Source organism: Halichoerus grypus, chromosome 11, assembly GCF_964656455.1.
Source record: "Halichoerus grypus chromosome 11, mHalGry1.hap1.1, whole genome shotgun sequence".
NCBI classification, from domain to species: Eukaryota; Metazoa; Chordata; class Mammalia; order Carnivora; family Phocidae; genus Halichoerus; species Halichoerus grypus.
This window is the reverse complement of record NC_135722.1, coordinates 9,601,345-9,878,329: the sequence shown is the minus strand read 5'-3', so window position 1 is coordinate 9,878,329 and position 276,985 is coordinate 9,601,345. Positions and strand designations below refer to the sequence as shown.

General features: G+C 53.1%; 5 protein-coding genes across 25 annotated transcripts; 3 read left to right on the top strand and 2 right to left on the bottom strand.

The window, feature by feature from the left end:
- The first annotated feature begins 72,060 nt into the window (after positions 1–72,060).
- On the top strand, positions 72,061–134,372 carry DAGLA (diacylglycerol lipase alpha). 12 transcript variants are annotated; one of them, XM_078057918.1, is made up of 22 exons: positions 72,067–72,194; positions 85,874–85,974; positions 88,859–89,033; positions 108,830–108,968; positions 109,365–109,576; positions 110,976–111,077; positions 111,517–111,655; positions 115,401–115,488; positions 117,487–117,621; positions 118,133–118,210; positions 120,046–120,170; positions 122,865–123,018; positions 123,398–123,481; positions 123,588–123,665; positions 124,598–124,678; positions 125,563–125,705; positions 126,031–126,099; positions 126,418–126,490; positions 127,733–127,929; positions 128,632–128,761; positions 129,267–129,451; positions 130,831–134,372. In XM_078057918.1, exons 4-22 carry the CDS (start codon positions 108,874–108,876, stop codon positions 131,777–131,779), a joined length of 3,117 nt encoding a protein of 1,038 aa, XP_077914044.1. In that variant the 5' UTR covers positions 72,067–72,194; positions 85,874–85,974; positions 88,859–89,033; positions 108,830–108,873; the 3' UTR covers positions 131,780–134,372. The 12 variants fall into 12 exon arrangements, with proteins under 12 accessions (XP_077914041.1, XP_077914044.1, XP_077914043.1 ...); XM_078057919.1 differs by lacking the exon at positions 72,067–72,194 and adding an exon at positions 72,286–72,524; XM_078057917.1 differs by lacking the exon at positions 85,874–85,974.
- Positions 134,373–139,308: 4,936 nt separating this feature from the next.
- Positions 139,309–171,208, top strand: MYRF (myelin regulatory factor). Of its 9 annotated transcripts, none has more exons than XM_036122279.2 (27): positions 139,309–139,458; positions 151,729–151,816; positions 152,000–152,260; positions 154,599–154,660; positions 155,580–155,859; positions 156,828–157,078; positions 157,174–157,297; positions 158,960–159,155; positions 160,269–160,345; positions 160,523–160,633; positions 161,032–161,122; positions 161,515–161,715; positions 161,987–162,098; positions 162,633–162,742; positions 163,380–163,540; positions 163,614–163,686; positions 163,956–164,044; positions 164,340–164,408; positions 164,840–164,920; positions 165,112–165,197; positions 165,304–165,495; positions 165,743–165,994; positions 167,500–167,602; positions 167,817–167,891; positions 168,254–168,359; positions 169,863–169,937; positions 170,136–171,208. In XM_036122279.2, the coding sequence occupies exons 1-27, from the start codon at positions 139,413–139,415 to the stop codon at positions 170,214–170,216; spliced, it is 3,453 nt and encodes a 1,150-aa protein (XP_035978172.2). In that variant the 5' UTR covers positions 139,309–139,412; the 3' UTR covers positions 170,217–171,208. The 9 variants fall into 9 exon arrangements, with proteins under 9 accessions (XP_035978172.2, XP_035978171.2, XP_077914035.1 ...); XM_036122278.2 differs by having other exon boundaries at positions 165,109–165,197; XM_078057909.1 differs by lacking the exon at positions 164,840–164,920.
- Positions 171,209–173,279: 2,071 nt separating this feature from the next.
- TMEM258 (transmembrane protein 258) lies at positions 173,280–176,436 on the bottom strand. Its single transcript, XM_036122290.2, has 4 exons — positions 176,289–176,436; positions 174,672–174,781; positions 173,957–174,093; positions 173,280–173,387 (listed from the first exon to the last, which is right to left on the bottom strand). Exons 1-3 carry the CDS (start codon positions 176,289–176,291, stop codon positions 173,967–173,969), a joined length of 240 nt encoding a protein of 79 aa, XP_035978183.1. The 5' UTR covers positions 176,292–176,436; the 3' UTR covers positions 173,280–173,387; positions 173,957–173,966.
- Positions 176,437–176,596: 160 nt separating this feature from the next.
- FEN1 (flap structure-specific endonuclease 1) lies at positions 176,597–181,137 on the top strand. The gene is made up of 2 exons (XM_036122288.2): positions 176,597–176,750; positions 179,226–181,137. The coding sequence occupies exon 2, from the start codon at positions 179,247–179,249 to the stop codon at positions 180,387–180,389; it is 1,143 nt and encodes a 380-aa protein (XP_035978181.1). The 5' UTR covers positions 176,597–176,750; positions 179,226–179,246; the 3' UTR covers positions 180,390–181,137.
- Positions 181,138–183,318: 2,181 nt separating this feature from the next.
- On the bottom strand, positions 183,319–195,441 carry FADS1 (fatty acid desaturase 1). 2 transcript variants are annotated; one of them, XM_036122284.2, is made up of 12 exons: positions 195,148–195,441; positions 193,588–193,698; positions 192,636–192,833; positions 191,857–191,958; positions 191,621–191,749; positions 189,410–189,470; positions 188,004–188,080; positions 186,821–186,918; positions 186,522–186,618; positions 186,177–186,256; positions 185,938–186,063; positions 183,319–185,592 (listed from the first exon to the last, which is right to left on the bottom strand). In XM_036122284.2, the coding sequence occupies exons 1-12, from the start codon at positions 195,337–195,339 to the stop codon at positions 185,541–185,543; spliced, it is 1,323 nt and encodes a 440-aa protein (XP_035978177.1). In that variant the 5' UTR covers positions 195,340–195,441; the 3' UTR covers positions 183,319–185,540. The 2 variants fall into 2 exon arrangements, with proteins under 2 accessions (XP_035978177.1, XP_035978178.1); XM_036122285.2 differs by lacking the exon at positions 195,148–195,441 and adding an exon at positions 194,713–194,821.
- Between the last annotated feature and the right edge of the window lie 81,544 nt (positions 195,442–276,985).

Genomic DNA, 276,985 nt, shown 5'->3' with positions numbered 1-276,985 from the left:
ACACACACACACACACCCCCCATACTCTTGAACTTGCATGGAGCTTATTACACGCACACACACACACACACACGCTCGTGCGCAGGCACACACTCACCTCCACCCACAGCTTTTCGGTTGAGAAACAGATAAGGAAATTCCCCCAAGCAAACCTCCTTAAAGAGCGTTCCGGTGAAGAACAGATTTCCTTGGATTGAACGTTCTAATTAAAAATGGAAGGAAGAAAAAAAAAAAAAAGGCAGTCATAGATTTCAGCCCATAATTAGTCCCTGGCCAGAAATCTCAGCCCTCATCCCTTGGTCAAGGGCCATTATGTTTTGTATACCCTGCAGCCATCCCCACCCATATGCAGCCAAGAATCTAGGATATATCCATATACCGCTTTTTGGCAAACCCCAGGAAGCCAAGCCAAAAGGCTGGGACTCCAGGGTTTCCAATCTTGACTTCTTCCTGCTCCCATCCTCAGCTCCCTCTCTCAGTGCCTAGCTAGTAAAGACCAGATAGTCTGCCCCTTCCCACCCCTACCTCGTGTCATCAATGGGCTCCACACAGGAAGGTTCCCTGCTCAGGAATCTCCCCATCTATCAACCTGAGAGTCCAGATTGGGACAGCAGAATTCATCATGGCAACGCAACAGATCTTTATAAGCATTTAGAATCATGGAGTTTTTAGAGTTGGTGGGGAGAGGACCTCTGAGAGGCCACCACTGGGGTGACAGATGGTGAAGACAAGGCCTCTATAGGGGGAAAGAACTGGCTAGGGAGCTCAGGGCCCCAGAGCTAGCAGCACAGGGAGCTGGCAAGAGAATCGGGAGGAGACCCTTGGTCCTGGCTCCAGCCTTTTGCCAACCACTATGAGATTCATGAGCAGACCCAGTGCTTGCCCCCATCTGAGAGCTTACAGCCTGTCCCTTTCAAACGTAAAAATCCCAAACTCACTCACTCCCAGGAGGCAGTAGACAGTCATTGTTCCAGAACGTCAGAGATGGACAGTCCCTCAGACATACTAGATAAATCCCATGAGATGTTGCTGTGGAGACCGAGGCTCTGGGGCATTGGGAACTTCAGTGGGTTTTACTTCCTGCCTGCATCATTGACACAGGAAAAGCTTTGAAGACACCCTTTCTCTGGGTCTCATTCACTTTGTCTAGGGGATGCAGAATCACTGGGAAGAGAGAAGAATACAGATTTACGTGGCCCTGCCATTCATAGCTGTGTGACCCCAGGCAGATTACTTGACACCCCTGGGCCTCAGTCCTCATCCATACCATGGAGATAAAAATACCACCTGTTTGAATTATAAAGAGTAAACGAGATGATACCAGTAAGGCACTTAAAATGATACTTGGAACACAGAACTTATTCCTGATGGATCTCGAACGTACTCCTCATTACCATGTTTTGCCTCTCAAGGAAGTTCTTCTAGATGTCTGACCTCGAACCATTCAGCTGCATTTGAAGGCTACTCTCTCCTGGGGGAGCATCAACAAGAACCAAGGCCACTGTGAGTCCCCGTCTTCTGAGCACTCACGGAGAACTGGGCACAGGCAGGAAATGAAGTGTGTGGGAAGTGAGCAGGTCCTCTGAGAAAAGAGATCAGAGGGTGGGAATCACCCTAGTCCTGACTGCAGGTCGTGGCCCTCTAAGGTGAGGGCCTGGGCCTTTGGCGCTCTGCCCCTCCCCTTCCCATCCTCCCCCGCCAACCCCCCCCACCCCGTAGATGGGGGCCCAGAGAAAGCTTCTCATTCTGTGACGCTGCTGGCTTCTTTGTCCTGGGTTCCATGATGTGGCAGGAAATGCTGGTAGCACATGGCTCCCCAAGGAATACCCCACTAAATACTGTGGGCCCCTCAGGCCTATTTCCGATCTGGTGTGGTCATCAGGGCCCAGGTGTCCTGGGTCAGCTTCTGGAGGAACAGAGCAGGGAGGGACGGACGTTCTGTCCCTCTGGAGCAGAGACCAGACCCGCACTCTCCTAAACAGGGCCCCTGAGGCTGCCGGGCTCTGTTGCTAGGCCACGGCTGGAGGCAGGGCTCCGGGGTTCCCCTCAGCCTCTACCTGGCATGGTCTCCAATGCTGCTGTCTCCCCACAGCTCCTGTCCCCCCTACCCTGCCCCCCTCGCCACGGGCTGAATTATTAATAAAAACGCTGAGGAAGCTGTTTGTGCAGCTCACAAGACAGAACAAACACACCTCTCTCCTTATCACCATCCGTGTGGTAAGAAGCTTCGGCTGAACATTTGCTGGATCCAGGAGGGGCAGGTGGAGACCAGCCGGAAGACAGCTTTGAAGGGCAACAGCAGGTAGAAGCATAACATGAATACCTCCTCAGGAAGGACAGAACAGCGAAGCTCTAGAAGGCAGCTCTGGCCATTCCTATGCCCACCTCGTCCCAGTGGAGACTGAGTCAATGCTTGCAGATCAATCACCTCTTGTCCCCAGACCCAGGGACCACTGAATCTCAGAGGCTTACCCACAGCCTTGGCACGCATGGCACACTTCTGCTGGCCCCCACTTTGGAGACCTGATACTAAAGATGCATCCAGCATCCAGGGAAGAATCCTAGACTTAAAATCTGGTCTTGCCTCTGCCACCATCTACCTGTTTGGCTTTGGCCAGTGACTTGACATCTCTGGGACTCAGTTTTCTCATCCATAAAATAGGACTGTAATGGCACCACGTGGGGATGGCGAATATACTGGGGAGATCGCAAGGCAAGGGCTGGGTGTCTTTCTTGGCTCCCTTGCACCAAGGCACCTGACACCTCCCGGGCACCAAGCTCTCTGCCCCAAGCTGACCTTCCATAGCCCTGGGTCCCCATTCTGTATCCTCAGGTCATGCTTCAGGGCCAGAAGCCCCTTCCGCACTCCCAACCCCACTCACATCCTTTCTCCCTGAAACCTCCTCTCTCTATTGTCACCCTGCCACCCACCCCTCCCTCATGTGCTTGGCTCAGCCCCTCAAACTCCAAAAGATGAAAGCTGGTGCCCCTTCTCCTTGCCAGCTGCTGTGTGGGATAGCCCCGGCCTCAGGCAGAATCTTGGCCTGAGGCCTCTGTTTTCAGATACCCCCTACCTCTCAGTCTTGGGCAGCTCCGGGACCCTGACGTAGGTTGAGAGCCATGGGATCCAGTGAGATGCCCTTATCAGGATGTACTGTAGAAGCACCTTGGCTTGCCAATTACAAGCTGAGTGACCTGGGATAAATCACTTGATTCTTCTGAGCCTTAGCTTACCAGTCTATACTACAAGGATATTGGTTTTTAATCTCGATTCCACCTTGGACTCCTTTGGGAATCTAATGAACGCCATGGACCTCCCCCTCCCTAGAAAAATTCATATTCAAATATAGACACAATATTTTGCCCATAATTGGGTGGGAGGGGGTCCTACAGGTTTCAGATGAAAATCCCTGGTTCAGAGGCCTACAAGGTTGCTTCCAACTCTGACAGTCTGTGCCCAGTTTTCGGCCCTACTCACCTCCCCGCAGGGATTCCTGGGATCAGGTAGGGGTGGGCTGGCGGTCTAACCCCACCATTTGTCCCTCCGGCTCAGCGGCCCCCTCCCCCGGCGCTTGCTGTGGTTGACGCCAGCTTGCCTGCAGCTCAGACCAGCGTTTCAGTACCTTTTGGAGGCTACCGAACAGGCTTCACCTGCCTTTCAAGGTATTTAAAGGTTCTTTGACCAAATGCTTTTTGATCCTCCGCTGATGGGAACCAAGCGGAGGCTCTTTCACCAACGGCCCCCTCCCCCCATATATTAGTGACTAAGAGCTCTTTTGATATTGCAGAAGCCTTCCGTGGTTTGTTCAAAGCCCTGGCCCTTGTGGCCACCTCCTCCAGAGACCCAAACCGGTCAGCTCCAGCCGCCACCACCCACCCCCAGCGGTGGCCTAGTTAATAGGGGCCCCCCAGCGCTAGACGGCTCCGGCCTGCAACTGGGAGACCCCAGACCTAAGCCCAGCTGGTAGAGGCGCTGCTGCAGTAAAGCCCCGCTCCTCCCAGGGAGCCCCCGCCCCAGTCCGGGTAAGATGGGGTCGAAGTGTCCCCCCAGACCCTGGGGAAACACGTCTCTTCTTCCCGCCCAACTTAGGCTGCACAGACAGGCATGCGGCCCACGGGTTCGATCAACCTGTTTCCAGGGTCCAGTAAATGTGATCCCTTAGCCTGGGGCTAAGAAGGGGAAACTGAGGCTTTGAGAAGTCCCGGGTATAGGCGTTGGTGTATGAGGGACAGGAGCCGGCACCCACCGACTCAAGACCTTCGCCCGCTCCGCAAGCCCCCATCACAGCCGACGTCACTCTGCCCCCCGCTCTCCTACTCCTGCAGGGCCGCGCAGAAGGCCCTGGGGTGGGCGCCAGCTGCAGAATCCGTGGGGGGCGGGGGACGAGGCCCTGGACTCCGGGCCGCCACTGCCCCGCGACGGGCGCCCCCAGCGCGGCTGCTCTTCTGGCCAACTTGGACCGACCCACCCCAGGCGCCCCGAGTCTGCCGCGGGGTGGGGGCCGGGGCCGGGGCCGGGGCGGAGATGCGCGTGCGCGGAGGGGGCGCCGCCGCGGAGCCCGCGTGAGCTGGTGAATTACCGTGTGCGGGAGAGGACGCGTCTGCCCCCGCCCGCGGTGGGCGGGGGGAGAGGCGCGGGTGCACCCAGAGCCCAGGTGGGGGCCGCGACATGCCCTGAAGGAGCCCCAACACTGGACTGAGACCCCAGCTGGAGTTGAAGACTGCAGTGGGGGTGGGGTCCTATTTCTCAGCAGGTGAAAGGGTTATCAGCACCGAGAGAGCTGTGCCTGCCCCCAGTCCAGGATGTCTGGCTCTGCACTTGGGAGATCGTAGGAGGGACCCAGCACTCCGGGAGCTGCGCGAGTTCAGGTCACCTGGCCCTTTCTCTCTTAAAGGCTCCTTGGGGTACTGGGCTCCTTGGGCCGCCCAGACCAAGCGCCAGAATCCAGTCCTGGCCTTGTAATAATTATATCAGCAGCTGCCACTATTTATTGAACTCTGAAGGCTTGACAGCCCAAGTGCCAAGTGCATAACAAGCATTATCCCACTGGGTCGTCACAGCAGCCCCATGAAGTCTGGTTGTGATCCCCTCCTGAAGGTGAAGAAGCTGAGGATCAGAGGGGGTATGGCTTGCCTGAGGTCACAAAGCCGAGAGAGATGAGGGATGGGGGCAGCTAGGAGTCACACCCAGCTCTGACCTGTTCTAGAGTCTAAGCCTTCAACCACTAGGCTTTGCTTTCTTTCACTTTGGAGCTTTCTGGAGGCTGGGCAGGCCCCTGCTTCTGCCCTTCAGCCCAGTTTGGCCCAGCTCATGGGAGATAACGGGAGAACAGAGGTGGGGCAGCCCTGGAAAAGAGTGGGACCCCCACCCCCCACCCCTGATTCTCTGGCTGCTCCATTTCCTCCTGGATCCTCTCTCTTCCTGCCCCTCAACTGTGGGTGTCCCCCAAGCGGTCATCTGCTTTCTCACCCCACGCTCTCCCCCGTGTGAGCTCATGCACTCCCACCGTTTCAGCCTAACTTCCCAACTCCGTCTCTGGGGCCCTCAACTCCCTCCCAGGCTGGCATCTGCCTCTGTGAAGCATTCCCCCTCCCCCAGTGGAGTAAATTCATTATCCGCCTTAGAGCAGCTCCTCCCTGAGACCATACCAAGCCTGTTAAGGCTCCATCCCTCTCCCAAGCTCTAGATCAGGTCCCCAAAGCCTCCTACTGCTCTTCCCCCACACTGGATCGGTTTCAGAGGCTTCAGACCCTTTCTCTGTGGACCCTCTCACACCCACATGGTAACCCTGGCAGCTGCCTCCCTCAGTCAGACTCTCACAACCCTCCGCCTCCACCTTCGCAGCAGCTCCAAACCAGGCGCCACCCTCCTCCATTCCAACCCAGTGCCCTCCCTGGCTCCCTTGTGCAGCTCCCCAGCTCTCTGGCCAGCCCCCCCCCCCCAAGGCTTTGATCGCCTCCCCACAGCCTGTGGAGTCAGGTACAGGAAACTTTGCCTGAAACAGAGTCTCCCCTGTACGTGGACCCTGCCCTCCTTGTCCTACCTTCAGTTAAAAACTGTTCCTGAATTTCTGCCATGTGTTTCCCCCCTTCGAAGCTCCATCTCAAAAGCCACTTCTTCCAAGGAGCCATCCCTGATTCTCCCAGGTGAGTTTGAACTCTCCTCTTCTGTAGCCTCAGCCCTGGTGGAATTATCCACTTGAGTAGTGTTTGTATATCTCTCTAATCCTGCTCTCTGCCCACCTCTCCCACCTATGCAATGGGTTGGGAGCTCCTTTAAAGGCAAGGATGGTCCATTACTATTCTCATCTTCATTCATTTTTTTAAATTGATCCATTTAGCAAACACTGAGTAGCTACTGTGTGCTAGGCGCTGCAAATACAGGATCTCTGCTCTGGGCTCCTCCTCTGGGTAATTGGCATACAATGGGTCAAAGGCACTAATGGAGGGATGCTCAGGGCACATTCAGGGATAACTTTGCCCTGGGAAAGCATTTCTCCAGGCTCTGGAATGCCAGGTCCTGGCCTAGGTACTAAGAAAGAATACAAGCTGGAGTAAGACCAAGCCCAGGATTGTAGATATATAGAAACAATATGATCTGTGTGCAGTGTGGATCTGAACAGAGTGCTGTGAAACCATAGAAGACGGGATAATGACTTTGGCCCTAGGGAAATCCAGAAGCTTCCCAAATGCCCAGTACTTGCACCAAGTGGGAGCCTCTTAAATCTTTGCTGAATTAAATTAGGTGGGGAGAAGGGGATATAGTAGAAGCTGAAGAAGGAAAGGTTATGGAGGGGAGGGCAATGACAGAGCATTGTCACATGTCTACACAAGATGGCCCTGCTACCCACCCCAGAGGGAGGGCTTGTGGATAAATGAGATCATGAGTGTGCAGTGCTCCGAACTCTTGGGAAGAAAGGATATATATATGTGTGTGTATATATATATATATATATATATATACATATATATATCGCTGATATTATTAGTCTCTTCCCATCAGATCAGTAAGTTGTTCTTTCCGGGAAGTCTGTTTCCCCCTCAGAAAATCAGGTGTACCCCATGACAACTTGATTCTCACTCTGGGCCTCAGTTTCCCCATGTGCAGCGTGAGGATGTGGGTTGAGGCAGTCCTGAATGTCTCCGGCTCCTCCAGGGAGGGGCTCTGTGGGACAGCTGTGCCTGCCTAGGAGCTGCCTTCTGTCTTCTCCTGCCCAACACACCCCGGGCTGAGCCCGGGAGTCCAGGTGATGTCACAAAGGCCGCTCCCTGTCTTGTTTATCTTTCTGGGCAAACAAGAGCACACAGACAGGGAGACAAGTGTGGACTTTCTGGCTGGAAGCTCCCCTGTAAATTTTGGGGTAGAGGCTGCAGGCCTGCGTTCTGAAAAGCCCAGGGGCACCTGGGTGGCTCAGTCGTTAAGCGTCTGCCTTCACCTCAGGTCATGATCCCGGGGTCCTGGGATCGAGCCCCGCATCGGGCTCCCTGCTCGGTGGGAAACCTGCCTCTCCCTCTCCCACTCCCCCTGCTTGTGTTCCCTCTCTCGCTGTGTCTCTCTCTGTCAAATAAATAAATAAAATCTTTAAAAAAGAAAAGCCCTCCTGTGTGGGCCCCTTCCCTCATTCAGTTCTGGGGTCTGGGTTCCCCTGGGGAACACGAATCCTTCTCCAAAGCCCCATGGGCTTCTCGCTTTATGGCCAGAAGTGTTGAGGTACAAAATGCCCCCCGTGAATGGGGATGGAGGCTGTAGTCGGGGGAGAGAGAAGCTTCTACCAAAAACCTCCTTTCCCCTCTCCGCTGTGTGCTCCCTGCTCATTCACTGCGCTCGACTAGCATTTGCCTCCTACCCCTTTCCATAAATCAGACACCTTGGCCGTGTCCCTGCCCCCCCTCTTCTCCTTACCCTGCACACGTAATTGGGGATAAGGGCTGGCATTTCCCCTCCGGGCTATCTCTCCAGTCCTTCTCAACACCCCTGCCCTCCCCCAGGCCCTCTTGTGTCTCACCAGCTCCGTCCCTGGGCCCCCTCCTCTGCCTCCAGCTGCCCCCCCTCCCATCCACTGTCCTGTGCACATCTAGGCACGAGCGCGGCCACGTTGCTCTCCAGCTCAAGGCCCTTCCGTGGGTCCCCACTACTCTTGAGGAAAAGCTCCCTCTCTGTCTAGCAGGCAGGGCCTTCCTGACCTACCCAGAGAGACGAAGTGATCTTGGAGAGGGTTCTGGGGGTGAGAAAGAGCTGCGGAAAGGATGGTGTTGGGGGCATCTTTCAGACAGAGGGAAGGGCGAGTAAAAAGGCAGTGTGGGAAAAGTCAGAAACCTGACTGGGGTGGGTGGCTGGGGGTTTCAGACACACCTACGGTGTGCCAGGCACTGTCCCCATGCTGGGTCTCCAGCAGTAACCAAAACAAAGATCCCATTGGGCAGCTGGCATCTAGCAGCAGGAGAGAGGCAACGGTAAATAAATGTCCTTATATGTTAGGGGATGATGAGTGGTAGGAAAACAAAGGTTCACGAGAAGCAAGGTTATCTGGAAGGCTGGAGATGGATTGAGGAGGTGACATCTGGGCACAGACTTGAGGAAGGTGAGGGATTTAGCCCTGTGGCTATTTGGGTAGCAGTATACCAAGAATAGGGAATCGCCAGTGCAAAGGCCCTGGGGTGCAACTGCGCTTGGAGAGTTTGAAGCCAAGCCAGGAGGCTTGTGGAGCTGGAGTAGAGAGAGTGAGGCAGAAAGGAATAGGGGAGGAGGTCTGGAGAGAAAGGGGGAGTGGGGAGGGTGGGTCACTGTAGGAACTGTGGGAGATGGGAAGCTTCTTGTGAGGTAAAGGGACATGAGCAGACTTAGACTACCAAAGGATCGCGCTGTGTGTTGAGGGAGCCGGGGCAGGGAGACCGGTTTGGAGGCTGTTGCAGTGATGCACATGAGAAACCATGGCAGCTCAGAGCATGGGGCTGGTGGGGAGTAGTGGATTCTGGATCTATTTTGAAGGCAGAACCGACAGGATTTCTTGATGGATTGGTTGTGGTCATGAGAAAAAGAGAGGAGGCAGCATCACCTCCAAGGTTTGGGCCACAACAATGGAAGGATAGGATTGCCATCGACCGGAAAGGGCAGCTCGAATTGGAGCAGCCCTGTTTCTGTCTTCTCTTCATTATTCCCCACCCAGAAAGAGCCTTTTTAGACTTTTTTTCTCCAGTTATTGCCTATGCAATCTTAACACTGGGATTTAAGTGATAATACTATATAATACTATAATGCATATATGTTTATGGACTCTGGCCCTTTGAAGAGTCACAAACCATTGCAGCATCTAAGAGTTTTTGCTCCCCAAGAGCCAGTTTTCACCCCTCCCTCCCCCAGGGAGGTGGCTGCCCGTGGAGAATGGACGGTTCCAGCAAGCAAGGAGCTCAGGTTCACCGGATCATTGGATTCGAGCTGTCTGTTCCAGGGAGAAGGTGTCGAAGCCACAGTTGGGTATTTGAAGTCCAGGCTGGAGGTACGGGGTTTGGCTGTCATCGGCATACAGCTGGTGCTTAAAGCAGCAAGACCAGAGATGGCCAGGGGAGTGAGTACAGACAGAGACCAGGACCAGACTGGGGGCTGGAAGAAGGAACCAGCAGAAACCCAGAAGGAAGGCACGGAGAGGTTGCTGGGAACCAGCTGAGCACAACAAGCCTGGAAGCCAACCAGAAAGAGTTGTTCAGGGGAAGAAACGCCAACCTGTGTCCAATGCGGTGGGGAGGGCCCGTGGTGGCAGACTGAGCCCCGCGGAGGCCACTGGAGATCTGGATGGGCATTTGCAATGGAGTGGGAGGAGGGGGTGAAAGCCAGATTGGAGTGGTTTCAGCGGAACAGGAGGAGGGGAGCATCCCTGCAGAGGGGAACAGGGAATGGGTGGGAGCAGCAGGGGAGGTGGGATCACGACAGGTTTGAGGGAAACGGGAGGAAGAGCAGTGAGCTGGCTCGCTGATGGGGGTGCTGGGGGCGAGAGGGTAAAACTGATGCTGTGGAGACAGAGGAGGCCCGGGGAGACCTGCTGGAGCGGTGTCCTTGAGCCGAGCGGAGGGCTGGGCTCCAGCGCCCCTGCCCGGCCCACTGGATGGAGGCGGGAGCGGGGCAGTCATGCCTCATAGGACGAGGGAGGCAGAGCGTGTGGGTGCAAATGCTGGTGGGGGCGGATGTGCCCGCACATCCAGAAGCACTTCTGAGAGACTGGATTGTGTTCGGGAGTGTGGGAAACAAGGTCAACAGCTGAGAGCGAGGGTGGGGGAGGCATGGGGGGGCGGGGAGATCGTGAGAAGCAGTCACCCACGATCAGGGCGGCGGGTGTGAAGGGGTCAGCCGCCTACCTCTCCAGCTCCCCGGGGTCCCCCACTCGCCTGGGCTCCAGGTGTTCACTGCTCTGGCTGTCCCGAGACAGGGCCTCTCCTTTCCCTCAGCATTTCTGTTACCAGTCAGGCAGCCAGCATTTGAATTCGCCGTGACTCACTTGCTGGGGAACCCCGGGCGAGTATTTTAATGTCCCCGTGCCTCAGTTTCCTCGTATGTGGACGAGGGACAAGGGGTAGGAGTATCCCCTGCTGTTCTGCCCCCGTTGCCTGGCACGGATGAGGGCTCAGTAAATGAAGCGAGAAGGCGTGGATGGAGGGAGAGGAGTTTGCTCAGGGCCCCTGGCACTGAGGGGTGGGCTGAAGAGGGCTAGTGTCCGATCTATGTCCTGGCTGACGGCAGACCTGTTCCCCCAGCCCCATGCTCAGCTTCCACCACGCAGCTGGGGGCCCTCACCTAGCTCTCGGGTGAGCAGTGGCCAGCCGGGGACCGACCCACCAGCGCCGCCCAGGACCGTCCCTAGCTGGCCTTCTCTCAGCATGGCCCACCAGCGCAGCCCAGGACCGTCCCTCGCTGGCCTTCTCTCAGCATGGCCCACCAGTGCAGGGAGGGACAGAAGAGCTAGAGTTGGCACCTCTTCCCCCGGCCCCACCCTCGGGACTTCCTCCTCAGCCTGGCCCTTCCTGTTTTCCTCCCTGGCCCCTGGAGGCCATTTCCTCCAAGGAGTCACAACAGGATGTTCCTTTCTTTCTCCAGATCCCAGCACTTTCTGGACTTGCAAACTTCCAGATCTGGGCCTTTGGGACCCCCTAGATAATTGTCTGCTGGCTAGTCCCTTCCTCGAGGCTGTGATGCCAGGGCCTCTGCTGGGGACATAGAGTGTGTGTATATGTGTGTATGGAGGAGATAGGAGGCTTCATGGGGGCCAGTGTGGCCTTGTATTCCTCCAGTGGGCTGGCAACACACCATGGAAAGACCATGGGATGGGAGCTGGCATCCCTAAGAGGGGGCTCACAGCCCTGGCATGGGTACCTGCCCTGCCATGCCCAGCGGGGGCCTCTTGCTCCTGGAACTTCACCCATCCCTCACCCCCCTACAACCTGGAGGAAGCATTAAAGACTCCCTTATAGGGGGCCTGCCAGGAGCAAGAGCTAATGGCCAGAATGGGCTCTGTAGACTGTTATGAGATCTGCAATGTTCCTTACCGTTCCCCAATGCCTGGCAGGGAGGAGTGGGGAGGGAGCTGTTAAGTGCCAGGTGTTGGTAAGGCTGGAGTGGGGGTGGGATCTGATGAAGTGCTCAGCAAGGCCCTCGCCCTGCCCTTCAGCCCCTTAATGAACTAGGCGGCGCCCACCATCAGCTTGCTTCTTGGGCCCAGCTGCCCTGCTCACGCGTGTGTCCCATAAGCAGGCGACCTGATAGAGCCCAGGCTCTGGGACATCCCCCCGAAACTGGCTGCCGCCCCCTTCCCATGCCTCGTGTCCAGCCCCGCCCCTCAGCCCCTCCCTCTGGGTACCCCGGAGGGGAAAGGTCCTTGCTCCCAGGTAGGACCATGTCACAGGGTCCAGGAGGAGTCCCTGGAGCTGGGGGACTTCAGTCATCACTTGGCAATGCCCTCCCTGCACTGCCTGGAGAAACCAAACAGAAAGGGCTTGGGACGCGCCTAAGGATGCACAGCCGTTCTTTCTGGGATACTAGCTGCCTGGCTATGCAACAGACTCCCCCGCTGCCCCTCAGGGGACTATAGAATGAAAGAAGTCACCCCTTTCTCCTCCGACCGGTGACGCTGAGCCAGAAGGAGCATGGCACAGAGTGATGACGACCCTTCCCTTTTATGGAGGGCCTGCGATGTGTCAGGCAGTGTTCTGGGGGCTAGCAACACAGTGGTCCGTGAGGCCAAATCTACCCTCCTGGGGCTCCTGTTCAACCCTTACATCACCCCATGAGCTCAGAATTTACAGGTGGAGAAACGGAGGCTCAGAGAGATAGGGAGTGAAGTGAGGTCCTATGCCCAGGGAGTGGCAGAGCCGGGATTCGAGCCCAGGTCTGTCAGTCTCCATCGGCAGCCCGATCTCTTACCCACTGTCAGAGCACGCAGAGCCCGAACTGGGAGTCAGAAGACAGGCATTGGCCACTCCCTGGGGTCTGAGCTTTGGGACAGTCTTCCCCTCCCTGGGCCTCAGTTTCCTCATACGCAAGTGACCCAGAAAGTTCGTTCCAGTATTTCTGCAATTCTGAAATGTCAAAAGACCTAGCAGGCTGTCTGGCTAGAAGATCCAGGCAGGAATTCCTTTTCTCCCCACCACTGTACTCCAGTTGGGAGGGAGGACAGGGACCCAGCTCAGCCATGAACAAACCTTTGCCACATGGGGGAGGACTAGGAGCCGTGGGCAGGCTTGGACCCTGACCTCACAGCAGCCTGGCCTGCCTTTGCCTCAGTCCTCAAGGTGGCCCTGTTTTCCATCCCTGCTGCTGGTCCCAGCCTGACTCTGCCCCCTCTAACTCGATCTGTTACCTTGGGGAAGCCCGGGCCCCTCCCTATGCCTTGTTTCCACATTTACTGCATGAATCCATTTCTGAAGTGCCCCTGACTCTGCCAATCCGATTCTAAAAGCCTGTTGAGCCCTTCATGGGGGCCCAGACCTTCCTGGAAATGATGCGAGGCCCGGCCTGTCTGCTGACCATGAGCTCTATTCCTGCCCCACACTCTCCCCATAAACCAGAAAGGGAAGAATGACCCGCCTCAGACTGGTCCTAGGGCTTCCCTGTCCCCTCTCTGTCCTCGCCCACACCTAGGCTCTGCGTCAGGGATGTCTCCTCCACCACCTCCCCCAGCCAGTCACGGGGTGGAGAAGATAGGAGGCGGGCAGCCAGAGGATCACGACAGGTAGGGCTGGGTGGTAGCAAGGACGCCACAGAGACCAGGCTCCGCAGAAAGGCATTTCTCATCACGGGCACGCCTGCCAGGTGGTGGGAGGACCATTTCTTTTCTTTTTTTATCCCCATCCAAAGTGGCTGGGAGGGAGGGGGGCCCAGGAGGAGAGACTCCTGAGATGAAAGACAGGGCTCTATGGCCTAGACTCAGACTGGTGGGCACTAGACCCCAGGGAACCTCCCGTTCCCCCAGGACCCAGTCCTCTCCTTCAGGTCTTGTGGGCTTGAGTGCCCTGCCCCACCCATTTCACTGATGAGGCAGCAGAGAGATGACTGGTCGCTCAGGGGGCATGGGGTCAAGTGGGCAGCCTCCTGGGAGTCCTCTGTCCTCTTCAGGCAGGGATAGGGGTTTGGAAAGCTTACCCAATGGGAGGGAATGATCTCCCCTCCTTCTGGTAGAGAGGGGGGAATGAGCTAGGCAATAGGGAAGAGCAGAGTGTAGCCCAACTGTTGAGAGTTCCCAGAATTCGCCATGCTTCCTCTATACTTCAGACCTCTGCCCGGGCTGTCCCCTCTTCCTAGAACTCTTTCCTCCACCTGATTAACTCCTTCGCACCCTCCAAGTCATAATTATATGTTGCCTCCTCCAGGAAGCTCTCCCTGGTTTCCCCAGGGTCAAGTAGCCCTGATGTGTGCTCCACTGCTCCCTGGGCTTCCCCACCCAGGACACTAATCAGCTGCTATGTAGTTGTGTTTCTTCTCCTTAGACTGGCAGCTCTTTGAGAGCAAGGCTGTGCCTTATTAGCCTCTAACATCTGGATCCCACTACCCAGCATGGAACAGGGTACACAGTTTACTCCAAGAGCTGTTTGTTGAATGACTGAATGATTGAATGAACATCTATAGAGATCAACTAGGTCCCAGGCCTGTGAAGGGGCCCAGTGGTGAAGAAAAACCAGCCCTAGCCCTGTGGAGCACCCCCATGCACAATGGTCCAGGACACTGTCCAGAGTGATGATGCACAGGGGATGCTGAGAACTCAGAGAAGGGAGGGAGGGGTAGCATGGGAGAAAGGATCCTAGGAAGCTCTGGGAAAAGGTACGAGGGGCCTAGATGACAGATAGTTTGGATCAATGGTGACAGCTTGGGGGTGCTGGCTTAGTGACCCCAAAATAGGTTGCTTTGTCCCAAACCTGGGACTGCACCCAGGAGAGGACCGGTGAAGGGGTCACTGGACAGGGGATTCGGGTCACGGTGTTATGGAGAGCCATTTCCAGGCAAGCGTCATGCTCAAGGTAACACAGCCAGACAGCGGCTCCCCGCCAGGGCTCTGGGCCATCCGCTGCCCCACACCCCCCACCTGGCAGCCTCCCGGCTCTGGGCAAACAAGCTGCCCCGGGCCCCGGAGACGCAGCGCCAGAGGGAGGTAACAATAAAAGCTTATCAAACAGCATGTAGGAGGCAGGCACAGATTTCAGAGGCGAAATAATCTGTGTCTAATGTTCACTTAGCAGAGCGCGAGCCTCTGAAATGTCAGCGCTCGCGGTCTGACCCTGCAGTGGCCAAAGCTTTTGAAGCGGAGGGAAACGGAGTCATCCTGCCTTCCTAGAGCTCTGCGGTGTAGGTGAGAGAGTTTCAGATGCCAGCCCATCCTGGTGGTCCCAGCTGGCTGCATCTAGGGAAGTCAAGCATCTTTTTAGGTCCCGGAGAGGCCCTCCGGGAGCACAGAGTCAGAGCTGCCCATTTATAGATGGGGAGACGGGAGGTTGGCCGTGGGGACCCACCACTGATTGACTTCGGAGCTGGTTTTACCCGTGAGCCTCTGCTGCTGCTGAGTGCCCTGGTGTCCCGCCCCAGGGGCAGAGGAGAGGGGTCCTGCCCTTATCCGGCACCAGCCCTCACAGGGCCATGGAAATGATGCCGCACAGGGCATCTCACCTCTGAGCCCGCGTGCTGGCCTCGGGGCCTGCTTCTACCTGTTCAATCTCAGGCACATCCTCAGCCCTCCTGGACCTCAGTTTCCCCATCTGTCAAGTGGCTGGAAACCGGTGCAAGATTCCATCCTTCTACAATATCCTACAAATGATGAATAAGGCAACCGCCCCACAGCCTCCCTTACTCTCCCTGTTTTCCACAGCTTGGGGTCTTTGTTTCGTTCACTGAGGTACCCCAGAAGGTGCAGGAATGCCTGCAGCATAGCAGGTGCTCAGTAAATATCGGGGGCTTTGAAACTCCCAGCAGGCACCCGACTTCCCCACGGAGGGTCCCCTCCTGATTAATAATGGCCCCCCATCCTCCAGGGTCTGTTTAGTCCCCTCCTTGGGGCTGCATTGCAGACTGATATGCACGTGTTGATATGCAAATCTGGAAGCCTCCCCTGTTTCTATTCCACCTTCTCCTTTCCATAGTGGGTGCGTGGGAGCTAGCCATGTCTTCTTTTAGACCAGCCCCCCAGCGCGGCTAGGCTGAGTGCCAGGGCCTGGGTGGTACAGCCGATGCTTGTTCGGGTTGTTTACAGTCGGCCCAGTGACTCACGCACAAACAGCCGGGGGAAGGCTCTGCCCAGGCTGGGCCCAGGCATGGGGAAGCAAGGGAGACCAGGGTGTTAAAAGCCCACTGAGATCCTGGAACAAGGGCAGGGGGGCCAAAGACCCACAGAATAGTCCTGGCCCAAGGGAGCAGGCCTGGGGAGTTGAGGGGCCAAAGACGGCTGGGCCAGGGTTGAGAAGATCTGTTCTGGCTCACAGCCACTGATTCTTTTGTTGCCAACCCTCGATCCAGGCCTCCCTCTGGGCTGGGAGCTGGGGGACCTGAGATGCGTCAGGCCCCATCTTGGCCTTTAGGAGCTTACAGGTTGATATAGATATACGCGGGTAGCGGGTGTTAGGGGTTATAATGGAGGCAGCCACGAGGTTCTATGGGGGTGCAGATGAGGTTGTCATGCATTCAGTGGGCTGAGACTTTACTGGAGGAAGGCCCTTCCCAGCGAAAGGAACAGCACATGCGAAGACACAGAGGCCGGGCTCAGACAGCAGGGAAACGTCCCTGCGGGCCCTGCCCTCCTGCTCCTAGACCGCGGGCCACGCCCACCCCTCTCTGATGGTTTCGTCTGAGAAAGTAGAGGTGGGGTTGCTTGGGCTCGTGGTTGGGGATTCTCCTAAACGTTTCCCATGGGCCTCTCCAGGTCTGACAGCGATTCTGTGGGAGCATGCGTGGGCGAGTTACTGACGGGGCAGGGCTCTGGGCGACAGTGAGGTCCCGGTGGCTGGGCAGGCAGGACAAACAGGGCTGTCTGTTTAGGCAAGGAGGGGAACCCGGAGTAGTCAGCCAATTAGACTGTCTCTCCAGACCCAGTGTTTGCTGATGGAATAAGGGAGTCGGGTGTGCCAGGAGCAGGGAATGAGGTGGCCCTGATCTGCACACACGTGGGCTTTCCCTGGAGCGCGTGCCCTGGAGAGCCGGGCAGGGCTCTGTCTGGCAGAGCCCTTGGAGCGCCATACCCACTAATGGAGGTGCTCAGAGAAGGCAGGCCAGGCTGGGTCTCGAGCCCTCCTCCCCAGCCTCTGGCTCCGCCTGGGGAAAGGGGTAGGGGGCGTGGCCGTCCCCCTCTGGGAGGGAAGAAAGACGCTGGGGTTCCAGATCCTACGCCGGGGCACGAGTGGCTCCGTGGCTCTGTAGGAAGGCTCCAGAGTCACACACACTGTGGTTCACACTTGCTAGCCATGTGGTCTTACCTAACCTTTTGTGCCTCAGGTCCCTCACCTGTGGGCTGGGGACGAGGAGAACCACCCACCCGTGAGGCCAGCTGGTATGAAGCCTTCAGAAGGTGCATGGTGACAGCTGCATAAGCTTTGGCTGCTCTTATTATTCCCGAGGATCCTGACAGCTGCCGCCAGTTCTAGGAAGGGGCAGCCCCATAGAGAAAAAGTCCCACAATCCAGGCAAGAGTAGGAGAGAGGAGATAGAAGACCCCAAAATTCATAGGGAGCCTGGGGTTGGGCGGGGGTGCCTCTGCCCCTCATCCTTCTCCACTGTACCCCATCCACACCCCAAAGAAGTCAGCAGTTTAATGGTCCTCTGATGGATTCCCCCACTCCCATCCCAATACACACACAGGCCTCAGGAGAGAAAAACCTTCATGCTCTAGGTCTGGTTGGCTGGAGAAGCAGGGAGGGAGCCAGACAACCATTCTATCATGCAGATGGAAACACTGAGGCCCAAGTGTCAGGGAAACAAGTCATTCAGCATCCATCGGGGCCAGGGAGAGACCCCAGGCCTCCTGAGGCCCCAGCCTGGACCCCTGCCTCATTTGTGGAGAGCAGTGAGGCTCAGAGTCCCCTAATACCAGGCCAGGTGTGTCTTCGCTCCACCCTGTCCTTCTAGGGGGCCCAGCCACCCTGGACACACCCTCTGTGGTGCCCGGCTCCCCCAGGGGAAGCAGATGGTGCCGGGCCTGCCAAGAAGTGTGTGTCCTGGAGCCCAGCTGTTGCATAGATGTGAGCCGCGGCGGCGGGGGGGCGGCGGGGGAGGCTGCAGGGTGGGGGTAAGAAAAGCAGGGACCCTTGGCAGCGCAGGCCTGAGTCACCCCTCAGCCCAGCAGTGGTAATGAGCGGATTAGAGTCATTATAGCCGAATGACTCGGCGTGCCCTCGCTCACCAGAGCAACCGCTGGCCAGGGCTGCTCTCACGCGGCCGTCCCTGTCCCCGCTGTCATGCCAGTCCCGCCTTGCTCCTGCCCTCCCGGCGACCTCACCTTCCCAGCAGCTTCGCTTCGGTGGCCTTCACATGCCTCATTAGGGCCTCCCGGGCATGCCCACCTCGCACTTCCGAGATATCACCCCACCCCCCTTCTCCTGGGCTTGGCAGGGGGGACCCTGGAGCCTGACTTGGAGGCTGGATAAGGGGGCCCAATCATCCCTGCCCAGGGAAACTGGTATAAAATCCCCCTGTCCACCTCCCCCTGGAACCGGGGCCAGGACAGGGTGTGGCAGGGACCCAACCACCAGGGCCCGTCCTTGCCCGTCTGGCCACCTACCAGGGGTCTGAACACGTGGAGGGTCACCTAGTTCTGGGCCAGGGACACCCTAGTCTGCAACGAGGACAGTTCCCCTTTCCCACTGGGCTTCATGTCTTCCCATCAGCTTCCTCCCGCAGCAGGAACACAGAACCAACATGTCCCATAGCTTAGGACTGAGTACCAGGGTGACGGTGCTGAGACTTAGAGCTTACGATGTCCGAACAGGCACTGCTCTAAGTGCAGGACGTGTTTCAATTGGCTTTGTCTTCACGACAGCCCTATGAGGTGTATTATTGTCAGCCCCATGCTTAGATGAGATGATTTAGGCCCAGGGGTGTTAAGTAACTGTCTCAAGGTCACACAGCTTGTCAGCAGTACAGCTGGGCTTCTGTCCCGTCTCCTTACTCCAGAACCCTCTCTTTCAACCACCACGTTCTGCTTGCCACTGGCCCAGAACCTCTCTGACTGTCACCCTGCTCGTCTCCCGGGGAAATCAGCTCTGGAAAGACACTTCTCATCACGCCTGTCCCCCAGGGAGAAAGCTCTCGTGGCGCCGCGGTGCTCACCACGTAGGCTACTGCGCTGGCATTTGAACCCCATCCTTCCTGGCTAGCCTCCAGCCTCCCTCCATTCCTCATGCTCGGCTCATCCTCCACGCTGTGGAGACTCGGCTCACGTCTCACACTTGCTGGCCACTTTCAGAACGGTCCCACCTCCGTGCCTTTGCATGGGCTGTGCCCTCTTCTTGCAATGCTCCTTCCCGTAGGTTCTACTGCTCGGCTGCCACCTAGCCTGTGTGCCCAAGCTGACCAGGACGTACAGGCACCTGCAGCGGACAGCGGGAGGAGGCAGTTGGGGGGGGCAGAAAAGAGAGCAGGGCTCTGGGGGCAGGTGTGTGACCTCAGGACAAGTCACTATCTCTCTGAGCCTCAGTTTCTGCAAAAGGAATAAGCGGGAAAATTTATCCTCGCTTCTCATGTTTCGCCATCACGTACGGGAAGGTCCCGGCACACAGTAGGTCCATCACCACCTGTTGTGACAGATGTTGGGAAGCCCCTGCTCCATTTGTGAAGTCCAGCGAAGACCGCGCCTGGTGTGGGCAATGCAGGGAAAGCCATCGCCGGAGGGCCTTGTCCCTAGGAAGACACCCACCCTCAGTGCCTCTCTGCTCTGGTCCCATCACTAATAACAAGGCCCAGGAAAAAGTTGCTGTACACCAGGCAGCCCCTGGTGGCCAGTCCTGGCACAGCTCCGGCCCCCCATCTCTGGGACCCCAGCACCAACCATCTCCGGCTCCGGGAAGGGGTGGGCAGCACCCTCCTTCCTCCACGGCGAGGAGTCAGAATCCAGGGAGTTCCCGCTGCCCGCCCTGCATGGGTGTCCGTGATGCCACCCGCCCCGGGGGCACAGGTGCTCTGCATCAGGGCTCACTAGATCCTGGGAGGGGCCAGGGGGTCCAGCCAGGGAGGCTGGAGACAGGAGGCAGGTGCCAGGATGGCACCCCCCCCAGGGAGTTTGGGCGGGTGAGACAGTGGTCCTGGCTGCCCCCAGCTTGTGCCATCGTGAAAGAAAGCACCTGGCACAGGTACACAGCAGGTGCTCAGTGAGTGGGAAGACCTTCCTGGTGGGATGCTGAACACTTTGGGGGCCAGCAGAGCCAGAATCCCTGGGGGGGGGCACTTGGGGGCCAGCAGAGCCAGAATCCCCGGGGGGGTGGGTGGGCACTTGACAGTGGCTATTGGGAGGATATAAATGTTATAAATGTTCAGTCTTTCCTCGCAAGAGGGGCAGTGGTGACCTCAACCCCAGGACACTCCTGCCCCTGTTCACACCCAGCCACTGCCCCCTCTATACACCTAGTCCACGCCGGTCTCAGCTGAACGGGGGCCAAGGCAATGAAAGGCAGACTTGTCCTCTGGGACTTCACCCTAGCACTGGGGTTATGGTGGATGGAGCTGATGCAACTCCTCGGTCCCAACCTTCTCCTGCGTTTGGGGTGGACTTGAGGTCCCAGGCCGGTCCTCCCATCCAACTCTTAGGGGTCCCACCTCACTGCGCAGACCACTGGACCCAGCTTCTGAGGGTCCCTCGTCACCATTCCCCACCCTGCCACACAAAACTAAATGCTCATCTGAAGCTCAGTCTCAACCAGGAGGGTCTCATGAAAAAATGGATATTTAAAAAAAATAATTTACAAATATGAACTTAAAAAATAATTTACATTTATGTATTTTTAAAAGATTTTATTTATTTATTTATTTATTTATTTGAGAGAGAGAGAGAGAGAGTGTGTGTGCACCCATGAGTGAGGGGGAGGAACAGAGGCAGAGGGAGAAGCAGGCTCGCCGCTGAGCAGGGAGCCCGATGTGGGACTCCATCCCAGGACGCTGGGATCATGACCTGAGCTGAAGTCAGATGCTTAACCGTCTGAGCCACCCAGGCGCCCCCACATTTATATTTTGGATGGATAATGCATTCACATGATTCAAAGTTTAAAATTCAAATGCGAAAATTCACATTTGAAATTTCACATTCAAAATGTGAAAAGTCATTCCTCCACTGGGCCCTGGCCACCCATTCCCCTCTCTAGACAGGAGCACTGGCGCCAGTCTTGTGAGCTATTCCAGAGATTTCAGTAGATGAACCATCACCTTCATACCTGTTCTCATTTGTTAGCCTTTTATTTATTTTTTTAAAAGATTTATTTATTTATTTTCAGAGAGAGAGAGCACGGGCAATGAGGGGCAGAGGGAGAGACTCTCAAGCAGACTCCATGCTGAGCATGGAGCCTGATGTGGGGCTTGATCTCAAGACCCTGAGATCACGACCCGAGTTGAGATCAAGAGTCCGACACTCAACCGACTGAGCCACCCGGGCGCCCCTCATTTGTTAGCCTTTGAAAATGCATCCACATCCTGCTCTCTACCTGGCTGTCTTCCCTTAAAAATATATCTTGGTTATTGTTTTATGTTCCTCATTCTTATTTCATGGCGGCATATTACTTCATTGTATGGAGGGACCCGGAGTTATTTAACCAACTCCGACTGGAGCGCATTTACCTTGTTTCCGGTCTTTGGCAATTACATTAAATGCTGTAATAAATAACCCTGTGTGCAGGCTACTTCCGATACGCGCTTGCTAGCAAACCTGTGAAGAGGATCCCAGGAGTAGAACGGTAGAACGGTTGGGTTGGACGTGTCCACGTGTGCACGAGCAGCAGGAAAGGGGTGGAGAGGGTCACATGGTCCTCTTCGGGTGGCTACACTCCCACCAGCCGGGTCTGCCTTTGCCTGTTCTCTCGTAGCTTTGCCGGCGCAGTGTTTTATCAAACTTTGCAAGCTTCGCCGGTCTGATCTTTGAATAATGGTATATCGGTGTGGTTAGAAATTTTAAAACAGCCATTATATGGGTGGCTGTTTACTGAGCAGGAAGGCACCATGCCAAGCCCGTGACATGTGACATTATACTCACTTTTCACAAGGAACCATTGGAAGCAGAGGGCAGGGGTCCCATTTAATACAGGAGAAAACTGAGGCCCAGAGGGGTTAGGTACTTTCCTAAGGTCCCACAGCCTTGAAGAGGCAGAGCAGAGATTTGAACCCAGATTGTCGGCCTGGAGCCCATGCTCCTTCCTCATTCCATGCTGCCTTTCAGTGAAGGGCTGCTGAAGATTCCCCGGGCCTGGGCACGACCCCCTCCTCCACCCCATCGGGGCTCTGGGCCCACCCAGGACTGTTGCTTCCCAGGAGTGGGTGATGGAGCGGGCTTGGTCCCACAGCCCTGCCTGGGGGTGGGGCCTGCCCTGAGAAGGACTCTCAGAGCCCCAGCCCTGCCCTCCCAGGATCGAGGCTCAGCAGGAGGTGGGCTCCCCTGGTCCCAAGTGCCAGGCAGCTCGGCATCCCCAGAGGGCAGAGCCAACACCGGCGCCCTTGGCACTCATGGAGGCTCGTTCCCTGGCAGCAGCTTCCGGAGGCTGCTCCCCCAGGCCTCTCCCTTTCCGGAGGCTCCATACCTACTACCCTCCCCAGGCAACCCGCAGCCCCAGCGGCCTGTCTAGCTTGGGTGCTGGGCCCCACAGGCCTTGGCCCCTCTGCTCTCTGAGTCTGTGCCGCCCAGAGCCCTGTCACTCGGTGAGCGTCTCTGCGTTCTCCCCTGCCAGGCCCGGACTCCGGGGTCCGCCTCAGCACCGTGTGGCCCTGGGCCTCGGCCTCCTACAAACTGTCAAGTGCTCCCGGATGTGCGGCTCTTCCCGGGAGAAGGCTGAGGAGACTCCAGCTGCCAGCAGGAGCTGCTCCCCCTGACACCACCCTGCAGGAGACTTCCCGGCTTCCCCTCCGAAGGCCTTTCCCCTGCTCCCCTCCCCCCAGGCTCCGAAGGGCTGACCCCTCTGAACTTGGATCCCAGCCTGTCCGGCGAGGGTGGGGCAGGAGCTTCTGTCAACAGCGGCAGAAACTCATTAACTGAATGTCAATAGGATTAAAGGCTCTGCTCCTCCGTAGCTGACGTGATGGACAGAGGAAACGGGCTCCCCGGGGCCACGGGGCGCATGCGCGCACGCGTGTGAGTGTGTGTGTGTGTGTGTTTGGGGGGGCTGGGTGTGTGTGCGCGGGTGGGGGAGAGAGAGAATAAGTTTGCAAATGAAGACTGAGCCCCGAGAAGCCTTCTGCCCCGGGAAGCCTTCTGAGGAGGCTGTGGACGGTGTCCTCAGGGACTCCCAATGGCAGGTTTGTCACTCAGGCAGGGATGAGCTGTGTCAAGCACCCACGGGGTGTCAAGCTCCGCACTGGGTTGCCGGGGGCAGGTGGGAGCTGGAAGAGCCCAGAGGGGATGAAGATTGCCTCGGCCCCGGGGGGTCCCGACACACACAGGAGCAGGAGGGGCTCCGACTTAGAAAGACCCACACCCTTGGTCACTGATGAGTCTGAGGCCCAGAGAGGCTAGGGGAAGGTCTCGAGGCCACTCAGCAGGCCAGGCGGAAATCTGGTCCTGAGCCCGGTGCCCCTGCACACGACCATGCACAGCACAGTGAACGTGTGCATGTGTGCGTGTGCGAACACACACACACACACACACACAGACTCTCGGTGCCTAGTGCAAAGGTGTGGAGGACATCTTTCCAAGTCTGCTGGGCTAAGCAGTTCAAGGGGAGGTGGCCAGGAACAGTGAGGCTGAGTGAAGATTTGAGTCCTGCTCCCTGCAATGGAGGGGATGCTGGAGACAAGGGTTTGAGTCCCAGCCCCGCCATGCTTTGGGCGCATGGTCTTGTCGGGGGACTTTTCTTCTCCGAGCCCCGGTTTCTTCTCCTGGGACAGCAGTTGTTAGGAGGTTGAAAGGGAAGCCACTGGCCCATGGCCGGCCTGCGTGCTTCTGCCTTGCCTCTCCCTCACCCCGGGTGCATGGGAAGATCCGTAAAGTCGCACTGAATGGCACTGGCCCTGGGTGAAGTCACATAAAAGGGAAAGAGGACTGGTTGGTGTCCAGCTGTTCTTCCCATGTCTGGCCCCCGGGATCTTTCAGCCACGATGATGGAAATCCCAGGCAGGTAGCCCGGGTCCAGCAGGGTGGGCCCCACCCAGCCAGCCAGCCAGAGCAGCACTGCCCGGTCCCCCCGGAGGCCCCTTCCCCCCGGCACACCTCAGGGCCCTCCTTGGGGACGTGCCCTCGGCAGTGGGGAGTCACAGAGCTGCCCTTCCGGAGAGGGCCCGGGACTCGGCTGTGCCCATGCTGCCCACGCTGCTGGCTGGCATCCAGACAGGCAGGCAGGTTGGCCAGCAGGCGCTCTGGGAATGTAAATTCCACATTTGCATCATGAATGTTCCTGGCCCCAAGGGCCACTGACCTTTACAGTTGCTGCCTGGGTCCTTCTTCCCCTTCTAGTCGGCCAGGCTGAGCCTGGCTGGCCATTAGATGCTGGAGCCTTTTAGAACAGCAGGAGGGGGAGGGGGGCCGGCGCCAGGGGCCTTTGGGGAGGGGGCCCTGGAGGTGGGTCCTGCAGAGACCAGCTTGCCCTCCCCTCTTCACCAGACAGGGGAGCCCACAGTCCCCTGACTCAGCATCAGCTGTCCCTCACCCCCAGCCAGGATCCTCTCCACCCCCCAGTGCGAGTCATTGCCTGACGCACGGGCAGCCAAGCCCCCAGATTAGCAGTGACATTGAGATATCAGTCGCCCCCAGCTGCCTGTGACGTCTCCCCAGGGAGCGCCCCATCTCTGCGGAGTGACAGCAATGCTGAGCATGCTGTCAGCTTTTCCGGACTCAGCAGTCAGGCCTGCCCCTTGAGGGGCAGAAACCCCTCCTCAGCCCACCCCTACCCCCTCCAGGTCCCAGAGGACTCTTGTCACAGGTGGCTTGGGCAGCCAGCTGGCTGGGCAAATTCCCTAAGATGCATCTAAATTACAATCCATCTACAGACTCTCCAGAGAGCAGGTTCTGCCCTGGGTCCCAGGAGCACAGAGATGGGGACACTGAATCACGCCCCTGGCGACTCACAATCAGAAGACCCCACTTACGAATTTTTAGTGTCCAGCCCACGGATATCTCTTGGGCCAGATGCTGGGGATGATTTGATGAATGTTAGGGGTTGAGTAGTGTCTCCCAGAGGGTATGTTGAAGTCGTAACCCCCAGTGCCTCGGAGTATGAACTGATTTGGAAATAAGGTCATTGCAGATGTCATCAAGTTAAGATGTGGTCATTCAAGGGGCGCCTGGGTGGCTCAGTCGTTAAGCGTCTGCCTTCGGCTCAGGTCATGATCCCAGAGTCCTGGGATCGAGCCCCGCATCGGGCTCCCTGCTCCGCGGGAAGCCTGCTTCTCCCTCCCCCACTCCCCCTGCTTGTGTTCCCTCTCTCGCTGTGTCTCTGTCTGTCAAATAAATAAATAAAATCTTTAAAAAAAAAAAAAAAAAAAGATGTGGTCATTCAAAAGTAGGGTGGCCCTTAATCCAATATGACTGGTATCCTTATTAGAGGGAGGATGGCCATGTGAAGACAGACGCAAGAGACAGCCATGTGACAACAGAGGCAGGGATTAGAGAGAAGGATTTAGGAGACACTGAGGATTGCTGGCAACTGAGAGGCAAGGGGGGATTCTCCCCTCCAGGTTTCGGAGGGAGCACGCCCTGCTGACCCCTTGATTTCAGACTCCTGATGTCCGGAGCTGTAGACCATCCTGCTTTGTCGCAGGGCACCCTTTGTGATGGCAGGAGCGGGTACAGCAAGTGATGCGGTCCTGGGCGCCCAGAGCTTACAGTGCAGCAAGGGGAGACAAGCCCGGTGAAGCAAGTTAACAAATGAATATATAGTCACAAGACATGGCACTCTGGAAATAGTAGCTGACCTTTATTAAGTGTTTGCTAGCTGCCTGGCACTGTTACAAGACTTTTTATATACCTCTTTTCATCCCCACACCGAGTCTGTGAAGTAGCTCCCATGATGTCTGTCTCACAGACGAGGAAACGGAGACAGGAAGGTTGAGCAACCTGCCCGAGGTCACGCAGCAGGAATATGGCACGGAGGGAAATTGAACCGGCCAGTTCGGCTCCGGATCCCACAGGCTTAGCCGCTACTCTGTGCCGGGATGAAGGAAGCCAACAGGAAAATAAAGGATGGGGGGTGGGGGACTATCTAGAAAGAGAACTAAGGAGCCTTTAAATACAAATGGGACCAGGTCACTCTCCTCTTGTCAGTTGGCCCTTCAGTGTTTCCGGTGTTTCAAAGTCCAGGCTCCGCACTTGGCTCCTCACCCACCCTTCCAGCTGCAGGAGGCAGATCCTCGCAGGGGCTCAGGGCACCGACTGGGGTGGGAGGCTGACCCGGGCGAGAATCCAAATCCGGCTCTACTGCTCGCTAGCACTTGGACTTCTGAGCCTCGGCCCCTTCACCTGTAAAGTGGGAATGGGAAGAGGACCCCATGGTTGCTGGAGGGGCTCATGGCAGGCCCTGCATAACGGTCCTCCCCTGCACCCTGGGCTCCCACCGCCCCTCACTGGGCCCCCCACTGTGCCTCACTGGATCCCCCACCGCCCCTCACTGGGCTCCCCACCGCCCCTCACTGGACCCCCCACTGTGCCTCACTGGGCTCCCACTGCCCCCCACTGGATCCCCCACTGTGCCTCACTGGATCCCCCACTGTGCCTCACTGGATACCCCACCGCCCCTCACTGAGCTCCCCACCGCCCCTCACTGGGCCCCCCACCGCCCCTCACTGGACCCCCCACTGCCCCTCACTGGGCCCCCCACTGCCCCTCACCTGACCCCTTCCGCCCCTCACTGAGCCCCCCACCGCCCCTCACTGGGTTCCCCACCGCTCCTCACTGGGCACCCCTCCCCCCTACCCCTCACTGGACGTTGCAGCAAAACTGACCCTGACAAGCTGGCAGCTCCCTATGCCTTTGCTTGCGCTGTCCCCTCTGCTTGGGAGGGCTTTCTCTCCCTTCTTGGCTTCCTCCAACTTGAAGCATCCCCTGCTCTCCCTCCATCCCCGACCTGGAGTTAGCTGTGCCCCATCGGGGCCTCCCAGGGAGCCTGGAGACCCATCATCAAGAGAAGTCCTACAGGTTAGCTCACTCTATCCCCGAAGCAGGAGCCTAACTTTGTCTTGCCTCAGTTTACCCATCCTGGCAGTGCTGTGGCACCTGGCCTCCTTGCTCTGCCTCTGGTCCCCACTGTCTTCTCCCACTTGTCCATTTGCCTACCAGCTGTCCCCCATCACCCTTCCCTCACCGGCTGTCCTGACACCCTCCCCTGCCAAGTGTCAGCCTTAGCCGGGGTGGGGGATAGAGAACAGGGGCCTCTCTGCAGCTGATGTGCAGATTATATGGCTGTCTTTCCCAGAAGAGAGTGGGTGACAAGGGTGATTAGCCGCCTGCCAGCTAGCCACTCTGAAGAGCCAGCTCTGCCCCTGGGAGTTGGTGACAGCAGGGAAGGCCTCGTTCACCTCCCACTATGGTCAATGTCGCCCTTCCTCCTGAAGAATTCTGGGTGCTGGAGCCTCGGGAGTCCCTAGCTCCTGAGTCCCTCTAAAGGGGGCTTGTCAATCAAGAAGTCCTATCATGTTACAGAGGCACTGGAGAAAGTTCTGCCTGTGGCCTTAGAAGCCCTTTTGTGCTATGTGACCTTGGGCAAGTCAATTCCCCTCTCTAAACCTGATAAACACGGGGCGCCGGGGTGACTCAGTCGGTTAAGCATCTGCCTTCGTCTCAGGTCATGATCCCGGGGTCCTGGGATCGAGCCCCGCATCAGGCTCCCTGCCAAGCAGGGAGCCTGCTTCTCCCTCTCCCACTCGCCCTGCTTGTGCTCTCTCTCTCTGTCAGATAAATAAAATCTTTGAAAAAAACATTAAAAAAAACCCTGGTAAACAGCATGATATATACAATATGCCCTAATATACAAATGGGAAAGGATGAGCTCCAAAGCCCCTCCATCGTGCGACTCTGGCAAAAATGGCTGAGTGCCCATCCCCGCTTTGCTAACCACACTCAACTTTGTTTGGGGTTGCCTTGTCCCCCATCTCCTTGGATGGATCAGGGCTAGTCCCAGCTAATCATGCTCCCCAATTTCCCAGCTTCCAATTGCTGACCAGTGAGGCATAAGTAGAAGTTGACTGTGTGGAGTTTCAGGAGAGTTTTTTATTTTTTTAAATAAGGAGCAGACCGGGCTGATAGTGTTCTTTTTTACTCCAACTTCCTTCTTTCTTGTCAGGAACCTAGACGTGATGCCTGGAGGTGTGGCAGCCATTGTGGCACCATAAGGTTGAAAGCCAACATCTAAGGATGGTGGAAGACATCATCAGGCCAGCAAACCAGCCCAGGCAGCTTACCTGTAGATTCCTTGTTATGTGAGAAGAGGGTACCCTAACATGTTTAAGCCACTGGTTTCAGGTTTTCTTTGACTTGTGACCAAAGGCGTTTCTCAGATGCAGATTAGTATCTGTCTGGGGGATGTCTCCATTGCTGTAGGCCACTTTAGGATATTTGGAGCCTTGCTCAGGGGCACTATTACATACCTGCTGACCGACTGACTAAATAGTAAGGATCAAGTTTTTACAAGTTAATAATAATGATAATAACTGTCTTATCATTCCTGTCAGTATTATTACCCCATGTATCGAGGACTTGCTCTACCTTACTCTATCTGAAGTGTTATCTCATTTAGCCCTCCCAGCAACACTCTGAAGTGGAATCTGAACTGTCCCCATTTTACACCTGAGGAAAACTGAGGCTCAGAAGGGGTCACACAGCTGGTCGGTCATGAGGCTAGAGTTTGGCCCAGGTATGTGGGCTCCGATACACACCTTCTGTTCCCCTCACTTCACACCCTCAGGTCTAGAGAACCAGCTTGATCATTTTGTCTTTGGGCCAAAGAACAGTTGAGGGAGGGACAGTGGCCTTCCTAGACAGTGTGGCCCGTGGCTCCCTGAATCTCAGCTGTCATGTGTAACTGTGCTGAGCTTGGGGAGCTGAGGTCTGGGTGGACAGCTGGAAGTTAAGGGAGGCTGACAGAGGGGACCTTGGAGGGAGGAAGTTAGAGGGCAATGAAGTCTGTCCCCAGGTCCTCTAGCCTTGGCAATCCAGATCGTGAGGGGACTGTGAGGGGCCACCCCTGGCCCCGACTGTTCCTCTGACTCCTCTGGGAGGGCCTCACTTGATCCTCGAAGACACCAAGCACAGAGGAAAAGGCTGTGGAGGAAGCCAGGCCAAGCCCTTCTCCTGACCCCTCACACGGTGGCACCCCCTTGCTCAGGCAGCTTGGCTGAGGCCCTGTTCTGGGACAGGGACGGAACCGGAGGTGCCTGCCCTCTGTGAGCTTAGACTCTAGGTAAGCGCAGAGAGGTGAGAGAGTGCCCGGAGGGGCACCTGTCCCAGAGAAGGAAGGCCAGGGAAAGGTGAGAGCCAAAGCCACAGGAGGAGAAAGGGGCGGGTCCCTGGGGCTTGGGAAGCCTCGTGGTGTTTCATGGAAGAGTGGGGGTCATGGAAGGCTGGGCCAGGGCCACACAGATCCCTTTGCTCACTCCAGAAGGGGATGGGCACTGGGTTTGCATTTGGAGCATCCCTCCGGTCTCTCCTGGCTTCACTGTTCTGAGTCTCTGAGGCTAGAGCTTAAAGGGCTGTGCAAAATGGCTGCCACCCCAGGGAACATTCCTGAGAATTACCCCACTGGGATGGGCGACCCAGGGGAGGTCTGCAATTTCCCCAAGTCCTACCCTCCGACAAGGGGTTCCGGTCAGGCGAAGGTCTGTTTTCTTGCCTTTCTTCAGGTACTAACTCTGGGTTCCAGCAATTCTTGGGAATTAATGCAACATCCACAATGATGCCCCTGGTGACTGAGGAACATTTATCCTGCAATGTCTAAATAACTCGTATTACTCTTAAGTTTGTGTATATAAATTTGAATATAACGTGCATGGAGTGTGGTGCTGATCCTTTACATTACCCACTAGATGGGCTTTGAACACTAGAGTTGCAAATGATGTTATTTTTTCCAAAATGTTTACTAACATTTAATTAAAATTTCAAAAGAATTAATAAAAATTTAGATTCAATTTAAAATGTCATATTAGGGGCGCCTGGGTGGCTCAGTCGGTTAAGCATCTGCCTTTGGCTCAGGTCGTGATCTCAGGGTCCTGGGATCGAGCCCCACATCAGGCTCCCTGCTCAGCGGGGAGCCTGCTTCTCCCTCTCCCCCTGCCTGCCGCTCCCCCTGCTGTTCTCTCTCTGTGTGTCAAATAAATAAATAAAATCTTTTAAAAAATAAAAAAAAAAGAAATTGCCAAATGTCATATTAATTGTAATTGTATTTTGTCTCTTCATTTCAAACAATAATTTTGACTTTTTTTTTTGAAGATTTTATTTATTTATTTGAGAGAGCACGAGCAAGGGGAGGGGCAGAGGGAGAGGGAGAAGCAGACTCCCCGCTGAGCAGGGAGCCCGATGCGAGACTCTATCCCAGGGCCCAGGGAGCATGACCCGAGCCGAAGGCACACGCCTAACTGACTGAGCCACCCAGGCGCCCCTAATTTTGAGTATTTTAGAAAAACATCCTTTTGAAAAATATTTTTAAAAATTTACATTTACTGTAATTTATCTTTTGGATGAAAACTATATTTTATTTCTTTAGTCTTTTTAGATTATGCCTGTTACTGGAACACAAATTAGTAATTTTGGTGAAATGAAGGCATGAATATTTTTATGGAACAAAACCATAATAATTTATGAATTATGTGTATCTTTATTTTACTGCTTGTCCAAACACAGCCGGTCCATCAACAGAACACCCAAACACACCGGCTTTTGAGCATATAAAAACCAGAGCTTTACACAGACTTCTCAACCTCACTGTGGAGGTATATTTGTCAAGGTAAGAGACAGGAACATATTTTATTCCACAACTTGTTTGCTTGATTTTTAAATATTTAAGCATATGGTATGTGGGTCTCCATTTGTGCTCCTGCAAATATTAGAGGCAGATCTGTCTTTTTAAATAACAGCTTTATTGATCGATAGTTCATATACCATAAAGCTCACCCTTTTAGGGGCGCCTGGCTGGCTTAGTCGGTTAAGCATCTGCCTTCGGCTCAGGTCATGATCCCAGGGTCCTAGGATCGAGTCCCGCATCGGGCTCCAGAGCCTGCTTCTCCCTCTCCCTCTGCTATTCCCCCTATTTGTGCTCTCTCTCTCGCTCTCAAATAAATAAAATCTTTAAAAAAAAAAGCTCACGCTTTTTCTTTATTTTTTTAAAGATTTTATTTATTTATTTGACAGAGAGAGACACAGCGAGAGAGGGAACACAAGCGGGGGAGTGGGAGAGGGAGAAGCAAGCTCTCCACTGAGCAGGGAGCCCGATGTGGGACTCGATCCCAGGACCCCAGGATCATGACCTGAGCTGAAGGCAGACGCTTAACGACTAAGCCACCCAGGCACCCCAAAAGCTCACCCTTTTAAAGTGGACAACTCAGTGGGTTTTAGTGTATTTATAAAGTTATACATCCACTACCACCACCTAATTCCAGAACATTCACATCACCCCCACCACCATGAAACTCTGCGCCCATTAGCTGCCACTTCCCACCCTCCCCTCTCCCCAGCCCCTGGAAATCACTAGTCTACTTTCTGTTTCTATAAACTTGCCGATTCTGGGTACTTCATATAAACGGAGTCATACAATGTGCAGCTTTTGTGTCTGGCTCATTTCATTTGCCATCGTGTCTTCAAGGTTCTTCCATGTTGTAGCAGGTGTCAGGACGGCATCCTTTCCAAAGCTGAACAATATTCCATGCTATGGATAGACCACCTCTTGTTTACCCCTTCATCAGCTGACGGGCTTTTAGATTGTTTGCACTTTTTGGCTCTTACGAATCGTGCTGCTGTGAACATTTGTGTATAATTTTTTTGTGTACATATGTTTTCAGTTCGCCTGGTCACATACCTAGGAGTGGCATTGCTGGGCCATATATATGGTGACTCCATGTTTAACTTTCTGAGGAGCTGTCAAAATGTTTTTGCGAAGCGGCTGCCCCATTTTGCATTCCCACCAGCACTGCACGAGGGGTCTGATTTCTTCACATCCTTGTCAGCACTTGCTATTGTCTGTCTGTTTGATTATAACCATCCTTGTGGGTGTGAAGTGGTAGCTCATGGCAGTTTTGATTTGCATTTCCCTGATGACTAATGATGCTGAGCATCTTTCATGTGCTTCTTGGCCATTTGCATATCTTCTTGGGAGAAGTGCTTATTCACATCCATGCCCACTTTTTAATTGGGTGATTCAGGTCTGGTTTTAATAGGTATGGGGATATGGCAACAATCAGGACGACCCCAAAGCAGAAGGCTTGCTTCTGCACCAGCCTGTGCACTTTGAGGTGGGCAGACTTCACACTTCAGTCTTTGCAAAGTCTGTTCCTGTCGCCTAGGATGCCTTCTCTTTTCAGCTCTTCAGCAAAGCCTTCTTGGTAATCTTTCTTCGGTCGCAGAGTGTTGACTGGCCATGGTGCACCGAGTCAGCTATGGTGCATGGCTGGGGACATGGGCTTGGGAGCCGGGCTGCCCGGTTCCCGCCCAGACCCTGCCATGCCTCAGCTGTGCAGACCTGAGCTGTTAACTGCTCAGGTTCCTCCTCTCTAAAATGGGCATGATGAGGGTGCCTGGGTGGCTCAGTTGGTTAAGCGACTGCCTTCGGCTCAGGTCATGATCCTGGAGTTCTGGGATCGAGTCCCGCATCGGGCTTCCTGCTCAGCAGGGAGTCTGCTTCTCCCTCTCCCGCTCCCCCCTCTTGTGCTCTTTCTCTCTCTCACTCTCTCTCTCAAATAAATAAATAAATAAAATCTTTAAAATAAAAAAAAATTAAAAAAAATAAAATGGGCATGATGATGCCTTCCTTAGAGAATTCTTGGAACAACTTGCTGAGAACATCCATGCAAAGCCTATGGCATACTGTCCACAATGAATACGTGGCGGGTTGCCCCGAGCAGAGCACTTCCCATGATGTGGGGGGTCACTACTTTTAGGGCAGGACTTTTCATTTCCGGATGATATTCACTGGAGCAAGCCCTTGGGATGTTTGGCTGAAAATTGCCTCCCAGGGTCCCAGGGCAACAGGGCAGTATTCAGGCCCAGGCAGACACTGCTCCTTGAGCTCTCGAGTCTGGGGTGAAGGCTGTGGGCTCCCCCTCCTCCTCCAGCCCTGAGTGTCCACCCACTCCTCCCCTCTGTGTCACCCACGCTTCCTCCCTCCTTCCCGAGTGGCGTGTGACAGCCCAGAGGACGTGAGAAGCAGTTGGAAAGTGATACAACACCCCTTAATTACCTTTGTTCCTTCTATATCCCAGTGCCTAAATTTAGCCAGCGGAGCCTGGGCACTGGGGACCCAGCTCCTTCCCCCACCAACCCCCTACCCTCAGCAGAGGCAGGAAAATGTGTCCCAGGACAGGGCTTCTCCCCCAGCACCTGCTCCTTACTGCCCTGGGGGGGGGGGTCAGGGACATCTCCGAGAGGCCTGGGGGGGACGCTAGACGCCAGGAGGGACTCTTCCTTCTGCAGCTGCCAGTTGGAGCTGCAAGGCATGATGGAGAATGCTTCTTGCTGACCCCCCTGCCCTTTGTAACGATGGGGGAAGCTTGGAGGGGGTGGTGGGGGTCAGAGAAAGTGGCCAGAATGTTAGGGACACAGGCTGTGAAGTCAGATAACCCTGGGCTTCTCAGTTTTCACTCTATCACCTGCCAGCACTGGACAAGTCAGCCGACCTCTCTGGGCATGTTTGCTCATCTGAAAAATGGGGACAGTCATAGGATCTCCCAAGTAAGGTGGTCAGGAAATCGAAATGGGATGAAACGAGTAAAAGCACGGAGCATCAAGCGAGCGCCCAACAGACTCAGCCACTGTTGGTATGGAAGTCGCTTGACATGTTGAGGGGCCACCCACACCTCTGGCCTCGCCCTCCTCCCTCGCCGGTGACTCGGCACGCCTCTGCTTCAGAGGAGGGCACTGAGGCAGAGAGGAGTTAGTTAACGGGCCCTAGGGCAAACCCAGCTAGTTGACTCCAGGGCTGGGATTCGAATCCAAGCCTGCCGCCGCCGGATCCTTCAGCAGCTATGCCCTTCCGTGCGTTGCTTTGGCAGAGGGACCTCACCTCTTCAAAGTTTGTCCCAAGGCCCATCCCTTCCAGGAAGCCCTCCTGGCTGGCTCTAATGCAGGTCCCTCCTTGTTCTCTAGGGGCAGAGTGTGTCTGCTGCAGACCATGACCCACTCCCAGGCTTCAGGACAAATTCTAGAAGAGGAGGGCTTGCTTGTTGCTTCCCTGAATCATTGAAATTGCAGGACAGAGTCGGTAGGAACTACAAGTCTCTGGTCTTTGGGGTAAAGAGACAAAGGGGAGACCAGCAGGTGGGAAGAGAAATTGAGTTGGGGCAGAAGGTTGGACCTGGAGGGGGTGTCAGGTGTGGGAAAATGTCACCCAGAGATGGGTGACAGGGGCTTTACCCCAGAGCCAGGAGGCCAGGCAGTCCTGGTCAGGGCTGGAGTCAGGGTCAGTCAAGCCTGGGATCCATACGCTCATTTCTGGGTCTCTGGGCCTCAGTTTCTCATCTGCAGAATGGGGCAGTAAATGCGGGTCTCCTAGGGGTGGAGAGAGAATGAGATGGGAGTGTGTCCCAGTCCTGTGCCTCTCGTGGCCTTCAGCCCAGTGTCACAGCTGGACAGAGCCTGAATCTCCCGTTTGGCCTGAGGCAGAGTCACTCAGGTATGGCCCCTCTGCTTAGGCAGCTTCCTCGGCTACAGCTAGCTCTCTCTCTCTCTCTCTCACACACACACACACACACACACATACTGTCCCCACTTCTTGGCCATGCTGGATCTTGCAGACAATCCCTCAGAGGCACCGGTTGAGGGTGGCAGGGGGCAGCCGTCCCCCCTCCCCTGCACCGATATGGTCTCCCCACATCTTCAGTGCCAGGCTGTCATCAGGCCTCACCAGCTCTCATTACCTCACTGCTAAGGCCCTTTCATCACCCCATGCCACGAGTGAGAAAACCTGGGCACAGAGGGGTTAAGGAATGTTCTGGAAGGACAGAACTTGGATTCCGACCCAGGCAGTCTGGCCGCAGAGTCGGTGCTGGAAACCATGACACTCCTCTGCCTTCCCTGATGGGCTGGAGTCATTAGACAGCTTTACAAAGGAGGCCCCTAAGGTGTGTGTTGGAGATGGCGTTTCTGAGGTAGCGCCTCGAAGTTTCGATTCTTCACTGGAAGTTCCCCTCACTGAGGCGGCTCCTTGACTTGGGGTTTCTCCCTTGTAATACCTCCCCCAGTAGTAATAATAATAATAATAATACAACCAGCAACTAATATTCTTCCAGCCCCTTTTATGCACCAGGCAACCGTCCTAAAACTTGACTTGTGCTAAGTCATTTCATGCGCATGGCAGCCCTAAGAGGAAAGTATTGTGAGTTCCCTCGTCCGGATGAGGAAACCCAGGCTCAGAGAGGTTAAGTTCTCAGGTGACCCCCAGAGCTGGGATCAAACCCAGGCGGCAGGCTCCCAGCATTCCTCCGCACTCTGAACCTCAGCCCCCTGCCTCCTTCTGCTGCACTTGGGGTAGACCCTCCTTCCCCTCTCCCCCCAAGCTGGGAACCTTTGTACGCCACCACCAGGAGGGCCTTCCCAGGAAAAGGAGGGGTGGCTGAGGCAGCCCACCTCAGCGTGGGCAGGAGGGGGGCCCCTGGCCTCTGGGGCAGCCCAGGATGGTCCTGGCAGATGCCCCAGCTGCCCCCCGCCCTAGTCCTCCCTCTGCAGGAGTGGCCTGGCCAACTAGCTCTGGGAGGCTTCTGCTGAAGGCAAACAAACAGAGACAGAACGGCCTGAGCTGAGCCCGGCAAGGAGGAGGGAAATGTTTTCCTAGCTGCCCCCCTTTCTTGACACCGCTCCCACCCTGGATCCAGTAAGTGGCATGACCATGCAGAGCAGTGCCCAGGCCTTGAAGGATTGCTCCCTCATTTATGCAAGGAGAGGCTTGTTCCCATAAAGGGCTCCATTAAATCCTTCGCCACCGGCTATATTCTCCTCTGTCTCCATCTCAGCCAAGGAGCAGAGAGGGGCATTTGTCCAGTCCTCTCCCAGAGGTGAACACTGTACGGTCTTCCTTAAATGGCAACTTTATTAGTAGTAGTATTATACCACACGACCTTATGTATGGGGGAACAACCCACCCGGGAAGGCCAAGGGCGTTAACTAAAGTTTGTCTCATGAACACTATCTACTCCTCAAGCAGCGAGTGGCTCATATCTCTGGTGCCTCTGTGAGTCCATGGGTCTCGGGAGATGGGGGCCCTGAGTCATGGCACCCAGAAAACCAGGCATGTCTGGATGGGGGGGCCTGGCAGACGAAGCCAAGCTCTCTCACGATGTTGATGTTACGTGTTATCTGCAACAAAAAGCACATTTTCTTCTTTCTTTCTTCTTTCTTTCGTTCTTTCTTTCTTTCCTCTTTCTTTCTTTCTTTCTTCCAGCACATCTCTAGACATCCTACTGAAACTGCAGGGAAGGAAGACTCTGAAAAGGGTCCAATGAGCAGGGGATGATACCTGTGGTGGAATTGTAGCACGCCTGTTGTTACGGCTGAAAAGGTGTAAATACCCCTGGGGTTTTCCTTTCTTATTTTTGTTTATGGATTTCAGTGGCGGAACAATGGGGTATAAGGGCTCTTGAGGTTCACTGCTGACCTGTGATGTTGTTATATTCAGCTTATATTCAGCTGAAGGAGATAGAAAAGCCCAAAGAAATAGTGCATCAAACAATATAGAAGTTATTTTTTCTCCCAAGTAAGCAACATTTGGCAGAATCGAGTCCAAGACTGATGTGGCAGCTCCACAAATATCAGAACCCAGATCACTTCTTGGTTGCTCGATACCTTATGATCCAAGATGGCTGCTCCAGCTCCAGCAATCACATACATATTCCAGCCAGCAGAAAGGAAGAAGAGGCGTAAAGGGTGAATGGCCATGTACTTTCTGTCCCTGTGCCTCAGATAGCCTGGGACTGCCCTTGACTTGTTACTGTTACTCTTAGCTCCCCATCACAAAACCAGAACCACGCTGAGAGCAACACCCAGAGCCCTTATTCCAGCGTTTCAAGGCCCTTGGCCATTGGGTTCCTCACCTGCCACGATGGCATGCAGCCTTTGCCCAACCACTCTGAGCTACCTGCCTGCTCCATTTCTTGCTTCACCAGATTGTGCCCTCTGCCCTCTGCCCCCTTCCGGACCTCCTCTGCCAGGGGACTCCTGTTCAACCCCAAAGATTCACCACAGAAATGTTACCTTATCAGGGCAACCTCACCGAGCCCTTCTCAGGAGAACCAGAATCCCTTTCTCCAACCCTCCCTTGGGCTTCCGGAGCCTTCCGTCATCCCTCTATTTATAGCCCGTTCAAGTCAGGTGCCCCTGGACACATTGCTGGGAGGGAGGGAAGGGCCCCAGGCTGGGAGAGCATGTTCTGTGACCTGCCTGGGGGAAGGGCTGGGATTTTTCAGGGCAACTCCTCTGGCCTGAGGTCCCTTCATTTATGCCCGGAGCAACCTCACCATTGTTGACTGAGGGCTGTTGCCCTGTGCCCTGGGGCCTAGGTGTGCGCATCTCTGACTCCAAAGCCCAAGCCCAGCCCTGGGCCTGACCCCGCCTCTGTCACTGTGTACGGACCTGAGTAATGCAGGTGGGGTTAGATGTCTCTGTGCTGGGGCGGGTCCTAGCCAGAAAGGGCTTGCCTGGGTGAAAAGGCAGGGCTGGCTGTAACTTTGGGGGAGTCAAAGGGGTGCTCTCTGTGAACACTCAGCTTCCCTCCTGCTTCCCTGGCAGGTCCAGGCCGCCTGCCATGGATGGTGGAGAGGCATCAACCTTCCAGGAAGCCAAGCAGGGAGAGAAGAGCCCTACAGCCCCAGGGCCCACGTCACTGCCCACTGTCGCCTCCCCTCAGCCGGCCCAGCCCCTCCTCTTAGTCAGCTCGACACCAACTCACACTGGATCCTTCAGCCTGTCCAAGCCATCGCTCATCCCCATCCCCAGATCTCAGGCGTCCCATCCTTATCCTTAAAGGCCTCTCCCCACCCCGGTTCCCCAGTGGCTCCGCCCCCATTCCTCCAAAACACTGACGAATCTGAATTCTGAGTCAGAGTGACCCCTTCTGCCCTCACCCCCCACCTACACACCCACTTTCAGATGAAGACAGTGACGCCAATGCCAGGATATGTCCCGGCTGCCAGCAGGGTGCCTCCCCCTGCCCTTTCATAAGCCCCCATACCTGGCCCTGACCTCCTGGGCAGAGCCCTTGACCTTTGAGTGGCTGGAGAGGCACTACATGGAAGACTCAGCCTCTTTGTCACCACTGAGGCTCACAGCCCCAGCTGACCAGGATCTTCCTCCTTGCTATGGGCCACATGACAGGCTGAGTCTAGCGTATCTGCCCTGAGCCTCACCTGAACCAGGACTGGGACCCAGCATTTAGAATCAGACAGGCCAGGCTGTGTGACCTCTGGCAAGTTACTAACCCTCTCTGAGCCTCTGATTCCAGTTTGGCACATGGGGCTCCCAAGGGACCAATGGGCCCTCACCTCCCTGTGGGTTTGAGACCCCTCTCTTCCCTCCCTCACCCTGGGAAGATGAGGGCAAGAGACTCCTTCCTCCATGGGTGTGGATTAGAAGGGAGAGGGAGGACTAGTGTGCCTTCGGACCTTTCCCCAGGAGCCGGCCTCCAGCTCCACCTAGCTTAGAAACCGCTAGTGAAGTGGGGGAGAACCACATGGCCTGCCTGGAATCTAGGTACTCGGTGCCGAGGAGGAGAAACAGTCTAGGGCGCCTCCTAGTGGACACCAAGAAAATGTCTACCTTGGCGGAGGGCAATTGAGGGTCTCTGGTCCAGCCCCTTAAGTATGGCTCTCAGCTTGGAGTTGGGGTCCAGTACCCACCCATCACTGCCGGCTGTGGCAAAAGCCACCCCCCATCAGGGAACCCCAGTTTCCTCATCCACAAAACAGATGATGATCACACCACCACCACACAGGACCACAGTGAGGCTCCTGTCGGGTCGCCAGGCAACCCCGCTTTGCACCCTGTAATGTTTTCCAAGGTCCGGAGAGGCTGGATCTTGCTCAAGGCCTGCAGTGAGCTGGTAGCTGAGCCAGGGTGAGGAGCCAGGGGCTCAGCCTCCTGGCCCAGTGGTCCTTCCACTCCAGGGTGCTGTTCAACGTGACCTTGGACTCCCCGGGCCTAGTAATTCCTCTCGGTGGCTCTGGGCGTTTTCAGATGTTTTAGCACTATTAACACACCTGTCCCAGGAACTAGCTTACGACCGCATCCAATTAACCTGCCTGCCAACAGTGAGTTCTTTTCTAGCACTTGCAGGGATATCTCTGCTCCCATCTCTTTCCCCAAAGACAGAAGGCTTGCATGAGCTCGGAGGTGGCTGTGATGTCCCTCCAGCTGGGGCCCCTCGGGTCCTCTGCTAGGAAGCAAGGAGGACCTGCTCAGCCAGCCCTCACAGCCCTGGTGCTGGGATCTTGCTGCGGTGCCAGGTCAGGGTGTGTGTGCGTGTGTGTGTGTGTGTGTGTGTGTGTGTGTGTTGTGGGAGGTAGAGGAAGGAGACCTCCCCAGGGCAGAAGGGGGATGCAAAAGCGGAGCCCAGAGCTCCAGACCCAGACGACCCGTCTAGTTGATCTGTCATGGAGTGAGAGGGGCCCTGGATACCAGCCATTCCCGAATTCCAGTTCCTCTCGGGTGGTGTTGGGGGCGAGTCTGGGACACAGAGCGACCCACGGGCGGGGCATCGGGCCAGGCAGGTGCGGTTGCATACCCAGCTCGGCTGGAGCTCTCCCAGCTCCCTTGTGCCGGGTCCCTCTCGATGCCGCCCCAGAAGCCCGTCTTATATCCCGGGAAGGCCCCAGGGCTTTGCTAGAATCTGAGGGGGCCACACTCATAAACCCACACCTGCTGTGACACACCCAGCTTCTAAGAAACTTCCTCAAATACACAGACCCAAGGCAAAGACAGGGACTGTGTGGCCACATGACCAGGATGAGACTCACACAGACACACAGCGACAAACACACTCAGGCAAGAGGAAAGGAGCAGGGTCTAAGGGGCAGGCCGGCCCTTGGGGAATGGGCTGAGAGCTAGCCGTGTGAATGGGGAGTGGGGGAAGCCATGGGGGTTCCAAGCAAAGGGAGCTGTGCCCCCTCCTGGCCAGATCACCTTGTCCGAATCCCCATCACCAGCCAGCTCACTGGGCCTGAAGCTGGTAACCTGAGCCAAAGCCTGGACAGCCACGCTGGGGATCGGATGGCTCCAGGAGGCCCTCGCCCCCACCTCCCACTGGTACCCCTGCTCAATGGGGCTTTACTTTCTCCCTGCTAACCCCTCACCCACCTCTCTGGCTGCCAGCTCCGATCTCCCAGCTCTCCTCTCCCCTCCCCTCCCCTCTCTGGGGCAATGCCCTCCTTGCCTTTACCCACCTGTCCCTGGCCTGCCCCCTCCTACTGTGCCCCCTCCCCGAGACAAAATTAGTCTCTGCCTCCTGGTGCTCCGGGGGCCCTTGCATGGACCTCTGCTTTCGCTCTGAAAGCTTCCTGATGCAATGTTCTGGCAACGCACCTGACTCCCTGACCCCACTGAGAAGCTTGTGCTTTTTCTGCTGTGTACCAAGGGCACCAGGAAGCCTCGCAACACTTTTAACCGAGCTGGGCAAGGATGGGATTTGTGATTGAGAAAGGTCACCGGGGCAGCTTTGTGGCAGCAGGAGTCAGGGAGAGGGAGCGTGGGAGGGGCGTGCAGGTGGGGAGGTGGGCAGAGTCAGATATTCAGGGTACACCTCCCCACAACCAGTGTTCCACAAGCCTGGCTGTGCACTGGATCCCTTGGGAGAAATTTAAAAAATAAATAAATAAATTCCTAAGCTCTACCCCAGATACACCTAAATAGGGTCTCAGGGGTCAGGGCCAGAATCTGTATTTTTTTTTTTAAATTAAAGTTTTATTTATTTATTTGACAGAGAGAGAGGGAACACAAGCAGGGGGAGTGGGAGAGGGAGAAGCAGGCTTCCTGCCAAGCAGGGAGCCCGATGCGGGGCTCAATTCCAGGACCCTGGGACCATGACCTGAGCTGAAGGCAGACGCTTAACGACTGAGCCACCCAGGCGCCCCCTGTATTTTTTTATAGTAGTAAAAAAAACCCATAAAAAATCTTAACCATTTTTAAGCATACAGTTCAGTAGTGTTAAGAACATTCGCCTTGTTGCAAAGCCGATATCCAGAACTCTTTCCATCTTGCAAATCTGAAGCTTTACACCCGTTAAGCAGCTCCCTTCCAGGCCCCCCAGCTCCTGGCAACCTCCATTCTCCTTCCTGGTTCTATGAATGTCACCTCTTTAGATGGGTGAAATTATATAAGTGGAATTAACCAGTATTTGTCTTCTTGTGACTCAGAATCTGTATTTCTTTTTTTCCCCAGGATCTGTATTTTTTAGACTCCTCTAGTAGTTCTGATGCACCTGGTGTGCGGCCAGGAGTTTGGAAACCACTGTCCATGTTACTCAAGCTGGAAGGTGCCCACTCTCTGTCACTCTGCTCTTAGCAACAAAAATCAGATCCTAGGACCTCTGACCTTGAGTAGGTGTTCCCTATGACCTCGGGGAGAATTTTCTTCCAAATAGGCCCTTGTAGTCAATGGAAGCCACACCAGCTAATATGTCAATACCCCAAATGATTATTACTTTTTATGCCCTACGTTTATATAATGTTTTGGATCCTGGCTACTCCAGTCTGGTCCCAACCCAGCAGCATCAGCATCCTTGAGAGCTGGTGAGAAATCTGGACTCCCAGGCCCCTCTCAGCTGTTGAATTAGAATGGAGCTCCTCAGGGCTTTGTGTGTACAATAAAGTTTGGGAAGCCCAGTTTAGGGTTTACAGAGTGAGGTCTGCTGGGGGCTGGGGGAAGGAGACTTGACCCCAGAGGCCCCCCCCACCCAAGGAGGGGTAGTTGACAGGGTAGGGAGGTGACCCAGACTGAAGTGGGCTTGGTTTTGTCTCTGCCACCCCACTGCCGGTCACCTTTGAATGAGGCTGTCTGTCCCTACACGCCTGTCAAAGGCCATCTGCCCCAGGGCAGCCCCCGCTGGCTTAGCCCCTGGCCCTCAGTCACCTGCCTCATGGTCAGCTCTCCCAAGCCTTAGCCGCAAACTCCTAGGCCTTCGGCCTCTGCCTGGGAAAACCACTGTGTCCTTTGCAGCCTGGCTGGGGGAGGATGGCCCTGCACTTGGCCTGACCCAGACTCTTCCAGTAGGGCACCCGCTCTCGCGACATGCCAGCGACCCCATCTGGTCCTCACGATGACCCGGAGAGGGCGTACTTAGATGATGGCTTCCTGAGCACTTACGAAGCAGAAGGTACTGGGGAAAGGCTGGGTCCTCCCAGGAACCCCGTGAGGACGTCTCAGGGATGTTTCACATTCGGCAGGTGAGCTAACGGAGGCTCAGGAAGGTAAAGTGATTTGTGCACTGCCCATAACTAAGTGCTAGCGTCGGGATCTGCATTTAAATCAGCCTGTCAGTTCTGAGGGCTTAACAGAGGTGTCTCTGTCCTTGCTGTCCTTTTATAAAGGGGAGACACTGAAATTCAGTTTTGCGACCTGTCTGAGGTCTTATCTGCTAAGTGCTGGACCAGGGACTTAAACTCAAGACTGCATCCGCCAGGTCCTCAATTCCTAACCGGTGAGCCTGCTTTCTGTACCCCATCTTACAGACGTGGGAGCTGAGACTCCGAAGCGGAGCCGTGTGACTCTCCCGAGCACTGGGTCTGTCCGCCCCATTTCCAGCTGCCTGTGCTCACCCCTGGCATCAGGCCCCTCCACCTGGGCTGTCCTCCTAGTGGTGACGACACCGACCGTGGGCGTCCGCAGCCACAGCCCAGAATGTGTGGGGAGCTCAGGGCCGTGGGGAGAAATGGAAAGTGACACTTCCCAGCCGCACGGCTCGGCGCCCAAGCGGGGGTGCAGATCGCACACCTGGGCCCCAGAGGTGCAGAGCACAGCAGCTGTTGGGGGATCCGGAGGCGGCGGGCATGGAAATGGACAGCTCAGCCACCCGGGCGCCACCGGGCACCCAGCACAGGCGGGGCGGAGGCCGGGGCGGAGGCCGGCGGGGGGTGGGGGGGCCGTGGAGCTCCTGGGGCCACCCCTGGCTGGCCAGGCAGGAGGGGCAACGGCTTCGAGCTGGCTCCCCATAAGCAGGCAGGATGTGTGGGGGCTACAGCGTGATTCGGAGAGCAGCCTGACCCCTCACGGGGTGAGCTGCTTGACCTCTCTGGGCCTCAGCTCCTCATTTATGAACTGTGGACGGTAAGAGCATCTAGGGCATGGCGGAGAGCCTCAAGAGCATATATTAGGTGCCAAGCACCCAGTACACATCATCATGGGGGCTGCCCAAGTCTACGAGGCAATTTGCACCTGGCTGCAGTGAGGGGACAGACAAATTATAAATAGGAAAAGCATGGAGGGCCTGGCATGCAGTAAGCGCAGTGTCACTAGTAGGTATTATTATCAGGAGCAGGGCTGGCTATGTAATCTGCAGAGCCCAGTGCAAAATAAAAATGGGGGGGGGGCTTTTAAAGCAATTATTAAGAATTGGAAGACAGCAGAGCAGTGAACCAAGCATGCGGCCCTGTGTGACTGCCCTCTTGCACTGGGGAGCTGGCCCTGACTGGGGCACTGGACACGGGGGTCCTTAGAGCCGCACAGCGGTCTGCCCTGGGGAAGGCTGCCCGCCCGCTCAGCGCTGGAGCTGGGTGGAGGTTTCTCCACTCCAGCCTCCCCTGGTCTCCAGATTATTCCAGGAAGCCTCCTTGTGGCGGGGAGCTCCTGACAGCCCCCTCTCGGTAGCCCAGCCCCAGATTCGCTTGTCCTGCATGACAGAAGCACTTGAGTCGGCCCTGGGCTTTGAACCCTTCCCAACAGCCCGAGAATCCTTGCGTGTCAGGGCCCTTCGAGATCATCTCCATGTGCGCTCCCCCAGGACGAGAAGGCTCTGCCCAAGGAAGCACGGGACCCAGTGGCAGGACAGGAGAAAGACCCCACCTCGGACCCCCAGCCGAGGAGTCCCAGCTCTCAGAACTGGCTCAGACACAGCAGCGGATTGCAGGTGCTGTGGTGGGAGAAGGGTGGGCTAAGGAAGGACATCAGCCCCATAGGTCAGCCTGCGCTGTCCCTGGAGGTGGACGTGAGGGAGTTTCTGTTCTCTTGGCTTCTCTGTGTTTTCTGCATATGCTTTTGTACAAATTGCTTTTGTAATAACGGGGGAAAAAGTCATAACGGAACCTTCATTTAAGGAGAAGCAGCGTTTTCACAGGAACCAAGAAGACAAGCCCTTGCTACAAAGTGTATTCAGAGGGAAGACAATTAAGAATACAGCGATGGTGAGATTAGAACAACGGAGGTTGTAATAAGTCCTCGCAGCTCCAGCCTCAGGGCCCCGGTGCTTTGCAGCCGAGGGAGGAGGGGCTCTGCGATTCCGGGTGGGGGCCGGGCGTGCGTGCGTGCACGTGCCAGTGTGTGTGGGTGGTGTGACTGGGTGTGAGCGCGCCGGTGTGTGCAGTGGGGGGCCCGGCGGCCCCTCTAGAAGCGGTCCCACAGCCCCGCTAACGGCCCTGTTGCATGGCCCTGTTGGAGCTGGTTTCCTCTTTAATAAAACAGAGGAAACAGCGTCTGCTTCACAGCTTGGAGCTGTGAGGATTCCAGAAAAGAAGGCCCGCACAAAGAGTTAGCACATAGTAGGTGTTCGACCCTCGCACCCGCCCCCTCCTCCCCCAACACCGACAGAGTGCCTGACAGTTTCAGAAGCGGGTCCTCACTGCGGTCTGTGGCCGGACCCCAGGGCGGAGCCGGTGGCATCCGCAGGCTAGGCCAGGGCATTCTGGCCTGTCACCATCCAGCCGGGGCTGGGGGGTGGGGTGGGGGGGCGTCCCCCCCCGCAAGTTGCCACTGCGAGCCCTGAGCAGCGGAGCCCGTGGAGGGGCCCTGGAGCCATTTGGCGGAGCGTGGGGACCTCTAGTGGCCTCCTGGGGGATTGCACCTCTCTTTGTGAAGCCTCCCACCAAGTGGTGGGCTGCTCTCCGCACCTGGGACTTCTCTCTGCGGCCCAGCAAACGTTTCTTGAGCTCCTGCTAAGTGACAGGGCTCATGCTCGGTGCTGCGGTGGCAGAGAGGAAGCGATTCGCACCCCAGAGGAGCCCACCACCACCAGAGTTGCAGAGGCTGGGCTATCCTACTCCCACCCCCACGTACAGTCACAAAGAACTCAGGAATGAGTGAGGAGCCTTCTGGCAAGACACCCCAGCCCCTGTGTCTTGCTCTCCACATCTGCCTCGTGGGAGTGGCGTCCCACAGAGCCCCTGGAATAAGCAAGAGTTTAAAAATGATCATGATATTAAAAGTAGAAAAGGGCAGATGCACTGAGCCAGGGGTCACACTCCTTTGCTCCTCTCAAAGCACATTGCAAACTGCTAGATACTTGCTTGAAACAGCGCTCACGATGTGCCAGGTACTGGAAGAAGCCCTTTGCATGCGGCATCTCACTGATCTCCAGCCCGTGGATAAGGAAGCTGATGCTCAGGGAGGTTCAGGTGAGTAGGCGCAGTGGGGATTTGAACCTGATCTACCTGGCTCCAGAGCCCTCGCTCTGGTGCAATAAGGCAGTCTATCTGCCTAGAGGCTGCCCGTGACTTGCCAAGCAAATTTACTCACCTCTGTGGGCGGGCTTCAGAGCTCTCCTTGGTCGGGCCAGATGTTTTGCTGTGTTTGTTGCGGGCGCTGGCTGGTTCCCAGCCCCTGCTGTGTGGCAGATTCGCTGGGTTCACTTGCTCTGAGTATATCCCAGGCACTGGGATTTTTTTAAACTTCCCAGGTCGTTCTCATGTGCATCAAGGGTGGAGGAGGACCTTCCAGGCCCAGGTATAGCGATTAGACTATATTCCACTAGGTGTGAAGCCTGTGGAGCTTCCCTCCCTCCCCCTGGGCCCAGGTCTTCTCAATTACCTTTCATTCCTTATTTATTAGATAAGACTTGCCCCTTTAAAGTGTACGGTTTGGTGGGCTATAGTGTATTCACACGGCTGTGCAACCACCCCCTGCTACATTTAAATCACCCTAAAAAGCAACCCTACACCCGCTAGCAGCCACTCCTCATTATCCCTCCGTCCAGCCTCTCGAAATCACTGATCTACTTTCTGACCCTACAGATTTGCCCTGTTCTGGACAGTTCACGTAAATGGAATCATACAATCATATGTGGACTTTTGTGTCCAGCTTCTTTCATTTATCATACTTTCTTTCTTTTTAAACGTTTTTTAAAGTAATCTCTATACCCAACATGGGGCTCCAACTCATGACCCTGAGATCAAGAGTCGCATGTTTTTCTGCCTAATCCAGCCAGGTGCCCTACACCATATTTTCAAGGTTCATCCATGTTGTAGCATGTCCCATATTGACAAATAATATTCTCTTGTGTGGATGTACCACATTTGAAAATCCATTCCTCAATTAACAGACAGTTTTAAGGTTCTCACACTCTCTTGGCCAAGAGAGGTGGCTTGATTTACCCAGGTGGTGGGGCCAAGAGAGGCACCAGGGAGTCCGGACACTGCCTCTGGAGCCTGCATGGAGGAAATCCAGCGGAGAAGGGTTGTGAAAATCAACCCTGAAGACCTCCCAGGGGCACAGTGGACACCCTTGAGCACCCCTGTCCCCCCACGTCTTTCAGTGAAGATCAGCAGGGACCTGGGCAAAGCTGGATCCCCAAAGCTACATCATCAAAGCGTGGCCGAACAGTGGACAGAGATAACTTCAATGTCTGACAATAAAGAATTTGTTGAATAAACTGTCATGTCAATCCAAGGGAATACCATGGAGTCAAAAATGACGCACTCCCAGCCAACTTTTTTTTTTTTAAGATTTTATTTATTTATTTGTCAGAGAGAGAGAGAGTGAGAGCACAAGCAGGGGGAGCGGCAGGCAGAGGAAGAAGTGAGCTCCTTGCGGGACTTGATCCCAGGACCCTGGGATCATGGCCTGAGCCAAAGGCAGATGCCCAACTGACTGAGCCACCCAGGCGCCCCATCAGCCAACTTTTATTATGCTTCCAATGTCAAGCCCCATGTGCGCATGTCACATGTGCTAACTCAACCCTCAGAGCACTCCGGTGAGGTAGATGCTCTGAGGATTCCCGTTTAATTTAATTTTTTTTGAAAGATTTATTTATTTATTTATTTGAGAGAGAGAGTGACAGAGAGACAGAGGGAGTACAAGCAAGGGGAGAGGCAGAGGCAGAGGGAGAGGGAGAAGCAGATTCTCTGCTGAGCTGGGAGCCCGATGTGGGGCTAGATCCCAGGACCCTGGGATCATGACCTGAGCTGAAGGCAGACGCTTAACGGCTGAGCCACCCAGGCACCCCAGGATTCCCATTTTAAAGGAGGACACAGAAGCAGGGAACAGCTAAGGAGTTTGTTCAATGTCCTGCAGCTAGAAGGTGGTGGTGCTGAGATTTGAAGCAGGATCCACGTGCTTAATGTCTCTGTTCTACCACCTCTCCGAGGGTAGGAAAAATGTTAACCAAAGCAAGAAACCATTCACAAAATATTGGCTTGGGGAGGAATCAGGTTATGGCAGAGTATGCGAAGTACAAATCAAGACTCGAAGGTAAGATGCCCAACTGCAAATAGGGAAGCTCTCTGCCCATTTGCAGTAGGTATAATTTTTATTTTCTGCTTCATGATTGTATTTTCCCAGCTTTCTACAAGGAGCGTGTTTTTGTTCTTGGGAAGAGAAATGTTTTATTTGGCTCACTTTGAAAAAATAAACAACTTGCATGCTTCGCTGGCAGGGCTCATCCTGGGGTACCCCCAGTGGAGGGCAATTTTGCAGTATTTCTCAAAACTGCAGATGCCTTTGTCCGTTGACTCAGCAATCCTGGGTCTACATCTTACCCTATAGGTCGAGTGAGTATGAGGTTACTCACTACAGCATTGCTGATGACAGCAAAAGAGCGGAAACCACCTAAACATGCATTTTATAGGGATTTGGTTAAATAAACTCTGGAAGGAATAATACACAACTGTAAAAAAAAAAAAAAGAAAGAAAAGCAAGGAAGCATTCTATACTGCTAGGGAAAGAGCACTGAAATATTTTTAATGAAAAGGGCATGATCCAGAACAGTGTATTCATAATGTTATTTCCATGTCAGAAAGAAGGGAAGGGAGAAAAAATACTTTGTATCTGCTTGTACTTTATCCAAGAGGTGCTGGACAGTGGAGCAATAATCAAAATATTGCACATCCAGTCCAGTACAGAACAGACTACATCTGGCCCTGTGACCACCGCAGGAGAGACAGCCAAGAAACTGAAGAAGTGGCCGCCGGTAGAGACAGGAAAATGGGGTGACCAGGACAGGGGTGGGAACCAGACTTCCCAGCTTCTGACTTTTTAGATTGTTTTCATTTTTGAACCATAAGCTTGTATTGCCTGGGGACGCCTGGGTGGCTCAGTCGTTAAGCCTCTGCCTTCCACTCAGGTCATGATCCCAGGGTCCCAGGATCGAGTCCCACATCGGGCTCCCTGCTCGGCGGAGAGTCTGCTTCTCCCTCTCCCTCTACTCCTCCCCCTGCTTGTGCTCTCGCTCTCACTCACTCTTTCTCTCTCTCTCTCAAATAAATAAATAAAATCTTAAAAAAAAAAAAAAAGATTGAACCACAGGAAAAAAAAAAAGATTGTATTGCCTGGTCAAAAAAATGATAATTTTAAAAAATACCACACACAAGATGGTGGCTTCCAGTCCCTGCTCCCCCCACCCCCCTGGGGCATGGGGATGGCTTGGGGAGGAGAGGGCTTGGGGGATTGTGGTGAACTCGGGTGTTGGGGACAACCCCGTTGGGGTTGCACCATCAGTCTGTCTGTCTGTCTGGTGCTTCAGCTCAGGGGTGAAGGCTCACACCGTCTCTGGGGCGTCACCTCCGTTGTATTGGCCCAGGTATGCAGAAGATGACAAAGTTCTAAGGGCAGGGGTTTTCCTCCCCTCCTGGAGGACCCCTCAAGCGTTCTACTGGGGACCAAGAGCCTGGGGCTTCCTCAGCTGCCTCAGCTTGGCCCAGTGCTGGCACAGAGTAGGTATGCATTTGATACACATTTGCTTAGTTAATTGCTCCCTTGCCAACCTGATTAGCTCACCCTTGGGGTGGTAAGCCTCTTACTCACACAGATCTGCCCCAGCGGCTTAAGCCGTTGTGTTGCTGGTACGTGGGGCCATATTCCTTTAATCAGATAATCAGATTACTCCCTTCCCTTGCATCTGGCCGAGACCAGGGCATTACAGAAAGGGAAATGAAAGCCTCAAGTTTCCATCCCATTGGGTAGACGTTTATCACATACCAGCCGTGTGCAGGCCCCAGGCCTAGATGCAGCAAAGCGCATACCCTTGGACTTCCTCTCCTGGGGCATCCCATTCTCTGCGGCCCCTCTGCAGGGGGGATTCACTGTAGCTAACATTTATGGAGCACCCACACATGTAAAGCTCCATGCTGAGCACTCTTTGGCATGCAGCCTCTCTCTTGGTCTTCACGATAGTCCTGCATGGAAGTGTTTTCTTTATTTGCAGCCTGTAGGCCCAAGGGACACGAACCTGACTTAAACTCACTTAAGCAAGAGGAGATTTTATTGGCCCATACAACTGAAGGTTTGTAGGCTTCAGGTATGGTGAGATCAAGGCTCTGGCTGTGTCTCCAACTTCCCCTGTATCCTCTTTGTGCTCATGCTGGCCTCCTCGTGGCTGAGATATAGCCACCATAGCAGTGGGGCAGGTATGTTTCTTTGTCTGTGTCCAGCAGAAGAAAGACTAAGCTTCCCAGCATTCTGTCTCAAGAATAAGAGTTTTTTCCAAAAGCTGCAAGCGAGCCTCACCTCCCATCTCATTAGCAGAAATTGGCTTAGACCTGTCCATCCCATAACCCGGTGGTTCTCAACCCTGGGGCTGCACATCATAATCACCCAGGGGGGGTTTTGGAAAAATTACCTGGTGCCCAGACACTACCCCAGTCCTGTTAAGTCAGAAACTTTGTGGGTAGGACCCGAGGATCAGCATTTTACAAAAGCTTCTCGCGTATTTCTGATGCATGGTAAGGGCCTCGGGGTCAGGCTTTCGGCATTGTCTCCCAAGGGAGTCATCCGTCCAGTGACAGAGAGCTGGCCTGACTGAACCAGGAAACTTCCCACCTGCGCCCATGGCTGGACCCTGCCTGCTGCCCGCAGTGTACCAGCAATTAATAATTTTAATAAGTCCTATAATTTTCTTGTGAATAGCATAATTATATTGCTTGGCAATTTGTGTGTGTGCTAAAAGCATTAATTTGTTCAATGTAAACATCTAAAATATGCCACGATTATTGTAAGCCTTGTTAGCCTGTCTTTGGTTTTTATTCAAGCTGGGAGCTTCCAAAGCCAGAATTGGCCCAGGCCCCTCTCTGCTTCTGAGACATTCCCAACCCGATGTCCGGCCACAGGCCAGCTCACCTAGTTCTGGACCCTTCCCAGTGTGGGACGCTGTGTTTTTGACCCCAGCTCTTCATCGTCCTGTAGTTGCATTATGCATTAGCCCTTTACCGTGGCCTCATGGTGGCTGGATGCACTCTCTGCTCTTGACATTGAGCTTGATCATGTGACTTGCTTTGACCAGTGGATTATGAGCTGAGCAGAGGCTTGAAATGTGCTTTTATGGATGAGTTGGCCCCTTTGCACTTCTGCCAAAGGCACTGGAAGAACATGTCCCGGATGCTGCTGCCCCTTCAGTCTGGGCCCCAGGATGAGCCATGCATCTGGGCTGAGCCGGACCTGCTGCCTGCAGCTGAGCCACGGAGCCGAGCCCAGCCAAGCTGCAGACCCATGAGTGGGAGAATACGCGGTTGTCTTTTTAAGCCCCTGAGTTCTGGGGTGTTTTGTTATGCAACAGTCTGCATTGCCTACCACGCCTTTGCAGACTGCGCTGTGGGCAGACATACCAGCCCCAAGCTCTTTTGGCTTCAGAGGACATTAGGGGCTCAGCACAATGGTGGGGAGTGTCTAAATCCAGAATGTTCCCCTCCTGGGACCCAGTGATAGCATCTAGTGTTTATGACGGTTGCGACCAGGCCTTATTGGAAGCGCAGTGATTACAAGCACAGGTTAGGGGCGCCTGGGTGGCTCAGTCGTTAAGCGTCTGCCTTCAGCTCAGGTCATGATCCCAGGGTCCTGGGATCGAGCCCCGCATCGGGCTCCCTGCTCGGCGGGAAGCCTGCTTCTCCCTCTCCGTCTGCCTGCCGCTCTGCCTACTTGTGCTCTCTCTCTGTCAAATAAATAAATAAAATCTTTAAAAAAAAAAAAAAAAAACAAGCACAGGTTAATTTGGAGCCAGACTGCCCACTGGTTTGAAACCCAGCTCCACCACTTATGCGCTGCGTGACCTTGAACAGGTCACTAAACTTCTCTGGGTCTGGGGTACCTCCTCTGTAAAATGAGGGTGAGAATAATACTACCTACCTCTGTCACACAGATTCAGCAAATTAGCTTGTGGGAAATGCATCGAGCGTGCCTGGCACGGAGTAGTAAACACCATGTAAGTGTGAGGTCTGATTATTAAGCACTCTCCATACTTTTCATTCTCTCAACAAAGCAACCAGAGAGATTTATCGTTGTTTTGTGGATAAGGAACTGAGGTTAAGAGAGGTCAGCTGACTTGTCCAAGGTTAAACAGTGTGTGAGTCACTGAGCCAAGGTATGAAAACAATTCCATCTGATTCCAAAACATTTTTTTGGTTTCCATATCCCCCGCATTTTGTGCGAGCTTGGTGCACATCAGGCAATAATAAATGCTGATGAATGAACGAACAGCACGGGAAGGTGGAAAGCAGGTTGGACCGTGACTACGACTCCTTATCCAGTGCTCTCTTTACTTCACCGGGCTTTTAACTGGGCTGGGGACTGGCTGGTGAGTGGGCATCTCCACTGGGATGGTTTGTGGGGAGTGGGGTACAATGGCAGCCGCCCTGGGTTGGGAGGCAGGGCCCTGCATTCTCTGCCACATCCAGCTGTGTGTACCAGGGCCAGCTACATTCCAAACCCTCTGAGACTCAGTTTACTCCAGAGTCAAAGCAGGGTCTTGCAGGGAGAAGGGCCAGGGAGCAGCAGGACAGCAAAGCCAGGACTGCCTTCAGAGCCCCAGAGCCTCGCCTCTGTCCTCTGCCATCTGCACAAAGGCCCCCTCCTCCCCAGAGGGAAACCTGAGCCCAGCTGAGCCGGCACATTCCGGGGTCCAGATCTCTGTGTCCCCCCGCCTCCCAGCCCAGAGTGAAGGCCTGTCAGTCCAAAAGGCAAGGACAGGTGCCAAACCTCCTTGGGGCAGCAGCGTGCCCTGGGCTTGACCCACAGGCTGGTCCCAGAGGGCTCCAGGGCCAGATAGGCCCAGGCCTCTCCTGCTGGAGAAGGGCAGGCAGAGTCCCGTGGCCAGGCCTAGGGAAAGAGAAAGGACCCGGAGGCAGGGATCAGGTCCCCACTCTGGCCACTTAGCCCCACAGACCCCCAGTTTCTTTGAAATGGAATCATAATTCCTATATCTCAGAGCCGTGCAGAAGCTCCCAAGGAGGTCCCTAGAGGAAGAAGACCCTCTGTTCCAAATACATGAGGGTGACAGTGTTACATCTTGACTTAAAACCCTTCCGTGGCCCCGGGTGCCCTGTGGCTCAAGTCGGAGCCCCTCTGCCTGGCCCGCAGAGCCCCGCCCCCCCCGCCGTGAACCATGTGCAAAGCACAACCTCATCTCAGCCCTCACTGCCAGGGCCAGTGCTCCAGGACTCAGTTTCCATGTCTGAAACGAGAGCAAGGAGCTCAAAGGGTTCTTCAATCGGGGAAGCACTCTAGTCCAGCCCCGTAAGAAATCGTCACCCCATCTCAGCTCACGCATGTCCTGTGGCTTCTGTGTGACACACCGTGAAGGGCCAGCATCACCCACGATCTGTCCCCACCCAAATGCCTCATCACCTGAGTCCAGCAATTTTACTGGAAGTGCAGGAGAAGAAGGAACGCACCTAACAAGAGGGGAAACAAGGAGACAAATCCTGAAGGTGGCACATTTTGCAAGATAAGTGGTCCTATCTTCCCATGTCTTTGTCATAAGAAAAGGATCTGCCAGACCAAAGGAGCCCAGAGGGCATTCGACCAGAGGGTCCTGACTGCACCCTGGCTCGCCCGAGTCAGCCTAAAGGACGGTTAGCGGACGATGAGGGCATTTGAATACAGCTGTGCACAGATAAATAAAGTGTCTTGGCAGGGAGGGGTCGAGATTGCTAACTGAAAGAACCAAAAAGCTGATTGCAAAGCAACAGGGACACTATGATCTCGTTTTTTGTTTGTTTGTTTTGTTTTGTTAAGATTTTATTTATTCATTTGAGAGAGAGAGAGAGAGAACACAAGCAGGAGTAGAGGCAGAGGGAGAAGGAGAAGCAGACTTCCCGCGGAGCCGGTAGCCCGACGTGGGGCCTGATCCCAGGACCCTGAGATCATGACCTGAGCGGAAGGCAGACGCTTAACCATCTGAGCCACCCAGGTGCCCCGATCTCATTTTGATTAAAAAAAAAAAAAGTTATATATGCATAAAAAGATCTGGGAGGACAGACAACAAGGCGTGGTAAGTGATAACAGCCCGGATGGTCGGAATAAAGGGGATGTGTTTTCCGAAGTTTGCTAATCGGTGTGCTCCAACTTCCTACGATATACAGACACCGCTTTGGTGATTTTCAAAAGTTATTTTAAGTTAGAGAAGTTCTCATGGCGCCTGGGTGGCTCAGTCGTTAAGTGTCTGCCTTCAGCTCAGGTCATGGTCCCGGGGTCCTGGGATTGAGCCCCGCATCAGGCTCCCTGCTCCTCGGGAAGCCTGCTTCTCCCTCTCCCACTCCCCCTTCTTGTGTTCCCTCTCTCGCTTTCTCTCTGTCAAAAAATAAATAAAATCTTAAAAAAAAAAAAAAAAGAGAGAAGCTCTCTGCTCAGTCCCTAACTCTGCTGGTTTCCTCTGGCCTCAGCCATGTCTCCCAGCTCCCGCCTCATCTGTGACACCATCCACATGACCTGAGCACTGACGTCTGGGGCCATAGCCTCCTTCCCTCCCTCTCATCATGTCTCCTTGTGGAGGAGTGTCCACTGAATCACAGTAACCTTCTGGCCCCTCTCCCTCCTCCTCCCTTGCAGGGAAGTGACTTATCAGATGGCCCAGGCTGGGAGGAGCTCTTTTGGAAGCCCTTACTGATGGTCTGCTCCTGCTGGGCAGTCAGGAGCCTCCTGCATCCCCACTTTGGGCCAGGGACTGGGTGGTTTCGGTGAGGGAGTGTCATGTTCAAAGATGAGATGGTAGGAAGCCCCTTGGCCATGAATCTGAAGTCATAGCCGTAGGGAAATATTTTGATCTTTATCTGTCTGGCTGTTGTGTGTCTGTCTCTCTCAGCTGGTTCCAAACTTGGAGCGTCCTTTACTGGATTCTCTAAACCCAACATGCTGCTCTCCCGCTGTGGCCCCCGAGCCCCCCAGCTCACCTCTAGGGCCTGGAGGAAGCCGATCCTTTAGAAACGTCGTCTAGAGATGGAACCTCAAGATTGAGTCTCTACTGAAGAGGAGAAGACTAGGAAGTCCCTGGGTAGAGCCAGAAGTGGATGGTGGGGACTGGGCATCCATCCATACAGAGGAGAGTAGACGGGCAGAGGCAGAGGCTGGTGGCCCAATGGGAGGGGAGGGGGAGCGGAGATGGGGTTGTGCCTTGCGCACAGCTCACGGGGGGCTCCAACTTGAGCCACAGAGCACCCTGGGCCACGGAAGGGTTTTAAGCGGAGCTGTAACAGTGTCACCTTCGTATATTTGGAACATCTCTTAGGGCCGCTCCCTGAGGACAGATCCAGGAGCAGGGAGACCAGCAGTGGGATTGTTAACTCTGAACATTCACAGAGAAAAGGAAAAAGAGCCATTTTTAAAAGAATAAATGGCAACAGCCTTCCCATTCAGGGGAACTGAGAACTTCATCTCAGGAACAAATCACTCCTGGTTGGCAGGGGCTCAGAAGTGGGTTTCTTAAATTATGCCGAGGGGGGCCCTTGGGCGGTGGTTCTCAACCCCGTCAGACCCAAGCCCCCTTCGGATGGCAAATATTTTGTAAGGTGCCACTCACCAAGCTGAAATGAAATTCATAAATAATCACAGATGCTTTAAAAAAAAATCAATGTAATAGCCTAACCATAATATGAAGGAGAAATAAAAGGAGAGTAATTTATAATAAAATAATTTTGGGATGAAAATGCGCAAGCTGACTGCGTCAGGAGACAGGCTGACGTGGCCACACACTTGCTCCTAGAAGTGGGGCCACTGGGAACACCACAGCCAAAGAGGCAGACGGACCCAGGTGGTTCCAGCGGACTCAGACACCTCGAGCGGTGTTGTCACTGCTGATGTGAAATGGGCAACAGGTCTTGGCAAAATTCCGAACAAAACAAAGGACAATCTTCGCTCTCCATGTACGTAATAGTCGCCTTCCTGGAAAATTCTGTGTATATTAAAAGCATGCAAAAATTATTTCGTGTTTTTATATAAATAGGTTACACACACACACACACACACACACACACACACACACACTATGACAAAGGAAATACCCTTACAGATTTCCCAGACTCCTCCTAAGGGGGTTGTTTTGGCCTCATTGAGCATCATTATCTTAGATATTGACAGTAATTGAGACCAAAATGTAGATGCTCTGCAAAATCAACTTTGTATCTTCTCCAGGTGGCTGAGAGGGGGGTGGGAGGCTGTGGAACTGGGAGGAAGGTCCAGAGAAGGAGCTGGTGAGCAGGGCCCAAGAAATGGCATCAACCCCGAGCCAGAGGACACAGCTGACTGGGGAGAACTTTTCTGTGATGGGGATGGACATGATAAACGGGGCAAGAACTGTGGTTCAGTTGTAAGTTGTTCTGATGCTGTAATCCCCTCCCCACCCTAAACCTCCCATAAAATCAGTTCCACACAGTAGTGCTTGGTGGGAAATAAGTAAAAATGAGGGTTGGGGCACCTGGGTGGCTCAGTGGGTTGAGCATTGGTTTCAGCTTGCTTTTTGGTTTTCGGCTCAGGTCGTGATCTCAGGGTCATGGGATCAAGCGAGCCCTGTGTCGGGCTTTGCCCTCAGTGTGGAGTCTGCTTGAGATTCTCTTTCCCTCCCCTTCTCTCTCTCTCTCTCTCTCTCAAATAAATAAATAAATAAAATCTTTTTTTTTTTAAAGATTTTATTTATTTATTTATTTGAGAGAGAGAGAGAGAGACAGAGAAACAGCATGAGAGGGGAGAGGGTCAGAGGGAGAAGCAGGCTCCCCGCTAAGCCAGGAGCCCGATGTGGGACTCGATCCCAGGACTCCGGGATCATGACCTGAGCCGAAGGCAGTTGCTTAACCAACTGAGCCACCCAGGTGCCCCAATAAAATCTTTAAAAAAAAAAATGAGGGCTCATGCGTCCTAACTGCCAGGCACTGGGTTCTTTACCCACATCAACTCCTGTGACCTTCAGTCAGCTCAGAGAGGGGCTGTTTTCCCTGTTTTTTTTTTTTTTTTTAAGATTTTATTTATTTTTTGACAGAGAGAAAGCGAAAGAGGGAACACAAGCAGGGGGAGTGGGAGAGGGAGAAGCAGGCTTCCCGAGGAGCAGGGAACCCGATGCAGGGCTCGATCCCAGGACCCTGGGATCATGACCTGAGCTGAAGGCAGACACTTAACGACTCAGCCACCCAGGCGCCCCTTGTTCCTGTTTTATAATGAGAAAACCCAAGCCAGAGAGAGAGAATACCTTGCCCAAGGTCAGCCAGCCTGTGGATGGCAGAGCTGGACCTTGAACCCTGGCAGTCTTGTGGTCCTGCTCAATCACCCCGTCAGCAAGGGCCCGGGCTGTGTCCTGGTGAAGCACCAGGGAGGGAAACGGCATCCGCAGGTGCAGATCTGGGGGAGGGGAGCAGAAAGCTGGACGAAAAGGTAACAGGAGACTGATCACAAGCATCCCTCAGAGATTCTCAGAGACACGGAGAAGGATGCTAGATTTCCCCCAGGACAAAGAAGAGGAATGCAAGCCATTCAGCTGGGTCTTTCAGGCAGGGCTGACTCCAGGGAGGTGAAAGAACCGTGTTCCATCATCACACCCTCCCCACCCCATTTTGAGAAGCCCAAAACGGCAGCACAAGCTTACACCCAGGGCCCATGTGAACACTTTTGTTTTCTACACACTAACATGTCCGCCATTTTACCAATTCCCACCCCATTTGCTAATAACTGTATTTTTATGTATTCATTGGCTGAGAAAATATAACACAAAAGACCACTGTGAATTCAGAAACATTTTTAGTGAATTTGAACGTTATTAACACAATGGCATCCACATGCATTTGAAAAACATTACATATGTGAAAACGCTTTCCAGCTGCCATGCTTGGGAAACGTACGGACACTGCTGGCTGAAGGTACGGGTGGGAACTCAATCCCCCAGGCCCCAGAGCACACCCCTGGGGAGGCTCTGGGTCACCGCGACAGTCCCGATGCATGATACGTCACCTCCTCCCTGCTGGCATATGCCCGGAAGACAGGCTTTGACTGGGTGGTCCTGATGCCACATGACTTGTTCCCGGGCCCAATTCCAATGTGTGGGGGAAGGGTGAGGGGCATTCCCCACACCAGCTAGGAATTCTCCTACACCAGCGGCGTGTTCAAGAGTTCAACTCAATTCTAACACGGTCTACCTGGAGGGAGCATCAGATTCCACAGGTGAAGGGCTCAGTCCCATAAGACTGTGCTCCACTTTAGGTGCCAATTGCAAGTCCAGGGTGTTCCCTGTGCTTCTGACCAACTAGCTATATATCAGAGGTTCCCATAACCCCCTCCTTGGGTTCCACTAATTTGCTAGAGTGGCTCACAGAACTCCAGAAACCCATATACTCACTAGATGACCAGTTCACTACAAAGGATATGCAAGATACAAATCAACAGTCAGATGAAGTGACGCATAGGGCAAGTTCTGTCCTCGTGGAATTTGGGGCCCAGTATCATGGCACATGGAAGTATTCTGGTTCCCCAACCTTGAAGCTCTTCAAACTCTGCTTTTGGGTTTTTATGGAGGCTTCTTTACATAGGCATGATTGGTGAACTCATTGGTTATTGGTGATTGATTTGACCACCAGCCTGGAAATTAGGATGTGGGTATGGTTGGCTCCCCTGGCAACCCTTCCCCACCCTCAGGTGCTTTCTGAAAGTCACCTCATTAACATAAACACAGGTATGGTGGAAAGAGGCTTGTTATGAATAACAAGACATCCATTTCACCTTTATGTCTCTGAAGGGATTTCAGGAACTGAGGACAAGAGGCCAAATATTATAACAAAAGATGCTCCCAAGGCTCTTTTGCTCAGGAAATTCCAAAGGTTTTGAGATCCGTGAGCCAGGAACCATGGAGGAAGACCAAATATCTATGAGAAACATATTCTGGTCATCTGAATGACTGAATATATATTTCTTAGGAATCACAACACCACACACTCACTATGGAACAGCTCAGTGGGGTGGAGCTTAGACCAACTCCCACCAGGGGCTTAGCTGACCTGTCCAGCCCATACAGTGGCCTTCAGACTGGAGGCCAGGCCAGGGAAATCAGCTCTGACCAAGGGACCCACTGCAGTGGATGGGGAAGAGAACACATTGGAGACCCATTCCTCAAAAGGTGGCTGGAAAATTAGCTAAAACTGAAAGGAGTGACCATACCAAATGTTGGCAAGAATGTGAAGCAACTGGAACTCTCATACTCCATGAATGAGAGTGGAAATTGGTAAAATCACTTTGTAAAACTGGAAGAATTGACCAAACCTAACAAACATATGTCCTATGACCCAGCAATTTATCCCTAGGAACATACTCAACAGCAATAGATGCATGCATATGTTCACCAAGACGTATACACAAATGTTCATAACAGCAAATATCCATCAACTATATAATGAATCCATATTAGGGTGAGCATTATGAAATGGCCTTTTTTTAGTAGACAAAAAGGTTGGAGATTAGCAATTTCATCTGATTAATCCTCATAGATTTGGCATATTTATGCCATGGAATATTACACAGCAATGAAAAAGAATAAGCCCCTGCTACCTGAAATGATATGGATGCATCTCACAGAGAGAACAATGAATGTAAGAAGCCAATCACAAAAATAAATATACGCTATGTTTCCATTTCTTTGAAGTTCTAGAACAGGTAACCTTATCTGTGGTGACAGAAGGTCAGAATGGTGATTTTCTTCAGGTAGTACTGACTGGGAGGGGGCATCAAGGACTCCTCCAGGATGCTAGAATGTTCTAAATTTGGATATAGACAATGGTTACCCAGTTGATTAATGAATTAATCAAGTTGTCCAGACTTAAGACTAGTATGTAACTTTTATCTCAATGAAAAAGTAAAAACAAAGCAAAACAAAACAAAAACCACCTTAAAGATGGCCAATAAGCACATGAAAAGATGCTCAACATCACTCATCATCAAGGAAATGCAGATCAAAATCACAGTGAGATGTCATTTTACACCCATTAGGGTGGCCGTTATAAAAAACAAACAAATGGAAAACAACAAGTGTTGGCGTGGATGTGGAGAAACTGGAAGTGTATTACTGGTGGGAAGGTGAAATGGGCAGCCACTATGGAAAACAGTATGGCAGTTCCTCAAAAAAATTGAACACGAGGGGCACCTGGGTGGCTCAGTTGGTTAAGCGTCTGCCTTCAGCTCAGGTCATGATCCCAGGGTCCTGGGACCGAGTCCTTGGTTGGGCTTTCTGCTTGGCGGGGAGTCTGCTTCTCCCTCTCTTTCTGCAGCTCCCCCTGCTTCTTCTCTCTCTCTCTGTCAAATAAATAAATAAAATCTTTAAAAAAAAAAAGAAAAAAGAAATTATCACAGGATTCTGCAATGCCACTTCTGAGTATTAAAAGCAAGACAACAGGCCCAAAATGGAATAGCTTATGCTAAGCCTCAACTACCAAACCGAGGCTTTACTTCATGACGCTTTTGGCTCTCCCAGAAATAAAATCTTAAGCCAGTCAATCAGGAATCACCTGATGGGCAATGAATCACTGGATTCTGCTCCTGAAACCGGTGCTGCACTGTATGTTCACTAACTTAAATTAAACTGAAAAAAAAAAAAAAGGAATCACCTGGCCAGCACTCATTAATAATCTGCCTGATAAACCCCTGCCATCCCCTAAAGGAAAGTAACTTAGCAGTAACTAACCCACTTTCCCTTGTTCTCACTCCCTTCTGCCTATAAAAGTCTTTCATTTTTTTTTTAAGATTTTATTTATTTATTTGACAGAGAGAGAGAGAGCACAAGCAGGGGGAGCAGCAGAGGGAGAGGGAGAAGCAGGCTCCCCGCTGAGCAGAGAGCCCAATGCGGGGCTGATCCCAGGACCCTGGAATCACGACCTGAGCTGAAGATAGATGCTTAACACACTAAGTCACCAAGGTGCTCCCAAAGTCTTTCATTTTGGACAGCTCCTCAGGCTCCTTTCTATCTACTAGATTGGATGCTGCCTGATTCAAATCAATTTTTGCTCAAACTCTTAAAATTTTTAACATGCTTCAGTTTCTCTTTTACCATAAAGACATACCCCAAAGAACTGCAAGCAGGGACTTGACCAGATATTTGTACACCCATGTTATATCATTCTTGTTATTATTGCCAAAAGGTAGAAACAACGTAATTGTCCATTGATGGATGAAATGTGGCTTCTATATACAATGGAATATTACTCAGCCTTAAAAAGAGATTCAATTCTTTTTTTGGGGGGGGGTTTATGTATTTAAGCAATCTCTACACCTGATGTGGGACTCAAACTCAAGAACCCTAGATCAAAGAGCTGCATGCTCTACCAACTGAGCCAGCCAGGTGCCCCAAGATGCAGTTCTGACACCTGCTACAATAAGAATGACCTTGGGCCGCCTGGGGGGCTCAGTTGGTGAAGCACCCAACTCTTCATTTGGGCTCAGGTCATGATCTCAGAGTTGTGAGATTGAGCCCTGTGTCGGGCTCCTTGCTGGGTGTGGAGCTTGCTTAAGATTTTCTCTCTCCCTCTTCCCCTGCCCCCCCATTAGGAAAAAAAAGAAAAAAAATAACTTAAAAAAATAGGGATGACCTTGAAGACATTATTCTAAGTGAAATGAGCCAACTCACAAAAGGACAACTATTGTATGATTCTACTGATAGGAGGTTCCCTAGAGTAGTCAAATTCGTAGAGACAGAAGGCAGAGTGGTGGTCATGGGGGGCTGGAGGAAGGGGGGAATGGAGACTTCTTGTTTAATGGTTATAAGGTTTCAGGAAGGGATGACGAAAAAGTTCTTGAAATGGTTGCACAGCAATGTGAATGTACTTAATGCCACAGAAGTGTACACTTAAAAGTGGTTAAGATGGCTAATTTTATGTTATGTACATTTTAGCAGACACACACGATGTTTTTTTAACGGCTAAGAAGGGGTGGGGGATGGGCAAAATGGGTGAGGGGGAGTGGGAGATCCAGGCTTGCAGTTATGGAAAGAATAAGTGACGGGAATAGAAGGCACAGCACAGTGATATTGTAATAGCCTCGGATGGTGACAGATGGTAGATACACTTGCGGTGAGCGCAGCATAATGTATAAACTTGTCAAATCACTATGCTGTACACCTGAAACGAATGTAACATTGTGTGTCGGCTAGACACAAATAATTATTTTTTAGAGAGGGAGAAAGAGAGAGAAAGGGGGGAGGGGCAGAGGAGGAGGGAGAAAGAGAATCTTAAGCAGACTTCATGCCCAGCCCCAAGCAGGGCTCAATCTCACGACCCTGAGATCATGACCTGAGGTGAAATCAAGAGTGGGATGCTTTAACCGACTGAGCCACCCAGGTGTCCCTTAAAAAATTGTCTTAAAAACTACGAGGGCGCCTGGGTGGCTCAGTTGGTTAAGCGACTGCCTTCGGCTCAGGTCATGATCCTGGAGTCCCTGGATCGAGTCCCGCATCGGGCTCCCTGCTCGGCAGGGAGCCTGCTCCACCCTCTGACCCTCCCCCCTCTCATGTGCTCTCTCTCTCTCAATAAATAAATAAAAAATCTTTAAAAAAAAAAAAAAAAAAAAAAAACTACGAAAGAGAGGGTGTCTGCAATCCAAGGCCAGCCCTGTGGTTTCCTCGATCGGCCCCACAGGTTGCAGCCTGGCTGGTTCTGTCCCCTCTGATACCTGCTCTCCTAGGGGACCCATGGCAAACCTGTACCAGTGTCCTGTGGAGCAAGAGCTTGCTCACCCCCTGGACACCGACTTCAAAAGGCAGGGAGGTCTCTGAAAGAGACTTTGGAGCCCATTAGGAAGCCGCTGTCTGTCATAAATTTACCAAAAAGTCACCTTCTGACTCACACCTCAGGAGGGGATGTGTGACGTCAGTCGGTCCGATCTCGGGATCAGCCTGGAGCTTCTGCTAACTATGCTCGAGTTTGTCACTGAAAGCCCAGGGCAAAGGGAAAAGCCCCTTGGCTGAGCACCTACTATGTGCCCAGCGTGCCATGCCTGGAATTCTTATCACCGCCCCACCAAGGCAATACGATTAGACCCATTTTCCTGACTAGGCAACTTGAGCCTCAAAGAGGGTCTCACAGCCAGAAAAGTGGGGGCGGGGGGTGGACTTTAAAGCCGGCTTTACTTGGCGCCAAGGCCTGTTTGCTGCCCTCCCCGCTTCAGGCCTGGCCTGGGAGAAGCAGGTTCTGGGAGCTTGGTAGCCCAGAAGTACTTTCTCAGAAGAGGCAGGAGAGGGGGCAAAGTCCACTCTTGCAGGCCTATCAAAATAGAAGTCCCCGCTCACCCCACACCCTGCGGGGCTTCTTCATCCAGAAGTCTGTCTGGTAGAAGAGGCTTCTGCTAGAGGGACTTCCGGGATCTCCCACAGACTACAGCTCTCCTCTCGCCTTTGCCTGTCTCCCCACCCACTGCCAGGGTCAGCTTGACCCTTCCCAGACAGGAAAGCCTCAGGAAGAGAGAGAGTGCATGTGTGGGAGTGGAGTGGGGGAACAGTAATCCTGAATGGAGGAGAAGCTGATGGCTCAAAGCAGGCTGAGGGGGGTGGGGCAGGAGGGATGGGGAGTTGGTGGGGAGTGGGGGGGGGTCGGCTAGTGATACCAAGTGGACGGAGCCCTGGAATGGAAATCAGGGCCTTGAGTCCTAATAGCCTCCATCATGCTGTGCAGCCGGGGCGGATCCCCTACCTTTTCCGTTCCCCACAAGCGTGGGGTTGGAGTTCATGATTGCTAAGGGTTCATCCACCAATTACCCCAGTATAAACTGAGACTCTGGTCTAGCCAGCAGCCAAGTTGTGGGGACACAGAAGACAGACGGGTCCCCTACCCTCCTTGGGTTGGGTCTAGTGGGGAAGATGGACACTGATAAGTAATCACAAGCACACTGTGTGCCATGGGGGGAGAGACATGGGGGGCTACAGAGACCCATAGCCAATAGATCCAACCCCACCTCAAGAAGCGGGCTCCAAGAACAAAGAAATCAGCTCAAAGAACACCCTGCTCTCTGTCTGGCCTTTATTCTGGGACCCCAAATCGCTCCCCTGAGTGCTCTAGACCCCATTGCCTGTGAGCGGCATGTCAGGGGCACAGGGATCCCAAATGGGGGGCTCCTACCCCTGCTTTCCTGATGAGCCTGGGGAGAGACAGAAACCATCTTTCTCTGAAATGGAAGCTCTTCACAATCGACCAGAAAGGGCTGAGAGGAATGAGGGCAGAAGAGCCTGGCACAGAGCAGCTTGCAAAAGGGAGCAGTGGAGACCGGAGAGGTCCCGAGGGCTCTTCTGGGAGGCCAAGAGCAGAACAAACGTGGGTCCTGCTAGCACCGTGGTTCTCAAACTCCACTGCATGCTGGGATCGCCCAGAGAGCTTTACAAACTCCTGATGTTGAGTCTTACCCCCGGAGATTCTGCCGTAACTGTCATGGGGGGCAGCCTGGACAGATGCGTCTAATGAGCTAAGCTGAGGACCAGTGACCTGGCAGAAGGCTGGAGTCTGCTCAGAGGCCACGGAAGGCGATTCAAGGAGGCCAAGAGGTCAGGGGGCATCCAGGGGACCAGCAGTCTGTGTGATCTGAACAGCATGGGGACACTGGTGCCCAGAAAGGCCTGCTTGGTGGTGAAGCAGAGATTAATCCCCACCTCACCCGCAGCCCCACCCTAACCCTGACCCCCACCTCAGATTGCCAGATAAAATATAGGATGCCCAGTTAATTTGAATTTCAGATAAATGGCATTAATTCTGTATATGTCCGTGCAATATTTGGGATACTTGTCTTAAAAATATTATTTGTTGTAGGGGTGCCTGGGTGGCTCAGTCCATTAAGTGTCTGCCTTTGGCTCAGGTCATGATCCCAGTCCTGGGATCGAGCCCCGCGTCGGGCTCCTTGCTCAGCGGGAAGCCTGCTTCTCCCTCTCCCTCTGCGCCCCCCCCCCCCCGCTTGTGATCAATCTCTCTCTCTCTCTCTCTCTCTGTGTCAAATAAATAAATACAATCTTTTAAAAAAATTATTTATTGTTCACCTGAAATTCCAATGTAATTGGGCATCTGGTTTTTTTATTTGCTAAATCTGGCAACCCCTCCCCACCCCACCACTGACCTGTTTCAGAGAGCCCTGTTTTGGGTCTCAGCTCTGATTCTAACATGTGCGGGAGGGGGAGGCTTGGGCAACTCACTGTCTGTTTCCGAGTCTTGGTCACCTCACCCACTTAAAAATCCCTCCTGCCTCGGGGGCCAGGCCAACTCTTTCCAAGGCAGTAAGCATGAGTCACAGGTCCCTGGGAAGGCATCGAGCTGTCTGTTAAGGAATACAGGGCCTTTCTCACTAAGAGATCATTTCCCTCCTGGGGGTCTGATGCACATGAAAAGTTTTTTAAGAGTCTTCTTGCCCTGGGGATCCTGGTGAACCGAGACTGCAGCAGAGGGCAGAACGTGGGCTGGTGGTCTCCGGGTGTATGCTTCTTTCTCTCGGTCTCATCTTTTCTCTCTCCTCCTGTCTTCTTCCCTCTTCCCTGCTCCTCCTCTCTGACTTCCTCCTTGAGTCTACTCCCCCTGCCTCTCAAACAGAAAGCCTTCATCCAACATTGAGCAGGTCGGTGCTGTGGGCCTGCTGTGCGCCAGGCACTGGACGACGTGCTGTGGACACCGCAGTGACCCAGAGTCTGCCCACACGGAGCTTTGGCTGGGCGGGGAGGGGGCAAGACTCGATTACTTAAAGGAACATGCCATGGCAGACCTTGACAGGGCCCTGGAGAAAAAGAACACATCAGTTAAGGAAACTGATCTCCCTCCTTGAGGACATATCCTGGGCTCTGGTATCTAAAGAGTCAGGGAGGGGGTGCATGCAGCAGTGGGAATGGCACGCGCAGAGAGACATCTGGGGAACAGCGTGGCTGGTGTGGCTCATGTGGCCGGAGAGTGGAGGACAGAGCAGAGAGTGGCTTGAGATGGGGGTGCACCTGCTGGCAGGACCAGACATGCTGGGGGTTGGGGACCGTGAGAGGAATTTGAGACGTTAGCCCATCCTAGGACCTAGCAATTCCACACCTACCCATCCGCCTGTACGAATTTCCTATTGCTGCCACAACACATCGCCACAAAATTGGTGGCTTAAAACAAAAACAAATCTATTATCTTATAGTTCTGAAGGTCCGAAGTCCAAAATGGGTCTCGCTGGGCTAAAATCAAGGTGTTGGCGGGCTGCGTTCATTCTGGAGGCTGTAGGGGATGATCCATTTCCTTGCCTTTCCCAGCTCATTCTTTGGTTCATCTTCAAAGCCAGCAATGGCTGTTTGAGTCTTTCTCTCGCTGGTTTGCTCATTGGGCTTCCCTTTTCTACTTACAAGGACACCCTTGTAATTACAGGAGGCCCACCCAGATAATCCAGGATAATCTCTCCATCTCAAGGTCAGCTGATTAGCAAACCTAATTCGATCTGCAGCCTTAATTCTCCCTTTGCCGTGTAATGTAACACATTCACAGTCTCTGGGGATTAGGATGTGACATCACTGGAGGGCCAATAATTCAACCCATCACACTATCCAAGAGAAATAAGCATGAAGTCCACCAAAAGACTTGTACAAGAATATTCATAGCAGCCTTATTCATTAGAACCCCAAACCAGAAGAGACCACATATCCATCAACAGCTGAAGAGACAAACAAATCATCGTATATTCATTCACCCAATGAAATACTACACAGTAATAAAAAAAAGAATGAGCTACTGATATACAATAACATGGATTAATCTCACAGACTTAATGTTGAGCAAAAGAAGCCAGACATAAAAGAGTACATGCTACCGATCTTCCTTGACTTACAGTGGGGTTATGCCCCAATAAACCCATCATAATTGAAAATATCGTTAAGTCGAAGATGCATTTCATCTACCTAACCTACTGAACATCCTAGTTTAGCCTTGCTTCCCTTAACTGTGCTCAGAACATTTACGTTATCTCCCGGTTGGGCAAAATCATCTCACGCAAAGCCTATTTTATAATAAAGTGTTGCCTTCCTCATGTAATTTATTGAATAGTGCCCAGCATCGCAAGAGAGGATCACACTGCACGTCGCTAGCTTGGGAAAAGATCAAAATTCAAAACTTGAAGTATGGTTTCTACTGAATGTGTATTGCTTTTGCACCATTGTAAAGTTGAATAATCTTAAATTGAACCATGGTAAGTTGGGGACCATCTGTGTATGATTCCATTTGTAGGGGGGCGCCTGGGTGATGCAGTTGGTTGAGCGTCCGGGACTCTTGGTTTTGGCTTGGGTTGTGATCTCAGGTTAGTGAGATCAAGCCCTGCTTCCGGCTCTGCACTCAGCTTGGAGTCTGCTTGAAATTCTCTATCCCTCTGTCCCTCCCCCCGCACTTTCTCTCATGTAAATAAATAGGTCTTTAAAAAAATGATTCCATTTGTAAGAAGTTCAGGAACAGACAAAACCAGTCTATGACGTAGAAGTCCGAATAGTGATTACTTCTGGGCAGTGCGGGTGGGTATTGATTGCACCAGGAATTGGAAATGTTCTGTATCTTCCGCAAGCTGTACATTTTACTGTATACTGAAAAAAAATGGGGTCTGTATTTTAAGAGCAATAGGAAACCACAGCAAGATTTTAAGAAATGACATGACATAATCTGATGGATGGGAGGATGTATGAAAGAGTTGATGGACAGATGTGTGGATGAGTGGATGGATGGATGGATGGATGAGTAGATGGATTGGGTGGGTGGATAGAGGAGTAGGTGGGTAGATGGATGGATGGATGGGTAGGTGGGTGGGTAATGGACAGACTGGGTAGAAGGGTGGGTGAGTGGATGAATAGGTGGGTGGCAAGATGGATGGGCGAAGAGGCAGGTGGGGGAATGAGTGGCCGAGTGAATGGGTGTATGGATGAACTTCCTCAAGAGGACAGACTCTCTTCTCTTGTTATTTATGTCCAGAAAGTGCAGATGAGTTGCACTAGTCAGTAAGCACGCAAGCTTTCCCCCGAGATATCTGTGTTTACACTCCCGTAGTTCCCCAGGAGAAAAATTAGTTACTACAATACCCATCAGGGAGCAGACACTTACAAATAGGCTGGTTTAATGAGATGCAAGGATCCCCCAATCCTCTGGGCATTACAGTCAAAATGCTGGTGATACCCAGGTGGATGGAGGATGAGGTGGGAATAGAAAAGCTCCCCAGTACTTCCCCCGTGGAAGCTAGCAGTCCTCCTCCTATCATCACCGCCACCCAAACCATCTTCACCATCACCTCCTTCAGCATCTCCACCCCATGATCACCCCATCACCATATGGATTTGTTGAGGCTCTGCAAATTGTGCTTGCTCAGGTAAAAGGTACAGACTTGTAGGCTCCTCTCTGTGGGGCAGAAACAACTTTTCTCCTCCTCCTCCTCCTTCTTCTCCTCCTCCCCCTCCCCCTCCTCCTCCTCCTTCTCAACTTGCTTCTTGCACAGGACCTCAGCACATCCCAGTAGTGTCTGGCCTTTTAATGCCGGGTGGTCCAGCCCCCACTTCCGGGCTATTTGCCCCCATGACCCATTCCTGTATCTCCTAGCAGGAGAAACAAGAAGGCAGGGAGGGCAGCAGTTTTCAGAGGGAACAAGGGCTGAAATCCTGCCAGTAGGTGCCCTGGATAATCCAAAGCTGGCTCCAGGTGCCCTAAACCCCAATTCACATGCATTCCCTAGTCCTCACAACTGGCTCATTTCTCTCCCTGTGGGAGTCTGACAGCTCAGCCTCCTGAGAGCTTTTCTCTCACCTCCCCAGGCAGGCTGAGTTTGTGCTATTTGGGTAAACAATATTCCCCTTGGTTGTCAGATGCAGGCTTATTTACCTGGTGATGGGACCGAGTGATTCCTTCCCACCGCAACACAGGTACTGGGACTCAGGGTGGGAGTCAGTACCCGACAGCCCTCAGGGAAGGGGACTCAGCATCTCACAACAGCTACGGGGACAGTCACATTCACGACTACACTCAGGGGCCTCTCTGGACTTTTGCACCTGGGAGCAAGCTAGAGCTAAAGTCACCATGCCCCCGAGCTGTGATTTCATCCAGTTATCCTATACCCTGCATCCAAGCTGAAATAGAGTCATTGGATCTTCCACAACCATGAGCAGATACTCTATACTTTAAAACCCTGCATGCTTTGAGTCCCCCCAACCTTCAGCCCGTGTGCTGTGTTGGCCCTCCCTCCCTCAGGCTGCGAGGAAAGGTGGTCACTGAGTCCCCTGCGCCATGGGGCAGTGCAGTCGGGGGCTTGGTGCCCAGCTCAGAATTCTGCAGTTGTCCTTCTGCAGGCAGCTCTGCCCCGATGCAGTCACTGGCCACGCCATCCCCTTCTGCAGCTGCTGGGAGCTGAGAGTCTGGGGCAGGGCACAGCTGTGCCAGCTTTCGGAGACAGGTTACGCTATGGAGCTCAGCCATGACACATTCCAGTACAGGGGAAATGTGCAAAAGTCATACACTGTCTTTGGAGTGCCAAAAATCATCTTGGTTTTTGTCTTGCAAAATGTTCAGCTTGCAGAGCACGGGGCAGACGGAGGAAGGGGGTGGGAAGAAGGCGAAGGGAGCAGATCGGTCTCCAGTCGACGCTGCCTGTCACCCATCCTCCGAGGCTCTAATAACAACGCTCAGCATTTAATCAGCCCCTTTGTGGAAGCAGACGATGTCACACTCATTAATTAGTTAATCTGCACAGCACCCCCCGGGATGAGAAGCCATGTTATTATCCCCACTGGGACCCAGAGGGAAACTGAGGCCAGAGTGGGAATTTGGCACTGAACTGAGAGAAAACAGCCCGGCAGCTGGACCAGGACCAGTCTGTGGCTTATGGCCCCTTCTGGGAGCCTCACTGTTGTCCTCCCCCCGCCCCCCGCCCCCAGGGTTTCAGTCTGCTCACAGCGTTGGTGGCTGTCTCCAAAGACACCTGGCCAAACTCTCAGAATTGGGCCTGAAGGCACTCCTGGGAAAGGAAGCAGGGCATTGGAGCAGAGAAAGTTCGGCCTGGTAGCTGGACCGGACCAGGCCCCTGGAGAATACATGCTCTGAACCAGACACCTATTCCGTTATGCTTCTTCCAAAAGGTCTCAGAAGTGGGGGTGGAAATGATGGTGGTGACTCTCGCCATCATCAGAATGTCTTCCGTCTGCTTCCTGTTCTGGGTTTTGATTGTCTTTAAACTGAAGGAAGGAACAGTTCCACCAGGAGGCACAATCATGGCTCCATTGAATTGGAAATTGAGACCGCCACCTGGCCATTTGGGGATCTTCATCACACACACACACACACACACACTCACACACACACACACACACACACACACACACGGAGAGGGTGAATGGGTGGAACTGAGCGTCCCCAAGGAGTACCTCCTACATCATCCTGCCCGATGGTAAATGTAGATGGAAGCGAGTTGTGATGCTTTACAGCTGGGATCACCAATGGCTCAGGCCCACAAGGATGAAGACAGGTCAGTCCACCAGGCGAAGAATCCTGACCAGAGGAGACACAGGCTGGAGGCCAGTGGAACGTGAAATAAGCAGTCAGAGGACAGAAGTCATAAACACCTTTCAGGAGTTTGCAACTGTTGCGAAAATAAAGAGTTCAGCCCCTGCTTGTGTTTTCTTGCTGGCCACTGGAGTTGCTGAGGATGAAATCATTAACCCCTCCCTCCTTTTCTTTTTCAATAGGAATGACTGCAATGAAAAAATATTTTTCATATCTTTCCTTTTCCTTCCCCCCAATTTTTATAACAACAATTAAGTCAAAGTTATATTTATATCAAACTTTAATATGCACACAAATCGCCTGGGGATCTTAACCTGCTGAGAGTCCTGGGCCTAAGATTCTGCATTTCTGAAACACTTACGATGGTGTCAATGATACACTTCAATCAGGAAAATTTAAAAGACATGTTGGTGGTGGTGAAATGTGCCCTTTAATTCAGTTGTTAGATGCCCAGATGGACTCACTTGAGGAGAAATGGAGAGCACCTTGAAAATCTTGGACTTGGATATTAACCATGACATGATATCAAGTCTGGAGGGGCCTGACCATGGAATATTGATACTCGTTTGGATGAATGGAAGGACGGTGTGTGTGAGTGTGTGTGTGTGTGTGTGTGTGTGTGTACACATGCGAATTTGTGTGCACAGGGCAGCTAAGGGGTGGAATATAGTTACTACGATCGACCATGGGCCAAGCTGGACCAATAAGATTCCTTCTTCTGGGAATCTAGAACTTGGAACCAAGAGACATTAGATTTGGCAGTTTTGATTCTGATTAATTACAAGGATCTGGTAAAGGTCCGTAAACTGTTAGTGCTAGAGTCAGTCCTTAAGGCCTCCCTGATCATCCCCTTCCTTCAGGCTAGGAGGGTGCAACATTTCCTTGAATCCTCTCAGGCACCCCACCCCATTATTTGTTTCCCCACCCACCCCATTTTCTTTGTTTTTTTAACCTAAGCTGGAGTTTGCCTTCAAAATAACACAAGTAACACAGAATTCCTTCTAGAAGTAGTAGCTTCCACCTGCTTCAGCAGAGAGGCATTCTGCTCTGAACTCAGTCTCACTTCAAACCCGAGTGGCCAGGTAATTTTCAGGCTGATGCTCCACGTCAGACCCCCTTACACACAGCTTCTTCTGCTCTACTGTGGTTCCCGTTTGCACTGAGCCAGCGCCAATCACCCTGTTTTCCTGGGATGACAACAGGGCCCAGGAAACACTTTAGAGGCCTTTCCCCTGCAGAAGCACGCTACTCCCCTTTTTGCCTCTGAAGAACTTCTGCTGGACTTTTGAGACCCAACTGGGTCATCCAGTCCTCCAGACCCAACTCCCTCCCCTGGTGCTTCCTTATAAGTGCCCCTTGTAAGGAGCCCTCCCTGCTTAGGTCCCACCCACAAACACCCTGAGCTCCCTGAGGGCAGGGCCTGGCTTCTGCTTCTCTCTGTGCCCACTCGCTCTCCCCACTCCCCACCCTTATTAGCACAATGCTTGGGGACAGTAGTGCTCCCAGCTCAAGAGCAGCTCTCAGGGAAGGTGTGTTAAGTGATTTACAGCTTGAATGAATGGGCGTGTGTGTGTGTGTGTGTGTGTGTATGTATGTGTGTGTCTGTGTGTGAAGCCAAATAGGAGGGGAGATTTTCTTCAATTACCAGGAATTTACAATTGACCAAGGGCCCCTCTGGATGTCAGGCACGATGCTGGGCACTGGGGGGATGGGGAACGGGGCCAGGACACAAGTGATGGAGTGCTCCGACCCCTCACGGACCACTCAGTCACCCCGAGGAGGTGGAACCCATCTCTCTCTTTCCTCCTCCTAAATGAACCAGTTCTCCAGTGATCCTACTTGCTTTTTTACCTCTCCCACGCTAAGCCCGGTCACGCGGGGCCTGAAGGAGGTGGACCCAGGCGCTCCCTTCCCCGCGTGCCGCACGGCGGGTCCTGCCTCTCCCGGCCGCCTTCGGAGCCCCGGCGGCTGCCGGAGCCGGGCGCCCACCGACCCCACGCTGCGGGCCCGCGCCTGCCGAGGCTCGGCTGGCCCCGGCCTCAGCGCCGCTCCCCTCCCTGACACCAGGGGGCGCTGCCGCCCCACGACCGTCGCCATGGTCACCGCTGGCGGCGGAGTGGGGTTTACGTAAAGGACGCAGCGTCCCCCGGGGGGCGGAGGCGGCCTTCGCGCCGGCGCCGGCGCCCTGCGGAAGCGGCGTTAGTGAATCGGGGCCTTGGGGAGCCCAGGATGGAGGTGGCGGTCGCGGCGGCGGCGGGCCGAGCCCTGCGGAGGGCGGGAGGTAAGGGGGGCCGCGGGCGCGGCGGGCCGGGCCCCGGGCGCGGGCGCGGTGCGAGCGGCGCGACGGGCTGGGCAGTGTCCAGGGCGCGCGGTGGCCGGCCCGACGAGTCCGCTGGCAGCGGTGCGGCTGCCACGAGCGCCGGTGGCAGGTGTGAGATCCGTGGAGCTCCTGGCACCGGCGTGGGGATGGTGACACCCGTGGCACGGGCGTGGGCAGCGTGGGGCTGGCACAGGCAGCGTGGTTTCCCTGGCACGGGTGTCAGAAGACTCACCCCCACCCTGGTGTGGTGGTGGCCGCCCAGGTGGGAGGCGGGTGCAGCCCTCTGTGCAGGTAGGTGGTGGGCACTGCGCTAGGACTGGCTCGGGGTGTCAGTGGCCAGTTCGTAGGCGCGTGGCGGTGCTCCTGGCATGGGTGCTAGGGTGTTGGATGGTTCTGGCCTGACATGGTCTGGAATGATGGCACCTGGACTTGAAGAATCGGTGTCCTCAGCATGACAGGACTTTCTGGTGTGACTGCGAGAAATGGCCTTGGCACAGCGTGGTGCGGGAGGCTGCTTGGCCCCGGGAGGGGAGACTCCGTGGCTCCCAGACCGTGGTGGATGGGAAGGGTAAATGTCCATCTTGCCACTCTGGTGATGATGAGGGGCATGGCCTCTGTCACCAGGGCCCACTTTTAATGCCTCTTGGGTACACCCGGACTGAGGAAGGAGAAAGGCTGGGAGAAGGTTGGTGTCCTTTATTAATGGACATGAAAGAGCGATGCCAGGAGATGCTTCTACCACGAGGAACCCAACGGTGACCCAGATGGAAACCTGACCAGGTACTAGCATTGTCCTGGGCTCATGTATTCATCCAGCTTTGGAGAAGGAGGAAGAGGGGAATGGTTCTCAGCTGCGATCACTATACTTGAACATGTGTCACGAGAAATGTGCAGGACTGAGAGGTGACCCGTGTCAGAGCACTGGGAGAGGTGGGGCACCGTCTGTCTGTACTCTCTGGGCCCTGTCTTCACTTTGGGTTGATGCTTCACTCCAGGGTAGCTGGGAGTTGCTTCTCTTCTTTGATGCTTGGGAGCTTTTGAGTCCAGAGGATCATTGGGGGGGGGGGTTACTTGAAAGATGAATCTGCAGCCACTGGGAGCGTGCCAGGATTGCGTCTGCTCCCACCAGTCTTTTGGGAAGCATTGGGTGAGGGTCTCACTCTGCGCCGCGTGGTGTCTACCTCGCAGAGGGGCAATTTAGAGTTCCAGGGAAGTCTTCGGACGTGGGGGGCATCTTTAGGACTTTGGGGATCTCTGGGGGCAGTGGAAACGGGGTAGAAGAATAAAGGCGGTGAACTTGGGCTGGGCCTGGGGAAGGCCTTTAGTAGGAGTCCAGAAGAACGATGTGGAGGGTATGGGAGACTAGGGTGGTGGATGGCATCTCGTTTGCCAAAAGGTGGGTGCTTGGAGATGCCACTGAGATCCCTTAAAGCTGGCGTGTCGTCCCGGTGCACAGGGAGCCAGAAGACTTACACTCCAGTCTTAGCTGTGTGACCTTGGGCAGGTGACTACCTCTCAGATCCATGTCACCAAGTGGTCACAGAGCAGGAAAGGAGATGGTGCACATGGAAACAAACGCTCTGTAAACAGTGAAAGGCTGTACAAAGGTCAGAGATTCTCATCAGGTAGAGAGACCAGGGTGGGAGGCCATGGAAGTGGAGGCCTGGAATGTGCTGGGGAGAAGGCAGCCGGAAGGTCGAGAGCCTGTCACAGGGAATTAGAGGCCCTGAGTGTCAAGGCTCCTGGTGGGGGGAAAAGTGGGATCTGTTGACACTGTGAGTCAGCTGCTGAGCTGGAACCAGGCCCCAGGTCTCCCGAGGACGGTCCCGAGCGCGTGGCCGGAGCAACTGTGTCGTCCTGCAGGAACGGCCCGAGCGCGAGGAAGCCCTCGCTTGCCCTGCAGACACGCCTCATGGTCGCACAGGGTTGGGAGGTGTGTGTGGCTGACGGATCTGGGGGGCCCGTGTGGCGGGGAGACTTGGAAGTGTGTGTGTTTTCTCTTGAGAATTTCCTTTGGCTCCGGGTTCTGAGGATGGGGGTGGGGAGCAGTCGCATCAGCGTTTTTGGGGCTGTGGCCTGAGGAAAGCAAAGTGGGTCAGAGCCACCAGAGTGGACGCAGGGCTGGGTGGTCCTGCCAGAGAGGTTGGGGCTGCGTGACAGGAGGTCTGGGGGCAGTGGGGGGTGCCAGCGGACCCGGGGGCAAGGAGAAGGGGCGATGGGCACCCTCCAAGGGGTCCTCGAGGGCGGATGGGTGTGGCACAGATTCCCCAGGACGTCTCACCCCACAGGGCCCCGCTTCTGTCCGAAGGGCCTTCCCACGTGGGGAAGGTGAGGGTGGCTGCAAATTGCTTTGCTTTCTGCCTCCAGGGGCCTAGTTCCTGACAACAGGCTGAATTATAGACCCCATGAGCTCAGGCCAACTTCTCCAGCACTCCGTGTGAGGGTCTGTTTTAGCCAGCAACCCATTCTACCGGCTTGCTCCCCGAGGCAGAAGGGTTTTGCCCCACGTCCAGGCCGCAGTGTCAAGCCTCGTGGGTAGAAGGAGGACACAGCTCCGCCAGACCCAGGGTGGCGAGCTGACTTTTCCATGCCGTGGGACTCACCCTGGCGCAGTGGCTGCTGCCTGGGCCCCGGCAAGGGCTTCCGGGACCATTCCTTCCCAGGTTGGTGGGAGGGGTCCGAGGCCTGTCCCACACGCTCCCGGCAGCGCCCTTCTCTGCCTCCCTGGGAGTTGCCCACACTTCAGCTCCTGCTTGGAGAGCTCTCCGCAGTGGAAGCCCGTTAAGAGGCAGGCTGGAGCCTCCCCGTTGTGAATGTTGAGCATTCACGTCCCCTCAGCTCACCCTCCACGCCTCGGCCCGTTTGTTCTGATTTGTGGCTCAGCCTTATGGTCTTGGGCTTTGGGAGCCCTTTGCAGCCGCCCCTGCCATCTGCTTGGGATGCTGGGACTCTGCACAGCAGGGCTGGGTGGCAGGCAGGGCAGATAGGAGACGAGGAGGAGTTGGCCTCCGTTCCCCAAAAGCAGAGCTGAGCTTTCTTCCGAGGCTTCAGGGTTTGAGCCAGCAGGGAGCCCAGCCAGGTCACCACCCCTGGTCCTTAGGCACAGATGCTGCTTTTGAGCAGACTCCAGCTGGGGCAGGGGGCTAGTCCCATAGGAGTGGACATCAAGGGCCGAGAGAGATGTTTTCAACTCTGGTCCTCAGTCCTGTTCCCATTGCTTTGTTCATGTTTCTCCAAAAGTTGCTTAAGTCAGTTCCTGGCAACCTTCGTTCCTCAGCTGCCTCATAAATCATGGTGCCCGGTTGCCCTGCCTCAGGGGTGCCAGGGAATCGGGCATCTCTGGGCAGAGGATTCTGGACCAGAGCTGAGAGTGCCAGGCCAGCCGGCCACTGCTGAAGGCAGAGCCTGTCGCTGGAAGCCACTCCTCCCCCAGCCCTCCTGCCAGGGACCAGAGGGGGACCTCAGGGTTTAATCACCTGTTGGCCCAGCGCTCCACCGGAGTTCAGCTTCTCACTGGAATCGCTTTACATTACGCGCTAGTGGACCGAGCAAGTAGCGCTGGGGGAAACATCAATGAGCATGTGGTCAGGGGAAGATAAATCTTTTAGAACCGCGGAGCCCGGGACATTGCAGGATATGGTTACCTCCCCAGCGGGCAAGGCTGAAAATGGTTTATCTTGATTTTCTTTTCTCCTCTCTGACTTTGGCTGGGCTGGATCTCTCTGCGGTGGACCGGGGAGTGTGCGTGTAGGTGAGGAAGACCCAGGAGACCGCCCGGACCACCCCCCCTCCCCGACCTTGGCCGCGGAGGGAGCAGTCCAGGAGATGAGGTGCAGGGGAGTGCTGTGGCCACAGGTGAGGGTGTTTGGCAGGAACGCCCAAGCCCTCCCCACACCGGTGGTTGAGATGAGCAGGGGTGGGGCTGTTTCCGAGGCAGGGCCGTCCAGGGATTGATTGCACGTGTGTGTAGCCGCGTGTGCCCGGAGCTTTCCGTGGGAAGTGAGGGCTGAGGGGGCGGTGTGGGAACTTGTGGGCTCCTGTGTCTGGCTGGCCTGGTGTCAGTGGGTGTGAGGAGCGGGGCGTTGCTGGGTTCCACGGAGCAGGAGAGAACAGTGGGAGCAGGGCGGGGGGTGGGCGCCTTCCAGCTGGGGGGGGCCCATGTCTCTGGTTGTGATTCCTACGGAAGGAGCCTTTCTGCTTTCTCGGTATTCCTTAGAAGGAAGCCCAGGATGGAGGTGTGGCTCTCCAACACCCATATGTGCTCACTCATGCCTGCTTCCGTGCTCCTCCTCAAGCCCTCCTGGAAGTCAGCTGGACATAGTCCACTCGGATGACAGAAGGTAGCATGGTAGCCACGGGCATTAAGACTTGGGGCTCTGTGGTCAGACAGACCCGGATTTGAATCCTGGTACCTCTCTATACCTCAGTTTCATCATCTGTAAGATGGGGACAGTAAAACCTCCAACCAGGGTGGTTGTAAGAATTCCACGACCTAATAATGTCTGGCGAGTGGAAAGATCGTGATGAAAGCAAGAACACACACACACACACACACACACACACAGGTATTTTTGCTCTTATAGTCAGAATGTTTTCTACAGAAAAGCAGTTACATCATGATCTGCATTATGTTAGTACCAAGGAAGATGTAATAGGTCATGACCTTTTTCTTGATAAGGAGAAGTTAGCTCCACCCAACCCTTGGCTTGGATAGAATCTTGCTTATCTGTCAACAGAATCCTACACAGGAATAATGTCTTGACCCCTAGGGACGGTTTCCACTTGGAATTCATCAGAAGTCCTTTCTTGAGCACCTGCAGGGGTTTGGGCTCGGTGAGGCCATGGAGATGAATTGGGCATACGAGCCTATAAGGTATAGACTCTGCCCTCCAGGTATTCGAAGTCTATTGAGAAGCTACGCGATGGACGTAAAGGTCTGTGCCACAGTTCCAGGAGACGGGCCACTATAGGCCAAAGGAGGTTGAGCAACTTGAACGAGGGAGGTCAGCAGAGACTTGGGTGGTGATGGCCTTTAATCTGGGCCATCCAGGTGATGGTAGAGGAAGTGGCAGCAATGGGGGATGTGGCCGGGAACGTGAGGTGCTGGCGGGTTGTGGTCCGGCTTGAGCGCAGGGCACATGGAATGGAAGCAGCGAAAGCGAGGGTTCACAAAGTGACTTGGAGCTGGGTCCCCGGGAGCGTGACAGCAGGGTTGGATCTGTGGGAAACACGGGCAGCCACTGAAGGTTTTGAGCAAGAGGGTAGTGGCAGGCATCTCCATGGGCGTCACCTCCATAGGCATCTGGCAGCAGGTGCCGGGAGTAGGGAGGCCGGCGGGCGCTAGGGCAGTTCCCAGGTACGGAGGGCCCTGGGGAGGAAGGGGGAAGGACCAGCCTGCCTGTATGGAGGGGAGGTAGAAGCCAAAAGATCTGTCCGTTTGGTCAGTAAGGGGTGGGCCCGGGGAAGGGCCAGGAGGCCAGGCCCAGGATCAGAACTTTCTGTTGTCTTGATTCCTGTCTGTTCCCTCCTGGGAGTCTGAGGAGAGGCTCTCAGGGACCCCCGTGAGGCTGGTTGTTCTGCCTGCAAGGCTGCTCTCATCCCTGAGGACCCATCGAGGGGGTTCCAGCGTTCCTGGCATTTATTTCCAGGCGTTTGATCATTTTCTCACCAGATTACCCCTTGAAATTTTGCCTGCCTGAGTTCAGCCCAGAAGGTTACTATTCTGGGAAGTTTCATCAAAACCCTTGCAGCGTTTGAGAGTTCTCTGAGCTGGGGGGCAGGTGGGAGGAGAACAGAGCTTGTCTTCACCTGTATTTTAGGGGCCACCAGTTCCAGTACCAGGAGATGCTCCTGGCCACGGAGCCTGCCGGGCGGGGGGCTGGGGACGCTTCTAATCCATCCCAAAAAAGCCTCTTGTCGTTGCCTCTCCTGGAGCCATTTAATTAATTTATGATTGATGTTCCTAGACTTACTTGAGGTTCATTTATTATTGATGTGCCTTCATTATATACAGGGTGGGGTGAGTGCTGTGGGGCTGCTTCTCTGGCCCTCACCCCCCTCGCCGCTGGGGACAGAGCCCTGCACTCGGCTTTTGTCCGACTCTCAAGTTTGGGGGTCCGAGCAGACCCCAGGGCTTCTGTCTCCGGGAGGCTTTGCTCAGCCACAACGTAACAGTAATAATACCGGTTTCCCTTTTGTGAGCGTGGGGGAACTAATCCGACACGGTGCATTCTTGCTCACTCCTTCATCTCTCCGACCCCTGGGCTTACAGGAGGCTCAGGGAGGACACATGGCAGGTAGAAGGGGAGCCAGGTGTGAGCCCAGGACCCTCACCTCCCCTCTCCAAACCCTGCCTTTCCTTCGGGCCCCACACGGGTCGTTCCCCAATCAAGCCTTTCTTCTGCTCCCCTGAACTCCAGCTCTGGCCTAGCTAACATTAGGGCCCGTAGCCCCAGCCCGCCCCCCCCAGATGTCCCTCTCCCTAATCCATGGCCTCATTGAAGACTAACAATAAGGGCCGGATAGCACTTCCTGAGCAAAGATGCCAGGCGCCGTGCTAAGCACTTTTCATGCATTAGCTCATTTAATCTTCATGACCACCCCAAGGAGCAGGTGATGTTAACCCATTCTGTAGATGAGGTTTAGAAATGTGCTCTGGGCACTCAGCTAATAGATGGCAGAACCAGGATTTAGACCCCGGCAGCCTTGAGATCCAGGGCGCTCACTGATTCTCTCCCTGCACTCCCTCTCTCTCCATCCATCTCCTTGGGCCTCTTTATCAAACGTCTGTATGTTTATCCAGTGGCCACATCCTCCTTCTCACGTCTGGCCTGAAGTGTTGGCCTGCATGGAGGGGCCCCCTCCTTTGCTTTGGGAATCGGGAGTGCGCACTCAAGTGGGATGGGTGATTTTAGGGAGACAGCAAGGCATGTGGAGGGTACTGGGCCTGGATTCTGCTCCTGACCCAGCTGGGCAACTTCAGATGAGTCAGCAGCCTCTCTGAGCCTCAGTTGCCCTGTTTGTATATCAGCAACAGTGGTATTTATTCTCTCCCTCGCCGGCTGTGCCCATGGTCAGAGGTGATGAGGCATAGGAAAGACGCTGTACTGATTAGGGGTTAGATTGCTTGTGCGTGAGTTCTAAGAGCTGTCAGGAAGGCCAGGAATGCTTAAGGCTGGACGCAGAAACCCAGGCCAGGGGATCTGTACCCACCTTCTGAGCCACCCTGGATGGGCTGATGCACTCCGTGGCTTGCCAGCTGGCAGGGACTTACTCGAGGACCCTGCGTGGCCAAGAGCTGGGCAGGAGGTCCCTCCAGTGGGGGCCAGGCTGCAGTCTGGTGTCCCAGTTGGCTGAGTAGTCCCTGGGTCCCTGGAGGTGGTCCCTCACGCACTGGGTGCTTGGGTTGTGTGCAAGGGCACGGGGCCCTCCTGGTGGCTCTGGGCCCCACTACCCTCTCACCTGGGCAGCCTGACTAGGCCTTTAGACCCCGGCTCAGGCTAGGTTTAGTGAGGAAGGAGGATAGCTTGCCAAGCAGCTCCTGGACCCCCCCCTCACCCCTCAAAATATGCGGAAAGCCCGGTGAAGAGGTGAGCCCGGCGTCTGTTCCGGAAAGCCGTGAGGCTGGCCGCCTCCCGATGGCAGGGTTCCCGGGGCGTTGGCTAGGCGTCCGCTGCTTTCTCGTCAGCCTGGGGAACACGGTGCGGGCTGCCAGGGGCCCCCGGGGCCCGGAGAGGCGGGCAGAGGTCTGAGACAGTGGGTCGGGGTGAGGCAGGCCTGGCATTGCTGTTGGGAGTCTGTGTTCGGACTGCTGTTGGGGGACGTTCTGCTGCGCTTCCCGTTTCGGACTCCCGTCGCCGGGCTCGCCCTTCAGCCAACTCCCACCTCATCCCAGGGCCCACGCTGCCCTGGCACGGCCGGTCCCCTGCAGCTTCGGGCCGGCCGCAGAATCTGGCGGCGGAGGGGGGCTGTCCCGGCCCGTCCCAGGCACCCCGCGGGGGGGTGGTCTCCCAGTCCACACCTGCCCGTCTCACCGCTCAGGACCACTGGTCTCCGAGACCACGCCACCCTTCGATTCCTTTGATTATCCACCTCTGATTTGTTCTCTCTCTCTCTCTCTCTCTATATATATATCAATTTAGCATAGCATAGGCCTGCAAGCATGGACTTTAGCATAAAGATGGAGCTTTATCTGAGTCCACTACTGCTCGGGCAGGTCACTGGACCTCTGAGCCTCAGTTTCTTCATGTCGAAAATGGGGGCTCTAATGGAATATGGCACATGAGGTTGCTGCCGGGATCCAGTGAGATACCACTTTGGAAGTTCTGCCCGGTGCCAAGAACATCATATGTACTCAATAAATGTTACCTGCCGTTATTAATTACCATGATTATTTCGGCTCTTCTCGGTCAACCCAGGTGGGCGCTCAGCCGAGAGGACCCTCCCTTTGCTGAGGCTGCTCCCTTTCTCCTCTGCAGCCAGGCAACCCTAGCACGGCTCCTGAGATGCAGGCCGGCCCCTGGGGCTTCCTCCTCTCCCCTCCCACTTCTGGGCCACTTCCCAGGGCCTGGCAGTGTCCCACCTTCCCTCTGGCATCTTACCCTATTCCTGCCTCAACCCTCTTTTAGGCTGGCCCCCATTTCCCCGCCCTTCCCCTTTCCTTTGGTTCCTCTCCTGGTTCGTTTCCTTCCCCTTCCCATCTCTTCTTTCTGGCTGCTTTTCTTGGTACATCTTTTCCTGTCCCGAGGCCTCTGGGGAAAGCCAGTGTCTTTCCTCAGAGACCCTCCGACCCTCTTGTGCAGAGTGGTGGCCTCTCAGCCCCTGCAGTTGCACTCGGCTGTGGGAAGCTGGCCTGGGGGTCAGATTGTGCATCCTGAGGGTGGGGGTCACGACTTGGCCCCTCAGCCAAGAACACTGGCAACCTTGACAAATCCAGATTCCCACAACGCCCACCTCCAGCCCTGGGAGCCTGCCGGGAGGACAGCCACTCCAGGGGCTGCAGAAGGAGGCCCCTGCTGCCAAGGGGAGGGGGCGGGCACCCATGGTGAGCCCACAGTGTGGGGGCCCCAGAGCCCCAACCGAGGCTGGAGGTTCCAGTCACAGCAAATCCTCTTGGGTTCTAAGGACACGCAGAAGGAGAAGGCCGGACAACCCCCGCTTCCTGGAGCCAGAAAACCAGCCACATCTGGAGTCTCTTTCCTTCTGGGAAGTCAAGGAATTTGTCTCAAGAGGTTGCTTCAGTTTCATACCTTTGAAAAGAACTTGGTCTTCCTCCACCTCCTTCCCGGGACGGGGGCCAGGCTGTGGAGAATTGTTTTCCCCCTCTGTCTGGACAGAACCCGGTTCTTTCCGGGACATTTGTCAAGCACCTGCTGCGTGCTAAGTTTGTGCCTGGAGCTGAGAGTGATAAAAGTTCTCATGTCGTCCTCAGGGAGCTCCCAGGTTGGGGACTGACCTATAACAGGACAGATGTAACAACAGCAACGTGAGCACGCGCTTCCCGGCCAGTCCTCTCTGCCAGGCGCGGTAATGAGTGCTTTACGTGTAGTAGTTCATTGAATGCAAAGAACAGTGACAATGGGCAGTGCCCACCCACCCCTCGGAAGGACGCCCTCGTATTTCACAGCAGAGGGGCAGGTCCAAGACCTCAGCTTCCTTAGAGAATTGAAGGGACCCGCTAAAGGCCATAAATTTGCTGCTGGCAGATTGGGACCCAGACCCTCATCTGTCTGGGCCCTGTTCTCGGGGTGTTCCTTCTTGCTCTCCCACCTTGCATCGGGTTTAGGGACCCTCTGAGCCATGGGAAGAGCGGGCTCCTACAAAAGGAAGGCTCCTTTTGGCCACCCTATTGCTGGGAGTGCGGCCTCCCCCACTGCCAGGAGGCCCTGTCATTCCCCACATGTAGGCCGTCGGTGGCTTTCAGCCACCTTCCTCCTCAGACCCCGCACCTCTCTGGCCTCGGCAGGCGGCTTTCAAGCGCACACAGGATTGTTCCTCTCACCCTGCATGCCCCCTGCCAGTAACGCTGAGCCCTTGCAGATTGTTCTCCATGCTGCCGCCTTGCTCTCCCGTACAGTTCGATTAACGGGCTCATGGAGGGCCCCTGTTCTCTGGAGCCGCCTTCTCCACTTCTTGGCCCCTTTCGAGAGCCTGGCCACCTCCCTTCGCCAGGTGAACCCTATTCAGCAGGCTTCCGGCAGCGGTAACTAAGCCAGGCACCCAGCCCACCACCTGCTCAGTACTTTATAAAAGTTTAACCTAATGGTGTAACGAACTCCCATCATAAAGCAGCTGGAGCAGTGCATCCTGGGATGTATAAATTAGAGGAGCCCTCTGAAGTTGTAATTGGAAATGGCAGCAACTGGAAGGTTGAAAGAGGCCAGCCTCGTTGGGCTGAGCACAGCTATTCTCTACTTCCTTTCAAAAGGCACACAGAACTGAGCCTGGCTGTGAAAAAAGAACGTCCTCAGACCAAACCGAGTTCCTGGTTCCTCCGCCCCACTTCCCATTTCCTGCCCCCCGACTGTGTCTGCAGAGCCTGTGGGCTTTGGAGGCGGGACCCCCACCCAGGCGCTGTGCTCAGGCTCTGTGCCGCAGACTGAGTGAGCCAGGGGCCGGGAGGGACTGTAACTCGGGCACGGCTCATGGCCTGGGCCCTGGGCTCACCGTTTCCCAGTCTCCCAGGTCCCGTCTACAAAGTGGAGAGCTCGAGCCCACCTGGGTGGTGGGTTTTCAGCCGGGGAGTCCCCGGGAGTGTTGGGGTGTGGGGTTAGGAGCTCAGGCTCTGAAGCTGGGCCACCTCCTTCCTGCTGCAGCTCCGGCTCGTGGTACCTGTGAGACCTTAACCAAGTCATGTAACCTCTCAGCTGCACCTGTAAAATCAGGGGACTCGTTGACCTACTTCTGAGGCGTGTCAGGAGGATGATGTGGGATGCTCCTTGTTAACGACTCAGCATGGTGCTGCCTTTAATGGGCACACGGATCACCTAGGGGGTTTGCAAATGCAGATCCCTGCGGAGGCTGGCTGGGGTCCCAGAGCTGCTCCTAGTGATGTGGCTCACGGACCACACCTTGAGTGGCCAGGACATGGTGTTTGACCCATAGAAGTGCTTCGTGAGAGCTAGCTGGGATTATCCGCCCAGGCGAAGTGCCCGTCGCCTGCACCTGCTGCCCTCTTGGCTTTAGTTCAGCGCCCCTGAGTGTGGCCCGTGGGCCAGCAGCAGCACCTGGGAACAGGTTAGCGACACAGAATCTGTGCCCCCCCCCAACCCCGGCTCAGAATCTCTGGGGGTGGAGCCTGGGGACCCATGGTTTAACCAGCTCCGAGGTGCTCCTTGTGTTCACTGCAGTCAGGGAGGTACTGCTGGGCCTCAGCCTCTAGAGCAGGGCTTCTCTGAGTGCAGGCTGGTTAACCCGAGCCTCAGAATCTCCCAGGGATGGCCATGGTGGGGCTTGCTCCAAATATAGGTCCCTAGGCCCTACCCCAGACCAGTGGATTCAGAATTTCTGGGTGGAGCCTGGGAATCTGCATTTATCCATCTCCTCACTACCATTCCAGCTGAGAGTCACTGGGACTCACTGTGGAGAAGAGCAGGGCCCCCACCCCCCACCCCTCCCCACCTTGTGCAGGAGGCTTTGCCTCTGCTGGTGGTGGGGTGTGGGAAAGGAGCGCTAGGTGGGGGCCAGGAGCCTGGCCCTCCTGGGGGGCTGCAGCTGCTCTGCCTTGGGCCCAGCTGTGGCGTTTTCTCACAGTGAGAAGAGGGGAGCAACCACCTGTGGGGAATTGGGCGAATGAACTCGCGTACGCCAGGACATGGTCTACTCTACAACGATGAGGGAAGATTGGGCCAGAACAGTGTTTAGTGAGGAGAAATGCTCACCTTCTCTACTCAGTGGAAAAAAGTGGTAGGTACAGAATGATCCCATATTTGGACAGAGGAAAGACTAGACGGATGTTAATAGTTAATCATTTTCCTAGGAGGATCATGGTGACTTCTGTTTCTCTCCTTCTATTTTTTATTTCTGTGTTCTATAGAGAACATGTATTTGGTAATAAGAAAAAAGTAGACACAGATAAGCATGGGTGGCCCAGGGTCCTTGGGTCACCTTTCCCAGTGAAAGGCTGAGACTCCCAAGACAGTGCTCCTTCCACTTGACCTACCTGCTGGGGTGACCTTCACCACGGTCCCCCTCACCTCCAGGCTGTGACCTCATCCCCTCTTCCCCTGCCCAGTCCTTCACACTGTTTTTCCCACCTTTTTTTACTTCCTCTTTGCTTTGAGTCTTCCCTGGCAGGGGCAGAGAACATTTCATGTAAGAGGAGCCGGGAGGGGAGATTGGAGGGGTGGGAGCACCCCCCCCCCCCCATCCTGCAAGCCTCTGGTAGAGTTCACTTTTCATCAGGAGGCCACCTAGGCAGGCACCGAAACCTCTGTTCCAGAGTCTGGCACATAGGATGTGTTTGGGAAGTCATGGTTGAACGGAGGTTTGGATGCAGCCGGGGACTGGACAAGACGCATAGCTGTGCTGACCTTGGGCACGTCAGCATGCTTCTCTGGGCTTAGGGTTTTCGTCTCTAAGATTCGCAGAGGTTTGAGCTCTGCTTCCCCCCAGGCCCTTCCAGCTCCAACTTGCGGGGAGTCACGTACCTTCCCACTCCTGCCCCCTTGCCTGGTTTTCTAAGCGAGTTGTGCTGTCCAAGAAGACCCCACCTGTCCGTCCCAGCGGCCCCGGGAGGGTGTGTGCAGAAGCAGCTGCTCAGGGCTGGGCCTCCAGGCAAGGGCGGCGGGAGGGAGGGGACCCGTGGTGCTGGGAAAGAGAGTAGGCCCCAGAGCCAGAGGACACCGGACAGTCCCGAATCCGCTACTGGTCCCCCGTGAGCCCCGGGCAGCCTGTGTGCCGTCTGTGGGTCACGTGTCTGCGGTCCAGCTCTCCTGGCCAGAGCTGCCTTTATCCCGGTCCCCCTGGGCGGCTTGGCGGCCGAGACCCCGCTTCCGTCAGGCCCCAGCTGCCCGAAGTCTCTGGCCCTTTCAGCTGTTTTCCAGTGAGTGGCTCAGGGAGGAGGGAGGGTGGGAGAAATCCATTCAAGCCATTTGTTTTAAAGACATTTAAGTAAACCCATGGGATTTGTGTGGCCACATCTTTTCAGTCTTCTTTCAAAGAAATGGATGGGTTTCTGGGACTCTCCCACCACCGGCTTCCCTGCCCAGCAAGTGCAAGAGGCCCGGGCTTCAGGAGGAATCATGGAGAGGGGAAGCCCAGCCAGGGTGGGAGGAGCAAAGGGGTGGGGGTGGGGAGGCGGGGGCAACCTGAACTTGAGCTTCATTTCCCCAGCTGTGGAGGGGCTCCTGTCCAGGTAACGCCAAGGGTGTGCCTGCCCTTTGCACCCTCCCTGGCCCAGGGAGCCTGTAGAAATCAGCTTTGCCAGCAACCCAGGGGCAGGAGTTGGGAGCTAATGGTGGTGCTCGGCACACAGCCCTGCAAGGGCAGAGGTGAGGGAGGCAGGGCTCTGTGCTGGCTGGGGTCTGGCCCAGGAATAAGGTGCATTTGCCTCTGGGGTTCTGGGAGGCTTTCTATGGGGCAGGAGAGAACAAGCGAGCCTTACTTTCCTGCCTTTTTCTTCGTGGCGGTGATCTGTTCAGCCTCCCGTGCCTCTGGGAAGCCTTCTCTGTCCACCGTGGGCTGATAGGTGTCCCCACTGTGGGGTCCCCAGCATCAGAGCTTCATGGCCTCTCGCCTACGTGTGGGTTTCCTTCTGCACTGTGAGCTCCTCGGGGATAGGGCTTGCCACCTCCATGTTCTGATCCCCAGAAGCTCCTTCTTTTTTTTTTTTTTTTAGATTATTTATTTGAGAGAGAAAGAGCATGCGCGTAGTGGGGGGAGGAGCAGAGGGAGAGGGACAAGCAGACCTGTGCTGAGCACAAAGCCCAAAGTGGGGCTCCATCCCACAACCCCGAGATCATGACGGAGCCGAAACCAAGAGTCAGATGCTCGACCGACTGAGCCACCCAGGTGGCTCCCAGAAGTTCCTTCTTAAGGTCCCATTGAGTGGATCTGAAGCCCCATCTGGCACTCCCCAGGCCCCGGGTCTGGTCTCCTGCCCTGGTCTCGGAGCCTACTGAGGCAGTGTGTGGCGGGGGGCATGCTCAGAACATCACTCTCCCCTCACTCTCCTCTCCTATGCCTTGGCCAGGAGTCAGGCTGGAAGGGAATGGGGTAATGGGGTAATGGGGTGGACAGTGAGGCACTGGCCAGAATCTGCCACAGGACAGACAGAGTCTGCAGCTGCCGCAGGCGGGATCTCGCAGACCCCCTCCCCTGCGCGCTCAGCCCGCAGCAATGAAGTGGCCGCTAACACCAACCAGTCTGGCTGGTTTGTGGGGACCTGGCCCGGTTTCTTGAGGGACAGGATGTCCTGCTGGGAGCAGCCTTTGTGCCTGTCCTTTCTGGCCTTCCCCTTTCAGGCTCTCAGGCTGGTCCTCTCCTGGCCTGTTCTCCTCATTGCCCTCTCGACCCTGTCCTCCTTGAGATGCAGGGCTGCATGTGGTTGGCGTGCCCGGGCAGGAGTCGCGGAGGCCAGGGCCTCGCAGGCATGAGGTGGGGGTGTCCGTGACCCTGGCCCGGTGAGGCCCGGGGGTGCTGAGGCCCTGGCAGCAGGATACCCAGTGGCTGGGGGGACGAGTCCCAGGCAGGAGCTACCAGGGCTCGTGGAGGCCAGGCCCCCACCTCCTCCCGTACTGCCACGCCGAGGATAAGGGACTGGAGGCCTGAAGAGCCCGTGGGACCAGCGCCTTATGGCAGGGCTCCTTGGCACTGCGACTCTTCCCTGCTGCCACTGCCAGGCTCCCCTCTCAGGGAACAGGAAATGGGGGTGGGGGAGCCCGGGTGTTCCTCTCGCCCTCTGCCGGGAGGGGCTGGGTGCCCCACTCCGTAGGTGTCAGCGGAACTGTCACCCAGCGGCGGGCGCCGGGCTGGGATTTCCCTGGCTGACTCAGCCCCGGCCTGGCTGTGCCGCAGCCTAGGCAGGAGTTACTTGTGAAGGTGTCTGAGTCGCTGCAGCGACTCGCACGGGGGGAGTCCCGGGAGTAGGGGAGCAGGTCCCTGGGGCTGGCTGTGGGCGGGCCCCCCATGGGGCGGGAGACCCTAAGCCCTCCATCAAGCACAGCAACCGGACTTCCCAACCCAGGAGGACTGGTGAGGAGGCATCTAGGGACCTGAGCACCAGCAGGGCTACTCCTGCCTCCCTGCGAGTCTCCCCCCCGCCCCAAGGGTGAAATGCCTTCCCTCCAGAGAATAGAGAAGCCATTGATTCCCTTGTTCCCCAGGCACTGCACAGACAGGCCCCGGGGGGGGGGGGGGGGGGAGGCAGGAAGTGGGGCCAGCACAGTGACCCAGCCAGGGGCCAAGGATTCTTGGAGAAAGGGAAAAAAACCTGCAGGCTGTCCCCCTACCCCAGAGGAATTCACGTAAGTCTGCGTGAGATTTCCAGGCCCACAGACGCCCTGGAGCACATCTCGGGGCCCTCCTCGGCCACAGCTGCCGGTGCCGCCCTCAGCTGAGAACTGGCAGCGGGGTGGAGTGTCACAGCCACGGTGTGGGGGGCTGGGGGCGGGCCGTGCCGACGGAAATGTGGGGTGTGCGCCTCGCGAGCAGGCCTGTGGGTGGTGGCAGCAGAGCAGCGTAGGGCGGGCTGGGGGGGGTGGTGGGATGGGATGTGCAGTTCGGAACGATTGCCCCAGAGTCTCTGCCTTCCCCTTGTTGATGGGAGGAAGAGTCACCCCCTGACGTCTGCAGGCTGGAATAGCGGGGGCCTGGCAGCTCCCCAGGGGCCAGGCTGCTGCGGCCGAGGTTCACAGGGTGACATTTGGGCCCCTGGCCCAGCTCAGTCTCAGCGGACAGACGTCTCAGTCCCCTACCCACTGCCTGGCCTGGTGAGAAGTGGAGCCATTTCTGTGGGCCAGGTGCCACGGGGCAGCCCCAGTGTGTCTGATGAACAGGCCACTTAAACCCCTGCAAGCATGCCTGGCCCCTTTGGCCACACTAGTCCCTCCACGAGCAGGCATAGGGCAGGGTGGCCCAGGGAAGGAATGTGGCCTGTGGGCCCAGCCTCCTGAGTGACAGGGCGGGGGGCACAGCCAAGGGGGCGGGGCAACAGTGAGTCTGACTGGCAGTGGCCTGAGCAGGCAGCGTGGACAGGCAAGGTGCGGGGGAGGCCTGGCCTGAACCGCCGTGGCCCTTAAGGCAGGGCCAGCCCTCTGAGGGCAGCGCTCTTTGAAGGACAGAGGACAGCCCTGCCTGGGAGCCTGCCAAGGGCCTGGGAACTGGGCAGCGGGGCAGAGTTCCAGGTTCTGCTCCTGGCCCACGGCTGACCTCAGCGTTGCCTAGGGCAGGGGATCTGCATCCTTGGCCCTTACCTTCCTTCCTAAAATGATTGTATGTGACTCAGGGGCCCAGAAGGTTCCTTCATACCCAGATGTTCTCCTGTCATTTACTGAGCCCCCAGCATTAGAGAACAAGGGAGGGCCCCAGAACTTTGTCCTGGCATCTAGATGGCCAGGCACTTAAACTGAGGAGCATGACAGTGATCCCCCCCTTGGACTCTCTGTCTCCTCCTCCCTCCTCTCCAGGATGATGGGACAAGTCAGATGACGGCCCAGAGTTCCTTCAGCAGATAGTTGGGCTGGAATCGTACCCTTATTCTCACCATTATTGTGGCGTTGGCTCCCTAAAGCCTGCAGGGGGGCTCCCTGGAAGAGGCAGCATGGCTTGTGTCCTGGGCTGGCTTCCTGGCCCCATGGTCAGGTGAGTGAGTAACGAGAGGTCAGAGGGGGGCAGCCGGGGGCTCCGGGTGGGCAGGAGGGGTCCCTGGCACCTCTTGGGCTTGGCTAAGCCACCGGCTCCCATCTGCAGAGGGGCGGCTCACCCTCCCTGAGTTGGCGGGGAGACCTCAGAACTGAGGAGTGCATGTCCCCAAACATCTTGTTCACAGCAGATGGCAGCCGCAACTCCCTTTCTCCCTGCAGTGACAGTTGCATTTCCCGTCCCTTCGCTCACCCCTCCTGTTAACTTTGTGTCTGCTTTCCAAGTTGGGGAGGCAGCCTGCAAGGCCGCAAAGCCACCTGTGACTGTGGGTGAGGCTAGGTGCTCAGATCAAGTCTCCAAAGGAGAGGAGATCTCCAGCCCCCATCTGTTTGTCAGGGAAGCTCGGTCTTGCCCTGGTTCTCACGTGCTTAGTCTCTTGCCGCAGCCAGGGATCCGCAGCCACAGGATCTCAGAGGAACGAGGGAGCAGGCCCAGGGCCTGGTCTGACATTCTTTTCTTTCTTTCTTTTTTTTTGTTTTCTTTAAAGATTATTTATTTGAGAGAGAGAGAGACTGAGAGAGAACATGACAGGAGAGAGAGTCAGAGGGAGAAGCAGACTCCCCACTGAGCGGGGAGCCCGATGTGAGACTCGGTCCTGGGTCTCTGGGATTATGACCTGAGCCGAAGGCAGTTGCTTAACCGACTGAGCCACCCAGGTGCCCCCTGGTCTGACATTTCTGGGGCAGCTGCAGAGCACCAGGCCCTGAGCTGGGTGCCGAGGATGCAGGCAGAGGGTGCAGCCCTGCCCTCCGGGAGCTCCCAGCATGGTGAGGAGCCAGGGTACTCAGGGGAGGGGTGGAGGGACACCGATCTGGTCTGCTTCGGAGTTCGCAGGCTTCTGGAGGCTTCACAGAGGCTGTGGTATTTGGGCTAAGCCCTGAAAGGCTGAGGAGTTCCCAGGCGAGCAGGATTAGAAAAGGCATTCTGTGCAAAGGCACAGAGGCATGAAGTGCTCTGACCCCGCAGAATGCTTGGCTGTGGCAAAAAGCAGAGCAGATGAAGGGCAGGCTGCCTCATCAGCATGCGCCGTTCATCACTAGGGGGGATCTGCAAGGGGAAACCTCGCTCCCCTGACCAGAAGCCCTGTGTAGGAAACAGGGGTGGCACAGGCCTGGCTCAGCTGCAGGGATTCTGGGACCTGGCTCGTGGCTGCACTGAGTTGGGGCCCACAGGAGCAACCCCCTGCTGCTGGAGCATCCTCCCCTGGAGAAATCTACCCTGGAGGCTGAGGCCAGGGGGTCACGGAGTAGCTGAGTGAGTATGCCCTTGGAGGGTGAGGTGCCCAGGCTTCCGGAGTGCCGCCCCATGTTCTGTGACCTGCCCCGGCTCTACTCTACGTCCGTGTGACACTGGGCACAGCATCCATGTATTGAGACCCTCATCTATGCCAAACTGTGCTCGAAGTGTTTCCCATACAGACCTCGTCCCATTTAACCTTCCCAAGGGCCACTCAAATGGGCACTGCTAAATGCCCCAGCCAGGGACATGACTTGTTCAGAGTCCCCCAGCCAGGACGTGGCCAAGCAGAGGCTCCAGGCCCAGGTCAGCCTGACCCTCCTCAGCACACCTCCTTCTGGATGATGTACCCTGTCCCCTAGAGAAGGCTCACGGTGCCTGGGGGGTTGGCACCCAAACATGATAAGGCCGGCTCCCTGAGGACTTGTGCCCTGCCCATTCGCCCCTGCCGCCGCCTCCCCCTCTCCTCACGCTCAGGTTCCTCCCAGGGGCCTCAGCAGCAGCTGCGGGCAAGGCCACCGTGAGCAGCTGAGTGCCATCGTGTAGGGCAGCAGGCCCAGCAGAGGAGTGGCCTGCAGTGTTTGCTTTTCCCAGCCCTGCGTTTGCTGTGTCACTCACACCTGGCTCACTGTTTGCCCAAGGATTTGCCCTCCAGGAAGATGGGGTGGGGTGGGGTGAGGCTGGGCAAGGGTGGCAGGCAGGTGGTCCGCCGCTTCTGGGCTTCCAGCTTTTCTGCATGACCAAGGAGGTCCGCACTGCCCGTAAGGGCCAGCCCAGCAGGGCCTGGCGTCGCCCGCGCGGAGCATGTGACTCGGCAGTGCCGGGCCTCGCATGCCTGGCGTGCCAGGGCGGTGGTGGCCGCGGCAGCTGGACAGGCGGCAAGGAGCAGAAGAGGTCCCCAGAGCCCTTATGTGGGGCACTGGCCTCAGAGTGTGGGGGCGAGGGGCGGCATCAATGGGACTTTTGTGTGACTGGGCAGGAGCACGGGCCCGAGCCAGGAGCATCCTGCTCAGGCGCATTTGCCCCCTTCCTTCCCGGAGCTGCTGCTGCTCGGGGGGGCCCCCCGCCTGCCAGGGGGGAGCTTGCCTGGACTCAACCAATCCCTGCCCTGCCCTTCTCCCCTTTTCAGATGAATCAGCCCCAGAAACCTGACGATTTCTTCTTGGGCCCTGGGCCTGCCCCTCTGCCTGGCCTCCTGACAGCAGGCTTCCAGCGCCCTCTCTCCGGTCCGATTGAGCTCTCTGCTACACGGGCAGTCACTGACCAGGGGATGTGCTGCTGCCTCCTTGAGGCCACGGGCCTGCTCCTCGCGGCTGACGGGAATAGATTAGGTAGACAGAGGCAGGCTGGATCTGGCATCCCAGGGAAGAGGCCCTTTCTTCACTGCAGCTGGGACCCCAGGGAGAGGCCTGCCTGCATTAGCTGGGGGGGAGCCAGCACCTCCCTCCTGGCAGTCCTGCCTCTGGTCAGCCTATCAAGTGGCTCTGGTCCTGCGAGGGTGAGGAACCTCGGCATGCCATGGGGTGTCCAGCCTGCTTTGCACTGTGGCCTTTAGCAAACCCACTGCTCCGGCCCGTGGTCTCCCCACCACTTGGTACCTGTCAGACAAGCTGTGAGGACAAGCAGGCTGTCACCAAGAGGCTGCGTGGCCCCCTCCATGGGCAAAGAGCTCTGTAAACAGAGGGCGGCCGAGAGAAGGCTTAGGGACAGCCTTCCCAGGTGGGCACAGCTTGCTGGAGGTTGCCTGGTCACTCCCATCCTGGCCCTTGGGGAGCTGGCCGAGTGCGTCTGGCTCCTGGCTGTGGGGAGCCCAGTTCCCTCCACCACCACCTCTTAGCTGGGGAGGATGACAGATGCAGAGGAAGGCAGCGTTGGTCCGCTGTAACTTGTTTAGGTCACTGTGGCCGCCAGGCCCTGCCCAGGCTTCCCTCCAGCAGGTCAGGGATGGGTGCCTGCCCCAGGATGGACAGTCCTTGTACCCCACCTGCCACTCGTGCATCAGCAGTAATGACCCCGACGTGTATCGTGCCCCGTACCCCACTGTCGCTCCTCACGGCAACACTGTGGGTCTGGTACCTGGTGACCCCTTTCGCGGGGAAGGGAACACCTGTCTGTGTTGTACTCTACCCCACGTCGCTCAGATGTTATTTATCCCCCTTTTACAGGAACTGGGGTCCAAGGGGCTGCGACGTACCCACATGTATTCATGGATGGGCCCAGGACCAGGCCTGGATTCTCGGACACCAGGCTCCACGCATGTCCCACTCTGGCCCCTGCAGTAAATCGAACTGCTAATAAATGAGCACATTGATACATAATTAATCCCACCTTGGATCCCTCTGTTCTTTTCTCTCTGGGGAGCTCTGAGCACTTCCCAGACGTGATCTCATGCATCCTCCCGAGGCCCAGAAGAGGTGAAAGGAGGTTCTGTGTAGAGGGCCGTGGAAGAGCCGGCACAGGGGGCTGCGCGCGTCAGGAAACCAGCCCCCTCCCCGTCTGCGCTGCCCCTGCCTCTGGTCCCTCCAGGGTTGTGCCTGCGTGAGCCAGGAGGAGAGAACCTGGCGTTAGGCCCACGGGGGCAGGGATGTAGAGGCCCAGGGCTCTGTCTTCAAGGGAAGTCATCCCGTTGCCCAGGCTTTTTATAGAGTTTTCCTTCCAAGAAGCCCCCGCTACTTCCTGTTTGCTCTCACACTCCTGGGAAGTTGGCAGAGAGCAGATGAGGGTCACGGGGAGGGAGGCAGAATGAGGACCTGCAGGGCAGGCCCTTTACCAAGCCATCTGCTGCCCAGGTGGCCCGGGAGGCAGCCCCATTCTCATCCGCGTCATCTGGAGAGGAACCCAGGTGGAGAGACTTCCTGTGGTCACTCGGTCACGGTCATGGGCAAGTCAGCGACTGGTTAGGTTTTGAACTTCGTTCTGGCTGACCTCACAGGCTGGTGCCCGTAAACCACTGGGCTGTAGTGTGGCTGTTCTGGCCCATTCTCCCTCCCAGGGCGCTCTGAGCCTTCTGAGGGATTGCATTCCGGAACCGGAGACTGAAGAGCCTCGGAAATTGAGCATTCAGGGGACTAAACAGGCGAGTCCTAGGGAAATTGGAAATGATCCGGTCACTCACCTTGTTTTCGGATGAAGATGCTGAGGCTCTAGGAGGGGAAGCCAGATCCCCCCTTTTCTTCTTGCTGACACCCAAGCAGGCTGGATCTGGGCTATAGGCCACGAGGGTTCCACGGGGAACCCTGTTGCTGGGAGAGGGAGCACCCATGGAGGTGCTCCCTTCCTCCCTGCCGTGTGCTTGTCGCCCTCCCGCGGGTGGGCAGGGAGAGCGGGGCGTGGAGGTGCAGAGGAGCCCCTCAGACGGCAGGGCTTGGGCATTGCTCTGTCGCTCTCTCTGTGCCCCCTCAGGCAAGTCACCCAGCACCCCCTTCCTGCCAGTTTTCTGCATCCGTGAAACGAAGATGCCGCCTCCCCCTGCCTCACCCGTGGCGTGGTCATCAGGGGCGGGAAGGCCTGGGTGCACCTGCTGCTGGAGGAGGGCAGTTCTTGGATCCAGCCGACGGGGCCAGTGGATGCTGTGCAGAGGGCCCCGGGGCTGGAAGGCAGGAGCCCTGGGTTCTGGGCTGGGCTCTGCACAGGCTCCCTCAGCCTGTGCTCTGGCCCAGCTCCTCCTCCTGCAGTAGCAGGGACTCGGTGGGTTCCTGCCTCCTGCAGGGCCCCTGCCCCAGGAGCTGCACCCTAGTGGCGGGGGGGAGGCAGGTAGTAACGAGGCTGACAGACAATAAGGCCGAGAGTGCTAGATGCTGGCGAGTGCCCAGAGCAAAATGCAGGAGGGACAGAGAGGTGATGGAGAGGGACAGGGATGGGCACAGCTGAGATAGGGCAGGCAGGTCAGAGGAGCGAGGTTTGAGCTAGGAACTGAGTGGTGGGACAGAGCCAGCCACGCAGAGATGGCAGGGGCCGGGGGGCATGTCCAGGTGAGGGGAGGCCTGAGGGCCTGGATGTTGAGACAGGGCACACTTGGCTGCATGAGGGACAGAGAGTAGGCCCGAGCATTGGGGGGTGATCTGCAAGGGCGGCCTGGGAGGAGGTGAGGGCAGGCAGGCCAGCAGAAGAATCCCTGTCTTCATTTTCTAAGTGGGAAGACTGGAAATGGTGGTGGGGGGTTGACCAGCAGACAGACATCCTCTCTCTGAGCCTCTGTTTCCCCTCTTATGTGGGGTTGGCATCGGCTCTGAGATGTCCCCTGCCTGGGTTAAGGCCCCTCCCCGTGGTCATATTTGTGGTCAGAGCTTGGTGGCAGGAAGAGTAAGGAGTTGAATATTCAGGGGAAACACCTCCAACCTCAAGCTCAACACCGGCACCCTGAGCAGTGAGAGAAGAGCCTAGTGACTCCCCTTGAGCAGGTGTGGGCTGGCCGGACACCGGGGCCTGCCGCCCACCTGAGGGCTGGACCAGACTGAACTGGAAGTCCAGGAGAGGACGTAGATGTTGGGGTGGGGCAGGCTGCCCCAGGCCTGGGTTCGAATGGTGCTCCTCCAGGGTCAGGGGAAACCAGAGCGCCATCCATCCTTCCCTGTCTGCAGGGAGAGAGAGGCTCCCGGAGTATGATGGCCTCCGGGGTCAGGATCACTTGGTGTTTGTCCAGTTACACAGACCATCTGGCTGGGGTGTCCTGGACAGCACCCTCTCCCTTCCTGCCCGTCCCATCTGTCACCACTGCCTGCTGAAGCTCAGTGTGGGCCCCCACTTCTCTCCAGCCTCACGCCTGCTGTGGCCCGTGGTTGCCCTCTGTTCTCCAGATGAAGCGCAGAGCCCCTGGGCCCACTGGCCTTTCCACCTCGGGCCTCCTTCTTGCTTCTATCCCGTTCATCTGGTCTCTGCTCGGTCCTTCCTCCTCCTCCTTCATGGGCCTTCCTGCTGAGGGGCGTCCCCTGTGTTGCCCTCCCCTTGTGGCCTCTTTCCTCTGGCTTGTCCTACAGACTGCTCCCAGTTCTTAAGGCAGCCGGTCCTCACCTCCTCACTCAGGCTCTGACGGGTCGCCCCCTCGGAGCACGCGTCATGGAATTTTCCCTGGCCATATGTGAAGATTAGCTTCAGGTCTTTATTTTTTTCTGGCCTGTGGGCTCTGAGAAGGCTGGCCCCACATCAGACCCTGGTGTGTGGCAGGTACTCTGATGACTTGCTGGATGGATGGAGAATGGCCGCAGGCACGCATTTCATTTTAACTAGATGTCGCCTGTATTTGCACCACCTGGAGCCCACCCCTGGAGCTGTTCCTAGTCTTTCTTCCTTTCACATCCTCCCCTGCCCCAAGCCAGGGAGCCTGGAACCAAACCCTGGCCCTGTGGGAGGGTTGGGGGTCCTCATAGCTGCTGGGCCCGGGGCCACCTCCTGTCTTGTGCTCCTGGGCTGGGCAAGCGGGGGGCTTGGGGCCTGGGCCTGTCAGGGGTCTATCATGGAGAAAAGGGCCCTCTCAGAAGCATGCTAGCGGCTGGAAGAATGAACAAGGGCCACACGTTCTGGTAGAGCACTATCAGGGCCACTCCGGGAGGCTTCCAGGGTGACGAGAAGTTGGGAAACCAGGTAGAATCTTGGCATCACAGTGGGCCCAAGGAAGTGGGGGAGGGGGCCCAGGATCAGGTGGTTTGGGAACCTTCTCCCCTGAGCTTGAGGCCAGAGGTGGGTGGTGTCGGGGCCGAGCTGGGAGCCTTGGGCACGGCATCTCCTTTGCAGGCTGGCCAAGCCTTTGTTCTGCAGGGACCTGGTGTCCTCAACACTTGCCATAAAATGGTAGAAATGCTGGTCTTAGGAGGCTCGGGGCTGGAAGCCATAGCCGTCCCCCTCGGTGTTGGGGCTTTCCCGTTCCCGGCCAGGGCCCCGCTTGGTGTCGGTGGGCTCCCAGGCTGCCAGGATGTTCTAGTCAGACAGGCTCGGTCTAACACCGGCAGGGAGGAGGCGCCCAGGAGGCCCCAGAGCCCACGATTCTAGGTCACCTCCTGCAACATCCAGAGGCAGGAGTGGTATTTATAGCAGCCAGTAGCCACCAAGGGCGGGGAAGTCAGCAGGAACTGTGACGCAGGCCACCCCCCGCCAGGTCCCCTAGCTCACCGCCACCCCGCACTCCGGAGCCTTTCTGGGACGAGCGGTGAAGGGCTGGGCCTGCTGTGAGAGCAGGCATCGTCACTCTGCCTCCCCAAGCCCTGGAGGAGAGGAGGTGCCACTTTCTGCCTGGCAGGAGCCTCGGCCTCTGCCTGTCTGGCCAGGACCTTGTCTGTCTCCCTGGTCCCGGGTGGGCATCCTGTTAGCACTCAGTGCCTGGGCCTGCTGCTGTCTCCTGGTGCCATCAGCTCTCTGTTGAAAGGTTCATCCTTGGAGTCCCCAGCAGCTTTGCTGACCTTCCTGGGGCCAGCAGGGGTCTGTGAAAGGCCTGCCTCATTCCTCCTGTAGCAGGCAGTTGATGGGGCCATGGACACCTGCCCCACGGTGACTGGGAAGAGGCCCTACCAAATGCCTGTTACCTCCCTGCTGTGTCCTTGTTAAGTGGGCTAGAAGGGTGGCAGTCGCAGCCTGTGGTCACCAGCACTGGGCTGGGCATGCAGCCCTACCTAGCTCCACCTCCTGCCACACCCAGGGAGCAGGCAGGGAGACAGAGGCCACGGAAGGGACAGTGTGGCAGGGTCAGGCCCCAGGCCCTGAGGGTGAGTCCTCTGGGAAGGAAAGTGACGCCAAGCCCTGGAGTCCGAGGGCAAGCTGGCCAGGCCCCGCGCTCTTGGAGCCTTTCCCTACCCAGATACAAAGCGGGTCCTTTGGTCCTGCCCCGGCGTGAGCAGACAGAAGAAGGCTGACATTTGTCAGCTGCCTGATGCGGTTACCCCCAGAGTGGATGCCTGGGCTCCTCTCCCAGGCTTACCCCATTTCCAGACTGCCCACAGCCTCCAGGCCCATCCCCCCAGGCTGGAAGAGAGGCAGGGGGAGCCGAGATTTCTCCCTGGGAGCACCCGCAAGCAGGAGAAGGTGCAGCAGGCAGGCCAGGAGACCGCAGGAACGTGGGCCCTGGCTCCCCTGGCCCGTCGTAGGCTGATCAGGCAGGACAAGGGCTTACGGCCAACCGGGGACAGGCCCTGAGCGTCACTAGGGAGGGGCCCCTGAAGTGAGTGGGCCATCTGGAGAGGAGGAAACCCCTGGGCTTGCTCAGTTCTGAGCGGATGAGAGACATAGTCAGGAGCAGGAAATGGGCTAGTCCGATGGGCAGGGACGGAAGGGGGGGCAGTTGGTGGAGAGCTTTACAGACAGTGGTTGGCAGCTTTAATCTTATTTAAAGGGCATTTCAGAGCCATAATATGCTTTTGAGGAGGGGGTTGATTTAATTAAAGCCGTAAACTGTGTGTACATGTAGCTAATGCTGGCGAGCACCTCCCCTGCGCGGTCCCTGCTCTCAGCACTTTACGGCTTTGAACTCACTTTGTCCTCACAGCAGCCCCACGAGGGAGGCACTGTCATCACCATCCCGGCTTACAAAGGAGGAAGCGCAGGGTTCTGTAGTTGATTTGTCCTGGGAATGGTCCCTGCGCTGCGCTCTGAAGGTCGCAGCTCAGTGGACGTCTGAGTGAGCAGAAGACAAAAGCAGGGCTAGCCCTGCCCTCCATCCAGGAGCAGAGGACCTTCTGAGCCCCTACCCCTTCCTGGAGGCCGCGGGGTAGCTGGGGCTTGGGTCCGGCTCTGTAGTGCCCCGGGAGGTGGGAGGGAGTGGTTGCAGGGGAGGGGTGTCTGAAGGGGAGCCGAGTCAGCTACAGGCCCCCGTCGGAGCCCCTGCCGCAGTGTTTCCTGTGACCCCTTCTTGCCCTTGGGGCTCAGGCCAGGCAGACTCTGTGACTGTAGAACTAGTTTGGGGTCCTGCCTGGAGCCCCAAGGCCCTCTCCTTGGCAGTTCTACCCCAAAACCAGGTAGAATTCAAAAAGTCAAGGCCAGAGTGGACCTGAGAGGTCATCCTGTCCAGTGCCTCCCAAATGTTTTTAAGCACTGAGACTGTTTCGTTCCAGTAAAATGTTACAAGGAACCCCCATATGTAAAGCAACTAACATCAACTCTGACTGACATAGCATGCAAGCCCCGGGAAGCCCCAGCCCTGCCTGCTCTGGCCACTTCCCCTTATCTGGGGGTCCCTGAAGGTTTCCAGAAGCCCACTTTGAAGAGTATTGACTTCCCTTCATTGGACACAAGAGGAGGCCCACATAGGGGTGGGGCCCGGGCCCAGGCCTGTGTGCAGTTGAAAGCCCCCCATGCTCCCTCCATCCATGTTCTGTGGGGCAGAGGATGTTGGCTCTTGCTGTTACATACGGGAACTCTGCAGATCTCCCCCCTTGGGAAGGAGCTAGGGTTACGATGTCACTCGATGCCTGCCTGCTTCCTTGATGCCCAGGGAATGGTAGAAGTGAAACCCAATCGCCCAGGCGGCTGGCCCGTGCCCTAGATGGCCACGCCACCCACGGAGGTGGCCCCTCCATGGATCCGGGGCCCATGCAGACCCTGGGAGGCATTTTCCCCAGGGCGGGCCAGACCCCGAAACCCAGCCCACAGCCCGAGGCGCGCAGCAGGACCACGCCGCACAGGGTATGCTGGGCGTGGGGCGAGGTGTCAGGCTGGGTGTGGCCCACTTAGCATTCTTGTTAACAGCCTCACTAGGGGACCTCTAATGAAGTGGAAGGTGCTAATTCCTCTCGGAGGTGTTGCCAGCCCCCGGGACAGGGAATCTCTTCTCCAGGAAGCTCTGAGAAGCCAGACCAGGGCGTTGCACTGAACTGCCTGGCAGAGGGGGCCGTGGGGAGGGTGGGGAGCTCCCAGCAAGGGGCTTTCACACAGGCCCTGCGGGAGGCTGGACAGGGAGCAGCAGGGGGGCGGGTGAATAGGATGCTGGAGGGCAGATGGGCATGAATAGTGGGCCTCTGCCCCTTGGGGTGTCCGGAGTTTGAGCAGTGAGACGTCCTGAGGCTACAGACACAGACGCAGGGAATTCTAGCAAGAGCACAAACATGGCCTTGGATGGAGCTCCGTGGTACACGCTGACCCGCGGCCCCGCGGGATGGTGATTCCCACCTCACCGGCTCCTTATGGGGTAAAGGAGGAAGGGCCAGTGGAGCCTCAGCATGAGCAGGTGGGGCTCCCAGGAGAGGTCGGTCAGGCATCACGTAGGTTGGCAAGGGTGAGGGCAGGCGTGGTAGTCAGGGATAGAGAGCTGGGCCTTTCTGTTCAGGAGGGTTGTCTTAGAGGGCAGAGAAATTAGCACCCCTGCCACGCCTCCGGGGGTAGGGGCTCGCTGTGGGGAGGAAAAGGTCTAAGCTCTCAGGAGACATGATTAATAAAGATCAGTAACGGCAGCTAGTACTTTCTATGAGCGGAGTGCTTTGTATGTATTATTTCACTTACTCCTCGTGACTCCCTTTGAAGCAGGTACCTTCACTATCCCATTTTGCAGATGAGGAGTCTGAGGCTTGGAGAAGTGAGGGTCACAGACAACTAGAAAGGATGGAATCAAGATTCACTCCGGGGCTGGAGGGAAGGCAGCCATGGGCTCACTGGTTGGCTGCCACCCTCCAGGTCGGTGCACTGGAGGGAGGGGGGGGTTCCAGGGGAGAGCTGGGGAAAGGCACATATGTTTGAGCATGTGGGAGGGCCACAGGGGCCGTAGGGAAGGGGCTCCCCCTGGATGGAGACAAGCCCTGGGGCTGGCCGAAGCCTGCCAGCCTGCCCCTCGCCCCCCCAACAGACAGGCAGGAGGAACTGGCCTGGGGCTTGGAGACAGCCAAGCAGCACCATCAGAAGGCCAGAGCGCCCGCCTCCCCGGGCCACTCCAGGGTACCTTCGCCCCAGGCACAAGAATGAGTGTGGGACAAGGGCCCTTTCCTAATTTCAGGAAAATAAACAGCCTGAGGAAGAATTCAGAAACAAAACCTGGCCTGGCCAGAACCTGGGGGACCCCTTTCACTATTGGAAACAGGTCCTTTGGGCCCTGGCGTTAACCTCCGGGAGGGAGGAGCAGGGGAGGGCCCGGGCCCTGCCTCCTCATTCCTCAGCAGCCAGTTGCCCTCCCAGAGCAACTAGCAGGAGACCCAAGTTGATTCCCGGGGAGCTGGCTGGTGTCAGTGACAGGGCCGTGGCAGATGGCAAATCCTGTTTGTTGTGGAGGAGTGGAAAATAATTAGCGTCAGAATGAGAAGCTGGAGCCTCTGTGATAAACGGAGCCCTGAGGAGGGCTTCTCAAGAGGCCTGGGAGCACAGCCTGTGGCTTCCGGCCTGGCTCTGCCACTTCCTAACTGACCTTGGGCAAGTTGCTTAACTTCTCTGGGCCTGAGTTCCCTCATCCTTAAAATGGGCTAAGGCCAGCACTAGGTTTGTTAGGGTTGTTAAAAAGACTACATTAAAGGAGGCAGTATTTGTGAGCTCCTTGCTGAAGTACCTGGCGGGTACTAAGTGCCATCTAAGGTTTTTTAAAAAAATAAACAGGTGTTGGGGCACCTGGGTGACTCAGTCATTTAAGCGTCCGACTCTCAGTTTCGGCTCAGGTCATGACCTGAGGCTCCTTGCTCAGCGGGGAGTCTGCTGCCGACTCTCTCTCTCTGCTCCCGCCCCCACCCGCACTGGCTCTCGCAAATAAATAAATAAATCTTTAAAAAAAAACCCAAACAAACCAGGTGTTAAAGTAATTGTTGGGGCTACTTCTGGGCTAGCAGTCAAGGCCCCCAGCAGTTGGGGCCCCTTGTTTTCATTCTCTTCTCTGAACTCTGTGCCCGGCCCCCGATTGCTTCTCTGTGGGAAGGGCTCTGATCAGCAAGCAGGGAGACGTGACCTCAAAGCCTGACTTGGCCCCTCACTCATTAGATTATTTAACCTCCTGAGCCTCAGTCTCCCCTCAGGTGACGAGAGAACAGCCATACCCACCCCCCAGGGCTGCAGTGAGGGGCAGAGGAGGCGTCTCCCCGTCAAGGCTGGCCTGGTCCGGAGGGAAGGGAAGGTGCTCTGGGGACAGAGGGGACAGAGGCAGTGGCGTGCCCCTCCTGCTCCCCGCCGCACCAGGCACGCTGTGTTAGTCCCAGGACCCATCTCGTGCTGAAACCCAGCCCCAGCCCTGGGCAGGCTTGGCTCTGCCTTCTGCTCGGGCACAGCTGAGGCGTGAAAAGCAACAGCTTTTGGGCCCCTAACTTGGGTAGCACACACCCGGGCCCAGGCTGGTGGCGCACGCGGCCCCCAGCCCACGCGTGCTTTCTCTCTGCCGCCTCCTTCGGCTCCCTCCCCCTTCCCGTGCCTTCCAGAGCCCAGCCTCCGTGTGGGGCCACAGACCTGGGAAGGAGAAGGGGCATTCGGGGTGGAAGGAACATGTGTGGGTCTCGGTGTCTGTGTGTGGGAATAAGGAGTCGGACGGAAGGAGGCAGAGATTCTTTTTTTCCTTGCAAGTAACTCAAGGAGACTGCTTGAAATCCCAGCTCCTTGTCGTGGGATCTTTGGGCAAATGCTGCACCTCCCTGAGCCGTGGTTTCTTCATCTGTGAAGCTGGGGTAACAGCCTGATGAGGCTGGAATGAGACCACATTTACAGCGTTCGCTCTGTGCTCTCTCCTGGCCCCGCAGCCTGCTCGCCTGCAGACAGGCCGTGGGGCCCTCCTGGGCTCAGTCTTCCTCTTCTGCACAATAGGCCGATCCCCACTCTCTCCCACGTGGCGGTGCGACCATGAGTCTGCAGCCACACGGAGACCCGGAGACTTCTTTATGGTTTCCAGGGCCCTGCCCCTCACGCTGGGAGGGAGTTTTGAAGCCAACTTCTGCGTTCAGAGCAGGCATTTGATCAAGGCCTGCTCCTCAGAGGCAGCGTGTCACGGTTAAGACGTGGGCTCTGGAATTAGGCTGTGTGACCCTGGGCAAGTCACTTCTCCTCATCTGTAAAATACAGGTAGTAGCAGTACCCGCCTCCCAGAGTTGTTCTGAGGACTGAGTCATGTGTGCCAAGGGCTTAGACCAGGCCCAAGACGTGGTAGGCAACTGACAAATGCTAGAGGAAGCGAAACGACTGGGTCCCTCACCTTACAGGTGGGCTGTCTCCTCCCCATCAGCCTGACACCCTGGGACCGCCCTGCAGTTTCAGGAAATCAGAACCAGGTTACTCTGTGTTGATCCCCTCCCTCTGCAGGTGCTCTTGTGGACGCCACGTGAGTGAGCAGGGAGGTTAACCTAGCTCTCTAACTAGCCATGGAGCTGCAAAGGTGGTGGGGTTGGGGTCTGCCCACCACCGAAGCCCATGCTCTGGACACTGCTAAAGACGGCAAGAACCATCTGCCAGCACAGTTTGGCAAGGGGGTGGCCCATTGGTAAGCCCGTTCCAGCTAGGATGGAGTTTCTGGGGGCCACCAGTCACCCTGCAGGCTCCCCGGGGCCCAGCCGCACTGCAGTCATCCCCCCAGGTCAGACGCCCTTCCGCACTGAGACTAGACGAGCTCCAGCATCCAACACGGGAACAATCTGAATCCGACCAAGCTAGCAGGCAGCAGGCATCTGTCCCTCTCACCTTGTTTGGCGCACCTTCCCATCTCAAAGCCCTTCCAAATGGGGCATCCCATTCATTGTGGGGTAGGGAGGGAGTCCTGGGCCCTCCCCTCAGGGAACCGAGGATCAAAACAACCTGCAGAGCTCAAAGAGACCTTACAGACTACCCAGTTTCCTTTTTCACTTTGGCCACCGGGAAGCACGGAGTCTAATAATAGTTTTACACATGGTTCCTATGAGAGCCTTTATGTCTTCTTACACGTGTGCAACCGATTCCCCCCCCTTCTATTTTAATTTCCTTAGTTTTTGTGCTGAAGTGTGTTCGTTCTTAAATTCATACTCCCCCTCTTCATTGTTTCTGGTTCCTATAAGGCACACACAGCCATTTGTTGTGAAAGCGCATAAATACTAATCTAAGTACAAAACCACAAGCCTCCTATTGGTAGCCCAGGCTCCTTGCTGTACAGAAGAGGAAACTGAGGTTTGGAGGGGCAGTGAGACTCTGGCCTGGGGACGCTGCTCTTGGTCCGGGACTGGCAGCTCTAGATGTGGCTAGGCCCGGCCCTGTTGCCAGCCGTAGTGGGGACCCTGCCATGGGAGGTGGAGGGCCAGCCACGGATGACTCTGTTTGAAACGGAACATGTGGTTGATGGCTTCTTGGGGACGGATCTCATGTGGACCGGCCAGCTTCCAAGAGGGTCACGTGTGAGGAGCGTGAGAGAGTGCTCTCTCGTGGGGAGTCGGGGCGGGGGGTCCTCTGAGCTGCAGGGCCTCCTTCGGGAGTAGTGCTGCGGGGGGTGCGTTGGCTGGCCACCTCCCGTGTGACAGCCGCTGTCCTCAGCGTATGGCTCATCTAACCCTGTGACAGTTCTGAGGTAGGTACTGTTCTTAGCCCATTTTAGAAATGAGCTGAGGCACAGAGAGGTCAGTAACTTGTCCAAGGTCACACAGCCAGTCAGTACAGAGCCAGTGCTTGGGCACGGTCTGCTTTTAGAGCATGCCTGCCATGAGGGTGGAAGGTAATTAGTCCAGAACTTGGGGCACAGGGGGTGCTCACCTGATGGCAGGACCCATAGCCTGGACCTGATGGTTATCCCTTTCTTCCAGCTCAACCTTCAGCCTGTCCTGGAGGCCTGGGGCCAGCTCAGGCCAGGTGGGAGATCTCATGGGCTGACCTGGAAGCTGGAGGTGGCCTTCAATGGGCCTCCCACAGCATGTCATCCTGTTTCCTGTGGGGGCTGGGCTCAGCCCGGCTCCAGGGACCGGGCCCCGCTCCCATCTCCCACCAGCTCTGGGCCATCTGGAGGATAGACACGACAGCCATGCCCTCCTCCTCCCTCACCTGGGGGCTCTCGGCACCCTGCTGGTTGGCACCCACTGTGAAAGGGCCCTTCTCCCCAAAACCTGCTGCCTTGGCCACCCCCAAGAGGACCTTAGGATCAGAGGATGAGGCCCAGCCTGGGGTGCTTTAGCCAGCCACCCCCCAAGGCCCATGGTGAGGGCAGGTTAGCCTGTCTGGGCTTATAACCTGTTCGGTCCAGCCGTTTCCTCCCAGCTGGAGCCAGCCACGGGCATCAGCAGCACCTGCCCAGACCCCAGAACCCAGTCACAGATCACCCTGCCAACAAGTCCCCAGAGAGCCCCCCAGGAGCTCGATTACGACAGCCCCACGAATAGACCCTTGGCGTCTACTGGGGCCTGGGCAGGCCTTGGTGACAGTGTCCCAGCCAGTTCCTGCTACAGCCCTCTGAGGGGTGGGGTTATCCCTGATTTGCAGACCAAGAAACTAAAGCCCCAGACTCTCAAGAGAGCCAGAGGAGGGGGAAGATGGTTCTCCCTCAGTGGTCAGGGGAGGCACTGGGGTGGGACATTTCCCAGAAAGCCAAGGATGTGCGCAAAGAGGGAAAGGAGCCATGTCTCTGGTCCTTGTGGCTGGAGGGGAGATGTTGCAGCAGCTTCGGGGGGCTGGAGTGGTGGTTTGGGGCTCTGAGGCTGCTCAGGAGGAGAGGGGCTGGTTTGATGTGTTCACACCCCAGGGGCACAGATGGACAATGCTGCAAGACCCAGGCCCTTAGGGGCTCTGATTGAGCTGGGGTGGGGCTAGGCAGCCAGGAATTGGCAAGCTGGCTGTAAGATACTGTGCCCAGGGCTACACTGGGATGAGAGGTCTGGGGATCCCGTAAGGGAGCAGCCTGCTCTGCCTGAGAAGAGTGGGGTTGGCGGGTGGGTGCTGTCAGGGACGGTTTCAAAGAGGCCATGACTTCTGGCTGGCCTGGAAAGATGAGTAGGATTTTGCCTGGCAGAGGACCTGGAGTAAGCAAAGCATGGAATCGTCCAGTGAGGTGTTTTTAGGGAGACAACAAGTTTTGGGGGGAGTTGGGAAAGAAAGGTGGGGGCAGTGTGAGAAGGGGATGGAGTGCCTCCCCAGCCGGAAGGAACTGGCTGGCTGAAGGCAGGTCCTGTGCCTGGAGCTGACTACGTCCTGAATCCCCAGGGGTTGGAGAGTATCTTTCTGGCGCAGGACTCAGAGAGGGCAAGGCACCCGCACAGGGTTGCACAGCCTGCCAGCCAGAGACGAAGATCCTTAGCCACTGCCTGAGGGGGCTTGGACTTTATCCTGCCGGCATGGGGAGCCACCGAAGGTTTTTAAAATAGGAGATAGCATGCGCATTTTTAAAAAAGAGTTTTGTATCTTTAGAAAGGAACTCCCAAAATGGTTAATACTTAACTTGGGGGCCTGAATCAGCAGCAGGGAAACGGGGTTTTGTGGATGGGGGCAGAAAGGGACCCCCAAGGGCCACTCAAGTCAAACTATCCACGTGAGGAGGTTCTTGGCACCCCATTCAGACCTGCCTGAGCTGGGGGCCCAACCAGGGGACATGGGGGGCCCCCAGCAGTGCCTCTGTTCTCCCCTGCTGGAGGGGGCCCCACTCCTGCCCCGGAGGTGCCACCGGTCTGGGCTAAGGAGGGGAGGCTGTGTGTCCTACAAATGCCGTTGTTGGAGGGCGTCGACCCTGTGCCCCAAGGGAGGAGAGCCAGAGGAGGTGCTTTGTGGCAGCTCCAGACCAGGAAGGAGCCTCTGCCCTCCCCCTCCTGAGACATTTCCTCCGGATGAAATCACATCCCAGCAGGGGAACAGGCCCCCATTGTGAAGGGCTGGGGTCTCAGAGAAAGGGTGCCTTTCAGGCCCTTAAAAATAGCAGCCCTGAGATTGATGAGTCCGCATGGAATGGAGTGGCCCAGCCTCTCCCAGCAGCACGGGCCCTGTCACTCCCATCCCACACCCCCGTGACCTGTCGTTGACCAGCTGGAGTATCCACTAGTCCAGGCGGGGGAGGGGCGGCTGGTCCACCGGGGCTCTCAAGCTCGTCCTCTGCCTCACCCGCTCGCTGGGCCCGTCCCTGGCATTATCCAGCACGTCTGGGGCCTCTGCAGACGTTCTCCCCTGCAGTCTTCACCAGAACTTTAGCAGGTGGGGTCGAGCAACATTTTACAGATGAGAAAACTGAGGCACAGCTAGTGAGTCACACGACCAGTGGGTGGTGGGGCCCAGCTTCGAAGCCAGGCAGCCCGGGCACCCAGCCCTGTGCCCAGGATTCTGCAGTGGTGAGCTGGCCGCAGGGACAGGCTGGAGGAGCACGGTGTGGTGCCCAGGCCTATACCAGGGCACCCAGTGCGGTCAGCCCGAAGGAGCCCTGCCACGTGATCTAGGTGGGCACTGGCCCTGAGCATGGCTGCTGGCCTCAGGCTGGTCGCCCCCTGAGCCTGGGCAGAGGCCGCCACTGGCCGTATCTCTGCGGCGTCTTGACACATCTCGGGCTACGTCCGCACGGCCGGGAGCCAGGCTCTCCCCACTTCCCACCAGAGAGCGGGGAGGGCAGGGCCGTGTGCACAGGCGGGGCTGTGTGTGCACGTTTGCAGGTGTGAGGTGAATGGCTCGTGTGAGCTGAAGGAGCGTTAGCCAGTCTAGACTCCCAGAAGTGAAGGGTGGGGATGAGAGGCGGGTGCCCCTCGAGGTGATTGGGGAGAGGGCCTTCCGCGGGGCGCACCTGAGAACAAGGTGTTCTGGGCGGGACCCTCACCCCTCCAGCCCCTCTGGGATGGCACTCCCCTTCAGCCGCCCCCGCGGGGGTCCCTCGGATTAGTGCTTAGAGGGGATTGGGAGCTGCCGCACCTGCTGGCACCGCCCCCCCGCCCCAGCCTGACCTCTCAGTCATCCCGTTAGTGTGAGGAGGCCCCCGAGCCCAGTATTTTTAAGGTGAGCCACCTGGAGACAGGGAGGGGCCGTAGAGAAACGGGGGCTGAAACACCACTCTTGGCAGCTCTGTCCTGCCCCAGCCCGGCTCCCAACCCACAGTGTCCCAGCCCCTCCCGTCCCCTCCCGTCCCGGGCCGTCAGCCGCTGGTCGGGGACGCGCACCCTGCTGGAGCCCCAGACCCCCGCCCCCGCCCGGCCACCCCTCCACGCGGCTCCCGCGCTCTTCATCCTTCTCCCCACTTCCCACAATCCGCGCTCTGACTCCTCCTTGGAGAGAGTGGGATGACATCACTTCCTGAGGGGGGGAGGAGTAGGCAAGACCCCGCCAGGCTAGCCCGCCAGGCCTCCAGCTCGCAGGGAGCAGCCTGGCTGCTGAAGTGGCTGCACCAGAGAGAGAGGGACCGAGACGGGCCGGCCTGGACATGCCGGCTGGCCACCCGGCCCCATGGCCCCTCGTCCAACCTGAGCGCCGTGCCCACCGGCCGGGGGATACTTGGTCACTTGCTTCCCGAGTGATGCTGGTCTCCGAGGACACTTGCTTTCCCCGGAGCCGTCACCGGGGAGAGGAGGACTTGCCGCCCGCCTCTGGACCAGGTGCCATGTAAGCCTCTGAGCCTGGGGGCAGTTGCCCAGCAGCAGGGCACCCACCCCCACAGCAGGGGTTCCTCTGCACAGTTCAGCGCAGGGCTACCCTGGAGCCCCTCACCAGTATCTCCCAGACCAACCCCCCCCCCTGCCGTGTGGGGAGCCTCCTGGCCCGCAGCGCTCCCCTTGCTCCTAGGGCTCTAGGGCGTGGGGGCCCTGGATTCCTGGGCCCTCCTCCTTGAGCTTGCCTGTGGCTGATCTGAATTCAGCTTCAGAGAGTTTTGAACCGGGCAACAGAGGCTGCATGGCTCAGGGTGGGCATGGGAGCTGTGGCTGCCAGGAGGATGGGATGCCCTGCAGGACTCACTCACTGCCCTTCCAGCAGAGGGGCTGGGGGGCCCCAGTCACGCCCCTGACCCCGGATCCCAGCTCTGTCCCTCCCTACCAAGAGGCATAGCTGTGGTTGGGCACTGTGATGAGTGTGAAATCGAGGCATAGAGCATACTCCCGGGGGTCCAGCAAAGCAAGAAACTGAAGACCTCATTCAGCACATCTTTACTGAGCACCTGCTATGTGCTGGGTGCTCTCCTGCCTCCATACTTGCTAGATCCATGCATGCCCTTCCCCCCCTCCCCAAGGTCTTCAGCCTTCTACCTGTCTTGTTTGGTTTGTGCTGAGGAACAGGCTCGTGCTTGGTCTGGGAAGCCCTCACCCCACCCCCAAGGACTACATGCACTGGGCCAGGTCTCCTCGAGAAAAGGCAGCAGGAAAGCTGGGGCTCCCCTCATCCCATATAGGGGGAGGCAGGGGTGAGCCCAGGTCTTTAAGGGAAGTGATCAGTTACTATTGCGGTAATCCTAGGGAGAGCCGATTCCAAAGGGCTGGTGCCAGTCTTGGGGACAAGAGAATCCTTAGGGGTAAGGCTGCAGCCCGTCTCTGGCTGCGGAGGGTGGATAGGGTTGGAGGTGGGTCCTGCCCAGGCATGGATCAGCATTTCCAGTGGCCTGGAAGTACCCGGGCCGTGGGGCCTGGGAGAGATGCTGGTGTGCTCTGCACACCTGGCCGGGAGTGTGGTGGCCCTGGATGCCGCAGCAGCCCAGGCAGCCCACAGGATCCTCTGCTGCCTTTCAGGAGGTGAGCACCAGGCCCGCTGAGCCTCTGCAGAGCTGCCAGCCATGCCCGGGATTGTGGTTTTCCGGCGGCGCTGGTCTGTGGGCAGTGATGACCTCGTCCTGCCAGCCATCTTCCTCTTCCTCCTGCACACCACCTGGTGAGTCTTAGGGCCGTGCCACAGGCCTGGAAGAAGGCTTTCTGGCCGTCCGTCCCGACCCTGTCATGCTCCTAGCTCCTAGCAGTTGGTGTCTGGAGCACCCACCGCTTAGGGAGATGCCCACGTGGAGCCCAGAGACCCTGCCTGGCCACCACTGGACCCAGCGCCATCACCGGGCAGGGCTGCCACCGCTCCCCGCCCACGGCCAGCAGCTGGGCTCCCTGCTCTCGCTTCCCTGTCCCCGGCCGCCCGTGTCCTCAGAGGCATTAGCTGCCAGGTGGACAGCGGTCCTGAGCCCGAAGCAGTGAAGCCCTCTAGCTGCCGAATCCCGGCTGGCCAGGGTCCATGGGAGGTGCCCAGACTGCCCGGCCCCCTCTCACGTGTGCGTCTCTGCAGGTTTGTGATCCTGTCTGTGGTGCTCTTCGGCCTGGTCTACAACCCAAACGAGGCCTGCTCCCTCAACCTGGTGGACCACGGCCGCGGCTACCTAGGCATCCTGCTGAGCTGCATGATCGCTGAGATGGCCATCATCTGGCTGAGCATGCGCGGGGGCATCCTCTACACGGAGCCCCGCGAATCCATGCAGTACGTGCTCTACGTGCGCCTGGGTAAGGGCCACCCGCCGTGGGTGGGGGCTGCTCCAGACCACCCCCACCTCCACCCTCCTCCTTGTGCTCCACCACTGAGTCGGCCAGCATTTGTGGGGCACATGCAATGGGCCAGGCCCTGGGCCAGCACCAGGGTCCAGCCGCGAACCAGCAAACTTACTGGGCTTGTGTTCTAGACCAGGGGTGGGCAGACTGCAGCCCGAGGGCCACATCCAGCCTGCCGTCTGTTTTTGTAAATAAAGTTTTATTGGAACCCAGCCACACTCATTCACTGATGTACTCACTGTCTCTGGCTGCTCGTGCACAGTGCGGCATAGCTGAGTAGTCAGGACAGAGAAGAGGACCCGCAAAGTCTAAAATATTTACTCTGGCCCTTACAGGGGAAGTTTGTTGGCCCCTGTTCTAGGCCAAGCACCTCTAGCTTCTGCTACTTTGAAATCCTCCCCCAAAGAGAGCCCCCCTCCCCCAGAAGCCCCTCAGGGGTCCGGATCAGCTCCCTGGAGGGCCCGCCTGTGTCTTCTTTCCGGGCTCGGGTTCCAACCACTCCTCCCCATCTTTCCTACGCGTGCTTCCAGGAGCTGTGCTAAGCCCTTCCCCTTGTTAGCTGAGGGAGGAGCCATTATTGGGCTCCCTTTACAGATGAGGAATCTGGGGGCCCCCCTCCCCGGGGAGGTTAATTAGCTCCCTCAGGGTCACATGGCTAGTGTGTGTGTGTGTGTGTGTGTGTGTGTGTGTGTGTGTGTGTCAGAGCTGAGATTTGAACCCAGGTTGTCTGTCTCCAAAGCCCGGCCTCTCAGCTGCCTCGGGCACTGCCTCTGGAGCTGGGTCCTCTAAGGCTGCCCCGTGCCCCCAGCCCCCTGGCCTGAGCAGCAGCTGCTGCCTGCGGGGGCCCCTCCCTCCTCCTGCCCCGAGTGCTGGAGCCTCCTTCTGGGAAATAGCAGTCTCCGTGAGATGAACCCTCTCTCATCTAATTCTCCGCAGTCCTGTAACGCAGACGTTGTCACCCCATTTTACAGATGAGGAAGCGGAGGCCCAGGGAGATTAGGTAACTTGCCTAAGATACGTCTGATAGCAGAGTTCATGGACATAAGTCTAAAATCCTGAAAGAAAAGAGAAATGCCTCTTCATCATCCGCCCCTGCGCTCACCCTCTCGGGGAGGTGTCGGGGGGCCTGAGGACACTTAGCTAGAACAGGTGGTGGGTGCGTCGGAGCAGGACGGAGCGGTGGTGGGACAGCCGCGCTCCCTGGGCCCTACCTGCCACGAGGCCTGTGCCGGGGGCGGGGGGTGGGCGGGGGTCTGGTGCCCCTGCTGCCGAGGGGCCAGGCGGAGGCTCCGGGGCCCTTCCCGGGCAGGCCGACCGTGGCCGTCCTTCAGCCTGGCCCCTGCTCTCCTCGCAGCCATCCTGGTGATCGAGTTCATCTATGCCATCGTGGGTATCGTCTGGCTCACTCAGTACTACACCTCCTGCAATGACCTCACTGCCAAGAATGTCACCCTCGGTATGTCAGCCAGCCCCAGTGGTGGCCGGGACGGGGTCAGTTCAGAGAGGACGAAGCTCAGGCGCCTCCCAAGGGGGACGGTTGCTGTGAGGACGCCGGGCAGGATGGTGGCTGAGGCTGTGGGCTTCCTCCCGAGCTCGGCCACCCGCCCTCAGGGGAACCTGCTGTGGAGGGGTGGGCAACAGTGGAGGGCCCCTCAGCTCCTCACTGGAAACCCCCAGAGCTGCCTGCTCTGTACCCAGGCTGGGCCTTGGGGTCATGGCTCAGCACGGGGCAACCAGGTGGCCAGAGGCTGGGGTCAGGGGCTTCTGAGCCTTGCTCTTGGGCCCCAGAAGCGGATGACGATAGGGAGGCGCCAGGGCCCCTTTCTGCAGAGCAGGTGAGCCAGGGAGGTCCCCGCCAGCGCCTCCACCTCTTGCTTCCCACTGCTGCCCTGCAGGGATGGTCGTCTGCAACTGGGTGGTCATCCTCAGTGTCTGCATCACCGTCCTCTGCGTCTTCGACCCCACGGGCCGCACCTTTGTCAAGCTGAGAGCCACCAAGAGGCGGCAGCGCAACCTCCGGACCTACAACCTCCGGTGAGTGGGCCGGGCGGGCGGGCAGCCCCCTAGGAGATTTGCAGGCAGGTGGGCAGAGCTGGCCCCCGTGCCTCCCGAACCACGTATCAGCTTATGGGAGCCATGGGCATTGGTGACAGTCTTAGCCTCCCCCGGCCTCAGTTTCCTGGTCTGTAAGGTGGGAATCGTGACTGCTCAGACTGCAGCTGTGAGATTTAAATAAAACAAGTGCAGAGCGGTTGATGCTCTGCTCGCACATTTGGTACGTGCTCAGTCAGTGCGGCCATCGTGACCATTGGCACCATCTTCAGTGCTGTTAACCATGCGGTCATCACAGCAGGACGCACGCCCGAGCCAAGCCAAGCACGTGGGGCTGCTTGAGGGGGCTGTTAGCATCATCCCTGCAACACAGACAGAGCTGGGACTTGCCCAAGTGACACAGCTGGGATATGGTGGGGCTCGGCTCCAGCCCAGGCGGTCTGGCTTTAGGACCCTTGCTCTTTTTTTTTTTTAAAGATTTTATTTATTTATTTATTTATTTTTAAAGATTTTATTTATTTATTTGACAGAGAGAGACACAGCAAGAGAGGGAACACAAGCAGGGGGAGTGGGAGAGGGAGAAGCAGGCTTCTCACTGAGCAGGGAGCCCGATGCGGGGCTCGATCCCAGGACCCTGGGATCATGACCTGAGCCAAAGGCAGATGCTTAACGACTGAGCCACACAGGCGCCCCAAGATTTTATTTATTTATTTGAGAGAGAGAGACAGAGATAGCAACAGAGAGCACAAGTGGGGAGGAGAGGGAGAAGCAGACTCCCCGATGCGGGGCTTGACCCCAGGACCCTGGGATCATGACCTGAGCTGAAGGCAGGCGCCTAACCGACTGACCTACCCAGGCGCCCCTAGGGCCCTTGCTCTTAACCACTAGGCTGGGCTGCCTCTAGGATTAAGGGGGCTGGAGAAGGTTAATCAAGGAAGGCTTCCTGGAGGAGGTAAGTTTTGCATGATGTTATGAGGGAAGGGGAATGCTGTGCCATGGTAAAGAAAATGAGAGAATCCAGGGTCACAGGAATTCCTGTTTAGTGAAAGAACAAGATGGGCGGGGTGGGGGTGGGGGCTTCCGGGGGGGGGCATGGAGCTTCTACTATGACTTAGGCCCTGCCATGAGCCCTTTCCCACCATCAGCCCATTCAGTCCTTTTGCCGACCCTGGTATCCTTAGGAGACCCATTCTACGGATGAGGAGTCCAAGTTCTGGAGAGGGCAGGTCACTTGCCGCAGGTCACGCTGACAGGGAGCAGACCTGGCACTCCATCCCCAGGGCAGGGGAGTCAGGAGCCCTCGGCCAGGCCAGCGGGTTGCCCAGGCCCCCAGGCCCAGTGGGAATTCTCCTCACCCCACCCTCCTGCGCCTCTGCTTTCAGCTCCTTTCCGGCCCTCCACGTCAGCTCGGCAGATCGGCCAGAGCCACACCCGCGCCTGGGCTGGCCACCTCCCAGCCCAAAATACCAGGTCTTGGATCCAGGGCCCTGGAGCCTGTTCTCCCTCCTGGCGTAGCAAGCCACCACCACCCGTCCCATTTTGCTCATTCTGAGCATACGCCCCCACCTGACCTGGTTTCTAGGCTTCTGGGGCCCTGGGAAAAAATCTCCCCTCCCTGACTCTGGGTAATTGCCTTTGGGGCCCAGGGAAGCCAGCGCCTTTGCAGCTGGGGGCTGTCGTTTTAATTAGAAAGTTTTCCTGCAGTTTCGGGCCCTGTGGGGGTGAGTGAGAGGCCTCAGAGCTCACAGGCTCTGACCTGTTGCATCTTCTCCAGCTCTCTGCAGGGGTCAGGAGGGCAGCCTAGGCTGCGGCTTGGTTAATGTGACCACCTCTCGGGCTCGTCTCCACTGGCCCTCCCTCAGCTCTGAAACCATCAGTTTTTCTAACAAGGACATTTTCAAGCCTGCCTGCCCTTCATCCACTTCCAGGTTTGGGGACGCACACAGACCCCCCCGTGCCACACTGATAGGTTGTTTTAGCATCTCTGGAAGTCAGGAAGCTGTTTAAGTCCCAGGCCCTCTCTCCTGCCGATGAAATCTGGTAGGGGTGGAGAGATGGGTTCTTCCCAGCACTGCTCCCTGGGAGCCTCGACCTTGGATCTTTGCAGGGGCGTCTGCACTCCCAGAGGGGTGCTGGGTCCATGTACTTGCTGTCCAGCTTCACTATCTGCCTGTGCTGGTCTCTGCAGCCTAACTGATGCATTAGGCCAAACCTTTCCCTGGCTCCATCTGCCTCCTGGTGGGCATAAGGGGTAGTGCAGTAAAGCGTACAGTCAGCGCTTGATCAGCCAGAGGCCCGGCAGGAAATATGCTTTGAATGTTTAAAAGCCCATTAGATTAGAAAGGGTTAAAGAATGTGATGCTCTGGGATCCCGGCTTGCCAGCATGCTGTCCCTCTATCAAGCCCCTGGCAGGGGGATGTTGCTTTATGATGTAAGGCTGCCCAAGTCCCTTAGAGCTCGTAGATTCCAGAAGCAGCAGTTCCCTTGTATCCTTCTTACGCTCTCCTAACTCCTCCTCTAGTCCTGGAAAGCCCTGTGGCCTTCCCTGTCCTTGTGGCCCACTGCCTTATGGAACTAGGGCTGTAGGAAGCAGCGCTTCACTGCAGAGCGAAGCCAGAGGGCTCAGGAAGGAGGGCCTGGCCTGTCACTCCTGATGGATACTAAGTGCCTTGCAAGCATTCGGGGTCACCCATGCCTTCCCCTACTGACCACTAAGCATCAGCATCTGCAGGGACCAGAGGGAGGGGAGGGCACATGTCACGAAAGCAAACCAGCCTCTTCTTGCTCAGTCTGGAAGCTTACATATTTAATGTTGCGTCTCTTAAATTTATGCTCAAAACACACCGATTTCGGGGCACCTGGGTGGCTCAATTGGTTAAGCGTCTGCCTTCAGCTCAGGTCATGATCTCAAGGTCCTGGGATCAAGTCCCACATTGAGCTCCCTGTTCAGCAGGGGAGTCTGCTTCTCCCTCTTCCTCTCCCTCTGCCCCTGCTCACGTGCTCTCTCACTCACTCTCTCTCGCAAATAAAAATAAATAAAATCTTTAAAAACAGAACAAACAAAAAACCACACCGAATTCTGGGCACCCAGCATTGGAAGGGCCTCTGTGGATAATCGGCTCTGCCCTTGGGTGTGGACTGCTGGATACCCTGACTCCCCATCAGAGCAGCTAGACACGTTGGGGCTGGGTCTGCGGGCGGGAATGGACAGGCGCCAGCCATGCAGATGAAAGGCGGGGGCCCTTGTCCCCTCTAAAGTAACAGACCCAAGGAGTTGGGAGATGCAGAGCCTCACGTGCCCCTTAAATTTCCCCCAAGTACAGAAAGTGCTGGGTGTCTGAAATCCTTTCGAAGGGGAAGCAAGTCTGTCCTACAGGTCTGCTCCGGTGAGTTGGCTCAGAGGCCCAGCACCCTGCTGCAATGTCCCGGGGCTCTTAGTTTGAGCCATTGGACACCTGAGCCACAGAGCGGCCCCCAGTTTGGGCTCCCACCTCTGAAGCCCGCTGGGCATGCTGGTGTTCAGTCTGCCAGAAGCTGGGAGCATGGCCAACCGTAGGCCATCTTAGGCCAGCAGGGTCCCCCCAGGGGACCCCGGCCAGGCCCAGGCCTGTTCTCTCCTAGACCCCCTGCTGGAGAGCCCTCTGGTGGGATCCTGGGAACATCTGGTTCCCCTCGCATCTGGTCCCGCCCCCTGACCTCACACATACCAACTCTGTCCCCTTGCAGGCATCGCTTGGAGGAGGGTCAGGCCACCAGCTGGTCGCGCCGGCTCAAGGTGTTCCTGTGCTGCACTCGGACGAAGGACTCCCAGTCAGTAAGTACCGGGACGTCGCTTCCCTCCGGCGCACACCCGGCCGCCAGCCACTGAGGGGCCGCCACTCCTCGGCACGGCCGATGGGGCAGGGCTGCCAGAAGGGCGCTGGGTTTTGAGCAGGAGCAAGGTGAGGACCTGCTATCCACTGACCGACCGACTCCCTCCGGCATGTGAGATGGCCGATCCCTGGCTTTGTCGAGGGGACGGAAAGGTTTCAAGACCTTTCATCCACCCCCTTGGAACTTAGAGTAGTTTAGGAGAGGAGACACTAAAAAATCAGGGTGACCTGAAAGCACAGAAAAGCGGCGTGTCACCAGCTGCAAAGGCCTCTGGAAGATCCGTCGCAGCTGTCAGGTGCCGAGCCCAGACGCGCGCAGCCAGCCTCCGGGCCTGGTGCTCGGAAGAGCAGCCTGAGGGGCCCGGTGCTGCCGAAGCAAGGCCGGCTCAGTGGAGGGCAGCCCCTGGGGGGGAGGCAGGGCCCCTGGGGTCCTCGAGACAGACCCCCCATGCCAGCAGGGCCCTTAGAGACCATCTAGTGTTCCCCCCACCCCCCGCCCCTCGTTTTTCAGATCAGACAGCTGAGGCCCAGAGAGGTGGTGTGACTTGCTCAGCGTCCCACAGCTAGTTAGTGGCAGAACCAGTGAGGTCAGGAGACCACTCCTCCCTGAGCCAGACAGCAAGTGCCCTCCATGGAAGCCACCGGAAGCCTGAGTGGCTCCTTCCCTCCAGCAGCCCATGGTGAGCTGTAGAGTGAGTAATCAGGTATAAGAAAGCCCCCCTCTCCCCGGAGGTTCCCTGGTGGGCGGGGATCACCCCCATGGGCCTCTCTGGGGGGTCGAGGGGGACGCACCCAGCCCTCCTGGGCACATGGCAGAGTTGGGGCTGATGTTAGGGCGCTGCGGGGAGGGGTGGCCCAGGATCTGGGTCCCGTCAAACACTGGGGATCAGGTCCAGCCCAGAGCACGTTTTGATCCCTCTGTGCTGTGGTGGCTTCAAATCTGAATTGAGTGTCAACGTGAAGAAGCAGGGCATTCATGTACAGGTTCGTATTTCTAGATCTGGCAGTGTGGGCCCCTCGCAGGGCAGTCAGCCGGAGCCGAGTAGTAGCTAGCGTCGTTTGGCCTCATAGGCCTTTGAGTTTGCAACCCCCGATTTTTGTTCTCTTACAAATGCCGGGCACTCAAGGGTGAAACCCAGCGAGAACCACTTGCCATGAGTTTGCTCCCATCACAGCACCCCCCAACAGGTTAGGGAAGAGGTTCCCGACTCCCACGTGGACTGAGGCGGGGAGGATGCCGAGTGCAGGGACGGGCGGGGCTGCCTTTGGCTGTGCACCTCCTGCCTCCTGCCCTGGGCTCGGGCTGGCCCGAGGACCAGGCTTGCAGGGAAGCCAGAGGGGCCACCGGCCCAGCGTCCGCACCCTTATCCAGGCACATCGTGAGGGTCCCTGAGCCGGCAGCTGTGGGCAGGTGGGGGAGGGGGCCTGCCACCCCCCCACCCCCCCTGGAGGCTCGGCCCTTAGGAGGCCTTTCCAGGTCACAGCTGCTGGGAGGTGGGAAGCAACTCAGTGTGGGGAGGCAGCAGTCAGGAGCTCAGTTTGGGCTTCTCTGCTAGAGAGAAAGGCGGAGGAGAAACAAGCCGGGCTGAGCAGGCCTTGATTCCTAGTGGCTGGGGAAAGAACGGGAAATGGCTCACGTTGGCATCTGTGCGTGGTAGGCAGTGACGGTGAGTGCCGTAGGAGCTCCGAGGACAGGAGAGGGCCGGGAGGTGGAGGCCGGACAAGGTTCGGTGGCTGTCGCAGACAGCTCTGGCCACGTCTACGAGGTTCCAGAGCCCAGACTAGGGCCCTCGGGGTCACGGCTGCAGAGGGCCAGGCGGGGGTGGGCGAGCTGGCCCTGGGCCTGGAGCAGGGCCCCAGCCCCGGGGGATTCACGCCTGGTCTCTCACCCTCTCTCCCGCTCCCCTGCCCCGCCTCCTGCCCACCCCCGGACCTCACAGGACGCCTACTCAGAAATCGCCTACCTCTTTGCCGAGTTTTTCCGAGACCTCGACATCGTGCCGTCCGACATCATTGCTGGCCTGGTACTGCTCCGGCAGCGGCAGCGGGCCAAGCGCAACGCCGTGCTGGACGAGGTGGGCACCACCCTCCTCCGGGCCTCCCCCCGCTGCCCTGCTCCCGGGGTCCCTCCGGTCACCCCCTGGTGCCAGCTCCCCTCCTGGCTCTGGCTTGAGTGACGTCCCTCTGCTGGGCCAGCCGCTTCTAACCACGTGGCCCTCGTGAATAATGATGCTCAGCGCCTCGGCCCTTCGCACTTGCCTCCATCCCACCCCCCCCAACACCCCGATCCCAGCCGGGACCTCCCAGCATCCCCTACAAAGCGCGTTACCCTCAGCCTGGGCAGGAATGTCCCTGGGGCAGCGGGGGGGTGTTTGATGCTTTTGGTGAGAAGGGAGCCGTGGACATGTGAGGAGACCTCAGATTTGGGGAAACTGGCTGGGTCGTGGAAGAGCTAGAAACCACACCCTCGTTTGGGCGTTCAGGCCCTTGGGAAGCAGGCAGAGTCAGAGCCTAGGGGGCTGGACCCCCTTTCTCAGCCATGCCCCCCGAATCTGGGACAGCCACCTTCACACCCCGGTTTTGCAGGCGAACAATGACATTTTGACCTTCCTGTCTGGGATGCCAGTGACCAGAAACACCAAGTATCTCGACCTCAAGAACTCGGTGAGTCAGACCCTCTGCCCCAGGTCCCTCGCCCTCTGCTGGGGCGGCCTGAGCGGGCCACCTGCCCACTGCCCCGACGGCATGGGCAGCACCTCCTCCTCTGTGGGTCCCCCTGCAGCTCTCCACGTAGCCTCCCTCCTCAGTTCACACCCCCCTCCTCCTGAGGACTGCCCCCATCACGCTGGTCCCACGGTCAAAACCCTGGAATCGGCTTCACCACACTCAGAATGTTCGGTCCTGGCCTCTTGAGATCCTAAAGTGCTTCCCAGGCGTACGTGGCTTACACAGCTGCTACTCTGTTCTCCTAAGAGGCAGCACGACGTACCGTACTGCTTACGGAACCTCTTCTAGGCCTCTGTACTAGAGCCCCAGTGTTTCACAGGTAAAGGTGGGGCCGGTCCTGTGGCCAGGGGAGCCCCTGCACCACCACAGGGGCCCTGGGCTGCCCGGGCCGACACTGCAGCTGGCGGCCTCAGGAGCAAACCGATTTGGGGGTGCTTCAGCTCTGCCACTGTTGCTGTGACCTTGAGCAAGTCCTCCGTCCCCTCTGAGCCCGTTCCTGAGTGGGTAATGATGCTGGGCATACCTTCCCCCCAGAGCTCTAGTGGGGAGGAAATGAGCCATTCTGAGTCCAGTTCCGCAGTCGGGACCGACTCGAAAGGATTCCTCCCTTGTATCTAGATCCCCTAGAAAAGCCTCCAGTCCCCGTCTGTCCCCACTGCCCAAAGTAGCTGCGTGTATCCCCTCTGAAAATGGCCCGCCCGCAGCAGGTGCCCCGCCTGGCCTCGCTTACCCCGGTCGCCCCGGGCTCTCTCGCCATGTGAGGGGGGGGCAGAGGCAGGCCGCAGAGCCTTGAGGTGCTGGGGTCCCTGCCTGCCACTTGGTAGAGCCTGCCAGCGCCCCGCCCTCCAGCCAGAGCCGAGCTCCGACACATGGAGAGGATAATTACCTTCTCCAGCTCATTCCTAAAGAGCAGACAGAGCTGGCCCGGGGATGGTTCCACCCCTCTGGGCTCTTATTAAGGTGCTACCTATTTCACTTCAGAAGATGACTAATCACCCTCTTTAACTTTTACAAGGTGACTAATTCCCCCTAAGTGCAGGAGCCCTCTGGCGCCTGGCACTCCCGGGACACTGGAAGCCGCTTTGCTGGGACACCTGTGTCTCCTGTCTCCTTCCAGCCCATTGGGCTGATAATAACAATAGCCACCGGCCTCAGACGCTGGGTTTCAAACTGGCGCCTTTCTCTGCAGAGATCCCAATCTGCTCCAGACATCCATGGGGAGCCTGTGACTTGCCCAGTCAAACTGGAGTCTCCCCATATTTGCAGACAAAGAACTTGCGGGCTGAGAGAGTGTTGCTGATTTGTCAGGTCACCCAGTGTCTACAGGGCCAGCCCTACTGCTCAAGGCCCGGACACCCCCAGCTGGAGGGCAGGGCCCAGGGCCTCTGAGGGTTAAACTTCCCTTCCCAGGCCTGATTGCTGAGGCGGGTGATGGCCACTCACGCCTCCCCCTCACTTCCCTTCTCTGGAAAACAGGCAAGGAAATCGATCCAGTGCTCCGAGTGGTTTTCTGTCCCCAAATCATTAATTCGGAGGTTGGAGCATCAGGACAGGCCCCAGGAGGCTTCGTGCCCTGGTTGCATGGAGATAATTAGGGAAATGGAATTATCATCTGGAGGAGCGGTCCTTCCTCCAAGGCGGGAGCACGGTGGGCTTGCAGTCCCTGGGGAGGCCAGGAGGGCCGCTCCCTCCTCCATCCAGGGGAGCCCTTGGGCCTAGAGGCTATAGGCTGGAAGGGTGAGAGGTGACCACCTCCCCCTGCTTTCTTCCAGCAAGAGATGCTCCGCTACAAAGAGGTCTGTTACTACATGCTCTTCGCCCTGGCCGCCTATGGGTGGCCCATGTACCTGATGCGGAAGCCAGCCTGTGGCCTCTGCCGCCTGGCGCGGTCCTGCTCGTGAGTACCCCTGTCCCGTCCTTCCGGCCGGCCGGCGTGTGCGGGCGAGCAGCGGTCCTGAGGCTGGGCCAGCCTGGGGGAGGCTCTCCCCCGCCTCCGTGGTCTGTGGCCTGCGTGGCTTCTCTTCCACACCGCCTCTGGGCTTCGGCCTCTCTAGGTCTGCATTATCCTTAGGCGGGGAAGAGCATGGGCTCTGGAATCACACAGTATTTGGTTTGAATCCAGATGTTGTTGCTGGCAGCCATGGGCGAGTCGGCCTACCTCCGCAAGGCTCAGTTTCCTTATCTGTAAAGTGGGGATGGCCATACCTACCTCCTGGGGTTGGTTTGAGAGGATCGAATGAGGGTTGCCCAGCATCGGACCCTGCTGGCTCCCTTCTCCTCCCGCCCCTCTCTGCCTCGCTCCCCTCTGCCTACGTCTTTCTTCTCCTGCTCCTGTCCTGTGCTCTGCCTTTCTGAAAGAAGGGACTTTCCTAGTAGAGGCCCAGTCCATGGAGGCCTCTGGAAGGGCGTCAAGAAGGCCCTTTAGTGAAAGACTTTGACCCTCTTCACAGGGATTGGGCAAGCACCTGCCCCAGACCTGCTCACAAGCCACCCCTGGGCACCAGTGGACTCTGCTTTCCCAACTGGGCCAGAGAAGGGCACAGCTCCAGGAGGGGCCCTTCCCCGTTGGTGTCTGCACCCTCAGCCTGGCCCAGACAGAAGGAGGACAGGTCCCTGGCTCCCTCGTCTGGAAAGGCTGACCTTCTGTCTGTGACACCCCTGCCCTTGGGGTAGCCACACCCCTCCTGCGCTGCCCTTCCTTTCTGCAGAAGGCTGGGTGGCCCTTGGGACCCTGTTCTCCCATCCCCAGTGACTCACCGAGTGAGTGGACCCGGCACCCCATGCCCCCTCCCACAGCTGGTGTTCCTTCCAGCATCCTTGGCAGTCCCTGCCACTGCTGAGAAACTTCTCCAAATGAGCACCAGGCCAGGAGCCTCGAGCCCTGGGCTCTGACAGGCTCTGCTCCATTACTCATTGGCAGGGTGGGGACATCGCCACCTGGTGCCTGTCCCGCCTGCCCATGGGGTATTTGAGAAGCCAGGGAGTCGCTGGCAGGCTGGGCCCTCGGGGGGATGTGCAGACAGGAGGGATGCTTTGTCAGCTTCTCGGGGCTGCGAGGAGAAAGCCCAGGTGTCTGTCCCTGAAGGCCACACTGTGGTGTCCACATGCCGGCTGAGGCTGCAGAGAGGAGGCAGCTCCCTGGGAACAGGAGTCTGGCCCCCAGACCCGGGCCGGCCCCCACTTGGCCTTGCAGTCGGGGGAGGGCTCCCCCCATGTGCCTTGAGGTGGTCGCCCACCGCAGGCCCCGTGGCTTCCCAGACTCGGCTGGACCCTGAAGTAGGTAACAGTCCCTTAGGCGCTGCTTGGGTGAGGACAAAGCTCTCAGCATCCCCGAAATTCAGGACTCTTCACAAAATCTCAGCTGTCCTCTCCAGACAGGGAGCCCCAGGGGCCTGGTGTTCTGGCTCACGGCTCCAGGGCCCCATCTGTTGGCTGCTGGCTCCCTCTGGCGGCCTGAGGAGCCGCTGCACCCCGAGCAGCGTGCCCCCCGCAGACGCTCAGCTGTTCGTTTGGGAGCCGCCTCTGTGTGTCTGGTGCTGGGCACGTGCTGCACACGGGGCCGAGCAGCCCCGGCCCTGGGGAGCCGTTGCGGGGAGAGACGCAGACAGCACACAGATAAGGACGCGGAGCCTCTAGGACCAGAGGCACGCCTGGGAGAGAAATAAAGGGGGGTGATGTCCGGCCGGGGAACACTGGCAGGGGGCTGGCTGGGCTAGAGGGGCTGTCCAAGGTGGACCTCACCATGACAGACATTCGAGCAGAGGCCCGAAGGAAGCGAGGAGTCCGGCTGGGAGGGTGGGCAGGAGGGCCAGCAGGGCCCGAGGGAGGTCGGAGGCCGCGAGCCAGGGAACCGGGCCAGATGGGGCAGCGCCGGTGACCCTCGCAAGGACTCTGGCTCTTACACTGGACGGGAAGGGCATCGCTGTCGGGTTTCGAGTGAAGCGACATGGCTCAACTTAGGTCTTAGGGGGTCGCTCTGGCTGCCAATGGAGAACGTCGAGGGCAAGAGTAGACGAGGGAGGCCCGTCAGGAGGCCACCGTGACGCTCCGAGGCAGAGGTGATGGTGGAAGGGGTGGGCGCGAGGGAAAGTGGTTGGAGTCCGTTCCGAAGTTGGAGGCAGGGTGAGCCGATGTGCCGAGCGACCGATGGGCTGTGGGACATGAGGTGGGGAGGGGACGTGAAGCCAGCTCCAAGGACGGCCCTGGGCAATGAGCAGGGGGACTCAGGGAGCACACGGGGGCGGGTCGGCGGGGCCTGGGGCCTGAGGAGGTGGGAGGGGGGCATCTGGGGGCCCGGAGCAGGTCAGGCGGTTTGGTAGCTCAGAGGCCGGAGACGGGTGAGGAGCTAGGGAGAAGAGAAGGGCGCAGCTATGGCAGAGGACAGGCCCAGGGAGGCCGCCGGTGAGGGGGGAGCGATGGAGGGGTGAGGCGGGGAGAGCGGTGCGGGGAGAGGGAGAGGCCCACCGGGTCCCCTGCCGCCAGGAGGCCGAGTAGGGCGAGGACTGTGGGACCTCTGGGGGGGGGGGGGGCTCCAGAGAGGCTGGCACGGACAGGTGCTCTGGGGTCTCTGAGCCCCTGACCCCCCCTCCAGGTGCTGCCTGTGCCCCGCGCGGCCCCGCTTTGCCCCAGGAGTCACCATCGAGGAGGACAACTGCTGTGGCTGCAATGCCATCGCCATCCGGCGCCACTTCCTGGACGAGAACATGACCGCGGTGGACATCGTGTACACCTCCTGCCATGACGCGGTGAGGGGCCACGCTGGCCCGTGTGCAGCGCCCCCCAGCCCCCAGCCTTTGTCCTCGGTGGGCCGCGGGACCCGTCCCCTCCCCCCAGCCGGGCCTGCACCCCCCTGGGGCTAGGGAGTGGTCCCCGACCCTGCACCGTGGGGGAGGGGGCGGGGGACTCAACAGCGAGGCCCTGGGGAGGGGACAGCGGTCCCTGCAGACTCCGCAGGCAGGACAGCAGCTCTCAGGTGGCCTGAGCTGGAGGGGAGCCTACAGGGAGCCCCGGCAGCCTTGCGGGGACCCAGGGAGCTGGTTCCTTGGCCAGGAGACCTGTGTAGGTCACTCCCCGAGTCTGGCCCCGTCCCAGGGCCACTTGGCTCATGAGCCCCCCTTATCCTAGGTCTACGAGACCCCCTTCTATGTGGCAGTGGACCACGACAAGAAGAAGGTGGTGATCAGTATCCGGGGAACCCTTTCCCCCAAGGTATGCCGCGTGTGGCTCCCAGCCCACCCCTCACGGCCCCTGAGGGGTGCCCGCCTCCCCCTTCCTGTCCTCACCCCAGCCCTCACCTGTCCTCTCTCTCCACAAGGATGCCCTGACAGACCTGACCGGTGACGCCGAGCGCCTCCCCGTGGAGGGGCACCACGGCACCTGGCTGGGGCACAAGGTACTGCTCCTTCCCGGCCCCCGAGGCCCCTTGCCTCCTCTCCTCCCTTGCCAGCACACACACCTGTCCTGCTGTCGGGGTGGGGGGTCCTCCCTGCTTGCTGGGCCCCCAGGGAGAGATGGGTCAGAGGAGCATGGATTCATCTAGAAGATCCACTGTGGCCCACCCACCGGGACCCCCACAGTCCTGCCTGGCCCAGATCCTGCCCCAGAAGAGCCTGAAGAGGCAGCTGGGAAGAGACTGGTTTCCGTGAGACACACAACTCTTCTGAGCCTCAGTTTTGTCATCTGTGAAATGGAAATGATGTGATAAAGTGTCCACCAGCCCCCACAGCCAGGTTGTTAGGAGGGCCAAAGGGGAAATGGTTGGGACAGGATTGGTGAGATTCCAGTCATGGTTTTGCTGGTCTCTGAAAGACCTCCCTCCCGGGGCGCCTAGGCTACAGCCGGTTAAGCGTCCGATTCTTTTGGGTTTTTTTAAATATTTTTTGTTTCTCTTTTTTAAAGATTTTATTTATTTCAGAGAGAGAGAGAGAGCACGCACATGAGCAGGGGGAGGGGCAGAGGGAGAGGGAGAAGCAGACTCCCCACTGAGTAGGGAGCCCGATGCGGGGCTCGATCCCAGGACCCCGGGATCATGACCTGAGCCAGGGGCAGACGCTTAACTGACTGAGCCACCCAGGTGCCCCCAAGCGTCTGATCCTTAGTTTCAGCTTGGTCGTGATCCTTAGTTTCAGCTTGGTCGTGAGACCAAGTCCTGTGTCCAGCTCCACACTCAGCACAGAGTCTGCTTAAGGCTCTCTCTCCCTTTCCTTCTGCCCCTGCTCCCTGCGTGCTCTCTCTCTCTCTCAAAATAAATAATCTTTAAAAGAAAAAAAAAATGATAAAAGACCTCCCTCCCCGTGACACCCACCTCTGTCCCTCCTTGCCCAGGGAATGGTCCTCTCGGCTGAGTACATCAAGAAGAAGCTGGAGCAGGAGATGGTCCTGTCCCAGGCCTTTGGGCGAGACCTGGTGAGGCATTTTCCCTGGCACTGAGCCCTGGCCATGCCGGCTCTGCCTCCCCCAAAACAGCCCTGGGGGCAGGGTGCGTGCATGGTGGAGCCCCCCCTCACACCACACAAGCCAGGCTCCTACACTCCCCTTTGATGCCTGACTCGCAGCCCCCTCCTCACTTGCTCAGTCCCTCCCCTGCCTCTGACCCCTTCCTCTCTCGTACCAGCATTTCTTGGGCCTCCCTGCCCAGCGCCCCCAGTTATGAGCACCTGCTCCATGCCAGGCACTGGGGGCACGAAGATGGTTCTGGTCAGGGGCTTCAAAATATAGAGCAGGCCACAAAGAAAAATAATTACAGAGCCCATAGGAAGGGTGTTGCTCTGGTTGGGGCAATCCGGATCCTACCCAGCCCCTGCTCCCCGGGCAGGCAGCCCCCAAGGTGCTCCAACCACCCTTCCCAAAGCCAAGCAGTCCCTGGCCTCAGGAGACCCCAGTCTAGTAGCTGGGGCACAGAAACAGGGGCAGCTGAACCAATGATTATTCTAGAAGATAATCTCCGTAGAATGTACACTATTACAGTAGAGTATAATCACCATATAGAAAGGTCTTCCATGCGTATAGATACAGCGTCTAGGAGGGAGTAAGCCTCTCCCGGAAAATCAGGAGGGGCTTCTCCAAGGAGGTACTCTGAACAAGGTTTTGAAAGGTGAGTAGGAGTTTATTAGGAGAGTCTCCCCAGGAAGTTGCTCTGTGCGAGTCTAGCTTGGCTCTTCCGCTGCCCCAGTGACCACGCAGCACAGACCCCGTGTCAGGACTCGGGGAAGACCCCTCTGCCTGCCCGGTATCAGCTATAGTCCAGACAATCCGTGGGGCAGGGCTCTCAGACTTCTCCTGGTTTTCAGGGCCGAGGAACGAAACACTACGGCCTGATTGTGGTGGGCCACTCCCTGGGGGCAGGCACCGCGGCCATCCTCTCCTTCCTGCTGCGCCCCCAGTACCCCACCCTCAAGTGCTTTGCCTACTCCCCACCAGGAGGCCTGCTGAGGTGAGCAGCCCGGGCCTGAGCTGCCTGGGGTTGATGGGGGCTAAAGGCCTGGGAGCTGGCCTGGGCAGGCTGCCTTCTGGTCACATGGGGGCCTGGGAATGGCCTGGTAAGTGGAGGGAGGGGTGCTCTGTCAAATGCCAGGCAGACCCCAGGATCTGCGCCCCGCAAAGCCTCACGGGCAGGAAAGGTGCGACCAGGAGCAGGCAGCCCAGCCTGGCACCTGTGAGCTCCCCAGAGGGCCTTGAACCAAAACACGAACCCCAGGAATGCTGGAGCAGGGCCCCCTCACCACCCCTGCCTTAGCAACCCCTGGCTTCCTTTGCAGCGAGGACGCCATGGAGTACTCCAAGGAATTTGTGACGGCCGTGGTTCTGGGCAAAGATCTTGTCCCCAGGCGAGTTGCAAGTCACAAGTCGCTCCCTCTCACCACCATCCTGGCCAGCCATTCCTGCCTCCTTGGGGCCTCTCCCTCAGATTCCCATCTCCCCAGGGAATCCCAGAGCCCCCAGAGTCCCCAGAGCGAGAGGACAGGTGGCCCCACCCTGCCTGAGCTGCGGACTCACCCCTGCCCACCCATCCCACTCCATGATACCGACGGCGTGGTCTTCTCCTTTCTGTGGCTGCCGTGGGCCTGCCCCTCTGCCCCCACACGCCACACCCCTCCCAGTCCCTGGCCCGGCCAGGCTGACACCCGGCTTGCTTCCTTCCCCAGGATCGGCCTCTCCCAGCTGGAAGGCTTCCGCAGACAGCTCCTAGACGTCCTACAGCGAAGCACCAAGCCCAAAGTGAGTCCCCCGCCCCTCAACCCACTTGGGCATGCTGGGCTTGCACAAAGCACAAGAGAGCCCAGCCATGTGAGGCCAGGCTCGATGTGGCTGATGTCACGGGAACCCCGGGCCATCAAACTCTCAGCACCTCCACACTCATCTTGTCTCCCCTATGGCCTGTCCTTGTACAGAGGGGGGAACCGAGGCCCAGAGTGGGTAAGGGACTTGCTTTTGCTCACACAAGCTGTCAGGACTGGGACCAAGGGCTCCTGAGTGCCAGCCCTGTCACCCAGAGCTGCCTAAAGTCAGGAAAAAGCAGGCCCAAGGCTCAAACTCGAAGTGCTTCGAGTTCGTGACAGGAAGGCCTCTGCCGAGCCCGCTGCGGTTCCCCAGACTCCACGAGTCCTGATGCCACCGCCGGAGGGGGTCTGGGTGCAGTTTGTTCTGATGCTCCGCTGGGGCTAAGGAGAGGCTCAGCCCTGCCTCATCCCTTATCAGGTCTCCGAGCACACGGGGGGCTCTTCCTGTGCCAAGCCGGCCTCAGCGTGCCAGGCGGGCGTGGGTGCCGTGGCCAGGTACCCCGAGGCAGGCAGGAAGGGGCCAACCTGGACCAGCATGTCTTCTCTGACCCCCGGCCCCACCCCACTCATCATCTCCGCCCAGTTTGGACTGTTCCCAGCCTTGGTGCCCATGACCTTCTGGCAGGCAGGGCCCTGGGCCAGGCACCAGGTGGCAGGGGTGGGCAGGGCAGCAAAGCCTTAGGGGGCCATGTCTGCCTGCAGGAGCCCGGTTCTGGGAGGCAGAACTGCTCCTATCAGACCCAGGCCTGCGCGCTCGTCAGGCCCGGGAGGTGGGTGGCTGGGGGCCAACCCAGACGTGGCCAGGCCTCGTAGACGCAGCTGGACTGAACTTCGGGGTCTGCTCTGTCTCTGATGTGGGACATGACCCAGAACAAGTCCCTTCCTTTGCTGGGCTGTTTCCCCATCCTCTAGATAAGGAGTTGACTGGTCTTCCAGCCCCTTTTTAGCCCTGAAATTCAACACTGTCATGTCATCTGTCCTTGGCATCTTTTTGGCCATTGTGGCCACCATATGCCTCAGCCACTGCTTCTTCAGGTGGGCACTGTTTTTCCCTCTGCCCCATGGCCATCCCAGCTCCCACCTGTCACCCCTGAGCCCCCTTCTGAGGCCTCTCCTGCCGCTGCCCACCAGCCAGCCCTGGTCAGCTCTGTCCCCATCTCCCCCCCCCGACCCTGCACAGTGGCGAATTATCGTGGGGGCCACCAAATGTATCCCCAAGTCGGAGCTGCCTGAGGAGGTCGAGGTGGCCACCCTCGCCAACACACGGCTCTGGACCCACCCCAGCGACCTGACCATCGCCCTGTCTGCCAGCACCCCTCTCTACCCACCCGGCCGCATCATCCACGTGGTCCACAACCACCCAGCAGAGCAGTGCTGGTAGGTGCCGCCTGCGGCCCTGGGTCAGCTGGGAGGCAGCAGTGGCCAGGGGCGTGGGGGACGGGGCTGGCCTTGCTTAGCCGCCCCCTGGGACTGTGGGCAGAGGCGGGGAGAGGATTGCCCAGGACACTCATGGCAGGGTTGCCCTATCCTCGGGTCGTGGAAGTAGAACAAAAGACCAGAGCAGGACCCCAGGCTCCTCTCTGGACAGTCCCAGCCTTTGTTCCCAGTGCCAGGCCTTCCCTGGTGTCCCCCAGGGTAGCTCTGCCCACTTACGGTGCATTTAAAAGTGGATGCCCTGGGGGGTCACCCTGAGGCCCTGGCCAGCTCCCACCTCAGTTGTGTGGCATCCTCTCTGGAATTAGTGGGCAGCAGTTGTGAGCAGGGGTGGGGCGGGGTGGGAGAGATGAGTGGGCCAGCAGTACGTAGACTTCTCCCACTTCGGGCTCTTTCAGAGGGTGGGGCCTGAACCCTCTGTCCCAGTGACAAAAGGCTTGTGAGCCGGGCCTTGCCCAGGCCACGAGCAGGTAGTAGGCTATGTAGGGACTGTGGCTTAGGCCCATTTGGCATCAACGTTCCTGGCCGGGGGAGGGGGAGGGTAAGGGCTTCTGGTGAGGCCGGAGCAGGGAGCCCAGGGCCCTGGGGGCCGGAGCCAGGCTGCCACCCACCCTCAGCTTCCCCCCGGCCCCTATGCCCCCCCAGCTGCTGTGAGCAGGAGGAGCCCACGTACTTTGCCATCTGGGGCGACAACAAGGCCTTCAACGAAGTGATCATCTCGCCGGCCATGCTGCATGAGCACCTCCCCTATGTGGTCATGGAGGGGCTCAACAAGGTGAGCCCCCGGGGCAGCCTGGGCAGTGACGCTTCATCAGAGCCCTGCAGTGCCCTGTTGGCCGGGTCTCCGTCCCCGTAGGACAGGCAAGGGTGCGGACGCTCAGAGAAGTGAGCCAGAACTCGCCTTTTGGTCCCCACACCTCTGCTGTCCACATCGCTATGTGGGCCCCATGGCGGGGAGGGGTCTGGGAGTCTCCCAGGGACCTGGCCCGTGACAGATGCACAGCCGAGCAGGGGCACCCTCAGCCATCACCTGGCCACGGAAAGGCTAACCATAGGGAAGGAGAACACCAGCTTGGTCCATCTGCAGGGCAAGGCATGATTGCAGGGCGAGTCCCAGGCCGTCCTGGTGGAGCAGGGACCTGGGCTGGAGGTGGGGGGCAGGAGTGGGGCCCAGCCGACCCCATGAGGCTCTGGCCTGAGAGGCTTGGCCTGCTGCCCCGCCCCCACATGTGATTGTCACCACTCCACCACCGCCACCAGCTTGCCCGACCTGTCCCCAGGTGCTGGAGAACTACAACAAGGGGAAGACGGCCCTGCTCTCCGCTGCTAAGGTCATGGTGAGCCCCACTGAGGTGGACCTGACTCCCGAGCTCATCTTCCAACAGCAGCCGCTGCCAACGGGGCCACCCGTGCCCGCTGGCCTTGCCCTGGAGCTGCCCGCCGCGGACCACCGAAATAGCGTCAGGTGAGTCCTGCCCGGGCAGCCCCATCCCGCCGCGGGGAGGGGGGAGGGGGTGCGAGCGGCGCCACAGGTGCGTTCCGAGCATGAATGCCTGTGCGCGTGCGTATCCCGTGCACGCGCTGGGCCTCCGGGTGTTCACGAAGCTCTGCACAGCGGCGCAGAGGGCTTGAACTTGCCCCTGTGCCCAGGATCTCCTGGCCTGCTCCCCGGGCCCCCTAGCCTGCCATCACCGAAGCCCACGTGGCATGGTGGTCACCTAGGGATGCACGGACCCGGGGCCACAAGCACATAGATTCACTCAGAGCCGTTTAGCCCACACAGATGGGTACCGTGCGCTTACATACACGCACACAAGTGTACTCGTGGTGCCGCTTACACGCGCATGCACGTACGTGCTCACAAGCAGTAGCTCTGGGTGCACGGAGAGCCCCACACAGACATACTCACGTACAGGATGGACAACAAGACAGAGGCCGAGCCACACGCACAGAAGGGCTGCAAGAATGGGCCCCCATGCACGTGAGTGTATGAATGCACGTGTGCCCAGACACACGGACGCGTGCAGACACCTGGTGTGCACGCTGCACACGTCACAGGGCCTCGCGTGCCTGCCCCCGGTCCCGCATACACTCAGTATTCACACACACTCTTACAGGGGTTGGCTCTGAAAGGGTGGCTCCTTTGGTGGCGGGGGGAATCTTCCTGCCTCTCTGGGACCCTTCCGGGGCAGGTCACAGATTTGGCCAGGAGGCTGCTCCGAAGGGTGGTCGCCACTTCCAGGCCCTTGGTGGGGACACCTGGACACCTCTCCCCACCATTTGTGCATTTCCCGTGGCCGCTGCATTGACCACGTCTGCTCGGAGGAGCTGCTGGGCCCCCTCTCCCCCCCACCCCCGCCTCTCTCCTGTCCGTCCAGCAGAGGGTCTAACCCATGGCAGAGAGGGGAGGAACCACAGTGTGTGATCCCGGCCGCCGCCGCCCCCCATGCAGAAGGGGCACTGGCCCTGAGGGTGCGAGAGAACCAGTGGGGGCAGCTCTGGGCAGTGCTCTCTCCCTTTCTCCCTCCCCCTCCCCGCTCTCCCCTCCCACCCTTGCCTCATGAGTGACTGGGGCAGCACTCCGGGCACCCCAGGGCTCCCAGCAGGGCCTTAGGCCTTCAGTGCCCCCACCCACAGCATCAGCCCCTTTTGTCTTCTGTCTTGGGTTCTTGTGAGTTGTTTTTTCAAAATAAGCCTCCCTGCCCCACACTGTTGAGCAACCGCTAAATTAACTCTTCCCTCCTCCCTTCCCCAAGTTCCCTGCAGCCCAGGAGGGGGAGTCCCCCCCACCCCGGTGTCCCTGCCCCTCCTGAGTCTCGCGCCCCCCTGCCCTGCCCTCTGTAGGAGCAAGTGCCAGTCTGAGATGAGCCTGGAGGGCTTTTCGGAGGGGCGGCTGCTGACGCCAGCGGCGGCGGCCCGCCAGGACCCCGTGGAGCTGCTGCTGCTGTCCACCCAGGAGCGGTTGGCGGCCGAGCTGCAGGCCCGGCGGGCGCCCCTGGCCACCATGGAGAGCCTGTCCGACACTGAGTCCCTGTACAGCTTCGACTCCCGCCGCTCGTCGGGCTTCCGCAGCATCCGCGGCTCGCCCAGCCTCCACGCCGTGCTGGAGCGGGACGAGGGCCACCTCTTCTACATCGACCCCGCCATCCCCGAGGAGAACCCGTCCCTGAGCTCGCGCACCGAGCTGCTGGGGGCCGACAGCCTGTCCAAGCACTCCCAGGACACGCAGCCCCTGGAGGCGGCCCTGGGCAGCGGGGGTGTCACCCCCGAGCGGCCCCCCAGTGCGGCGGCCACCGAGGACGAGGAGGAGGGTGGCGGCGGAGGCGGGGCGGCCCCCGGGGGGGAGCTGGCCCTGCACAACGGGCGCCTGGGGGACTCGCCCAGCCCTCAGGTGCTGGAGTTCGCAGAGTTCATCGACAGCCTCTTCAACCTCGACAGTAAGAGCAGCTCCTTCCAGGACCTCTACTGCATGGTGGTGCCCGAGAGCCCCACCAGCGACTATGCCGAGGGCCCCAAGTCCCCCAGCCAGCAAGAGATCCTGCTCCGCGCCCAGTTTGAGCCCAACCTGGTGCCCAAGCCCCCGAGGCTCTTCGCCGGCTCAGCGGACCCCTCCTCGGGCATCTCACTCTCGCCCTCCTTCCCGCTCAGCTCCTCGGGCGAGCTCATGGACCTGACACCCACGGGTCTCAGCAGCCAGGAGTGCCTGGCAGTGGACAAGATCCGGACTTCTACCCCCACCGGCCACGGGGCCAGCCCCACCAAGCAGGACGACCTGGTCATCTCGGCGCGCTAGCACCCCAGGAGTGACTGCCGGCTGAGGCCCGGGCGGGGGGGGGAGGGGGGAGCAGGTGGTCCCTCGGGCTCCTGGTGGCTGCCCCCAGGGCCAGGCCGCTTTGAGGAGAGCCCCCCCCCAGGGGCCAGTTTAGCCTCAGGCATGGGGCACTGCTGCTGAGCTGGGGGTCCGCAGCCCTACCTCAGCTTAGGGCCACCGGGCGGGCCGGGATCCAGGTCCTCTAGATGGGGGAGGAGTGTGGAGCAGGGAGGAGCCTGGGGCAGCCTGTCAGGTGGGCAGGGCAGCACTCCGCCTTCTCAGCCTCACTGTGCTCCACAGGACGGGCCGTGGGCCTGGCGACTCCCCATCACTGCCCTCCGGCTGCTCTCCCGGGGCCGAGATGGAGAGCAGCTCTCTCCCTACATACTCACATCTGTGGTCCAGGCTGGCATCTGCCCTGGCCACCCCCCAGATCTGGTGCCTGCTGGCCAGCCCCCTGGGGTGACCCCACACCAAGATGGCCCGCAGTGCTGTGTATGTTTACAGATGCTGCTGGGCTGGGCTCAGGATGTTTCCTGGGCTTGCAAGCACCCGCACACACACCCTGCCCTATCATGGGTTCCGAGCAGGGAGGGGAGGGGGCCCATCTCCACAGAGCCCAAGGCAGCCACGGGGCCTGGAGGGGGCCTGGAGGGGCCTGGAGGAGAGTGGGGTCGAGACTACCCCTTCTCTGCTTGGTGCCCCTCATGATGATCCCTCTGGCAACCGGTCCGAGGCACCTTGGCCTGCCCCATCTGCCCATTACTTCCCGGCTTGCCTTCTACCCCCAGGGATCCTGGCCACTCAAAGGGCAGAAGTCACAGGTGTGACCACCCCTGGCTGCAGGGTCAGTGCCCTGGGAAGAAGGAGGACACCCAAATGCCCCTTCCTTTGAGGGCCCCATGTAACCCCTTTATATCACCTCGCCCCCACGCCTAGGCAGCCTCAGGCCCTGGGATCTGAAACCAAACACGCCTCCGCTCCTCTCAGCTCCCCCTCCTCACTGGCCTGAGCTCTGTCCTAGCAGCAGGGCTTTCTTCCTCCCACCCCCCATCCTCAATGTCCTGTTGGCAGTTAGTGGAGCCAGGAGTGGTGTATTGTGGGACCTGGCTACAAGGGGAGCAGGAGGGCCAGGGGCTCTGGGGCCTTCCCCGTTTAGCTGGAGGCCTCCAGAGCCCACGCTTGAGGGGTTCCTTCCCTGCTGGGTTGGGGAAGCAAGGGGGAGTCGGAGAACGCCCCCTCCGCCCCCGCCCCGGGGAAGCTGGCTGGGGAAGGTTGTGCATGCTGGCGTGGGGCGAGTCTGTGCATGTGCATGAGTGTGTGCCGCTCCTGAGGAAGGGGCTGCTGGGGCTCGCACCCCACCCGACCCGCCCTGCCTGCTTGCTGCCCCTCCCAGCCCGCCGAGAAACTAGACTAGGATGGGGGCCTGTGCAGCGGGGGTGCATAGGACGAGCTCAGTTTCAGATGTCGCCATCCCCCGTGTCCTTCCTGTTGCTCTGACCCCGGGTCTGGAAAACTGGTGTGTGCCCAGGCGCTGATCGCCCGCTTGTGCCTTCGTCTTGGAGGCAGACCCCCCCATGCTGGCCCTTCCACGGCCTCTCCGGGGCTGCTAGACTCCCCTGACCAAGAAATCCCGCGCCAATCTCATGATCACTGGTATCCGGGGCCTGTGTCCTGACCTCCGGCCCACGCAGGGACTGGCCCGGATGCTGCTCTGGGACCCCTGCCCACCCTGACAGATGGAGACAGAGAGCGGGGAGCTGGGCCTCCCTCCCTCTCTGACACCCACCCCCCCAACAAGACTCCAGGATGCCCCTGCTGAGGGGCCCACTGCTGGCAGAGCCTGGGCCCAGCAGAAGCAAGATGGAATCAGCAGCTCTTAGAGTTTAAAAAAAACAAATCGTAAATCAGAGTAAAGTTCCAACAAGCACCTCAGCCAATTGCTGGGCGAGACTTGGTGTCTGGCCTTTTAATTCTTCCTCTGCCAGGGTGGGCCCTGGGACCTCTAAGGGGGCGTGGTACCCACCCATGCCCAGGACTGAGCCATCAGGGACAGACTCCCCACCCCCAAGGCTGCAGCCGCGCAGGGTTACAGACTTGGGGCTGGGGCAGGCTCGGACTCAGCCCTGGATGCCCCAGGGTCAGCCCGCCCCGAACCCGCCCCTGCCCCCCATATCCCTGAAGGAATGGGCCTGCTGCGCATCTCTCCCTTCCTCCCCACACCACACTTTGGGGGGTCTGAGCCACCCCCCTCAGCCCAGCTAGGCTCAGACCCACCCCCACTCGCTCCCCCAGACCGCAGCACAAACTCTCCCAGCCGTGAGCTGGCCTGTTCCCCCAGGGGCCCGGGTGACCCCCATATGCAATCGGTAGCGAGCAGCTGGGCCCCAGAGACACTCATGCACTGTCCGTGCCATTCGCCCACGACTTTTTGTACTTACTGTATGAAAGATCCAAACTAATATTGCTGTAAAAAGGAGAGACAAATTAATATAGCTTATTCTATAAATATATCTGTATATAAAGGTTTCTGTATATTGTATAGAGCTGTGTATAAACTGGATGTAGAAGCACACTGCCTTGAGTGACCTCTCTTCCCAGCAGGGGGTGATGGGCTGGGGGGCCCCCCGCGGCTGAGGTCAGTGCGGGGGGGTCCTCTGAGCCTGGCTCGCGCTGCTGTCGATGCCCTGGTCTAGGACCACACTTAAGAGTCACAGTGAGGGACCAGAAGACCCTCAGAGCCCCACACGAATGGGGGCAGTCCCTTGTTGAGCCCTGCCCCTGTGAAAGATGTACGGGGTTGGGGGGGGTGGAATCCACGTTCATGACCTCCTCAGGGCCTTGAAAGACGGGACTTGTCAGCCGCTTTTCTCCTCCCTGAAGGGTCTGGGGCGCAGAGAGGGTAAGTAAGCTGCCCAAGACCACAGAGCCAGCATGTGGGGTACCAGGCTGGTCTGACAGTTCCCACCCCTTCCCAATACCCAATACTGAGAACTAGAGCAGAGGGGGAAGGACTCCACTAAAACCCCCCAGCAGGGTAGCACTGAAATGTGAGGGCCACTGGAAACCTTTGCTGAGTGCTTCTTTAGGAGGGTGCAGAATAGCTGGCCAGGCCCAGCCAGGACACCCCAGGGTCCCCAGCGCATGCAGGCTCCAGGACCGTGAGGCCTGGGAGGCGGCTGGCTGCAGGCCTTGGGTGAGCCGGCAGTTTGTTGGGCCTCCTGGAGCCCCAGGCCCGGCCTGCCCCCTCCCCGCGCAGCAGGTGGCGCTGTTCCTCCAGCCAGTCCCAGGGTGCCTGCAGAGTGGGCCCAGGCACTGAGCCAGCCAAGCTTTGACCTGACCTTGACCTTCCCCTTCCGCACACTGCCCACCCTCTCACCACCCCCAAGTCCGGAGGGACCCTACTTGGTGGAGTCTGGGGGAAGGTGACAGACCAGTGCCTGGCTTCACCCCCAGCCTCTTTGAACAGAAGAGGCTCCATGAGGGCAAAGACCTGCTTAAGGTGACTCAGGCTGTGGGGACAGATGTAAGACCGGAATCCGGGCCTCCTAGCTGAGGACTCTGGCCTCCACCCTCATTTTATGGTTTTCCGAGGTTCTTCCTCAGAAACTCAGTCTCACTGAGTTTGCAAACTGTCCTGTCCGATTAGTGGAACAGAAGCAGAAGAAACCTGGGGCCAGAGAGGCGCTGTGACTTGCCCAAGGTCACACAGTCAGACTGTGTGGGGAAGGGCTCTCACGAGGGGCAGTTCCAGGAAGGGCTGGAGCAGCGCTGTGCCTCCCATCCCCACGCAGGCCCTGTGGACGGCCCTGTCCACCTCAGCTGGGAGGGAGGTGGGAGGGAGGTCGTTCTGCAGGGCTCCCCCTGCCCCTCTCACCCCAGTCCGGGGAAGCCCGCACCCCCAGCCTCACTGACGCTGGGCTCCCACTCACCACCCCTTGGGCCTTCCTCCCTTCCTCTGCAAAGGGGGGCAGGTGCCAGGGCTGTATGAGCCCATGGGGGGTCGGCAGTCCCGCAGCAGGGAGGCCTGGCCCTCTGGCTAGCTGATGAGCCCCACCCTCTCCTGGCCTGGCCACCAGCCTGGTACTCTGTTCCTCCAGTCACCCTCAGTCCCTTCCTCCCTCTCCCCAGCGCCGCCTCCCGCTGGCCCTGCTGTCACTCACCGGCCAGAGCTGAGCACCAGGAACTGTCCTGGAATAGAAGAAAGCAGGATTTATCGATCACTTCCCTGACATTCTACCTGCTCAGAGAGGCGGGAATAATAGGCTGATTTACAGATGAGTCCTCCAAGGACCCGAGGGCAGGCCCTGGGGGATGGCTGAGATGACCACAGGAACAGCTGTGTCTGCAGGACCAGGAATGACATGTCGGTTGCTCACTCATTAGGGCTTGGTGGGGACGGGGTACAGATGGGGCCCCTCTCTGTGGATGGCTCCCTCATAGTCCTGGTTATGCAGGGTTCCCTTGGGCTCCCTCACCAGCCCTCGCTGTCATCGCCCTGTCCCAGACAGGCTTGGGTCCCAACTTCATTATGGGCTTTAGGGGTGGCAGCATCAGCTTCTGGCTGAGCCCCGGAGTCTGGGATGGTAGCCACTCCTCTCCTCCAGCCCACAGATGGGAAGCCCCGGGCCAGTTGCTCCTTTGCTCAGTGGCCTAGGGGAATCAGGGCAGATGGTAGGGCCAGAACCCCCTTAGCCAGGCCAGCTCCCACAGGATGAACCGGAAGCCCCATCCCACCCCATCCAAGTTCAAGGCCACCCCAGAGGCTTAATGATCCAACTTGAGGAGTTGGGGTGTTGGGGACAAAATATGCACATCCCACTCCTTTGATGACCCATACAAGGACAATGCTTAGCTCATCACGATGGCCCTCAGACGGTGGACATTTCAGCACCATGTGGAATATGGTGGAAAGACCTGTGGGTAGGTGGAGGCTTAGGAAGGAGCTAGTTTTCCAGCTGGTCCCGGGCAACTCCTAAAATAAATTCATTTAAAAAAAAATCACATGGCGTAGGCGGGTGTCTACTTTGTCCGCCGGCCGGCCTGACCGGGTGGGGGAGGGGACAGAGCAGAGAATAACAATTGTCTTAAGGGAGGCTGCGGAGGGCGAAAAAAACCTCTGGGGTGTATCAGCTGGAAAAGAATAGGCGTCTCAGTGTGGCCCTCTCCCCCCTTCTCAGCCCGGCCCCTGCGGGGGGAGCACCGGCAGCACACACAGCTGGGGCCTCCAGCAAAATCCCATTCTATATATCTGGGAGCAACGGCTCGGAGAGCGGCCCCCGGAGGGACAGAACCTCATTGTGAGGCGCCCGCCGGCCTGGGCGCCCCCTCCCCCAGCCCCAGAACTGTCGTGGCATTGACCCTCCTCGGTGGGCCACCACGGGCCTGCTGACTGGGCCACATCTGGGGCTCAGGCACCGGCCGCCCCTCCCCCACAGCTGGCCGCTCAGGAAGGGGAGGGCTGCCTGGGTGGGAGCAGCCTCGCCGGCTCTCACCCCCAGGCCCACTGAGCAGCCCGGCTCGCCCCCCACGCTCCTCTGGGGGACCACTGGCGGGCAGCGTGGCACGTTCTTGGCTGGCGGGGCTGCGATCTCGGTCGGCCGGTGGTCCTCCCGCCCCTCCCGCCCCTCCGGGCCTCGCGGTCTCAGTCCCAGTTCCATCATCTGTCAAACAGTGGCCGGGTGGGATCAGTTTTCCAGCTCTGACTTGCTGTATCGGAGGATCCCGAGCGGCTGTGAGCAGCACCACTCCGTAGTGAGATGATTTGCTGGGTCCCAGATTCCAGAATGCTCTGCTTCCAAAGTTTCAGAGATCTAGGATTCTGCGGTGTGAAGATGCTATTGTCCATCCATTCCACGTCTATTTACTGAGAACGTACTGCGTCCCAGCTAGTGTTCTTGGTGTTGAAGCTGCGGCAATGACCAAGCCGGAAAAATCTCTTACCCTCACAGAGCTTCCAATCTAGAGCGAGAAGGATAATCACAAAGACTAAGTAAAAATCTTTTATGTGGTGAGAAAGAAGGGCAGGTAGGGGGACTTGCTTCAGGTAGGGTGGTCGGAGAGGTGATGAGTGAGAAGGAACCAGTCATGCGGGGTCAAGCATTGTAGACAGATGGAACCGCATGTGGCAGACATGTGGCGCCTGGCATGTTCGAGGGAGGGCAAGGAGGCCTTGGGGGCTGTGACTTCGTGAGCAATGAAGAGAAAAGGAGGAGCTGAGGTCAGTGGTACGGGCAGGGGCAGATCACAGAAGGCCTCAGAAACCAGGACAAGAGGATTAGATATTGAACACGATGGGAAACTACTGGTTTTCGAAAAGGAATGACATGATCTGATTGACATTTAAAAAGAGTGATTTGAGGGGCGCCTGGGTGGTTCAGCTGGTTAAGCATCTGCCTTCGGCTCAGGTCATGATCTCAGGGTCCTGGGATCGAGTTCCGCATCGGGCTCCCTGCTCAGCGGGGAGTCTGCTTCTCCCTTTCTCTCTGCCCCTCCCCTTCAGCTCGTGCTTTCTCTCTCTCAAATAAATAAAATCTTAAAAAAAAAAAAAAGAGTGATTTGGGAGGTTCTAGAGGCCATCACTGAGGACAGACGCAGTGCCGTTGGGCAAAACAGAGACGAGGAGGCGCTGCCGAGATGGAGACAGAGGGACGGGGATGGTGGGTTTCTCCTGGGCACACTAGGACGGCAGGTAGAACCTGTGGGCCGCACACTACCACACAGGGAGACAGTAACCGAGAGGCTGCCTTTCCAGGTCAGCCGGGATCTGGCTCTGAATGCGGCTTGGACCCCAATTACCTTGAAAGCCTCAGACCTGGGCCGTCCAATACTGCAGCCGCACATGGCTATTTGCGCTTGAGCTACTGAAAATTAAATAAAATTGAAAAGTCAGTTCCTCAGCCTCACCGGCCACATTTCCGGTGCTCGATAGCCACGTGTGGCTAGTGGGTGCCCTACTGGATCTCCCAGTCACCCAGAGAACATTCTGGTCACCAGGGAAAGTTCTACGGGACAGCGCTCCCTCCGACAGGACTGCTCATCACTGAGCCTGAGCCCGGGTCCTCCTCTGCAAAATGCACACAGTAGTGTGTCCTCGGTGGGACACCTGCCGGGGTTAGATGAGGTAACACCGTAAAGTCCTCAGTGCGAGTGTCCCTTCACCAGGCGTGGGTGCTACTCTTGCTGAAGGTGGGGGGGCAGGGGAGGAAATGGGGGGTGTCTTCTGAGGTTTGGCCCGAGAAGCTAAGATTCAGAAGCCTGCTACCCCCTCGTGCCCAAGGGGAGGGCGAGGACTGCGGGGGGACGCCCCCCCCCCCCCGGGGGAAGTCACCCCGCGCCCAGCGCCGCCTGGAGGGGCCGCGCGTCCCGCCCGCCGCGGGGCTGCAGCGCGGGCCGGGCCGGCAGGGGGCGCCGGGCGCGGCGGGCGGGGCGCGGGGCGCGGGGGGCGGGCGGGGGGCCGGGCCAGGGCCGCGCGAGGGGCGAGCGCGCCGGCGGGCCGGGCGGGACCGTAGCGGGAGCCGAGCCGGGACTGTCGCGCGGGCCGCGCCGGCGATGCCGCGCCCCCGGGCCGGGCTGTAGCGGGGCCGCGGCGGAGCGCGCGCCGGGCAGGCCGGACATGGAGGTGGTGGACGAGACGGAGGCGCTGCAGCGCTTCTTCGAAGGTGAGGGACCGCGGGCCGGCCGGGAGCGCGGCGGGGTGGGGGTGGGGGGTTGAGGGGGAGGGCAGCGACCCCCCCTTCGTGCTGGGAACCCCCAGCCGATCTCCCCGGACACCGGGACCCCCAACTCTGCTTCGACCACGCTGGGACTCCCCAGAACGCTTCCTCTGGGCCGGGGTGGGGGGGCCCCTCCGGGCTGGCAGCAGGCTGCCCGGCTGGCTCCCAGGGCTGGGAGTCTCCTGGAGGTTACTGCCCACCTCTACCAAAGTTGGGCACCCCCTCCCGGTCCCCCCAGCACACAACTTCCTTGGAGCTGTGTCCCCTCCCATGCTTGGTCCTTCTTCATGCCTTCCAGGACCTGCAGTCCCCTCTAAAGTCTGACACCTCCCACCCCTAGTGCACTTCTCGAGTTTGGGGACCCTCCGCTGTGCTTCCCTGGAACCTCATACAGACCCAGACTTCCGGACCCACTTTGAGGCCCGGACCCCAGCATGCCTTCTAGGATCTTCCATGCCTCTTAGGCTGGCACCCCAGCCCTCCAGCATGCCTTCCAGAGGTCAGGCCCCCTGCCTAGAGACTCAGGCCCGTGTGTCCTTTTCAGGTGGACACCCTACCCCCGGCCTGACTCCTAGGAGCTGAGACCTCCCCACTGTGCTTCCCTGAGACTAGGACCCCCTTCAAGACTGTCACCCACCTTCTGCAAAGTGCTCCCTCCCCCAAGGCTGAAATTCCCCTCGAAGCAGCTACTCCTCCCTTACTCAGGGCTTGGAACCCCTCCCCAGCATTCCTCCATGGGCTGGATTCCCCCCCACCCTGAAAGGCTTTCCCTGGGCTAGAACCTTCTTGAAGTCGGCATCCCTGCTGCCAGCCACCTCCGCACTCTGAGACCCTCCCAAAGTGGTGAACTGCATCCTGCCAGCCCTCTGAGGCTCCTCGGGGCTGTTCCACCCACACCTGTCCCTGGAGCTATGCCCCCTCTGATTGTTGCCCCCCACCCCTGGAGTGACCTCACCCCCTCACCTCGACCCTGAGAGGACCCTGCCCAGGGTGGGGATCTAGACATCTACACACAATCTACGATGTTTTCTTCTACCCCTGCCCCCACCCCCCAACACACCCTCTGTGGTTTTGGAGGTCTGCTCCTACATCTACCCAGACCCCCCTCCCCTTTTCCTGGGTAGCCTCTGCCCCTCCTCCAGGTCTTTCCCCCTCCTCCAGGGTGCTGGACGCTGGAGGAATGGGACAGAGTGTGGGAAGGGGGGGCAGAGGTGCAGGCAGACATCTCCCAGCCCACTCGGCTTCTCAGACCCTCACTGGAACATCTCGCCAGCCCCTCTGGCCCCTCCTGTGCTCCTCTCCACCAACCTGGGTAGTCAAGCCTCTGTCCCCACCCTCTGTCCCCAGCCCCTAAGCCCACAGCCTACTCCTCAGCGTGAACCTGCCCCTAGGGATGGGGCGGTCCGCGGGGCACCACTGTGCTGGGGATGTTGGGCTACAGGGCGGTGGATCACGGCCCAAGTTTCAAGCCTAGCACCCAGATACCTTTGGAGTCCGGGAGGGAGAGAGGAAGGCTTTCCTTTGCCTCAGTGTCTCCGTTTCCGTGACTTGGGAGAGGGGGCAGCCTTTGTCCACTCCTGCTTGCTGCATAGGTAAGGGCATCTCCTAGCCTCAGGCCTCCTCACTTCAGGATTCTGGACACCCCGGCAGACCCAGACCCCAAGAAATCAGGCTTGGACTAGATTAAATGGTTGATCCTGAGGTAGTTGGGCCATTTGAGGGTCCTAGGCAGTCCCCCCATCTGTCCCAGGGGCTGTGGTTCTCCCTAGACACTGTTCATCCTTTATGAACCCTCAAGGGGCCTTATGGGGGCTGGGGGCCCCTGGGGAGGAGGGAAAGGGTACTGTTTTGGGGGTGCCCTGAGCCCACTAGATACCAAGGACGGCCAGGCCTCCTTGATTCCTGCAGATGTCCCCATGAGTCCTCCCCCAGGACCCTGCACCCAGGCAGAGCGGTGGGCCTGGCTCGCTCAGGCTCCCCATCTCCTGAGCCAAACTTTCCCTCCTGGCCGTGGGTGGGGGGTGGGGGCTGACGCCACAGCTCAGCCATGCGGCTGGCCTGGCGGGGAGGCTGTGCTGCTCCCTCCAGAGAGATAAGAGGAGACTCAAGAATGTCTGTGGGGAGCAGGGGGGGTGTGGGGCTGCCCGCTGAGGCGGGTGGAGGGAGCCAGGGGCTGGAGAAGTGTTCCCAGAGCCTGAGATGAGCGGGAAGGTGGGCCGGTGCTGCGGGCCAGGAGTCTTGGGGGCCACTTGGGAGGGGGGAGCCTGGCGGGGAGCAGGTATGCAGTGGTGTGTGGGGGGGGACCTCAGGGCCAGGCCTCAGTGTGCTCATGAGTGCAAGTGTGAAAGCAAGTGAGTGTTGTGCACGTGGCTATGTTGTTCCTGAACTCTCGCGCTTGGGGCTGGAACCTGAGTTCTCAGTCTGGTCCTCACTTGGCCTTGGTCACTCCCCGTGGACTGTGGGGACAGGGGCAGGGTCTATGCTTTCAGCTCGGGGCCAGAGATGGAAAAAGCCTTTGCTGAAGGGCAGGGGCGGATCGAGACCCCTTGTCTGCCATGGCCCACTCTCTAGGAACACCAGGCCTATGTCCTGGGTCCTGCCCTGTGCAGTGGGCCAGGCTGTGCCCCACCCCGGGGTGGTGGGCTCGGGGCTAAGGCGCTTTGGGCCTCGGGTGGGAGGCTGGGACGGGGCGGCCCCCTCGAGGCTGGTACAGCCGGGCCCCCGTGACCGCCCTGCTAATCCCCTAGAAGGAGGCTCCGGCCGCCCGGATCGGCGGGCACAGGGCCTGCAGAGAGGGGACCCTCCAGGCAGGATGCCCTGGCTCCCGGCAGGTAACAGGGTCGTGGTGGCAGGTGCACTCCTCAGCATCTTGATTGGCTGGGGCCTTGGATTCCCAGAGCCTGGTCAGGGACGGGGGCAAGACGGCATCGGGGAGCCCGACGGAACCTTAGAGGTTCCGGTGCAGGCTTGGGCCCTGCCGCTGAGACCTTTGTGACCCTGTGCTGAGCTCTCACCCTTTCTGGACCCCTTTTCCTTACCTGCGAGACAGGAGGGGGTGGCAGAGGTCTTAATGATGCCTTCAGATCTGATGAGCCTCGTCTCCCAGCCCTGGGCAGGAGGGCCGTTTCAGAGCATGGATGGTGGAGGGTGCTGACCCCTGGTTCCAGGGGCACCTGGGGCTTGGGGGAGCAGCGCCCGCCTCCTCCCCCAAGAAAGCAGGTGCTGTGGAGGAAGCTTTGGAGACCTAGGGGAACTGGGCTTCCAGCAGGTGCTGAAAAGGCCACTGAGAGGTGGGGGGACCTCCACTTGGCCTCTGGAGCCCCACCAGGGCGTTTACTCCTTCCAGACCTGATGGGTGGCTTGGGCTGGTCACTTCCCTTCTTTGGCCTCATTTCCCCTCCTGGGGTAGGCAGGTGGATTGGACCAGACCCGGGGCTTCCAGTGAGGTTCTTTTTAGCCACCAAAGAAAGGCAAACTCATGGCCTCCTGATACACAGGGGGTGGGGGCGGCAGGGCTCCCCACAGCCCCCAGAGCACGGGGATCCTGATTTGAAAGCCACTTGAGGTAGGGGCCGGCACTGGCCCCCTTTTCCAGGGGCCAAGACTCCGAGAGAAGGGACTTAGCCAGCATTAGTCAGAGCTGCCAAGCCCCCAGCTCTTTCCTCTGCCACCAGGGTCTTGGGGGAGGAAGCGTGGCCTTCCGGTGGGGACCAGCCTGTCTGCCTCCAGAGGGCAGGAGGAGGCCGCAGGGGGAGGCCACCTGACGATTTTTGGGAGAGGATGCCCACCCTGGACAGGAGTCTGGGGCTGAGTTGGGGTGTGTGATCGCATGGCCCTGTGCCCCATGTCAGCCTGTCTGTCTCTGTCTATGGTGCACCAACGATGGTGGAAGGGTGGATGGGGGAGGCAACTGGACCCCTAACTGTCGAGAAGATGAGATGGGGTGCCTTCTGGAGGAGTCCTGTCCCAGCCCTTCCTCCCCAGGTCCTGAGTCCAGCCGGAGGGGAAATAGTAGTGGGGGGTCTGACTCATCCCATGTTCCCGACACCCAGCACAGGGCACAGGGCGGCATGGGGCTGGGGCGGGGGGGGGCGGGTAGGAAACGTTCTCAGGGTCATTGGAGGCAACAATGGCTATGTGAACAAAGGTGGGGTGGGGGGTGCACCCAAGGAAGCCATCTCTCTGGGAGGGCCTGGGGTCAGTGCAGGGGGTGGGGGTGGTGGGGGGGAGGAGAAGGCTGTCTCCCACCTGCTTGCCTCAGGGCCTCTCCTGAGTCTGGGGGCCTTGGCAGAGTGCCCCTTGGGGTCTTAGGCAGGGCCAAGCAGGGTATTTGGGGGAAAGAGAAGTAGGTCGCTCTGGGCAGAATGGCCTCCTCCTGGGGACCTGGCCCCCACTCTCTAACTCTCAAGGGCTTACAAGACTGGGGGGGCCCTGGCAGCTGAGGCTGCCGGGTAACAGCCCAGCAAGGCTGCTGATTGGCTGCTACCCTTGGACTTTGCCCTCTGATAAGAAGGGGAGCAGAAATCATTAACTGGATCATTAACCGGGGGGTGGCCCTGCCCTACCCAGGCTGCCTGCCCTTCCTTCCCGCCTTCTTCCTCCTCACGGCCCCCTGTCTTGGGCCTCAGTTTCCCTCACAGCCTGGCTGTGTGTGCGGGGGGGGGGGGGGGGGGCTTCTCTCCCCTGTGGAAGTCTTCAGCCCCTGCTGCCACTGGGTATGGGTAGACCCTGGGTTGGGGGCACGTGTCGGATATTTCATGGCCCTATGCACTCCCCGGAGCGCGAGTTTGGCTGCCTGGCCGCAGTCCCTCTCCTGGGCAGATCTCTGCACTTCCTTGTGCCTCCACTTTCTCATCCTTAAAATGGGAATACAGTTGCAGCCCCAGTACCCAGTTCTCAGGGTTTCTGCGGGGATTGGGTAAACTGGGTGTTCTGAGGCCGGGTACAGTGCCCGGTGCGGTAATGCCCCAGAAACATCAGCCTGGATGGTGATTATTGTCCCATGGGGCTCGCACAGCCTTGTTCACCTGGCTCACGGCAGGTATTACGCCGCCCACTTCGAGGATGTATTGATCCACGGGGTAGGTCAGTGCCCTACCTTGGGCTGGGGCCTGTGGCCGGCGCTGTGTGCTTTGGGAAAGCCCTCACCCTCTCTGGGCCACTATGCCAAGGCTGGGGGGACCCCAGCAGCTTTATGGGATGCACTCTGCAGGCAGGGACCCAGCGTCCTGCAGGGCTGGCCCCGCGGGGTCCTGATGCCTGCTCCTGGTTCCTGCTGCCTCCAGCTGGGGCCCCACCCTGTCCCTCAGCGATGGGGAACTTGGGCCTCGGGGGCTGGTGGCAGGGGGAAGGGGCTGACTGTCCTTTGTCTTTGCCTGCTGCACCCAGGCCAGAGGGTTTTGCGTAAGTTGCCTCCTGGGAGTTCCGGGGCTCCGTGCAAGTATATAGGTGTCTCATGTCCAAGAGGGCGGTGCTGAGGCAGGAGAGGAAGGTGATGTGTCTGCCTCACTCAGGGCTGCCACAGCAGGGCCGCAGTGGGATCCTGGGGCTCCTGTCACAGTTGGGTGCCTGCCTAGAGTGGGGCAGGGAGGGGGCCTCTGGAGTGCTGAGGGTCCCGAGCCACCACGGATGGCTGGGCTGGGTGACTTCCATTCAGCCCCTTGACCTCTCTGGGCCTCAGAGCCCTCCCTCAGAGGGTCAAGGCTGTGTGCTGCGTGATGTGAGCAGTGAGACCCCTGGAGTGCCAAGGCCTGGAGGGGGAGGGGAGAGAAGGGCAAAAGCCCGGCTTGGTAGGGGGCGGGCAGTTGGGTCCAGAGGCTCCACTGGCCTGGCCGACGGAGGCCCCAGGACATCCTGTCCTCCGCCTATCTCCAGGCTGCATCAGTGAGAAAGCCCTGCCTGCCTCCGACCTGGGTCCCTCCAGCCCTCAGATGGGACAACCACAGCCTCTGTCCCTCTCTGGAGTTTCGGGACCCTTCCTCCCTTGGGGCCCTCCTTCACTCTCCTCTTCACCATCTCAGTCCCTGAGCTCTCTTGTCCCTCTGTGGTTTTCCCCTGTGGGGTCTGCGGCCTGGGGTAGGGGTAGCCGGGGGTCTGCGACACTGTCTTGGCTCTTTTGGATCTGGCTCCAGCCAGACCCGATCGGGAGGGCTGTTGGCCTGGGCCTGCCTTTGGGTCAGTGAGCATTTGTGTGCACGAGCGTTCAAGTCTGGGAGGGGTGCCGACACGGGAACAAGCACAGGCATGCTCATGCCTCAGGGCCTTTGCACTGGTTCCCCGCTGCCTGGAATGCTCTTCCCAGATACCCCTGTGGCTCACCACCTTCCCATCTCGTCTCACTGAGGCCCTCCCTGACTGTCCTATTTAAAACTGCAACTCGTCCCAGCCCTCCTGCCACCCCCGCCCCTCTCTCTCTGCTTTATTTTCCCCGTAGCCTTTGTTACCTTCTGAAATGCTATGGATTTTTACCCCTCTATCTTGTCATCTGACTCTGCCTCCAGAAGGTCAGCTCCTCGTGGGCAGGAGGTTTTGTTTTGTTCATTACTACAGCTCCAGAGCCAAGCATCGTGCCCGACGCATGGCATATGCTCAGTAATTGTTTGAATGAATGAGCACATGTGTGTGTCCGCGTGGGGAGGGTATGCCACTCTGTGTGTGTGTGTGTGTACGTACACGATCGTGTGTTTGTCAGTGGGAGTGTGCCCTTGTGTACACACGTGTGTGTGTGGTGGGGGACATGCTGGTGTGTGAATACAGATAGACATGGGTAACCCTGGTAGAGACCCGCCCCCACCCCAAGCTGCGGGGTCTCTACTCTGCCCCTGTGGGGAGGGCCTTCCCCAGCCTGCCTGGCTTGGTCCCTGTATGACAGAGATGTGGCCTTCGGGTGGGAGCTCACTTGGCCCTGTAGCATCAGGGCTGGGGGCCCCCCAGAGCAAAGAAGATCCCTGGGGACCAGTGTGGGTCCCCACAGAACACGTTGCAGCTTCTGGGCTCAGTTCTGTTGGACCTGGCTTGGGAGCCTCTTGGGGCTCTGACTTCAGCCTTGTGTCGACCCGAGGACAGGGTGGTAGCTGTGTGGGGTCTAGGGGGGGACATAGCTACAGCCCAGGGGTGGCCAAAGATTCCAGGTCCCCTGGAGGAGATGGGGGTTCTTTTGCATTTTTGGCAAATAAAGGCAACCATGGCTCAGATTTAAGGGCCTGATGGCAGTGACTTAGGAGCCATATCCTTGTCATTCAGCCCCCAGCTAACTGGAGACTTGGTGCAGAGATGCAAAGGATAGCTTGCAAAATCAAGCGTCTGACCGGAAGGCATTTTGAGTGAGAAGGTCTGGTAACAGGTTGAAGCCTGAAGCGGGGACCGCTAGCAGTCACTACATTAATCACAGATCGTATTAATAAAGATAGAAAGTTCAAGCCGAAGGAGGTGAGAGCCTACTGTGTCCTGTCCCAGAGTGAACTAGTTTGGAGCGTGTCGATTAGCTCAGGCCATGTTAGGAAAGAAGCGATGGCACTGGGGGCCCGCTGTGATGGAGGAGATCGAGGAGGGGCTTCCAGAGCAGGGAGGCAGTCACAGGCTTACCCACCGGGGTAGTGGGTGGGGGGCTATAGCCAAGGCCTGGAGGCTGGACTTGGCTGTGTATGTGCCAGAATAACAGTATGGTACCGGGCATGCGTCAGAGGGACTCGGGAGGAGGTCGGAGGCCCCCTCAGAGGCTCTCTGGAGCAGATATGCAGTCAGGTGGAGAGGCATGGGTGAGAGAGGTAGACCCTGGGCAGGAGAGGAGAGGGGAGCCCCAAGAGAGAAGGAAACAGCGATGAATGTTATTTGAGGAATGGCCTCTGGGGAGTGAGGAGCTTTCCTACCCTCTTGTTGAAGACTGAGGACCACTCCGTGAGGCAGGATCCCTGCTTCCCTTGATAGAGAAGGAAGCTGAGGTGCAGGGAGGTCAGGTCACTTGCCAAAGGTCACATAACATTGAAGGGGGGCCCACATTAGCTGCTAGGCCTCTTTGACCCTAGGAGTCCCCGAGGGCATCATGGGGGTGCTAGGGTGGGCAGTCCCCTGAACCCCTACTATCCTGGCTCCCAGCCGTGGCCTGGAGCCGGGGTGCCCTCAGATTCAGACGCCTGGGGTGGACACTCAGGGCGGAATGCGGGGAACAGACTTGGGCCCTGTCTTCCTCAGGTTCTGATCAGCTAGGCCTGGCCAGCATCCTTAGGCCCTGGCCTCCCCTGCCCACAGCCACGTGGCCGACGGGATTTCCGCCATGTTTGGGACATGAATTGACAAGTGCCCCATTGACGGGTGGGGGGGAGGTGTGGGCAGGGCACAAGCCTCCCACTGTGCCGGGTCCCCACCCTCCCCCGTTCCCTGGGACAATGGCTCAGACTCAGCCAGCGGCCACAGCTGGTGGGGGGGTGGTCATGAGCATGAGGAGGGGGAAGGGAGGGGTCCAGGGTGGAGGACCACCTGGGCCCCCACCCGCCCTCATCCCGCACCTGGCTCGTATCCCCTCGGTTCTTCTTCTGCCCAGCTGGGTGGCCTTAAAGCGAGGAGGAGAGAAGAGAGGAGGGGGCTTCCTCTCCAGAGCCCCTATCCCAGCCTGCCTGGGACAGGGCAGTGTCTGGATCCTGTTAGAAGCAGGTAATAAAGGTCCTAATTAATGAGGAGCAGCTGGGGCGCGTAGCTCAGCGGGGCAGAGGCGGTACCTGGAGGGGCCCTGTCTAGCCCTGGACCCTGACCATAACACGGCCGGGTGGAGGTCCCCAGACCCAGGCAGGCCTGGTTCTAGTGTCCTGCATGCCACTTTGCTCATTCATTCCATGAACCTCAATTGTGTGCCTACTGTATGCTTAGATGCTTATATCCCAGAGAGTCGGAACAGGGCTGGGCTCATATCCCAGGTCCCACACCTGTCAACTTTGGGCAAGGCATTTATCCTTTCTGAGCCTGCTTCCTCATCTGTAAAACGGAGAACAAGAAAACCACCTCTCCTGTAGGGTTGTTATGGGAGTTAAATATGAGCCATATAGAGCGTGGGCACAGGGTGACCACTTGGTGAGTGAGCTGTGGGCAGCGGGTGGGCAGGGGACAGACCCTCCGCCCACCTGTGAGGGCTGTCCTAGGCAGCCGAGTAAGGAGCCGGATGAGAAAGGAGGCCGCCAGTCACGGGAATGGGAGTCAGAGGGCGCCTCTTGGAGAAACTTACATCTAATCCCAGTGAATGGGAATGGGCTTCCTCCAGCAGAGGGAACAGCATGTGCAAAGGCCCTAGGACCGAGAGAGGTGCGGGGAGGGAACTGGTTAGGAGAGGAGGCTGGAGGAGGCAGGTAAGGGGATCACCGTGGACCTCCAGGAGGGCTCTGGTTATCCTGAGCAGGGGGAAGTTGTGGAAGGGTTTGAGGAGGGGCAGGTATCTGTTGTTGGCTCGAGGATGTTCCAGAGCTCTTTGTGGGAACAGTTGGGGAGAGGGGCCCCCCAAAATGTGCTGATGCCTTCCTCCTGGGTTCCTGGGGGCTCTGCCCCAGCCTCAGGAATCTCTGGGCTCCGGCAAGCCCCCAGCCCCACCCTGTCCTCCCGAATGTTTGATCAGAAGTTTCCAGTATGATTTCTGGAGCAGTCTGGTGGCATTTGCCTGGTGGCTGGACCCTTTAGGCTGAGCCGTGTGGGGAGAACGTCAGGCAGGCCTTGTGGGGTCCCAGAGAAGGAGAAGATGTGGGCTCAGGGTTCCTCAGGAGGCCCACCAACTACCCAAACCTTAGACTTCTTCCCCACCCCGCCCCAGCGGTTCCCTCCTCCCTTCTCTGTCCTCCCGTCCTCCCGGCCCCTGGCACGGGAGGGTCTCTCCTCCCCTCAACCACATCTGGTTCTCGTTAGGGTCTCCCAGGATGCCTCTGCCTGAGGCCCCCCATCCCAAGGGAGGTGGGCAGGAGGATTAGGGGTGATTAGGAGTGCTCCTGGCCAGAGGAGGGGGAGGAGGGGAGGAGGGGGCCTGGCCTATTATAAATAGCAACACCATGACTCCATCACCCCATCATTCACTGTAGATTCCAAGTTCAGTCTCAAAAACCTGCAACATCAGCAGCCAGGGCGGGGGGTGGGTAATGCTCCAGTGCTCCCTCCCTCCCTATCCCCTGCCAGCCCATAAGGTGGGGCAGCCCAGAATGGCCAGGAAGTCTCATCCACCACCAACCACACCTTCCCCCTTGGAGTCAGGCCCCTGTGCCTGGGTTTGAATCTCCTTGCTGTGTTGCCTTGGGCAAGAGACTTGACCTCTCTGAATAAAGCAGATGATGCTAATAATTGGGCGATCATCCTGTAAAGCCCTGAGAATAGTGCCGGGACCTGCTAGGCAGGCGCTCAGTCCGCCGGAGCTGCTGTCCTTATCGTTGTCCTCTTGTCATCATCACCATTCCCGACTAGGGTTAAATGTCACACTGCACATGAAGAACCCGCGGGATGCCTTGCATATAATAAACTCCTATGATTGTTAATGTCTTCGGCTCCCAAAGTGCCTGGCATACAGTAGGCATTCAATAAATGGGATCTTTGGGTAACAGGGAAGGATGGGGTGGGGGCCAGGGCGTAGACGAGAATCCTAGAACCTTGATGTGCAGGCTGGTCATTCCCAGCTTGAGAAGCTTCTCTCGCCCTGGCCACACTGGGCCCTGCATGGCCACTGGCAGTGCTCGGTGGGTGTCCCTGGTTCCCAGCTGGGTGAGCCAGGGGTGGGGGCCAGCAGGAGGGCCTGTCCCAGGCAGCGCGTGACTCCTAGGAGGGCTTAGCCACTCATTAATCACCTAAGCGGGGCTCAGCATTCTTGAAATGCCGGCTGGGGCCAGGGAGGGGCCTGGGCCAGGGGCTCCTGGGGACCCCAGGGCTCTGGGTCTGTGAAGTGAGGACATCCACTCCGTTTCCTGAGCACCCATTATATGCGGGGCGCCTTACGTACCTTAACTTGTTTCATAGGGAACCCTGTAAAGTGTTAGCTGTTCATGTCCCCACTTTACTAATGAGGAGACTGAGGCTCAGAGAGGGTATGTGATCCGCTCAAGGTCACACAGCGGGCAGTAGGCAAGGCAGGACTTGTTCCTGGATCTTCCTGAGTTGTTCCCAGGGCTCGCCCGGGAGAAGGCATGAGGCGCAGACCCTAGGCTCACGGCTCCAGGGGCCTGTGGGAGGGGTACCTCCTGCCTCAGGGGGGCTGGTCAGCCCAGGTCAGCAGTGTGGGTAGGGCCGTCCTCCATTATCGGGGCTGACGCATCTCCCACGTCAGCCCCCTTATCACCCCGCCCTCCTGCTCCCCCCTGCAAGGTGACCCTGGGAGGGGAAGGGCCAGCGCCTCCCCCTCTCCTCCCCTGCTTATGCCCAAGAGCACTGGGCTCCTTTTCTGTGAGCCCCTCCCCTTTGTGGGGCTGGGGCCAGCAGGGAAGGCCCAGGAGAGGGTGGTGGAGGAGCAGACCTCTGGCCGCCATCATTCCCTGCTGTGAGGCCAGGCAAGCCCTTACCTCTCTGGGCCCATTTCCTCCTCTGGAATACCAGGGCTGGGTACCCCAGCCCCCGTTATGGGGGCGACGAGCTATGCAGTCGGGCTGCAGCAGCCCGGCTGAGCCGGGCACTTCTGATTCCATTCCCCACTCCGTCTCCATCTGCAGCTGGGGCCTCGGGTGCAGGAGGCTCCCCTGGCCGCACGGCCCCCCCACCCCAGGACGTGAGATTCAGCCCAGCCCTGCATCGTGTTCCTGGGTGCCCAACAGCTGGGCCGTCTGGAGGGAGGCAGCGCAGGACAGAGTCATCGAGTCTGGGTCCAGCATTCAAGGGTGGTGGGCATCCACTGGGCACTCAGTTCAGTAAAGTACCTCAGTTACTCCTCCCAGCCCCCCATAAGGCTTTGGAACGATGACCCCATTTTACAGACAAGAGGAAGGACTTGCTCATGTCACAGGAAATGGCTTGTCTGTCCCCGATCTGCGCTCTGGGCTCCTCCCCTCCTCAGAGACTCCGGGCAGGCTGGCAGGCGAGGGAAGCATCACCAGTGTGATGCCCCCTGGAGGGGCGTCAGGTGATAGGCACTGAAGGACTCTCCCTGGACATGGATACGCAGATCGGGAGGAGCCTGGGGGCATATGTTTTGGAGAGCCCGGCCTGGGGAGAGCTGCAGGGCAGGGCCCAGAGGCCTAGGGGTAGCTCACATCTGCCCCTCCCCTGCAGGCCACGACATCAACGGTGCCCTGGAGCCCTCCAACATAGACACCAGCATCCTGGAGGAGTACATCAGCAAGGAGGACGCCTCTGACCTGTGAGTGGCCCCGCCCCCACGCCCCTGGCCTCCACCTTTCACCTGGAAGGTGTGCTGGGGCCCCAATCTGCAAGCTGCTCCCCGTCTCTTCCCATCCGCGGACTCCACGTGCGGCCTGGCAGGTGGGGGCCTGGGGAGGGGCTGGGGTCCTGGCTGGCGCTGAGCTGCTTCCTTTCTCCACAGCTGCTTCCCTGACATCTCGGCTCCAGCCAGTGCAGCCTCCTACCCCCACGGGCCGCCAGCGATCCCGGGCTCCAGCGGGGGCCACCACCTGAGCCCCCCCGGGGGCGGACCCTCCCCGGGGCGCCACGGCTCCCTCCCCGCCCCGAGCTACAGCGCCGCGCTCAACTGCAACAACAATGCTATGGCCAGTGCTCCCAAGCCCTTCCTGGGGGGCTCTGGGCCCCCCATCAAGGCCGAGCCCAAGGCTCCCTATGCCCCAGGGTGAGTGAGGGCGGGGAGTGTGGGGGGCAGGCGTGCGGGGTATGGGGGCGGGGGCCATGGCCTGGGAGGTGCTGGGGGTGGCCTGGCAGTGGTGACGGCTGCCCTGTGGGTAGGTAGGGTGGCTGAGGAGGGACTCGTGGCTTTGTCCCGCGGCCGTGGGCAGCCCAGAAGATTCTGAGCAGGGGAGTGATGAGGGCTGACGTAAGTGCTAGAAAATTCTCTGACAGCTGTATAAAGGGGATGGGAGGAGGTGAGCCTAGAGACCCGGCTACGTACCCACACGGATACACACAGGCGCACACGTTGTACACACATACATCACTGCCCCAGGCCCGTCCACTCCTGCATCTAGCTGCTCTTTGCTGGGGCCGCAGGGAGCTGGCTGACGGCACAGAAACGGTACCTACAGCTCCCCCCACCCAAGCCAGCCTCCCAGGCCCTTTCTCTCCTCTCTCCAAGGAGTCCACACCAGGGGCCCAGCTGTGACCACAGGATGCAGGCGGTCAGCAGCCCAGCCAGACTCCGGGGCCGCCCACAGACCCGTGCTCATGAGGATAGGCAGGAACATGGGTCTGCTGGGTTCTGCAGAGGGGCTCGGAGAAAGTTCTGGGTTCCCCAGCGTGAGGAGCAGGAGAGCAGGGGACCCTGTCTTTGGGTAGAAGAATAGTAAGAGTGCTGGGGGCGTGACGCTGTCTACACAGCCTGGCTCTACCCCCAGCTCCAGCATTTGCAGCCCGCTGGCGTGATAACCCACCGCCTCGGTCAGGGCCTCAGCATCTGCGGCTGTGGAGTGAGCTCAAAATGCTTCCCCCTCCAGGATTGTGGAAATAAGGGGAGGAAGCCCAGAGCAAGTGTGGGGTGGGGGGGGGCACTGGAGTCAGATCCTGGCTTACTGGGGGAGGCCCGCGGGGCCGAGCTGGGGTGTTAGGGGTGCGCTTTCGCTGCGGAAGGCAGACATCCGGCCGAGAGGCTGTCCCTGAGCCCAGACCCCGAAGGGCAAAGACCGAGGACGAACACAGGAGGAGCACCTGCCTGCTGCAGGACCCTGTGGCTCCCTTCGTGTTCGCTCATTGAGCCTCTGCAGTAAGCAGCTCCTGGGGATCCCAGAACCAGCTGGCCTGCCAGTGGAGCCGTGCTGCCCCTTGCGGGATTTGAAAGGCACACCGAGGCCATTTCTCAGGGAGAGAAGGGGCTTGCCCAGAGGCACACAGAGACCGTGTGGCCCAGGCTGTCCCCCCAGGAGGGACCCAGGGCCCTTCACCGCCCCTGCGCCTGCCAGACCCTGTTCTAGGAGCCAAACGAGACAAACACGTCCCTCCTGAGGTGGATCCTGCAGGCCGGTTGGGGAGGGACTTATTAATCAAAAAATCACCAAATCGAGGACTAATGAGCAGCAGGAGGAGTCGTGGGGAAGGAACACAAGGTCCCACGGACTGGAGACGTTTCACTGCAGGGACCAGAGGGTGTGCGGGACCTTTACACACCGGAAAACCCGATGGCCACTGTACAGAAAGCAGGCAGGAGCTGGTGGGCGCAGGGCAGAGGCCCCAGGCAGCCCTCGGGGACCTTGAGGGCTGCAGAGGATCGGGTCTCTGTTGCCTTTTCTGTCATTCTCACACAGCCTGGGGGGGGGGGGGGCTGGGTGGGTGGCTCATCCAGGGGAGCGTGAGGACTCTGGAATCAGCCCAGGGCCGTGTCCATGAGGGCTCGGCTGCCTGGGCACGGTGGCGGGCAGTCTCTCCAGATGTGGGGACCAGGACGGCCAGAGAGCTGGGTCCCTGCTTGGCCGCAGCCTCCCCTCACCGGGCGAACGCAGGGTTCACGCAGGACGTGTTGATCTCTCAGGGTTGAGTTTGTTTTTTGCCTGAACCGCTGATAAAACAAAACCGGCAAGAAAAAAATACACCCCGACCTGGTGGGGCTGGCTCCCTGCCCAGCCCATACCTGCCCCTGGTGGGGCGGCCCAGCCTCCTAGAGCCCCCGAGAGCTCTCCCCTAGAGTTTCTAAAAAGTGGGGCTTCAGTGGGTGTGGGAAGCGAGGAGCAGGCCTGGCCCCTGTGTCCTTGAATCCCTGTGCCATCCCTGTGCCATCATCAGGGACACTGGTTCCTGGTCCCCAAGTGCCCGGTAGGTCTGAGGGGATGCTGGGCAGGAGCCCAAGGCCCACCACCTACAACTCAGCCCCAGGCCCTGCCTGGCACCCCAAGGTGGCTCATACAGAGAAATTCCCCTGAAGGGGGGAGTGAGGGGACCTCAGGGCCTGCAGCGTCTGTGGTCTCCCGGCCCCGGCCCCACAGACGAGCTGCCCGCCCAACAGCCCCTTCTTCCTGCTCCCGCAGCACACTGCCGGATTCTCCCCCAGACTCGGGCTCCGAGGCCTACTCCCCCCAGCAGGTGAATGGTGAGTCCAGCGGGCACCGCCCTCCCCCTCCGGGGTTTGGGCAAGTGGTTGGGGCGGCCTTATCGGGGAGGGAGGGAGCGAGGGAGGGAGGGGGCCAGCGGCCGCCCAACAGGCCCAGATTATCGCTGGTCAAATACTCCCCGGTGCTGGCTATTGTTTTCCCACGGGCGGGTGGGGAGCCTGGCCCTGCCTCTGAGCAAGTGTCCCTGCCGGTGATGCCACCCGCCTGCCCGCCTGCGCCATCATGGACGCGCCCTTCGGCGGTAAGTGGACGGCTGGGGAAGGCTGTGGGTGCAGCCCGAGTACAGGCCTGGCTGGCCTCCTGGGCCCACCTCCCCTGGTGGGGGGGTGCCAGGGGTGCAGCGGCCCCCAGGTGGCCCAAAGCAGAAGGATCTCGGGCAGCCGGCTCCCCACAGCCCAGAGAGGGGTCAAGAGTTCTGTTTATCTTACCAAAAACATTTCTGGAATGCCTCCTGGGGAACAAAGGGAGCTGGGGGGCTGGCCCCTGGGAGCCCGCTAGAGGGGCTGCGGGATGGAGGAGGGCTGCCGCAGGACTGTGCTGGGGGTCCCCGAGAGACTCCTTCCTGAGGCCCGGAGGAGGATCAGGCCTGAGAGGAGCTGGGGGAGGACGTTGGGATTGGGGGGCCTTCCCCCGGGAGCTGGGCAGCCAGGCCTGGGGGGAAGGAGCCGGTTAGGACGGCGGCGGGGTCGGGGAGAAGCTGCCCACCCCCTGGACAGGGGCTTGTCTCCCTGCCGGGGCCTCTAGTGGCCAGCCTCAGGCTGCCCAGCCCTCCTCCCACGTGGGGTTGGTGGAAGGGCAGCCCCCCCGGGGCTTGTCTCAGGAGAAGGTGGGAAACCCTGTGCCCGGGAACCCGAGTGATGTAGGTCTCTGATGCCTACCCCCCCATCTCTCCCGCAGACCCCCATCTCCTGCGCACCATAACCCCTGAGACCCTGTGCCACGTGGGAGTGCCCTCCCGCCTGGAGCACCCGCCTCCACCTCCGGCCCACCTCCCAGGCCCCCCGCCGCCCCCGCCACCCCCACCTCACTACCCTGTCCTGCAGCGGGACCTGTACATGAAGGCCGAGCCCCCGATGCCCCCTTATGCTGCCATGGGGCAGGGGCTCGTGCCCAGCGATCTCCACCACACGCAGCAGTCCCAGATGCTGCACCAGCTGCTGCAGCAGCATGGAGCTGAGTAAGACTGGGCAGGTGGGCTCGGGGGTGGGGGGCCAGGGCAGCAGCAGGTGGGACAGAGATGGACGTGGGGACCGGGATGAGCCAGGAGGGCAGAAGGCTCTGCCCCCAGGAGACGGGGGTCAGCACGTGTATACGGATGTGCCCACCCAGCAGCCAGATAGCCCTGGCCAGATGCTTCCGACTACCTTATTTGGTGAGCATGGCCACCCCCATTGCCCAGATAGGTAAACTGGGGCTCCCAGGGGGAGGAAATGCTTGTCCGGGTCATGGAACCAGGAAGGGGCAGAGCCAGGACTTGAACCTCGCTCGGGCCTGTGCCTTTCCCCAGACACCAGTGACTTTCCAACCTTCTCACGAAGTCTGGGGGCTCTGGAGGAAGTTCTAGCTATGGACCCAAGCTCCCCCTCTGACTCCAACCAGGAGAATTGTCCTTTTATCTGTTTGTTTGACACATCGAGATGTCATGAAAGGTTTAGTTCAGGGCAAGACTCCACAGCCTCCTCCCAAAGAAGCTCTCCTTCTCAGCCTTGGTGGCCCACGCCCCCTGGGGTTTGTTTCCAACCTCGGAGGCTGCTGTCCGTGGAGCCCCCACTATAAAGGGTGGCCCTGAGAATGACACCCCAGGGAAGGGACCGGCTTGTTCCCTTCCACAAACGATTCGGGGCACTCTGTGCGCCAGGCCCATGGCTGGGCCTGATGGGACACACAGATAAGTCAGTGTGGCTCCTGCCCCCCGGGTTCCATGAGCTGCAGGGGTAGAGATGAGTGACAGAAGCAGAGAATGACATTACAGAGCGATGGGGGAGCACTGAGGAGGTAAAGCCCAGCGGCTTTTTGGAGCAGGTGTCCTCTGGATTGGGCATATCCTGCTGAAACGGGGTGAAGAGGGAAAGGGGGCTACTGCCCAGGGGGGAGGGGGCTCAGGAAGAGCCAGCCCCCCATGGCACGCCTCTGTGTCACCCCCAGGCTCCCCACACACCCCTCCAAGAAGAGGAAGCACTCCGAATCACCTCCCAACACCCTCAATGCCCAGATGCTGAATGGAATGATCAAACAGGAGCCTGGGACAGCAACGAGCCTGCCCCCACACCCAGCTCGAGCCCCATCCCCACCCTGGCCTCCCCAGGGCCCCCTCTCACCCGGGCCCGGCTCCTTGCCCCTCAGCATTGCCCGGGTCCAGACACCACCTTGGCACCCGCCAGGGGCACCCTCACCAGGTATGTGCCTGGCCTGCTGGAGCTCACAGCGAGCCAGCTCCCCTTGAGGTGGGGGCGTGGGGCCCAGGGCCCACGTGGCTGCTTCCTCCCTCCAGGTCTCCTGCAGGACAATGATAGCCTCAGTGGCTCCTACCTGGACCCCAACTACCAGTCCATCAAGTGGCAGCCGCATCAGCAGAACAAGTGGGCCACGCTGTACGACGCGAACTACAAGGAGCTGTGAGTGCCCCGCCCACCCCTGCCACCGCATCCGGGGACCGGCCCTGGTGTCGGGGTCCCAGAGCAGGGCCTGGGAGCACACTGGGCACCACCTGGGCCCGGGTTACAGGAGAGCAGCAGGCTCAGGTCAAAACTAGGACAGGCCCTCGGGGCTCCCGACTTGTGGGCCCGCCCCAGGCCTCCTGAAGGAGGTGGTGCCTGTCAGGGAGGGGCCGGTGGGGGCCCAGGCAGGGAGAAGTGGGTGGCTCCTCCTCCCCCGCTCCTTCTGCATTCCAGGAAGGTAGCAGGAAGCTGTGCTGGCAGGGCCCTTCCAGCAGCCCCCTCCCTGGAAGGGAGGGACGAGGGGGTGGGGGAGGACAGGGCTGTCCGGGCATTCCTAGCTCTCCCTCAGCACCCACCCATGTGGATTCAGCTTCCTGGGACCAGGCCAGGAGCACTGTGGGACCACTCCCCTCACCCCTGCAGAAGTCCGGTGGGCGTGAGAGGGTGGCTCACCGACTCCCTTTGGGCATTGCCAGGCCTGGGTGGGCTGGCTGAGAACGGGGTCCTGGAGTTGGGCGCCCCAGGTTGTGCGGCTGAAGCCCTTAGCCAGAAGCCCTCGGGGCTGGGGGGGATCCAGCTGCTGTCGTGGCTGAAGGATCCCTCGAGGCCCTGTCAGGATGGGGGCAGAGGTCTTCAAGGATCCCACCCTTGTGACCTGGGGAGGACGCCCCCCACTCTTACTACCATGCTTTCCAGGCCAGCCCTGCCATCTCAGGCCCTAAGGCCAGGAAGCTGGCAGCTGAGGCCCCCAGGGTGGCCCATGTATTTCCTGGGTGTTCCCCTGGGGCAGGCAGGTGGTTGGAGCCCCAGGCCTTTCTGTAGATGTTAGCCAGGCCCTCAAGCCTTTTCCCCCAAGTTTGGAATCATTCTCTGCCCATCTTCCTCCAGGCAGGCCCTGGGCACTGGGGGCACTGCTTTGTGCCTGGGGACCTGGGTGAGAATGAGCCAACAGTTGCCCCCTTTCCCGCCGCCCGGAGGTCCCCCAAAGGATCCATACTTGGAATCCTTGCCCAGCCACAGATGGGTAAACTGAGGCTGCGTCTACGCTGCCCAGAGTGCCCCTCTCCCCCCCTGGGCAGATGGAGGAGTCAGAATGAGGACTTTGGGGGCTTGAGCAAGCCAGCGGGCCGGGGCTGGGCCAGTCCCGAGCCGGCGCCTGGTTCCACCGTTTCCATGGCAACCAGCTGTCAGGCCAGTGAAGCTCTGCAGACGCACCCCCTCTCACCCCATCTCCTGTGAGGGAGGGGGCTTCGGGCAGCCTTCTGGGAAGGAGCCAAGGGTGAGGAGGGGCCGTCAAGCCCCCTCCTCAGGAGTTCACTCCCCTCTGGTGGGCCTCAGGGGTCTTGCCCTTCCTCCCCCCATCACCAGGGTGGGCTGGGCCCAGCCACATAGAGGAAAGAATATTGGCTGAAGAGTTGGCAGACCTGAGCTCAAATCCTTCCGGGGACTCAGTTTTCATTTCTGAGAAGTGGGGGGCAGCCCCGTGAGTGGTCTGAGGATTGGCGGGTGGCGGTGGGGACTGGGTAGGAAATCGCTTTGCAATGCAGGCATGGGGGAGGGACGTTCCAGGCCTGGCTCTGGTGGGGGGGGCCTCTGGTGAGTACCCTCACCTGCCCCCAGGCCCATGCTCACCTACCGCGTGGACGCTGACAAGGGCTTCAACTTCTCGGTGGGCGACGACGCGTTCGTGTGCCAGAAGAAGAACCACTTCCAGGTCACCGTGTACATTGGCATGCTGGGCGAGCCCAAGTACGTCAAGACGCCTGAGGGCCTCAAGCCCCTTGACTGCTTCTACCTGAAACTGCACGGAGTGAAGGCAGGTTTGGGGGCTCAGCCAGGAGGGGAGGGGAGCCAGGAATGCTGGGGGACCTGAACGACCCCAAGGCAAAGTGAGTGTACCTACACCCCAACCGTCAGCCTCCTCAGCCCCCTTCTCAGCTGTGCTTCCTGATTCCTTCTCTAGCCAGTGACCCCAAATCTATACCCCCAGCCCAGACCCTTCTCTTGACCCCTATGTCGGCTTAGATCCCCAGCCCCAAATGAACTCCCTGTCAGCCTGCCCCTCCGTCGGGGCCCCCCACTCAGGGAGTAGGACTCCAGGGCGCTGGTTACCCAAGCCATCCATCCAGGGGCCCACTTGCCCCCACCTCATCATCATGCACCAGGCCTGGCCCACCTCCTCTCTCGTCTCTCCTCTGCCTCTCCCTGGCCCCGACCATACCCCCACTTCGTCTAAGTGACCACAGCAGCTTCCACGGGGGCCACCAGCTCACGCTCCCCCTGAGACACCAGCAGGCACGACACTTGCCATTCTTCCAGAGCTCCTGGTGCCCTCCAGCAAAGCCTTGACTTCTGAGCTTAGCCCACGAGCCCTTCCCTCCAGCCCTGCCTCTCGTTGTGCCCCAGACGGATTATGCCCATTCACAGCCCCTGCTTTCCTGAGGCAGCTCCCCTCCTCTGGGACACCCTGAGAATGCCCATTCCATCCCTCCTCCCCTGGCCTTCCCATTCACTCTGCTACAGTCCTTGGCCCTTGGGGACACCTGCCCTGAGGCTCCTCCCCTGGGGCCCCTCTAGCCCCAGCCTCGGAGTGGCTGATTTGGAGCCCGCGATCTCCCTGGGGGCACGGCTGCGTGGGTTTCCTCCACTGCCGGGAGCTGGAGCCTGGTGCCTTGGCGTGGCTCAGCCGCTGCTCATGGAGGGGCCGCGGGGACGGGGGTGGGGGCCGCGTGTCCGTGGAATGCGTGAGTGGGTGCATGTGGAGCTGGGAGAGCCATGTGACTGTCTGTGCCCTCATTGAGGGGAGGGCCTCGCCTCTAGTTCCGGGGGAGCTCGGGCTGGGCCCGGCCCGGGCTGAGCGGCTAAAGGGTGGCAGAACCAGGCGGGGACCCCGGCCCTGATGGGCCACCGGCCTCTGCTTCTCCCCCAGCTGGAGGCCCTGAACCAGTCCATCAACATCGAGCAGTCACAGTCGGACCGGAGCAAGCGGCCCTTTAACCCTGTCACGTGAGTGTCAACCCTGGGGGTGGGGGTCCCTGGGTGGGCTGGCCCTGGAGCTGGCTTGGGAGCTGAGGGGGCCAGGCAGGCACGCACGATATCTGCCTCCCGCGCATTCCCGACTGGGCGCCTGGCTCTAGGAAGCCCCCCTCCCTGCGTCCTGAGTCCCCTGCCGCTCCTCTGCAGGGTCAATCTGCCCCCTGAGCAGGTCACGAAGGTGACTGTGGGCCGTCTGCACTTCAGCGAGACCACTGCCAACAACATGCGCAAGAAGGGCAAACCCAACCCTGACCAGAGGTGAGCAGGCTGCACCCCGGCCCTGGCGGGCCCTCCATCTCTAAGGAGGAGGGGCAGGAAGACACCACCTGCTGTCGCAGTGTCCCACACACTGACCCATTTTACAGAAAAGAGACCTGAGCCTCCCAGCTAAGGCTAATGGAGTTAAGGATGAGAGAGCAGAAGCCTGGCTTCTGGATGAGCAGCTCCCGGTGTCCTCGCTGTGGGCCCTGGGGAGTTTCTGCCCCCTGGTGGAGACTCAGGTTCCTCCTCTGTAGGATGCGGTGTTAATGCCCTCTCCCCGCTGGGGTGCTGGAAGCCCGGGCACTGTACAGCAGACATGGGACGGGGAGAAGGGGGTGGGCGGGCAGGGGCAGTTGGGGCAGGACCCGGTGCCTCTAAACCCCTGTGTGCCGCAGGTACTTCATGCTGGTGGTGGCCCTCCAGGCCCACGCCCAAAACCAGAACTACACGCTGGCTGCCCAAATCTCAGAGCGCATCATCGTGAGGGTGAGGGCTACCTCCTTCCAAGGGATCAAGAGTCCTCCCCGGAGCTGGGAGCGGTAGTGCCCAGGAAAAATCCTGGGGTCCTGGGGAGTCAGGAGCTAGAGTGCTGATCCTGCTAGGCCCTAGCTGAGTGGCTTCGGGCAAGTTCCCACCCACCCGCTGAGCCACAGTGTCTCCTTCACAAGCGTGGAGGTGGACAAGGCCCGGGTAGCCTTCTGAGATCCCTGGAGGGACTGAAAGGTGCCACAGTGGGAGGGGCAGTTTAAGTTGGGCGTGGTAGGGTGAGGATCCCTGCCTGGAGCTGGAGGGGTAGCTGCAGGGTTTCCCCTTTTCCCAGGGCACTGCAGGTCCCCCGTGCCCTGGGACTGATCCAAACCCCCGCCCACTTGTGCTAGGCCTCCAACCCAGGCCAGTTTGAGAGTGACAGCGACGTGCTGTGGCAGCGGGCGCAGGTGCCCGACACTGTCTTCCACCATGGCCGTGTGGGCATCAACACGGACCGGCCCGACGAGGCGCTGGTAGTGCACGGCAACGTCAAGGTCATGGGCTCGCTCATGCACCCCTCGGACCTGCGGGCCAAGGAGCACGTGCAGGAGGTGGGGGCGGGGCTGTGGGCGAGGGGCGGGGCCGGGCGGCGGGGAGAGCGGAGTTCCCGCGGGAGGGGCGGAGGGCGAGGGGGCGGGGCTCGTGGAGGGGCGGGGCCAGGTGGAAGGGCCGGGCGGCAGGGGAAGGAGGTGAGGGAGGCAGGCCCTAGGGGTCTCCCCGCCACACCGCAGAGCCTGGGCGGCCGCCGTCTACACCTCCGGGGCCCACCTCGGATGGGTCTAGGAGGGGAGGGGTTCAGTCTCGGTCCTGGCTCCCGGGCAGGTGGACACCACGGAGCAGCTGAAGAGGATCTCGCGCATGCGGCTGGTGCACTACAGATACAAGCCGGAGTTTGCAGCCACGGCGGGCATCGAGGCCACGGCACCAGAGACCGGTAGGGACCAGCCTGCGCGGACTGGGGCTGGGGTCCGGGAACCCCGCAACCTCGGCCCTCAGTCACCCCGGCCCCTGTCCCAGCCCTCTGGAAACCCCACTCCCAGGCACCCCTCTCCTTGACTCCTGGAACTCCTACCCAGGGAATCCTGCCCTCTAGAAGCCCCACCCCTCAGCCCTTGGAAAATCGGGCCTCCCCGCGTGTCGGCTAGCTACCCTCTTGACACTAGAAGTCCGGGAATCCTGGTCCCGGGATCCTCGGCTCTTTAGGTGAATCCTGCTTTTATCTCTGCCCACTTCCACTGGGATCCTTCCTCCCAGGAATCCACCCTTGCCCCAGGCCAGGGAACCCCATACCTGAGCCCCGTAACTGCAACCTTCTGAACACTTGTCCGTCCGAGCTCCCTGCTCCAGGGTGCCTTGGATCCCAAATCTCTAGCCCCCAGAATTTCGCCCTCCTCAAACCGGGCCTCCTCCTTACATGATGGTGCTGTGGGTGTTCTCCACCCCACTCCCCCGCCCCCCAACTCCCCAGGTGTCATCGCCCAGGAAGTGAAGGAGATCCTGCCTGAGGCCGTGAAGGACACTGGAGACTTGGTCTTTGCCAATGGGAAAACCATAGAGAACTTCTTGGTGGTGAACAAGGTCTGCAGGGTGGGAGGACTTGGGGGGCCCAAGGGCAGGGGGTGGGCCAGCTGGAGGGCGTTCATCTCCCCCTTGGAGACCGGGAGTGCTGAAGTGCAGGGGGTGAGGGCAGCCCAGTCTTCTCTCATGCGTCCAGAGCCCCCTCCCCACCCCCCAGGGAAGGGGGTGAGCATCCAAGGGCCAGCTGGGGACTTGGCGACACTATGGTTGTGTGGTCTACAGCAAGACGAAGCTCACTGGGGGTCATTTTCCTCCCCTTCGAAAGGAGGTTAAAGAGTCACGGCCAAGACCCTCTCAGGTGGCTATGGCAAAGCTTAAACATGGCTTATGGTGAGGGTGAAGTCATAGCTTTTGGCCTGGGCTGAATAGTAAGGAGCCGAAGCGTGCGACCCCACGTTCATGAGATCAGAGGCTGGGCGCCTCCGAGAGACTGTTCCGAAGGGGCAGGAAGGGCCGTTCCGGCTGGACGGGTGGCCCAAGCAATGGTGCAGAGGTGGGGGCAGCTGTTTGGAGGCAGGCACAGGAAGTTGGGGGAGCTAGGGCTGGCCTGGGTAGGGAGGCTTGGAGGGTCTCCACGCGGCCGCTCCCCGGAGCCCAGGGCTCCCCAGGGGCTGACGGCGCCCACCGCCCGCGGCAGGAGCGCATCTTCATGGAGAACGTGGGTGCCGTGAAGGAGCTGTGCAAGCTGACAGACAACCTGGAGACGCGCATTGACGAGCTGGAGCGCTGGAGCCACAAGCTGGCCAAGCTGCGGCGGCTGGACAGCCTGAAGTCCACGGGCAGCTCGGGCGCCTTCAGGTGGGGGCGTGGGCCAGGCGGGGGCTAGACCCCCTTCCCAGGGGCACCTCTGACCCTGGCCCTCTTGCTGCAGCCGTGCAGGGAGCCAGTTCAGCCGGGCGGGCAGTGTCCCCCACAAGAAGAGGCCCCCCAAGGTGGCCAGCAAGGTGAGGGTGGGCACGGATGGGAGATGGGAGGCAGGTAGGGCCGGGCCCTCGCTCTCCAGGCTCTCTGGCTGCGAGGGCTCCTCTTTCCTCCCAGCTCTCTAGCTCTCTGGCCCCGTTTCTCCTTCCTCTCCCTCTGTCCATCCCCTCACCCCCACCGTAGGCGTGAGACCTTAACACCCCCACCTCCAGCAGAGCCCACACCGAGGGACACCGCGGCTCCCTAAGTCTGGGCCTTTTCTGCTTCTTCCCCTTTTCCCGTCGGTCCTCAGTCGTCCTCTGTGGTCCCAGACCAGGCCTGCATCAGCCAGCGCTTCCTGCAGGGAACCATCATTGCCCTGGTGGTGGTCATGGCCTTCAGGTGACTTGTGCCCCGGGCTCCAGGCGTGGCTGGCTGGGGGGAGGTGAGCTGCCCTTGGGCCCGGGCCTGGAGGAAGAGGAAGTTGGGGCTGGGAGATGAGACCTGGCTGAGGTCTCAGGGAAGGAAGCCGGCTGCCTCCTTCTGTCCCATGCCCCGAGGGCGGGGGGAGACCGCGGAGAAGCATCATTCATTCGCTAGCCCAGCCCCTGGAGCCGAGGTCCACAGACCCTGCCCTAGAGAGAGGGCGGGGACCATGGTGGCAGCTCTAACAGTGGCCCTTTTTTGTGGCTCCCAGCGTGGTGTCCATGTCCACACTGTACGTGCTGAGCCTGCGCACCGAGGAGGACCTGGTAGAAACTGATGGGTATGTCGCTGGAGGCCTGGCTGCCGGCCAGGCTGCCAGGACAGGTGGGGCTTTGGTGGGCAGCCCAGGGGCAGCGGAGCTGTGGAAGCTGTTTCCTCTGAAGGGGACGGCGCCTCAGGCTCTCAGCCCGCCCGGGCTTGCAGGGCCGGGTGGGAAGGTCTCCCTGGAGGAGGGGCAGCATTTTCGCGGTCCCTGCTGAAGCCAATGTTTCTACTCAGTGCTCCTTGAGGTAGCTGGGCCTCTGCGAGTCAGGGGGCATCTGAGGGGCCCAGGTTGGAAGGGGGAGTTGGCAGGGAAGGAGGGCCAGGGTGGGACCCCGGGCTCTGTCTGCCCACTGTCACCTCAGCTCCGGGGCTATCTCTGACCGTGTCTTTTCTCTCTCCTCCCCTGCACCTGTCCCCCCCGTCCTTTTCCTCTCTGCCGCCCCTTAGCTCTTATGCCGTGTCCACTTCCTGTCTTCTGGCCCTGCTCCGGCCCCAGCACCCTGGGGGGAGTGAGGCCATGTGCCCATGGTACGTGTCTGGACCAAGCCCCCTCCCTCCTACCTCTGGCTCCTGCCATCCAGCTCCCTGCCTCTTTTCTGCCATTCCTGTCCACCTCCTCCTGTCCCTTCTGTCTCTCCTGTCCACTTCTCTGGGACTCCCAGGCCTCCCTGCTCAGGCTCTCGCAGTCCCTCTGAGCTCAGCGCGCCCCTCCCCAGCAGGTCCAGCCAGAGCTTCGGGACCACCCAGCTCCGACAGTCCCCCGGGACCACTGGGCTGCCAGGCACACCGCCCTCCTTGCTGCTGGGTGCGTGCTGGGTGGGTCTGGAGGGTGGGGGTGGGGGAAGGGAGCGGTGTTGTGGGCGGGGACTCAGCTGCCCGCCCGTAGCTCATACAGCCTCCGGCTTCCTCAGTTACCACTGGCCCGACCAGCTCGGCCCCAGGTCCGGTCATCCCCACCTTGGACCTGTGCTCTAGCCGCCCTTGCCCAGTCGTCTGCTGCTCCTCGCCCACCCCCAGCCCTATCGCTGCCCCGAGTCTTGGCCCCAGCTTTAACCCTGGCCACGGCCTCAGCCCCAGTCCCAGCCCCTCCACCAACCGCTCAGGTATGGCTATCCCCAGTCCAGGGTTTGGGTTGAGGGGGTTTTATGTGAGTCTCGAGAAAGGCCCCGAAGTCTCATTGGGGGGAGGGTATCCTGGAGCCCAGAATGGGGCTCTGGAGAGATTGGTGGGTCTCCCCGAGGGGACGAAAAGACAGAGGGGGGTCACCCAGAGTCTGCTGAAGTGTTAGAGAAAGCGGGACAGGAGACAGCCAGTTCCCTCTGCTCAGCCTATCCCTCATTCTTTCCACAGGCCCCAGCCAGATGGCCCTGCTGCCAGTCACCAACATCAGAGCCAAGTCCTGGAGCCTGTCAGCCAATGGTATTGGCCACTCCAAGCATCCAAAGAGCTCCGAGCCTCTGGCCAGCCCTGCGGTCCCCTTCCCTGGAGGGCAAGGCAAAGCCAAGAACAGCCCCAGCCTTGGTCTCCATGGCCGGACCCGCCGAGGGGCCCCCCAGCCTGGCCTGAGCCCTGTTCAGCCCACTCAGGCCCGGGGCCAGCCAGGTACTTGCCCTACCTGCCCCCTCATCTTCTCAGCTCAGCCAGCGAGGCTCCCTGGCCAGGGCGCCACTCAGCCCAGGCTCCGGAAGGCCTGGCGCAGGGCTGTCAGTCGGCAGCCGTTCGCTGGGCGTTGCGCAGTCCCAGCCATCAGGCTGGGCCATATGTAGCTCGCCTCATTCAGTGCTCACACATCCCAGCAAGGAAGGGCTCATCCCCGCGGTTCAGATGGGGAAACGGAGCCAGGTCGTGTGGCCGGGCAGCCGCAGAGCTGGAATCCCACCCCACGTCGGCCTGATGGCAGGGCCCCGGAGGTCGCGGAGGAGGCCAGGGGCTTTCTGGGCTTCAGCCGGGTGGCTCTGCTCTAGATACTGGGCCTCCTTATCAGCTTTCATTTGATGGGTTTTGTGGCTTAAAGAAAAAAAAAAAAAAGCTTAGGAACGATGACTCGCTGAGGTTCAGGTTCAGAGTGATGGGGAAACCCCAGAGGCTCCTGCCCTGTGGCCGGCTCTGTGCAGGGTGTGGGGGTGATGAAGACAGGCACGCCCTGACCCCGAAATGCTCAGAGACCTGAGAACACAGTAGTGTAGTAGCGTGACGGGGCTCTGAGGGGACGGGTAGGCAGCCTGGTGACTGGGGAGGGCACTTCGTCCAGGCTGAGGTGGGGAGGTGATCAGGAAGGCCTCCCTGGAGGAGGTGACATTGGAGCTGAGTCTCTGAAGGACCACAGGAGTTTGCCCAGAAGAGAGACGAGAAGGGTACCTTCTATCTTGTCTGTATCTAGGTATCTGTCCGTGACCCCAGGGGCATGCTGGGTCCTGTGGGGGGTCCTCACGTGCCTGGGTTGTGCGTCACAGAGCTGAAAACGTGCCAGGTCGAGCAGATGTTCCGTGGCCCCAGCTTCCCCTTCCTAGTTGGGGGGGAGGAGGGGCGGTTCAGGCGCAGCCAGCCTGTAGATGACCAAGAAAGCCTTGTCTCCCCCACCCGCCATGTCACACTTCAGTCCCACCCCCACCCAGCCAGCCAGTCTGTGGTGGGTTTATCCACAGAAGGCCACAGGCCCTCACGAGTGGGGTGCTGGTAGGTGTTTAACAGTTGGCTCTTGGGGAAAAAAGCCCTGATTTGTGGTGACTGCTCCCACTGCGGCTGACTTCAAGCTACCAACTTGATGCCGCTGAACTGAACTGAATGTGGAGGAGATGTGTGCAGTCAGGAAAAAGGACTGTGAGCAGGCTCCTATAAGCCCCTGGCAAAGGATATGGAAGACCCGTCCCTGCTCCTGGTGTTCAGGTTCTGTCAAGGAGCCAGACCTCAGGCTCACGGGAAGCGGCTCTTCGTAGTGCCGCGGGGGAAGAGGGTGGTGTGACCCTGGCCGTTGTGGGGGTCTGGAAAGAATAACCTGAAACTAACTTATACTAAGGTGTGAGTGACTGAATGCGAGCCTAGCAAGGAACAGCTTGGCTGCTGCTTATTTGTATCCTGCCTTGTCACCCTCCTCCCTGCCCCCACAGCCTCTCTCCTTGCAGACCCAGTGCCCTCCCTGACCTCCATCCAGGTGCTGGAGACTTCAATGCCCATCACTTCCCAGTACTGCGCTCCAGGGCATGCCTGCAGGTGGGCTTGGCTCCCTCCCTTCACCCCAAGGACAGAGTCCCTCAGGTGCCATGAGCCCAGGCAGGGCAGATGCCCAGATGCCGTCCCCCTCCACCACCCCCCAAGGTGGGGCAGCCCCTTTCCATGGGCTCCAGTACAGACCTGGGGCTGGGGTGTGCAGGCAAGGGGCCTCGGCAGGGAGCCTTGGTCCAAGGAGCCGTGTTTGCCCCTGCAGGCCTGGAAACTTCACCTACCACATCCCTGTCAGCAGCAGCACCCCGCTGCACCTCAGCCTGACTCTGCAGATGAAGTGAGTGCCGGGGCAGTGGAGACGCGGCAGTCCTTGGCAACTTGGGGAAGGGGTCTGAGGAGGGATGCTCAGTAACGTCATCCCTTGCTCTGTGCTTGACTGGCTGTGTGACCCTGGCGGTCTCGGGGCTTCAGCTCCTTATCTAGAAACGGCTGTTGCTTCACGGGTGTGAAGACCATGTGGGATGGTAGATGGGAAAGGGCTGTCTAGGGCCCGACTAGGAGGCATCATTTCCGGGCTGTGTGAGGATTCGTGGCTTGTTTTCAGCGGGGCAGGGGAGGTGGTGTGGAGGGCTGGCTGGGGGCGGGCTGGGGTTGAGGAACTCGGAACCCCACTTCCCCGCTAACTGGGCCTTCCCCCAGCTCTTCGTCGCCCGTGTCTGTGGTGCTGTGCAGCCTGATGTCAAAGGACGAGCCGTGTGAGGAGGGGGGCTTCCCACAGAGCCTGCACACCTACCAGGACACCCAGGTAGGAAGGCGACCGGGAAGCTGGGGGCCAGCCAGGCCCCAGAGCTTCATCTTCCCTGGCACAGCTGGGCCCCCAAACAGGTGAAGAGAAGGAGCTGGGAGTCAGAGTGAAGGCATCTCCACAAGGGACCCTTAAGGCCTGGGCCTCTGGGCTCACTGCAGAACATCTCCCGGCCCTGTCCTTGCTCTGTCCCATCCCCAGCCCTGCCCTGACAAGAGCCCCTGGCAAGAAAACAGTTCCAGCAGGACTAAGCTGGAATGAACGCAGTGGTGGGGATGAGGAGGGTATTCTAGAGGTCCTCGGCAGGGAGAGCGAACCTTGTCTGTGCTCAGGGTCAGAACAGCCACCCCAAGAGTCATGTTTAATGAAGACAAAACCTGCAGCATGATTTGGGGTCAGCTGGACAAAGAAAAGAGGACACTGTCCCAGGAGCAGAACAGCACGTGCAGAGGTTTGGAGGCCAGGGAATGTGTGGCCTTCTGGCAGAGCTGGACACGTGGCAAAAGGCTAGGAGTTGGGGAACAGGAAGGAGCCCGGTCCTCAAGCTCAGGCTGGGCGGCGGCATGCTTCCGTCCTCCGGTTTGGAAGATCGCTCAGCCTACCTTGTAGAGGCCTACCTCCTGCTCTCAGAACCAAATGACCATGACCCTTTCCTTGTCCAGCTCCTCACTGGCCACGTGACCCCCATGTGACCCAAGTTGTGACTCTCCACACAAGTGAAGGGAATTTCTTCTCACCAATTCATGTTTATTCAACAAAAATGTATTGGGGTTCCTCTGTCCCAGGCCCTGTGCTGGGCCCATCTGTGGGGAGATGGGGGGGCGGGGGGCGGGCGGGGAGTGGGGGTGGACCCAGGCCTTGCCTTGGAAGAATGCACTCCCTAGCCGGGAAGATGTGCAGAAAGTCACTTGAGTGGGTGAGAGCCTCGAAAGAGGCGCAGGCAGAGGAGAGCGCACCCGCGAGTAGAGGGAGAGCCCAGCCAGCCGCTCTCAGGATGCGGAGCTCAGGCCCGGGGCCACATATGGGGAGGCCACGCCAAAGCCTCAGCTGGGACATGGGCAAGCTGTCTGAAGGCGGGCCTCAGGCTCCCATGCAAGGGAGAGAGCATGACAGCGCGGGGGCCTGTGTGTCAATCCCCGCTCTGCCACACGGTGCCGTGTGATTCAAGCAATAGCTCAGCTTCCTCATCGATAAGCAGCATCACCTTACTGGGTTGGGGTGAGGATGGGGTTCATGAAATACTCTGACGTGCCTGGAGCATAACGGGGAGGGAAGGCAGCAAGGGACAAGGCAGGGACCAGGGAAGGGCAGCTTTGGACTTGCGTGAGCCTGGCTCCGAGTCTGCGTAAAGGGTGCCACCGCTCCCCAAGGCAGAACGTGCTCCCTCCCTTTCTCTTCCCAGCTCTGACTTTAGCCTCCCTAACACTTGCCCTGGAGCCCAGGGCTCCTGGCTGGGATAGGGCCAGGGAGCTGTCTTCACCCCTCCCTCTCCCCTTTCTCCAGGGCACTTCCCACCAGTGGCCAGTAACAATCCTGTCTTTCCGAGAATTCACCTACCACTTCCGGGTGGCCCTGCTGGTGAGTACAGGCACCCCATCTGTCCCCAGAGGCCCGGGCACCTGCATCTCAAGTGTGGGGCTTGGGGAAAGGACGTGGGGGTTCCCAGAGCACATGGCAAGACTTGGGGCGCAATGCCAGGTGATGTGGCGGGGGGGGACTGCTTCCTGCCCTGCACCCCGAGCCACCTCACCTGTTCCTGCTGCCCTCCCCCGCAAGGGTCAGGCCAACTGCAGCGTGGAGGCCCCGGTCCGGCCGGCCACGGACTACTACTTCCATTTCTACCGCCTGTGTGACTGAGCGGCCTTCCCGGAGGCGGCACCACACCCGGGCCGGGGCCCCGCGCCCCTTCCACACTGGACGCCGTGGCGTTACACTGGAGCCCGCCGCCCGCCAGCTCTCTGCCGCTCGCTGGTGCTCCCTCGGAGAGACTGAATCGGGCTTGGCCCTCCCCACGACTGGGAAAACTCGTTGGAGTCCTCACACTGGAGTTGCTGTTCCTGCCGGTCGCCCCTCACACACCACAGGGGGAGCCCAAGAGACCCCCTGGGGCCAGGACTGGACCACGTCGTATCTGTCCAGATATGGTGGTTGGAGGGCTGGCTGCAGGGGCCCTGGAGGCAAGGGTAAGCCTGTGACCGTCCAGAGCCTATCCTCCCACTCTCCCCTTTTGAGACTGCGAGCCACCCCTCTTCTGGAGTGGGGACTTGGCTGGAGCCCTAAAAGACTTGGCTGGATCCATGAGTCAGCGGAGAGCATACAGCCCTCACCCTGGAAGCTGCTCCCTGGGGGGTGGCGAGGTGGTGGACTTTTTGGGGTTTGACTGTTACGCTGGACTTGGGACTTTGAAGCTTTAAGTGTGGCCCAGGAGGTGTCTTCTCCCGGGGAGCACTGGCTCCCAAGAGCTCCCAGGGCAGCTGAAGCCAGCCCTGGAGGGGTTGCAAAGACTGACCATGTGCCTTACGTGTACTTAGTGCCTGGCTGAACCAGTGGGGAGGCCGGGGGGCCAGGTCAGCCTTGGGCCCTTGAACCTGGAGTATCCTGGAAGTTCCCCGTGAGCCCCCCCAGCTGGGTGTTGTGGCCCCATGGCCTGGGCTTCTGGGAGCTTCCAGAGCTTGCAGTGGTATCAGTGACCCATCATTCTCTCTGAGCAGAGGAGCAGGAATCCCTGTAAGGCAGCAGGCTGGTCTTGGCTGGTGCATGGAGACAGATAGCTTTTGCTGTTATTAATGAAGTAATTACTAAAATGCACTTAAGCCAGGGCACGAGTGGAAGGATGGAGATGGAAAGGCCAGAGAGGTGCAGAGCCCTGGGGAAACACAAAGACAGGGCCCTCGCTCTGATCCATCCCAGGGAGGCTTGAGACACCCATCTCACTCCCAACCACTAAGACTCTGGCTTCTCCCTCCTCTCTTGTCTGCTGGCGACCTTGTCTCCCTAAATCAAGGGCTCCCATGTCGGGCTCGGCAGCAGATTCCATCTCCGCCCTCTCCTCCCGGACGTGGAGCAATGGGCTCGCGTTACCGAAGAAGTCTTAACTCAAGTGCCAATGTTAAAGTAACCGGTCTTGGTGGGAGCCTGGAGTGTTCTGAGGCCACATCCAGGCTCACAGGAGTGTGGAAATCATTTAGCCACGGCTACACGGGTTCAATGAGGGGAACAGGAATTGCCATCCCTGCCCTGTGGTGTTCTGCCACCTCTCTGGGAACCAGGCCTTACCCCTCTCATCCTCAGCTTTGAATGGGAGGCCTTTCTGTGGGGAGCTGCAATCTCGAAGAAGCCTGTGAAGTGCGGGCCCCCTTCTGCCGTGGGTCTCAAAGCACTTATATCCTCAGGGGAGCTGGGGGAGAGGGATACCCTGCCTCCTAGCTCCCTCCCCAGTGTGGCTCCCCTCCCTCATTCTAACATAGGAATTACGTGGCTGCCCACACCACGCAGGGAGCCAGGGAGCCAGGCCTTCCGCAGGACTACTCTGTTCTCTCTCCACTGTCCCCCTCTGCAGGGAGCCCTCCCTAAATGCCTTAAAACTGCTGAGCCCCACCCTTTGCAATAGGATTCTGGGGCTTCCTCAGTGAGGGTGCCTGTCGCTGGACTGTGGCCCCTCAGTCCTTAACTGGAAAGTGACCCTCCATCGCCCCCTGGAGCCCTTCCAGACACAGCGTAGCCCCAATCTGGTTAGCAGCCGGCTGTTTCCACGCCTGAGGAGGGGTCCTCAGTGCAAGGATTGGGGCCAAGCTGGGGCTCCAAGCTGCTTGGGTGGGTGGGTGGGGGTCAACCTTGGACCAAAGTTGCCTTAAGCCCATGAAGGTAAAAGGGCTTCAGGGGAGGGGAGTGGGTCACCTGCTGGAGGCTGACAGCTGCCTGCCTGGCACTGGTAAGTGGGGGTCTTGGCTCCATTCCCTACATGGGGTCCAGCAGCCATCCCTCCCTTCCCCTCTCCCCTTTGGCATTTATTCCTGGAGCCACTGGGCTAATCTCCCCCAAGCTTCAAGCTGTACATAGGGCCTCTCAATGCACAAATCCCTCTGCCCATATTGTACCCCCCCCAAAAGCCTGCATGTGCATAGAGCGCCCCTCCCTCCCAGTTAACTCCCAGTTCCTGTTCCTGAGTGCTGACTCATATTTATCGTGTACCAACTCTGACTCTGGAGTGGGCAGAGGGAAGCAGCCCTGGGCCTGCTTGCTTCCTGTCCCTGTTCTTTCCTTCTGAAGTAAATATACATATATAAATAAATGTAAAAACATGGCTTTGTATCTGACCTTGCCTCCCCATCTCTTCTTGAGACTGTTGTGGTAGAAGATGGAGTTGCCTGTGGGGCTAAGACCAACTGGAGTTCTGGGGTTCCTGAGCCAGATGAATGCCTTGTATCACATTATCCTTCTTAGCTTCATGCTAGGCTTGGGAACAGGACTCAGCAGCCCCCTCCCCTAGCCACATCCCATGGACCTACTGCTGCCCCCCCCCGCCCTCCCCCCGGGTAAAGGAGCCACCCTAGGATAAACAACCTCTGGGCACAAGCTGAGCTTTGTGAAGGTCCCCAGCACACAGAAGGGTGCCTACATTTAGAGGATGGGATTGGCCCCGGGCAGACTTGATTGGTGCGGGTTCCCAGACAAGTCTGCTCTAAAAACAACAGAAGAGGATAGGCCTGGCCCCTTCCTATCCACAGAGCTTTAAATTCCAAGGACAGACACCCCTCCCATACCCTCCTCACCCCTCACACATAGAGAAAGCAGGGTTTCCCAGCAGGAGGAACCATCTGAAAGGCAGAAGAAAGATGGGAAGGGGTGGGACCGGGGAAGTCACATGGGTCCCGGTGCCACTCCACCACCGCTCCACCCCTGCGGAATGGGTGCCAGACAGACGGTCACACATCTGCCTTTATTGGGAGCAGCAGGTGGGACATTTCCAGCAACAGTAAAAAAATTAATTTACAAAAGCAGGAATTCAGTGAAGCTCCTGGTTGGAACCTGAAAGAGGAGAAGGGGTATCAAAATGAGACCGATGACCCTTCTTTCCACCTCCTTTTCTCACTGGACCCTGTGCTCCTGGGGCAAGGGCTGATGGGCACACTACTCTGAAGCTGAGCCACCAAAGCGTGACCTGTTCAGTGGATTATCTGCAGCAAGGGTTTTGGGTTTTTTTTTTAATCACTTAGTCAAGATTTATTTTACTGACTGAAAACATTCAAACTAACCACAACGGTACTCCTAGATTCTGACCCCCTTCTAATCCATTCCCAAGCAGCCTCGCCAGGTCAATGGTGTATGATGTGTAAGGATGCAAATGTCTAACATGGGAAGACTGTGCGCACAGCCCTATGAAGTGTATCCCAAAGCCCCGGGCCGTGTGCAGAACTTAGAATGACAATGTAGGTCTCAGATCCCCATTTGGGACAGGGGAAGAGGCACACGTGCCTGGTGTCCCTCTCCACTCTGCTGAGTCTGTCACCATTAACCAAAGTCTTGCACAGGCCTGAGGACCCCGCTGATGCGGATGTGGGAAGCTTCTGTAGTGCCCACCTTCTCACAGCTCTTACCCTTGGGAACTCATACGTAGATGCCAACCCAGAGCAGCAGGAAGAGGACTCCAAAGCCCATGAAGAGTGAGGCCACCAAGGAGATGAGGAGCTCTTTGTAGATATCCCGAGTGTACTTGGTAGAGGTAACCTCATAACTGGCAGGGTGATTAAGGAGAAGCAAAGGGATGGACTGCCTAGGACAGGAAGCCTGGCCAGTGCAGCTCTGGGAAAAAGGTACAGGGTGAGCCTTCTAGAAGGCTTGCCTGGCTCAGTGTCGCCAGGAAGAGGGGCCTGAGAGACGACCTGGACTCTTGTTGCTTCATACCAGCCCTCAACCACCCATGGAGAAAATCTGCCCAGAGGGGTTAGGTCACTTACCCCAGGTCACACAGCTAGTGACCAGTGGAACTGGCACTAGCCCTCAGATCTCCTGCCGCCTGAGCATACCCTTTTACCACTTTCCCAACTTCAGATTCCCTATCCCCAACCTCCAGTCCAGCCAGGCCTTCTGTTCACTATCCTGGAAATCTGAAGAGCAAACTGAGCTCCCCTGAACTTGGGAAATAAGGCCAGCACCTGACCTTGGACATCAACAGCTTTTCTTCAATCTCCTTACCCTCCCCCTCCCCCCACATCAGAGCAAAACTGGCAGGGTGCATGTACCCAGCATGGTTTCTCCCTCGGTTTCCCACACTGCTAATTCTGGCCCACTGGCTGCTCAGTAAAAGGATACACGAAGAACCAGGCGGTAAAGAACATGCCAATTGCCAACAGCACCACGGTCAGATGGGGGAAGACAGCAGGGTTCACTGGGCTGGTATATCTGCTCATGGCCTCGAGCTCCTAAGGGAGGGCGTGAGATCAGAGCTATCAAAGAATCCCAGGACTTAAACCTGAGGGGGAGTGTGAGGTCATCAAGGAGCCTCCTCCTCTAGGACTGTTAAAGGTCTGTTTCAGCCTGGGAAATATGGAAGTCCTTCAGAACCAACATCAAGCGATTCCATTTGTAAATGATAACAATGACATCTTAAACTAAGGTGACGCTTTGCTTTTTCAATATGAGACAAGAAGGGCAGCTAAGAGTCAGAGGCTGACACAGAAGGTGATGGATTAGCTATCGATCAGTGGTCCCTAACATTTTTTGAGACCACTGGTGACTATGAAAAAAAATGTGATAAAAAGTATGGACCCTGCCCAGGGTAAACCAGAAGCAAGAAAAAGTTTGCCTATAATTTTAGGAGCTTTATGGACCCATGTCTGTAGACACCGAGCTCAGAATCCTGCTGTAATTCAGAGCCTGGGCCAGGACCCAATCTCAACTTCTACATCTCTATTTTTCACACTACGCTATTATGAAATCTCAGGATCTACTGGCAAAAGACTTCAGTTAATAATCTGGCTCTACTGAATAATATGAATCTCAGTAAAATAGTTATAATAACACCACTCACAGAGTTGATGTATGATTTAAGAAAGATGACGAACGTCAAAGCATCTAGCTCACTTCCTGGCATAGAGTAGTCATTCAAAAGGTGTTTGTTTCCTTCCCAAGCTTACAGGGAAGATTATGAGATAATGCTTGTGAAGGAGGGCTGTAAACGTAAAGTTCTGTACAAATGTTGACTTCCATTGTCACTCACCAGCCAACGCTCCTAAAGTCCAGAACATAACAACTCTAGAGAAATAAATTGACCCCATTGTTCTAAGAGACACTGGAATTCAATTCAGTAAACATTTATGCCCCCTCCCCCCCAAAAAATGATAAAGACAATCGCTGCCCTTTATTGGGCCTCCAATTGCAGGCCCTGTGTTTGGCACTGGGAACACAAAGATGAATAGACATCATCCCAGGGCTAGATGCACGTCAGATGGTGGTCACTAGGAGGCGTGGCAGATAACAAAGAAGACCGTGACATGTGGCAAGAGGTCTGTACAGAGGTTGTGGGAGCTCCCAGGAGACAGCGGCCAAGAGCCTGAGAGAGTTGGACGTGCTTCACCAAGAAGGTTGACAGCTGCCCTGGGCTTTGTAGGATGAGTAGGAGTTCAGCAGGAGGAAAAACTTTCCAAATAGAGATAACAGCTTAATCACAGGTAACAGGAATAAAAGCTTAAGGTATTAAAAATGCACCTCACACGCCTCACCCCTTAAAAGTCGCGAGATCAAAACCTCAGCCTAAGGAGTCCAGGGCAAGGGGTTTCCCTTCCCGTCCCTCCGCCCAAGCCGGAGGATACAGGAGCCTCCCGCTGTCTGGATCTCGGGCGTCTGAGGCCTTCGCGAGAGAAACGGGGTGTGGAACGGGCCCCAAGGGGTCCTCACAGCCCTGTCCGGAACGCCCCTCAACCCCCTCACCATTTTGCCAGGCACAGGGTCATCCGCCGCTCCGCCACCGGAATAACACGTCGGCCGCAGCAGGAGCCCCGCTCAGCGGAAGAGGAAGTGCGCCCGCGCGAGTGGCATTGTGGGATTTGTAGGCCCGTGGGTCAGGGTGTAGCTGGGGCTGGGACCTGTGGGCCCCTGATGTGGAACTGGGGCAAGCGATGGTGAAGGGTAGGGCAGAGCCGCTGAGAGGGTTCGTCCTCCCCGGCGGGACTGTTTGCCACAAGGGGAGCTGGCCGAGGGGGTCGGGCCCTGCACCGCACTTCCCAGGAGGCTGTGCGCGGCGGCGGGTCACGTGACCGGAGCGCGGGCTTTGGAAGGTGGCGGAGCGCGACGGGATCCGCGGCAGAGCTGAGGAGGGTGCGGGTCTGAGCACCGTCCTGGGCAGCACCGGACCGAGCGCTAGCTGTCGAGACCTCGCGCCCCAAAGGCCAGGTGAGACCCCATGGGAAGTGTCTTCGAGGGCGGCGGGGTCCGCCTCGCTCTGGGTGCTGTGGGGGGCCGTCTGCCGCGCGCGGGGCGAAGGCCGGAGCGCGGGCCCGCCACCTTCCCGCTATGCGACTTGGACCGGTCGCCTAACCTCCGAGAGTCTTGCTTCATTTGGGGGGGGGGGGCGGGGAGATAGCTTCCACTTAATGGGGCCGTTGTGTATTTTGACCAAGGTCCTGGATGAGAAACATTTTGGAGACTTCACTGGTTTAGATCTCTTTCCCGCCTCCCTCTGTTGGGGGCCGTGGGAGGCTAGCCGGCCAGCAGGCACTGACCTCCCCGTAAGCCTTCTAGCAAAGCAGCCAGCCTGAGGCCGGACCCAGAGGGTCGAATGGCTTCTGCGGGAGGAACGGTTCCGAGCAGGAGAGCTAGAGGATGGCGGGAGGAGGGCACGGCTGAGCAGCAGTGAGAAAGGGCAGGCCTTACCTCAGCCTTGGCGTTGGCCCCCAGACTGTGCAGGTAGGTTGGGAAGCAAAGCATGGAAGATCTTGACGACAGGTTGAGGTGTTTGGAATTAAGTAGAAGGCGGGGGGGGGGGGGGGATGTAGCAGGGTCACTTATGCTTTAGAAAGAATCCTGTGAAAAGTGGGAGCAACGAAAAGGTCTAGTGTAATATTTCTTGGAGTGTTGGACACATACCACCAGTGGGCACAAGATGACTTTAAATGGCACCCAAAAAATCCTTTTTAATGGTTACACATTTAACACATCAAAATATAACTGATACGGCACAGACATTACTGCTTAAGAGGAGTTGTCTTTTTCAAATTACCTGAGTGGTTTTTTTTTTTTAAAGATTTTATTTATTTATTTGAGAGAGAGAATGAGATAGAGAGCATTAGAGGGGGAGGGTCAGAGGGAGAAGCAGACTCCCGGTTGAGCAGGGAGCCTGATACGGGACTCGATCCTGGGACTCCAGGATCATGACCTGAGCCGAAGGCAGTCCCTTAACCAATTGAGCCACCCAGGCGCCCCGAAATTACCTGAGTTTTTAAAACAATGGTGTCCATTTAAAGAAAATATTAAGTGAATGAAAGTACAGGTTTTAGATGGGAAGTGGCAAAAAATTGTGAGGGTGGTTTGGGTCTAAACGAAGTTCAGGAAACACTGCCCTAGGAAATACTTGTGAAGGGGCCTGAACCACAGAAGTGCAATGTGGGACTGAGCAACTACAGCTTGCCAGGCTTCTAGATCACGACCTAGGGTCAGGTAGGAGCCATGGAGTTCACATTTTCAGACTTAGTGGTGGAGAGAAAATACAAAGAGAAAGACTAAGAATTCCCAGCAACCTCACGGTAGAAGTAGAAACCAGTCTCAGTGCTGAAGGATTACTGAAGGGAGACTCGAGCAGCAGCGTGTGAGAAAGCCACATAGCTCCCATTCAGATACGGTTTTTTGCTAGTCCTTCTTCAGGGCTACTGTATCAGTCAGGGTTCTCCGGAGAAGCAGTAAGATACAGGATATGGACATATATAAGGAGATTTATATTAAGGAATTGGCTCAGGTGACTGTAAGAGGTTGGCAAGGTTGAAAATGATCGGGCTGGCCCACAGGCTAGAAACTCATGCAGGAGTTGGTGCTGCAGTCTTCAGGCAGAATTTCTTTGGGAAACCTTACTCAGTTTTTGCTGCCAAGGCCTTAAAACCAATCAGGCCCACCCATATGATGGAGGGGAATCTCCTTTGCTTAAAGTCAACTGATGATAGATGTCACAAAATAACCTTTACAGCAACACTTGGATTAGTGTTAGAGTAAATAACTGGGTGCCTTAGCCTAGCCAAGTTGGCACATGAAACTAACCATCACAGCTGCTAAGAGGTGGGGAGCCAGAGGAACAAGTTGGGGATGTTCAGTGACTGGCGTGAAGGTACACAGGAGGAATGTATGAATTGGCAAGAAGTTAGGTAACTCGTGTTTATTTTGCCACTGTGCACATTCAGTCTTGTATTATGGTTGCTTTTGTACCTGTGTCATCTTTGTTTAGACAGTATTTGCTTGTCCTTCAGGGCTTGGTTCTGTCATTATGATCCCTGGGCTCCTCAGGCCAGGCACTCTCGTCCTCCCACACCAGTTGTAGCCCTTACTGCATGCGAGCCCTATTGCTGCCTTATCCACGAAACCTTAAGTCCCTCGACATCAGCAGGATCTTATTCCTCTGAACACCCAGGTTTTTCCCTGATATTCAGGAAGCCTTGGTATTAATTGAGTGGGCTCCCTTGCTAGACGGTAAGTTTTTTTGCAAATGGTGACCTTGTCTTGTTCATCTTTTCATCTTCTGCGGTCCCAAATTGGCGTCCTTTTTGTTGTGCTCAGTTTGGTCAGTTGAAGGCATGAAGTTGGTGAGATAGCACCAGTTATAACCCTTGATCCTTTGCATCCTTTAAGTTCCTCCTCTTCTTACTTTACTCCTTTCTTTTTTAGCTGTCCCTCCTCTGTGTTGCTATGGGAATTCAAGGCCTGGCCAAACTGATTGCTGATGTGGCCCCTGGTGCCATCCGGGAGAATGACATCAAGAGCTACTTTGGCCGCAAGGTGGCTATTGATGCCTCTATGAGCATTTATCAGTTCCTGATTGCTGTGCGCCAGGGTGGGGATGTGCTGCAGAATGAAGAGGGTGAGACTACCAGCCACCTGATGGGCATGTTCTACCGCACCATCCGCATGATGGAGAACGGCATCAAGCCCGTGTATGTCTTTGACGGCAAGCCGCCACAGCTCAAGTCAGGTGAGCTGGCCAAACGCAGTGAGCGGCGGGCTGAGGCCGAGAAGCAGCTGCAGCAGGCTCAGGCTGCTGGGGTCGAGGAGGAGGTAGAAAAGTTTACTAAGAGGCTGGTAAAGGTCACCAAGCAACACAATGATGAGTGCAAGCATCTACTGAGCCTCATGGGCATCCCATACCTTGATGCGCCCAGTGAGGCCGAGGCCAGCTGTGCTGCCCTCGTGAAGGCTGGCAAAGTCTATGCCGCGGCCACTGAGGACATGGATTGCCTGACCTTTGGCAGCCCCGTGCTAATGCGCCACCTGACTGCCAGCGAGGCCAAGAAGCTGCCCATCCAGGAATTCCACCTGAGCCGGATCCTGCAGGAGCTGGGCCTGAACCAGGAGCAGTTTGTAGATCTGTGCATCCTGCTGGGCAGTGACTACTGTGAGAGCATTCGGGGCATTGGGCCCAAGCGGGCTGTGGACCTCATCCAGAAGCACAAGAGCATTGAGGAGATTGTGCGTCGGCTTGACCCCAACAAGTACCCCGTGCCAGAAAATTGGCTCCACAAGGAGGCCCAGCAGCTCTTCCTGGAGCCCGAGGTGCTTGACCCAGAGTCTGTGGAGCTGAAGTGGAGTGAGCCAAATGAAGAAGAGCTCGTCAAGTTCATGTGTGGTGAAAAGCAGTTCTCTGAGGAGCGAATCCGCAGTGGGGTCAGGCGGCTGAGCAAGAGCCGCCAAGGCAGCACCCAGGGCCGCCTGGATGATTTCTTCAAGGTGACTGGCTCGCTCTCTTCAGCTAAGCGCAAGGAGCCCGGACCCAAGGGATCTGCCAAGAAGAAGGCAAAGACTGGGACAGCAGGGAAGTTCAAAAGGGGAAAATAAATGAGTTTCCCTCATACCTCCTTGACCCCAGAATACCTGCCTTACGGTACCCTCAAGAGCTAGCACTAGAGAAACCTCTGGGGGCGGGGAGGGGATTGCATTGCTTCTCTAGCTCTACCCTTCTCAAGTAGTGCTTTTCCCTTTTGTACTTGATCTTATGGCAGGAATGCCATACAGCTACTTTGTTTTCTCTTTTAGCTCAGGAAAGTATGTCAGGCTCAAAACACCTCTCAGGCAATTTACGGGACACTGAATCTATTTTTAAATGAAAGTGATAGCAACAAGTTTTGAAGAGGGAGTGGGAGATAAATGGTAGAGATAGCAGACTGGACAAAAATGATTTCCTGGCTGGCCGACTGGTGGCTCATGGGAGTGGGTGGTGGAACCAGACTGCACTTCTCTCTGGCTCAGCCTTGACCCGCCCTGTGAGACAGCCATCAGGAAGTCTGAGTCTTAACAGATGGGGAGAGCTGCTGAGAACTAAGACAGGCAGGGAGAGGTGGAGTCCCTGGAGTTGGCAGCAAGGGTCTGATTACTGGTTATGTGTCCTGGGGTGGGCAGAAACTTGAACTTGCTATGTAACTTGAGTCTTCACAGTGGTTATTTAGGGGCATAAGATGGCGAAATTCTAATGTCCTCTCTGAGGCAGTCAACTGAGTTGAGACTTTGGGATAAGATGCTATTTTCATGTGCTGTTTTTGTTTTAAAGATATGAGAAAAGCCAATAAAATTATAAAAGTAACCAGAATGTCACGTTCTCTGAGAACATTTGAAAACATCTCGAGTGTCCCCAGACTTCAGGCAGTGTAATGTTCTTTTCACGCTGAAGAGAACACCCCACAATTGTACCGTTACAGGAGGTTTGAGAGTGGCCACAAGATGGCGCCACACTCCATAGAATGGCTAAAGCCGCTTTGGCAGTACTTAAGCCATTTGGAGGAGGATGCCTAGTTTAACTAGGAAAGAAGTTTTAATAAGTTGAATGGGTTTCTAGTTTCCCACCTGCTGTGTGAGATAAAGGAACTCCTTTGAGAAAGCCTCACAATTTCGATCAACTACTTCATAGCATCCAAGCATTTACCTTACCAGTTTATAAATTGTGAAAAAACTACACTTCAGAAATAACTTTCATGTTCCTTCTGTGACATCAAATTCAGGTTGCCGTTTCCCATAGAGATGGGATGTCTTAAAAGTTTTATAATCCTGATAAAACTTGGTGGGGAGTGTCTAATTTTTTAGCATTCCTGTCGCTGCCATTTGAAGTTAACAGGCACACTTAAGCAATCTGAAATTTAAACTGCCAATATTCTAACAGATTAAGCGGGTAGACTAAAGACTGGTGGTTTTCAAAATTTCTAATGGAGCAACCTATTTTTCAAGTGAAATCTTATGTGGAACCTCAGGATTTGAGCTTCTCTGGTTGAAGCAGGAGTGGGACATAGTCTCCCCAACAGTGCTCTCATAACTAGGGGACTCCCAAACCACTGGTAGACAGTTTTTTTTTTTAAAGATTTTGACAGAGAAAGAGCAAAAGAGGGAACACAAGCAGGGGGAGTGGGAGAGGGAGAAGCAGGCTTCCCGCGGAGCAGGGAGCCCGATGCGGGGCTCCATCCCAGGACGCTGGAATCATGACCTGAGCTGAAGGCAGATGCTTAACGACTGAGCCACCCAGGCGCCCCTGGTGTAGACAGTTCTATTCTGAGGGCAGGGATCTTGGTTTTGTTCACTGCTGTATCCATCATTGAATGGAACGGGTTTTCTCAGATTGGACTAAGCCACACAACTTTTGGGAGTGCCAAGTAATCTAAGTCTGTGGTAATGATGATGGGGCCCAGAGGCGGAAAGACTTCTTAGGGAGTGATGGTCTCAGTGCTGTAGCTCTAGGTAAGGGCTTGTACCCTGTAGTAGTCAGACATGTAGAGTGGTTTTCCTCTGTTTTTTTTCTTTTAAAAAAAAATTTTTTTTAAGATTTTTTATTTATTCGAGACACAGAGAGAGCGAGCGAGCACAACCAGGGGCAGAGGGAGAGGGAGAAGCAGGCTCCCACTGAGCCAGGAGCCCGATGTGGGGTTCAATCCCAGGACCCTGGGATCATGACCTGAGCCAAAGGCAGACGCTTAACTGACTGAGCCACCCAGGTGCCCCCCCTTTTTTTAAGTTTTTAATTGCCCCTTTTCTTTTTTAAAAGATTTATTTCAGAGTGTGCATGTGCACATGAGCAGGGTTGGGGAGGGGCAGAGGGAGGAGCAGACTGCTCACTGAGCAGGGAGCCTGATGGGGTTGATCGCAGGATTCTGGGATCATGACCTGAGCCAAAGGCAGATGCTTAACCAACTGAATCACCAAGGCGCCCCTCCTCTTGTTTTTTCAAGTTGAGTTGTCTGGTCTTTTCTAGTTTATTAACCACTGCACACTGCAGGGAAAACCAGTTCTGCAAATTTTTACCTAGCATGTTCTAATGTTCTTGCTCAAAGGGAGCTGTTCTAGCAGGATTGAGGTTAAAAGGCATTGCTTTGCAGTCCCGCTCTGAAGCACTGCGTCTGCAGACACAGGCAAAACAAGAGACTTTTAGGGACTACCCGTATTGAGACTAGAAACAAGGTCGAAAGGGTGAGGGTACTGCTTCGTGATAGGAGACGCGTGCACACCTGGCTAGTGTATCTGCGCAGCCCAACACCTGAACATACGGGGTCCTGAGAAGGGGTTGGCTTTGCTCTTCCTCGCCATAGCCTACCTGTGCCTTGGTGTTCTTTCAGAGGATCCAGGTGTTCCTCTGCCCAAAGGCCTTGTGCAAACGAGTCTGTCTGGGAACTCCTGGTCAGAAGGTTCCAGCCATAGAGGTAGGTAGGTAGTAACTTACAGCACTGGCACGGGGAGTCCCATTGACATGTGCAGAAGAAAATTGTGGATTACAAGTGAATAGCCTTCATTTGGTCAAAATGAACTTTATTTTTCAGCTTTCCTTGTCTGGATGTGGTAACAAAATTGGCACACACAAAGGATACAGATGTGGGACCTAATTAAAGAACGTGCTTCCAGTAAAGTGGTGGGAAGATGAGCCTAACAAAGATAAACATGTAGGTTGGAATTCTAAAACACTGAGTTCAGATGTTGGTATGCCACGATCGGTGACTGGAGGCGACTTGTCCTCTTTAAGCTTGTTTTCTCATGTCATTGCTTGGATTTGAGATCACTCATCGTACTGTTAAAACAGTCTGAGCCTTTTTGTCACTGGTGTGTCCCTCTGTGGCCATGTGAGACTACACTGGTCTAGGTTAAGGAAAGAAGGCCACAGTGGTTGAAGTCCTTTGAGGACCTGGACTTGGCTCAGTAAGCCTCGCTGGGTTTGCTCAGATTAGCAGCCGGATGGCTTGACAGGCTGGTGACAGGACTCCTAAACCTTGGGTAGTAGGGACCAGAGGGATGGGGCAGGATCAGCACCTATTCTGGAGTGAGGAAGCCAATGAAAGAACTTTTCAATCCTGCTTCTAGTCTTTCTACCCAGGCTCTTACAAACCAGGTTCTGTCCAAATGGAGAAGAGCTGAACTCTTTTGCAACCCGTCCTGCCTCTGTTGTTGTCTCTTTAATCTTTGTTTTGACAAGCCTCTAAGTCATCCCCACAGCCTTTCCACAAGTGATGTCCTAACCCCATCGCAGCTCACTTTCAGATGACCTTTATTCTCTCCTACAACGAAATGTGGACTCTTCTACGGCTCTGCTTTTTCCTTCTAGTTTGAGTTTCCTCTTTTCCATATCCAAAATGCTCTATGCTTAAGAGTAGGTGCTGATGAACAGGCAAATGACCCCCTCACCTGGCGGGAAGGCTGTGGCTTTGGGTGTGAATGCAGATGACAAGCCCTGGGGGTTAAGGCAAGACTCCTGGGCTCATTCCTTTGTTTGCTTAAGAGATGGGTTAAACGTTAACCTTTAAGAACCAGGAGATATTTTTTTAAAAACTGTATTTCAGTATTAGATGGATAGGCTTTTTAAGAGATTATCCTAAATTCCTACCTGGTGTCCAGCGGAGAAGATGCTTGAACAGAGTTGATAGTTCGCAAACTGTTTTTATCTTCCTATCTCTGGTTTAGAACTGTGAAGTGATTATATTTAATTCACTGTTCCCACTCAGAAGTAATACTGTAACATAATTTAGGTTGCAGAACATTTCTTAACAAGCACTATATTCTTTAGGACTGTAGTTCAGGATCTCCCAACGTGGTCACTTGTGCTAACTACTTTGTTAAACGTGGAATTACAGATAGGAAGACAAAGGGAAAGCACTGGGAACCCCCATTTGTTTTTAGGGAGAAGATGAAGTTGCCCCATCTGTTCACTTGTTTATGGATGAAGAATCAAGAAGTGGACTCCATCCTAGGAGTCTTGTCCCTTGAGTGGTGGTTACAAGAGGTGATCCCAAGGTGAAGGGGATTTTGAATGGCCAGTAACTCTCCTTGCTATTTTGGCAAGAAATACGACCTAATGCTCCCTGGGTGCCCTGAATGGAACATAAGCTCAAAATCGATAATGCCAGGATCCTTCAAAGTCAGATGTTTCCAGCACCACAGTCCTGGCTTTGCTCTGCCTGCTTCTGGAAGTGGGAAAATTGCTTCTCCAGGAGCCTGAGGCAGACCTAGGTCTCACCCAGCCCTAGAGTGAGCTGAGCCTCCCAGGTGGTGCACTACGCAGGCCTCAAATCTAAATCTTGCTTGGAAGGTTCAGCCGCTCTATCTCCTCAGACAGTAGAGGGTGGAGAAGGCACTGAGAAGCAGACCAGTGAGATGGGCTCACCCCTTTCCTGGCTGGAATTTTAATGCTAAATCTCTTACTGATTTGGGGGCTCAGTATGTCCTCCCTATTCTTCCAACACCCTCTGACTCCCTCATTGCTCACCAAGCATCTGTATCTGCCAAACTAGAAAAAGGAAAGTAAACTCCCACATCTCTGCCCCAGTAGCTCCTTCCCTCCCTCCAGGGGGCATGCATGTCCCCCTAGCCCTTATCTCCTCAAACCCCCCCCCAATATTATAATTACAGTGGCATTGTCCCTCCAGCTCCCCTCTGCTTTGGTGCCAGAAACTCGTCTCCCAGGTGGGCTGGTATGTTCAGTAAAGATAGGCATCTCTTCCAGATTTGGCGGGGGGGGGGTTGTTGTTACTGGTGAAGATAGGCATCTAGCCAGAGCTGCCCAGACTCCTTCAGTGAGCTGTGGGGGCAAGATGGGAGCAGGAAGTGAGAGTGAGAGAGAGAGAGAGCGAGCGCGCACGCAGAGCCAGGCCCAAAAGCCAAACCACCCTACAGACAGGTAGTGAGGCTCTTACAGAGGAATGGAGGCTGATCTCCATGGCATATGGCCCCTTTCCTCCCGTTGGCTTCTGAGAACTAGCTTGGGCCATGGCACTGAGAACAAAGGCCTGACTTGGCTGCAAGACCAGTAGAGCACCCTGCCTTTGTCTTGGTGGCCTCCATTCCGGGGGAACCCTGCCTGTTGCTCCCACCCCACACAGCACCAGCCCCATTGCCGGCCCTGTTCCCAGGCTCAGGTACTCACTAGATAATGTCGGCGAAGGCTGCGAGCAGGGGCTTGGACTGGTACTCTATGCCGTGCTTGGCACACAGGGACTGCACCAGGGGAGCCACTTTATGGTAATTGTGTCGAGGCATCGTGGGGAAAAGACTTCAGGGAGAACGGGACCGTCAGTGGCCCCTACTCTGCTCTTTCCACCTCCCCGCTTTCCCCACAGGGACCCTCCCTCCCAAGGACCCTGCTTCTCAGGTCTCCCTACTTACTGGTGCTCAATCTGGAAGTTGAGATGTCCACTGAACCAGTCATTGAAGGCAGACTTGTGGACATTGCATGTTGCGTGGAGCTGGAGGAAGAGGACAGGGGAGAGCGTGGCTCTGGGTGCCAGATAGAAAGGCCAACCCAGCCGTCTCCAGGCAAAGCCGGCTGGGGTTGGGGGGTCGGGGGGACGGTCCCTGGTCACTCCCTTCTCCACATGGTGGCAGGAGAGAAGCTTCAAGCTAATGAGGCAGTGCTGTTTGGGGACGCCCACCCCCTAGCCTGCATCTGTGCCCACCTGCCTTTTTCATTAGTTGTGTCATCCCCAGGTCTTCCAAGTGACCGTCCCTTACCTGGATGGAGACCCAGTCCATGTTCCGGTCGCGATCAATGCGCATGGGGATATGGTTCATCTGTGTGACCCACACAAACCAGTGGCTTTCCAGGAACCTGGTGGATATGGCACACAGACAAAAACAGTACAAGTGAGAGCTCTTCTTCTGCCTCAGATAACCTCTGGCCTGGCCATCTTCCCAGGCCAACACCTGGGACACCCCCTGCCGCCTAAAGCCCCAGCACAGCCCCCAGACCAGACTCGTTATTCCCAAACATCAGCTTTTCTTTGCCATCCCTCCTTCCCCATCAAATCTACCTGACCAGGAAGAAAAGGCCCAGGACGCCTTTCAGTCCCAAAAACGGCCAGTAGGTGAGGAAGAGGCGGGCGTAGAAGGTGATCATCCAGGCCAAGTCCTACATTGAGAGGCAGAGAGCATGAGGACTGGCACAAAGCTCTTCTTCCTCTTCCTTTCGTTTCACCTATTTGCATGGTACAGCCACTCTGCCAGGGACCCAGGCTGGAACATTCTGTCACCGTCAGCTTCTCTTCGTTGCCCAGTCCTGCAATATCTCATGCCACCCCACTCCTTCCTTCCATTCCTGGCGGCAGCCCCCAGGCCTCCTTGCCTGTTTCCTTCACAGGTGCCAAGGCCTACGGGGTCCCCCTGCCTCCAGCTCCTCCCAACCCATCAAAGTTCTTTATCCCCTCATCATGCTGCCAAATGAATCTTCCAGGACAGAGGCTTGGTCTGTGCCATGCCCTGATCAAGCACTTCTGCACCACGATTCTCCCCTGGCACGAGCCACAACATGTCCAAGTGGCCAAAACTGCCCCTCACTTCCCAGAGTCCATCCCCCTCCAGCCCCACCTTTGCCTATCCTCCAAGGCCCAGCTACAAAATGACTTCACAAAGCCTTTTCTAGCGCCTCTCATCCAGCCAGAGGCAGGCAAGACCCTTTTGGAATCCTAGAACCTTCTGCGTCTACCTCTTCCCCACCCCCAAGCCTGGCTCCTGGCTTTATGACAAGCACAAGAACCTCAGGAGGTACCAGCTGAATGAAATAGGCCATTGGTGGTGGTGGGGGGGGGCTTTGGGTGGCTCAGTCAGTTGAGCATCCGACTCTTGGTTTTGGCTCAGGTCATGATCTCAGGGTCGTGGGACTGAGCCTGGCGCTCCATGCTCAGCACCAAGTCTACTTGAGAGATTCCCTCTCCCTCTGCCCTTCCCCCTGCCTGTGTGTGCGTGCTCTCTCATAAATGAATGAATGAATAAATAAAATCTTTTTAAAAAAAAGAAATAGGGCGTTGGGAGTCAGGCTGTCTGCTGAGTCCAGATCATCCCATCTAGAGACAAGGAAGGTCTATACTCAGTTCTATTAACTTTACTCTAAATTAGGCCTGGAGTAAATCTCTGAGCTTTCCTCTGGAGAACCCCCATTCCCCTCCCTCAGGATTCTGAAGACAAAGGATGTGGAACTTGGGGGCTATGGATACTCACCACCCACTTCTTCCGCTGGATAACAAAATAGAAAACATACCACTGGAAGTAGAGAGGCAGCAAGGCTGGGGGCCCAACTAGGAAGGAAATGGAGACAGGGAGGAAGTGTGAGCAGCATGAGGGCAGTTCAGTGCCTGAGAGGTGGCCTCCGGCGTGGGGCTGCCCCCTTGCCATCTCTTCCTGTGGCCCCTTCCAGCTGCCTTGGCATTCCTCACTCCATTGGAACTGGCAGGCCCTGAAGGTGGGCATGAGTGCAAGTCTGAAGAAGGCAAAACCTCCCAAGAGGATGCCAGGAGGGTGAGGGTGGGAGTGGCATTCTTTTCCATTCTCGAGCTCCATGCCTTCAGAAGGCCACTGCGGATTCTCCCCGTGTTCCCTGGCCTGCCACTGCCTGTCCTTGCAGTCACCTGCCCTGCATTCTGGGCTGCTCTGCCTGCAGGCGAAGGGACAGGAGCAGGAAAGTTTGCTTCTGTGGGTTGGGGGGGGGGGCTGATGCTTCAGTAGGCTGAAAGCTTACTTCTTTGGATTAGGGAAATGAGCTTGTACCTCCCAACCTGAAGCCCTGGAGGGCAGGTGTGGGAAGGGATTTGAAGAAGTGGTCCCGTCCTAATGCTGTCCCATTTCCTTTTCTGTATCCCTTCTCTGCAGGGCCCTGAAGCTCCCTATAACCCCCTGCACGACCGTGCTCACCTATGGCTCCTCTATCCTGATGTGCCATGGATTCTAAAATTCTTCCAGACATTTCTGCTCTACCCTTCTACCCATCCCCTTTCTCCAGTAGTGATGGTTCATAATAGGCAGTTAGGATAAATTCCTTTGAACTAAAATGGGATCAATGGAATCCTCCTTTCCCTTCCTTTAAAAATTTGAATTTTTAAAGGAATTAGAAAACTCAAATTTTAGGCACTATGAAGATTTTAAAAGCAAGGAATATAGAACAGCCTTCAGAGAGAGCTTAAGACAACCACAGAAATATCCTCCTTTTCAGCTCTAACAGCCTTTCCACTTCCTTTTTGAGTCCAGTCCTCCCATAGCCATGTCTGCCTTTACGCCCCTGGGTGTTGGACTACCCACAGAGTCATCTTGGCCCAAGTCTGTTTCCCAAGGTTTAAGGTTTAATCAAGATGGCTGGACCTGACCGCTCAGTGCTCTTGTGGAAGCCAGGGTGAAACCGGAGGAACTCCTCTGCCCCCGATACACATGACCCTTGACCAAATATTAGCCTGTAACTTTGCTCAACCGAGATGGTAGTCTGCTCCCATGCAGGGAGTAACCAGTCGGGGACAGGGTACTTCCTCCAGCCTTTACTTAAAATACCATAATCCTTCAGAAAGTCATTTCTTCCTGACATCCCTTCAGCACCCCCATCCCAAGAGAGTCCCCCTGTGTTGGATGAGGACACTCACTCAGGAAGAAGTATTTGTGCTGGTGGTTGTATGGCATGTACTTTTTCTTCTGTTTCCCAAGCTGTGAAGAAAAGCAAACACAAATCAGTACCCGCAGACCAGTCACCCCGTTCCCTTCCCCCTGTGACCTTGGCTTTCAACAGGTGTAGCATTATCGGCTTTGCACTCGGAAAGGCCCACTCAGCCTGCAGGAGGAGGGAATGAACTGTAGTGGGGGGAGGTATAGTTTCAGGGAGACCAGGGAAGAGGCTGGAGCAGGAATCAGGCTCCAAGATGGATTGGGGGGGGGGATGGGAAGCAACGGAGATGGAGAAGTCAATGGATTTGGGATGTTTTAGAGACAGTATTAACAAGGCTTGCTGATAAACTGGATGTTGGGGTGAAGTTCACCCCATCCTCTACGGGGAAAAGCAGACGAGGAGCACCTGTCATGTTTGGTGGGGGTGAGTGGGAAGACACTGGCCTATTTTGGAACTGTTATGGAAGGGAGCCCTGGACAGCTGCTGCCTCCTTGAATGGCAATCAGATGCTATTATGATCCTAATAACAGCCCTATTGTGTTTCAACTCTCGGACAGAGCCAGAAAGTTTGTATTTAGGGTGAGGTGTCCCCTGCGTTTTCTTGTTCTCCAGGAGACTCGGGAGGCACTGAGGTGGATGCCCCGGGGTCAGCATGGGGATCAGCTCCCAGAGGGGCTGAAGCAAAGGCCAAGCAGCCTGCAGCCAAGGCATTTACTAATAGGCAGCTCATCCTCAGGCTCATAACTAGACAGAAAAATATCTATCGATCCTAGATCACTTTCTGTTTTTAGTGTCTGCAAATGGGAGTTTCTTGAAAACCCTAGTACCAAGAAACAATAAAGGCAGTGGTGTGAGAAGGTTCTCTTCCACTTAAACTCCCACCCTTTTTTTTTTTTTAATCCTCTGTAGTGACAGAAGTGCTACCAAGGACTAGATGCTCTGCCTAACAAATCACCCACACAGGTGGGGCCAAGGCTGATTCATCATCCGCACATCGTTGACCATTATACAGTGTTGGACGTGTAGCAAGCCAAGTCCTTGCTTAGGAGGTAGGAAAATTAGGACATTATGGAAAGGTGGGGCATAAGCCTCAACAAGGGGCTCCTGGTGCCAGGACAGCCAACACTGTAAAAGCCTTTCCATAGAGTCCTTCTCCTGGCCAGAGGGGGAGGACAGCCAGGCTACCTTGCACTCACTCATGCCTAGGATGGAACAGTCTGAATTCTTGGCACGCTGAAGTATCATACAGTGGGGGGAGGGGGATCTGGTGGGACTCTTAACTGCAGCCTAGAGCCTCGGCAAAGAAGGTGTTTTTATTATTTTTTTTATTTTAAAGATTTTTATTTATTTGACAGAGAGAGAGACAGCGAGAAAGGGAACACAAGCAGGGGGAGTAGGAGTGGGCGAAGCAGGCTTCCCGCCGAGCAGGGAGCCAGATGTGGGGCTCGATCCCAGGACCCTGGGATCATGACCTGAGCCGAAGGCAGATGCTTAACGACTGAGCCACCCAGGCGCCCCAGCACAGAAGGTCTTAAAGTAACTTTACAAACAACTCTATTGGCCATTCAAAGTCTCCTATTGCCTTATGTTCACCAAAAGCTCTCCAGATCTCCACCCTCAGGCATTCATCCTTTAGCAGCTGCATTACAATTTTTGCTCATAACCTCAGGTGATAACTCAAACCCAACACTGACCACCCTGGAAGTCAGGCTGGGGTCAGATGGGTGGGAAGAATTACTCAGCGAATGAATGTTCCAGGCCCTGGGCATCAAAGAAGAGTTAAGACAGTCGGTCCAGCCCTTGATAGGGAAGACTGCACACAGTAGGATATCAGAGTTGTGGGGGGTGTCAGTGGGGGTGACTGCCTGGGGTAGGAATATCTAAAAAGCATCCCCAAGGAGGACCATCCATTCGATTTGCAGAGATCTGCACAGTAATCTGGTCACTGTTTGGATCCTTGCAGCAGGAGGTACGTTTATGCAGTAACTGTTGGCTTGCACTCACCAGGGATAACAGGTGATTCTATCCTGGGCAGCTTATTTATTGCCTGTTGCCTCCGGCGACTGCCAGCAAGCCAGCCTGGCCTCACTCTCTCACCCACACTGACAGCATTGTGAACATTTTCCCCAGAGCCCTCTCTTCTGGCTGGCTGCCATTCTCCCAAGACCTTTCCACTGATATTTCTACTCACCTCCACAGAGAGGATCTTCCCCAAGGCAAAGAAGAGGGGGTGCATGTTGATGTCTGGGTCTTTGCCTAAACAGTTGGGCTTGGCATGGTGCTGGAAGTGCAGGTGGTTCCACCAACTGGCAGGGACCCCCTACAGAAAAGCAGGGACATGAGTATGAAAGCCTAGCATTCCCCCATCCCCCCCAAGGAAACCCTTCATTGACTGGAGTTTCAAGAGCCCCTCCCCAGCTCATTGACCTTCAGGTGGCCAATCACGAAATGATGTAGCAGGTGGTTCCAGGTGGAGGTGCTGAAGACAGACAGGTGTCCAAAGTCATGCTGCAGCCAGCCGGCCTGGGCCTGAGTGAGAAAGGTTAGCACTGAGAGCAGCCCACCAGCCCAGGCTCCACCTCAGTGACCTCAGGGGCTCCCTGCCTCACCCCCTTCCTTTGTCTGCCTAGCCCTGTGATTGCCACAGTACCTCGAGCACGTCAGGAAAGGAGTCAGGAAGCCTGGGTCCTAACTCTGGACCTCTGCCACTAACTCATGCAAGAGTTGGAGCAAATCACTATCCTTTCCCTGTTCTTCAGTTCCCTCGAAGAGTTCCCATAGAACTCTCTGGAGTTATAGGACTTATGATGGAGTGAATATCCGGACTACAAAAAAGGACACAGTGACAAACTCAGAGGCGAGTAGCAGGCTTGGCAAATGGGTTCTGATATCAGGTTCCAAGCCTTATTAGCATGTTGGGTGATGTGATGGTGAGGAGAAAGCCAAGCTTTTCTGAGCAATCAATCTTGGTTCTTGACAAACAGGCTACTCTTGGGTGAGCAAAGTGAAGGTGCACATGTGGTTAAGGAGCAGGTAAAAGGCACAGATGATAAAATGTCTCTGTGCGCTAACTCTCCCCCATTTCCTCAGTGCCGCCCCGGTCACAGGGCCGGGCTTCTTGGCCTTCTGAGGCATACAGAGAGCTTTCCCCAAGGATGCAAGGATGCTGAGCACGGCTGTGCTCTTGACTAGCCAAGAGCTCTCACTTGAACCGTGCTGAGCAGCACTGCACAGAGAAGGAAGGGCACAAGGGATGTCCCAAAGACCCAAAGAGTGAGCCAGGCAGCTACGTCCAGCAGCAGGATGTGCAAGAGGTACAACAGGAAGAAGACATGGTTGGCCTTCATGAGCCCCATCCGCTCCACTGTGGCCCGCAGCTCTCGGAACTCATCAATCAGCTCCTTCTGTGGAAGAGTGAGAGGGAGGGGCTATTATTCTTCCCAGCTGTAACCCAACACTACTGGACACAGGGGCCCTCTTAGGCTCCAGAAACCCCCACCCCCAGATAGCTGTGGGAAGTCCATAATCCTAGGTAAGTCTACCACAACACTGAGGAAAGACGTGCTGAAGGATCATGCCTGAGAGCATGTGGTCTTTGGAGTTAAACAGACTTGATTCAAGTCCCTGCTCCGCCATCTACTAACAGTGTGATTCTTGGCCACATTGCTCACCCTCCCTGAGCCTCAGCTTTCTCATCTGTAAATGTGTATGGGTTCTATGTGATTATGGCGGACACAGAGTACATGCTTAATAGGTCTTGATGAGGGTAGTGGTGGTGTTGGCCTTGTGAGAGCCGTAGGTTTCAAAGCCCTCCTCATTATGCCTGTGTCCCAGTGACTGTGGGAGAAACAGGGACCTCAAGGTTTCACAAGAACTACTACTGTCTGTGGGCGCTTGGGTGGTTCAGTTGGTTAGGCGTCTGCCTTCAGCTCAGATCATGGTCCCAGAGTCCCAGGATCGGGCCCCTGCTCAATGGGGAATCTATTTCTCTCTCTGCCCCTCATCCCATTCATGCTCTCTCTCTCTCAAATAAAATAAATCTTAAAAAAAAAAAAAAAAAGAACTATTGACTGTGATCAACTCTGATCTTATCTAGGCCTTCCTTCTCCCCCCCTTGCCCTTCAACAATCAAAGTGTCTCCAAACAGCAGAGTCTCACATTTTTAGTGGGCTCAAAGCTGGGCTGCTCTGGAGACAGTTCTCCAATCAGGAGAGAGTTCATATACTTCCTTACAAGGCCCTTGTCGATGTGGAACGCCACAAAGGGATCCTGCAAGGATAGGGAGAAGACAGAGCGGTTAGGAAGCCAGCCCCGGCCCCCGGGGCTCCTGGAGGGCTCACACCAGAGGCCATCCTCCTGATCCAGCAAGGAGGCTGTATCCAAGTTCAAAGAGATACCACTTCCCTCCAGTCAGCTGACCTTTGAGGGTGCTTAGACCTTTCCCAGGTGTGCACATCTCAGGAACACCCAGCATGTGTTCTAGTGAAAAGGGCACCACAGCAAGGAGTAAGAAGTGTGGGTAGGGGTGACCACAGAAAGACTTCTCTGGGCTGACCTGTCCTCTAGGCGTGTCTAGGGACAGCTCTTGAACAAGAATTTAAGATCTAGGTGAGAAACAACTAGAAGGGATGGGTGGGGCTGTTGAGACTTCTGTTTTTACCTATGGGACTTTTAACAGATCCCCTCTGAGCCAGCCTTTTTCATAAAATGTGAGTAGGAAGACTCCCTACCTCCGAACTGGGAACTTTTGCATTTCTCCCCCTTCTCTCTGCCGCTGTTCCTGGTAGGGTTCCATTATTTCCCCTAAGACTCTGACCACCCCCTGCCGCAGAGTGGCTACTTTCGGTTTTGGTAGGTCAGGCGGTCCCAGGCCTTATAGGGGGCGGCGGCACTAGAGGCGGGAGCCGGGGCGGAGCCGGCGGCCGGTGGCACCACACATCTGGACCAATCGCCATCCCCGTTGCGGCCGGCCCCAGCCCCGGCCCCAAATTACACTGCGTGAAGACCCTGCGTCGGTGCCTGCTTCGTCTGCGCATGCGCTAGCGCCCACCTCTTCGCTCTCCCCGGCAGTCCCGGCTTCCCAGTGGTCAGTCGGGGTGACCGCTGCAAGCTCTGGCCTTGCCCGCCCACCCGCCCCTTCACCCTGTACGGGGGTTCCCACGGCAGCGGGCACTGGCTGGCTTCCCGCCTCGGCCCTATCCCCGAAAACGCTTCCCTCTCCTGCTCCCACTCGCAAGCCGGCACGCGCAGTCTAGACGCCCGCTGCGCTCCCTTCGCACCCACCGAGACAGGTCGAGACTCCCTCTTCCTGCCTCTGACCCCTCCTCCCTCGGCCTCAGCCGCTCCGCCGTCCCCGGCAGCCTGCATCCTGGCTTTCCTCCCTGCTTGTCCGGCTCTGGGGTACGTCTGCGTACGTCTGGCTACCAAAGACGGGGCCACAGACGGAACGCACGCACACGGGCGCGCAGTCCTTTGTTTGTGTGGGCACGTTGCCGGCCTCCATCCCCACTCTCCTGATTCCAGTTTTCACACCATTCTCCTGCCCTTGCATCCCGTGCTAAGTCGTGGGCAACGGGTATGCTCGACGCCTGCTGGCTTTTCCCCCGAATCAGTTGGGAGTTCGTCCGTGGGTGCCAGACTTCCTGCCTGGAGCATTCAACCTCCAGCGGCAGGGGCCCGGCCCCGCCCACTCCCGTGCCGCGGTGGGGCGACGCTCACCGTAGCATCCTGCCCCGCGTAGTGGCTGATGACCCGGGAGCCCCCGGGGTGCCGCCGGCAGAACTCGCTGATGTTGTATACCTTCCGGTCGATCACGAGCCACCGCTCCGCCGCGTGCCCGGAGCGCTGCGCCACCTCGTCCCACGTGAAGTAGCGCTGGGTCGGCGCCTGGGTAGCGGTCTCGGAGTCCATCCGGGCAGAAGCGGTCAGGCGCGCGCTCCGGGCCCGTGGAGTAGAACGCGCCGCCTTCGCGAGCGCGGAGAACGGACCCGCTTGCGCGCGCCGGGATTTCAGCACCCGCGGCGCGGACCGCGGAGCTCCGCTGCACGCGCTCCCATTGGTCGAGCCGCGTGGCGCGGGGAGCGAGCCCCCGCCTTCCCAGCCGGCTCCGCTGGGGAGGATTAGGGCGGGCGCGCCCCCTCGCGGGTTCCGTGGGGGGTTCGCGGCGTGCAGTTTCCCGACTCCCGGGGGTCCTGCGAGCTGGAACGCAGTCTCTGCGGACGCTCCTGGGTGCGGGGTTCGGCGCGCCGGTGGGTGGGGAGGGGCCGTCCTGGGGTCGAGGCTGCCCCAGGGGACTGGTCCTTAGGCCCCGGGCGCCCTTGCCAGTCTCCGGGCGCCGACCCAGGGCAGATCCGTCTGATAAACCCCCGGCCTCCTCGCCAGGGCCGCCACGGTTGTGGGGCCTGAAATAACAGTGTGCGAACCCTTGGCGGTTACCTGTGAACAGCGTAATTACGGTTAATTGGGTTTGGGGCATGTTCATGCTTTCTTTTGCCCAAAATAACGTTAAAAATGCCCCACAATTTTTGTAGCCCTGTTTACCCTTTTTGTTTTAATTTTTGGTCTATTCTGAATTAACTGGAATAAATAAAAGGAAGTGGTTTTCAGCATCTCCTGACCTCAGGGAGGTTCTGTGTGGAGAGCCTGGGTCTTTAAGTAGAGGAATTTGGGGCTCAGACCTCTGGGCTTTGGGAGGGAGTGAGGAAGCACCCAGATGATGGGGTTTGGGGATATAGGTGAGGTTCAATGGGGGTGGAGTCCGGAACCCACGACTAAGAAAGAAGTCTTGAGACCTCTTTGGTGCAAAATGGTGGTTTATTAAAGCACGGGGACAGGACCCATGGGCAGAAAGAGCTGCAGCCCGGGGATTGTGAGGGGTGGCTGATTATATACTATGGGGTTGGGGGAGGTAAGGAAAAAGGGAGGTTTCAAAAGAACTTTCATATGCTAAAGAGGACCTACAAGATACCGGAGGCCTTGCCATTGTCAAGTTAGGGTTGTTTACCCCTGTAGTAAGGCATTAACATTAAGATAGTTGGTAGCTTCCGGGAGGAACGTTACACTCTGCCTGCTTCAGTTATCTATCAATGGGCTGCAGGTTATAAGGGCATTTAATTTTATCTACATTTCCTTCTGGAAGCTAGGTTATTGATGATAGGAATGCGTTGTTCTTGTAGATTGCTAAGACATTTGTGAACTGAGGGAGACTCCCGTCTTGTAGGATTGTGATCTCTATAAGTTAACTATTTGTTTTTCCTTTAGGAGTGCCTGAGGAATGTCACATAGATCCCATTGCGGGGGGGGGGGGGGTTGTGGGGTGTCAGCTTCTGCTTTGTCCTCAGCTTGCCTTTTGTTCCCTCATCCCAGAGGCTGGGGGTGCCAGTCAAGGACCTGTTGCAGTAGGAAGAGACCCAGAGTTTACTGCTAAATTTTCTCTTATTTATTCAACAAGCCCACTATAAAGCACTTACTCTGTGCCAGGCATTGTTCTTAGTGTCTTATAAACATGAATTCATGTAATTCTCACAACAACCCACTGAGGTAGAAACTAGTATTAACCTTCCAGACAGAGGAGACATTACGTGTTTTGTCACATAGCTAGAAAGTGGCAGGGCCGAGATTCAAACCAGCTGGTGCTGCTTTGAACCCCTAGGCTCTGCTGTCTCTCCTCCGAGGACACTAGTATTTGGGTACTTTGATGGGGCTCTGCAGCCAAGAGAAAGGAAGCAGATCCTTGTCCCAAGCACTGAGCTAGAGTCTGAGCTCCTAGGAGTCAGGAGAGGGGCATGCAGAGCAGACTGGGAAGAGTGAGACTGGATTTCTGGTGGAAAAGGACCTTAATCCCTTCGATCCAAATACCTCATTTTATAAATAAGAGAATTGAGTTTCAGAATGGGGAAAGGGACTTCCCAAGTGCCTGTGAGGAAGCTCAGGTGTCCTGGCTTCTGGTTAAGATTCCAGGGCCCTGGACCTTGTTGCAGAATGAGAGACACCCCCTGCACCCCCCGCCCCGTATGCCAATTTCACTTTTTAAAAAAACGTTGCGGGGGCGCCTGGGTGGCTCAGTCGTTAAGCGTCTGCCTTCGGCTCGGGTCATGATCCCAGGGTCCTGGGATCGAGCCCCACATCGGGCTCCCTGCTCTGCGGGAAGCCTGCTTCTCCCTCTCCCACTCCCCCTGCTTGTGTTCCCTCTCTCACTGTGTCTGTCTCTGTCAAATAAATAAATAAAATCTAAAAAAAAAAAAAAAAAACGTTGCGGGGCGCCTGGGTGGCTCAGTCAATTAAGCGTCTGGCTTCAGCTCAGGTCATGGTCCCAGGGTCCTGGGATCGAGCCCCACATCGGGCTCCCTGCTCCGCGGGAAGCCTGCTTCTCCCTCTCCCACTCCCCCTGCTTGTGTGCCCTCTCTCGCTGTGTCTCTCTCTTTCAAATAAATAAAATCTTTTAAAAATATATAAATAAATAAATAAAAATAAATAAAAATAAAAAATAAAAAAACGTTGCCCAGCAACTTGGCGGTTTGTAACCAGAGCTATAAAATGGTTTGTACTCTTCAGTAAAGTAATTTCACTCTTGGAAAAGCGAGGAGTGGGAAACTACAAAGGTGTTTATTGCTAATTTAATAGTAAAGACTGGAAACAGCTACAAATCCTGACAATAAGAAAACCTTCAGGCTCACTGGGATATATTAGCACAATGAGGAATTACAGAGTGATTAAAAATGACCACGATGTGAACTATATTTAAAGTAGAAAGTACTTTGTGGTGAAAAGAGCAGAACCCAGAGTACTCACTGATTAAAGTTTTGTAAAAATCTCATAGGTATTAAATAACAGAGGAGACTCTGCCATTTTGAAAACATTTCATAGTTTGACATTCTTTATTTTTCTGTAAAGTTGCTTAATCTCACTGAAGAAGAAGAAAGACCTTGCTACAACCATTATTCCTGTAGCGTATTCTTTTAGTGGGAATATAAATTGATGAAACTTTCTGGAAAACTAGTTTGGTAACTTTATTTAGAACCTTAAAAATGTTTCCAATAATTTCATGTTTCAGGATATAGCCCAAGGAAATTTTTTTCCCCCTTATGCTGTATTTTTTATTCCCATGACTTAATTCAACTAGAAGCCTATCTCCCCACTTGCCCTCACCAATTTTACTCCCCGCACCCCCCCCAACCTCCTCCCCTCTGGCAACACCAGTTTGTTCTCTGTATTTATAGGTCTGGCTCTGCTTTAAGGAAATCTTTTGGGGAAAAATATTTATAACCAAAAAAATAGTCATTGAAGAAATATTTATGACAGCAAAAAATGGCAGCCACCTAGATGCCTATCAGTGGAATATTAAGCAGACATTAAAAATAATGTGATGAAATTTTACTGGCTGAGGAGATAATCATCACTCTAGAAGGAAATGATAATACTTAACTATTTCTGGATGAGTGGAACAAGGTCATTTATATTTTCTTTTTTTAAAGATTTTATTTTATTTATTTGAGAGAGAGAGAGAATGAGAGAGAGAGAACATGAGAAGGGGGAGGGTCAGAAGGAGAAGCAGACTCCCCGCTGAGCAGGGAGCCTGATGCGGGACTCGATCCCAGGACTCCAGGATCATGACCCGAGCCGAAGGCAGTCGCTTAACCAACTGAGCCACCCAGGAGCCCCCATTTATATTTTCTTTAATACTTTCTGAATTTTTTATTATGAGCATGTATTACTTTTACCTTCAGAAAAAAACATTTATTGTTTTAAAATGCCACTTGTAGGATGATTCTTTGATTAACCCCACCTTCCTAAAACCATTCACCAAGTGTTTCATTAACATTTGTGGAGTGTGTGCTCTTTGTCAGTTATTTTAATAGGCGCTGGGAATACAAAGTCCAATATCATATGGATCATGCCTAGTTTAAGACCACTGGAAAAGAAAGACAAATTAGTGATTAGAGGTCAAGAGGATAGATGCCAATTACTCCTTTTTCTAAGTCTCAACATTTAAGAAGTGTGTGTGACATGGAGTTGCCTTCATGTTTCTTTCCTTTGCAAGTGCTCTTATTTCAGAAGTGGAATCAATAAATTTGTTGCTATGAAATTAGCTAATTTGTGGGGACACAGTGTCCTGTATTTTGGCTCCGGGGCAGGGACTGTAAATTCTGTTTCTTTCCACCTGGTATATTCAAAGTACCCTAGTTTGGGGTTCTGCGTGGAATCAATAAATTTGTTGAAATAACTGATCGTTTCAGCCTGAAAAGAATACAGGTTAGCAGGACTATAGGCCACCAGACAGATACCCTAATGTCTTCTCATTTCCCTGTGCTCCTACATACATGATCATGGAGATTGTAAAAAATCTCTTCCCAGGCCTGACCCAGGGGCCAACTGGACAAATCCTTTGCCTCGTGGGCTCTGCTGATCCCATTAACTTGCCTTATCCAGGAAATGAATCATATGTGTATTTCCAGATTGGGACTTGGGAATACTCCTCTAGCTATTCAGGCTAAGGGAATTACTAAGGGAATGGAGAAATCAGCTGAAGACCCTCCTGCCAATTCTCATCAGACCATGTTTCGGTAACATGACTACAAAAGGCCATTGGAACAACCTGAGATGTGAGTTCAGATTTTGATGTGTCTTGTCAAGAATCACAGATGTCATAGACAAGGGACTGAGTCCTTCACAAAGTCAACAAGTAGAGGAGGAAGAGTGTTGGCTGTGCTTGGCTCCCGTTGCAGCGTTTTGTCAGTTGACAACCCCTCAGACCATTAAAGATCAAAGCCATCTTTTGGTGGCTGGGTTGCTATGAAATTAGCTAATTTGTGGGGACACAGCGAACATAGTACCTTACAGTACATTCTAATGAAGTGAACTGAATCAGTCCTTGCATTACGAAAAATCATTTGTAATAGCTCTGTAAGTTAAGATGAAAGAAAATCATGATGTCTAATGCTTAAAGACAAAGAGTCTGGAGATCACACTTTTATTAGAGGCACAGGGATGACTAGAAAGAGTATTCCTTCAGTTTACCACATTCTAAGAACATGGGAGGAGGGGGGGCAAAGGGCCCATGGAGGATGAACTCGTAGAATTTTCTTAGTGGGATCTCATGACTCTCTAGAGTATAAGCACCTTACGGACAGGTATGTTAAACCCACTCTTTTTATAGGTAAGGTTACTGAGGTCCAAAGCGCTGCAGCCACACATAAAAAAAAATAGGAGACCTGGAGCTGGAATTTACCCCCAGACCTAATGATAACTATAGTTCCTAAACAGTAGGTTCAATGAATGTGTTTGATATAAGGCCACCCTGGTTCAGAGAAGACGTAGCAGAGTCAGTGTGGTTGTCCTTACTTGTCTGGGGTGCCTTCTTCCCCACAGACCCTCAGGCTTGCCTTTGTGAAATGGGAGAAGGCAGGTCTAAACCCACAGGCCCCAGAGCTGCAGATATCCCCCAGGGAATTGGTCTACACTGCCCCTGGGGCACCCAGGTCAGCTTTCTGCTAGTCTTTTAATGCCACACTTTACAGTACAAAGGATCTCTTTTTAAAATAAAAGGGAGGGGGGCGCCTGGGTGGCTCAGTTGGTTAAGCGACTGCCTTCGGCTCAGGTCATGATCCTGGAGTCCCTGGATCGAGTCCCGCATCGGGCTCCCTCCTCGGCAGGGAGTCTGCTTCTTCCTCTGACCCTCCTCCCTCTCATGTGCTCTCTCTCTCTCATTCTCTGTCTCTCAAATAAATAAATAAAATCTTTAAAAAAATAAAATAAAATAAAATAAAATAAAATAAAAGGGAGGGACACCAGGGTGGCTCAGTCGGGTGGGCATCTGCCTTCAGCTCAGGTCATGATCCCAGGGTCCTGGGATCCAGCCCCCATTGTCATCCGGCTCCCTGGGAGCCTGCTTCTCCCTCTCCCTCTGCCTGCCGCTCACCCTGCTTGTGCGTGCTCTCTCTCTGTCAAATAAATAAGATCTTTAAGGAAAAATAAAAGAGAAAGGCTAAGCTTAGGTTCATTATAATGATGACAAGATCGTCCATGTCACTGTAGCAAGCCATCATATACATACACCCTAATATATTTAGTCTTTTCCCTGTCATTGGACATTAGTATAGAAGCTGTGGCTTGTATAAATATTCCAGTGATGAGCTTTTGTTTAAAAACCTAAGATATTCGCGTATATCATGAGCATTAGGATAAGTTCTAGATGTGCAATTAGGAGATCAAAATGATAAAGAACATTTTAAGGCTCTTCTTACTGTCAGGTGGGTTTGTCAGCAAAGTCTATTTATCGAGAGCTTACTGTGTGTTCTTTAGTTTCGCTGCAGCTGTTGTCTGCAGAACAAGAAAGGAACTGCTCCCTGACCAGCTGCCTCCCCACCAATCCTGTGAGCCCCAGATGTGTACAGGAATGTAGCAGGACCAGCCCTGGCTCTCCTGGGAGTTTCCCAATCCCCTCACCATCTATCTGAATAATTGTAATATCACACTGCAATCAAATTCTTTCTAAATGCATTTCTGAGTTAGACAAGAATCCATCAAGTTCCAGTAGGAGGTAGCCAGGAAGGGAGGCAATGGTAGAACAGAAAAGATAAAGATTGGTGTTTGAAAGACCTCGGACCCCGTCCTCCACTCCACCTACTGCTGTGTAATTTGGACGTCATGTCAACCTCTCTGGCCTCAAGATTCCTCGTCTAAAGTGAAGAAGCCACATGCCTTCCGGCTCTAGGAGTCTATGCTTTTTTGATGAAAGTTTTACTCAAGACACCATATCTCTGGTATTCACCTAAAGACAATGCCTTTGGGGCGCCTGGGTGGCTCAGTCCTTAAGCGTCTGCCTTTGGCTCAGGTCATGATCCCAGGTCCTGGGATCGAGCCCCAAGTCCAGCTCCGAGCTCAGCGCAGAGTTTGCTTGTCCTTCTGCCCCTCCCTGTTTGTACTCTGTCTCTCAAATAAATAAAATCTTTAAAAAAAAAAGGTAAAAAAAAATGGGGCGCCTGGGTGGCTCAGTTGTTAAGCATCTGCCTTCGGCTCAGGTCATGATCCCAGGTCCTGGGATCGAGCCCCGCATCGGGCTCCCTGCTCCACGAGAGGCCTGCTTCTCCCTCTCCCACTCCCCCTGCTTGTGTTCCCTCTCTCGCTGTGTCTCTCTCTGTCAAATAAATAAATAAAATCTTCAAAAAATAAATAAATAAAGACAATGCCTTTGATAAAAACTCAGTTTCTTAGATGGAGTCCCCAGCCGGTCCTGTAAGGCAACTAAATTGGGTAGCCTTATCATTCTACCAGTTTTTGTTGTCGAAAGTATTGAATGTTTTGGGCGCCTGGGTGGCTCAGTCGTTGGGCGTCTGCCTTCGGCTCAGGTCATGATCCCAGGGTCCTGGGATCGAGTCCCACATCGGGCTCCCTGCTCGGCGGGAAGCCTGCTTCTCCCTCTCCCACTCCCCCTGCTTGTGTTCCTGCTCTCGCTATCTCTCTCTCTGTCAAATAAATAAATAAAATCTTTAAAAAAAAAAAAAAAAAAAAAGAAAGTATTGAATGTTTTAAAAAACAGTTACGGCTTTCACCACAAGTTAACAAATTGTTATCCAGTGAGCTTGGTTGAAGTAGTTTGGCCTGACTGATATTGTTCACTAAGATAATAGGTGTATGGCATTTCTACATGCCATGTGTCCTCTGACCCTCATTTTTTATGTATGTATGTATGTATGTATGTATGTATTTTTGGTGGGCAGCAAAGCAAGGTTTATTGAGTGATAGCAAAGTGATAGTACAAAGCTCCCGAGGAGGGAGGGGACCTGAGAGGGTTGCCCTGACCCTCATTATTTAAAAAAAAAAAAAAAGAAAGAAAGAAAATGAGGCAGATCAGTCAGAAATCTCCATTTTATCACATGAGGAAACCATGGGTCAGAATGGCCATGAGACCCAGCAGCCTGCAGTGAAGTGACGGAATAGCAATACTAAGGTATGCTATGATCGCTTTTGATTTGTGACCTCCCACAAGAAGGAACAGACCCTGTTCCCCGCAGCCCGGATCCACGGCTGGATTTGTGACCTGGGCCTGGCCAACCGACTCATTTCTCTGACAGCAGTAATTGGCCCGAGGGTTGGACATGTGACCTCCAGCCCATGAGAGTCACTCCCTGGGATTAATTCATGGAAGCAGGGGGTGGGGGAGCATTCTTTCTGCTAGGGTTGCTCGGCAGGCACAGCCTAGTTGTCTGTCACATGCAGAAGATCTTTCTGCAGTAAGAGAGAATCCGGCCAACAGGGAAAGAAAAGCAGGGACGTTAGAAAGTGTCAAATTGCTGCTTCCAGAGGCCGTGGTTTCCAGAGCTGTTTAGTTCTGTAACCTATCTGGCTAGTCTTCCAGGCTAGGTGAGCCAATACATTTCTTTTTTTCCTTATATACTAGTATAAGGAAATAAAGAAATGAACCCCAAACCTCTGGCTCTCAGGCCAGGGTCCTTTTTTTCTAATGTTAATAATAGCAGCGAGTCATTGAGTTAACACTTACAATGTGCTCAACACTTCATTGTATTTACTGAACCAAAACAAAAATTTTCATCCAGAAAGGCTAAATATGGGAACCCAGAAAAGAGACCCCTTTACAAAGTACTATGGAATCTAAACTCTTTTTTTTGTTTTTGAAGAACTGAGTTAGAGTTTTTATAAAAATGTGGCCGAGCGATTCAGCCCTGGCAGAATTGGATACCTCACTGTGGGGGAGGGCTCCAGACTTGGCATGCATGCCCTTCTATAGGGGTGGGGCCAGTCTTTCCCCTGCTTCCTCCCAGGTGTAAGGCTTTCTCATTCTTTTTTTTTTTTTTTAAGATTTTATTTATATATTTATTTGACAGAGAGAGAGAGACAGCGAGAGAGGGAACACAAGCAAGGGGGGCGGGAGAGGGAGAAGCAGGCTTCCCACGGAGCAGGGAGCCCGATGCGGGGATTGATCCTAGGAGCTCGATCCCAGGACCCTGGGATCAGGACCCAAGCCGAAGGCAGAAGCTTAAGGACTGAGCCACCCAGGTGCCTCAGGCTTACTCATTCTTATCAGCCATTCTGATTCAACTTGCATTGCATTTTCTGAGGGAAAGTCCCCATGTAAGTGCAAGATCTTCCCATTGCTAAATCATTTTGTAAAAATTTCTAACCCATTGCTCTTCTTTTTATTGAGGTATAATTGACGTATAACATTATTATTAGTGACAGATATAAGTATAATGATTTGACAGTTGTATGTATTGCAAAATGACCACAGTAAGTCTAGTTAACAGCTATATCATTTTAGGTTGAAAACTCTAGGGGCGCCTGGTTGGCTCAGTCGGTTAAGCATCTACTTTCCCCTGGGCTCGTGATCCCAGGGTTCTGGGATCCAGCCCCCGCAGGGAGCCTGCTTCTCCCTCTCCCTCTGCCTGCCGCTCCCCCTGCTTGTGCTCTCTCTTTGTCAAATAAATAAATACAATCTTAAAAAAAAAAGATTGCAAAACTCTAAATGTTCATGTCATTAAATGTAATTACTTTCAGGCTTTATGCTGAAAACACAAAAAGAGCATTTCTTTCTTTTTTTCTTTCTTCTTTCTTTCTTTCTTTCTTTCTCTCTCTTTCTTTCTTTCTTCTTAAGATTTTATTTATTTATTTGACAGAGAGAGAAAGAAAGAGCCAGAAAGCACAAGCAGGGGAACAGCAAAGGGAGCTGGAGAAGCAGGCTCCCTGCTGAATGGGGAGCCCGATGCAGGGCTTGATCCCAGGACCCTGGGATCATGACCTGAGCCAAAGGCAGACGCTCAATCGACTGAGCCACCCAAGCACCCCACAAAGAGCATTTCTCATTAAATTTATATGTGTTGGGCCCTGGGTGGCTCAGTCAGTTAAGAGTCTGCCTTTGGCTCAGGTCATGATCTCAGGGTCCTGGGATCAAATCCCACATCGGGCTCCTTGCTTAGTGGGGAGCCTGCTTCTCCCTCTACCTATCTCCCTCTACCTATCTCCCTCTCTCTCTCTGGCAAATAAATAAAATCTTAAAAAAATAAAATAAATTTATATGTGTAGTCCAGACTATTCTTTGAAGCTTCTAACTCACATATCCAATGCCTTCTTTCCACTTCCGCTGGGGTGTTGTACCATCATATCCAAATTAAGATATCTAAGCCCAAACTTTCCATGTCCCACTTCACCTCCCAAACCTGTCTTCCCAATCATTGGAAATGCTCTGTTCACTCAGTGAACAAGCTAAAGACCTGGGACTCACTTTTGAAACTTCATTCCCAGTGAGCCCCCATGGTTGGTCCATCCCAAGTCCTGCCAGCCATACCTCCAGAAATATCATAAATCTCCTCCCTTTCCTCAGTCTCCAGGGTCTCCACTTTATCCAAGCTATCGTCACTTGCTTGGATTCCTACAATAGTTTCCTATCTAGCCTTCCTGTTTTATCCACATTTGACTCCCTCGTGTCCATTCACAGAAGAGCTTGAGTGATCTTTAAGAATTTAAGATCATGTCAGTTTCCTGCTTAAAACCTGCCATTGGTTTCCCATAGCACTTGAAATAAAATTCCTACTCCTGTGGCCCCCTGCTTACCTCTCCAGTCTCATCTGATGTCTTTCTTCCCTCACCAAGTATTCTACAGCCACAGTGGCCTTTCTCTTTCCAAAACATGCTAAGCTCATTCCTGTTTTAGAGCTTTTGCATATGGCTGTTCCTTCTGCCTGAAATGTGACCCCCTGTTCCTCACATGATTGTCTCCTCAACCATCTGTTCCCAACATAAATTTCATTTCTCCAAATGCTCCTTCCATGACTACCACTCTTTCTAAGGGTGGTGCTCCCCCATTCTGCCTATTGTTGCTTTCTCATGATTTTAATGTCATCTGTTTTTTTCTCATAAGACTTGTAATTTTTTTATTAAAAAAAATTTAATTAATTTATTTAAAATTTTATTTATTTATCTGGGGGAGGGAGAGTGAGAGAGCAGGGGGAGGGGCAGAGGAAGAGGGAAAGAGAATCTCAAGCAGACTCCACACTGAGCAGGAAGCCCTACCCAGGGCTCGATCCCAGGACCAGGATCACCACACGAGCCAAAGGCAGATGCTTGCTTAACTGACTAGCCACCCAGGTGCCCCTAATTTATTTAATTTTTTAAAAAAGATTTATTTATTTATTTGAGAGAGAAAGAGAACTGGGGAGGTGAGGCAGGGAGGGCAGAGGGAGAGAATCTTTAAGCAGACTCCATGCCGAGCTTGGAGCCCAACTTGGGGCTAGATCCCATGACTGAGATCAGGACCCAAGGTGAAACAAGAGTCAGACACTGAACTGACTGAGCCAACCAGGTGCCCCTATTTATTGAATTTTTAAGTAGGTTCCATTCCCCATGCAGAGCCCAATGTGGGGCTTGAACTCATGACCTGAGACCAAGCCCTGAGCTGAGATCAAGAGTTGGATGCTCAACCAACTGAATCACCCAGGTGCTCCTGGATTTGCAATCATTTAATTCTTTCTTTGCCAATTTTCTGTCTCCCTGACTGGATTATAAACTTCATGAGGGAGAGGCTTTGTCTTGTTCACTGTGGTATCCCTAATATGTTACTCAATACAATTAGTTGGATGAATGAATAAAATCAATAAGAAAAAAATAAACCAAAATGAGTGACACCAACAGGAGGTCATACGAAAAATGTATAGCGAGCCAATAAACATGAAAGGATGCTCAAACTCTGTCCCATAATTAAAAGGGGGGTGTACTTTTCATGTATCAGTTTGGCAAAATTTAGAGGTTTGGCATCTCTTAGACTTGGCAAGAGTTTGGAAAAATATTATGAGATGGTAAATTAGTGCAGTGTTTTTAGAAAGCATTTGGCAATATCTATGAAAACATAGAGGCATATATCCATTGACCCAGGAATAATAAAGATAGACTTTCACAGAGTGCAAATAAAATTTTACAGAGTATTCATTGTCACTTTTTTTTTGTAATAGTAAGAATATGGAATAATTATAACGGACATTTTTGAGTACTTGCCGTGTTCCAGGAACTGTTCTAAGTATCTCATATATAGTATCTCATATAACTCTATGAAGTGGTTGTTATCATTATATCCCATTTTTTTTAAGTGGGGAAATTAGCTGGTAAATTCCCCCAAGGACCCACAGCCAGTAGTGGTACAACTAGGAATTTAACCTAGAGCTGCACATTTAATCATTATGCTACACTATCATTTCAAACAACCTAAATGTCTATCATAGTAGGGAACTAGTTACCTAAATATGGTATTTGAAAATCTACACTGTATGGCCCTCCCACCATAAACACCATAACAACCATAAAGCTGGACAAAATACATGAAGTGATTGTTTTTGGACATTATACAATAAGCAGTGCAAGATTGTGATCCCCAAGTGAAAGGAGGTATACAAAGTGGACCCCACTGTCTCTCTGGCTTTCTGCCTGATACTTTCTGATGCTGTATTGAGGTGGAATCCAAGCAGAACAGAGCAGAGATTTATTTTAACATTTGAAACTTGAGACAGCTGGGATTTGTGGGTCATGCTATTAGAGAGAATTCAGAAATCTGCATATGGGTCTTCTTAAGTTTTTAGGCAAATACTAAAGACAGTGTACAAGGTGAGACTTCACAAGTCTGGCAGAGACAGCTACTTGGTCTCACAGTATTGGGAGACATAGGAGTTCCCACTAGCCAGAATCAGGAGACCTCCCTAAATATTCCATGCTGAGGACCCAGAAAGGCCATGCATCAGGAGTAGCACCACTCTAGCCCTAGACTATGTGTCATTCTAGACCTTTCCAGTAAAGTTTTACTTTTTAAAAAAGATTTTTAGGGGCGCCTGGGTGGCTCAGATGGTTAAGCATCTGCTTTCGGCTCTGGTCATGATCCCAGGGTCCTGGGATCGAGCCCCACATCGGGCTCCTGGCTCAGCAGGGAGCCTGCTTCTCCTTCTCCCTCTGCCTCTCTCCCTGCTCATGCTCTCTCTCTCTCTGTATCTCTGTGTCTCAAATGAATAAAAAAAAAAAAAAAATCTCTATTAAAAAAAAATAAATAAAAAAAAAAAAATAAAAATAAAAAAGATTTTTATTTGACAGAGAGAGAGAGAGAGAGCACAAGCAGGGGGAGCAATAGGCAGAGAGAGAGGGAGAAGCAGGCTTCCCGCGGAGCAGGGAGCCCGATTTGGAGCTCCATCCCAGGGCACTGGGATCATGACCTGAGCGGAAGGCAGACGCCCAACAACTGAGCCACCCAGGCACCCCAGTAAAGTTTTTTTTTTAAGATTTTATTTACTGGGGCGCCTGGGTGGCTCAGTCGTTAAGCTCCTGCCTTTGGCTCAGGTCATGATCTCAGGGTCCTGGGATTGAGCCCCACATCCGGCTCCCTGCTCCACAGGAAGCCTCATTTCCCTCTCCCACTCCCCAGCTTATGTTCCCTCTCTCACTGTGTCTCTCTCTGTCAAATAAATAAATAATCTTAAAAAAAAAGATTTTATTTACTTATTTGAGAGAGAGTGAGAGTGAGAGAGATCACAGAAGGAGAGGCAGAGGGAGAAGCAGCCTTGCCACTGAGCGGAGAGCCTGATGCGGGGCTCGATCCCAGGACCACAAGGCCATGACCAGAGCTAAAGGCAGATGCTTACCTGACTGAGCCACCTAGGCGCCCCTCCAGTAAAGTTTAAAAATAAGCCTCAAAAGAATCAGGCTTACCCACAAGTAAATTAACTGTTGATTAAGAGAAGACACAACAGGGGTGCCTGGCTGGCTCTGTCAGTAGAACATGTGACTCTTTGTGAGTTCAAGCCCCACGTTGGGCATGGATCCTACTTTAAAAAAATTAAAGAAAAAAAGAGCAAGACACAACATCTTTTAAAGGAAGGCAACTAAATCCTGACACTAAAAAAAATTAGCATTAACCATGTCCAGCGTAAAATAGAAAATTTCTGGACATGAAAAAAATCAGAAAAAAAAAAAAAAAAAAGGACAATAGAAATTGACCCATAGATGACAAATGTTGTAAACAGAAGACAAGAACTTTTAAACAGCTACTATAAATATACTTAAGGACTTAAAGGAAAAGATTTTCATACTGAGTAAGCAGATGGAAACTCTTACTAAAGAAATAGAAACAGTAAAAAAAAAAAGAAATAGAAATTTGGGAACTGAAAAATATAGCATCTGAAATATAAATTCAATGGGTAGAATTAATAGCAGATAGAAACTACAGAAGGAAAGATCAGTGAAATTGAAGATAGGAACATAGGAATTATCCAGAGTGATGCTCACAGAGGGGAAAAACAGACAGGAAAAAGAAAAAAGGACAATAACCATTGGACAGTATCAATGGTCTAACATATATAATTGCAGTCCTAGAATAAGAGGAGAAAAAGATTAAGGTAGAAGAAAATAGTTAAAGAAATAATGGCTAAAATGTTTCCAAATTTGAAGAAAAATAACAATTCACAGATCCTACAAGCTCAATGAACATCAAGCAGGAAAAAGTACAAAGGAAACCACGCCCAGGCAACAACATAGTCAAATTTCTAAAAGTAAAAAATAAAATTCTGAAGGTACCTAGAGGAGAAAATATACATTACAGATAGGAGAACAACAATAAAAATTATCACTGATTTTTCACCAGAAATAATGCTACCCAGAGGACATTGGCAAAAATACTGTTAATCTAGGAATCTATATCCAGTGAAAATATTTTTGAAAAATGAGACCAATAGTGGTGGTGGTTGAGGGGTTGTTTAAAGGACATAAGGGAACTCTCTACTTTTCACTCAATTTTGCTGTGAACCTAAAACTACTCTACAAATAGTCTATTAAAAACAAAGTAGGGGCGCCTGGGTGGCTCAGTCATTAAGCGTCTGCTTTCAGCTCAGGTCATGATCCCAGGGTCCTGGGATCGAGCCCCTCATTGGGCTCCCTGCTCAGTGGGTAGCCTGCTTCTCTCCCTCTCCTACTCCCCCTGCTTGTGTTCCCTCTCTTGCTCTCTCTCTGTCAAATAAATAAATAAAATCTTTTTAAAAAATGAAGCAAAATAAAAATATTTGCAGACAAAAAGGCTGAGAGAACTCACCAGTACGACTGCATTACAAGAAATGAAATGGTAAAGCAGGTTCTTCAAGTTGAAGGAAAAGGATGCAAGATGGAAATTGGGATTTATTCCAGGAAATGTAAAGCACCAGAAATGGTGCATGTGTGGGTAAAAAAAATTTTTTTCTCATTTATTAAGTTTCTTTCAAAAGATAACTGTTTAAAGAAAAAATATATATAACACTATATTGTGAGGTTTAAAACATAATGTAAGATTCTTGCATTACATGTGAAGTGATAGAATATTAATTCATGATAGACTGCTAAGTTATGGATGTATATTGTGTTTCTTGAAGCAACCTTTAAAAGAAAGAAGTATATCTAAAAAGCTAGTGGAGGAGATAAAATGAAATACAAAAGAAAAAAAAAAGCAAGAAAAAAGAGGTAAAGGAACAAAATATAGAAGAGACAAAGAGAAAACAAATAGCAAAATGATAGACTTAAATCAGTCATATCAGGGGTGCCTGGGTGGCTCAGTTGGTTGGGCGACTGCCTTTGACTCAGTTCATGATCCCGGAGTCCCGGGATCGAGTCCTGCATCAGGCTCCCTGCTCAGCGGGGAGTCTGCTCCTCCCTCTGACCCTACCCCCTCTTGTGCTCTCTCTCTCACTCTCTCTCAAATAAATAAAAAATTTTAAAAATCTTAAAAAAAATCAATCATATCAATAATTACACTACATGTAAATGGACCATATATTCCAGATCATCAAACCAAATAAAAGAGCAACACTCAGTTATGTACAGGAGTTGCATTTTGAATATACTGACACAGATAAGTAAAAGAGTGGAAAAAGATATACCATGCAAATTCGAATCATAAGAAAGCTGGAGTGGCTATATTAATTGATATCAGATAAAATAGACTGTGAAATTAGGAGTATTGCTAGAGGAATTTTCTTAATAAACAATTCATGAAGAAGAAATAAAAATCCAAAATTTATATGCACTTAATAACAGAGCTTTAAAAGACATGAAGCAAAAATCAACATATCTCAAGGGAGTACACAAACCCATAATAGTAGATGGAGGTTTTAATACTTCCCTAGTAATTTATAGAACACAAAAAAATTAGTAAAGACATAGAATATTTGACCAATACCATCAACCACCTTGACCTATTGACATTTATCAAACACTGCATGGAACTACTACATACACATTCTTTTCAAGAACACATTGAACATTCTTCAAGATAGACTATATGCTGTGCCAGAAAATAAATATATCACTAATTGTCAAAGGACTGAAATCTTACAGAGTATATTTTTTGACCACAACAGTGTTAAATTAGGAGTTGATTACAATAAAATGTCCAGAAAATCCCCAAATATGTGGAACTAACATATTACCAGATAACCCATAAGTCAAAGAGATCACAAGGAATTAGAAAATATTTTGATCTGAATGATAGTGAAAGCGCAACATATCAAAATTTGTGGGATACATCTAAGGCAGTGCTTAGAGGAAAATTAATAGTTTTAAATGTTATTTTGAAAAAGAATGTATAAAATCAATGAAATATAAAATACAAGTAGAGAAAGCCAATGCAAAAATTGTTTTTTTGAAAAAAAAAAAAAAGAAACAAAATTGATAAATCTTTACCAAGAATGATGAAGGAAAAAAGAAAACACAAATTACCAAAATTAAAATGAAAAAAGAGACATTACTACAGATCTTATATACTTAAAAAATGAATACTATGAATAACTTTGTTAATAAATGAACAACTTAAATAAAATGGACAAATTCCATCAAATACACAACTTAATAAAATTGACATCAGAGATTTTAAAATCTAAATATCCCCATATCAAAGAAATCAAATTTGTAATCCTCTCATAAAACTCTAAGCCCAGATTCTTCGTTGGTTAATTTTATCAAATGTTTAAGGAAAAAGTAATAGCAATATTACATGAATGTTCTCAAATAATAGAGAAGGGAATTTCATTTTATGAAGCCAGTGTAATCCTGACCAAGATCTGACAAAGACATTACAAGAAGGTGAAATTTCAGACCAATATCTCTTACAAACATAGGCATAAAATTTTCTATTAAAATATTAGGAAATCAAATCAGTAATATATTAAAAAGAATATAAAGAAGTGGAGTTTATCTCAAGAATGAAAAGCTGGCTTAAAATTTGAAAATCAATGCAATGCAGCACATTATCAGAATAAAGGAGAAAAAACAAATGATAATTATACAATAGATACTAGTAAAAGCATTTGACAAAATTCAGCACCCTCCATCATAGAAGCACCCAAAAACCTAGGAGTAGAAGGGAACTCCCTCAATCTGATAAAGGACGTCTATAAAAAAACCTAAAGCTAACATCATACTTAAAGGTGAAAGACTAAATGCTCTCTAAGATAGAAAAGAAAGCAAGAATGTCTGTTTTCACTACTTCTGTTTATCATTGTACTGGACAGCTAAGCCAGTTGCATAGGCAAGAAAAAGAAATGAAAGATACACAGATTGAAAAGGAAAAAGTGAAAGTTATTATTCACAGACAAGGTGATAGGTATGTAGGAAACTCTATGGAATCTGCAGAAGCAAAACCAAAAAAAAAAAAACAAAATAAAAAACACCTGCCACTAGAACTAGTAATTCAATAAGATCACAGGATACATGGTCAATATATAAAAATCAATTGTATTTTGGGGCACCTGGGTGGCTGTCAGTTAAGCATCTGACTTAGGCTCAGGTCATGATCTCAGGGTCCTGAGATCTAGCCCCATGTCGAGCTCCTGCTTAGCAGGGAGTCCACTTGTCCCTCTGCCCCTCCCCCTGCTCGTTCTCTCTCTCTCAAATAAATAAATAAAAAATCTTTTTAAAAAAATCAATTGTATTTCTATATACTAGCAATGGAAAAATGGAAAATGAAATTTAAAACTACTATTTACAGTAACAGCAAATATGTGAAATATTTAGGGATATATCTTAACAAGAGATAGACAAAGTCTTTATAATGAAAGCTATTTGACAGCTCCATGTGAATGTCTAATAGGTATTTCAAACCGAATGTTAGAAATGGAATTTTGGGGGCACTGGGTAGCTCAGTCTGTTGAGCATCCAACTCTTGATTTCAGCTCAGGTCATGATTTCAAGGTCATGATTTTGAGCCCCAGGTCAAGCGCCGCTTTGGGCTCTGCACTCAGCGGGGAGTCTGCTCGAGATTCTCTCTCTCCCTCTCCTCTGCCCCTCCCCCCTAAAATAAATAAATCTTTTAAAAAATGGAATTTTTGATTTTTCAAACCTACATCTGCTCCATTCCCCCCATCTTGGTAAATGGTATCATTATCTACCTAGTTCTCAAGCCAAAGGCCAGGAGTCTTCCTCAATTTCTCTTATTCCTTCATCACCACCACTACCACCCCTTCCCTGGTACATCCAATTCATTCATAGGTCTTAATTATACCTCCAGAAGATTTTGAATTTATCCACTTCCCTACATCTTCATCACTTCTGCCCTTATTAAAGCCACTTCTACCTTCTGCTTGGAGTTCTCCAATAGTCTCCTCATTGGGCTCCATGTTTCCAATCTTTCCCCTTTACAATCCATTCTTTACACATAGGCCAAAGTAATCTTTTAAAAAAAATTCAGATCATTCCCCTCCCTGGCTTGAAACCCTCCAATCATTTCTCACTGTACTTGAAATATAAACACTTACCAAGACTTTTAAGATCTTGAGTGTTCTGGGCACTGCTTCCCTCTCAAACCTCATTTACAGCTAGTTCCCATGCAGTCACTATATATTCCCGCTGGAATTCCAGTCACTATATATCCCGGTTCTTCTTTAGCTCAAACACTCCAAATTCACCACCCTTTTGTTCTCTCTTCTTGGAATGCTCTCCTATCAACATTTTATAAGTGTGGCTCCTTCTTATTCAGTTCTTAGCTTAAATAAATGTGCTTATGTTAAAAAGGTCTTCCTTGCCTTCCTGCAATGTTCCAGATTAGATAACAGATTGGCAAGAAGAGAACAAACATGCACACACATGCACAGAGATGGACAGTCCTACTTTAAATTCCTAATTTATTTAGTCTATGATACAGGATTTGTAGGAAGTGATATAGCTATAGAGTGGAGATCCCATCTGTCTCAACTTTTCACTTGCCCCCTGATCCCTCTGCACAAGAAGGGTCCTGCCAGAATTGAGAAGGAAACCAGATTCTTGCCACATCACTGCTTTTTAAAACTCAGACTTATGTCACCAAGTGAGAAGACTTCCTAGCAAGATGCTTCCATTTAAGGGCATCTTTATATACACTGGGTCTGCTAGTTCTTAACCATATTCTGTACCAGCAAGACTGCATCCTCATCTAGGGGATGAACCACATCTTTGCTTCCAGCTCTCTAACACTGCACATAACCTGTCTCCCTCTGGCACCCTATCTCTTACTACCCTTTGTCAGTTGCTCTCTATTACCTGATTTTTATTTCTTCACAGCACCTATTTCTCTCTCTGAAGTTAGTTATGTGTTTGTTATCTGTCTCCCTGACTAAAATATAAAGACCACGAGAGTGACACTTTTTTCTTTCTTGTACACAGCTGTACTTCTGACATGTAGAACACTGCCTGCCATATAGTAGGTATTCAATAAATATTTGTGGAATGAATGAGTGGTTACCTCCTACATCCAGTCTTGCCACTCTCCAATTCCCTTTCTCCCATGGCCAGTCAACCTCCTGGTTGTTCACTGCCTTCAGATAAAGCCTAACTCCTTAATATAACTTGCAAGGCCCTTTGTGAGCTATTCCTTCTTGCCCCTCCAGCCCCATCCTTTGCTCTTCTTGCCTGAAATTCTCCCTTCCACTCCTCCAGCCTTTGACTAGTCTCTGTGCTCCAGACCTACAGAACTTCTTTCAGATCCTCATAACTGCCAAGTTCGCTCTCACTTCTGTGCCTTTAGCAGTCTCTTCTCACTTCCAGAAACATTTTGCTATCACTCATCAGTCCCTTTTCACTTAACTCCACACAACCTTCATGGCTCTCAGGTCACTCTAGAACCTGTATCTCTTCCTAACACTCAAGCTTTAACTAAGTATCTTGTGACTATTGTGTAGTGGCTGTGTCTCCTCCATACTGTGATTCTCCATGAGACTAGGGCTATTCCATTTAATTATACATATGTTTATACACACATGCATGAATCTTGAAGAAAGCTCACAGTGCTAGTAAAGGAGGTTGCTTCTAGGTGGACAGGATAAGCATTTTTTTAATGTTTTAAAGTGCTTATCTGTATTTTCTGATTTTTAAGATGAACATTTCTTGTTATACTACTAATAAATAACACAATTTCAAGACTTAACTATAAAGCTACAGTAATTATAACAGTGTAGTATTGGCAAAATAATAGACAAATTAGATCAATGGAACACAATAGAACCTAGAAATAGACCCACACAAATATAGTTACTGGCTTTTGACAGAGGAGCAAAGACATACAACAGAGAAAAGATAGTTCTCAACCAATGGTGTTGGTACAACTGGACATCAAAATACCAAAAAAAAAAAAAAAAAAAAAAAAAAAGAATCTAGACACAGATCTTAGACCCTTCACAAAAATTAGCTTAAAATGGATTATAGACTTAAATGTGAAATACAAAACTATAAAATCCTAGAAAATAACATAGGAGAAAATCTAGATGATTTTAGGTTTGGTGATGGCATTTATATCACCAAAGGCATGATCCATGAAAGAAATAACTGATAAACTGGACTTTATTAAAATTAAAAACTTATGCTCTGTAGAAGACACTGTCGAGAAAATGAGAAGACAAGCCACAGACTGGGAAAAAGTGTTTACAAAAGACACATCTGACAGAGGACTATTATCTAAAATATACACAGGGGCCCCTGGGTGGCTCAGTCAGTTAAGTGTCTGACTCTTGATTTTGGCTCAGGTCATGATCTTAGGGTCATGAGATGGAGCCCCACATCAGGCCCCACACACAGTGCAGAGACTGCTTGTCTCTCTGTTTCTGCCCCTAATCACACATGTGTGAGCGTTATCTCTAAAATCAGTCTTTAAAAAAATAAAAATATGGAGAACTCTTAAAACTCAAAAAAAAAAAAAAAGAAGAATGGGAGAAAATATTTGTAAACCATATATATGATAAGGGGTTATTATCCAAAATATGTAAGGAACTCATACAACTCGAGAGCAAAAAAACCACATAATCCAATTTAAAAATGGGCAAAGGACCTGAATAGACATTTTTCCAAAGAAGATATACAAATGGCCAACAGGTATGTGAACAGGTGCTCAACATTACTAGTCATCAGGGAAATGCAAATCAAAACAACAGTGAGATACTACTTCACTTGTTGGGATGTCTGTTATCCAAAAGACAAGACATAACCAGCATTGGTGAGGATGTGGAGAAAGAGGAACCCTTGTGCTATGTTGGTGGGAATGTAAGTTGGTACAGCCACTATGGGAACTAATATAGAGGTTTCTCAAAAAATTAAAAATAAAACTACCATGTGATCCAGCAATCCCACTTCGGGTATATGTCCAGAGGAAATGAAATCACTATCTTTTTTTTTTTTTTTTTTTTTAAAGATTTTATTTATTTATTTGCGAGAGAGAGAATGAGAGACAGAGAGCACGAGAGGGAGGAGGGTCAGAGGGAGAAGCAGACCCCCTGCCGAGCAGGGAGCCCGATGTGGGACTCGATCCCGGGACTCCAGGATCATGACCTGAGCCGAAGGCAGTCGCCCAACCAACTGAGCCACCCAGGCGCCCCTGAAATCACTATCTTGAAGAGATAATCTGCACACCAATGTTCATTGCAGAATTATTCACAATAGCCAAGATATGGAAATAAACTAAGTGTATATTGATGGATGAAAGGATAAAAAATGTGGTATACAAAATATAATATTATTTAGCCACAAAAAAGAAGGAAATCCTGCCATTTGCACCAATATGGATGGATCTTGAAGGCATTATTCTAAGTGAAATAAGTCAGACAGAGAAAGACAAATGCTGTATGATCTCACTTATATGTGGAATCTAAAAAAACCAAACTCATAGAAACAGAAAGTAGATTGGTGGGAGGATGGAGAAGATGGGTAATGGTAGTCAAGGGTAAGAAATTCATCCAGTTGTAAAGTGAAAAAGTTTTGGGGATCTAATGTACACCATAGTGACTATAGTCAACAATACTGTATTGTATACCTGAGAGTTGCTGAGAAAGTAGATCTTAAATGTTCTCAACCATACACACACACACACACACAAAGGTAACTATGTGAGGTGTTGGATGTGTTAACCAACCTTATTGTGGTAATCATTTTGTGGTATATATGTATATAAAATCATCATGCTGTACATCTTGAACTTGTACATCATATGTCAAACATATCCCATGAAGCTGGGAAAAAATAAGAAAACAACTTGACCTAAAAATGGACAAAAGACTTGAAGGAAGGGCTAGCAAGATGGCGGAGGAGGAGACGTAAATTTCATCTGGTCCCAGGAATTCAGCTAGATAGGTATGAAACCATTCTGAACACCTACAAACTCAACAGGAGATAGAAGAAAAGAATAGCAGCAATTCTATGAACAGAAAAGTGACCACTTTCTGGAAGGTAGGGCGTATGGAGAAGTGACTCCAAGGCAATATTTGGGAAGATAGACCATGGGGGGTGGGGAGCCTCCATCAGCGGGCTATTGGCAAGTGATAGAGCAGTGGAGCACAAAATCAGAACTTTTAGAAGTCGGCTCTGCTGAGGGACGTTGCTCCAGTGGCTAAGCGGGGGGTGGAACCCTCGTGGGACAGTATGGTCTCAGGACCCTTGGGGTCACAAAAAGACCGGGGATGCCTGAGTGTGGCAGAGCTCCCAGGTATCAGAGCGGGGAAGCCAGCTGCAAAGACGGAGCCGAAGAGCGGGCTCTCAGCTCGGGGTTACCATAAACTGTGATCCCCGGCACAGTTGGGCCACTACTCTTTGAGCAGGGACCCAACAAGCGGCAGATCTGGGGAGACTCCCCTTCCTCCCCCGGGGGGGAGCAGTACAAGAGTGTGCCGCAGGAATCCGTTGGGTTTGGAGACTCCAAACAGGATCGTGTCCCTGAGATAGAAACGCTGGGTCACAAGCTGGGGGACCACTGAGTGCGGCCGGAGACCAGGGAGAAAGGAGTGATTGACTGCTTTTCTCTGAGGGCACACTGAGGAGTGGGGCCCCAGGTCTCCTCACCTCCGGGGCCAGAGACGGGGAGGCCACCATTTTCATTCTCATCCTCCAAAGCTGCATGGAAAGCCTTCAGGGAACAAAAGCCACATAGAGCAAATTGGAGCAGATTACTTAATCTGCCCCTGGCAAAAGTGGAGCAATTCCGCCTGGGTCAAAGACTTTTGAGAATCAATGCAACAGGCCTCTCCCCCAGAAGATCAGCAAGAATATCCAGCCAAGGCCAAGTTTACTGATCAATAAGAACTGCAAAACTCCAGCGCTAGGGAAATACTGCACATAGAATTCATGGCTTTTTTCCCCATGATTCTTTAGTCTTTTGAAGTTAATTTTTTTAATATTTATTTTTTTCCTATTTTTAAAATTTTTCTTCTTTCCCTTTTCAACCAACTTCTTATCAATTCCTTTTTAAAAATCTTTTTTTAATTATCATTTTTACAGTCATATTCTACCCCTTCATTGTATTTAACCTTATTTTTCATATAGATATATATAAGTTTTTCTTTGTTTAAAATTTTGGGATGCAGTTTCTTCTAACAGACCAAAATATATCCTAAATCTAGTGTACAGCTTTGTTGTATTCACCCACCTGATCACATTCTCTCCTTTATTTTTAAAATTTTCGTCTTTCCTTTTTCAACCAATTTCTTATCAATTCCTTTTCTGAAATCTTTTTTAATTTTCATTTTTACAGTCATATTCCATCCCTTCATTGTATTTACCCTTATTTTTGTACATATATAAGTTTTTCTTTCTTTAAAATTTTGGGATTCAGTTTCTTCTCACAGACCAAAATACACCCAGAATGTAGTGTGTGGTTCTGTTCTATTCACCAGCTTAGTCATATTCTTTTTTTCCCCCTGGTTTCGGGTCTCTTCTGATTTGTTTAGTGTATACTTCTCTGGGGTTGTTGTTACCCTTTTAGTATTTTGTTTTTTCGTTCATCTATTCTTCTCCGGACAAAATGACAAAACGGAAAAACTCACCTCAAAAAAAAAAAAAAAGAACAAGAGGCAGTACTGACTGCTAGGGACCTAATCAACATGGACATTAGGAAGATGTCAGAACTAGAGTTCAGAATGACGATTATAAAGATACTAGCTGGGCTAAAAAAAAGCATAGAAGATACTAGAGAATCCCTTTCTGGGAAAATAAAATCCAATCAAGTCAAAATCAAAAAGGCTATTAATGAGGTGCAATAAAAAAAAAAATGGAGCTCTAACTTCTAGGATAAATGAGGCAGAAGAGAGAATTCGTGACATAGAAGACCAAATGATGGAGAATAAAGAAGCTGAAAAAAAGAGAGATAAACAACTACTGGATCATGAAGGGAGAATTCAAGAAATAAATGATACCATAAAGTGAAACAATATTAGAATCAGGATCCCAGAAGAAGAAGAAAGAGAGAGAGGGGCAGAAGGTATATTGGAGCAAATTATAGCAGAGAACTTCCCTAATTTGGGGAAGGAAACAGGCATCAAAATCCAGGAGGCACAGAGAACACCCCTCAAAATCAGTAAAAATAGGTCAACACCCTGACATCTAATAGTAAAACTTACCAACCTCAGAGACAAAGAGAAAATCCTAAAAGCAGCTCAGGATAAGAGGTCTGTCACCTACAAGGGTAGAAGCATTAGATTGGTAGCAGATCTATCCACAGAGACCTGGCAGGACAGAAAGGATTGGTGTGATATATACAGGGTACTAAACTAGAAAAATATGCAGCCAAGAATACTATACCCAGCTAAGCTGTCACTGAAAATAGAAGGAGAGATAAAAAGCTTCCAGGACAAACAGAAACTAAAAGAATTTGTGATCACCAAACCAGCCCTACAAGAAATATTGAAAGGGGGTCCTCTAAGAAAAGAGAGAGCCCAAAAGTAACATAGACCAGAAAGGAACAGAGAAAATATACAGTAACAATCACCTTACAGGCAATACAATGGAACTAAATTCATATCTTTCAATAGTTACTCTGAATGTAAATGGGCTAAATGCCCCAATCAAAAGACACAGGGTATCAGATTGGATAAAAAAAGCAAGACCCATCAATATGCTGTCTGCAAGAGAGTCATTTTAACCCAAAGACAACCCCAGATTGAAAGTGAAGGGGTGGAAAACCATTTACCATGCTAACGGACATCAAAAGAAAGCTGGGGTGGCAATCCTTAAATCAGACAAATTAGATTTTAAACCAAAGACTATAATAAGAGATGAGGAAGGACACTATATCATAATTAAAGGGTGTATCCAACAAGAAGATCTAACAATTGTAAATGTTTATGTCCCTAACACGGGAGCAGCCAAATATATAAGCCCTAACACGGGAGCAGCCAAATATATATATAACATAACAAAGAAACACATCGACAATAATAGTAGGGGACTTTAACACCCTCCTCTCTGAAATAGACAGGTCATCTAAGCAAAAGATCAACAAGGAAATAAAGGCTTTAAATGACACACTGCTCCAGATGGACTTCACAGATATATTCAGAACAGTCCATCCCAAAGCAACAAAATACACATTCTTGTCTAGTGCAAATGTAACATTCTCCAGAATAAATCACATCCTCGGTCACAAATCAGGTCTCAACAGGTACCAAAAGATTGGGATCATTCCTTGCATATTTTCAGACCACAATGTTTTGAAACTTGAACTCAATCACAAGAAGAAATTTGGAAAGAACTCAAATACATGGAGATTAAAGAACAGCCTAGTAAAGAATGAATGGGTCAACCAGGAAATTAAAGAAGAATTAAAAAATACGTGGAAGCAAATGAAAATGAAAACGTGACGGTCCAAAACCTTTGAGATGCAGCGAAGGCTGTCCTAAGAGGGAATTATATAGCAATACAAGCCTTTCTCAAGAAACAAGAAAAGTCTTAAATACACAACCTAACCTTATACCTAAAGGACCTGGGAAAAGAATAAAGTCTAAATCCAGCAGGAGAAGGGAAATAATGAATATTAGAGCAGAAATCAATGATATGGAAAATTTTTTAAAAACCCAGTAGTACAGATCAATGAAACCAGGAGCTGGTTCTTTGAAAGAATTAACAAAATGATAAATGCCTCGCCAGCCTTATAAAAAGAAAAGAGAAAGGACCCAAATAAAATCATGAATGGAAGAGGAGAGATCAAAACCAACACTGCAGAAATAGAAACAATTATAAGAGGATATTATGAACAATTACATGCCAACAAATTAGGCAATCTGGAAGAAATGGATGCATTCCTAGAAACTAATATAAATGACCAAAACTGAAACAGGAAGAAATAGAAAATCTGAACAGTCCCATAACCAGCAAAGAAATTGAGTCAGTAATCAAAAATCTCCCAACAAACAGGAGTCCAGGGCCGGATGGGTTCCCAGGGGAATTCTACCAAACATTTAAAAAAGAATTAATACCTATTCTTCTGAAACTGTTCAAAAAAATAGAAATGGAAGGAAAACTTCCAAACTCGTTTTATGAGGCCAGGATTACCTTGATCCCCAAACCAGACAAAGACCCTATCAAAAAGGAGAATTACAGGGGCGCCTGAGTGGCTCAGTCTTTAAGCGTTTGCCTTTGGCTCAGGTCATGAACCCAGGGTCCTGGGATCGAGCCCCGCGTCAGGCTCCCTGCTCTGCGGGAAGCCTGCTTCTCCCTCTCCCACTCCCCCTGCTTGCGTTCCCTCTTTCACTGTCTCTCTCTGTCACATAAATAAATTTTAAAAATCTTTAAAAAAAAAAGAATTACAGACGAATATCCCTGATGAACATGGATGTAAAAATTCTCACCAAAATACTAGCCAATAGGATCCAACAGTACATTAAAAGGATTATTCACCACAACCAAGAGGGATTTATTCCTGGCCTGCAAGGTTAGTTCAACATCCACAAATCAATCAATGTAATACACTATATTAATAAAAGAAAGAACAAGAACCATATGGTACTCTCAATAGATGCAGAAAAAGCATTTGACAAAGTACAGCATCCTTTCTTTTCTTTTCTTTTCTTTTTTTAAAATTTTTTATTGTTATGTTAATCACCATACGTTACATCATTAGTTTTAGATATAGTGTTCCATGATTCATTGTTTGTGCATAACACCCAGTGCTCCACAAAGTACAGCATCCTTTCTTGATTAAAACTCTTCACAGTGTAGGGATAGAGGGTACATACCTCAGTATCATAAAAGCCATCTATGAAAAACCCACAGCTAATATCATTCTCAATGGGGAAAAAACTGAGCTTTCCCCCTAAGGTCAGGAACATGGCAGGGATGTCCACTATCACCACTGCTATTCAACATGGTACTAGAAGTCCTAGGCTCAGCAATCAGACAACAACAACAAAAAATAAAATAAAAGGCATCCAAATCGGCAAAGAAGAGTCAAACCCTCACTCTTTGCAGATGATATGACACTTTATGTGGAAAACCCAAAAGGCTCCACCCCAAAACTGCTAGAACCCATACAGGAATTCAGTAAAGTGGCAGGATATAAAATCAATGCACAGAAATCAGTTGCATTTCTATACAACAACAACAAGACAGAAGAAAAAGAAATTAAGGATTGAATCCCATTTACAATTGCACCAAAACCCATAAGATACCTAGGAATAAATCTAAACAAAGAGGCAAAGAATCTGTACTCAGAAAATTACAGAAAACTCATGAAAGAAATTGAGGAAGACACAGAGAAGTGGAAAAACGTTCCATGCTCATTGATTGGAAGAACAAATATTGTGAAAATGTCTATGCTACCTAGAGCAATCTACACATTTAATGCAATCCCCATCAAAATACCATCAACTTTTTTCAAAGAAATGGAACAAATAATCCTAAAATTTGTATGGAACCAAGAAGACCCTGAATAGCCAGAAGAATTTTGAAAAAGAAAACCAAAGCTGGTGGCATCACAATTCCAGACTTCAAGCTCTATTACAAGCTGTAATCATCAAGACGGTATGGTACCGGCACAAAAACAGACACATAGATCAATGGAACAGAATAGAGAGCCCAGAAATGGACCCTCAACACTGTGGTCAACTAATCTTCAACAAAGTTGGAAAGAATGTCCAATGGAAAAAAGACAGTCTCTTCTACAAATGGTGTTGGGAAAATTGGACAGCCACTTCCAGAAGAATGAAAGTAGACCATTCTCTTACATCATACACAAAAATAGACTCAAAATGGATGAAAAGCCTAAATGTGAGACAGGAATCCATCAAAATTCTGGAGGACAACACAGGCAGCAACCTCTTCAACCCAGCCACAGCGACTTCCTAGACACATCACCAAAGGCAAGGGAAGCAAGGGCAAAAATGAACTATTGGGACTTCATCAAGATAAGAAGCTTCTGCACAGCAAAGGAAACAGTCAACAAAACCAAAAGACAACTGACAGAATGGGAGAAGATATTTGCAAATGACATATCAGATAAAGGGCTAGTATCCAAAATCTAAAAAGAACTTATCAAACTCAACACCCAAAGAACAAATAATCCAATCAAGAAATGGGCAGAAGACAGATGATATGATACTTCATGTGGAAAACCCCAAAGACTCCACCCCAAAACTGCTAGAACTCATACAGGAATTCAGTAAAGTGGCAGGATATAAAATCAATGCACAGAAGTCAGTGGCATTCCTATACACCAACAACAAGACAGAAGAAAGAGAAATTAAGGAGTCGATCCCATTTACAATTGCACCCTAAAACCATAAGATACCTAGGAATAAATCTAACCAAAGAGGCAAAGGATCTGTACTCAGAAAACTATAAAATACTCATGAAAGAAATTGAGGAAGACACAAAGAGATGGAAAAACGTTCCATGCTCATGGATTGGAAGAACAAATATTGTGAAGATGTCAATGCTACCTAGAGCAATCTACACATTCAAAGCAATCCCCATCAAAATACCATCCCCTTTTTTCAAAGAAATGGAACAAATAATCCTAAAATTTGTATGGAACCAGAAAAGACCCCGCATAGCCAGAGGAACGTTGAAAAAGAAAAGCAAAGCTGGCGGCATCACAATTCTGGACTTCCAGCTCTATTACAAAGCTGTCATCATCAAGACAGTATGGTACTGGCACAAAAACAGACACATAGATCAATGGAACAGAATAGAGAGCCCAGAAATGGACCCTCAACTCTATGGTCAACTAATCTTTGACAAAGCAGGAAAGAATGTCCAATGGAAAAAAGACAGTCTCTTCAACAAATGGTGTTAGGAAAATTGGATAGCCACATGCAGAAGAATGAAACTGGACCATTTCCTTACACCACACACAAAAATAGACTCCAGATGGTTGAAAGACCTCAGTGTGAAACAGGAGTCCATCAAAATCCTAAAGGAGAACACAGGCAGCAACCTTCAACCTCAGCCGCAGCAACTTCTTCCTAGAAACATCGCCAAAGGCAAGGGAAGCAAGGGCAAAAATCAACTATTGGGACTTCATCAAGATAAAAAGCTTTTGCAAAGCAAAGGAAACAGTCAACAAAACCAAAAGACAACTGACGGAATGGGAGAAGATATTTGCAAATGACATATCAGATAAAGGGCTAGTATTCAAAATCTATAAAGAACTCATCAAACTCAACACCCAAAGAACAAAGAATCCAATCAAGAAATGGGCAGAAGACATGAACAGACATTTCTCCAAAGAAGACTTCCAAACGGCCAACAGACACATGAAAAAGTGCTCAATATCGCTCGGCATCAGGGAAATCCAAATCAAAACCTCAATGAGATACCACCTCACACCAGTCAGAATGGCTAAAATTAACAAGTCAGGAAATGACAGATGTTGGCGGGGATACGGAGAAAGGGGAACCCTGCTACACTGTTGGTGGGAATGCAAGCTGGTGTAGCCACTCTGGGAAACAGTATGGAGGTTCCTCAAAAAGTTGAAAATAGAGCTACCATATGACCCAGCAATTGCACTACTGGGTATTTACCCCAAAGATACAAAAGTAGGGACCCGAAAGGGTACGTGCACCCCGATGTTTATAGCAGCAATGTCCACAATAGCCAAACTGTGGAAAGAGCCAAGATGTCCATCGACAGATGAATGGATAAAGAAGATGTGGTGTATATATATACAATGGAATATTATGCAGCCATCAAAAGGAATGAGATCTTGCCATTTGCAACGACGTGGATGGAACTAGAGGGTATTATGCTGAGTGAAATAAGTCAAACAGAGAAAGACATTCCTCACTGATATGAGGAATTCTTAATCTCAGGAAATAAACTGAGGGTTGCTGGAGTGGGGGGTGGGGTGGGAGGGATGCGGTGACTGGGTGATAGACACTGGGGAGGGTATGTGCTCTGGTAAGCGCTGTGAATTGTGCAAGACTGTTGAATGTCAGATCTGTACCTCTGAAATAAATAATGCAATATATGTTAAGAAAAAAAAAGAAGAAGAAGGTAGCAGGAGGGGAAGAATGAAGGGGAGGAAATCGGAGGGGGAGACGAACCATGAGAGACGATGGACTCTGAAAAACAAACTGAGGGTTCTAGAGGGGAGGGGGGTGGGAGGATGGGTTAGCCTGGTGATAGGTATTGAGGAGGGCATGTTCTGCATGGAGCACTGGGTGTTATGCACAAACAATGAATCATGGAACACTACATCTAAAACTAATGATGTAATGTATGGGGATTAACATAACAATAACAAAATTAAAAAAAAAAAAAGAAATGGGCAGAAGACATGAACAGACATTTCTCCAAAGAAGACATCCCAATGGCCAACAGACACGTGAAAAAGTGCTCAACATCGCTCGGCATCAGGGAAATACAAATCAAAACCACAATGAGATACCACCTCACACCAGTCAGAATGGCTAAAATTAACAAGTCAGGTAAAGACAGATGTTGGCAAGGATGTTGGTGGAAATGCAAGCTGGTGCAGCCACTCTGGAAAACAGTATGGAGGTTCCTCAAAAAGTTGAAAATAGAGCTACCCTATGACCCAGCAATTGCACTACTGTGTATTTACCCCAAAGATACAAATGTAGTGATCTGAAGGGGCATGTGCACCCCAATGTTTATGGCAGCAATGTCAAAAATAACCAAACTATGGAAAGAGCCAAGGTGTCCATTGACAGATGAATGGATAAAGAAGAAATGGTGTATATATATACACAATGGAATATTATGCAGCCACCAAAAAATGAAATCTTGCCATTTGAAATGACGTGGATGGAACTAGAAGGTATTATGCTAAGCGAAATCAGTCAATCAGAGAAAGAAAATTATCATATGATCTCACTGATATGTGGAATTTGAGAAACAAGGCAGAGGATCATATGGGAAGAGAGGGAAAAATGAAACATGATGAAACCAGAGGGGGAGACACACCATAAGAGACTCTTAATCTCAGGAAACAAACTGAGGGTTGCTGGAGTGGAGGGGGATAGGAGAGATGGGATAGCTGGGTGATGGACATTGGGGAGGGTATGTGCTATGATGAGCACTGTGAATTGTGTAGGACTGATGAATCACAGACCTGTACCCCTGAAACAAATAATACATTATATGTTAATTTTTAAAAATGGGCAAAGACTTTACCAGACACCAGAGAAGATACACAGATGGCAAGTTAGCATATGAAAAGATGCTCAACATTGTATGTAGTTAGAGAATTATACATTTAAAAAACAATGACTTATCATTACACACCTATTAACATGGCAAAAATCCGAAACACTGATAATACCAAAATGCTGGCAATGATGTAGAGCCACAGGAATTCTTGTTCATTGCTTGGTGGAAATGCAAAATGGTACAGCCACTTTGAAAGACAGTTTGGCAGTTTCTTACAAAACTAAGCATAGTCTTACCACATGATCCAGACAGTGCACTTGTAGGTATTTACTCAACTGAGTTTAAAACTTATGTCCACATAAAAATCTACAACCAATGTTTACTAAACCAATGTTTGCTAAAACCAATGTTTGGCTTTACTCATAATTACCAAAACCTGGAAGTGACCAAGATGTCCTTCAGTAAGTGAATGGACAAACAAACTTTGGTTCATCCAGACAATGGATTATTATTAATTTTTTTTTTAGTGCTAAAAATAAATGAGGTATCAAGCCATAAAAGGACATGGAGGAAAGTTAAATGTGTATTGCTAAGTGAAAGAAACCAGTCTTGGTCTCTTCAGCCTAATATAATAGAAATACCACAGACTAGGTATCTTTTATTTATTTATTTATTTATTTATTTATTTATTTATTTATTTATTTTTAAGATTTTATTTATTTGCGAGAGAGAGAATGAGAGACAGAGAGCATGAGAGGGAGGAGGGTCAGAGGGAGAAGCAGACTCCCTGCTGAGCAGGGAGCCCGATGCGGGACTCGATCCCGGGACTCCAGGATCATGACCTGAGCCGAAGGCAGTCGCTTAACCAACTGAGCCCCCCAGGCGCCCAGAGACTAGGTATCTTTTAAATAACAGAAATTTATTTCTCATAGCTCTGGAGGCTGGGAAGTCCAAGATCAAAGTGCTGACAGAATGGTTGTCTAGTGAGGGAGTCCACTTCCTGAGCCATCCTGCTTGCTTTCACCTCCACGGCAGTAGGGTGGAGTGTTTCTTTTATAGGGGCCCATTCATTTGTCTATCCCATGTATGAAGGCTGCACCCTTATGACCTAGTCATCTCCCAAAGGCCTCATCTCCAAGTACCATCACACTGGGGATTAGGTCCAACATAATGAATTTTGCGGGAGACACAAAGAATCATTCCATTGCTTAGTGTATGATTCCAATTATATGACATTCTGGAAAGGGAGACAGTAAAAAGATTAGTGGTTTCCAGGGCTTAGTAAGGCAGGGAGGGATGAATGGGTGGAGCACAGAGGATTTTTAGGGAGTGAAAGTATTCTATATGATACCATGATCATAAATACATGTCATTACACATTTGTCCAAATCATAGAATGTACAACCCTAAGAGTGAACCCTAACCTATGGACTTTGGGTGATAATGATGTGTCAATACAGGTTAATCAGTTCTAACAAATGTACCGCTGGTCGGGGATGTTGATAGTGGGGGAGGCTGTGTGCGTGTAGGGACAGGGGTTATGTGGGAACTCTCTGTACTTTCTGCTCAATTTTGCTGTGAGCCTAAAACTGCTCTGAAGAATAAAGTCTATTTAAAAAAAGAGAGAACTTAAAAATCAAAAACCATCTGTTTCGTAGCAGAGGTAACACCAGCAGGGTCCAACCTGGACCATATCTGTAGTATCCACTTTCTTTTTTTTCTTTTCAAATTTTTATTTAATTTCTAGTTAGTTAACGTACAGTGCAATATTGGTTTCAGGAGTAGAATTCAGTAATTCATCACTTGCATACAACACCCAGTGCTCATCACAACAAGTGCCCTCCGTAATCCCCATCACCCATTTAGCCCATTCCCCGCCTGCTTCCTCCATCAACCTACAGTTTGTTCTCTATAGTTAAGAGTCTCTTTTGATTTGTTTCCCTCTCTGTCTCTTTTTGCCCCCTGTAGTACACACCTTTTTTTTTTAGATTTATTAATTTATTTTAGAGAGAGAAACCCAGTGTGAGTGGGGGAGGGGCAGAGTGGGAGGAAGAGGGAGAGAGTCCCAAGCAGACTCCACACCCAGCTTGGAGCCTGACAGGTGGCCCGATCCCACAACCCCGAGATCATGACGTGAGCTGAAATCAAGAGTTGGATGCTTAACTGACAGAGCCACCCAGGCACCCCTATAGTGCCCACTTTCTAACTCTAGGGCTTTGAGCAAGTCATGGGACCTCTCGAGGGCTTGATTTTGGTTCTATTTGAAAATGAAGAATTGACCAAGATCTGTTCTTGTGCTTTTAAATTTTTCATGAAGAAGTAAATTAAAAATAGAAATAAGTGTGGAGTTGTCAACTTTTCATTTTGTCAAATAAATACATTTTTTAGAACTCCACCTACTGTTACCATTTCATTAAAAAAAAAACACTTTAGTATAAAAAATTAGGGCTTAATTTTTATTCATTTTTTATTTTTATGACATAACTTTTAAATAAAAGGCAATTATTTAAATTGAATATCTTTAGTTCTATGGAGAACTCTACATTTTCCTTTATTTTTCTGAGTTTTCCATTAAGTGCTGCAAACTCTATCATATCTGGTACCAGTTTCTGGACCAGCACTTTGTCTGACTAAATATATTCCAACCCTAATTTTCTGAGACTTTATGCACAAGTAGATTTTGTGTTGCAGAAAGGTCCACAGTAGATATCTTCAGTGTGGGTCCTAAGCAAGACAGTGAAAAATAATTACCAGCATGGAAGCCCGCCCCCACCATATATGCTAGGCATATTATTGCTAATACTTAAAACAACCCTATAGGGTAGATATTATAGGTGACAAAACTGAGACTCAGAAAGAGTAAGTAACCTGCTCAGAGTCATACGGTAGTGGTGGCAACACCACTTTTAAAAATGGTTCCTTCCATCATTCCGACATGTGTAAGACTGATGAATCACAGACCTGTACCCCTGAAACAAATAATACATTATATGTTAATTTTTAAAAATGGGCAAAGACTTTACCAGACACCAGAGAAGATACACAGATGGCAAGTTAGCATATGAAAAGATGCTCAACATTGTATGTAGTTAGAGAATTATACATTAAAAAAACAATGACTTATCATTACACACCTATTAACATGGCAAAAATCCGAAACACTGATAATACCAAAATGCTGGCAATGATGTAGAGCCACAGGAATTCTTGTTCATTGCTTGGTGGAAATGCAAAATGGTACAGCCACTTTGAAAGACAGTTTGGCAGTTTCTTACAAAACTAAGCATAGTCTTACCACATGATCCAGACAGTGCACTTGTAGGTATTTACTCAACTGAGTTTAAAACTTATGTCCACATAAAAATCTACAACCAATGTTTACTAAACCAATGTTTGCTAAAACCAATGTTTGGCTTTACTCATAATTACCAAAACCTGGAAGTGACCAAGATGTCCTTCAGTAAGTGAATGGACAAACAAACTTTGGTTCATCCAGACAATGGATTATTACTAATTTTTTTTTTAGTGCTAAAAATAAATGAGGTATCAAGCCATAAAAAGACATGGAGGAAAGTTAAATGTGTATTGCTAAGTGAAAGAAACCAGTCTTGGTCTCTTCAGCCTAATATAATAGAAATACCACAGACTAGGTATCTTTTATTTATTTATTTATTTATTTATTTATTTATTTTTAAGATTTTATTTATTTGCGAGAGAGAGAATGAGAGACAGAGAGCATGAGAGGGAGGAGGGTCAGAGGGAGAAGCAGACTCCCTGCTGAGCAGGGAGCCCGATGCGGGACTCGATCCCGGGACTCCAGGATCATGACCTGAGCCGAAGGCAGTCGCTTAACCAACTGAGCCCCCCAGGCGCCCAGAGACTAGGTATCTTTTAAATAACAGAAATTTATTTCTCATAGCTCTGGAGGCTGGGAAGTCCAAGATCAAAGTGCTGACAGAATGGTTGTCTAGTGAGGGAGTCCACTTCCTGAGCCATCCTGCTTGCTTTCACCTCCACGGCAGTAGGGTGGAGTGTTTCTTTTATAGGGGCCCATTCATTTGTCTATCCCATGTATGAAGGCTGCACCCTTATGACCTAGTCATCTCCCAAAGGCCTCATCTCCAAGTACCATCACACTGGGGATTAGGTCCAACATAATGAATTTTGCGGGAGACACAAAGAGTCATTCCATTGCTTAGTGTATGATTCCAATTATATGACATTCTGGAAAGGGAGACAGTAAAAAGATTAGTGGTTTCCAGGGCTTAGTAAGGCAGGGAGGGATGAATAGGTGGAGCACAGAGGATTTTTAGGGAGTGAAAGTATTCTATATGATACCATGATCATAAATACATGTCATTACACATTTGTCCAAATCATAGAATGTACAACCCTAAGAGTGAACCCTAACCTATGGACTTTGGGTGATAATGATGTGTCAATACAGGTTAATCAGTTCTAACAAATGTACCGCTGGTCGGGGATGTTGATAGTGGGGGAGGCTGTGTGCGTGTAGGGACAGGGGTTATGTGGGAACTCTCTGTACTTTCTGCTCAATTTTGCTGTGAGCCTAAAACTGCTCTGAAGAATAAAGTCTATTTAAAAAAAGAGAGAACTTAAAAATCAAAAACCATCTGTTTCGTAGCAGAGGTAACACCAGCAGGGTCCAACCTGGACCATATCTGTAGTATCCACTTTCTTTTTTTTCTTTTCAAATTTTTATTTAATTTCTAGTTAGTTAACGTACAGTGCAATATTGGTTTCAGGAGTAGAATTCAGTAATTCATCACTTGCATACAACACCCAGTGCTCATCACAACAAGTGCCCTCCGTAATCCCCATCACCCATTTAGCCCATTCCCCGCCTGCTTCCTCCATCAACCCACAGTTTGTTCTCTATAGTTAAGAGTCTCTTTTGATTTGTTTCCCTCTCTGTCTCTTTTTGCCCCCTGTAGTACACACCTTTTTTTTTTAGATTTATTAATTTATTTTAGAGAGAGAAACCCAGTGTGAGTGGGGGAGGGGCAGAGTGGGAGGAAGAGGGAGAGAGTCCCAAGCAGACTCCACACCCAGCTTGGAGCCTGACAGGTGGCCCGATCCCACAACCCCGAGATCATGACGTGAGCTGAAATCAAGAGTTGGATGCTTAACTGACAGAGCCACCCAGGCACCCCTATAGTGCCCACTTTCTAACTCTAGGGCTTTGAGCAAGTCATGGGACCTCTCGAGGGCTTGATTTTGGTTCTATTTGAAAATGAAGAATTGACCAAGATCTGTTCTTGTGCTTTTAAATTTTTCATGAAGAAGTAAATTAAAAATAGAAATAAGTGTGGAGTTGTCAACTTTTCATTTTGTCAAATAAATACATTTTTTAGAACTCCACCTACTGTTACCATTTCATTAAAAAAAAAACACTTTAGTATAAAAAATTAGGGCTTAATTTTTATTCATTTTTTATTTTTATGACATAACTTTTAAATAAAAGGCAATTATTTAAATTGAATATCTTTAGTTCTATGGAGAACTCTACATTTTCCTTTATTTTTCTGAGTTTTCCATTAAGTGCTGCAAACTCTATCATATCTGGTACCAGTTTCTGGACCAGCACTTTGTCTGACTAAATATATTCCAACCCTAATTTTCTGAGACTTTATGCACAAGTAGATTTTGTGTTGCAGAAAGGTCCACAGTAGATATCTTCAGTGTGGGTCCTAAGCAAGACAGTGAAAAATAATTACCAGCATGGAAGCCCGCCCCCACCATATATGCTAGGCATATTATTGCTAATACTTAAAACAACCCTATAGGGTAGATATTATAGGTGACAAAACTGAGACTCAGAAAGAGTAAGTAACCTGCTCAGAGTCATACGGTAGTGGTGGCAACACCACTTTTAAAAATGGTTCCTTCCATCATTCCGACATGTGTAAGACTGATGAATCACAGACCTGTACCCCTGAAACAAATAATACATTATATGTTAATTTTTAAAAATGGGCAAAGACTTTACCAGACACCAGAGAAGATACACAGATGGCAAGTTAGCATATGAAAAGATGCTCAACATTGTATGTAGTTAGAGAATTATACATTAAAAAAACAATGACTTATCATTACACACCTATTAACATGGCAAAAATCCGAAACACTGATAATACCAAAATGCTGGCAATGATGTAGAGCCACAGGAATTCTTGTTCATTGCTTGGTGGAAATGCAAAATGGTACAGCCACTTTGAAAGACAGTTTGGCAGTTTCTTACAAAACTAAGCATAGTCTTACCACATGATCCAGACAGTGCACTTGTAGGTATTTACTCAACTGAGTTTAAAACTTATGTCCACATAAAAATCTACAACCAATGTTTACTAAACCAATGTTTGCTAAAACCAATGTTTGGCTTTACTCATAATTACCAAAACCTGGAAGTGACCAAGATGTCCTTCAGTAAGTGAATGGACAAACAAACTTTGGTTCATCCAGACAATGGATTATTATTAATTTTTTTTTTAGTGCTAAAAATAAATGAGGTATCAAGCCATAAAAAGACATGGAGGAAAGTTAAATGTGTATTGCTAAGTGAAAGAAACCAGTCTTGGTCTCTTCAGCCTAATATAATAGAAATACCACAGACTAGGTATCTTTTATTTATTTATTTATTTATTTATTTATTTTTAAGATTTTATTTATTTGCGAGAGAGAGAATGAGAGACAGAGAGCATGAGAGGGAGGAGGGTCAGAGGGAGAAGCAGACTCCCTGCTGAGCAGGGAGCCCGATGCGGGACTCGATCCCGGGACTCCAGGATCATGACCTGAGCCGAAGGCAGTCGCTTAACCAACTGAGCCCCCCAGGCGCCCAGAGACTAGGTATCTTTTAAATAACAGAAATTTATTTCTCATAGCTCTGGAGGCTGGGAAGTCCAAGATCAAAGTGCTGACAGAATGGTTGTCTAGTGAGGGAGTCCACTTCCTGAGCCATCCTGCTTGCTTTCACCTCCACGGCAGTAGGGTGGAGTGTTTCTTTTATAGGGGCCCATTCATTTGTCTATCCCATGTATGAAGGCTGCACCCTTATGACCTAGTCATCTCCCAAAGGCCTCATCTCCAAGTACCATCACACTGGGGATTAGGTCCAACATAATGAATTTTGCGGGAGACACAAAGAGTCATTCCATTGCTTAGTGTATGATTCCAATTATATGACATTCTGGAAAGGGAGACAGTAAAAAGATTAGTGGTTTCCAGGGCTTAGTAAGGCAGGGAGGGATGAATAGGTGGAGCACAGAGGATTTTTAGGGAGTGAAAGTATTCTATATGATACCATGATCATAAATACATGTCATTACACATTTGTCCAAATCATAGAATGTACAACCCTAAGAGTGAACCCTAACCTATGGACTTTGGGTGATAATGATGTGTCAATACAGGTTAATCAGTTCTAACAAATGTACCGCTGGTCGGGGATGTTGATAGTGGGGGAGGCTGTGTGCGTGTAGGGACAGGGGTTATGTGGGAACTCTCTGTACTTTCTGCTCAATTTTGCTGTGAGCCTAAAACTGCTCTGAAGAATAAAGTCTATTTAAAAAAAGAGAGAACTTAAAAATCAAAAACCATCTGTTTCGTAGCAGAGGTAACACCAGCAGGGTCCAACCTGGACCATATCTGTAGTATCCACTTTCTTTTTTTTCTTTTCAAATTTTTATTTAATTTCTAGTTAGTTAACGTACAGTGCAATATTGGTTTCAGGAGTAGAATTCAGTAATTCATCACTTGCATACAACACCCAGTGCTCATCACAACAAGTGCCCTCCGTAATCCCCATCACCCATTTAGCCCATTCCCCGCCTGCTTCCTCCATCAACCCACAGTTTGTTCTCTATAGTTAAGAGTCTCTTTTGATTTGTTTCCCTCTCTGTCTCTTTTTGCCCCCTGTAGTACACACCTTTTTTTTTTAGATTTATTAATTTATTTTAGAGAGAGAAACCCAGTGTGAGTGGGGGAGGGGCAGAGTGGGAGGAAGAGGGAGAGAGTCCCAAGCAGACTCCACACCCAGCTTGGAGCCTGACAGGTGGCCCGATCCCACAACCCCGAGATCATGACGTGAGCTGAAATCAAGAGTTGGATGCTTAACTGACAGAGCCACCCAGGCACCCCTATAGTGCCCACTTTCTAACTCTAGGGCTTTGAGCAAGTCATGGGACCTCTCGAGGGCTTGATTTTGGTTCTATTTGAAAATGAAGAATTGACCAAGATCTGTTCTTGTGCTTTTAAATTTTTCATGAAGAAGTAAATTAAAAATAGAAATAAGTGTGGAGTTGTCAACTTTTCATTTTGTCAAATAAATACATTTTTTAGAACTCCACCTACTGTTACCATTTCATTAAAAAAAAAACACTTTAGTATAAAAAATTAGGGCTTAATTTTTATTCATTTTTTATTTTTATGACATAACTTTTAAATAAAAGGCAATTATTTAAATTGAATATCTTTAGTTCTATGGAGAACTCTACATTTTCCTTTATTTTTCTGAGTTTTCCATTAAGTGCTGCAAACTCTATCATATCTGGTACCAGTTTCTGGACCAGCACTTTGTCTGACTAAATATATTCCAACCCTAATTTTCTGAGACTTTATGCACAAGTAGATTTTGTGTTGCAGAAAGGTCCACAGTAGATATCTTCAGTGTGGGTCCTAAGCAAGACAGTGAAAAATAATTACCAGCATGGAAGCCCGCCCCCACCATATATGCTAGGCATATTATTGCTAATACTTAAAACAACCCTATAGGGTAGATATTATAGGTGACAAAACTGAGACTCAGAAAGAGTAAGTAACCTGCTCAGAGTCATACGGTAGTGGTGGCAACACCACTTTTAAAAATGGTTCCTTCCATCATTCCGACATGTGTAAGACTGATGAATCACAGACCTGTACCCCTGAAACAAATAATACATTATATGTTAATTTTTAAAAATGGGCAAAGACTTTACCAGACACCAGAGAAGATACACAGATGGCAAGTTAGCATATGAAAAGATGCTCAACATTGTATGTAGTTAGAGAATTATACATTAAAAAAACAATGACTTATCATTACACACCTATTAACATGGCAAAAATCCGAAACACTGATAATACCAAAATGCTGGCAATGATGTAGAGCCACAGGAATTCTTGTTCATTGCTTGGTGGAAATGCAAAATGGTACAGCCACTTTGAAAGACAGTTTGGCAGTTTCTTACAAAACTAAGCATAGTCTTACCACATGATCCAGACAGTGCACTTGTAGGTATTTACTCAACTGAGTTTAAAACTTATGTCCACATAAAAATCTACAACCAATGTTTACTAAACCAATGTTTGCTAAAACCAATGTTTGGCTTTACTCATAATTACCAAAACCTGGAAGTGACCAAGATGTCCTTCAGTAAGTGAATGGACAAACAAACTTTGGTTCATCCAGACAATGGATTATTATTAATTTTTTTTTTAGTGCTAAAAATAAATGAGGTATCAAGCCATAAAAAGACATGGAGGAAAGTTAAATGTGTATTGCTAAGTGAAAGAAACCAGTCTTGGTCTCTTCAGCCTAATATAATAGAAATACCACAGACTAGGTATCTTTTATTTATTTATTTATTTATTTATTTATTTTTAAGATTTTATTTATTTGCGAGAGAGAGAATGAGAGACAGAGAGCATGAGAGGGAGGAGGGTCAGAGGGAGAAGCAGACTCCCTGCTGAGCAGGGAGCCCGATGCGGGACTCGATCCCGGGACTCCAGGATCATGACCTGAGCCGAAGGCAGTCGCTTAACCAACTGAGCCCCCCAGGCGCCCAGAGACTAGGTATCTTTTAAATAACAGAAATTTATTTCTCATAGCTCTGGAGGCTGGGAAGTCCAAGATCAAAGTGCTGACAGAATGGTTGTCTAGTGAGGGAGTCCACTTCCTGAGCCATCCTGCTTGCTTTCACCTCCACGGCAGTAGGGTGGAGTGTTTCTTTTATAGGGGCCCATTCATTTGTCTATCCCATGTATGAAGGCTGCACCCTTATGACCTAGTCATCTCCCAAAGGCCTCATCTCCAAGTACCATCACACTGGGGATTAGGTCCAACATAATGAATTTTGCGGGAGACACAAAGAGTCATTCCATTGCTTAGTGTATGATTCCAATTATATGACATTCTGGAAAGGGAGACAGTAAAAAGATTAGTGGTTTCCAGGGCTTAGTAAGGCAGGGAGGGATGAATAGGTGGAGCACAGAGGATTTTTAGGGAGTGAAAGTATTCTATATGATACCATGATCATAAATACATGTCATTACACATTTGTCCAAATCATAGAATGTACAACCCTAAGAGTGAACCCTAACCTATGGACTTTGGGTGATAATGATGTGTCAATACAGGTTAATCAGTTCTAACAAATGTACCGCTGGTCGGGGATGTTGATAGTGGGGGAGGCTGTGTGCGTGTAGGGACAGGGGTTATGTGGGAACTCTCTGTACTTTCTGCTCAATTTTGCTGTGAGCCTAAAACTGCTCTGAAGAATAAAGTCTATTTAAAAAAAGAGAGAACTTAAAAATCAAAAACCATCTGTTTCGTAGCAGAGGTAACACCAGCAGGGTCCAACCTGGACCATATCTGTAGTATCCACTTTCTTTTTTTTCTTTTCAAATTTTTATTTAATTTCTAGTTAGTTAACGTACAGTGCAATATTGGTTTCAGGAGTAGAATTCAGTAATTCATCACTTGCATACAACACCCAGTGCTCATCACAACAAGTGCCCTCCGTAATCCCCATCACCCATTTAGCCCATTCCCCGCCTGCTTCCTCCATCAACCCACAGTTTGTTCTCTATAGTTAAGAGTCTCTTTTGATTTGTTTCCCTCTCTGTCTCTTTTTGCCCCCTGTAGTACACACCTTTTTTTTTTAGATTTATTAATTTATTTTAGAGAGAGAAACCCAGTGTGAGTGGGGGAGGGGCAGAGTGGGAGGAAGAGGGAGAGAGTCCCAAGCAGACTCCACACCCAGCTTGGAGCCTGACAGGTGGCCCGATCCCACAACCCCGAGATCATGACGTGAGCTGAAATCAAGAGTTGGATGCTTAACTGACAGAGCCACCCAGGCACCCCTATAGTGCCCACTTTCTAACTCTAGGGCTTTGAGCAAGTCATGGGACCTCTCGAGGGCTTGATTTTGGTTCTATTTGAAAATGAAGAATTGACCAAGATCTGTTCTTGTGCTTTTAAATTTTTCATGAAGAAGTAAATTAAAAATAGAAATAAGTGTGGAGTTGTCAACTTTTCATTTTGTCAAATAAATACATTTTTTAGAACTCCACCTACTGTTACCATTTCATTAAAAAAAAAACACTTTAGTATAAAAAATTAGGGCTTAATTTTTATTCATTTTTTATTTTTATGACATAACTTTTAAATAAAAGGCAATTATTTAAATTGAATATCTTTAGTTCTATGGAGAACTCTACATTTTCCTTTATTTTTCTGAGTTTTCCATTAAGTGCTGCAAACTCTATCATATCTGGTACCAGTTTCTGGACCAGCACTTTGTCTGACTAAATATATTCCAACCCTAATTTTCTGAGACTTTATGCACAAGTAGATTTTGTGTTGCAGAAAGGTCCACAGTAGATATCTTCAGTGTGGGTCCTAAGCAAGACAGTGAAAAATAATTACCAGCATGGAAGCCCGCCCCCACCATATATGCTAGGCATATTATTGCTAATACTTAAAACAACCCTATAGGGTAGATATTATAGGTGACAAAACTGAGACTCAGAAAGAGTAAGTAACCTGCTCAGAGTCATACGGTAGTGGTGGCAACACCACTTTTAAAAATGGTTCCTTCCATCATTCCGACATGTGTAAGACTGATGAATCACAGACCTGTACCCCTGAAACAAATAATACATTATATGTTAATTTTTAAAAATGGGCAAAGACTTTACCAGACACCAGAGAAGATACACAGATGGCAAGTTAGCATATGAAAAGATGCTCAACATTGTATGTAGTTAGAGAATTATACATTAAAAAAACAATGACTTATCATTACACACCTATTAACATGGCAAAAATCCGAAACACTGATAATACCAAAATGCTGGCAATGATGTAGAGCCACAGGAATTCTTGTTCATTGCTTGGTGGAAATGCAAAATGGTACAGCCACTTTGAAAGACAGTTTGGCAGTTTCTTACAAAACTAAGCATAGTCTTACCACATGATCCAGACAGTGCACTTGTAGGTATTTACTCAACTGAGTTTAAAACTTATGTCCACATAAAAATCTACAACCAATGTTTACTAAACCAATGTTTGCTAAAACCAATGTTTGGCTTTACTCATAATTACCAAAACCTGGAAGTGACCAAGATGTCCTTCAGTAAGTGAATGGACAAACAAACTTTGGTTCATCCAGACAATGGATTATTACTAATTTTTTTTTTAGTGCTAAAAATAAATGAGGTATCAAGCCATAAAAAGACATGGAGGAAAGTTAAATGTGTATTGCTAAGTGAAAGAAACCAGTCTTGGTCTCTTCAGCCTAATATAATAGAAATACCACAGACTAGGTATCTTTTATTTATTTATTTATTTATTTATTTATTTATTTATTTTTAAGATTTTATTTATTTGCGAGAGAGAGAATGAGAGACAGAGAGCATGAGAGGGAGGAGGGTCAGAGGGAGAAGCAGACTCCCTGCTGAGCAGGGAGCCCGATGCGGGACTCGATCCCGGGACTCCAGGATCATGACCTGAGCCGAAGGCAGTCGCTTAACCAACTGAGCCCCCCAGGCGCCCAGAGACTAGGTATCTTTTAAATAACAGAAATTTATTTCTCATAGCTCTGGAGGCTGGGAAGTCCAAGATCAAAGTGCTGACAGAATGGTTGTCTAGTGAGGGAGTCCACTTCCTGAGCCATCCTGCTTGCTTTCACCTCCACGGCAGTAGGGTGGAGTGTTTCTTTTATAGGGGCCCATTCATTTGTCTATCCCATGTATGAAGGCTGCACCCTTATGACCTAGTCATCTCCCAAAGGCCTCATCTCCAAGTACCATCACACTGGGGATTAGGTCCAACATAATGAATTTTGCGGGAGACACAAAGAGTCATTCCATTGCTTAGTGTATGATTCCAATTATATGACATTCTGGAAAGGGAGACAGTAAAAAGATTAGTGGTTTCCAGGGCTTAGTAAGGCAGGGAGGGATGAATAGGTGGAGCACAGAGGATTTTTAGGGAGTGAAAGTATTCTATATGATACCATGATCATAAATACATGTCATTACACATTTGTCCAAATCATAGAATGTACAACCCTAAGAGTGAACCCTAACCTATGGACTTTGGGTGATAATGATGTGTCAATACAGGTTAATCAGTTCTAACAAATGTACCGCTGGTCGGGGATGTTGATAGTGGGGGAGGCTGTGTGCGTGTAGGGACAGGGGTTATGTGGGAACTCTCTGTACTTTCTGCTCAATTTTGCTGTGAGCCTAAAACTGCTCTGAAGAATAAAGTCTATTTAAAAAAAGAGAGAACTTAAAAATCAAAAACCATCTGTTTCGTAGCAGAGGTAACACCAGCAGGGTCCAACCTGGACCATATCTGTAGTATCCACTTTCTTTTTTTTCTTTTCAAATTTTTATTTAATTTCTAGTTAGTTAACGTACAGTGCAATATTGGTTTCAGGAGTAGAATTCAGTAATTCATCACTTGCATACAACACCCAGTGCTCATCACAACAAGTGCCCTCCGTAATCCCCATCACCCATTTAGCCCATTCCCCGCCTGCTTCCTCCATCAACCCACAGTTTGTTCTCTATAGTTAAGAGTCTCTTTTGATTTGTTTCCCTCTCTGTCTCTTTTTGCCCCCTGTAGTACACACCTTTTTTTTTTAGATTTATTAATTTATTTTAGAGAGAGAAACCCAGTGTGAGTGGGGGAGGGGCAGAGTGGGAGGAAGAGGGAGAGAGTCCCAAGCAGACTCCACACCCAGCTTGGAGCCTGACAGGTGGCCCGATCCCACAACCCCGAGATCATGACGTGAGCTGAAATCAAGAGTTGGATGCTTAGCTGACAGAGCCACCCAGGCACCCCTATAGTGCCCACTTTCTAACTCTAGGGCTTTGAGCAAGTCATGGGACCTCTCGAGGGCTTGATTTTGGTTCTATTTGAAAATGAAGAATTGACCAAGATCTGTTCTTGTGCTTTTAAATTTTTCATGAAGAAGTAAATTAAAAATAGAAATAAGTGTGGAGTTGTCAACTTTTCATTTTGTCAAATAAATACATTTTTTAGAACTCCACCTACTGTTACCATTTCATTAAAAAAAAAAACACTTTAGTATAAAAAATTAGGGCTTAATTTTTATTCATTTTTTATTTTTATGACATAACTTTTAAATAAAAGGCAATTATTTAAATTGAATATCTTTAGTTCTATGGAGAACTCTACATTTTCCTTTATTTTTCTGAGTTTTCCATTAAGTGCTGCAAACTCTATCATATCTGGTACCAGTTTCTGGACCAGCACTTTGTCTGACTAAATATATTCCAACCCTAATTTTCTGAGACTTTATGCACAAGTAGATTTTGTGTTGCAGAAAGGTCCACAGTAGATATCTTCAGTGTGGGTCCTAAGCAAGACAGTGAAAAATAATTACCAGCATGGAAGCCTGCCCCCACCATATATGCTAGGCATATTATTGCTAATACTTAAAACAACCCTATAGGGTAGATATTATAGGTGACAAAACTGAGACTCAGAAAGAGTAAGTAACCTGCTCAGAGTCATACGGTAGTGGTGGCAACACCACTTTTAAAAATGGTTCCTTCCATCATTCCGACATGTGTAAGACTGATGAATCACAGACCTGTACCCCTGAAACAAATAATACATTATATGTTAATTTTTAAAAATGGGCAAAGACTTTACCAGACACCAGAGAAGATACACAGATGGCAAGTTAGCATATGAAAAGATGCTCAACATTGTATGTAGTTAGAGAATTATACATTAAAAAAACAATGACTTATCATTACACACCTATTAACATGGCAAAAATCCGAAACACTGATAATACCAAAATGCTGGCAATGATGTAGAGCCACAGGAATTCTTGTTCATTGCTTGGTGGAAATGCAAAATGGTACAACCACTTTGAAAGACAGTTTGGCAGTTTCTTACAAAACTAAGCATAGTCTTACCACATGATCCAGACAGTGCACTTGTAGGTATTTACTCAACTGAGTTTCAAACTTATGTCCACATAAAAATCTACAACCAATGTTTACTAAACCAATGTTTGCTAAAACCAATGTTTGGCTTTACTCATAATTACCAAAACCTGGAAGTGACCAAGATGTCCTTCAGTAAGTGAATGGACAAACAAACTTTGGTTCATCCAGACAATGGATTATTACTAATTTTTTTTTTAGTGCTAAAAATAAATGAGGTATCAAGCCATAAAAAGACATGGAGGAAAGTTAAATGTGTATTGCTAAGTGAAAGAAACCAGTCTTGGTCTCTTCAGCCTAATATAATAGAAATACCACAGACTAGGTATCTTTTATTTATTTATTTATTTATTTATTTATTTATTTATTTATTTATTTTTAAGATTTTATTTATTTGCGAGAGAGAGAATGAGAGACAGAGAGCATGAGAGGGAGGAGGGTCAGAGGGAGATGCGGGACTCGATCCCGGGACTCCAGGATCATGACCTGAGCCGAAGGCAGTCGCTTAACCAACTGAGCCCCCCAGGCGCCCAGAGACTAGGTATCTTTTAAATAACAGAAATTTATTTCTCATAGCTCTGGAGGCTGGGAAGTCCAAGATCAAAGTGCTGACAGAATGGTTGTCTAGTGAGGGAGTCCACTTCCTGAGCCATCCTGCTTGCTTTCACCTCCATGGCAGTAGGGTGGAGTGTTTCTTTTATAGGGGCCCATTCATTTGTCTATCCCATGTATGAAGGCTGCACCCTTATGACCTAGTCATCTCCCAAAGGCCTCATCTCCAAGTACCATCACACTGGGGATTAGGTCCAACATAATGAATTTTGCGGGAGACACAAAGAGTCATTCCATTGCTTAGTGTATGATTCCAATTATATGACATTCTGGAAAGGGAGACAGTAAAAAGATTAGTGGTTTCCAGGGCTTAGTAAGGCAGGGAGGGATGAATAGGTGGAGCACAGAGGATTTTTAGGGAGTGAAAGTATTCTATATGATACCATGATCATAAATACATGTCATTACACATTTGTCCAAATCATAGAATGTACAACCCTAAGAGTGAACCCTAACCTATGGACTTTGGGTGATAATGATGTGTCAATACAGGTTAATCAGTTCTAACAAATGTACCGCTGGTCGGGGATGTTGATAGTGGGGGAGGCTGTGTGCGTGTAGGGACAGGGGTTATGTGGGAACTCTCTGTACTTTCTGCTCAATTTTGCTGTGAGCCTAAAACTGCTCTGAAGAATAAAGTCTATTTAAAAAAAGAGAGAACTTAAAAATCAAAAACCATCTGTTTCGTAGCAGAGGTAACACCAGTAGGGTCCAACCTGGACCATATCTGTAGTATCCACTTTCTTTTTTTTCTTTTCAAATTTTTATTTAATTTCTAGTTAGTTAACGTACAGTGCAATATTGGTTTCAGGAGTAGAATTCAGTAATTCATCACTTGCATACAACACCCAGTGCTCATCACAACAAGTGCCCTCCGTAATCCCCATCACCCATTTAGCCCATTCCCCGCCTGCTTCCTCCATCAACCCACAGTTTGTTCTCTATAGTTAAGAGTCTCTTTTGATTTGTTTCCCTCTCTGTCTCTTTTTGCCCCCTGTAGTACACACCTTTTTTTTTTAGATTTATTAATTTATTTTAGAGAGAGAAACCCAGTGTGAGTGGGGGAGGGGCAGAGTGGGAGGAAGAGGGAGAGAGTCCCAAGCAGACTCCACACCCAGCTTGGAGCCTGACAGGTGGCCCGATCCCACAACCCCGAGATCATGACGTGAGCTGAAATCAAGAGTTGGATGCTTAACTGACAGAGCCACCCAGGCACCCCTATAGTGCCCACTTTCTAACTCTAGGGCTTTGAGCAAGTCATGGGACCTCTCGAGGGCTTGATTTTGGTTCTATTTGAAAATGAAGAATTGACCAAGATCTGTTCTTGTGCTTTTAAATTTTTCATGAAGAAGTAAATTAAAAATAGAAATAAGTGTGGAGTTGTCAACTTTTCATTTTGTCAAATAAATACATTTTTTAGAACTCCACCTACTGTTACCATTTCATTAAAAAAAAACACTTTAGTATAAAAAATTAGGGCTTAATTTTTATTCATTTTTTATTTTTATGACATAACTTTTAAATAAAAGGCAATTATTTAAATTGAATATCTTTAGTTCTATGGAGAACTCTACATTTTCCTTTATTTTTCTGAGTTTTCCATTAAGTGCTGCAAACTCTATCATATCTGGTACCAGTTTCTGGACCAGCACTTTGTCTGACTAAATATATTCCAACCCTAATTTTCTGAGACTTTATGCACAAGTAGATTTTGTGTTGCAGAAAGGTCCACAGTAGATATCTTCAGTGTGGGTCCTAAGCAAGACAGTGAAAAATAATTACCAGCATGGAAGCCCGCCCCCACCATATATGCTAGGTATATTATTGCTAATACTTAAAACAACCCTATAGGGTAGATATTATAGGTGACAAAACTGAGACTCAGAAAGAGTAAGTAACCTGCTCAGAGTCATACGGTGGTGGTGGCAACACCACTTTTAAAAATGGTTCCTTCCATCATTCCGACATGTGGATTACTTGAGATCAATCTCCAGGCCATAGTAAATTCATGCAAGATTCATGCATCAATCATGCATGATTCCTTGGAACTTGATCCAAAGAGGGAGTGCCAGCCAGAGCCCTTCCTCATGTGTTTGTTTACACTTCAAGAGATTAGAAGGTGTTACAGTCCAATGCAGCAAATCATAAGATCTAAGACCTGGTGGTTTTTAGCACTCTATCCACCAGAAACTGCTCTGCAAGGAGAGAGAATGACATGACACCAACAAGAAACAGGAGGGGGAAACCTGGAACCTTCAAGTCCCAGATCCATTTGTTCCTGAGGCCCCCCCTCCACCCTCACCTTTCCACAGTTAGATTGTTGCACCTTTCCTTGAATTTAGTGAGGCAACACATTCCTCCCTTTTTCCTGAACCAATTCAAGTTTTGTCACACACAATATAGCATAGATCCCAGAGCTCTCATCCTTCTGCCCTAGGAAGGAGACAGCACTCTATTATAGTGGAAAGAATGTGAACTTCAGAGAAACATCCTTGGCAAGATGATGACAAAACAATGCCTCATGGTGTGAGAGCTTTGGAAACTGTTGGATGCACTTATATTAAAGCCACCACAGAAAGAACAAGAGACTGGGCTGTTGTCTCAAACACCAGATAGTACATTTAGGCTGTTGTGCTGGAGGACAAAGGTCTTAGATATATTTGAGAAAGGAAAACAAAACAAACCCTGTATGTTCATTTTCAGTTCAGTTTCCTTTCTTTAAAAACATTTTATTTATTTATTTGAGAGAGAGAGAGCACAAACAGGGGGAATGGCAGGCTGAGGGAGAGGGAAAGCAGGCTTCCTGCTGAGAAGGGAGCCCAATGTGGGGCTCTATCCCAGGACCCCAGAGTCATGACCTGAGCTGAAGGCAGATGCTTAACTGACTGAGCCACCCAGGCACCCCCAGTTCAGTTACTTTTGAAGTAATAACAAAAAGTACATTTTATGAAATGACATACTCTTCTCTAGCAGTCATTTTTTTATAATTCTAACATTTTACAATTCCATTTATTTTTATTATTTTTATTTTATTTAAAGATTTTTATTTTTTTTGAGGGAGAGAGAGAATGATAGAGCGAGAGCTTGAGAGGGAAGAGGGTCAGAGGGAGAAGCAGACTCCCTGCTGAGCAGGGAGCCTGATGCGGGACTCGATCCTGGGACTCCAGGATCATGACCTGAGCCAAAGGCAGTCGCTTAACCAACTGAGCCCCCCAGGCGCCCCCTACAATTCCATTTATTTTTAAAGAACATGCTATGTACATTCATATGGGTCAAAATTCAAAAAGTCACAAAAGACTGTGCCTGACCCAGTCCTCCCTACCCCCAGGCAACCAGTGTAACCTGTAAAGAAGTCTTTCCAGAGATACCCTCTGCATACATATGTTGGCTTTTGCTGCATATATAGCAAAAGAGTCACTCCAAAACTTAACCGCTTAAAACAACAAGCATTTATATTCACTCAAGATTCTATGGACCACTGGACAGTGTATGACCTCTTTTTAATATAACATTACTCTGAGGTGTAGGAAATATTACAAGCTTTCATAACATACAAAAGATAGAAATTTAGCCAAAATGACAAGACGGAGGAATTCTCTCAAAAAAAGTCAGGAAGATATCACAGCCAGGGACTTACTCAAAACAGATATAAACAATATATCTGAACAAGAATTTAGATGAACAGTCATAAGACGACTAGCTGGACTTGAAAAAAGCATAGAAGACACCAGAGAAACCCTTGCTGCAGAGATAAAATACCTAAAAACTAGTCAGGCTGAAATAAAAAATGCTATAATTGAGATGCAAAACCAACTGGATATAATCACAACAAGGATTGAAGAAGCAGAGGAGAGAATAGGCAGTTAGAAGATAAAATTATGGAAAATAATGAAGCTGAAAAGAAGAGGGAAGGAAAACTATTAGATCACAAAGGTAGACTTAGGGAACTCAGTGATTCCATAAAGCGAAATAATATCTATATCATGGGTGTCCGAGAAGAAGAAGAGTGGGGGGGCTGCATCTGGGTGGCTCAGTCATTAATCGTCTGCCTTCAGCTCAGGTCCTGATCCCAGGGTCCTGGGATCGAGCCCCGCATTGGGCTCCCTGCTCCATGGGAAGCCTCCTTCTCCCTCTCCCACTCCCCCTTCTTGTGTTCCCTCTCTTGCTATTTCTCTCTCTGTCAAATAAATAAATAAAATCTTAAAAAAAAAAAAAAAAGAAGAAGAAGAAGAAGAGTGGGGAAAATGGGGCAGAAGGTTTACTTGAACAAATTATAGCTGAGAACTTCCCTAATCTGGGGAAGGAAACAGGCATTCCAGTTCAAGAGGCACAGAGAACTCCCTCAAAATCAACAAAAACAGGTCGACACCAGGACATATAGTGAAATTTGCAAAATACAATGATAAAGAGAGAATCCTGAAAGCAGCTCTGGAAAAAAAGTCCTTTACAAGGGTAGACATATAAGGCTGGCAGCATACCTGTCCACAGAGACCTGGCAGGCCAAAAAGGACTGGCATGATATATCCAATGTGCTAATTGGGAAAAATATGCAGCGAAGAATACTTTATCCAGCAAGGCTATCATTCAGAATAGAAGGAGAGATAGAATTTCCAAGATAAACAAAAACTAAAGGAGTTCGTAAACACTAAACCAGCTCTGCAAGAAATATTAAAGGGGACTCTTTGAGTGGGAAAGAGAAACCAAAAGTAACAGAGACTAGAAAGAAACAGAGACAATCTACAGGCACAGTGACTTTATAGGTAACACAATGGCACTAAACTCGTATCTGTCAATAATTACTCTGAATGTAAATGGACTAAATGCTCCAAAAGACATATGGTATCAGAATGGATAAAAAACAAGACTCATCAGTATGCTGCTTATAAGATACTCATTTTTTACCCAAAGACACTTCCAGATTGAAAGTAATGGGGTGGAGAACCATTTATCACACTAATGGACATCAAAAGAAAGCTGGAGTAGCCATACTTATATCAGACAAACTAGATTTTAAACCAAAGACTGGAATAAGAGATGAAGAAAGATACTATATCATAATAAAGCGGTCTATCGAGCAAGAAGATCTTACAAATGTAAATATTTATGACCCTAACTTGGGAGCAACCAAATATATAAATCAGTCAATAATGAACTTAAAGAAACTCATTGATAATAATACAATGATTGTAGGGGACTTTAACACCCCATTCACAGCAATGGACAGATCATCTAAGCAGAAGATCAACAGGAAACAAGGGTTTTAAATGACTCACTGGACCAGATAGACTTAACAGATATATTCAGAGCATTTTTCTTTTTTTTTTTTTCTTTATTTATTTGAGAGAGAGAGAGAGAGAGAAACAGCATGAGAGGGGAGAGGGTCAGAGGGAGAAGCAGGCTCCCCGCTGAGCCGGGAGCCCGATGTGGGACTCGATCACAGGACTCTGGGACCATGACCTGAGCCGAAGGCAGTCGCTTAACCAACTGAGCCACCCAGGCGCCCCCAGAGCATTTTTCTTTTAAAGATTTTATTTATTTATTTGACAGAGAGAGAGAGAGAGAGAGCACAAGCAGGGGGAGCAGCAGGGAGGGGGAGAAGCAGGCTCCCCAAGGAGCAGGGATCCTCATATGGGGCTCAATCCCAGGACCCTGGGATCATGACCTAAGCCAAAGGCAGTCGCTTAACCAACTTGAGCCACCCAGGCGCCCTATTCAGAGCACTTTATCCTAAAGCAGCAGAATACACATTCTTTTGGAGTGCACATGGAACATTCTCCAGAATAGATCACATCCTGGGTCACAAATCAGGCCTCAACTGGTACAGAAAGATTGAGATCATACCATGCATGTTTTCAGACCACAATGTTATGAAACTAGAAGTCAACTACAGGAAAAAATTTGGAAAGACCACAAATACATGGAGATTAAAGAATATACTAGTAAAGAATGAATGGATCAACCAGGAAATTAAAGAAGTAAAAAAGACATGGAGGCAAATGAAAATGAAAACATGACAGTCCAAAACCTTTGAGATGCAGCAAAGGCTCTCCTAAGAAGGAAGTATATAGCAATATAAGCCTTTCTCAAGAAACAAGAAAAGTCTTAAATACACAACCTAACCTTACACCTAAAGGAGCTGGGAAAAGAATAAAGCCTAAAGGAATAAAGAAGGAGAAGGGAAATAATGAATATTAGAGCAGAAATCAATGATACGGAAATTTCAAAAAACCAGAACAGATCAATGAAACCAGGAGCTGGTTCTTTGAAAGAATTAACAAAATTGATAAATGCCTCTCCAGCCTTATAAAAAGAAAAGAGAAAGGACCCAAATAAATAAAATCATGAATGAAAGAGGAGAGATCAAAACCAACACTGCAGAAATAGAAACAATTATAAGAGGATATTATGAACAATTACATGCCAACAAATTAGGCAATCTGGAAGAAATGGATGCATTCCTAGAAACTAATATAAATGACCAAAACTGAAACAGGAAGAAATAGAAAATCTGAACAGTCCCATAACCAGCAAAGAAATTGAGTCAGTAATCAAAAATCTCCCAACAAACAGGAGTCCAGGGCCGGATGGGTTCCCAGGGGAATTCTACCAAACATTTAAAAAAGAATTAATACCTATTCTTCTGAAACTGTTCAAAAAAACAGAAATGGAAGGAAAACTTCCAAACTCGTTTTATGAGGCCAGGATTACCTTGATCCCCAAACCAGACAAAGACCCCACCAAAAGGGAGAATTACAGACCAATATTCCTGATGAACATGGTTGCAAAAATTCTCACCAAGATACTAGCTAATTGGATCCAACAGTACATTAAAAGGATTATTCACCACAATCAGGTGAGATTCATTCCTGGAATGTAGGGGTGGTTCAAAATCCACAAATCTATCATTGTCAAACACCACATTAAAAGAAGAAAGGATAAGAATCACAATCCTGTCAATAGATGCAGATAAGGCAAATACAGTATCCTTTCTTTATAAAAACCCTCAAGAAGTAGGGCTAGAAGGAACATACCTCAACATCATAAAGGCCATATATGAAAGGCCCACAGCAAATATCATCCTCATTGGGGAAAAACCAAGAGCTTTTCCCCTAAGGTCAGGAACATGACAGGGTTCTCTACTCTCACCACTGTTGTTCAACATAGTACTGGAAGTCCTAGCTTCAGCAACCAGACAACAAAAAGAAGTAAAATGCATCCAAATTGGCAAGGAAGAAGTCAAACTTTCATTCTTCTCAGACAACATGATATTCTATATAGAAAACCCAAAAGACTCCACCAAAAAATTGCTAGAACTATTACAGGAATTCAGCAAAGTCACAGGATATAAAATTAATGCACAGAAGTCTGTTGCATTTCTATGCATCAATAATGAAGCAGCTGAAAGAGAAATCAAGGAATTGATCCCATTTACAATTGCACCAAAAACCATAAGATACCTAGGAATAAATCTAACCAAAGAGGTAAGAGATCTGTACTTAGAAAACTATAGAACACTTATGAAAGAAATTGAGGAAGACACAAAGAAATGGAAAAACATTCCATGCTCATTGGAAGGACAAATACTGTTAAAATGTCTATACTACCCAAAGTAATCTACGCATTCAACGCAATCCCTATCAAAATAACACCAGCATTTTTCACAGAGCTGGAACAAACAATTCTAAAATTTGTATGGAACCAGAGAAGAACCCGAATAGCCAAAGTAATGTTGAAAAAGAAAACCAAAGCTGGTGGCTTCACAATTCTGGACATTAAGCTCAATTACAAAGCTGTAATCATCAAGACAGTATGGTACTGGCACAAAAACAGACACATAGATCAATGGAACAGAATAGAGAACCCAGAAATGGACCCTCAACTCTATGGTCAATTAATCTTCAACAAAGCAGGAAAGAATATCCAATGGAAAAAAAGACAGTCTCTTTAATAAACGGTGCTGGGAATATTGGACAGCCACATGCAGAAGAATGAAACTAGACTATCTTCTTACACCACACACAAAGATAAACTCAAAATGGATAAAAGACCTAAATGTGAGACAAGAGTCCATCAAAATCCTGGAGGAGAACACAGGCAGCAACCTCTTTGACCTTGGCCACAGCATCTTCTTACTAGACATGTCTCCAGAAGCAAGGGAAATGAAAACAAAAATGAACTATTGGGACTTCATCAAGATAAAAACTTCTGCACAGCAAAGTAAATAGTCAACAAAACTAAAAGGCAACCTACAGAATGGGAGAAGATATTTGCAAATGACATATCAGATAAAGGGCTAGTATCCAAAATCTATAAAGAACTTATCAAACTCAACACCCAAAGAACAAAGAATCCAATCAAGAAATGGGCAGAAGACATGAACAGACATTTCTCCAAAGAAGACATCCAAATGGCCAACAGACACATGAGAAAATGCTCAACATCACTCGGCATCAGGGAAATACAAATCAAAACCACAATGAGATACCACCTCACACCAGTCAGAATGGCTAAAATTAACAAGTCAGGAAATGACAGATGTTGGAGAGGATGTGGAGAAAGGGGAACGCTCTTACACTGTTGGTGGGAATACAAACTGTTGCTGCCACTCTGGAAAACAGGGAGGGTCCTGAAAAATCTAAAAATATAGGTGCCTGGGTGCCTCAGTGCCTTCAGCTCAGGTCATGATCCTAGGGTCCTGGGATCGAGGCCCGCATTGGGCTCCCTGTTCAGAGGCGAGCCTGTTTCTCCCTCTCCCTCTGCCCCTTCCCTGACTTGTGCTCTCTCTCCAATAAATAAATAAAATCTTGAAAATAGAGGTACCCTACCATCCAGCAATTGCACTATGAGGTATTTATCCAAAGGATATAAAAATAGTGATTTGAAGGAGCACATGCACCCCAATGTTTATAGCAGCAATGTCCATAATAGCCAAACTATGGAAAGAGCCCAGATATCCATAAAAAAGATGTGAGATATATATATATATATATATATATATATATATATATAATGAAATATTACTCAGCCATCAAAAAGAATGAAATCTTGCCATTTGCAGTGACGTGGATGGAACTAGAGTATATTATGGTAAGTGAAATTTTAAGTCAGTTAGAGAAAGACAAATACCATATTATTTTACTCCTATGTGGAATTTAAGAAACAAAACAGATGAACATAGGGGAAGGGAAGTAAAAATAAAATAAGATAAAAACAGAGAGGGAGGCAAAGCATAAGATACTCTTAACTCTAAGGAACAGACTGAGGGTTGCTGGAGGGGAGGTGGGTGGGGAAATGGGGTAACTGGGTGATGGGCATTATTAAGGAGGCCACTTGATATAAGGAACACTGGATGTTATATGCAACTGATGAATCACTAAATTCTACCCCTGAATTTAATAATGCACTCTATGTTAACTAACTTGAATTTAAAGAAAATCTAAAAAAAAAAAGAAAGAAAAGATTCTATGGGCCAACAGGGGAGCTCTCATCCAGGCTTGCTCAGTGGGGTGGATGGTCTAGAATGGCCCTGGTCACATGTCTGGCAGTTGGCAGGCTGTCCGGATGAGGGCATCTTCATGTATCTGGAAGCTGGCTCATTGTTAGCTAGCATGACAGCCACATACTTCCCATCAAGCAGGCACTCATGTGATGACAGAAGAGCTCCCAGCAGTGAAAGAGGGTGTGTTCCAAGGCCGCCTCTGCTTCCATCTTATTTGCTAAAGGCTGATGAAACTTTGACCAAAGCAGATTAAATCAAAGAAAATGTCCAAGACTGGGTTTAAGGGGTCTGAAAAAGTAGACTCCACATCTTGGAGGAAAGGGCTGTAAAGTCACATTACAACAGGGTATACGTTCAGGTATGAGAAGGGTTAGTGGTATTTTTTGCAGTGTACCATAGGTAAGTTTGTAAATATAAGTGGATGGATGTGTGTGTGTGTGTGTGTCTGTGTGTGTGTGTGTGTGTGTGTGTGTATACTTTTTACTATTTTTTACATAAATGGTAGTACACTAATCTATGGCTTTTTACAAATATTTAAAACCTGTTTTACAAATCTTGTTGTCTATCAGAACGAAACTTTATATTTTAGGTGGTAAAGCCAGATTGTAGTTAAACAATCTGACAAGAGGGGCACCGGGCTGGCTCAGTCAGAAGAGCACGCGACTCTTGATCTTGGGGTCAAGAGTTTCAGCCCCACGTTGGGTGTAGAGATCACTTAAATAAATAAATTAATTAATTAAAAAAAAAAACAGTTTGACAGGAGAGTTGTACTCTATGTCAAATAGTAGGAAGCTCAAATGGAGGGATCTGTAACCTACAGCAGAGAACAGAACAGATGGAACTGTAGTTTTATATGCCACTTTTGCCTGAGCTGATTCATGAGCTAATCAAGGATCCTGTTATAGTTCTCTAAGATTGGAAATTCATCTTCTCACGGAATACCCACGGTGTCCGAATAATCAAAGTACTTTTTAGTCCAAGGATTTCCTTCATAGCGTCCAGTTCACTAGAGCTGATTCCCTCTTTTTTTTTTTAAAGATTTTATTTATTTATTTGAGAGAGAATGAGAGAGAGAGAGAGCATGAGAGAGGGGAGGGTCAGAGGGAGAAGCAGACTCCCTGCTGAGCAGGGAGCCCCATGCGGGACTTGATCCTAGAACTTCAGGATCATGACCTGAGCCCAAGGCAGTTGCTTGACCAACTGAGCCACCCAGGTGCCCCAAGGTGATTCCCTCTTGAAAGAAAACTCATTTTTTAAAGTTATCCTTTATCCAAGAAGGGGCTTGCATTGTTCTTCGGGTCTCAAATGTCACCTTTTTCAGAAGGCCTTCCCACGTGCTATAAAGGAGTACTCTACTTCAACTCCTAGCTCCTCCCCCTTTCCACCTTTATTCTTCTAGGTGACACACTCCCAACCCAATATACTATATTTTCATCTCTTTGTCCTCCACCTACACCTAGTCTAGGAGGGCAGGGACTTTCTCTTGTTTACTCCTGTATCCCTGGTCCTCAGCGCAGTGACACATAGAAAGCCCTTGATAAATATTTATTGAAAAAGTGAAAACAGTGACTATTTCCAAATGTTGGTTACCTTTCCAAGTCCCAATTGCCTGGTATTTAAGATGGAGGTTTTTAGTACCTCAGTCATTAGATTTCCATGTGGAGTAAACAAGTTCTATATGGACAATACTTCGTGAATGTTGACATCCAGACAGACCTCCATTGCTCTGTCAGTCAGAAGATGTGCTCAGGGCCTTCACATACACAAGGGCATAAATGTTCCTAACAGTGAGTAGTACCTCTCCTGGGACATTTGAACTTTGATATGGATTAAAACCTTGTAAAAAGAAGGTTTGCCTTTTGAGAGGTTACTCTGGACTTCCCTTGCAGCATAGTGAACTGAAAACATGTCTGTCTCCACACACTCCTCACCCCCATCCTGATACTCCATTAAAATTAGAAAAATAAACAGAAAGCTAAACCCAGAAAACTGAGGAGAATAGGATGGGCTTTCAGCAGATGGGATTTCAGTGAATTTCTGGAAGATATAAAGTAGCTAGAAATGTCTTGATGGATGAAATGGAGCCAAGAATAAGCACTGGAGGATACAGCCAACCTGCTGAGCAAAATCCCCCAGAGTGGGGAACCTCCAGAAAGAGGGTGGGAGCAAGATGGGAAGGCCACATCAAAGATTAATGAAAGCCCATCAGCCAGCCGCTCACACTCCCAAACCCTCTCCCTTCACCCCTACTCCTGTGCCAGTAGATGCCAGTAGATGGTCAGCCATTTAGCCTTAGCCAAAAATCCCGGAGGATGTTTAAGAAACTGAATGAACTGCAGCTAAAGTGGAGTGCTGGAGCCCCAGAGGAGAGCCCCCTCCATTCTGCCATTTAAGGTTTCCCATAACCCAAAGCATAACCATTCATCCCAAAGCAACCAAGCAAACAAGCCCTACCAAGGTACACAGATGGACCAGTCAGGAGAGAGGCTTTGTGGGAGAAGAGGAAATGCCCATTGGCTACTAGGATAATCAACCCTGCCTTCATTAATAAATGTAAAATGTTAATCAAGGAAGAAGACCAGGAACATGGAAAAGAAAAATAAACCATTCCTGTACAGAGAGCTGAAGTTGGTCATTCACTCAGTCCTGGGACAGACTTCTTAGAGAGGGGAAAGAAGAAGGACAACAGGGAAAGAGGAAATAAAGGAATGAAACACTTATTAAGCACATACATCTGCTCTCAGGGGACACAGAAATGAGTAAGATCAACACTCATTCATACTTGTAGGTATGGGGGGGGTGCTTCACAGAGGGTGTGTTTGAGAGGTTCTTAGATGGTTAATTTTATGTATCAATTTAGCTTGACATGGTGCCCAGATATTTGGTTAAACACTATTCTGGATGTTTCTGTGAGGGTGTGTTTGGGTGAGATTAACATTTAAATCAGTGGACTTGAAGTGAGGCACATTGCTCTCCATAATGTGGGTGGGTCTCATCCAATCAGTTGAAGGCCTTATAAAACAAAAGACGGACTTCCCCTAAGCAAAAGGGAATTCTGCCCACAGAGGGCCTTCAGACTTGAACTGCAACATTAGCTCTTCTGTGGGTCTCTAGCCTGCCCACTCTGCAGATTTTGGAGGTGCCAGCCTCCATTATCACATGAGACAATTCTTTCCAATAATCTCTTTCTATATATGTATATAAACACCCATTCTGTTCTGTTTCTTTGGAGAGTTCTGACTCATCCAGTGGGTATCTCTGGCCCTCTCCAAAGGCTCTCCTGGCCTATTTTCCTCATGGAAAGGATGGGTAGTTGCTGGTAGATACTAGAGGGCAACTATGGACTAAGTTGAGATCGTTATTCTATGCCAAGGAGGCAGCAATCAAGCCAGAGAATTGTTTGTCACAACAGAGATAGTTTGAGAGCAAGATGAATGTAAGCACTGAAGTGTCATCTCTGCCACTTTCCGGCTGAGGGCCTCAGACACTAGCCTGAGCATTGGGGATGTTGTGATGAACAAAACTCTAATGAAGAAGACATTAAAGATTAAAGTCATAACTGATTCATCTTAAGTGTGCAAAATGCTGCCAAGGAGTGGTGTGGGTGCTCAGGGTGCTGAGGGGACTGTGGCCAGTTGGGAGGTCAGGGAGGGTTTCTCTGAGGATGTGATATTTAGCTAAGATTCAAAAGGAAGGGTAGGAGTCAGTTGGAAGTGGGGAGAGCCCTCCAGGCAGAGGGAACAGCATGTGGAAAAGCCCAGGCTGGGAGGAAGTTTGTAGAGCTAAGTCCTACATGGTTGGAGGGAAGTGGGTGAAAGAGAGGTTGGTGGAGCTAATATTGGAGAGGTGAGCAGAGGAGGTGGGTAGAATCTTGTAAGGCAAGAGAAGGAATGCGGGCACTATTTTAAGATACATGGAAAATTATCACACAGTGTTCACTGGGAGAGTGGCCTGATTATGCCTTCAGCTACCTTTTCTGTCTCTCTTTCCACAACTCCAATAACATGTATTTGAGAATGGTTATTTCCACAGGTCACAGGGGCTCTGCTCTGTTTTGTCAGTCTTTTTTCTCTCTGTTCCTCATTTTGGACAATTTCTATGGCTATGTCTTCAAGTTCACTGATCTTTTCTTCTGCAGTGTCCAATCGACTGTTTATCCGATCCAGTGTGGTTTTTGACTTAGATATTGTAGTTGTCATCTCTAGATGGGTCTTTTTTTTATCTTTCTTTTCTCTCCTTATTTTGTTCCTGTCCCCCTCTAGCTTCTTAAACATATGGAATTTATGAGAGCTCTGTCATATCCTTGTCTGCTAATCCCATTATCTCTGTCAATACTGGATCTGTTTTCCTCCAGGATATGGGCCACATTTGCTGCTTTTTTGCATGCCTAGTAATATCTGATTGGCTACCAGACATTGTCAAATTTACACTGACAGATGATGGATTTTGTTGTACTTATATAGTGCTGAGCTTTGTTCTGCCATGCAGTTAGTTACTTGGAATCAGTTTGATCCTTTTGAGGCTTGCTTTTAAGCTCTGTTGAGGCTGATCCATAGCAGCCTTTAATCTAGGGCTAATTAATTTCCACCACTAAGGTGCCACCTTGGGCATTGTGAGGTTTCCTCTTTCACCTGCTGGAACCATTCCCAGTGCTGTATGTGCTTCAGGAATTATTTGGCTTACAGCTTTATGGTGGTTCCTTCCCTGGACAAGTAGTTTCCTCTCATGTGTGTTCTGGTCAACACTCAGCCAGAGACTGGAGGAGATTCTCCTGCAGTTCCCTGTGCAGTCCTCCTACCTAACATGGACTCTTTTTACTTAGTCCAGATGAGTTTAGGATAGAAACCATGGTATTGCTTCCTCTCTCCTATTCAGAGATCTTGGCCTGGCCCCCGGCACATAGCTCTTGCTGTCCATTATCCTCTGCTCACTTTCCTATTTCAGCAAGAGGGTGTGGGTTTCCAGGAATGAGATACCATGGCACATGAAAGTTTTTTTAACCTGGAATTATATTGCTTAAGTAAAACAACAGAAAATGGCATTTTAGGTAATCCCTCTCTGAGGGGGTCTCCTCTGCAGCTCTGTCCTGGAATTATTCCCTGAACCAAAACCCATAACCTGACTTTTGACTTGGGGTCCTTTGCCTCTGTAATAACACAAGGGAATCTGGTTTTCTGATTTGCCCTGACAAAAATCCAAGGAATTCTGTCACCTGAGCCTACCCAAACATCCTATTTTAGAACAAACCTCTCCAGAGGAGTCTTATGGGTTTTTTTTTTTTCTCCTTTTTTCTGTAGCAATGGTAGAGCCAGTGATATGAGGCCGGGCCACCCCACATACTCTGGAGCACCAAGACTTAGGGCCCAACGTTTCAGATTGATGTGTCAGAAACTTCTAGAGATAGATTTTTAAGGAAAATTAGGATTTATCTGTCCTACAAGGCTAAATCTTTTGCTGTTTTAGCGAGGGCATCAGTGATTTGGTAAGAAGGGAAGGAGGACCCACCATGCCCAGCCTATTCAAGGTGAAGCCCTTTTATTTTCTTTATTTCTTTTTTAAATTGAGGTAAAATTCACATAATTTAAAATTAACCACTTTAAAGTGTACAATGCAGTGGCACTTAGTACATTCCCAAGGTTGTGCAACTATCACCTCTAGTTCCAAACTGTTTTTATCACCTCAAAAGGAAACTGCATACCCAGTGAGCAGCCACTCCCCTTCCCCCACCTTACCCCAAAGCCCCTGAGAGAAACCCTATTTTGCACAGGATTTCTAAGTGCCAGGGTTGGCATTAAGAATATTTTTCCCTGGGAAGCTTGGGTGGTTCAGTCAGGTAAGCATCTGACTGTAGATTTCGGTTCAGGTCATGATCGCAGGGTCATGAGATCAAGCCCCGCGTTAGGCTCTGTTCTGAGCATGGAGCCTGCTTGAGAGTCTTTCTCTCCCTTCCACTCCCCCTTTTAGGATAAGCAAGCACCACTACCCTTTTGGAGTTCTCTGCCTCTTAGACGCTTCCACGGGAGCATCGGGCTGGCTGGGAATGAGTGGAAAGAGTGCACGTGGGCCAAGCTTCTCCTGTGGCCTGCAGAGCCTCAGAGGTAGTGCCCCCCCCAACAACCTGTCCAAGAGGCACAGCTATGGAATAGTCACTGGGCTCCCCACCCTCCCCTGCTGTGTGGGAAAACTCCCTCCCATGTCTTTAGGGCACTGACAGTGGGCGTTCATATTACCGGTCACAGTGGGTTCCACGTTTCCCTGGGGTGTAGTCTGTGAAGCAGATTCTGAAGCTTGAGGACAATCTCGTTCTGGGATTCCTGGCTGGAGAAACTGATAATAGCTCTGGGGCCCTGAGCAAGTGAACAACTTTGGAGAAGGCCTAGCAACTCAGTCTTAACCAGCTCCAGAATCCCAGAATGAATGCAGACCTCTTCAAGACCCTTCTGGGCATGGCTGTGGGCCTCTGGAACTCCTGGCAGTGACTAGGTCTGGCCTTGTGTGTCCAACCAGTGGTTAGACAGAACCCGACCTGCTGAAACAAGCTTTATCAAGAAGAGAGGTTGCAGGAGTTGGGCTCAGCTGGAGCCTGTTTCTGTAATGCTGATGAAGAGTGGATTTCTGGGGTCTGGGGAAGTCTCAGGGGTCAGGAAGCTGTGACTTATTCAGAAGACATGATTTGCTGGACTTCAGAGGCTCTGGGAGAAGAGGCATGGGTTTCTTAGGGGCAGGGGAGTGGGGCCGAAGGGGTGGCAGGCTTGGCTGGATCCAGGGTCAAAGCATTTTCGTGGTGAGTTTGGGAGTTCTCCTCTCATTAGAGTTCCCTCAAATCTTGTAAAAATTCAGTATTAACCTCCTTGCTATTTTCTGGCAAGGAAGCCATGGCCCACAGATGGCTGATTAGCCAGAAATCTCAGTAAGGCACTGTCATGAGTCTTCCTGAAAGGCTTTTTGCATTTCAGAGTGAAAGCAGTACATGGATGTCATCGGTGACTAGGGAAACCCTTCCCAAGCCTTGGGCTAATCCCTGGAGAGCACCTCTGGAAGGAAAGAAAGAAAGGGGAGCCAGCAGCCTTGATGACCAACAGGCCTTGGTTTGTCCACCTGTGTGAAAAAAATGGCCTTAGACCTTCTATTAGTGAGGCGCCCCCAAGTCCTTATTTTTAAAAAATATTTTATTGGGGCGCCTGGGTGGCTCAGTCGTTAAGCGTCTGCCTTCGGCTCAGGTCATGATCCTGGGGTCCTGGGATCAAGCCCCGCATCGGGCTCCCTGCTCGGCGGGAAGCCTGCTTCTCCCTCTCCCACTCCCCCTGCTTGTGTTCTCTCTCTCGCTGTGTCTCTCTCTGTCAAATAAATAAATAAAATCTTTAAAAATATATATATTTTATTTATTTGAGAGAAAGAACACAAGGAGGGAGGAGGGGCAGAGGGGGAGGGAGAAGCAGACTCCCCACTGAGCAGGGAACCGACGCAGGGCTCGATCCCAGGACTCTGGGATCATGACCCTAGCTGAAGGCAGAGGCTTAACCGACTAACCCACCCAGGCATCCCAATAAATAAATCTTTGAAAAAACCCTTTAAAAATAAATCTTTAAAAAATCTTTCTCTTCAAATGACACGGATCATCAAATGAGATGTGGAGTCACAGACTGAGGGAACACGTTTGTGCGACATCTATCCATACACATCATATGTAAAGAACTCTTACAACTCACTTACAGGAAGATAAAAACCAACAAAAAGTTGGCAAAATATTCCAACAGACACTTCACCAAATAATATCGGTGGGTGGCACATAAGACACTTCACCAAAGGTTATAGATATGTGGCAAATAGCATCATTAGTCATTGGGAAAATGCACATTAAAACCACAAAGAGATGACTAAAATTGAAGACTAAAAATATCAAGTGTTGGCAGGATGCAAAGGAACTGGAACTCTCATGCACGGCTGGTGGGAATGCAAAATGGCCCAGCCACTTCAGAAAACAGTTTGGAGGTTCTTAGCAAGTTGAGCATAGATTTACTATACGACCCAGGAATTGCACTCCTGGGCATTTGCCCAAGGGAGAAGAAAGCATTTGTCTGTATAAAGACTTGTATAGAATGTTCATAGCAGTGTTATTGACAAGAGCCCCAAACTGGAAATAATCCAAATGTCTAGCACCCCTGGTGAGTGGAGGAACTAAGTGCGTGGTAGCCATACAATGGAATACTACTCAGCAATGAAAAGGAACCCAACTCTGCTACTGGGCAACAATATGGGTGAATCTTAAAAGCATTATGCTAAACGAAAGAAGGCAGACACAAAAAACTACATACTGTATGTTTGTGTTGATAGGAAATTCTACAAAAGACAAAACAACAGTGATAGAAAGCGCATAGTTGTTGCCAGAGGCCAGAGGGTAGGAGGAGAGGTTTGACGGCAAAACGGCTAGGGAAACTTTTTGGGAAGATGTGGAAATGTTTCATAATATGATTATGGCAGTGGTTACATTACTATATATTTGTCAAAGCATAAAACTGTTCACTTAAAAATAGTGAACTTTATTGAAAGTCAATTTTCCCTCAACGAAGCTGACACAGGAAATTGGCAAAAAGGGTTATCAAATGTGTTTAGTGTTTATCCCCCCAAGTCATATATTGAAACCCTAACCCCAATGTTACAGTATTTGTAATGAGGTCTTTGGGAGGTAATCAAGTCATGAGGGTGGGGACCTGATCTGATGGGATTAGTACCCTTCTATTTTTTTATTTTTATTTTTATTTATTTTTTATTTTTTAAAGATTTTATTTATTTATTTGACAGAGAGAGACACAGCGAGAGAGGGAACACAAGCAGGTGGAGTGGGAGAGGGAGAAGCAGGCTTCCTGCTGAGCAGGGAGCCCAATGCGGGGCTCGATCCCAGGAGCCTGGGATCATGACTGAGCCGAAGGCAGATGCTTTAACGATTGAGCCACGCAGGTGCCCCTCCTCTTTCTTTTTTTTTTTTTTTTTAAGATTTTTTTGATGTATTTGCCAGAGAGAGAGTGAGAGTACAAGCAGGGAAGGCAGCAGGCAGAGGGAGAAGCAGGCTCCCCACTGAGCAGGGAGCCCGATATGGGTCTCCATCCCAGGACCCTGGGATCATGACCTGAATGGAAGGCAGACGCTTAACCAACTGAGCCAGCCAGGTGTCCCGGGATCAGGGCCCTTATCAGAAGAGATGTCAGAGAGCTTGAACTACCCCCTCTCTCTGCACCCAGGAATTACCATGGAAGACACAGCAAGAAGGCGGCCCCATGTGCAAGCCAGGAAGAAACTCCTCACCAGAATCCCACCATGCTGGCACCCTGAGCTCAGACTTCCAGTCTTTGGAACTGTGAGAAAACAAATTTCTGTTTAAAATGCTGTTTAAGTCACGCAGTCTCTGGTGTTTTGTTATGGCACCCTGAGCTAATATATTATGTATTCTGAAAGAAAATCTCAGTAGGAAAAACAAACAAAATTATCAGCAACCAAGAACATTCAACTGTAATTCCAGGCCAGGTCCTGTACAAAACAAGTTCCAAAGAGCAAGACAACTGGTGATCAAAGGGCCTGATGACCAGCCCTGGCCTGCGCGGGGTAGTCCTGTAATCTTGGGCAAAACACTGTCACCTTGGCTCCTACTTTCACTCCTGCTCAAACCGAGAGGGTTGAACTATACGAGTTTGGTGAATATGTGCTACCATTATTTTAAAATATAGAAGTAATTCATGCGCATTTAAAAACTTCAACCATCACAGAAATATGTGGAGCAGAATGTGAATGTTCCCTGTGTCATTCTCTCTGCAGAGTTAACCACAGTTACCCGGGTAGCATACAACCTCCCAGAGTTTTTTTCTGCCACGGCCCTGCTCAAAGTTGCACCCCTTCGTGCAGCCTTCCCACGTCCCAGGTCCCATATTGTCCTGCTAGTTTCCCCCTTGGCGCTTTATATGGGAAGACAGAAGCTAAAGGGACAGACAGGAGGCAAATGGAAGCAGTTGCTTCCGAGGGCTGGTCATGGAGGCAGCCGCTGAGAGCATCACGAGCTTCAGAGCAGAAAACCCCTGAAGAGCCATTTCTGGAACTGCCCAACCCAGCACCCCAGCTGACAAAGAAAGCAAGTATGGCTGGGATGCATTCATTGGTGGGGAAAGAGCCAGAATGAACACTTTCAAGGACAAATTTTGAATGCATTTTATCATTTAATTGTTTTAATTGAGGTACACCATACATTCAGTAAAACATGCATATTTTAAGCATACAATTTGAAGATTTTTACACACACACACACACACACACACACACACACACACACCCCTATGCAAGTATCACCCAGACAAGGAACATTTCTAAGACTCTGGAATTTCCCTAGGTCCCTTGGCGGGCAGTCCCCCACCCCGAGGTAACCACTACTCTGACTGTCTGTTCATGTTGGCTGTTCTTGGATTCCATCTAAATGGACTCTCACATGCCTGCCTTCTTTTGATCATCATTGTGTCTCTTAAATTCCTCCAAGTGGCTGCACATGGCAGTGGCTAATCTGACTGTTGAGTAGTATTCCACTGGGGGACTGTGTCACAATTTGTTGACACTTTCTACAATGGACCGACATTTGCTGTTTCCTGTTTGGGGCTATTATGAATAAAGCTGTCCTGCTTGCTCTTGTATGTGTTGTTTGTTTGTTTGTTTAGCTTTTTTTGTTTGCGCTCACGCAGGTGCACACACACCCGAGAGAGAGAGAGCGCGTGCACGCGCACACGAGTGGGGGGTGCAGGGGGTGAAGCAGACTCCCCGCTGAGCAGGGAGCCCGATGCAGGACTCAATCCCAGGACCCTGGGCCAAAGGCAGACGCTTAACAGACTGAGCCAGCCAGGCGCCCCTTGTAGGTGTTTTTTTGGTGGGTACACGTGCTCGTTTCTCTGGTGGATCTCCCTAGCCGTGGAATTGCTCCCTCAGGGTTTGTTCCTTAAGGAAATGTTCAGAAGGATTTGCGGGGACCTGCCCTGGCCGTGGATGCTGAGGCCTTAGAAGGAGCTGTAGGAAGACCGTGGAATGGTGAGACATGTGCCCAACAAGGTCATCTCCCTCTGGAAGGGGCAGCGGCCAGAGGCTGACCTAAAGAGCCCCAAGACAGCAGGGGGGGTTATCTTGCCCAATCCCCGCCGCCAGGAGCGAGGCTGGGTGGCCCATTCCAAGGCCAGCGCTTCTCTGGCTTCCCAGGCTGTTTATCTGTTGTTCCTTGTGACTCGGCCCCGCGGCTCGGTGGGTGATTTGGGGGAGCGAGTTCACATCCTCGGGGCTGCAGGCAGGCTTGCTCAGTCACTTGGCTCAGGCCAGGGTCCGTTCCTGCCTCGAGAAGGACTTTGAGTTTTCAGGAATTAGCCCCGATCAGCAGGAAGCCCGGGGACAAATCAGCAGCCCCAGTCCGAGCGGGACCAGAGCTCCTGAGCCGTTCACCTTGTGGTACCACCAGGGCCAGCAAATCAGAGTCTGGAAGCGAAGGAGGCAGTAACCTCCCGAGGAAGCAGGTGGAACTAGCCTTCCACGCCCCGCACCTCCCAGCCAGCCGGGCTCGGTCAGGGCCACTCAGGGCCCCCAGGTGCAGGTCAGCTCTTGTGAGCACTTTGTACACCCAGACACACGGTAGTGTCTTGGGATCCTGCCTGGAAACGGATCTCAGAGACCATTCTACTTACTGTCATTGGTCTGAGAGCGCCCGGGGCAGCCTCCGGGCCTGCAGCCCAGCCCCTGGGGTTCATACAATGGCAGCAGGAGGAAGGGGGAGACACGCGCCGCCGTCAGCCAGACCATGCAGCCTAAGCCCCAGCCCTACCAGCGACTGCCCTCCGGAACCACAGTTTGTTCAGGGCTCTGATGGGCCTGTGTACGCCCGGAGTTAGTTTTGAGAATCACCTAATCATTGTTGTTCACCAGAAAGAGTAGATATGGCTCTATAAATATAAAATATGATAGCGATCGTTTGCGGTCAGAGTGAGGGAATGCTCATTGACGTGGTGTCTGCCCGGGTCTCACTGCCCCCTCCCCCAATCCCTCCAGGTGGAGAGCTCGGGGCTGTGGCACCTGCCTCAGCCTACGGAGGAGGGGATGGCCCTGAGCATGGGTGTGATCAGAGTTGTGAGGAACCAGACAGGAAAGCTTCAGGACCTTGAGTCAGAGGGGTTACCAAGTCCACAGTTATTATTACCTTTGTAGATGAAGAAACTGATGGTTAGAAGTCAAGCAATGAAATCAGGATTGCACAGTCTTTAGCAGCACAGAGCCAGGCTCCTGCTCCAAGTTCCACCTCTTTCCACGGCCTCTCCTGAGCAGCATGGATCCTGATCCCGATACGGGCTGACTTGGGCAGGGGGCCACGTGAGCTGGTCTGAGATTCCTGAGCCGATGCCCGCTGGAAAAGCTTCTCAGCCGGCTCCCCGGTCCGGCCCGTGCCACCTCCCCAGCCTTCTGCTGGCCCATACCAGTCCCCCAAGCCAGCCAGCCTTCTCTGCCTTCCAGGCCCTTTTCAAATGCTGCCACCTCCGAGAAGCCTTCCCTGATTGCCTCGGCAATTTGAATCACCCCTTTTCTGATCTCTTATAGTTTTTGTTTTGTGTTGTGTTTAAGGAAAAAACATGCATCAGAGATTTATTTAACTCATTCATGAGGGAACCAGCAGGACAGTCAAGATGACTCCCAGGAGAATTTGAAGAACAAGATTTTCATAGGCATTGTTAGAATATCTTTGGTGGGGTATTGGTATTGCCCTCCAGGGCAAAAATCCTTGATCTCTGGAATGATTTTTCTACCTGAGGGAAATCATTTGCACTTTGCCTGATAAGAGGTGACAAGTTAATATGGAACTTCAGGGACCCAGAGCCTTCAATCAGTCCTCAACAGAAAGTCAGATGCAGGTGAGGACTCCTAGATCAGGAGTTAGCAAATGACAGTCTGCGGGCCACACCTGCTCTCCACTTCTTTTTATAAGTCAAGTTTTTTTTTGTTTTTTTTTTTTTAAAGATTTTACTTATTTATTTGAGAGAGAGAGAATGAGAGAGAGCACATGAGAGGGGGGAGGGTCAGAGGGAGAAGCAGACTCCCTGCCGAGCAGGGAGCCTGATGCGGGACTCGATCCAGGGAGTCCAGGATCATGACCTGAGCCGAAGGCAATTGCCCAACCAACTGAGCCACCCAGGCGCCCCTATAAGTCAAGTTTTAACAGAACCCAGCCACGATCCCTTATGTATTCATGACCTGTGGTGGCTTCTCCTGCACCAAAATGGCAGAGCTGAGCGCTTTGTAGCCGTGACAGAGATTGGGTGATCTGCAAAGCCGAAAATATTTACCGTCTGGCCCTTTACAGGAAAAGTTTACTGACCCCCAATCTCTCATTGGATTTTTTTTTTTCTTTTTCAATTTTTTTTATTATGGTAAAATGCACATGACATAACATTTATCATCGTAACCATTTTTAATTGTACAGTTCCGTGGTATTAAATACAAATTGTTGTGTGCGACCATCAGCACCATCCGTCACCAGAACATTTTCATCTTCCCAAACTGAAACTCTGTCCCCATGAAACAGTGCCACCACCCCCCCAGTCTCCTCCTCCCCAGCCCCTGGCAGCCCCCTTCCTACTTTCTGTTTCTATGAACTTGACTATTCTAGTAGTCTCATATAAGTGGAACCACACAGTATTTATCTTTCTGTGACTAGTGCTTTTTTTTTTAAAGATTTCTATTTATTTATTTGAGATAGAGAGAGAGAGAATGAGCGGAGGGAGGGACGGAGGGAGAGGGAGGGACAGAGGGAGAGGGAGAAGTAGGCTCCCCGCTGAGCAGGGAGCCCGACGCAGGGCTTGATCCCAGAACCCTGAGATCATGACCTGACCCGAATACAGAAGCCTAACCGATTGAGTCACCCACGTGCCCGTGTGACGAGCTTATTTCACTTAGCATAATGTCCTCAAGGTTCATCCACAATATAGTGTGGGTTAGGTTTTCCTCCCTTTGTGAGGCTGAGTAATATTCCATTGCGTGAACAGACTACATTGTGTTTATCTCATCTGGCAGTGGGCACACATGTTGCTTCCATGTTTTAGCCATCGTGAATAAGGCTGCTATGAACATGGCTATGAAATATATCTCTGAGACCCTGCTTTCGGTTCTTTTGGATATTAACCCAGAAGTGGAATTGCTGGGTCATAAGGTATTCTATTTTTAGCTTTTTGAGAAACTGCTCTATGATCTTCCACAGGAATGACACCATTTTGCATTCCCACCACCAAGTGTTTCAGTTTCTCCAGCACTTGTGATTTTCTGGCTTTGTTTTGGTTTTTGGTTTTCTGATGGTAGTAGTCATCCTAACCTCCTAGGCGTTTGTGCCTACTCCCTGCTGCCCCTACCCCTGACCCTCTGCCTCGTGGGTCACTTGTGTCCCCAGGCCACATCCTCTGGGCAGAGACAATCATTTCTGTATCCCCTCCAGAGACCAGCACACTTGTTGTCTGGAATGACCCCTGGGGTCCTGGAGCTTACACTCTACAGGAGGAAGTAAATTCCTCCTCAGAAAGCCGACCCCAACGGCGTCTCCTCCGACCCGCTCTCACCCTCCTTCCCCTGAGCCCCCGCGGCTCCAGGCACTGTCTCGCTGCACCAGAATCAGCAGCATTTTACCTTCTCTACCAGCCTGTGGGTCCTGAGGAGCACAGTCCCCTCTTTCTCATCATCGCTGACAGCCCCGTGCTCCTGCTAGTTGTCTGCAGACAGGAGGAGGCGAAGTCGGGGAGATGAACACAAAGGAAGTATTGTGTCCAAGGGACGTTCAGGACGCCCTGCTTCCCCTCTGGCTGCACAGTGTCCCAGGACGTAGCTTCACAGAGCCCAGGCCTAGTGCCCATAGCAACGGGGATGACTTTTACTCCACTCTCCCTGTGTCTCCTCTCCTTGTTCTCTTGGACGAGGCCTTGGCCCTCCAGAAGCTCCTTCTCAGCCACACCCCTAGAGTCTCTAGCTGCATCCCACGGCTCCTGCGGACACTCGGCCCTTGGAAAGGGGCCACTAAGCAGATCTGGGAGGTGAGGGGAAGAGACCTACCAGTGGAGCTCCAAGGAGTGAGCTCATACCGGGATTAGTCCCCCCACTCAAGAGGCTTTGGGACCCAGCACGGCCTCCTCCTTCCCTTGGGGGCAGGGGAGGCCAGGACCCACAGCTTGGATGACCATGCTGTGCCACCGGCCATAGAGGAAAACAGACCAAACGAAGCAGTCTGCCCCAGAAGGGTCCCAGGTTTTAGGAACGGGGGCGCAGAAGGGGCTGGGGCAATCTATCTTCAATGAAGTCACATTGGAGGGACCGGGTAAGTGGCGGTCAGAGCTGTGCCACAAGAGGGAGGCTGGGGGAATATGGCAGACTTCAGCAGTCCCCCAAACCTGCCTAGGCCTCGGAACCACCTGGAGGCTTTTACTTGTCCTGTTATGAGAGTAAATTTTCTTTCTGTAGAGTCCTAAATAAGAGATGGATAGTAACATCTAAAAAAAAAAAGCACCAACCCGATTGACAGGGTTAATCAGTCCGCCTGAGGTCCTCCTGAGAGTGGAGCAGGCTGAGCGTGGGCAGTATGGGCGGGAGCAATGGGTGAAAATGTGTTCAGGGAGGAGGACCCAGACTCTGGCAACTCAAGAGACCACCGTGTGTGTGATTCACAGGGGTGGGCAGCAAAGGACTAAGACTCGACCACATGGGATGGAAGTCAACACAGACATGAAGTCCCCACTGGTGATGGCCAAAGGTGGGGGCTGAGGAAAATATCGGGAGCCAGGTTCCAAGTCATTGCACAAGAAGAGGACAGAAGAGAAGCCTTTTGTTTGTTAGCTTGAACCATAGACTCCTATGCTCTTGAATCAGTGTCTCCAGGAGCAAGGTCCTTTCTTCCCAGGGTGGCCAGCCTGGCATGGGTCCAAGAATTGATCAGCCATCGGGATGGACAAAGAGCAGTGACAGGAGTAAAGCGCTAAGCCATAGACCCAGAGCTACCAAGTAATACCTGTGTGATCTCAGGCTGCCGGGTTCCTGCTCCTCTTCATCTCCAGTTCTTCATACGATCAAAATAAGAGACTGTAACACCTCCCCAACTGCTCTGATAGAGGGATGAAATGAGATCATGTAGGTGGAGGTATTTGTTGGTCCCACTTCGCCTGGCAGCTGGACCCAGGGGCTAGAGACCCCTTGCCAGTGCTGATCATGAAGCCTCAGGAGGAGATCTGTGTGTGGTTATGATTCGTAGGGGGTATGGTGGGGTGGGAGTGGGCTGGTGGCCCAAACCAGGTGGACTTTGCCAATGTCATCTCAGAGGCTGTGGGCATCTGGGACCAGAACCCTGGCCAGGAACATGTCTACTCCCCGACCATGGTGGTTCTGCCTAGAAAAAGGCAGAAGTATGAATGCCCAGGCGTGGGCACACCGTTCCTTCAGGGTGTAGGTTGTTGACATATTTCCCAGGTCTATGAGCCTAGCAGATGGCCCAATGCTGACTTTTCCTGAAACACTGAGCTGTAGGATTCTCGAGGCAATGAGGGCCTTGGGAACCTCATTGCTCAGATAGGACCCAGAGGTTCTTAGAAGGAAAAGCTTGCTTAAGGTCACATGGGAAATTAATGTCAGAGCCTGGTTGCAAGAAACCACCCCCACACTGAACTCAAGGCTGGCTGAGGATCAGCACAAGTTAGTGCATGGGGGGAGGTGAACATTCTTTCCTGGAGGCCCCACAGCAGGGGGGATATGCGCCCAATATACCAAGAGTCTATACCCTCTCACCCAATGAAACCATTTCACACCATAAGGTAAATTTAGGGAACATTCAGACAGGCAAAAGGTGGAGGTGGGTGGCACTCTTCCCTGTCATTCTCTATGCCAGGTAGGGTGGGGAGGAAGGCCCAGCTGTAGAGTTCGCTCCGAGGGATCTGAGCTAAGCCTGGGATATCTCAAGTCAAAGACTGTGTTTGCTTTAATGGCACCATTTTGGTGCCCTCTGCACTGCCTTCTGGGACCCCAGTGACCTTGGGAGAACCCCTTGCTTGCAGCTTTTCAGTAGGAGCTGCAGGGAATGGTTCAGGTGTCTGCAGCAGCCCCCGGGGCCTTTCAGCAGAACCAAGCACCACTGGCCTTGTCAAGACCCTTGGTGGGCATGTTGGTGGCAGGAGCATTTCAGTTGGGGGCTAGAGGCAGCCCTGGCCACTGCCTGGCTGATGACTCAGAAAGAGTAGTTCCGGAAGCATCTGTGCGCAGAGGACTTTGACATCTTCTTTCCAAGGACAGCTTTGGTCATCTAGGAAACTCCCAGAACTGAAGATGGTCACCCCTCCTGCCTGTGTACCACCACCGTAGCATTAATGGAAAACACTCTTTGAAAGAGAGGGGGTTTTCCCTTTAGGGGGTCACCAGGAAGCATCAGAGAACAGGCAACAGGAGAAAGATCTTGGAACCAGGGAGTCCAGACACCTGGGACCCAACCCTTACCAGATGACCTTGAAACAAGTCAGTCTCGGGCTCATCTTGTAAAACGAGAAGGAAGCCCGCTGGCTTGGCTAACCCACAGATGCTTGTGAAGTCAGTGGCAATGTATTACAAGGAGAAGCGCTCTCCTCACGGCAGGGATACCCTCTGCCCTCATCTCTGGCTTGTTGCCAGTCATGGTCTACCCACCCCTGTCCTGGCACCTCTGCCAGGCTTCCTGGGCCTTAATTCCTGTTGACCCTCCACGTGGAGCACCGGACAACATTGTGAAAATAAGAAAGGGGTACAGCGCTCTCAACTCTAATACGTCAAGCCTGAGCTCAGGCTTTCTTCCCAATTCTGCTGCTTCTTGAGTCTTCCCCACCTGAGGAACAGAATCTCCCATCAAGGTAGCCACCAGAACCAGCAACCTAGACATCCATTCTAGTAGATTCTGAGACCATGGCTCACTTTTCCCTCCACTGGGCCCGCTGGAAGTGAGCTAAGCAGAGAGTCACTGATTTTCAGAGCACCCCCACACACACCAGGGGAAGGAACCCCAGCAACTAGGACTTCAGTGCTCCTTAGGGAAGGATGGAGCTCGGAGAGGAAGTGGGCAGAGGCTCCTTGTGCCCGACCCTCTGCTAGGAGTTGAGTATACGGCAGTGGGCAAATGGACCCCGGCCTTACCCTCAGGAAGTTTCCAGTCTATCGGGAAGAAAGACAATAAACCAGTCAACAAAGTGTGACAACTGGCTCTGAAGGAAAGAAAACTGAGCGCTAGAGAACAGTGTCAGAGGAGTGGTAACGGAAAACTTCTCTGAGCTGTGTACGACCTTTGAACCAGATGAAGGCAGGGGAAGAGGAGGAACATTTTTTAGGAAAAGCCAGAGGTTTGGGCCAAGGCCATGGCATAAGGAAGAACTTGACTTTTCCAAACCAGAAGGCAGTTGTGGAATGAGGCTTTCAGGCTATTTTAAGTACCATGGGAAAGGTTTTAAGCAGGGGAGTGCCAGGTTCCAATGAGTATTTTAAGATCGCTCTGGCTGAATGGGGAGAGTCGGGAGAGTCAGGAGGCCCCGTGCCTGGAAGGAGAGGAAGTTTGGAAATGGTGCTGTGCAGACCGTGGGGCAGGACACGGGGTGAGGAGGGAAAAGTCCCCCCGTTTAGCCGACACGTCCAGAACGGCCCCAGGCCTGCGGACCATTCCGGGAACTGGTATAGGAGCAGACACTTGGCTGGTTAGAGCTAACCAGTCGATACCATGCCTCCGAAGCTGGCGGCTTCTTGAGACGGCTGAGGAGAGCCGTGTGGACAGATCAGGGCTTTGGAAGAGAGCAGCCTGCTGCTGAAGAATGGCAGGTTCCTGTCTGCAGGGTGCTCAGGAGTTTGGGGTTTGTTGTTCCGAATAACACAACCTGGGCTACGAGTGGATTTCACCGTCTTACTGCATCTTTGCAATCTCAAACCCTTTCTTCATTATTGTACCCCTTAGGAACCAGTTTAGACATCACCCTCCCCCCAGTCATAACCCCTTTTAAAAGCTGAATGCCACAGATAGCTGATTACCTACTGTTTGTATATTTGTGTTTATATATAGAAAGAGCAAGATTCGGCCCTCCCCCAAGAAGCAATTTTTGCCCCCTTGGGTGTGATCCTGCCCCACTGAGAATGCATGCTGGATATCAGAGTCTCCCCCAGTTCTTACGGGACCCACAGAGAGTGTCTCATGTGACTTACCAACATGTCCCCCCCCTTTTTTTTTTAAGATTTTATTTACTTACTTGAGAGAGAGAGTGAGCGAGCGAGCAAGAGGGAGAGAACACATGAGCAGGGGCAGAGGGAGAAGGAGAAGTAGATTCTCCGATGAGCAGGAAGCCCGACGGGGGCTTGATCCCAGGACCCCAGGACCATGGCCTGAGCTGAAGGCAGACGCTTAACCAACTGAGCCACCCGGCATCCCATCAACATGTCCACTGTTGCTTCCTGGAAGAACGGGCTTTGCTGCCGCCGCCCCTGCTCAGCAAGGGCTGCAGAAGAAACCCTGTGCTTGCCAAGGTCACCTTCCCAGACTCTCAGAGTAGCAGAAGCCTTGAGAGCTAAGCCCATGGGGTTCCCTGCGGACCTCACCATCGTCACAAACCCTTCCCCCAACTGCAGATCGGCAGACGTGGCTGAATCCAGCTTAGGCTCCGCTGCTCTTCCCCACACAGTGGAGAGTTTACAACATGCCCTTACTCACAAGTGTCACCGTATGGCCCTGACAGCACCCTGTTTTGGAGATGAGAAACCAGGAGCCGGAGAGGGTTGGGATAGAAGCAAGGTCACAGAGTGAGTGGCTCCAAGGCCTCTTTACTTCGTTCTCGCCCTTGGTCCCTCGGGTGCCACAGGCCTCCTCAAATTGCCATCCCCATGTCAGCACCTGTCGGCAAATCCTTACCCGGCGGCGCTGAAGTCAGTACAGGAACTGAGAGCAAGCTTTTGGAAATGTTTATAGGAATCCCGTGGAGAAGTTTTATACCTACTAACTCTGATCGTAAAGAAGTCTGGCCTTGGATGGTGTCTGATTGTTTTAGTGCTTTTTTTCCTAATGATTTTTTCTAATGACGCCGTGTGCCCGTGGACAAGTCTTTCATTCTTTCATTCAGCATTTAGAGGCGTGGTGGTGGCTTTCTCATGTGTCGCCTTAGCCGAGCTGAGCTACATTCCTCAGAATTCCCTCCTCTCTAGGGTCCTGCCCACGTTGGCAGCGGCCACGGGAGAAATGTGTGCGAGATCTGGGAGGCGCAGGTTTGTTACCCCCTGAAGGTGGTGCAGGGCAGGCCGGCCGGCACAGGAGCTCTCTGATCCAATCCTGCCGGATACTCTGGGACAGGCAACCCCCTAGGACTGGAGACTGGAAAATAAACAAATTCTCCTCCTTCCAGGTCTTGGATTCCCTGTCGGCAGGATGGGGGAGGAGGGGTAATTCAATGATAAGAGGGCATCTGGGTGGCTCAGTCGTTGGGCGTCTGCCTTCGGCTCAGGTCATGACCCCAGGGTTCTGGGATCGAGCCCTGCATCGGGCTCCCTGCTCAGCGAGAGGCCTGCTTCTCCCTCTCCCACTCCCCCTGCTTGTGTTCCCTCTCTTGCTGTGTCTCTCTCTGTCAAATAAATAAATAAAATCTTTTTTTTTAATTTTTTAAAAAAGATTTTATTTATTTATTTGAGAAAGAGAGAATGAGAGACAGAGAGCACGAGAGGGAAGAGAGTCAGAGGGAGAAGCAGAGAGCCCGATGTGGGACTTGATCCCGGGACTCCAGGATCATGACCTGAGCTGAAGGCAGTCGCTTAACCAACTGAGCCACCCAGGCGCCCCAAATAAATAAAATCTTTAAATATATATATATATATAAATATATATATATATATATATATATAAATTTTTAAAAAAAAGACTCCCAACTGCTCTGTCAAATGTCTGAGTGGACAAGCCCCCAGTGAAGGGCACATGGAGCCTCCGCCCATTGCTTTAGGGATCCATTCCCATGGGATGGGCTCAGGGAGACCAGGAGCCCCCAGGAGCTAGGTTTCGGTGACCTTGAGGTGTGTCTGCTCAGGGCTAAAAAGAGAGACCTTTGGGCTCAGTCCACCAGTTAGTCCAGACAAACAGCTCCATGTTAGTCTTCTTTCTTTCATCCTGAGGTCAAAGACCTTGCCGTGTGTGGGAGGCAGGGACAAGCAGCCTCTACCCTGTGTTTCTCAAACTATTGGTGGTGAAGGACCAGCTTCAAAAGAAAAAAAGATTCCCATCCATCACAGATCGACACTTTTGTTAAAATATGATAAAAATGAGCCCTTGAAACGTGAAGCTGGAAAGGGAGTGGTGGTCTTCTGGCCCAAAGGCAGGGCACCACGCTGACTTGCGCAGAGGACCCGGCCACTTAGCTCCGTGAGGCACGACAGCCCCGCTCTGCGGCTCGGACTCCTTCCCCCGAAGCTCCCCCTTGGAGCTGGCACGAATGTGCCATGAGCCTGCGCGGTATGTGCTCTGAGCCAGCGTCTGCCCCCGGGAGCCTACAGGTCTAGGATGTACACACGCACAGATGATGTTGGTGCTACCACATCTACAAGAAGCGTTTTGGGAGCCCAGAGCGGGGAACTTCTCACTTGGCCAGAGTGAAAGCGACTCAGAAACCGAATCTTGAGGTCCAGCGGGAGCTGCAGGCAGACAAGGTGGGGGAGGAAGGGCACTCGGGCCAGGCGAAGAGCGAAAGCCAGGAGGACTGAGAGAGGTCGAGGCTGCAGGGCAGGACGATTAGAGGAGAGCAAGGAGCCCAGGAGAGTGATGCGGGCGCCAGATCACGGGGGGCCCGACGTGCCGTCTGTGGAACCCTGGCAGAGAGACTCGGAGGGCTGAACTCGGACAGAACCTTCTGGAGGGAGAGGAAATAGGCGGCAGAGACCATCAGAGGTGGGGCTCCGCTGACAGACGTGGGATCTCGTAGAGGGCAGGGGAGTGTGTAGGCTTGAATTAGAGGCTTAGGGCAGCAGCTGACCAGGGTGAGGAAGCCTCTCCCTGAGCCACGTGCAGTCACAGCCTAGGGCAGGAGGGGAGCAGAGACTGGCTTTTGCTTCAGGGTCAGCCTCTTCTGGGTTTGCTCGAGTAGGCCCAGAGTGTTTGCTAGCCTATCAGAGCCAGTCTAGACAGGGCTCCCAAATGACTCAGAAACCTGGCAGGTGGCTGGCCCCTGCTCGTACTGCCCAGCTTCCTCCTCAACCCAGCTACCTTGAAACGAGGGAATGTGGGGCCTTGAACTTGAAGCAACCGATTGCTGTTGGAGAAAGTAGAATTTAGGGATTATCTACTCAAAACCATGTTCTTTATAAGAAAGGAGAGGGCCAAGAGGTGCCAAGTGAGGGCAATGAACCTGGCTCTATTCTGCCCCCATTTGGGGTTCTAGCTATAGCACCCCTATCGTCTGGTTGCCCCCGGCCTTGCTTGGCCTCCAGATAGAGATGCCGAGGACATTAAAAGGTGATGCCAGGGCAGGGTGTCATTTCCCTGGGGTCGTGACCCCGCGTGAGGCACGCTGCTGTCAGCGCAGGGACAGGCCATCCAAGGACTGACCAGCCCTTGTGTGGCAGGAGCCGTCAGATTTTTAGTAGATTTCATTGCGGGTGGAGCCAGGTGCCGAGACAACTCGTATTAGAACCAGGGACCTCTCAGATTTCCTCATTCCAGGGTGATTTTGGACAAGCCAATCTCCGAGCCTCGGTTTCTCTGTCTCAAAGTGAGAACGGATCACTGCCAGACTCCCCTCCAGCCCAAGTTACGGCATTCCCGTGACCCTGTCCCCTCCCGGCCTTCACCTTGAGCTGTGTACCGCAACGGGGTTCTGCCTGAGCACCCGTGGCTGCACTCTCCCTGTGTCTCAGCTCTGCTCCTGGGGGACTCCCCCCTCCTCTGCTGCTCCTGAGCCTCTCAAAGTTGGTCCCGCACCGGCTGAACCCTGAGGACACCTGTCTTGGTCGTTGTCGATAAACAGATCATACATGAAAGGCACTGACTGTTGAGTCAGAAAACTTGGATTTCTAGTCCTTGTTCAGCCACTAATCTGCTACATGGCCTTGGTCAAGACCCTTGTCGTTTCTGGGCCTTAGCCATTTTGTTGGTGTAATGAGGTCCTTCTAGCTCTAAAGACTATGACATGAGGAAATGAGCAAATGCACTTGAACTTACGAACTTGAAAGCAGAACCTAAGGTCTCAAGTGCTGCTTTTCCTCCTGGTAGAGGACTATTCAGCCCTCGGACACAGCTTGCTTGCTCACTCTGAGCCTGGCAGGAGTGGGCCCTCAATAAGTAGCTGTTGCATGAATGAATCAATGGTTTTAGGTTTTACTATTTACCATTTGGACACTGCTCTCATCAATTTGGTGCAAAGAGCAAGAGCCACAGAATCAGACAAATTCCATCTCTGTTTAGAAGCTGTGGGACCTTGGGCAAGTTACTTAAGCTCTCTGAGCCTTCGTGTCTTTGGCGTGTTTGCAGGATTGTTAGAGGATTAAAATAGATAATGGATTTAAGGGATTTAACACAGGGCTTAGCGCATAGTAAATGCTCAAGAAACATTAATTATCGGCACTCATAGCCAGAGAAACAGATATTGACAGTGGCACCAAAAACCTGCCACTTCTGATAGAATAACAACAGCAATAAGAATAAATCCCTGGGGCGCCTGGGTGGCTCCGTCAGTTAAGCGTCTGCCTTCGGCTCAGGTCATGATCCCAGGGTCCTGGGATCCAGTCCTGCGTCGGGCTCCCTGCTCAGTGGGGAGTCTGCTTCTCCCTCTCCCTCTGTGTGTTCTCTCTCTCTCAAATAAATAAATACAATCTTATTTTTTTTAAGAATAAATCCCTTATATCAGGTATATTACTTCATAAACTGTCAAGTGTTTTTAGTTTTTATTGTGTTTATCTGATTTTTATTTTTATAATCCTGTGAGGTAAGTACTACCTCCGTTTGACAGATGAGGAGACTGAGGCTCAGAGAATTAGTGACTTGATCAAGAAAGGTCACACAGCCAGTAGGTGCCAGAGCTTGGACTAGAATTCAGGCCTCCTTTTTTTTTTTTAATTTTTTTAATGAAGTCATCTCTGTGCCCAACGTGGGGCTCGAACTCACGATCTCGAGATCAAGAGTCTCATGCTCCACCAACTGAGCCAGCTGGGTGCCCCGAATCCAGGCCTTCTAATGCCCGTATTCTCCGGGGTGTGGCTTGTGGTCCATCAGGCTACTGTCCTTCCCTGATAGGGACACAGAGGGACACATTGTAAAAGTGCGCATGATGATCTTCTCTGCTG

Excerpts from the sequence above, each read along its gene's own strand:
- DAGLA (XM_078057915.1), top strand. The coding sequence starts at position 108,874 with ATGCCCGGGATTGTGGTTTTCCGGCGGCGCTGGTCTGTGGGCAGTGAT. Across the intron at positions 123,482-123,587 it reads GGGGAACCCTTTCCCCCAAG|GATGCCCTGACAGACCTGAC; the intron begins GTATGCCGCGTG and ends TCTCTCCACAAG. Across the intron at positions 125,706-126,030 it reads CCACCAGGAGGCCTGCTGAG|CGAGGACGCCATGGAGTACT; the intron begins GTGAGCAGCCCG and ends CTTCCTTTGCAG.
- MYRF (XM_036122278.2), top strand. The coding sequence starts at position 139,413 with ATGGAGGTGGTGGACGAGACGGAGGCGCTGCAGCGCTTCTTCGAAG. Across the intron at positions 151,817-151,999 it reads AAGGAGGACGCCTCTGACCT|CTGCTTCCCTGACATCTCGG; the intron begins GTGAGTGGCCCC and ends CTTTCTCCACAG. Across the intron at positions 165,496-165,742 it reads CCCCTCCACCAACCGCTCAG|GCCCCAGCCAGATGGCCCTG; the intron begins GTATGGCTATCC and ends TTCTTTCCACAG.
- TMEM258 (XM_036122290.2), bottom strand. Across the intron at positions 174,094-174,671 it reads TTTACCGCCTGGTTCTTCGT|TTATGAGGTTACCTCTACCA; the intron begins GTATCCTTTTAC and ends TCACCCTGCCAG.
- FEN1 (XM_036122288.2), top strand. The coding sequence starts at position 179,247 with ATGGGAATTCAAGGCCTGGCCAAACTGATTGCTGATGTGGCCCCTGGT.
- FADS1 (XM_036122284.2), bottom strand. The coding sequence starts at position 195,339 with ATGGACTCCGAGACCGCTACCCAGGCGCCGACCCAGCGCTACTTCACG. Across the intron at positions 193,699-195,147 it reads ACGCGGGGCAGGATGCTACG|GATCCCTTTGTGGCGTTCCA; the intron begins GTGAGCGTCGCC and ends CTATCCTTGCAG. Across the intron at positions 186,919-188,003 it reads TCCAGCGGAAGAAGTGGGTG|GACTTGGCCTGGATGATCAC; the intron begins GTGAGTATCCAT and ends CTCTCAATGTAG.